Source organism: Cololabis saira, chromosome 7, assembly GCF_033807715.1.
Source record: "Cololabis saira isolate AMF1-May2022 chromosome 7, fColSai1.1, whole genome shotgun sequence".
Classification (NCBI taxonomy): domain Eukaryota; kingdom Metazoa; phylum Chordata; class Actinopteri; order Beloniformes; family Belonidae; genus Cololabis; species Cololabis saira.
Window position 1 is genome coordinate 39612011 of NC_084593.1, and position 274511 is coordinate 39886521.

At 41.7% G+C, this 274511-nt stretch overlaps 4 protein-coding genes across 8 annotated transcripts in view; 1 reads left to right on the forward strand and 3 right to left on the reverse strand.

Moving 5' to 3' along the window:
* The first annotated feature begins 15437 nt into the window (after positions 1-15437).
* Positions 15438-25041, forward strand: hdac3 (histone deacetylase 3). Its single transcript, XM_061725893.1, has 15 exons — positions 15438-15617; positions 17897-17979; positions 18062-18204; positions 18290-18371; positions 19560-19616; positions 19703-19758; positions 19833-19966; positions 20042-20122; positions 20926-20999; positions 21082-21146; positions 22078-22167; positions 22267-22325; positions 22672-22751; positions 24044-24201; positions 24291-25041. The coding sequence occupies exons 1-15, from the start codon at positions 15563-15565 to the stop codon at positions 24358-24360; spliced, it is 1287 nt and encodes a 428-aa protein (XP_061581877.1). The 5' UTR covers positions 15438-15562; the 3' UTR covers positions 24361-25041.
* An 87-nt stretch (positions 25042-25128) lies between these two features.
* On the reverse strand, positions 25129-64780 carry myot (myotilin). Of its 3 annotated transcripts, none has more exons than XM_061725890.1 (18): positions 64679-64780; positions 56874-56915; positions 56635-56800; positions 56101-56163; positions 55048-55189; positions 54709-54732; positions 53936-54055; positions 53645-53849; positions 47024-47216; positions 39860-41304; positions 37859-38009; positions 34878-34979; positions 33540-33577; positions 32180-32318; positions 31109-31316; positions 30865-31030; positions 29582-29715; positions 25129-26776 (listed from the first exon to the last, which is right to left on the reverse strand). In XM_061725890.1, the coding sequence occupies exons 2-18, from the start codon at positions 56879-56881 to the stop codon at positions 26514-26516; spliced, it is 3567 nt and encodes a 1188-aa protein (XP_061581874.1). In that variant the 5' UTR covers positions 56882-56915; positions 64679-64780; the 3' UTR covers positions 25129-26513. The 3 variants fall into 3 exon arrangements, with proteins under 3 accessions (XP_061581874.1, XP_061581875.1, XP_061581876.1); XM_061725891.1 differs by lacking the exon at positions 64679-64780 and adding an exon at positions 58909-58967; XM_061725892.1 differs by lacking the exons at positions 56874-56915; positions 64679-64780 and having other exon boundaries at positions 56654-56784.
* A 6202-nt stretch (positions 64781-70982) lies between these two features.
* si:zfos-2326c3.2 (mitogen-activated protein kinase kinase kinase kinase 4) lies at positions 70983-165902 on the reverse strand. Of its 3 annotated transcripts, none has more exons than XM_061725897.1 (33): positions 165760-165902; positions 163442-163507; positions 143992-144048; positions 138698-138823; positions 138084-138194; positions 131412-131502; positions 131131-131261; positions 130261-130315; positions 129224-129302; positions 126910-127082; positions 122424-122496; positions 121845-121965; positions 120650-120766; positions 120208-120339; positions 111068-111136; positions 105732-106067; positions 103399-103533; positions 102376-102513; positions 98913-98983; positions 96873-96946; positions 93887-93972; positions 92783-92877; positions 90043-90127; positions 89743-89907; positions 88427-88529; positions 87872-88027; positions 87112-87255; positions 86897-87031; positions 86647-86747; positions 84045-84194; positions 73929-74088; positions 73611-73750; positions 70983-71580 (listed from the first exon to the last, which is right to left on the reverse strand). In XM_061725897.1, the coding sequence occupies exons 1-33, from the start codon at positions 165814-165816 to the stop codon at positions 71497-71499; spliced, it is 3816 nt and encodes a 1271-aa protein (XP_061581881.1). In that variant the 5' UTR covers positions 165817-165902; the 3' UTR covers positions 70983-71496. The 3 variants fall into 3 exon arrangements, with proteins under 3 accessions (XP_061581881.1, XP_061581880.1, XP_061581882.1); XM_061725896.1 differs by having other exon boundaries at positions 120208-120342; XM_061725898.1 differs by lacking the exon at positions 105732-106067 and having other exon boundaries at positions 120208-120342.
* A 17438-nt stretch (positions 165903-183340) lies between these two features.
* il1rapl2 (interleukin 1 receptor accessory protein-like 2) overlaps positions 183341-274511 on the reverse strand; it is a 605742-nt gene continuing 514571 nt past the window's right edge. The window contains exons 8-18 of the mRNA XM_061725899.1: positions 265803-265935; positions 243912-244057; positions 198910-199050; positions 198532-198592; positions 195721-195830; positions 191105-191250; positions 190874-190951; positions 190663-190779; positions 187830-187952; positions 185269-185508; positions 183341-184858 (exon numbers count right to left, since the gene is read on the reverse strand). Coding sequence (XP_061581883.1) covers positions 184760-184858; positions 185269-185508; positions 187830-187952; positions 190663-190779; positions 190874-190951; positions 191105-191250; positions 195721-195830; positions 198532-198592; positions 198910-199050; positions 243912-244057; positions 265803-265935 — 1394 coding nt within the window. The 3' untranslated portion in view covers positions 183341-184759. The remainder of the gene's footprint in view (positions 184859-185268; positions 185509-187829; positions 187953-190662; positions 190780-190873; positions 190952-191104; positions 191251-195720; positions 195831-198531; positions 198593-198909; positions 199051-243911; positions 244058-265802; positions 265936-274511) is intronic.

Genomic DNA, 274511 nt, shown 5'->3' on the forward strand with positions numbered 1-274511 from the left:
ACAAACGAGAGAACAGAATAATGCTGAATTAATGCTGAATTTGACTATGAATAGAGTCAAAAATAGTGTCTCCCCACCTCCACCACCTGCAGAAAATCACCCAGTTTATTTGAACATGACTAATATTAAAGCAGTGTGCTTCCAACATTAACGTGAAACAGCCTGTGCACATTTGCATATGACATTTCAGGGCATTTGTGTGCACAGCAACAGTGTCGGGATTTCATAGTTTAGTTCTCAGTCAGTCAATGAATCAGTGTGTAGGCTTGTATTTGCTTGTATCCGCTGGTAGTGATTTACTACGTCTGCAACGTTGGAAGTGTATACTCTGGAAAAGACCTGATTATTAAGGTGTCTCCTCTGAAGTAATCCTGTCACAGAAAATGTCAACCTATTGAATTTTTGATTAATTATCAACTCTGTAGGCCATGTATCCATCCATACATTATCTATACTGCCATTGTAAGCCTATTCAGGGTCACCAGGGTCTGTTGAGTCGTGTCCCACATCTGTTTGGCACCTACTCGGCTCTACTCGGCCAAGTTTCTTTTCCATAACAATTCAGCACCTGGAGCAGAAGTAGGAGGTGGGAGCGAAGCTGCTGTGATGTATTTGATTGTGTGATCTAAATGAAGAAGACAACAACACTAAAGATGTAGAACCTGGAGGAGATGATAGATGTGCTGCTGGGTCTGTGGCTTGTGTTCCATATCACGTTAAAAAATGAGAATGAGAGAAGATCCAAGCGGCGGCGCTTTTTAATTTTTAATTTAGTTTGTCTCGGTGCTGCTGAAAAGTCAGCTGGAGCCGTGAGCAGCTATGAAGTGACAGAGCTCCTGGTAGATCTGGTCGTTCCTTATCTCCCGTCTAGATCCCTTTTTAATTCTCTCCTCAGCACCAGGTTTATGAACATCTGCACCTCAGAGTTGGATCATGAAACAGACTTTTGCTGCCATTGCCTGTTGAATAAAATGAACAAGAATCCGTCAGAGTCTCTTTCACTGATTTCCTCCTCCTGACTCAGATGTCTGACTCCAACCCCCCGACCAATCGGTGCCTGTAGTGTGATGATGTCAGATACAGCCGACTCAGCCGCTTAGAACCTCGGCAGAGTAGGAAAAAGTATCAACTCGGCACATTAGACCCCTAGTGGAAAAGAACCAAGGCGAGTGGAGGCGAGTCGGGCTGAGTAGGAACTAGTGGAAAAGCGGCATTAGAGTCACCAGTTAAGCTCACAAACACGTTTTTTTACTGTGAGAGGAAGGCTACGTTCACACTGCAGGCCTTAATGCTCAATTCCGATTTTTTCCCATATCCGATTTTTTTGTGTGGCTGTTCACATTATCTTTTAAAATGTGTCCTATATCCGACTCGAGTGTGAACGCATCGCGGCCCGGAACTGACCCGCATGCGCAGAGGCGTGTGATGATGACAATGATGGATTTGCATCCAACAGGTGCCTGTGAACTGCCAATTATCCATCAAGCTCCACAATTATCATGTTAACATTAAATCAGATAGATTTGTCATTGTCAAGGACGTTTCTCTTGCATCTCTATCATTGTGCGGACATGAATTCTCAGAGTTTTGCGGGAGTGGGCGGGAGCGGATGTAAACACTGCGGGCGCGGGCGGGAGTGGAACACACGTTGCGGGTGCGGGCGGGAGTGGTCAGAAATGCAGCGGGAGCGGGATGAAGAAAACAGTCCCGCTATAGCAGGGCTCTAGCTCCGCTCCCCGGAGTGTCAGCTCTGCTCTCCGGCGTTCAGCTGGGTTTATCACCTAACACACGGTCCAGCTCGTTGTAAAACGGGCAGGGTATGCGACCACGACCGCTTCGCTGATTTGAATCCTTAGCTTCTTTATTTAGTAATGCTTAAATTCAGCGGGTTGTCTCGTCTGATCTGAGGTCGTATAAAGAGGTGAGCGGTGGGGAGGGGAGGAGGAGATGCGGAGGCGGCCCGGAGGGACCCCCGCCGTCTCCCGTGTCTCTCCCCCGCGGCTCGGGGCTCTGCGTGTGACGTCAAAGTCGCATTAATTCCGACCTGGCTGTTCACACTGAGGTGGCATTGCAAAACATCAGACCTGTATCCGATTTAGAACCACGTATGGAAGCGACCTGAATCTGATTTGAAAAGATCACATTCCATGTGACTTGTGCTGTTCACACTGTCATAAACAAATCAGATCTGAGTCACATATGAGCAAAAAATCGGATTTGGGTCACTTGGGAACTGCAGTGTGAACGTAGCCGAAGAGTGCCAGGAGTGGACTTGAGTCAGTGCAGGGGGAATGCAACTTCCATCCAACCAGGAAGCTTCTTGCTGAGAGGCAGCGTTGCTGAGTGCCGAGCTGTTCAAGGTGGAACTCGTTAAGTCATGGTTCATCTGTCTTTGCTATCCTTTTTTTTTGTCCCGTTTTAGAATAATTTTTTTTTTTATCTTCCTTGCGGCTTTAGTCAGTTTCACTTCCTGTTTTATTTTGTAGGAGCTGGACCCCTTCAGGATTCTGTTTAGGTTTGCTTCCTGTCCTGGTTTCTCACCTGGTTTCTGTTAGTGACGCTTCTTTGTACTGTAGGATCCTGTTTTCGGTGGACTTACGGGATTACCTGCATCAGGATGTATTTATTTTATTCATGAAGCTATTGAAATTGAGTTTTTGAGTTAAATACCTGCATGAATGTCTGGATTGATTTGAGTATATTTTTTAAATCTTCCTACAAAACAAACAACTCTCCAGTGTTGATGAAAGATTAGGAACCAGGAAAGACCCGGGTAACAGACACTACCGTGTGGATCACCAAAGTCTACAGACAAATACTGTGCATGACTGTGCACGCAAGGCCAGATGAAGGCATAGAGCTGTGCTGTAGTAAGAATATCCATCCCAGCATACCCTGAAACCCACAATGACCAGGATTAAAACAGTTTTTAGTGGTGGAAACCAACCTTCAGAACCTACTACCGATGTCGTCTTGTCCATTTCAGTTCATTCAGTTCTCTTTTGTGTTTGTTTGTGTGTTATTACGTTCTACACTGTTAGGGCTGGGGATCAATTCAAATGTCAAGAATCGATTCGATTCTTAAGATTCAGAATCGATTATCAAGATTTGATTCGATCCGATTTGATTCGATTCCGATATAGATTTGGGTTAGTGTTATTAAAACAGTTTTTTGAGCTGTTGCATGAATGATATGACTGTGTAGTTCTGCAACATATGTATACTAGTATTATATTGAGATTCAACAGCAAGTATTGGCAGTTAATGATGCTGTAAGGACCAATCAGCTCCCAGAATGCTGATAGAACTGCTTTCAGAAACATCGTGTGGGCCAGAATTATCATACAGATCCAGGCAGCAAACAGAGACGGATGAAATCGCTTTTATTTTTTCCCACATTCCATTTACATTTTTTCCATTTTCGTACTATTTCGGTTTTTAGTTTTTGAGAATTTGGTTTTTAGCATTTTATGCAAATGTACCCCAAGAAAGTAAAAAATTGATCTTTAGACATACGAATCGATTTTTAAAAATGAATATGAGAATCGATTTAGTCAAACTCAGAGACCACTGAGCAGCTCCAACAGATTGTCCCAAAGAAAACTGCAGTGACCTTTGTTTGGACATCATTGTGTTTCCTGAAGACAATATTGGACAATAAGAAGTAAACTGTAAACACTACAGAAGAAAGTAATCAAGGTTTACACCACTAGGAGTGTTTCAACACCCCAGTCCATACATCTCTAAAAGAGAGACGGTATCCAAACTCAGCCCGCTCCTCACTATGAAGTGGTGGAGGTTTTCTAGCACTATCCAAACACGTAGTGGGAATCTTTGCAAGTTGTTTCCTTCTTTTTCTGTTTTCTAGTTTACTTTTTACAAAACGACACTCAAATGTGAACTTTTTCTCATGTTTTATTTTTTGCTGTTCAATAAATAACCAAAACTAGTTCATCTGTGTGTGTTTCCCTTCACCTATTTTCAAAAAACAAATATATATATTCTTTTATTGGAAAAAAAACCTGATATTAATAGCTGAGCACATTTATCATTAAAAATAAAATGATTGCTAATGAATTGCTCAGTTAATCGTGATATTAGTTTAAGGTGATAACAGCCAGCCCTTGTGTTTGGATTTATTTCATTGTCCAGTGTCTGAAAAGGGTCTTATGTTTCAAATATTGTTGATTCCCTTTTTATCATGAGCCCTACTTGTCGACCAAATGCAAAAGAGTTGTATTTTTCTCCGTGCAGGTTGAGCGACATGATGGACCTGTTTGAAGATGTTAGCATATTTGCGGTTGCACACGCCCTTTGTGTTATTCCCAACTCGACGTTGCATTGCATGCTCCTTTGATCCCATGGCCATAAATGTACAGCAGTGGACATGCTTACAAAACATAGGTCTGTCATATTATTGGTATAGAGACCACTGAGACATACGGTTGGCCTGTGTCCAGTGTCTCCACGTCCAGAACTACATCATTGATCATGTGCTGACAGCCGCACTGAGCAGTGGAGGCCAAAGCTTTGCACGCTCAGCGGGTTTGCAGGAATTTAGAAATAGTTTTAGTGAATTTAATGAGTGTCATATTGGGATTTAAGTAATGAAAACAAGCAAAGCAGATTGATTCAGTGCGCATCTTTGTTTTTCACTTTCCTGGCCAATAAGGGTGGTGACGACACTTGCATGGACCCAACCTTCAATGCTTTCTCCCTTATGCACTATTGTACTCCAATCCTATCATGCAGGGGTCACGGAGGTGCTTGGCTCTGGAGCGGTGATTGACTGTGTTTAGCTTCTCCTATCAAGGGGAGTCAATCAAACAAATATCAATTCAATTCAGATATGTACTGGCTTGAAAAAACTAGGATTATCTCCCGAAACACTGAGAACATTACATTTGTTTCAACTTGTCAACGGTTTCTGCTTTTCAACAGTTTGTAGTCTTCGCACTTGGTATTCCTAACCACACATTAAAATTCTAAACTGGAGCCAAAACAAAGATGCACAAGGAAAAGTATCTCTCCACAAAAATCACCTAATGTTTGGGCATGTGTGTGTGTGTGTGTGTGTGTGTGTGTGTGTGTGTGTGTGTGTGTGTGTGTGTGTGTGTGTGTGTGTGTGTGTGTGTGTGTGTGTGTGTGTGTGTGTGTGTGTGTGTGTGTGTCAGTTTGTGTGAGTGTTGAATTGAATCATACTTGGCAATTCTATGGCCGGTGACCCAAAAAGGTGCAGACATACCATACCTTTACAGTATATATCAACTTTTTGGAGTTTTCCCCAATCGTTTTTTTCGGGGAGGAGCTGATCTCCTCCTCCACCCTTGGGAGCAATCCATCATTTACCAGCAGAGAACCATAATCTCAGACCTGCAGCCAACGCATGACATGATTAGATAGATAGATAGATAGATAGATAGATAGATAGATAGATAGATAGATAGATAGATAGATAGATAGATAGATAGATAGATAGATAGATAGATAGATAGATAGATAGATAGATAGATAGATAGATAGATAGATAGATAGATAGATAGATAGATAGATAGATAGATAGACAGACAGACAGACAGACAGACAGACAGACAGACAGACAGACAGACAGACAGACAGACAGCTTGGCAGCACATGTCCTGGACGGCGCCGTAGTCAGATTTGAGTGAGCAGCTCTGCAGGACCTGCAACTGGATCTGATAACTGTGATTTATACCTGATACATCACATGTTTTATTCCACTTACCACAAAAATTAAGAGCCAACTTTTTATTCTTGCAGATTTACAGCAGAAGTGTACATAATCTTCCGCTTCCACTTTGTTTTGTGATAGATTTACTGGCAATGAGAGAAGTTTGAGCTTTGTGAGGATGATTTTAGGTTTTTTTTTAACCTTTTTTCTAAAAGTATCTCTGCTTTGTTATTATTATTTTTTATTAAAACTTTTTTACTGTATGTAATAGCATGAACTATATTTCTTAAAAAGTAAAAAAAACAACACTTTTAATATACATTGGGCAGGTACTGATTCTCATCCCAGCTGGAATTCACTGCGCTCCAAAAACAAAATATACATAAACAAGAGCATCTTTGTAATCCTCAGAAAACCCTTTGTTATCTAAGGAAAGTAACAGAAGTGTTCAGAAGGAATACTCAGCCCTCTGTGCAGAGCTATCCACCATCACATCACTATCCAGTGGGATAATAGCGGTGGGGTCGAGGGCGCGTCGTGATTCAACCACTTGCCATCATGGATAGTGAAAGCTCACACAGCTTAACCCAAATGTGCAACAGAATGATGTTACAATGGTGGTTTTCCAGCCAGAGCCTAGAAGCGGGGTTATGCAGGACAATAACCCAAAGCATCAAAGTAAACCCAACACACAACTGCTCCACTAAAAGGGAAATCTGCTTCTCGGAGTGGCTTGGAGATATTAAATCGGATGCTGTGGAACTGCATAAGATAGTTGTTCACATCAGACATCCGAGGAATGTGTCTGAGCTGAAGATGTGACGAGGAATGACAAACACGCTCCCCTGTACATTGAGCAAGTCTGATCCTTGGAGTAAGGAAAAGATCGCTGCTGCCTTGATCCCGGCTGGCTTTTCACATCTGGTGCCTAAAGCTCGGAGTCCTCAGGTGCACATGGCACACAGAGTCCCAGGCAAACAAGTCTGTTTAAGCGTCTGTATCAGAGAGCATATAAGAGCCGATACTTCCAAGAAATATACCCCCACGTGCACCGTTAACATCGTGCTTTTAGTTCCTCCTCTTCACTGGCCAATTCAAAGAGAGAGAACCAAATCCATATTGACGTCCTAGCTCTGATTTATCTGATTATTATTTATTTGTTTCAAGAAAAGGCAGCATCAAGAACATATTTTTAGAACCTGGGTTTTTGTAATTACAATAATTCAACTGTAAAATATTTCCTTTTTTTTTTTTAGAAATCACGATGGATCAATATTTACAAGTAATTACAAGTGCAGCATGTCTGTTTTATGAATATGCACTTAGCACTCTAGGTTTAGGAGGGGCCACATGTGTATATCCAGAGCCGGCCCAAGGCATAAGTGAACTAAGCGGCTGCTTAGGGCCCGTGACCACTAGGGGGCACCCAAGAGTTAAAAAAATAAAAATGAAAAATAAAATTATTTTTTTATGTGTGAGTAATGATTCATACATTATCAAAGGTGTGTTATTGTACAAAAAAAACAATAATTAATATTATTACATAAGACTAGAGTAGACTACTGCTGGCATATTGACTCTCGGCTCCAGAGCTCCCCTAGTAACGTGTTCATTCAACCGTGCATTGTTACGCACTGCACTTCACATCTGAGGAGCAGGTTGAAGGCTCACCATGTCGCAAAAACAGACTTTATTTGTTTATTCTATTGAATAATGTCTGTTTTTGTACATTTGAATTTATTCTTATATGGAGAACATATTGACGAGGTTCTGTTTATCTAAGTTAAGTGATTTTAATTATAGCTCTATTTTTTGCAGTACTTTGTTGTTGCACTTAATTGTTGTTGTTCCACTTCAAATTGCTGTTGCGGTTTATTTAAAACCAAAAATAACATAGATAACGTGTTTACAGTAAATGGTTTATAAATGATCTATTTGATTATTTTGTTTCTTTTAGTCGGCCTACACTGTAGATGACACTCAGTATCACAGTTAGTACTATATCACTGTAAATATTAAGTGTAAATCAACCCCAGGCCGCTCTTGTAGCTGAATTTGCTCCATTTCAGATTAAAAACCATAGATGGGTAAAAACCTGCCAGGCTGACAATAGGATGGAAGCTCTTTGACCTTTGACCTGTTGCTTCTCTGTGTGGCCAGTAGGGGCAGTTGCTGACTTTGATCAATATTCATTGAAAGATTTTTTCTGCAAGTTTGTTAATCTGTTTTCTGCTTCCATGGTCTTAATCACTGTGGATTACAATCTAACCACAACAAAAACTTCTTACATCTAGGTTTACAAGTGTATTTGTAATGACAGGGGAGAACATGCAATAAGTTTATAGTGGGTGTGTGAATGATCAATAATCAGTATTATTGGCAGTAATAGAGGGCCCCAAAATCACATTTTGCTTAGGGCCCCATGGAGGCTTGGACCGGCCCTGTGTATATCAGTATTTGTGTATGTGGGTATTTCTGTCCTTCTATATTTGCGCACCAAGGAAACATTATTTCCTGCCAACAGCATACACGTATGTGTGGACTGCTTTTAAAACGCTCCTGTGTTTCACTGATAACACTCAAGACCTCTGCCCACAGTAAAGGTCACCATAGCAATGACAGGAATGAGTTAGAGACGGCGCTTGTCCATGTGTGTTTAGAGAGTCGCTGTGTTTCAGTGAGCAGGGAGAGACACGTGCTTGACAGAACACATTTGGACCCCGGGGCCAAAACAATGATCCAGCAAAGACGTCTACGTGCACATGCACAGACGGATTTCATAAGTTTGGTAAAACAAAAGCGCAGACTGGCCTATAGCAGTGTTCTCCAACATCTATGCAATACTCATCTAAGATGAAGAGAGTGTTTAAAGGTTCAAACTACATGGGTAAAGTTCTTTGGGCATTTACAGGTATGGTGCAAATAAATGGGAATTCATTATTTATGATGAAACTAGCAACATTCAAAAGCGCAGACTGGCCTATAGCAGTGTTCTCCAACATCTATGCAATACTCATCTAAGATGAAGAGAGTGTTTAAAGGTTCAAACTACATGGGTAAAGTTCTTTGGGCATTTACAGGTATGGTGCAAATAAATGGGAATTCATTATTTATGATGAAACTAGCAACATTTAAAAGAAAAACATACACAGCATCACAAGTCCTGCCTTATTGTCACGGCAACAACAGTTGGGGGTTAGGGTTAGTCTGTAATAACCAGAAGAACTGAGCTACTGACTCTAAGGTCCATCTCCCACCCGGCAGATCACAGTTAACCTGTTAGGTGAGGACTAACTGAATTATGCATATTAACCATAAAGTTTGAAAATGGTTGTTTAACTTTTGTCACTTTTTTGATTAAGTCATTTCAAGGTTCACGCGGCATATTGCCCCAGTTGTACCTTTTAAAAGTTGGAAAACGAAACGCAAAGCATGGATGTGAAATCCATGCTTTGCGTTATCTAAAAATCAAACAGACAATATGCAGCAAAAATGTTTTTAATATTGTGGATTATTAGTTGCTTTCTTTTTTCTTTATAATTCAGTGACTGGATCTTTTTTCAGGAAAGAAATTATTTAGTTACATTAAAAATATTTTACTTTTTTGTGCAGTATCTTAAAATTAAATATCTAAATAATCATCCTGTAAAACTGTAGATGATTGATTGATTGATTGATTGATTGATTTATTGATTGATTGATTGATTGATTGATTGATGTAAGTCGGTCAATCTAAAGTCATTAAAATCCATCTGTTTTTGGCTTCATTAGTATGATGTAGTGGTGCTATAACACTACTTAATCATTATGCATTACTGCATTACATGAGGGCTTTGCCATTGAAGAATCGTTTGAATGATCATCCACTACTTCATCCTCAACACTGTTCATTGGACACACTCACCAACAGGTTGAGTAATTTTAGTAAAATTATGAATATAAAAAAGGCGATCCTGGAAACCGGTTTAAAATGCCTATCAAAGGACAGATTCTGGTCAAAAATAACTCCAAGGTTCCTAACTGTAGTACTAGGGGCCAAGGTAACGCCATCTAGAGTAACTGCATAGCTAGATAATTATGTCTCAGAACTGCTCAGATCATAATTCAACAACTTCTGTTTTATCTGAATTTACCTGGAGAAAGTTTCGAGTCAGCTAGTTCTTTAGGCCTTAACCCTCAAAACCCTTAAGTCCCCAGATCTGAGGACGTTGATAAGAGAATGCAATTATGGGCAAAATAGGCTTACAGAACATACTGGTTGTCTGACCAGCTGGGTATAGTTTTCCCTGGTTTCATGGACAGGTATAGCTGAGATTCATAAGCAAAGGAAATCAATAATATCCCATCTAATTACATTACCCAAATATAAGGTGAAAAGAACCGGTCCAAGTACTGAACCCTGCAGAACTTCATGGCTAAGTCTGGTACTTGAGGAAGACTCTTCATTTGCATTACTGTAACAAATTCAAATATTTTAGATAAATATGACTTAAACCAGTCTAATGTTGTACTTTTAATCCAAAGGAAAAGCACAGATATGAGTCTGTGTTAAAAATCCCAGAATTAAGCTGCAACTACTTTTTCAAATAAATGAATAAATAATTTCTATACAGGTACCTAGCTGACTTGCAACTACCTTTTCGAGAATGTTGGATATAAATAGAAGATTGGATATTGGTTTATAATTTGCTTAAATTTCTGGGTCAAGAGAGGATTTTTTTGGAGTAAAGGTTTAATTACTGCGCCTTCAAGAACCTGCTGCACATATCTGGATTCCAGTAGGCTGATCTGCATATCAAAAAGAGAGAAAAACCTTTTGAGTACTGGAGTTTGGATGGGGTCTAACAGATGTGTGGATAGTTTAGCTTTATGGGTGATTGAGGTCAGCTCAGGGATGTCTAGGAGTGAAACAGACTGCAGTCAGGTCAGGACATGAGGGAAGTTAGCAAAGCTGTAAAACACCTGCACCCATTACGGAAGAGTATTAGGGCTGTAGGAGAAAATATAGATTAATACGATTTTTTTTTTATTGTGCACTTCGGAGACAAAAGACGAAATGTCGAGAAAAAACTTGAAATGTCAAGGATAGTGTTGAAATACAATTTCGAGAAAAAAGTTGAAATGTTGAGATTAATGTTGAAATACAATTTCAAGAATAAAGTCAAAATTTAGTGAATAAAGTTGAAATTTCAAGAATAAAGTTAAAATACATTTCGACTTTTTTCTTGAAATTTCGACTTTTTTTTTTCGAAGTGCATAATGAAAAAAAAATCGTCCTCCTCTAAAATATTATTTTTATTTTTCTCCTGCCTGGCCCTAATACTCTTCCGTAACCCATTATTGGGTAGTTGGGCTTGGTTTATTTATTCTCTAATTCTCATGGTTTTACTGCCAAAGAAGCTCAAAAATTCTTCATTACTGAGTTGTGACTCTTTGTCAGCTTGACTACAGTAGTGAACACTTTTAATGACTAATAATAAGCTATTGTGAATTGTTGACTATAATTCCATGTGTGATGAAAGTCTATAGATTTATAGTACCCCTTCCTTTCCATTTTACATGTTTTTTGTTTTAGCATGCAGGGATACTAATTATACCCAGGAGCTAAATTCCTATGATTAGAGACAATCTTTTTGTATTTTAGATGCTGCCAATATATAAACACAATCAGCCTCTGATCAAATGACTTCTTTTGTGTTTCATTGTTTTTGTCATTCTCACATGTTTGCAACACTGTTTTATTTAATTCTGTGTGTTTTGTTAATTTTCTTTCTTATTTTTTCGCTAAATTGATGTTTTTTTTAATTCTATAAAGAACTTTGAGCTGCAGCTGTATTTTAAAGGTAATATATACCGGTACATAAGATTGAAGATGAAAACTAAAACCTTTGCCTCTTCTGTGAGTAAGGCCCAATCTCAATACTCCCCCTACTTTTCTTCACTCGCCCTTCTTTTCTCCACTCGCCCTTCTTTTCTTCCCTAACCCCTAAAAAAGAAGGGGGAGATTTTAGGGCACTTGAGATCTAGGGCACTTGGCCCAGGTGCCTGTCCCATTTCTCCTACTCCCCCTCGTTTTCATCCCTACCCTGAACAGGAAGCTGAGAGCCAAAAGCTGTTTTAATTTCAGTTGTAGCGCTGTTAATATGGCACTTTATTAAGTTTTAATATTTTTTCAGACATAAAGGTAACCTTAAGATCCACAACCGGGGCTCAGTTTATCCAAATAATGCCTGTTAAGAAATTTGACCCGATGTTTTCGGAGATGAGAATAGCCGCCGCCCCCGGGGAGCAACCTCAGCTCACAGCCCGAAAACAGACGTGTCCGCGGGGTCAGGCTGCTGTGTCGTCCCGGGAGAGAAACTCTCTCCCGGGACGCAGCTCTGTTGAGAATTACGTGGCTGAAATAAATCATTTAGGAAGATGTGGGTTTAATAGATGAAATCTAACAGTTGTAGCTACGCCTGTTAAGAAATTTGCTCCGAAATTTTGAGATTTCTGTCTGCCGGCTCCGGAGTTTAGGTCCGCGTTAAATAGACGCAGCCTATGGCGTAGCTTACGTAACCTACGGCGTCGCTTACGTAGGTTACGTAACCATATTCCGGCGCGACCTTAGCGAACAACGGACAAAAAAGGGATTATGTACATTCACTGAGTGAATATTATGAAAGTAAAATATTGGTTTGCGCCGAGAAATGTAATCAAAATGCATTTTTATGCAGAAACTAACTCAAAATATTGATTTTATTCCCAAAAAAATAAGAAATGTCCGCCATGTTTTTTTTTTTGATTCAGTCCGCAAATGACGACGAAAAGCATTCTGGGAAATTTTCATACCCCCTCGCTCGCCAAGTCAGCATCTGAAATCCCTCGATTTGAAGGGGCTATTCTCAGCCCCTAGCCCTCGTTATGCCCCCTCCCCGAAGGTGAAAAGAGGAATTGGGACACCACTACCTTCACGGGAACGCGCAAAAGTTAGGGTTAGTGAAGAAAACGGGGGCGAGGGGGAGTATTGGGACGCAGCCTAAGCCTGGTGACTGAAAGCAAAATTCTCTAGTAGACTAATATGGAATTAAAACTGCGAGAAGTGTTATGGGGCCCTTGCACTTTCAGGCTCCACCAATGGCCAGCACTCATCAAGATGTGAAGCATTATCTCATGTTTCATTGTGATGCATGTGCAAGTTAGAGCAGCTTTTCCATTCACAAAGCATCAAAATCCACTGCATCACAATGAGCTGGTCCTATGACGAAAACTCCATTTTATTACCTGCTTAGCCTCGTCAACTTCTTGAGAAGGATTTTGAGGAGGTTATATCTATGACCGTTTGGCAGCACTGAGACAGAATTCCCCATGGGCTTCATTTATAGATATTTGAAAACTGATTCTGGAAAATCACTCTGGTGCTATCTTAGCCTATGTTACTGTAGACCATTACATTCTTGAAATGACTGGGAAACTGCAGTAATGAGGTCCAGTTCTCAGCTGGTGCAGATCAGATATTGAAAGCAGGAGCTTGCAAAAAAGTTAAACAACCATAAACGTCAACAAAAAACTAACTTAGAAACATGGGCATAGACATAAAATGACAAAATCATATATGTAGATCCTTGGTAGATCCTTGCTGTGTAAAGTATTGCAGTTCAAGATGTTTCATATGCACTGAAACATGTAATATATTATGAAATACCAAAGATTTATACATGTTAAAAAAAGAAAATAAAAACGATCTGGCATCGGTCCAGAAACGAAAACGGTCAACTCTCATGATATGAACGACCATGGCCTTATATTATTACTTGGTCTAAAAGTTAACGTTAACATAAGCTATATCACATAGCCCGCGGATAAACCTTTGCACGTTCATATGTTCAAATGTTATTCTTCAGAAATAATCAGTCCAGCTGTATCCACAGTCCCCCCAGGGCACCCCCTTATGATCCTGGTTCTGGTCCAGGTTTCTTCCTCCTAAAGGGGAGTTTTTCTTGCCACTGTTTGGCTTAAGGCTTTTCTCCCACTAGGAGTGTTTTTACCTGCCATTGTTTATGTAATAATTGCTCGGGGGTTTATGTTCTGGTCTCTGGAAAGATCCTAGAGACAACTTCTGTTGTAATAGACGCTATATGTGCATTATTATTCTCTATGTGCATTATTATTCTCTATGTGCATTATAATGCTCTCATTCACTCATTTTCATGGTGTATATATATTTATGTTTTCTGTTTCTTATTTAGTTGTTTACACAGTCTTTGTTTACATAATCTTTGCATGTGTGCACTTTTACGGAGCTGCTGCCTAATCTCATTGTACCAGTATAATGATAATAAAGGCTTTCTATTCTATTCTATTCTATTCTATTCTATTCTATTCTATTCTATTTTTTTTATTTGCATTTTTTAGAAAATAAAAGGACAACAACAGCATAAAATAAACAACAAAACACTCATACATAAAAAAAAAAAAAATCAAACAAAATTCAAAACATACATCAATACATATAAGATTTCATTCAGAGGATACCCTATATACACTACATGGACAGATGTATAGACATATTCGGAGACGAAACATACACAAAAATCATGTTATGGGTGATTAGGGCTATTGTTTGTTGTGTACCTCATCCATTTTTCCCATCTTTCTTCAAAAATATAAACTTGATTTCTAAGTCTCATTTTCATTTACAAGTTCCTTCCATTTAGAATTAATTAAATTATCATCCTTTAACCAATTTCTTGTAATTTGTTTAATTAATGCTACTCTTAAAACTAAAAACAAGGGAGTATCTTTCCTCTTAATTTCTTCTGGTGTTTTTCCAAGTAAGAACACCAGTGGATTCACAAAATTCACTTATAACTAACTATACATGACCAAAATACATGACTGTGGTGTGCTATCTGCTACCTGCATTTTCTCCAACAATTTGAAGTTAGATCACATTTGTACTTACTTTGAATTTGGGGTATTCTATTCTATTCTATTCTATTCTATTCTATTCTATTCTATTCTATTCTATCCTATTCTATTCTACTCTATTCCATTTCATTCTATTCTAATTAATTCCATTCTATTCTATTCTATTCTATTCTATTCTATTCCATTCTATTCTACTCTATTCCATTATATTCCATTCTATTCTATTGTATTGTATTCTATTCCATTCTATTCTACTCTATTCCATTCTATTCTATTCTATTTTATTCTATTCTATTCTATTCTATTCTACTCTATTCTATTCTATTCTATTCTATTCTATTCTATTCTACTCTATTCCATTCTATTCTATTCTATTCTATTCTATTGTATTTTACTCTATTCCATTCTATTCTATTCTATTCTATTCTATTTTACTCTATTCCATTCCATTCTATTCCATTCTATTCTATTCTATTCTATTCCATTCCATTCTATTCTATTCTATTCTATTCCTTTCCATTCTATTCTATTCTATTCTATTCTATTCCTTTCCATTCTAATCTATTCCATTCTATTCTATTCTATTCTATTCTAATCTATTCCATTCTATTCTATTCTATTCTATTCTATTCTATTCTATTCTATTCTATTCTATTCTAATCTATTCCATTCTATTCTATTCTATTCTATTCTATTCTAATCTATTCCATTCTATTCTATTCTATTCTATTCTATTCTATCCACCTTATTCCTGGAGGATAAATAAAATAGGATTGAATTGAGACAGATGTCACGTGATGCTCCATGGATGCTCCTCTCTCCACCGCCCCTCCCTGTCCTCCCCGTCGCTGGCTGATGACGTGTTCCTGATAACTGTAATCAATAATGCTGCAAATGAAACTGCAGGGGCAGGAATAGAGTGTTTTTTCTGAACGTGGGGAGATAAACCATTCCGAGATGAACAACAGAACATCCTACTTTTATGACCCGGACGTGGGCAACTTTCACTACGGTGGGTTCGGTTCCGGCCCGCGGCTAACAGGCTACATGCTAACAGCGTGATCTCGGGTTTTAATCATAAATTAACTTCTAATCACATCATCGCACCTTCTTAATACTTACATTAACGTGTGGGTTTCGCGTCAGTATCGTGGTTTTCCAGTTCCGATCACCTGGATGTCATTATAACCAGCTGGTTGTGTAATATCAGTGTTATTGTGTAACTCATTCAGATATCAATTATGGTCATTTTAATAAGAATAAGTGATGCATTTATGAAGAATGTTTGTTTAGAAAAAAGAGAGCCAGTTTCACACAGATTATATTATATTGTGCAGGACATGAGTCTGTGATAAACGTTATTGATCTGTGATTGATGTCTAGAGAGGATCATGGACCAAGCTGGTTACCAGAGACATCAGAAACAGTTCCTGTCAGTCCTAGTCTGCTTGTCCTTGAGAGTCAATGTGTACTTTATAATGTGCTGTTACAATATGTATTATGTTGTTATAACATTGCACATTAAATGAAGACAAAGATGAGGAGTAGTCTCAAGTTCTTGATGTAACATTCATCTCTCTCAGTGGTGTTATGATCTGGACTCTGGTCGTCAGTCCAGGCATGAAAATGATGTCCCTAAACCAGTATATTTGAGCCCAGGCTTTTAGGGAACATTGATAGACAACGTGGTCTTTCAGAATACTCGGGTAGTTAATTGAGCTTACTATTTGACCACACGATGCTGAACCTAGGGTTTCCATCTTTCAGAAATAGAAATAAGCAGCAGCGCAGGAGCCAAAAAAGGGACATTCCCAAAACTTCTAAACTGCATAGAAATGTATTTATTTTATATGAAAAAAAAAAAAATGCATTGATTTAAAGTTTAAAGTGCTTTAATAGTATTGAACTTGCATGATGTGAAGACAGCCAACCATACTAGCAACTGAAATAGCTTCTGCTCCTAATGTAAATATAAATATAGCTACAGGTGAAGGTCGGAAAATTAGAATATGGTGTAAAAGTTAATTTATTTCAATTATTCAACTTAAAAGGTGAAACTAATAAATTACATAGTCTCATTACATGCAAAGCAAGATATGTTAAACCTTTACTTGCATGTAGTGTGAAATATAATATAATATATATTTGTTTATGCTGTTGTTTTTTTCCCTAGTTGCTGTTTTTAATTGTTTTATTCTCTTTTTACCCATGTCTTGACTTTGTATCCCTTTTATCTCTTATCTTGATTTTATTATTTCTGTTTCCTTTTTAATTATCAAACTGTAGCACTTTGAGATTCTCAGTAATGTAAAGTGCATTATAAATAAAATGTATTATTATTATGTTTAACCTTTAGTTGAATTTACTGAAACAAATGAAGTTTTGCAATATATTCAAATTTTCTGACATTCACCTGTATATTATGGCATCAATAAATAAGAGCATAATATATGTCTGTATTGGTTCAATACGGAACGCAACTTTTAATTCCCAATTATGTAACAGTTCCATATTTCAAGGTACGGGTGGCGACCCTGGCTGAACCTGTTAATTGAAGTATTTCCAACCCCATGACTGCATCTTCTGACCTGCAGTGATTGATGGTGCAGCAGTTCATCCACCACTCCTTTTATCCTCTAACTTGCAGTCACGCTGTGGACCCAGACTCCAGTCTGCTGCTACACACCAGTTTAATACCAGTAGATTCACTTCTCTTTGTACAGTGTACATGCAAATGCCATTACCTTCTCCATTAAACATTGCCGGGAGCCCTAGTGTTGATTTTCTTTGATTAGATTTTGCCACTTGTCCCTTGAAGATGGTGATTCTCTGAACGTATCTTTTATGAATGAATTGGACAGTTATTAAGCCCCCCTGCATCAGGTAGAGTTAAACGTCTCAGTCACTGCAGTTCATTTACAGAAGCTTTGACCTGTTTGCTTTGCTGAAACCGTGTGGGGACTAATAGCAATTTTAGCATATGATAAGAATATAATAAGAAACAGGCATAAAAAAGAAGCCAGAATGAAGTGATTGTGTCTTCATGATGAAAGCAAGAGGGTGAAAAAGAACTTTGCTATAAATCTGTGTTGAAATCATCAAATAGGAGACAACTCTTCCACAGTTTAGGCCCAGCAGCTGGATTTGTCTGATAAGAGGTCGGTGCAGGGTCAGGTGTGGTCTGGGCTTGTTAAGCTGAAGGTAAAGGGAGAGCTCCGGTGTTTATTGGTGTTTCATCTAGAGTTCAAGTTCATCCGGAGAAGTTAATGTGAGTAAACTGTTTCTCTCTAGGTGCTGGCCACCCTATGAAGCCTCACCGTCTGTCCCTCACTCACAGCCTGGTGTTGCATTATGGACTGTATAAGAAAATGATGGTGAGCTTTACCCACAGATGACATTAAGGACTGTGATAATGTTTGGTAGCTATTATACTATAATGTTTCTGTTGCTGATTAGGTGTTCAAGCCATATAAAGCCTCACAACACGACATGTGTCGCTTCCACTCGGAAGATTACATCGACTTCCTGCAGAAGGTCAGTCCCAACAACATGCAGGGCTTCACCAAGAGCCTGAACACCTTTAACGTGGGAGACGACTGGTGAGTGCAGCGGTTTACCATCACACACGTATGTATGTCTGCATGAATATATGACTCCTATCCCAACTATGCATGTGTGCTTTAGTCCTGTGTTTCCAGGTTTGTTTGAGTTCTGTTCAAGATACACAGGAGCATCTTTACAGGGAGCAACGCAGCTCAACCACAAGGTGAGAACAAACCAGCAGTGACTACGTTTACATGCAGTCAAAATTCGGGTTATTGCTAATATTCCGGTTACTGAAACATTCGGAATGTTCCGTTTCCATGCGTGAGCAAACAGGGTTATCCCTGTATACATGGTGATTAATCATTCAGGATATCTGAATCAAACCAGCGACGAATTTGTATCCAAATTCAAAACAAATGCTGCTTTGCTCAACTTTTCGCTCACCTTCTTGTAAATCTCGCTATCCCGGTACTTTCTACCGTCTACAAATGCCAAAATGTTCATATCCTTCATTACATTTATGAAGTGATTAGTCTCCTCCTCACTCCAAAAGTGTGGCGTGGTCTTGCGTTTCTCCATGTTTATAAGAACTTCCTGGACTCAAAAGACCAGGATTCCTTGTGAACAGAGCATGCGCAGAAAACAAATTCCTGTTCCGTTTGATGGGGATATCCCGTTAGGCGTTTACATGACCGAATATTCGGGTTTTAAAAGGAGTAACCCAGGGGTCATATTCAGGTTTTTAAAAACCCGAATATGAGCAAATTTGGGTTATTCAAAGGGGTTATTGGTGTTTACATGGCCGTGCAAAACCGGGTTATTGCTAATATTCAAGTTTTAAAAGGGTTATTGATGCATGGAAACCAGCAGTGGTTTAGTTGCAGCAACACAAGCCTCGTATACTTTCAGATCGCTGCAGAGAAGCTGCTGCTTCAATTTGCAGCAGATGATGCCTAAATCACCACAATATTTGGAGGTATTGAGATGACAGAGTGTCAATTTGTGATTTTAATTAATCTTTAGATTTCAGGTTTTCACATAATCAGGAAAAACAGAGCGACGTGTCACTAAATCATTGTGGTGTAATGATAAGAACAAAACAAGTGCTCTTCCTGCTCAACTCCAGCCAGCGGTAGATGTGCAGCCAGCTACGCTGCTGCAAGCCAGCACACCCTGCATGTGAATTATTATTACCTCATTATTAGCAGCTGCAGGAAGATATTTGGCAGCCTGCATTTGTGCATATGTTAAATAAACCACTGTTAATATTTTAGTTTCTCTTAAAAAACTGATCTCACTTTTCTGTGAGAGGATTGTCTGAACTCCTCACCCCCTGACAGGAATCTACCTGCTCATCAGTCATGATCTCATCACCTGTTATTGACGCTGATCCTTGTATTTTTCCCAGATCTGTGACATTGCCATCAACTGGGCGGGAGGTTTGCATCACGCCAAAAAATTTGAGGTGGGAAAGTGCTGAATATTCTGCTCCTCTCTTTCAATTGACACAACTTTCTGTGTGGTTAAAGGCGTGTTTTCTTCTGCTCGCAGGCATCAGGGTTTTGTTACGTCAACGACATTGTCATCAGTATATTGGAGCTTCTGAAGTAAGAGGACTCTCTTCTGAACATCTGCCAGTGTTTCTGGGACGCCCGTGTTCACCTCCCCTGTGTGTTTTCAGGTACCACCCCAGGGTGCTGTACATCGACATAGACATCCACCACGGAGACGGCGTCCAGGAAGCCTTTTACCTCACAGACCGAGTCATGACCGTGTCCTTCCACAAATACGGGAACTACTTCTTCCCAGGAACCGGTAGGTGTTTCCGGTTCCCCCCGGCCGGTACCTTGTTCCCCGTACGTGGAGCTAAACACGCTGTGTTTCCTGCAGGTGACATGTACGAGGTGGGAGCGGAGAGCGGCCGGTACTACTGTCTCAACGTTCCTCTCCGCGACGGGATAGACGACCAGAGTGAGAACAAACATCCCAGCAGACACATGCAAAGAGATCAAATTGTTGGGTTTATCTCGAACAACAACAAATCACCATCAAATTAAAAGCGTCAAAATATCAAAAACAAGCTAAACAATTTAACAGTCTCCTCCAGGAATAAAGAACAGCAAACTAATGTGTTGGAGAGGGAACGGGAGGAAGCAGAACGCTAATTAAGCCTTGTCCCTTCCTCACAATATCATATCATATGCCATAGAAAATATAAAAATTTAAATAAGAAAAGAAAGAAAAAACAAAATAATAACAAAAAAATAAATAAATACAACACAAACAATTAATAAACCAAGATAATGGCATAATTAAACTATCCTCCTACAATATCCTAAACTTCTCTGATGATCCAGCCATGAATGCACGTAGTTACATTTGTATCATATATGATGTATCACATAAGGAACAGAATAATAATAAAATAATTACATACAGAAGGTACATTGAGTTCTTTAGAGGTCCTTATTTTTATATTTGTCAAGAATAGTTTTCTTGTATGTGTTTTTAAACTGTATAGAGTTAGTGCTTTGTTAGATTTCTTCATCAAGATTATTCCACAAAGTTCCCCCACAGACTGATAAGCACATGCTTTTAAGAGCAGTACGTACACAAGGTTGTTTAAAATGTAGTTTTCCAAGTCCATCAAAATCTGTCATTAAAGGAATAGAGGATTGGTGTGATGGAGATACCCAGCATGATTTATTCTCCTTACTGCATATCCTTCAGCCCTGTTGTAGTGTTGTGGTGACGTGGTGGTGTGTGTGTTTCAGGCTACAGGCAGCTGTTCCAGCCAGTCATCAAGCAGGTGGTGGACTTCTACCAGCCCACCTGCATCGTCCTGCAGGTCAGTCCATCAGTCTGTCGTCCAGCACACAGCTCAACGTAGCTGCTGGTTCTCTGAGCTGATTTCATCCTTGTGTTTTCAGTGCGGAGCAGATTCTCTGGGCTGTGACAGATTAGGCTGCTTCAACCTCAGCATACGAGGACACGGGTGAGACAGACGCTTTCCAGTAAACTCCTTTCTGATTTCTGATTAGATTTGGAAACATTTAGATGTTTACATCAGCATATCATTATCCCTTTCTGACACGTCTGTATGTAGTGTCTTTAGATCACGTAGAAGTTAGGGCTGGGGATCCATTCAAATGTCAAGAATCAATTCATTTCCGATTATTAAGGTTCAGAATCGATTATCAAGATTTTAATTTGATTCGATTCCGATAATGATTTGGATTAGTGTTATTACAACTGTTTTTTGAGCTGTTGCATGAATTATATGACTGTGTACATATGCAACATATGTATACTAGTATTATATTGAGATTAAACACCAAGTATTGGCACCTAATGATGCTGTAAGGACCAATCAGCTCCCAGAATGCTGATAAAACTGCTTTCAGAAACATCAGAATTACCAAACAGATCCAGGGCAGCAAACAGAGACGTATGAAATCGCTTTTATTTTTTCCCACATTCTGGTTTTATTTTTTTTCGGTTTTTAATTTTTGAGAATTTGGTTTTTAGCATTTTATGCAAATGTAACCCCAAGACAGTATATAAAGTAATGAACTATAGACAATTTATGCAATTATAACTGAAAACTTTAATGTTTTTATACCTTTAAACATATTTAAAGGGCAAAAACATGGCACCAGTTATTCTCGTGTCCAACAAAACATTACTTTTTTGGGTATAAACAAAAAAAAAAGTTGTAATTAAATGATGAAAAAAAATCGATCTTTAGACACAAATCGATTTTTAGGAATTAATATGAAAATCAATTTAGAATTGGAAAATTGATTTTTTTCAACACAGGCCTAGTAAAAGGTGATGATGGTAGCTGCCATGTTTCCTGCTGCTCTCCTTTGGTTTTAATGTCTGTGTTTGTGTGTGTGCATGTGTGTGTGTGTATTGTCTCTAAGTGAGTGTGTGGAGTTTGTAAAAAGTTTTAAGATTCCCCTGCTGGTCCTGGGAGGGGGAGGATACACCGTGAGGAACGTGGCTCGCTGCTGGTAGGTGTGATACCCACCACCACGATAAACCAGAACATCCATGCTCTATGTTGAAGTTCAGCTGCTGCTGTTGATAGTAACTTCTGGTCTTGGCTGCAGGACCTTTGAGACGTCTCTGTTGGTGGACGAACCCATCAGCGACGAGCTGCCGTACAGCGGTGAGTGCACCACTAACACCAAGCTTTCTACACTTGTACGTCTGTGGCTTATGGCGCCCTCTGGTGGCGGTTCAGAGTAATCACATGGATTGCAGAAACCTTTAGCAGGGATTGGATTTCTTCCATTCTGTTGTTTATATTGCAGGAGGAAGTTTATAAGGTGGTTCTGCCTGTAGTGCAAAACCCAGGTCTTAGCTGCTTGCACAAGTGAAGCGAACCTTATAATGGGAAAAGGAAAAAAAACTACTGCTCACAGTTGTTGTTTTGAATTAGTTAAAGACTGAAATAAGTAAAAAAAAAAAATGTTTAAAATCCCATCTTTGTCCTTTCCTTCTGTCCTCTGCAGAATATTTTGAGTACTTTGCTCCAGACTTCACGCTGCATCCGGACGTCAGCACCAGAATAGAAAACCAGAACTCCAGACAGGTAAAAACATCCTCCCACCCTCCAGTTCCAGCAGGTTTGGGGTTGGATTCCTTGTAGAGGGCTGCATTGGGATTGGGTCCAGCCGGGTCCAGCCGGACCCAACACAGATCTGGCGGGAGCGGGCGGTTTGAACTTTGCTGCAGGCGGCTAAAAAAAAAAACACTGCAGGATCGGGATGTAGCCTAGCGACAAGATGGAAATCAGTGACATGTGAAAAAGAACCTCAAACAAGGTCTTTACAAAACAAAGACAAAGCAAAGAAAGTCAGATATTTGGAGAAACTGCGTTTAGTGTCTGTGGAGCATCTTGAAAGAGAGACGATGGATTGGAACCAGCAGTCGGTCAGCAACATTCTCTTCCTCCACAGATATGTTATGGCCAAGCGATTCATTTGTTAAATTAATTCGTTTCGTTCGTTAACTTTGTTTATTTCATATTATTTATTCGTTTTATTTTAGCCACTCACAGCTACTCTCATTGCTATAACCTGTTGGGTCCAAATCAACATTAATGAGGAAAGACACAGAGACTACCTTGGAATGGGTTTTTAGCGCACTCCTGCAGGAGGGGGAGAGCAGAGGAGTGCAAGGCAACGTGGCCCTCATTGAGAACTCCTGAGCTTCCCCAAGATCCTCCTCCCAGAAGATGCTTTTATTAAGAAACTTTAACAGGATATGACGATATAAGGACAGTCAACGGTAAACAATTAGAACAGTAGACAATGGGGTGGAAGTGATAACGTGTGATTGAGTCCTGACATTACAGTGGTCAGCTCTCACCAGGACAGTCCAAAACCTGAGTAGATCAGGAAGTGGCTGCCGTGACTTCTGTTAGCCAAGCATGTGACAGTTTCATAATGACAAAACAAGTTCAAAGGTTGATTAACCTCACAAACCTCAATCACATAATTGATGCTGCGCGAAAGGAGAAATGGCTTGTGCGATGATGACAATGATGGATTTGCATCTAACTTTCGGTCAGGTGATCTATGAACTGTCAATTATCCATCAAGCTTCACAATGATCATGTTAAGATTAAATCAGATAGATTTGTCCAGGACATTTCTCTTGCGGGACGGGAGAAGACACTAAATCAATGCATCTCTATTATTGTGCGGCATGAATGAGTTTAGTGGATGTGGGCGGGAGCGGGATGAAGAAAACAGTGGGGCTGTAATTCCTCGTGTCCAGGTCCTCACTGGTGTTGAAATAGTTGGAGATGGTTGACGTCACGACGGGGATGACGAACCCCTCCGGAGTGACGCCTCCGTCACCGCTCTCCTGTCGTTGCAGTACTTGGACCAGATCCGTGTGACGGTGTTTGAGAACCTGAAGATGCTGAACCACGCTCCCAGCGTGCAGATCCATGACGTGCCGTCAGACCTGCTGAGCTACGAGCGCACCGACGACCCCGACCCCGACGAGAGGGGGGCCGAGGAGAACTACACCAGGTGGGTTTGGAACCGCCTCAGAGCCGCTCCGGCTCCCAGCTCCGTCCACCCGCCCGCTAAACCTCTTCTTCTCTTCTCCACTTCCTCAGGCCGGAGGCAGCAAACGAATTCTACGACGGTGACCATGACAACGATAAAGAGAGCGATGTTGAAATCTGACCGGGGTCTGCAAACGAGGGATTTACTGCAGAGCAGCACCGTGACCGGACACGCGTCCCGGAGGACTGAACGAACTAAACACTCTCAGCTCAGGCCGGCGTCGTGCTCGTACCTCATTTTCCTGAGATCTTTTGCTTTGTTTTTGCAACAAGAAGAACATTATGTGACTTATGTGGGACGTATCTTTCATGATGGACGCTGAAACTTGATGTTTGTCCTGTATTCAACCGTCTCTGTGTCTCTTTGACATGTTTTTTAGTTTTTGCCACCTGTAACGAGGTAATAATGTCACAGACTCATCTGAACCGGAAGCGAAACCCGTTTAAATCTCCGCTCGGTTCACGTGCCTTACAGTTCTGAGAGGTGGATTACTCTCGTGGAGCTGGGCACCGGACTACCATCGCATCTGAACCTCTCACCGCTGGACACGAGCCGGTCCCACCAAGAACTCCTGTTTCCTTCTTTAGTCTCGGCTTCTCATGGATGTACGAGTCAGTAATTCCAGCTGAGAGAGTCGCGTAGACCAGGACAGTAAATGACGAAGCTGCAGGTCTGAGTGCAGCTTCCTGCACAAGGGCGTGTTACACTCCGGTTCAGAGGAAGATTTTGTGTCATCTGTAGTCCTCTTTAAGGCAGAAACTTTTGTGACTTTTTGATAATTAGTTTGTAATAAAATATAAAAGTAAACCAGGGTGTTATTTCCTTTCCCTCCACCAGAGGGCGACGTGATCAACTGAACTGAACCGAGTATTCAAACACTGGACACGGTCAAGGTTACGTAGACTTTATTCCTCGTTCTTCCGGATATATAGAACTTCATACACAACAAACGGTACTTAAGGGGAATAAGCACAAACTTGAAATTGAAAACAATTTATTTTTAAAGTGTACTTTGAGTAAATTAAATAGTCAAAAATGCTTACACAACAACCTGTTGCCTGATTAGTTCAATGTGATCCAAGCAGTTGAAATATTTAAACAGCACCAGTTACCGTTGTTTTTTTATGTGTTGGAAGCCATAAAATACAGTTTCCAGCGGCCCCTGTGAAGGAGATGCGTGCCAGGCTGGATGCCTGTGTTTTCATGCATGCAGATCCACTAAAAGTAGATAATTTTAGTAACAATTGTTGGCTTCAATTAGCAGGTCAACAGGATTCCTGTTCATAGATCTGTTTAAATGGGATTGGCAGTGCGATATCGTTCAGCTTCACATACATTAGGAGATGACTTTTCTGCATTGCAGACATGATAAAATGTAAACTCAGGATATATCTGAACTTATTACCAACCTAATTGTATCATTTTTATAGTTCCCGCTGCATCCTTCTGCAAACCAGGAAAGGCAACGCTGATGACGAGTAACACCTGACTAAATAAATAGCTTCATTCACGTACACCACTTACTTTATTAGGTCATTTTAAAACACGTACCAGGCTGATTTTACACCACAGCAGAGAATCTAAGCAGCAAGGATCAAACATCCTTCACAGACATGTGATCAGAGGACAAAACAATCAGAATCCAAGAGAAGCTGGTGAACCAGAGGCTGCGTGACCGAGTCCAGCAGACGGCTGTGGGGGTTAAAGTGCAGAGTGAGAGGTGGGAACAGTATCGGTTCCCGTTTTCTAATCCAGACCAGGGGGAGGGCTGCAATCCCAGCTCAAACATGAGGATCCTCCTCCTGTACCAGTCAGCTTTAGCCTGTCTGGACAAGAGACACTATTTGGAGTAGCGTCTGCTGGGATGAGACGGGACAGAAAGGAGAAGCTGAGGGGGTGAAGGGTCGTCACAACGGAGAGAAGGAGGCACAGCGGTGATGGTGATGGCAGCAGAGCCCACTCAGTCCTGACAGTCACACTTGTTTCTTTAAAGTATTTCAGGCCACTTGACAAAGACTTTAGGGAGATTTTACTCAACTGTGTTGGCAAGTGAGGGATAAATGAAGGAAAAATCTAACTAAGCACTGCAGTTGTCTTCTCAGATATCATGAACACAGCTCGTCTGTCTTTACGTACTAAAACCTTCCCACCTGAGTGTGAGACCGGCACCGGTATGTTGTTGATCAGTTGGGTTTCTGCTCGGACCACGGTCAGCGGAGGCTCTGGCCCGGTTCAGCAGGTCTGAGAGGACGAGGACGCCGTGGCGGCCGGGTCTACAGCTCCTCGCTCTCGTACAGCGGGGCGGTGTGCTGGGCCGGGAGCTGGGCCGGGAGCTGGGCCGGGAGCTGGACCGGGAGCTGGACCGGGAGCTGGACCGGGAGCTTGGCCGGGAGCTTGGCCGGGAGCTTGGCCGGGAGCTGGGCCGGGAGCTGGCCCGGCCGCTCCACCGTCACGGCTGGAACGTGGCTCAGAGACGACAGCAGCTTCAGCGTCTTGGAGCCGGGGGGGGCCGTCTTTAAGGCTGGAGTGGTGCGAGCTGCAAGGACCAGACAGGACAAGTTACTAGGGCTGTCAGTTTAGCGTGTTAATTAGATTAATTAATTACACTGCTAATTAACGCAATTAATTATGAGCGGTAAAAGGCGTGAGTATTTTAAATTTGGCCCATTGAGGGACCCGCTCTCTCGGCGAAAGCGGACTTTTCTCTGCTCCTCTCCCTTATCCATCTGCCCTGCTGCTGCTTTTTGTCCTGTCTCGTCTTCAGAGTCTCTTCTTTTCACTCCTCCGAAAACTCTACAATCATGGAATTGATTAACTGGTCTCTCAGCACAATCGACCAAATTTTTGCGACGAGAAGTCAGGGGGTTAGGGAGCCCTCTTGCCCCGATGGGACTTTTTTTGCAGGATACACAATGGATTCCTGGAAACATTGGAAACCGTTGTGCCTGTCGATACTGTCTGTCGAGGACGTTGAAGATGCCTTCATAATTAGATTTATGATAGCAGGATTTCTCCTAATTGGAGCGGGGGGATTCCTCGTCTATCGACAAACGCGTAAGTCGTCGACAGCTGCTTTGGCCCTCTCCGAGCTGCCTGACGTGACTGAAGGGATAAGCTCTGCAACTAACACTCAGACTTTAACGCTGGGGGAGCAAGGCTGCAAGCTGGATGCGATTCTTGAACAGAATCGCAGGCTGGCGTCTTTGAGCTCATTGGCAAGATGGAAAAGAACTTGGAGAAGTTGGAAGCTTGGCTTGGCGGGAATTGATCACAAATTCGTCTGTTTAGAGTCGCCATTGAGGAACCAGAGACTTAAGGCTAACGGAAAATTACTGGGATCTGCCTGTTCTTTTCAATAAAATTGTTGATTCTATAATCTGGCCTTGACAGAGTGGTTTGGCTGATCGCTGTAGTCACAATCTCCCTGGTGGAAAGTAAACAAGGTGACTCTGCCCCGACTAACCCTTCCCTCTCCAGATCACCCCTGGACCTGTTTTCAGAACTGACCGAGCCGTCTGATAACACCAAGGACATTGGCTGAGGCAGCTCTGAGCGTGTTCATGGACTCACCGCCACACATACATTTGCTGATAACCACACCTCCCTATTTTCAACGCCTTCCTGGCTATAAGTCTTGTGAAGTTGATGTAAATTTGTCATGTGCTTTCGGTGCTGAGGTGTTTTTTTGCACTTTCTCACTGTGTACATACACAGTGTGAAGATGCCTTTTTTCCATCCTCCCTACCCCCCCACCCCCAACGTCACCCTTTCTCTGCTTTGTTCTGGTTTCGGGTCGCTGCTCGTTGTGGTCGACCGGCCGGCAGCTGAGCGGATTTACTGTACTTGTATTGCTGCTTAGTTGTCCTGAATTGCCCCTCGGGGATGAATAAAGTTTCTCTGAATCTGAATGTATGAAACACACTTCACCAATAAAAATGTGGATTTCAAATCTTCTCGTCTTAGTGTATTCAATTGATTAGTAATGCACTGCAATTTTGTAATGTCCTAGAATTCTAATTCTTTATTTGGGGACCTTTAGCAGATATATGAGATTAAAATGTGATTAATTAGATTAATCAATTAGAAATCCTGTAATTAATTAGATACATTTTTTAATCGCCTGACAGCACTACAAGTTACAGTTTCATTACCAAAGGTAAAGCGTGTACAGGTGGTGGGATTTGGAGTTAAAATGCTGCAGCAATCAGTGACAAGTGTCCTAAAGATAACGCCGGTTGGGGTCAACAGGAACAGTCTCTAATCTTACAGGTGGTTGGACTGAGGCCAAAAAAAACTAAAAAAAAGTCTTCTGGTATCAGCTGTCCCAAAATAACTCCTGGACCCTGCAGCCCCAACACCGGCGCCAGATATGCACCAGCACATACTGGTAAGAGCAACAGATCCCCTGCTCCCCCTACAGTAACCATGCTGCTCCTAAAACCCTCACCTGAGTGCATACATAGTAAAGCTGCTTTCATCAAGGAAAACTATGACTAAATATCGTCGTCAACGAACCTTCATCACCTGAGGAAAACGAGACAAGACCCGACGAAAATGCTGTTCACGATAACGATAATTAAATATATAATGCAATATTGTAGAGGAATAAAAAACGAGAAGAAGAAACCATCTTTGGATACACTTTCACTACATAGATGTGGAAAAGAAAACCGAACATGTCGTCGGAAAAGAAAAAGACGGGGAGAAATGCGGAAAAATAAATATGTTGTAAACTCAAATTAGAGTCTTCTGTATCTGGAATCAATGTGTTCTTGAGTCTATAAGGTAACAATAATATAATAATAAGATAACCTTGCTTGAATTGTAAAATGGGTTTGGCTAAATACAATCTTTGACTAAAACTAGACTAAAATGGTCCTGGACAATTCTGACTAAATAAGACTAAAATGCTTGGACTTTTAGTCGACTGAAACTTGACACAACTAAAAGGAGAATGAAGATGACTAAAACTAATAAAAACTAAAATGATAGCTTGACCCAAAGACTAGACACCGAGAGCTGATCTAAACCCACCCAGGAAGCAGATCCTCCTCGTGGTAACCAGAACCTCTCCACGCAGCAGATGGTGTGTGTGAGTGATGGAGTGGAAACGTGATCCAGAGAGAGTTCAGTTATCTCTAAGTGGAGCTTCCGCTCCACCACACAGCAGCGATTGTTCGCCGTGTTCTGGAGGACGGCGCTGGATTCACATGGAGCACGCGGCCTCCTCCATCTGCTGCTGGACTTTACAGTCCTGGCTGCCATGGAGACTATCGGGCCATCTGCTGATAGCCGGGACGCACTCGTTCACGTGTATTTGCATGGAGAGCCGAGCACTTACTGGCGACGTCCAGCCTGGCGTTGCACGTGGACATGCCAGCTTCGTTAATGGCAGAGAGCGTGTACCAGCCAGCGTCCGACTTCATCACCCTCTCTATCAGCAGGCACTGCCGTCCAGAGCCGTCCTGGTACAGGCTGGGGAACGGGGACAAGAGGAGATCACGTTAGAGGAGGGACACTGTTAAGTGTTAAGAAGGTTAAGAAGAACCTCCCTGGGTTGGCAGAGGGGAGCAATGCCCAGGACTGTCACTTAGGTAAGAGCACTGGGTGATGAAAATGGGGAAAAAATCTGGATACAAATTTAAAAAAAGAAAAGAAAAAAAAAGAAGAGGGACACTGAGGTGCAGCACCATCGGCCCCTGAGAGCTGATAGTTAATGCCAGCTTCCACCGCTCCATTTCAGATTTGGTAACATGCGTGCTGCAAATTATGCCCCAAAAACACCAAAGATTTTTGGTGTTTAGAGAAAGAAGAAGAAAAAAAAAGTTTCTGAATGACTCTCAAAGTTTCCATTTCTTTTTTCTGAAACCAGTATTTCCAGTGCAGGAGGTGCACAACCACATCAGAGGATGGTGGAAAACTATCATGTTGGAGGAAAAAGTGCAAGTGTTTATATTCAGATCTGGGGAATATGTGGAAATCGAGTTTAAAAAAAAATAAAAATAAAACAACAGTAAGACTTAATACAATTTTTATATTGAAAATAGCTTCACTTTTACATGTAAATGTGGCTGTGTAATCTGATCACAGGTCCACATTCACTCTTTTTCAGAATAAAAAGAGGGATTTCTTTCTTTCTTTCTTTCTTTCTTTCTTTCTTTCTTTCTTTCTTTCTTTCTTTCTTTCTTTCTTTCTTTCTTTCTTTCTTTCTTTCTTTCTTTCTTTCTTTCTTTCTTTCTTTCTTTCTTTCTTTCTTTCTTTCTTTCTTTCTTAAAGAAAAGCTCAAGATGACAATGACAGGATTCATCAGACTCAAACTGTGAGAGGGATTCACCATTTTCACTAAAGAACTGATCTCCAGAGTCCAGATCTCAACCCAACAGCATCATCTGGGTGTAGACTTTACCACCCCCCCCCCATTATCAATCAGGGGGAGAAATGGATCTAACTCATTACCATATTGCTAAAGCGTACAGAAATGGTTCCTCTGTGACTGGGTACCATGATGGCAGCTCAACAAAACATTAGCCTGTATGTTCATGTCTTATTTTACCAGGTTCGTCCAACAACAGTGTGTGTTATCAGTGTCCTAGTGAGGACGAAGTAGAGCTTCAGGAGACGCACCTCATTCTGTAGGGGTCTATGCGCAGCATGTCTTTATCCTTCTTCCAGTAAAGCTGTGGAGGAGGGGAAGCATCCACTTTACACTCTAACCGAACGCTGTCCCCCTCAAGAACCCTGGAGTTGGACATCTTCTGGGTGAAGGTGGGAGGACGGAGAGCTTCCTGAGCTGCACACAAACACATTCAGCAGGTGAAGTCACGTATATCCGTATTGCTCCGTTCTAAAGGGTGCAGTAAAGTCTTACCTAGAACCTCGAGCTTCATGGTGAATTTGCCCTCCCCGGCTCGGTTCCTGGCCACACACTCGTACACACCGGCGTGATGCACCGTCACAATCTCTATAATGAACGAGTGCATCCCTTTTTCACACACCAACATCTTATGGTAGTCGTCTGGACGAATGGCTTTCCCGTCCAGGTACCAGGAAATGTCTGGTGTTGGGAGGCCTCCGACCTGCAGCGATGAGAGGGACAGCGGCTTTTTCTTCCATTCACGGCAGCTTCATTGTGGCACCGGCTTCACGTGTGTGAAGCACGAGTTCCTTCAGACGTGTAGGAAAACAGTTCTGATACCTCAATCTCTATACATGAACAGAACTTTACATTTTTTCACAGGACTTACTACTCTCCTGTTCACCTCCAGAAAATGTTCCCTGACACTTCCAACCTTTGTTATAAATGTAAGACACACAAAGGTACATTTATCCATTTGTTTTGGTCATGTGTCACATCCAGATTTTCTGGAAGGGGGTTCACTCTGTAATCCAGGAGGTCACTGGTAAACAGCTCTTGTTGACTCCTTCTTTCTTTTTACTTAATTATGACGCTCCAGACAATTTTTTGGACACGGACACCAAATCTCTGTTGATAATTCTTTTGTTCCTGGCTAAAAAATGTATCTTGCTGCGGTGGACAACTCCCCAGGTCCCTACAGTCGACATGTGGATGTCACAGATTTCTGCTCTTGTTCCTTTCGAGAAGTTGACTCATGACCTTAATCACAAATGGGACAAGTTTTGGAGGAATCATTGCACTCCTTCTTACAGAAGCCTTAACTCAGCTTCTGCCCCTGAAGGATGAGGACTGCCTATTCTTTTTTCACTTATCCCATGTATGTGCTCTTCATTTACCTGTCTCTTAATTTACCTTTTTATTTACTTATTCATTTTATGTATACGTACATGCGCTTACTGTTGGTTTGGGGTGGGTTTTTTTAAATTTTATTTCTACATTTTGTTGTGTCGAATTGAAAAACCAATAAAAAGAGTATTAAAAAAAAAAAAAAAAAGGAAAACAGTGTGAGGCTGAATGGGTCACCTTGAAGTCGATTCTGCAGAAGCGTCCCTCCTCCACGGTGAGGTCTTGGGGGACCTGCAGGAAGCGAGGAGCGTAACATTTCTCCTGGATCGCTGGTCCCTCAGAAATCCTCTCGTCTGTCCCCGAGAGGTGCCTTCCCCTGTGACGGCACATCATTTATTCATCACCTCATGTCTCCAGTGACTGAGTTTTACAATATACACCACACATACATACATGCACAAAATAAAATATGGTCTTTTCTATGGTAAACCTCACACATTTTACCTGCTTTTTTGCACTGTTTTTTTTTATCTCGCACTACCTCTACTTCCATTGCAATGTACTGTATATATTGTTTATATCTTGTAATTATATATATTTTCTACTTTTTTACTTTCTTTTACCCCTCCCCTGTGTGTGTGTGTTAAGTGTACTGCTGTGAGTTTCCCCATTGAGGGAGAAATAAAGGATTGTCTTATCTTATCTTATCTTATCTTATCCTATCTTATCCTGTTATGAAACAGAAGTATTAACTATTTGGACAGTGTTTCTATTGCAGCGTGAAAAGTGTCATATGGCTTTGTTTTAAATCTTATTTCTTGTTAAAGTGAGTTGAGAATGACTGAATTAGCTTTTTCTAATTCAAGACATAAGAAATAGGTTGCTTTTTTTGTTTTAATAGCATATCATCTTGTGTCAAACTCAATACTAAGTGCTATAAACCTGCATTCTACATGATGTCCAGCAGGGGGCGACTCTTGTGCTCGGTGGATAGAAAAAATAAATTCATAGAAGACTCGTACTCATTTGATTTTTGACAACAGAAGATAATAATTGTAGAGAATATTTTCACAAATTTCATGTCTTATTTTAGTAAGGCACATTCTTTTTGTGAATACTGATCTTCTTTGGTGTAAGATCGATGACAATCTGTGACCTGCAGTTCTAAATCAGACACAGATTGTTTTTAGACACAGAGATATTAATAGAGGAATTGCTGAACTAAAAGTGTTAAAACATAACCTGACACACCAGTGGGAAGTGTTTGTGTACATATTCCCATCAACTAGTGATAACTGTTTGGAATAAGTCTGGATCTCAAACATCCCAGGTGGACTGGAAGCTGAACGACAGATATTGAATTAACATTAATATGGTAAACAACTTCCAAGTGTTATGCACGGATTCCCAGAGCAGTCGAGGTAAACGTCATGGTTCAGTAAACAGAAACAGGTCATGTTGGATATTTCTGATGGGGTCTCTGTTGTGCTTCACCTGACTGATTCCCTTCACACCTGCTAGTGTATCGGAGGGTTATATTCAGATCTGGATTAAAGTTCAAGAGCGAGGTTGATGCATGAATAACATGAGTATTTACCATAGTCCACCAGCCTGTCTTCCCCCTGGTGAATCTGGCTGCAACAAACAACACATCAACATAAAAAGAAAGAAGTCATGACGGATTTCAGCTCTGGAAACTAATCACAGCGATCAACGAGATGAGAACATGGCAGGACCATAACCCTGTGATGTGTATGTTCCAACACAATAGTGCTGTTGTCATGAGGGAAACAGAGTCATAGTCAAAAAGAAGGCTAGAAATAGCTGCTGACAAACATTGTTGGCTTGAGAGGATGGTGTGTGTGTGTGTGTGTGTGTGTGTGTGTGTGTGTGTGTGTGTGTGTGTGTGTGTGTGTGTGTGTGTGTGTGTGTGTGTGTGTGTGTGTGTGTGTGTGTGTGTGTGTGTGTGTGTAAATGCCTCTGCTGATGGTGTGTATGTGTGGGAGAGGGAGAGAATAGATGGTGCAAAGCCCTGGGAGCGAGAGGCTTTTTGACGGAGCAATGCAGCACACACGCACACACACACACGAACGAACACACACACACACACACACGAGTGAGTGTCCAGAATGACAGCATGTCACTGCGACTGCTGATTCCAGCGCCAGGCCTTCTCAACTCGAGGCCCATCCGGAGGCCCCGAGAGGGGAACCAGCTCCCCGTCTATCCACTCACAGCCACGCCGCTCTATCCAGTGAGGTCTTTCTTAAAAATGGCATGGAAGCCATGGTGGTGTTGATCCAGAGCTTAAAGGGGACCTATTATGAAAAACAGGTTTTTTCTTGCTTTAACATATATAAAGTGGTTTCCCCTCAGCCTGCCAACTAGAAGGAGGAAAGCAACCAAATTCTGCAGTGTCTGTACAGCCGCCCGGATGAGCCGTCCAGTGTCATGTGACTTCTACGAGCCAATAAGATTCTGCTCCCGTCGTTACGTAACAACAGGAGCCATTTACATAGGTTGGCCTCCGATGCGTGAAACCACGCCCACAACTATTTTTTCGTAGCGGTGTATCGTGATGGCGTCTGTTCAAGCTAGACATGTGAATTTCTCTGTTGTTGGTTGTAAAAACCAACACAAGCGAGGCTTCGTGCCCTCCCCTGCTACGCGTCATCCAGGCAGCCAATCAGCACAGAGCTTCATTATCATAGCCCCGCCCACTCAGAATCCTGCATAGATAATGAGGTTAGAGAATGGGAAGATAAAGACATGGCTCAGAGGCTGAATTTCTAATTTATTTAGAAAAAACAATCAAAAGCTTGTTTTTAAGACATTCAAGGCCTGTTTAAAATAGATATACCGTAGATGCCATAATAGGTCCCCTTTAAATAAATCTAATATGAATAAATGCAAGCGTTTACCACCGTTGACTTACCTGGTCGGTTTGATAGTCTGAAAGATTGTCCTGGTCAAACATCTCCGTTGCGTTGTCTGGACCCAAAAGCCTGCGAGCCATCCGCTCCTCGTAGGAGAGTTTCTGTGGAAACAAAACCGTACGTTAACCTGTCGGTTTACAATTTTTACAGAAATAGATGGAACGCCTCACCTTGAAATGTAATAACATTGTAAGGGAAGGGGTTCCAAGTAGAGGAAAAAAAATGGAAACACTCAAAATATGAGAAAATTAATTAGAGAATCGTGAAACAAAAATACAGAATGATTAGGGGCACCTAACATTTTACACAGTAAAGTATAATCAAACTAATGCTCAGTAATAACTATAAATAAATAATTTAAAAATGCGTTACTTTCCATACTTTCTTTTAGGTTTTCAGCACCAGATGCTTGGAATAAACTTCAATCCGAACTGCATTTACGAAACCTCATACCTGTGACCGAATTTAAAGCTCTGATAAAAAGAGTGGAGTTCTGACTGTCTGTATGCAAGTGTTTTAAATCAGCACAACGTAACTTTCAGCTTTTCTGAGTTTGGCGGCATCTTTTGGACAAAAGCGTTACCAGCTCTACCAGAAAGAACACTACATTTCCCATGAGCACCAGCGCGTACTGCCGGAAAACTCCTGTCCCGTCGCGTGCATTTGTTTTGAGAGAAGACGGGACGCTTTTCTGTTTCACCAAGTGAACAGACGGAACGCAAAAAAAAGACTTTACCGGAATTTACCGGGATACCTTAAACAAGGAAGCGGTATATGGAGAAAATAATGACTATTAACGGTTTGGATCCATATGAAATCCCTACTAAAGAATGGAGCTCCTCGTCGGAGCGCCACTCTTTAAAAGGGATTTACTGCCGCAGTTCTGCACAACCCACGTCTTAGGCTACCTTGTTTAGGAGTGTTTGGCAGCTGCTATGGTAAATGTTTGACTCGCCATGTGTTTCAATAAATTAGTATAATAGTACAACATACAGTACATGTTTTGTATTACTCTTACTTTTCTTTTCTTTTTTTTTGACTGCTATATTATGCTGAAGAGGCTCCGAGGCGAGAGCAATATTTTTTTTTCCTCGTGAGATAATTTTTTTCCTCTGCAGCTACAAATCAAATAGTTAATATTTTTTCCTCAACAAAATTAATCGCACCGCAGAGCTGGCCAGCAACTGCGTTTAGCGTGAGTAGTGGGGAATAAAACCTGTTTGAATGATCCGACCCCGGTCTGTGAGTGTTTGTTTGTGGTTTAATAAACCCGTGTTTTGATCCGACACCCGTCTGTGTGCGTGCGTGTTTGTCTGCGAGTGTTTGTTTGTGGTTTAATAAACCCGTGTTTTGATCCGTCTGTGTGCGTGTTTGTTTGTTTACTGAGGAACGTTATGTTTGGTCGTTACAGCCGCGATCCAACCGAGCCCACAACTCTTTTACTCTTTTACTTTGTTATCAGATACTTGGCCGGCCTCCGTGGTTCTGCCTCCGAGCAGGAAACCGTTGAAAAGTTAAACCATTAGCGATCTTTTCCCCATGTCTGTTACGTGGAGCTGCTGCAGCCACAACGCAGCAACGGGTTACCAGCTTCTCCTGAGCTCTGCGCTCCACGCCCCGCCCATTTTCGTCTTGACTACGAATCGGGAAGGAGGGGGAAGTGACGTATGCCGTAAAGCGGTCAAAGCCGTAAAAATGTGTAGTTTTTTAGTGTGGCAGGGTTCCTACCATGCACCTCAAAGTTACATAGTGCCAGTGAAGGCGATACAGACCCCTCAGACCATGACAGAGGTGTCATTAAACCTGTTGGAAGTTGATGTACCATCACAAGGACTCTGGAAATATGATATTAAGGTGGAAAAGTTACATAGTGCCACTTTAATGAATTGTGTCTTTATGTAATTAATTTATTTGTTTGTTTGTTTTTTATCTTTTAATTCTGTAACTATGTTGCTGCTATCTTGGCCAGGTCTCCCTTGTAAAAGAAACCCCCGATCTCAATGGGACTAACCTGGTTAAATAAAGGCTAAATAAAATAAATAAAATTGTGTGTGGAATGTAAGACTTTTTTGTGATAAATGAAAAAAGAAAACACCGGCAAACAGTAAAAGTCTAGGATAAAATTATGCTGAAAATAATGCTGATTTTTGTAGATACAAATGGGTTTCACTTGAAGGTGTTGGACATTTAAGCCACCCAGTGATCCTGAACTGGTTCTTACCTAAAACACCCTTAAACACCTGAGATGTGAAGTGCTACTGGGGAGGAAGAAGAAGTTAACTTTGTTGTTGTTGCTCAGTATTTTGACCTTTTATCTACCGTATTTTCCACACTATAAGGCGCACCGTATTATAAGGTGCAACTTCAATAAAAGGCCTCTTTTAAAACACCCTTCATATATAAGGCGCACCGCATTATAAAGCGCACTAAATATATGGTAAAATACCGTACTATAGTGGCTGGGGTTGAGTTACATATCTACCTGATGGAGCTGCGCTACAGGAAATGCTACAAAATCCTACAGCAAATGCAAAAAAAAACCAAAAAACAAGAAGAAAAGTAACAAAACAAACAAAACAAAACAAAATAAACAAAACAAAACAAAACAAAATAAAAACCAGCTTTGCTCCGTCTCGTCAATGTCGCCATTATGCGAGTCAGCGTCGCTGCTGTTGTCTTGAACGTCTGTGACGATTACTGACGTTTTTAGCGCCATTACTTCGGCGACACCAACTACATTACCCACAATCTCCCCGACTACAGTAACAGAAATTACCATAATGATCACATCTAAGGCGCACTGCATTATAAGGCGCACTGCCGGTTTTTGAGAAAATTAAAGGCTTTTAGGTGCGACTTATAGTGCGGAAAATACGGTAAATATTCTGCTGGTATGAAACCAGTCCAATGGCATGTTCTATACTGGAGGCGTTTAACTTCAAGGTTGTGACGGGGCCCGTCGCTGGTTCCACATTCCTACCTGGCTCTGTCTTCTCCTGGCTTCCTTTGAGCGGAGCTTCTTTTCCAGATCCTGGATCAGGGCGTCTTTGGAGCCCTGGATGTCTTCATCGGTGGAGCGAGAGGAGGAAGGCCGAGGTGCTACAGACTTTTTCAAGATGGGTTTAGGAAGCCTGGCAGAGTCAAGAGAGAGAAAGTAAATAGAGCATGAAAAGGACAAATAAAAGGAGTCAACAAGTGAGTGCAGATCCTTGAACACGACTTTTTACTTAGCGGATCCTTTTATCCAAAGTGACTGATAGAAAAGAAATACATCAGAAGTTCAGCTGCAGAAAGCAGATGAGAGTGGGGTTAGATTCTGTTTCTGAAGGTAGAGAGGGGCGTCCTGCGGTGGAAGTACTGGACCTGCCAGATCGGACTGGACTGTACACTGCAAAAACTCAAAATCTTACCAAGTCTCATTTCTAGTTAAAATGTCTAATTTTTAGTCAAAAAAAATCTCATTACACTTAAAACAAGACTCATCACTGAAAAGAAAACAATAATTTTCACCTGTTTCAAGTAGATTTTCACTTAAAATAAGTAGAAAAATCTGCCAGTGGAAAAGGATTTTTTTGCTTGTAATGAGAAGATAAATCTTGTCCCACTGGCAGATTTTCTACTTATTTCAAGTGAAAATTTACATGAAACAGGTGAAAATAACTAAGTTAATAAAAAGTTATTTTTTTGGTAATGACTCTTGTTTTAAGTGTAATGAGATTTTTTGACTAAAAATGAGACATTTTAACTAGAAATTAAAGCTGCAAGCAGCAATGAACGGGCCCTCGCACTCATGGCCACCGCCCCCCATAAGCATATTAGAAATGACACCACCCACGACTTACTATGTCAAACCATTCAAAAGTTATGGCAGAAAATAGGAACTATGAAATATCGACCAATCAGAAGAAGGGGTGGGGCTAATTCAGGCCAATGAAGGTCAAGGACTTAAAACCAAGTTCGATGACACCACCCACATGTCTTTATCACAACCCGTTGAAAAGTTCTGGCAGAGAAAGGTTTTCTAGGGGGCGCTGTTGAGCCATTAGGCCACGCCCATTAATGCAAACCATGAAATATGAAATTTATCGCCAGGCCTGGCTTGCTTGCAAAATTTGGTGACTTTTGGGGAACTATCAAATATGGACCAATCAGATGAAGGGGGGGCACGCTTTTTGGCGTCTAGCGTTGCCACGGTAACGCTTTTGAAATAGAAAAGTAATGCGCGTCGTCGCAGGATGGAGACGCATATTCTGATGTATGACACACCTGGGTGCACGTTACGGTTCGGGCCGTATTAACTGCCGAAGGAATGGCATAAATTGCGCCAAAATTACACGATTAATTCAAAATGTTCAAAATGGCCGACTTCCTGTTCGGTTTCGGCCATAGCACCAAGAGACTTTTCTTTAAGTTGCGACATGATACAGGTGTGTACCGATTTTCGTGCATGTACGTCAAACCGTATTGTGGGGCTTGAGGCTCAAAGTTTTTTCTGTCTGAACCAATCAGATGAAGGGGGGCGAGCTTTTTGGCGTCTAGCGTCGCCACGGTAATGCTTTTGAAAGAGAAAAGTAATGCACGTTGTTGCAGGATGGAGACGCACATTTTGATGTATAACACACCTGGGTGCACGTTACAGTTCGAGCCGTATTAACTGCCGAAGGAATGACATTGCGCCAAAATTACACGATTAACTCAAAATGGCCGACTTCCTGTTCGGCTTCGGCCATGGCGCCAAGAGACTTTTCTTTAAGTTGCGACATGATACAGGTGTGTACCGATTTTCGTGCATGTACGTCAAACCGTATTGTGGAGCTTGAGGCACAAAGTTTTCTCGTCCTGCTGCATGACTGACCCTCAACCAAGCGGTCGGGCAGATGGCCTCACCTCATACAATATCTTTATTATTGCAAGTGCTGACACATGTTTTCATGATTTACAGGTTCATGTTGATGCCGGAGACGTGTTGATCTCGACTCACGTGTTTGCTGTCCCCTTGTAGCCGGCTGGCAGGGAGACGACGGGAGGTGGCTCCCTGCTGAAGCTCTGTGGAGAACTGAGCTGGGGGAGCGAGGGGATGGAGGGAGAGAGGGGGGAAGTGATGGAGGGAGAGAGGGGAGAGGGAATGGAGGGAGAGAGGGGAGAGAAGGGAGAGTTAATGGAGGGAGAGAGGGGAGAGAAGGGAGAGTTAATGGAGGGAGAAAGGGGAGAGGGATTGGAGGGAGAGAGGGGAGAGAAGGGAGAGTGAATGGAGGGAGTAAGGGAAGACGGATTGGAGGGAGAGAGGGGAGAGAAGGGAGAGTGAATGGAGGGAGAAAGGGAAGAGGGATTGGAGGGAGGGATGGGGGAGCGAGGGAGGGAAGGGGACACCGGGTGCTGAGGAAGGAAGGCCGGAGCAGGGGAGACTTTAACAGGAGGGACGGGGCTTGGGGGGGACAGGGGGGAGACGGAGGGGGAGGTGGAGGCCCGGGGAAGGCCGGCGTTGGGAGACAGCTTGGAGGAGAACATGGAGGAGCCCTGGGACGGCAGCACGGAGCAGAGGTACGCCGCTGAGGCCGACATGCTGTCCTGGTTTGCCGGCAGGGTGGCGCTGCCCAGCCCAGTGGCGCTGGGCACCCGCGGGGTGAGGGTGATGGTGGAGCGCATGGTGGTGCGGGGCAGGGAGGAGGTGGGGGCCGGGGCGGGGGGGGAGCTGGTGGGGGAGCAGGGGGAGGGCAGGGGGCCGGGGAAGGAGAGAGGAGGTGCGGAGGAGGAGGCCGGGGAGCTGAGGCTGGAGGACGAGGGCGACGACTTGCTGGTTCCGTTGGCCTGGTTGTGGACCTGCGTGTGGATGGAGGACTGGGCCTGGTTCTGGCCCAGGCTGAGGGACTGGAACTGGGACTGCAGCTGAGCCTGGCTCTGCAGCAACGTCTTGGACGCCGACTGGGACTGAGAGAAGGACTCGCTCTGCGTCGTCGTCATCTTGCACTGGGCCTCCCGGGCCGTCTGGCAGCTCTGGGCACTGCTGAGGTTCTGGTGGGTGTTCAGGGTGCTCTGGGTGTTCTGCTGGCTGCTCTGGTGGCTGCTCTGGTTCTGGTGGATGCTCTGGTTCTGGTGGCTGCTCTGGTTCTGGTGGCTGATCTGGCTGCTCTCGTGGCTGCTCTCGTGGCTGCTCTGATTCTGGTGGCTGCTCTGGTGGCTGCTCTGGTTCTGGTGGCTGCTCTGGTTCTGGTGGCTGATCTGGCTGCTCTCGTGGCTGCTCTGGTGGCTGCTCTGGGTCTCCTGGGCGTCCCTCAGCACGCTCTCGTAGCTGGGCGCCTGGAAGGAGGGCTGCGACTGGATGAAGTGCCTCGGCCGCTCATAGTTGAAGGCGCTCGGAGGGAAGGTGTTGGGGCTGAAGTTGGGCAGGTCCGGCAGGTTCATGTTGCTGCTTCCTGACTGGGACGGCTGCAAGAAATGATACGAGATTTCGATTTGATTTGATTTTTATTTGTCTCAAACATGCACAAGCATAAAACAAACGGTATATATAATAATATTTTAAAAAATAGCACATTACGATGAAGTGCAAGTTCGAGAAGGAGCTGAAAGAAGGAAAGCTTATCAAGTTCAGCCCCCCCCCCTTATATTGTCATATAATATCCATCCATCCATCCATCGTCCGCCGCTTATTCGTTCCCGGGTCGCGGGGGCAGCAGCCTCAGCAGAGATGCCCAGACTTCCCTCACCCCAGACACTTCCTCCAGCTCTTCCGAGGGGAGTCCGAGGCGTTCCCAGGCCAGCCGACAGACATAGTCACCCCAGCGTGTCCTGGGTCTTCCCCGGGTCTCCTCCCGGTGGGACATGCCTGGAACACCTCCCTAGGGAGGCGTCCAGGAGGATCCGGTACAGATGCCCAAGCCACCTCAGCTGACTCCTCTCAATGTGAAGGAGCAGAGCTCGACTCCGAGCTCCTCCCGGGTGACCAGACCCCTCACCCTATCTCTAAGGGAGCGTCCAGCCACCCTGCGGAGGAAACTCATCTCGGCCGCTTGTATCCGCGATCTCGTCCTTTCGGTCACTACCCAAAGTTCATGACCATAGGTGAGGTTAGGTGCGTAGATTGACCGGTAAATCGAGAGCTTCGCCTTTCGACTCAGCTCCTTCTTCACCACGACGGTCCGGTACACCGACCGTATAACTGCGGACGCTGCACCAATCCATCAATCTCACTGTGGCCGGGTGGAGAGGTTGACGGGACACGCACCTGTGTCCCATCCACCTGAGTGGCTGCCACGCCTCCACCCGGCCTGCCTTTATAAGGCAGAGCTGGACAGCAGCAAAGGGGTCGGAGAAGCAATAAAAAGGGTCTGCACGAAACGCCGTGTCTCTCCGTCCTTCGGTCGGGCCCCCGCGACGGCGGGTCCCGCGGAGACGGGGCCGGACCTGCGGCCAGAGCAGAGTGTGGGGGAAGAGGCGGTCCTGGAGGCGGACCAGCAGCCCGCGGGGGGCCGCGTCATGGAGGAGGGGGTGGTCCTGGACGCACCACGGCCACGGCCTCGGATGCCGTCTGGCCCGAGGCCACCATGGGCCCGGCCCCGAGAGCGTCTTCCACGGCGGGGGGGCCGACGCCGGGGGCGACCCCCGCGACCGTTCCGCTGGTCAGGCCGACGCCGGGGACGACCCACCGACCAGGAAGGCCCGGAGGGTTCCGGGCTTCCTCTCCCGCTCCGAGGGGGGCGGGGGGGGGGGGGGGGGGGGGAGTAGGCTCGGCCTGACAGACCCCGGCACGAGTTTGGCGTTGGGGGTGTGTGGCAGGGTGGAGGAGCTGCAGCCACTCAGGCTGATTAGGGCACAGGTGGGCCCAATCAGCCTCTCCACCCTGCAAGCCTTCATAAGGCAGAGCTGGACAGCAGCAAAGGGGTCGGAGGAGCTGCTGTCATGCTGGGTGCTTGTGCACTGTGTGTGGGTGATTATTGAATAAAAAAGGGTCTGCACGAAACTCCGTGTCTCTCCATCCTTCGGGCGGGCCCCCGTAGCATCCACCCTGCTACACTCGCGCTCCATCGCTCCCGAGAAGACCCCCGAGATACTTGAACTCCTCCACCTGAGGCAGGACTTCTCCACCCACCCGGAGAAGGCACGCCACCCTTTCCCGGGGGAGAACCATGGCCTCGGTTTTGGAGGTGCTGATTCTCATCCCTGCCGCGTCGCACTCGGCCTCAAATCGCCCCAGCACATGCTGAAGGTCCCGGTCCGATGAAGCCAACAGGACAACGTCATCCGCAAAAAGCAGAGACAAAATCCTGCGGTTCCCAAACCGGATCCCCTCCGGCCCCTGGCTGCGCCTAGAAATCCTGTCCATAAAAATTATGAACAAGACCGGTGACAAAGGGCAGCCCTGCCGGAGTCCAACATGCACCGGGAACAAGTCTGATCTACTGCCGGCAATGCGAACCAAACTCCTGCTCCGATCATACAGAGACCGGACAGCCCTTAATAGAGGGCCCCGGACCCCATACTCACTGAGCACCCCCCACAGAATGGCACGAGGGACACGGTCAAATGCCTTCTCCAGATCCACAAAACACATGTAGACTGGTTGGGGAAATTCCCAAGAACCCTCGAGCACCCTGCGGAGGGTATAGAGCTGGTCCAGTGTTCCACGACTGGGACGAAAACCGCATTGTTCCTCCTGAATCCGAGGTTCAACTATCGGCCGTATTCTCCTCTCCAGTACCCTGGCGTACACTTTCCCGGGGAGGCTGAGAAGTGTGATCCCCCTATAGTTGGAGCACACTCTCCGGTCCCCCTTTTTAAAGAGAGGGACCACCAACCCGGTTTGCCACTCCAGCGGTACTGTCCCCTTCCTCCATGCAATGTTGCAGAGGCGTGTCAACCAAGACAGCCCTACGTCATCCAGAGACTTGAGGTACTCAGGGCGAATCTCATCCACCCCGGTGCCACGAGGAGCTTATGAACTACCTCAGTGACCTCGGCTTGGGTGATGGATGAGCACGCCCCAGAGTCCATACTCTCTGCTTCCTCAGTGGAAGGCGTCACCGGGGCCCCTCCCTGGAGCCAGGTCTGGGGTTGGGGCTCGAAGGCGAGCGCCTGGTGGCCGGGTCTTTGCCTGTGAGACCCAGCCGGGCTCAGCCCGAAATGGTGACGTGGGCCCGCCTTCCCGTAGGCCCACCACCCGCAGGAAGGGCCGTGAGAGGTTGAGCTGTCAACTGATCACCACCTGGTGGTGAGTTGGATGCGCTGGCGGAGGAGGAGGCTGGACAGACCGGGCAGACCCAAACGGATTGTGAGGGTCTGTTGGGAACGTCTGGCTGACCCCCCTGTCAGCGACATCTTCAACTCTCACCTCCGAGAGAGCTTCTCTCAGATCGCGGGGGAGGCGGGGGACATTGAGTCCGAGTGGACCATGTTCTCTGCCTCCATTGTCAACGCGGTGGCTTGAAGTTGTGGTCGCAGGGTCTCCGGTGCCTGTCGTGGCGGCAATCCTAGAACCCGGTGGTGGACACCGGAAGTACAGGATGCCGTCAGACTGAAGAAGGAGTCCTACCGGGCTATGTTGGCCTGTGGGACTCCTGACGCAGTAGATAGGTACCGGCAGGCCAAGCGAGCCGCGGCTCGGGCGGTCCTGGAGGAAAAAAAACGGGTCTGGGAGGAGTTCGGGGAGGCCATGGAGGAAGACTTTCGGTCGGCCTCGAGGAAATTCTGGAGGACCGTTCGGCGCCTCAGAAGAGGGAAGCAGTACTCTGCCGGCACCATTTATGGTGTGGGTGGGGAGCTGTTGACCTCGACTGGGGACATCGTCGGACGGTGGAAGGAATACTTTGAGGATCTCCTCAACCCGACTGACATGTCATATACCGGTAATACAATTATATATAAATAATATATTTATATAAATAATTTTATATATACACACACACACACACACACACACACACACACACACACACACACACACACACACACACACACACACACACACACACACACACACACACACACACACACACACACACACACACACACACACACACACACACACACACACACACACACACACACACACACACACACACACACACACACACCGGTCTGTGTGAATACTCGATTCTGATTGGCTGGTAGGTGTACATTAAAAGTGATAACCTACACCTAGAAAAAAAGTTCGATCGAATTGCCTGATATCTTTAGGCCCAATCCCAATTCAACTTCACTCGCCCTTCTTTTCTCCACTCGCCCTTCTTTTCTTCCCTAACCCCTAAAAAAGAAGGGGGAGATTTTAGGGCACTTGAGATCTAGGGCACTTGGCCCAGGTGCCTGTCCCATTCTCCCACTCCCCCTCGTTTTCATCCCTACCCTGAACAGGAAGCTGAGAGCCAAAAGCTGTTTTAACTTCAGCTGTAGCGCTGTTAATATGGCACTTTATTAAGTTTTAATATTTTTTCAGGCATAAAGGTAACCTTAAGATCCGCAACCGGGGCTCAATCGAGTTTCTCTCCTGGGAGAGAAACTCTCTCCCGGGGCGCAGCTCTGTTGAGAATTAGACTGGCTGAAATAAATCATTTAGGAAGATGTTGGTTTAATAGATGAAATCTAACAGTTGTAGCTACGCCTGTTAAGAAATTTGCTCCGAAATTTAGAGATTTCTGTCTGCCGGCTCCGGAGTTTGGGTCCGCGTTAAATCGACGCAGAGCCTACGGCGTAGGGTACGGCGTAGGGTACGGCGTACGGCGCACGTCGCCGCGTACATCGACGCAGACCTTACGGCATAGGTTACGTAACCTACGCCGTAGGCTCTGCGTTGGTGTAACGCGGAACCATAAATCCCTTTATTCTGGCGTGATCTTCCGCAACTTTATCTGAATGTGTGTAAATTACCCAGATAACAGCTGGATTACTTTGTGGTTTCTGAAGACTATTATATCAGAAACATCCAAAACAAATCTGACGAGTCACAGGATTATTTCTCTCTATTTCTCTGAGACGAGTCTGCCTGTTTGCCTTCGGTCGGCGAGTCAAATCGACGCAGAGCCTACGGCAAAAGCATTCTGGGAAATGTTCATACCCCCTCGCTCGCCAAGTGAGCATCTGAAATCCCTTGATCCGTAGGGGCTATTCTCAGCCCCTAGCCCTCGTTATGCCCCCTCCCCCTAGGTGAAAAGAGGAATTGGGACACCACTACCTTCACGGGAACGCGCAAAAGTTAGGGTTAGTGAAGAAAACGAGGGCGAGGGGTTCAATTGGGACGCAGCCTTAAAAGGAGCTTGAGGCTCCTTTTAAAAAATGAGACTCTCTAGCGCCACCCTTCACCACGACGGTCGTTGGGGGTACTGCAGCCAACAGTGAAGCCGGCACGGGAGAACGGGGAGAACGCACATGCAGCGTCATTTCACGTCATATCCGCAGCCCAGCGCGGGAAATTGTACCGAATTGCAGCACATTTTGCAGCACACAGCCTGAGAAGAAGAGCCGGCTACCGCAGGACGGCGAAATGAGTGAATCTGTAATTTCTTTTAATTCATTTGGTGAATTTAACAATTTTTTATGACTGGGATGCAGAATAGGAGAGAAAAGAAAATAGCCGAGCAGAGCAGACTAGAATATCTCCCGTTACCAAGGAAACTGAGTTATGGCTTGCTAAAAAACTTTGTAATTTACCAGGTTACAACGGCTGCAGATGAGATTAAATAGTCCGCTCAGCCGCGGCTTGTTATAAAACGAATGATTTCAACTGAAAACACATTAAAGCATGAATAACTGATTTAATTTTTTTCTTTTTTGGTAAGTGACCGTGGTATAAGTGGGATAATGCCCTTCGACGTGACATTATCAGAAATATATGGACTTAGATATACATTATATATATATATATATATATATATATATATATATATATATATATACACACACACATATACACACATACATACATACATACACACACACACACATACATACATATACACACACACATACATACACATACATACTTACACGCACACACACACACAGATATACAAATTTCAATTCCATAAGAATATTCATAATCCATAAATCAATGCAATCTAAAAAATTCAGAACATTTAACTTTAATATGAGGGGAAATGATGCAGCGCAGCTACCGTGTATTATTTGTTGAGTACAGAATGTGATCAGTGCTTACGGTGAAGGTAATCTTGCTCGGTGAGAACAGCTTGGGCGTTGGGGCGTGGACCCGGGCTGCTGGAGGAGGCGGGCTGGGCGTGCCGACCCGGACCGTGACCCCCGGGGTTCCCTCCGAGCTCAGAGCCTTGTCCTCCTCTCTGCACCCAGCAGCTTCTCCGGGGGGCTGGCCGGCGGGCCCAGGCTCAGGGAGGCTGAAACATGGCAGCACAGATTTCAAACAACCTCAATCACACGTACTCTAAGGTTCAGGAACGCTAACGAGAGCAGCAGACGCGAGTGGATCTGCTCCCATTTCAGCCCACTCAGACTTCTTCCCATCATACCCGGGACGTCTGCTCTTTTACTCTTCTGCTAGAAAGAATGTTGTTGTTACCATGGCTACCACGTAGTCTGGGCCATGCCGGAGGATAATGACAATAGCGGTCTTTCTGCCGTCTCTCACGTGCACCAGCGCAGCACTGCTCTGGGATTTGCCCTGGTTTCCAGGGGGCATAAGAAAGCCTGGGACTCTGACTCCGAGCAGGTTATTTGTTTTTCTATGTTGGGGCAACTTTTTAACTTTGAGAACTTTATTAATATTAAACACTACGGCAGATTTAATTTAAAACCCTCACTTTTTGAGTGGGTGTTATAAAGCAAATCGTTTTGAGTGTATTTAAAGTGAGTAAGGTGAAGTATTAAACTAAGTAATAGGTGAAATGTTAAACTAACTAATAAAAGAAAAGAGATAAAACTCACAGATACAACTCTGAAATTCCACAAACACAAATGAAATCTGGCAACCAATATTAACAAGAATGAATAAAGTGGATCCTTTCATCATGCATACAACCAAAGACAGAGTACTAACAAGTTAAACAAACAAGGGTTACCTGTTCAAGCATTAAGTAACCCTCGATTTTGATCAAGAGCAGCCAGAGCATCACCTGAACTGTGGCGAGGATTTCATTTCTTCTATTGCAGCTCATGAAAACTGCACTTTTCTTTTAACTAACCTTGTTAACATTTCCAGGCAGTGTTTTCTTTTTGTACAGAAAACACAGAAACATAACAGGCAGTAAACACCAGCCGAGCATCTCCATCTCGGGAGAGCAGTGCTCAAACTGCAGACTGAACCTCACAGGTTGCAGCAGAGCTGCACACGTGTCCAACCAGCGGTTTCACCAACTCCCCAGCGCCAACGAGGGAGGAAAGGATAAACGGACACATCGTCTTGTTTAAACTCAGCATGTGAGTCTACATCATGTTTTAATGTTCTCTACCCCCCCATATGTGTGTGCACACAGAGCAGTGGTTCTGTTTGCGTCACGTGGAAAGAGACATTTGAGCAGAGTTTAGCAGCACAGAGGAAAATACAGCCATGACAAGTGTGTATCCCGCTGTGTTTCCTGCTGGAGCGTCTACTTTCTCCAGACGACAACTAGTCAAGAGTCCTTGCTCAGAGCGGCGAAATTATGAGAATTTCTTGAATTGAAAAAATGTACATAGGAATTAAACGTAACTGTAGTTATTAAGAAGTAAAAATCACTCTGGATGATATTGGTCAAAACAATAATTAGGTCACATGGACAGATCGTTTGCAGAATCCCACTCACTACACCAGTGTTTGACATCGAAGACCAGTCAAGGAAGATCTGATGACATCACAGGGGTAAATATGTTTGAACTATGATATTAAGGTTTCCCCAACACAACACTTTTATACAGTCAGATATGCTACCAAAACCTAGTTAACAGCAACTCATTGATAATTTAAGAGCCTATCAACCAGATCACTACAGTGATGCCGTTGATACTTGATTGACAATGATTTAACATACTCCACGTAATTCTATGTAACCCATTTCTTTTTTCTTTTGCATTTAACATTTCCAAAACAATTGCCATAAATTCCCTTTGATTGTCTAAACTTTTGTAATGCCTACAAAAAGTTTTCAAATGTAAATATTTCCAAAGTTCAGAACTTCCCCAGCCTTACCGCCCATGGGAAGTTTAAGGACATTTACAGGATGTTTTCTAGCCCACAGAACCAGCTTTTGCATGTTTGGGGAATAGAAACAGACACACTTTGGTCATTTCCTTCTCCGTGAAGCAGCAGAGCCAGTTTACTGGCATCTGCAGAGACTGGAGACACTTCTGTGGAGGGAGGTGGGTATTCATAGACCCCCAAATATGAAATGATGCATAGGTACCACGTTACATCTACGGCTTGTCATGGCATGAACAGATTATATAAGACAAAACCTCTAAATATGACACTTTAACAAATGGTGATTCAGTCTTTAATCAGTGCCAGAATTACTTTGAATGAAGTAAAAATGCTCAGCATATTAATCTGTATGAAGGTACCACGTGAAAGTAACATAAATGTGTGTGTGTTTGGTCTGAACCTTGTGCTCGGCTATGTGTGTGTGTGTGTGAGCTACTATGTGCATTTGTGTTATTAAGAAGGCACAGCTATATTAGTCTTGGTATTCGGACATCAGCTAGCAGGTGCAAACACTCAGCTGGTGCCCCAGCCTCTTTAAAGCAGGCATGCACGCACGCTCGCCAACCTGCACCCAAGTCCTCTGTATGACTGACAACAACACAGAAACAACAATATGAATAGGAACAGAATCTCGCTCTCAGGTTTAAAACTAAATTAAGGGGAATTAGCAGAAAATCTCCCTGCAAACATTCTCTTGCAGCTCCGTATGACATGAGTCACTGACAAACCCATCTGTCCGACACCAGCTCAAGATAATTATTATTATTGAAGGATTTCAGCATAATTATACTAATCAGCTTTCATTTTTATGTTTCTCAATTTTCTCTTTCAACTTCAATTAACATAAACTCAGAAAGTGCTTGTCGGCGACATCAAAGTTGACCCTTTCTGCATCACAATCTAACACTGGGAGACAATGAACCCACTAAAATGAGTCTAGGAGTCGTGCAACTGCCAACCTAGCAGGAAAAAGGCTGAATCGTATTCATGGATGAAATCAGCCTTTACGTTCCGATGTAAATCAGACATTGCAATCTTCATCGTGAGTCCAAAAAAGTCCAAAAAAGCAAACAGGTGCACCTCACAGGACAGGCAGATCTGTTCTTCCGCTGAAATCAAATAATTCAGCCACTAATGAGGTAAACTTGACACTGGCCGAGAACTTCAACGTGACCTTAAGAGCCGGGCGGCCGCCAGCAGGTTAGGAGCAACTGTTGTTGTGTGGAGCCGTGAGGAAGAGGGGGCTGATTGAAGGACACTGACGCCATGCCTGCTCTTCAGGTTTCACATGAGCTCATGGACACCGATATCAAGCAGAGAGACCAGACCCAACATCCTTTACCACATGGAAATGTCATCGCATTTAACACAATGAGACGACTGGACCTTCTTTAAAACAAACCGACTCAAACCCTCGAGCTCAGACACTAACCTGTGTGTTATTGTGAAAAGGGTCGTCATCATAAGTTTTAACCTTTTGGTCCTTGGTTTTTAGTTAAAATTGGATATATACACCAAAAATTATATATTTTTTGTATTACACTGACGATTTACACCCGTACTTTAGGTTATTTGTGTTGTGGAAATTGAAAGGACCAATAAACTAAACTAAACTAAACTAAAACTGTAGTTTCTCCTGAGAGAATAAGCTGCTCCAAGTTTGAATACGTAGAATTTATCACCAGCAAATTCACTTACTGTATATTTAGGATATGATTGAAAAACATTATTGTATACAAATTTTACATGGGTATCAGAATGCCTGCTTTAAATATTAAAACAATAATAATAATAATAATAATAATAATAATAATAATAATAATTATTATTATTATTATTATTATTATTATTATTATTATTATTATTATTATTATTATTATTATAAAGACCTCCTCCCTGTGCCTCAGCTGTTAATGTGTTTCTGTCTTGGCTAATGTGCTGAGCCTGGAGGTCAGAGCTCAAACACCGACTAACTATCCCTGACAGTGCGAAAAAACCGCCAAACTTTTTTCATAAAACCTGTCATCATCACAAAATATTTACAGTAAACAAAAAAAAAAAAAAGAAAAAGTTATCGGAGTAACCCACAGAACTCCGACTTAATTTCACTGACCCACCGTCTGAGCCGCTACCACACCCTACCAACACACAAAAGCCCAAAATAGACATTAAACATATTTACAAGCTCTCTAAACATAGTGTGACCTTCTAGGGAGGACATAATTACATGTGAGAGTCGGCGGTGGAAGAAGCGGAGCTGCTGCTGCTGCTGCTGCTGCTGCTGCTGCGGGGGAGACGCGGAGCTCATCCCGCAGGTGAGCAGCATGGACGGACAGAGCAGCCCCGCGCTGGAGGACAGACGGACACACGGACGGACAGACGGACTCTCACCCTCAGCTCTCTCCACGGCTCGGACTCGAACCTCCGCGAAGCCCCGACAGACCAATGAGACACAAACTCCAGACGAACACGACCGACGCCGGACTGCAACAGGTGACAGTGCGCGTTCGCGGGGACACGGGAGCGCGCGGGCACAGCAAATCCAACAATCCATGCAACATCCCGCAGCTCGTCACCGGTGGGTACGCCTAACGTGACGTGGTGAGCCTCCCTGGTAGTTCAACAAATGTTATCATTGCTGAAAGTTTTACTGGAGATCCATTATTGAAGATATTGATTGGAAGAAAACATGGTCTTTACCTTTCACATTCTGTGTCACAAATACAATTAGAGAAATTCATTTCAAAATTGAACATGGAATTTATCCTGTTAACTCGATAATATCAACATTTGTTGATATTGACAGTATGTGTTCTTTTTGTGGACAGCAAGAGGAGACTATTCATTTGCTTTATGAATGTACCAAAACCTCAGCCTTTTGGAAAGAGGTAGCGTCATATATATTTAATTTTGTGCATAGAAATTATGCCTTCTCTCTGAAAGATATAGTTACTTTTTATCAAAGTGATGGCCTGAAGAATATTGACTATGTCACTAACTTTGTACTTTTGATGGGGAAGTTCCATATTCATAAACAAGAATTTACCAAATCATCCCCCAACATTCATCTTTTTCTCTTTGAGATTGAAAGCCTTATCACATCCATAAAGAATATGAAGAATCGTAAATGTAAATTTATACCTGTACACCTCAACAATGTTATACTAACTAATGTAACTCCTCCTCTCTGTATTATCTATTTTATTTATTTATTTATTTTGATTTAATTTGTTCTCCATTAGATTAGGTTGATATTAAGTTACTAATTGCATTGATATATGAATGTACTTCCAAATGTTTTATGTTTTTGCTATTTGTTGTTATTTCACTGGCATGATGTACACAAAGTCTTTGCTGATTCCAACTTCCCTGTATGTTAATTTTGATGCATTAAAAAAAGATACATAAAAAAAAAAGATTGAACGAACACTGCTGTACTTTAATAGCTTATTTTCTCCAGAATTTCTTACTTTAATAGCTTACTTTGTCCAGAATACTTACTCCAGAATAAGGAGATATTTTGCACTGAGAAATATTTTATTTTACATACAAAATGATAAAAAAAAATTAAAAAAATGTTTTTGTTGCAGTACCGCTCACGGTACACCTTCTCCAGGTCGTGTAGCACGTAAAAACATTTCCATTTGGGAAAAGAAAATACAATAAACTTTTTATCCTCTATTTTGAATATTGCAACAGCGACCTCAGCTGGACAAAAAGAAGAATTGCACCACACGACATCGCAAAAAAATACAATGCATACTGGGAAGTACGAACTAACTGAACTAATAGAGTAAATCCTTCATTATAAATGGTTAATGGTAAATAAAAAACAATATATATTATTTTAATTTCAATATAATAAATTCAATGAAAAGTCAAAGACATTAGGGAATTATAAAAATTCCATAAGAATTGACCAAGAACAAGAGGCAAAGTCAGGGCCGGCCCAAGCCTCCATGGGGCCCTAAGCAAAATGTGATTTTGGGGCCCTCTATTACTGCCAATATTACTGATTATTGATCATTCACACACTCACTATAAACTTATTTCATGTTCTTCCCTGTCATTACAAATACACTTGTAAAACTAGATGTAAGAACTTTTTGTTGTAGTTAGATTGTAATCAACAGTGATTAGGACCATGGAAGCAGATTAACAGATTAACAAACAGATTAACAAACTTCTCTACTCTAACAAAAATCTTTCAATTAATATTTATCAAAGTGAGCAACTGCCCCTACTGGCCACACAGAGAAGCAACAGATAAAAGGTCAAAGCGCTGCACAGTCGCAGCAGTGTTGTTTCCATCATCCTATTGTCAGCCTGGCAGGTTTTTACCCATCTATGGTTTTTAATCTGAAATTTTAATTTTTTTTTTAATTTTTTTAACTCTTGGGGGCCCCCTAGTGGTCATGGGGCCCTAAGCAGCCGCTTAGGTCCCTTTTGCCTTCGAAATACACTTTGCCCTCTGGGCAAAGTGTATTTCTTTTGCAGATAGATGTATATGAAGACAATACGCCCATAAAGTAAAGTTATGGATCACTGGTTACAAAAAATAGATGTGTGTTTATGTGCATGTAACATGTTCCTTCACAGATACTGAGTGTTGATCCAAGGTGTACTTACTCGGCAGCAGGGCTGTGGTCTCCTGAAGGGCTGCCGGGCCACTCTGGCCGAGGGATGCTCATAATGTCAGGCAACACAACAGGGAAGTCCTCACTGCTTTTCCTGGAGGACGTGGTGTCCTGTTGGAGTGTTGTTTCCGTTTCTTCTCTGTGAGAAACCGCTTGTTGCTGGTGATATGCCTCAACCTCCAGCTGCTCCTCCAGGTCTGCACACAGGCATGAAGGCATGACATTGACCTGTGCAATATGCACTCTGGTTGTATGTACAGTAAAGAAGATACAAGCATCCCACCACTGTAAACTTCAAGCATGGCAGAGCAGGAGACGGTGCCAAATGAGTTGAGGACGACACATTTAAATAGGCCCGAGTCTTCAGGGTAGGCCTCTGTGATCACCAGCGTGCACAGCTCCTCTGCAGATAAACACAACATCAGCTGTAACTAAGACCCGTCTTTAAATAGGTCTGAGTGGCTGCACTGAACACATGAACCCGCATGAATGAATGGATGCTTTATTTCAAACAAGTACAAATAAAAATAAAGATAATTATTATAATAAGTGCAATACATCCCACACTGCTCCAGGTAGTCAGTAAATGTGATGATTAATGATATCACTTTTTTAAGGTGTCTGAATAATTTCAAAGCAAATGAGTTCTCTGGCGTTTATAATGTTCACAGTTAAACCCATTGATGTTGAACCACTTGTTCTGAATCCATACTGACCACCAGGGACTCGTTTGTGTTTATCCAAGAGTTTATTTACTATAATAATAAACAGTTTTTCTATAATTGGGGAGAATTGCTGCAGTAATGAAACAGATGTATAATTTGTGAAGTGGTGTTTGTTCCCATACAGCGGCACAACTTTAGCTACTATTATTTTAGTTGGAATAGTTAAAAATAAGAGATTACAGATGTAAGCTGTGCCAAACACAGGAAGGCCCCTGGCAAGATTAGTGTCTTGGTGTTGTGGATAAATCTTTAAAGTGTTAACTTTCAGTTATCTTCGTTTTTAATTCCTCGCTGAAATCATTATTTCATGCAATTTCTGTTTGGCACTCACCTGGCACTGAAGCAGAACTGGCCTCTGGAAAAACAAAAGAAAGATAAGACATTACTGGAAAATGTTCAACTTTAAACAACAAATAATATCTGAGCTGTTTCTGATCATGGGGGGGGGAAATGGGATGCAGTTTGTCTGATGGATGAGGGAGGTGACTCATGCAACACAAATAACTGTTGGGTGTCTCGTGTAATGATTCTTTGCTGCAGTGAATGAGGGAAGGAAAAAATCCGGATTAGTTGATGATATTAAAAGGAAACGACGTTAGAGAAAATAACAATATTTAGAATAGTTCCAGATGTGTGTCTCCGTCCCACACAGACTGTTCAACACACTTACTTTTTCGCAGTATCCTAAAATCAGCTGAGTCCAGGATCTGTTCGTCCTCCCGGTACCACATGACCTGCAGCGGCGGCGTCCCCCTCAGTCTGCACTCCAGCACCACCAGCTGACCCTTCAGGGCCGACGCATCGCTGAGGCACTGGTGGGCCAGAACAGACCAATCAGACCAGGGTAAGGAACCACTGTGCCACTGTGACATCACTACAGGCCTCAGTACAAAAACATAATAATAATGATAATAAAAATGAAAATAATCAAAATAACAACTATGATAATACTAATAATCATAATAAAAATTAAAGCTGCAACAGCGATGAACGGGCCCTCGCACCCTTGTGCACGTTCAGGCTGCAGTGGAAGCGCTTGTATGACTTGCATGTAGATTCTTCAGGCCTGGACATTTAGCGGATGACACCACCCACGACTCTCTATATCAAACCATTCAAAAGTTATGGCAGAAAGTAGGAACTATCAGATATCGACCAATCAGATGAAGCGCGCTTTTTGGCGTCTAGCGTCGCCACGGTAACGTTTTTGACTGAGAAAAGTAATGCGCATATTCGCAGGATGGAGACGCATATTTTGATGTATAACACACCTGGGTGCACGTTACGGTTCGGCCGAAGAAATGGCAGAAATTGCGCCAAAATTACACGATTAATTCAAAATGGCCAACTTCCTGTTCGGTTTCGGCCATGGCGCCAAGAGACTTTTCTTTAAGTTGTGACATGATACAGGTGTGTACCGATTTTCGTGCATGTGCGTCAAACCGTATTGTGGGGCTTGAGGCACAAAGTTTTCTAGGGGGCGCTGTTGAGCCATTAGGCCACGCCCATTAATGCAAAATATCACATTTTTCACCAGGCCTGGCTTGCGTGCGAAATTTGGTGACTTTTTGGGCACGTTTAGGGGGGCAAAAAGGCCTTCCTTTCATCGGAAAAATGAAAATAAAAAAAAAAAACAAGGAAAACAATTCCTACAGATACAATAGGGCCTTCAAACTGTCAGTGCTCGGGCCCTAAATATAATAATAATAATAATTGGTTTTACCTTAAGAAATGTGGGAGCCACTCCGTTCCCAGAATACTGCTGATTGTTGATGGGGCTCTGAGTCTGGATGAAGAAAAATAAATATTTTCAGTTTTGCTGATTATCCTTCTGTCTTTCTCTCTCCATCCATCTACAATAGATAAATAGATAGATAGATAGATAGATAGATAGATAGATAGATAGATAGATAGATAGATAGATAGATAGATAGATAGATAGATAGATAGATAGATAGATAGATAGATAGATAGATAGATAGATAGATAGATAGATAGATAGATAGATAGATAGATAGATAGATAGATAGATAGATAGATAGATAGATAGATACGGTAGATACGGTAGATAGATAGAAGGAACGATATATTTCATGACATTATGAAATATGTACTTAACAAGTCTAAGATTGTTTTTTTCCACATGTTGTTTCTGTATTTGGGAGGTGAGCCTTATACTTCTCACTTGACTGTAGTGTAATGTTCTGTATGTTGTCAGTTGAAAGAGTTGAAATGAGTCATCAATCAGAGTAATTACCCTGTGCGGGCTGACGCACAGCGGCTGCACCAGGCTGGACTGTCTCTGAGCAACGAAGGTGGAGGAGGAGGAGGAGGAGGAGGAGAGCTCTCGGGAGGAGGAGACAGACGAGGAGGAGGAGATGGTCAGGGACACGGAGCTGGTCTTCTTCTGCATCCTCTCAACCCTACAGGATCATACTCAGCACTTATTATTATTATTATTATTTCTGCGTGTACTTGTACTTGGCTATTACTTACTGTGCCATGTTTCAGGCGCTCTCAGAGGAAACCCCAGAGGTTCTGCAGAGACAGAAACAGCATCTTAAAATCTCCCCTTCACCATGTGTATCAGAATCCCGTCTGCAGCTGCAGACGCCCACATGTGAATACATTTAGCTGTATGAATAATTAACACTGGTGCATCTATGTTATATAACAAATGTGGGTTTCATTAGAAAGACTCAGATTGAATATAAAGATATTTCTGTTCAAGTCTGAAGGCACGCTCTCATGTGCGTTATTTGACCTTACTTGTTGACCCATATTATAAGTTTATCTGTTCAGTGCTTTTCATTCACTGTGTACTTCAACTCATCCAAAACCCCTTCAGCTGACGATGACGCCCAGGTCACCGTGGGAACCACACATGGAGATCCCATCATATCATTTCTGTGTCTCACACACACACACATTGGTTGGATCCAGTTATTTTCCTCCTTGTGGTCCCAGCAGGGTTTATTTGTAATAAGTGAACCTGATTGGTTAAGGCTCATTTTGTAGCTCGTGCAGCATTCATGTAGACTAGATTGTGTCCTGATTTCTGCATGTTCTCTGCAGCAGAAGTGTTATCTGGGCCTCCTCGTGCCGGGCTGTTCTTCACAAGAGAAGCTTCATCTGTGTTTGACGGCATTTCACATACACGTGAAGATGCATTTCAGATGATTACAGCCTTCCAGATAAAGTCGTATGCGTGTATCGCAGCTACAGTCTTTATTCAGCGACAGAATGTGAGCTGGCACAGCGATGCTGCCTCCACGCAGCACAGATGGGATGGAGGAAAGACATTGAGCGGTTTACCAGGTCAGATGATTCCCTCAGAACTGATCTATAATAAATGATCCTCTCATTCAAACTCCTGCTGCAGCGAGCGCTCTGATGAAGGATCACACTTCCAGTCTGAGCTCGTCTCCCTGATTCCCTGCTCACATCCTTTACCTTCCTGTGGCTGTGTTATAGAACCTGCATAGTTTTTTACAAAGGTCAAAAATCAATATTGATGATATTGGTTAAAAAAAAGAGGTAATTTTACACCTAGTAATGGAAAACGTCTTTACTAAGTTAAAACATGATTTTCATTTGTGCTTTCAACAGTATGAAGCTTTAAAATCCCCCAAAAACTGTAATTCTGATTTGTTTGACTGAACATGTTTCTGCTGCCTGATGGTCCATCTGTTAAGTCTCATGTGGCGTCATGAATGAGCTTCCCAAACATTTCCCAAAGTGATCCACTGCTCAGCTACTGATGAATAACGCTTCTTGATTCAGGGCTGTCTGCGGAGTCAAACGTCCCAGATTACACCTCAGCACGTTGCTCTTTCGTGCACTCCAATTCCTCCATATCCCTTGAATGCGTTAATCAGGTCCTGTAGTGCAGGACAACCACACAAACTCTCTTCCAGTATAGCTGTAAGTGACATTTGTGAATGTAAGCTGATGTAAGTTTCCCGCTGGAAAGGAAGGAATTCATCAGTGCAGTTAAATCAGGAGTCATTGAAGATCACAAACATCCAAATGCACTGAAATTTACTGAATAATGTGTATGATGATGTGTATAAAATATAAGGATGCAGATGAGAAAGAAATTGTTACGTTCCTGGGATAAAACCTGTAATTAAACAAAAGTCGAGTTATGTGTTTGTTTCTTTCTGTCATTTTCCATCCCAGCCCTTCTACTTGAGTTGTACGGTATAACGACACTCATTTCAGTCCATTTTTAGCAGTCTCCTCTTTCCCTGAAGTTGTGACGTGCACACCCCCGCAGTAAAAGATATCCACCGTTAAGGGAGTGAGACGTCTCAACACAGTGATGAAACAGACCAATATTCACTCAAAAAGCAGCAAAAACCATGCAAGCACTTGCGCCAGGCGGTTCTTTAGGTAGAAGCCAAAAGTGCCATTAACCCCTCCACCACCACACACACACATGCACACACACATGCACACACATCAAAATACAAATGCAAACAGAGACATAGAAGTGGAAAGGGGCCAGCAGCTGCCTCAGACGACAGACCGTCACGTCTCTCTTCCTCCGGCTCATCTCGGGGCTTCACCGCTAACCCAAGGCACGTGCAGGCTTTCAGCGTTTTACACCCAAAAGACTTGAGCCAGTCTCAGCGTGCTGCCGACTGTCCCGGGCCCAGAGAAGGCGCTGACGGAGGAGGCTGACGGAGGAGGCTGGGAGTCGGGTTTCTGGGCTAATTTAAACCTCCCAGGCACAGCAGAAGCTCCCCAAGGAAGCTACAGTAGCTCTCACTCCGGCTTTTAACCTTTAACCCGTTGTGTTTCAGATGCCACGCCGTAACAAAGTGCAACAATCTGTTGCCAAAAATAATACTAAATGATTGCAAGAGCACAAAAACAACCCCCACAGTGGCAAAAAAGGCCGAGCGGAGCCTAGAGAGGGGCAACCTGCAGATAAAACCACTGCTGAGTCAGCACACCACCAAAACAAACACATGCTCTGGTGTAAAGGAGAAAACAAGCACAAAGAAAGACAACAAACTGCTCCAAGAGACAACAAAGAAACATAAAACAGCTAAAGAGACCCAGCCGAACCAAACATGTACAAACTATTGATGTATACTACTTTAGATCTGTTTATAATGACCAAGGACTTCAGCGCTGGAGTTTGTTGCCTCCGAGTCCAAACAGAAACAACACATGCGGTGCGTCCAAAATGCCATACTAAACCGTATATACTCAAAAAGTATACTTAGGTTTGGCACACTTTTGAGTAAATATCAGTAGTATGCATTAATTGGGACGTACTACTCAGAGCCACACGGCGCTTCCTGCCAATTCCTTCCTCAACATGATGCACGTAAAACATGAGCTGATTACATGTGACTTCCACAAAACTGACATTGAACTTAATGTGAGTATCATGCCAAATCATTATGGCATATAAAAATAAAAAAATAAAACTCTGATTTATGAATCACAAAGTAGTTAAAGCAAATGTCCGAGTCCAAGTCCAAGTGAAGGGGCTAAATATAAAATCCATAAAATGAATGCTTGAGTCTTTCACACAGGTATCACCAGTGTGCTGCTTGTAGCCCGGTGAAGTACAGAGCAGCTTTCAGGAGAAGAGAAGCAGAAAACCAATAGCAACAATCACTCTGGGTTTGTCCACAGACCACCCACAGCTTTATTTCAGCAGCACAGCATCGTGCTTCTCCCAGACCGGCTGTGGATGGATTTAGCTCAGCAGAGATGAAGTGAGAGGACCTTGTGGAAATCCATCGGCGAGCATTCATTACACAAGTCTGAATTCATAAGTGGGATTCAGATATACGGAACAATTAAATCAGCCACAGGAGCGGACCAGCAGATCATAAACGTGCACGGTGTGGATGATCCGCATCATCACCACATTCAGGCCGAGGCCAATCAGAACGGGACCGGACGTGGAACCAGCTGACATACGGGGTGTGTTGTTGATAGTTTTCTGCATGTATGAGTCAGAAAAGGGGACGAGAGCTCTTGAACCCAGAGAAACCAATAAAACAGCCGTTCAAGTTCACACTCACTCACTCCTGGGAGCTGAGATCAACCTAAAATAAAGGTTTTGGGAATTATGAATCAGTCCAAGTCAATCCATCTATCTGCGTCTCTATGAAGAGTCCCAGGTGAGCCAGCAGGAAGTGTGAGGTTTCTTCACTGAGGTACCAAAGTAGAGGACACCAGTTCTGTTCCTGGTGGGAGTGAGGGGACGAGCACCCTCCCGGCCAATTTCAACCACTTTTCTTTTCTTCATCTGTCAGTTTGGACATGTTCAACAGCATGTTGATGTGTTGCTTTTACTTTCAATACAACAATGTTCCTCCTCTCCCTCTTCTGGTCCTCCGTGGAGCTGCTTGGTGGCCTGGGTTCAGGTTTCTTCCTTGTCAGCTTCTGGTCTCTCAGGTAGCGGGGTTGTGCCCTCCCTCCTCCACTATAGTTGTAGTTCAGGTAAAACCTAGTTTTCACTTTGCACACACACATATTTACACAGACATACACACCTGCTCACTCACCTACATACTCACTCCACAGTTTTGGGGGACAGATAATCGCAGTAGTCTAGCTTTGATTCAGTCTCAGGGACCTGAAGTGGTTGCTGTTTGTGTTTCCCCCTGTTCTCGTTTCTGTCCGTCTGTTTTTTCTCTTACAGATTTCAAAGGCTTGTGTTTTCCTGTGTTTCTCTCATTTCAGACTTGCAGCGGATGCCCCTCCTCACCCCCCTCATACATATGTTTATAAAAAAAAAAAAAAAAAAAATATATATATATATATATATATATATATATATATATATATATATATATATATATATATAAAGCATCATAGAATGACGATAAAACTGGCCTATAGGCTTCTGGCCTGTTATTAAAGAAGAAAAAAATAAATAAAATTAAAAATAAAATAAATAAATAAAACAATGTTGAAACTACATAAATGCTTCATGCAAGTGTGTGTTTCTCTGTGTTGTGCACATGATGTGAGGTCTTAGTTTACGCTGCCTGACCTGCTGCCACTCTTTATGGCCAGTAAATAAGAATAGGTCGTGTCCGGTGAGCGGCCCAGCACTCAAACCAGAGGAAGTTGAGATGATGAAGAAAACATGAAAAGGAAGAAAAGAAAAGGAAAGCCATCATCACATTTACTCTGAAGTGTGGAAAAATGACTGATTAACATCATGGAATATGAACAATAAGAGGGTTATTTTTTGAGCTACATTCACAAATGTCGCTTAAAATATTACCGGTCAAAACAGATTGTCAGGGTTTGACATTTCCCCCTGTTTTGATTCTCAGTTCTGCCCCACCTGTTTCCCATCTGTCCTGATTGTCTGCACCTGTGTCTCGTTATCCCCTGTGTGTATCTGGTCTTGTCTTTCCCTGCTCCCTGCTGGTCCGTACGGTTTGCTCCCTCCATGTTCTCCTCTAGTTTTGGATCCCTGTTTCTGTTCTGTCTTTTTTGATCCTGATAAGCAGCGCTTTTGGTTTTGTTTTTGTCCAATAAACCCTGCTTTTTGTGAACTCCTGCCTCCTGCTTTTGGGTCCTCAACTAAACCACACCGTGACACAGATGGATGTAAAATGATATTACAACTTTATTCTCGTAATATTACGCCTTTATTCTTGTGATTTTACGACTTTATTCTCGTAATATTACGCCTTTATTCTTGTGATTTTACGACTTTATTCTCGTAATATTACGCCTTTATTCTTGTGATTTTACGACTTTATTCTCATAATATTATGACTTTATTCTCGTAATTTCCAACTTTATTTTTGTCTTAGTTTGGCCCTAATACTCCATCGTAGTAAATCAACAACTGAAATCAGGTCAAATAAAAACATCAAATGTCTTAGGCTCATCGTTTTCAAAGGTTTAAAAGGCAAAAGTAAATGAAAGAAAAAATTAATTTTACATTTCAGTTTACCATATCGTCACTTCTTCTGGTTGTATTTAAGCTGTAAAAGCTGCAACACTGGAAAAGCACGACCTTTGTCCAGAAAGGACATGAATGATCCCGTGCAACAAACTCTGAGACACCGTCCTGACTCAGACCTGAGAGCTGCTTCCTCCAACGACATGAACCCCAGACCAGCAACAGCCGTCGGCTCCAGGTCAGAGAGGTGAGGCCAACAGTCCAGACATGCAGAGATACGATGAAACCAGGAGCTGAGTGATTTCATCATCATCTTTCTATATATATCCATATCAGGGGTCGGCAACCCGCGGCTCCAGAGACGCATGCAGCTCTTTAGCGCCGCCCTAGTGGCTCCCTGGAGCTTTTTCGAAAATGTTCTTTTTTTCCTTTTTTTTTTCCTTTTTTCTTTTTTCCTTTTTTTATCTCTTTTTTCATTTTTTTTTCTTTTTTTCTTCTTTTTTCCTCTTTTTTTCTTCCTTTTTCCTTTCCTTTTTAATCTCGACATTTCGACTTTTTTCTCGAAATTTAGACTTTTTTTCTCGACATTTCGACTTTTTCTCGACATTTCGACATTTTTCTCGAGATTGTACTTCAACATTTATCTCGACATTTCAACTTTTTTCTCAGAATTTTTACTTTTTCTCGACATTTCGACTTTTTTCTCAACATTTCGAGTTTTTTCTCGAAGTGCATAATGAAAAAAAAAATCTTCCCCCTGTAACTAATATAGATACATGCAGCATGTTTTGCCTTCATTCTAAGACTTCATTTTTTGCGGCTCCAGGCATATTTGTTTTTTGTGTTTTTGGCCCAATTTGGCTCTTTTAACATGTTGGGTTGCCGACCCCTGATCTAAATATATCTATATGAAAACACCTCTGGTAAACAAAACAACCTGGAAACAGAAACAGAAAGGGTTTCCTGCAGCTTCTCTCTCTTGTCCGGACTTATCCAGACCTGGAGGAGGATTTTTCTTCCTGAACCTGCAGTTCTTCCAGTGTGGGAGACGGATTTAGCGCGGAGCGGGTCACCTGATCTTTGTGCCGACCAACCGGAGCCCAGGGCTGACCCGGGGAAGTAGAGGCATGCCTTGCTCGCTATGTGAACCCCCCACCGTCACTCACATGTGGCTGCCTGTCTCGCGTTGCGTCACCCTGCAGCCTAGGAGAGGATCCCTTAAGCCGGGCAGACACTGTGTGATTATCGGCTCGTTTTGAACCGATTTTCCACTCATGCAACTATTTTTTGGATCGGGCCAGATTTCAACCCAATTGTTGGTCGTGCCTTGTGGAGTAAAGTGGGGTAACGACGAGAGATTAACACCTCACGACGAGCTCCCGATCAAAAATCGTGAGCTCGCAAGAAAATCAAACATGTTTGAAATCCTGGCCGCTCCTCGTGAAGGAATCGCACAGTTGAAGCAGCTACGACCCGATTGGCGATTGACGTCAAAAACTATTATTTTTAGTTTAAGTGTTGCAAATTCACATTAAAAAACATGTTTTAATAGCAGAAAAAAGGACCGTATTTCCCACATCTGCCCAGCCAATGCCTTATCCAAACAAGATTAGACGTTGTCTAATCTTTTTTGATTTATCGCCACACAGAATGGCACAAATTGCCAAGGCAGCGCGTTTGTTTTTGCTGAGCATCTTCGGTGTCTTCCACTTCGGGGTTCCTTCTCTTCCACTTCTTTTTGACGTTGCAGTTCCGGTACACACAGGTCCAACGTGAGGATTATGATCGTATAGTGTGAGCAGACGGCTCGCATCAGAGCATCGGGTCGTACAGTGTGAGACCATAAATCGTGAGCTGTGAACTTTTGAACTCAGCGATCTAGTCGTGCAGTGTGAGATGGGGCTGAATCAAACGATTTGAAATATCGCACAGTGTATGCCCAGCTTTAGAGATCCTTTAATTCATCCAACTTGAGAGGTTCATGTTCATCACAACGGCTGCATAGCTGGATAAACTGACAGAAATCACACTGGTACGCCAGGCAGGATATAAATTTAGCTCTGGACGGAGCTAAACCCCAGCTGTCCTCTCTGACTCCACACTCAGGCCCCGCTACGGCCAGTACAGTATCAATAACAGCATCGGGAACCCAATGGCCCTGGACCAACTGAATTACAGCATTTGATTATATGATGACCTGAACTGTGTTCTCCCTACCAATCAGAACGAGGAGCATGAAGCTGAACCGTGCTCTTGATTGAGCACTCCCAGTCTGGAGACATGCAGCAGAAGCTGATGAAGGCAGGTCCATTTCTTAGCAATCATGCAGCCGTGAACGCGTGCCGCCCTCCCGCCTCGGCCCCCGTCTAGAACTCCAGAACTCCCGTCAGAGCCGTCTGCTTACCTCACAACAATCACAGCGAGCAGCTGCAGCAGATGTACCGATCCAGAAGCAGAAAGGCCTGGATTGTAAAAGCAGAACTGCTATGTGACGTTGAGCCCGCCAGTCATGGTTTAGTCGTTGGACTCTCACTGCTGCGTGTGTGTGAATGTGTGTGTCAGCACACACACGGCCAGGGACTTGTGTGTGTGTGTGTGATTAAGGGGTTGTGTTGGGAATCTGAGGAGGGGTTGGGAGGAGGGCAGGTGGGGTTTCGCTGGGAGGGGAGTGAAAGGAGCTAATTTAGAGCGGAACGTCGGTCGAGCCAGAGTGGAGCTTAAATGAACCCAAACGCAAAACCGGAGACGACCCCCCGTTGAGCATCACGGTTAAAGATAGTTTAGGGATTAAAGTCTACAAACATGATCGTGGTGTTTGAAATGTGACAAAAGCTGGCGTCATGGTTTGAGATGACCAAACTGTGCTCCAGGAGCGAGAGACAGGAAACGTCCTGCTGGTGCCAGAGTGTCGTCAACGGTAACACGAGACAGAGACACAAGTGAGAAATGAGAGCACAATCTGGAAAACAGTTGCTGATAACTCACCTCCACTCTGCTATTAACCTTACAAAAGGGGAAAAAGAGAAGATAAACTTCACAAACTTTCAGCACCAATAAGATAAACATTTTAGTTTAGTTTAGTTTTAGTTTATTTCGAACATGTAAAAAAAAGAAAAAAGACAAGAAAACAAATCCAGGTGGGCATTCCACCACATAAAGAAAAAAAAACAACATCAAAACACATATTTCAAAAAATCCCTCTATTACAGTATGAACAAATTCTGTTACTGTATTTGTTGTATTAAAGGTACTCTTACCTTTGTGACATTTTTTAATTTTTTTTGTTTAGGTTAAAATGCTATTAATAAGGTGTGTGAAATGCAAGAAAGGTAAGAATACCTTTAATTAATTATTTAACCTAAACACCCCAAAGTTGCTATTGAAACTCTACAGGTTAGTTTCCAAAATAGACAACTCAGTCTGTCTTCCGATTTCAAAATGGGAAGCGGATCTCTCTCTTAACACCGACCAGATCTCTTGGTCACAAATATGTTTAAATACTTTCACTATGACTAAGAAACCAAACTTACAACTTATACAGTACAAAGTTCTTCATAGAACACATTATACAGGACAAAGGATGTTCCAGATGGGCTTTGTCACCTCTAATATCTGCTCACAGTGCACAGAGAACACCCCAGATAATTATATGCATGCTTTATGGTTTTGTACACCAGTACGGAGGTTCTGGACGGAGATTTGTGAGGATTTATCCACATGGATCAACTACAGAATCCCAGTATGCCCCACGATATGTATATTAGGACACCTGGGAGATATTCAAATGGAACCTAACTGGACACACCGGGTTCTCACTGCCTTATGTATCGCAAAGAAAACCATTCTAGTGAATTGGAAACAAAAGTCCAGTTTATGTATTAACCACTTTAGGAATCTTTTATCAGATCATATCAGTAGTGAGAGGGTCTGCCTCCACTGAACAACATTCGGCTGAATTGCATTCTCTCTGGTTCCCGATTATTGGCTTCATTACCTAGTGGGGGCGGGGTGGTGGTGATCTCGTACATACATACATGTTATATGTTGAGCTGAATGTCAGGAATGGATCCCAACTCCACTTCCCAGAATGCACCAATAGCAGCCAGCAGGCTGCTGGTCACCTGATCAGTCATTAGCACTGGTTTGAGCACCTGAGAAAGACTGAGGGAAGCTTAGTTAGTCAAACTAACAAACTGCAGAGGAAAGAAGCTCTAAGTCACTCATGGACTCAGTCCAAAGACGCCAATGGTCAGTAAAATGTTTTATTTGCTTTCATGCTGCTTAATATGGTCACGTTTATGTTTAACTGCTGTGTAGATTAATGGTTAATGAAAGCATTGCAGCATTGACTTCATTGGTTTTGTGTTGAATGAGTTTGCACTAAGATAATATTTCATTTTTTCAGTAAGAAAATATTTCCTTTTGAGTTTGAAAAATTAAAAGTATACTGTAGAATAGAGAAGGATAAGGTGAGAATGTTACAATTCTGTTGAATGTTAAAACTTTACTAAAAATGTGGAAAGTTCATGAAATAAGATTTTTCTTTATTCCATTTAAAAGGCTTAAAACGTAGGAAATTCATGAAATTAGATTTTCTCTGTTCAATTTAAAAGGCTTAAAAGATTGATTTAATTTAAACATGTTTAAAATGTTCAAGATATTTGAGTCATTTAAAATGTTTAAGACGTTAACTTTTGTTTCTGTCTTTTAAGGTTTACAACCTATTGTGATGAAGTGACCAACCCAAAGAAAAATAAAAGTTTGAGTTGGAAGTTGGAAATGAGTTGTCCTTGCGTCCTTTGGAGGGAAAGAGAGGTGGACTTGACAATATATAACCGGTAAAGTAAAACAGACACACCAAACTTCCTTCAATATATTTATTGTGGTTTGACTGTATTTTGCTTGTTTACATGGAAACACAGCGAGTGTGTCGACCTGGAAGCAGGAGGGTTCAGAATATGACGCATCAACGGTCCAGTGCAGAAAAGAAAAGTAACAACAGAGCCTTTGAAATAAATGATACAGATGGGATATATATATATATATATATATATATATATATATATATATATATATTGCCTTCTCACAGATTATGAAGGACATTTACAAAGTTATTTAGTGTAATCACTGTTCCTTTCACTTCCTTTTACTTTCTTCTTTTCGTCACATCACTACTCAGATGTTTTTCAACTTTCTCAACCAAACTGTGGATGAAAATCTATAACTATAATGAACATTCTTGTTCCCTCCATGACCTGACCTCTGTCTCCATCCATCTCCTCTCATACTCTTATTGAGCACACAGACTTCTGCTCACGTACACTTTACAACTTAAAAAAACAATAAGCGGGGATGATCCAAGTCTTTTTGAAAAGTTCTTTGTACATCCAACCAAATGGATCAGGACGGCAGTGACCTCAACAGAGATAATCTGCTTAAATTTGTTGTTTTACGGCAATCAGTTTGCAGGGTGGTAAGTGAATAAAAACAAAAATGAATAGCCAATTAGCCAATTCAACGATTAAGGAGAATGCAACGAGAGAGACAAAGAAAGAAAATGGAAGAAGTGATGGGCGTGAAGACGCACACACCGGTGAGAGACTGAGAAACACAGAGACGTGAGTCATAACGGGCCAAAAACAGAATATATTCTGATCTGAACCAGTGGTAGGCGTGGGAGGAAATTCACTGATCTCCCAGTGGAGAAGCTACAGGGAAATCGCTTAGCAACACGGGCAGGAACGGCAGGAGGAGTCTGAAATGTGTTCTGAATGATCCGACTTCAATAGCGTCGTTATGGAAGACGGAGGGAAGGACCTGAAACGTGAGGCGTTGCTCGGTGCAGCGCTGGCGTCGTTAGTACGCTGTACCAGAGCCACGTCGCTACGCTGGGACTGGGAGAGCGATGGACAGATGACAACACATGCACAGATCCAAATACGTAAAGTTCTTTTCAACATGGACAGACTTGTATCAGCCGAGGACGAGTTCATGGAGAACCCAACCCATGTTTACCAAAAACAAACGTATTCTTCATAATGACAACATACAATCATATTATGGGCTTCAAAAAAAAAAAAATAAAAAAAAAATAATAATAAACCATAAAAACAACAAAAAACACTGGTTTCAGCAGCAATGGCCTGACACCAGCTCGCTTGGGACCAAACATGACCACAAAACGTTTGCTGATGGTAACTGTAACAGTGTAACGCTGTCACTGTACGTTGCTTTTCTTGAAAAGAATCTAGAAACAGCGTGACCCGGTCGGTTCTCTGTCTGATACGGGTTCTGTCATGGCCGAGGTCTTGCTCAGGAACACGAAGCCCAAAGCCCCGTCTGTCAGCATCGCGGCTGTGTCTCACTAACGGCCCCGGGGCCACTAACGGCTGGAAGAGCACAGATGCATCCATGGATGAACAAATAGATCAAAGCCAATATTTAGTAGATATTCACTCCAAATGCATCCATGTGTTAATTGATTTTTTTCTAACAATGTTTTTGGAGCAAATAATTTATTGCCACTTTTCTTGTTTGCCACGTTTTCACATTACACGAAGCTACAAAGTTGTGTTCCTAAGCATCAATCCTTTTTAGCCAGGTCTTATCTAAAAATGTAATTTAAAACATCCACACTGGCTCTGGTAGCTCCGTTAGCTCTAGTAGCTCTGTCTCTGGTCTATTTAGCCCATGTAAGCCAGAAACTGCGTATCAGTAAGCTCTTAAATACTGATCACAACTGAACAATCTTGTAAATGACTGCACCGTTAAACATGTAAAGATAACCGCTCTGGTATGTCAAAGAGGGGACAGTATTCATCCCACTAAAACAAATAATATGAGGCATTTTAGAAACTCTCAACAAAAAGACAACAATAAGTTCATTTTCCAGTTGAGAATGTCGTCACAGAACCAGCTGCAATATTTCTCTGGAGACTATCGTCCAAAACTCAAAGTATCACCGGATATAAAAACATTTGGAGCAACTTTGATCACCACAAAATGTAACAATAAACCCAGTGGAGAATATAAAGCAGGATTAGTGGAAGCGTGAGCTAATGATCAATCAATACGGAGACATGCGCTAATTGCTAATTCACATTTTATGATAAAAATCAATTATTTCTTTACTTGGACAAAAACAGCACAACTTAAATAATATGGTTGGTATGGTTTTATACAGCGTATTAATACACCTTAACCTGATCTGCCTCCGCCTCTCAAAGGACATGTTGAATCAAACTGCTGTTACTGGTCAATCCTTTCATTACTGAATTGAAGCTAAATACATGAAAGCTTTCCTTCATCTTTGGTTAATTGTTTGAATTTCATTGTGTAAATGACAGAAATATAATTGAAAAGTAATTAAAAAAAATAATCATACACTTATTTCACTTTGTGTCAGACTCATTGCATCTTCTCAGAAAAAACAAAAACAAATCAGGTTTATCCATCAGAAAGTCCCACACTGTAGTGTCACAAGTACTGATCTTAAACCAAAAGCAAGCGGCGACAAGAGGATGGCTTCAAATATCTCTACTTTGCACAGTCAAGTAAAAAACATGTGCAAAACAAGTGACTTACACACGGCAGGGAAAGTCAACCAGGAAACAGACGTTAATGTGGCCGAGAATGCTGTCAAACTGTCAGTCGCTCACAAAGGCCCTGGAACTACTGTCTGTTTAGGGATTGAATTTCACATTTACACGCCCACAACTCTGTACACAGATTTAAAGATGGCTTGTGATTTATAAAACATTTAGAAAACAGTGCATCTTAGATAAATATATACATCTTAAGCTGTACATAATGGACAGGAAACTACAAAAACAGAAGCGGTCATGTCCTGGTACTGTGCATGTGTGCTTCTCTTGTATCTCTGTGTGTACAGTTTATGCTGTATTTCTCAGAGTAAAATGCTCTTGGTCCTCACGCTGAAACTAAATCGTGTGGTCCACATCTCCGAGGAATAAATACTCACACGTGCACTGAAGCGGCTCGTTTTACCAGCCCTCCGGTTTCAGGTTAAGCACAAACTGCCTACTAATAAACTGCAGTTTAAATTGTCCACTGACATTAAATCAGGCTTTAAATTAAGTCGACCACATGATCATAACACAGTTTTATCTAATATTTTACTTTGATCTACTTATAATCTAATCTTTTCTGTGCTTCCTGGACCCCTGCGGTTCTGATCAGAGCAGTAACGAGGAAAGTCGCCGTTGATTAAAAGCCTCTATAAATATCAGTTTTGAGGTAAAACAGGCAGTACACACTATTTACTCTGGAGATTTCATTTGAGCGGGTTTTTCAAGGAATAAATGTGGAATGAGACCAACATCTTACTTACTGAAACCCCTACGTGACATTTGGACCTTCAGACACGTGGGGAGGTAAGATCATCCCACCTGGGAAATAATGACCCCGTGGATAACTGCAAAAACTCATAATCTTAACAAGAATATTTGTCTTATTTCTAGTTAAAATGTCTCATTTTTAGTAGAAAAAAAATCTCATTACACTTAAAAGAAGACTCGTCACTGGAAAAAACAACAATTTTCACCTGTTTCAAGTAGATTTTCACTTAAAATAAGTAGAAAAATCTGCCAGTGGAACAAGATTTTTTTGCTTGTAATGAGAAGATAAATCTTGTCCCACTGGCAGATTTTTCTACTTATTTCAAGTGAAAATGTACTTGAAACAGGTGAAAATTGCAAATAAGTTATTTTTCTGGTAATGACTCTTGTTTTAAGTGTAATGAGTTTTTTGACTAAAAAGGAGACATGTTAACTAGAAATAAGACAAATATTCCTGGTAAGATTTTGAGTTTTTGCAGTGTAAGACTTCATCAGACACAAAACAAACAACCGTTCCAGTAATACACAACATTGTTAAAGTGAATATAAGTGAATAAAAACATTTACACAGTATTAACTGATACAACTGAATCCTCCATGGACATAAATGCGATGATGAGAATGAGAACGCTGAGATGGAGCTGGATCGGAGCCGGGCGGAGGAGTCACCGCTCACTCACGAAGGCACTGCTTCATGTACCTTCATTCATGGACGGCTACTGATTTACAGACACTGGAGGGACGGAAGAACGTTTGGCTGATCCGTGTGTGGCTCCACCGTCCAGAGATCCGCTCAGGAAAGGCCTCAGCATGAACCCAGGATGACCCGGCCCACCGGCTGGTCCCGGGGGTCCCGGTCCGGCTGTTACCAGCTGAACAACAAGTTCTGTCCCAGTGTCATGAAGTAGATCTGACTGCTGCCCCCCGACTGCACCGAGGCGAAGAACACCTGCAGCACAACACACGTTTCAGGAATTTAGCTCCAGAATTATCAGAAATATACGACGGAGTATTAGGGCCAAACTAAGACAAAAAAAAATGGAAATTACGAGAAAAAAGTCGTAATATTTTTATTTTTATTATTTCGTTTATTTCGGCATGTTTATATAGACACATTTCATCTCCAGAACATTATACATTGCATACTCAGCACATGACGAAAAGGGTACGGGAGAAGCTGACGCTTATCAAAGTCCCGCCCCGTTCTATGTAAGATTCATGATCACATCAACAACAGAATTCAGTAAGATACATAGTTTACCACATAGCAATTTGTCTAATTTCATCCTTCACAGTTATTTGGAGAATAAAGTCGTAATATTACGAGAATAAAGTCGTAAAATTAAATATATTATAAATATATAAATATAACTTCACAAGATGCTCAATATTCCACATTTTAACACAGGGAGAAGATGCTCTTCCATTTAGAGTTCTCATAAATTATATTCTCATAATATTACAACGTTATTCTCGTAATGTTACGACTTTATTCTCGTAATGTTACGACTTTATTCTCGTAATGTTACAACTTTATTCTCGTAATGTTACGACTTTATTCTATTACGACTTTATTCTCACAACATTATGACTTTATTCTCGTAATTTCCTTTTTTTTGTCTTAGTTTGGCCCTAATACTCGTGTATATATACTAATACGTCGTATAAATATACCAATGTCTCGAAGAACAGATCTGATTGTCTTTCAAAAATGTACAAAAGACACAAAGAGAGAGAAATACATGTATCTAAACATTCACACACTTGAACATCGCACACTCATCAAAAATGGAGGCGGCTAGTTTAGTTTGATTCTGCTGCTGATTGATTGGCTCTCATGGTCATGTGATCCCCGGGTAGGAAAGGATTTGTTGTTGTAATTTACACTAATTTAGTTAATCATTTAAGGATGGGAAGGAAACAATGGGGGCGGGGTGATAACTAAATAAATCATTTCTGAAACAAATAAGCAACTAACATCTAATATACATATAAACTGTATTTTCCGGACTATAAGTTGCGTTTTTTTTTTTAAAGTTCGGCTGGGGAGTGACTTATGTGTGAAATGATTAACACATTATTACCGGTATATCATTTCCCATGTTATTTTCACACTAAACTGCAAGAGGGCGCTCTAGGTCCAGGTGAGTCTGACGTAGGCGCTGCGTCTTCTACCTCCGGAGTTAGCAGAGTTGTTTAAAAGTGACACCGGGGATGAAGATTTCATTGGATTTTAGTTATTTGGAGACACGGATGGTTTTGGTAAACTTCTTAAAATGTTATTTATGCTATAGTTATCTGAATAACTCTTAATATATTATGTTAACATACCAGGTATGTTCTTAGTTGTGTCACGTAACGTAAGTATACTGTACAATTATTCAGCCTGTAGTTGCCTTTAATCTATTTTTATTTTAAATTGCCTTTCAAGATGACATGTCTGTTCTTTACGGAAGCGTATTGCATTCACTTGAGAATACTTTTTCTGAATTAACGAGATAATTATCTCAGAATTCCGAGAAAAGTCTTAATGAAGAAAAAAGAAATCTGCTGTTTTTCTGAATTAACGAGATACCTCACAACTTGCAAGAAGCTGTCATTCACTTGAGAGCTGGATTTCATGGAAGCAAACATGTTCCTGTCCAGTTTAATCCAGTTTTATTTGGGTTTTGGTTTGAAACATTGGGAGATAGTCTTGTCTTTAAGTTATATAGGTATTATTAGTTTGTCGACTGCGCAGGCACATCAGGACTTTGCGGTTGTTCAGATGGAAAGCGATCTTTTCTTTTTCATTAAAACTTTTATCAGAATTCTGCGATAATTATCTCGTTAATTCAGAAAAACAGAGCAGATATTTTTATTTATATATATATATATATATATATATATATATATATATATATATATATAGGTCACACACATACACATCTGTGTAGCATACTTCCACAGCAATGCTACACTGAACTCAATGGTTCTTACCTTGTCGTTCCTCTCACACAGGAACTTGAGTTTCTGGGCTTTCTTGTGCATGAAAACTCCCTCCAGGTTCCCGGTGGTGGCCGAGCGCAGCTCTATGGCCTTTTCTCCCCAACCCATCACCTGGTTGGACTGCAGGTACGCTGCAGAGACACGGGGGGGGGGGGGGGGGGTGAAGGACATTTATGTGTTTATGTCGTGTGGTGGGTGTCAGATTACAGATTACATGTATTATTCTCCTTGCATGCATCTTAAAACAAGCTCATAAAAAGGTTGTATTGTTATTTTATTTATTCCCAATTTCATCTATGCTGAATTTACCGACAGACGCAGGCATCTCTCCCCACTGCAGCACCGTATCCTTGGTGATGCGGCCGTAGGTGTCGATGTAGACGCCCTCGTCCTCGTAGCAGACCAGCACCTCCGTTCCAGCTTTGTTCGGCAGGATGATGATGGCGTGGGGACGGATGTAGCCCTGGATCTGTCAGACGCACCCACAGGAAACACGAGCAGTTAGAAATATACTCACGCTAGTGCACGTCATAAATGAAATGTTACGACTCTTTCTTTGATGAAAAGTCTGCAAACTCTTTCATGTACTCTGAATATTAGCTGATAATGTCATCCAGCAGTGAAGAAAATACCATCCATCACTGCAAAAACTCAAAATCCTAAGAATATTTGTCTTATTTCTAGTTAAAATTTTTTGTCAAAAAAATCTCATTACACTTAAAACAAGACTCATCACTGGAAAAAACAACAATTTTCACCTGTTTCAAGTAGATTTTTACTTAAAATAAGTAGAAAAATCTGCCAGTGGAACAAGATTTTTTTGCTTGTAATAAGAAGATAAATCTTGTCCCACTGGCAGATTTTTCTACTTATTTCAAGTGAAAATTTACTTGAAACAGGTGAAAATTGTCAAATAACAAGTTATTTTTCTGGTAATGAGATTAAGTGTAATGAGATTTTTTTACTAAAAATGAGACATTTTAACTAGCAATAAGACAAAATGCTGCAAAAACAAAGAGTTTTTGCAGCAACACTACGCAAAGAGAACAACATCAATTTTAAAGAGATGTGCAACACAAAATACACCAACAATAAATATAAGAAATGCTATAGAGAGCAACACATTTCCAAAGATATGAAGATTAAAAGGAGGTGCCTGACTGAAACATCAGATTCAGAGAGAATAACAGCTCAACTATCCAGTTAACATGTTTATCCTTCAACGTGGTAAACAGCCAACACACATCCTGAAAACAAGTCAGGAATATGAACAGCATCAAACCAATTAGTCTGAAAAAAAGTAAAAAATGAAATTGAAAAAAGGAATTTCTTAAAACAACAAAGAAGCTGAACATCAACATCTGCCTAACTCCTCATTTCATCTTTTCTCAACAAAATGAAAAGCAGACAAGGAAGAAGCCGAACTGTCCTGAGAAAGAAATCCCAGTGAAATGAGCAGTGAGTCCGTGTGTCCGTGTTTCCATTAAGTCCGTCTTTACCGGAGTGTGAGCCGCCACGATCCTGAGCACCAGGACGGGCATCCAGAGCCGCAGCGCGATCTTGATCCTCTGCCTGGGAATCAGCATGGTGTCATTGCCGCGGGGGCGCCCAGATGTGTGCAGGCGCGGGTCTCTGAGTGGATCAACGCATCGGCCGTGACTAAGTGAGTGTTTTACGAGTGTTGAAGGGGGAACCGCTTTCAACAGCGCCGAGGAAATAAATGTGAGAAAGAAAAATGTGTTGAACTAATGAAAACGGTAGGTGTGTGTGTGGGAAGAGGTGCACATCACAGCGAGGAGCAGTGTGTGTGTGTGTGTGTGTGTGTGTGGAGAGATGCTGCACAGAGAAGCGTCTGCCGGGACGCTTGACTGTGGAAGAAAGAGGAGGAAAAAAGGGGGAACGCAGGAGGCGATGGGAAGAAGAGAGTCCTCAGCAGCAGCAGCAGCAGTTTAAGGCACTGGTGTAGTCGGCAGCTGAGAGCAGCTCTCATATACCAGAGAGGGGGGGCAGGTCACACACACTCAGAGTTAATGATCTCAGAGAAGGAGGACAGCGGGAGGTATTTTTAGAGATGATTCTCTCCTCCTGTCTTTCCCTCTACCACTTCAACACCCATCCAAAAAGTAGAAAGTCTCTCACTTCGGGGGCAGTATGGTGTGTATGAGCTCATCATTGATCTCATTTCACAGCAGGTTTCTGCTAGAGAGCAACACTGTGATAAATGCATCAATGAAGCTCATTTTACTGACTGAACATGTCTTGAATGGTGGAATTAATGTTAATTTGTGACTGCGTTTACATGCAGTCAATAACCCTTTTTTAACCGGAATATTGGCAATAACCCGGTTTTGCACAGCCACGTAAACACCAATAACCCCTTTGAATAACCGGAATTTGCTCATATTCGGGTTTTGGGTTACTCCTTTTAAAACCCAAATATTCGGCCATATAAACGCCTAACGGAATATCCCGATCAATAGGAACATGAATTTGTTTTCTGCCTTTGTTCTGTTCACAAGGAATCCTGGTCTTTTGAGTCCAGGAAGTTCTTATAAACATGGAGAAACACAAGACCAGGAGGAGACTAATCACTTCATAAATGTAATGAAGGATATGAACATTTTGTCATTTGTAGACGGTAGAAAGTACCGGGATAGCCAGATTTACAAAAAGGTGAGCGAAAAGTTGTGCGAAGCAGCATTTGTAGGAACGCCAGACCAGATCAAGCTCCGCTGGAAGACGTTGAAAAAGGAGAACTACAGGGCCGAGAAATAAAACGGTACCAACGGAAATGAGGGGAATTGCGTCACGATGTTCTCCGTGCGTCGCTGGTTTGATCCAGATATCTCAAATGATTAATTACCATGTATACAGGGATAACCCTGTTTGCTCACGCATAGAAACAGAAACCCTCCTCAGATAGATGATTCAAGCAGAGAAACAGGGTTTCCTGCACCAGCCGCCCACTCAGCATCATATGTGTGCAGGGAGGCAGCAGAACCAACACCGTTACAGTCAGACACATGCACAACACAAACACTGATCACATGTATAACATAAACTCTGATCACATGCACAACACAAACACTGATCACATGTATAACATAAACTCTGATCACATGCACAACACAAACACTGATCACATGTATAACAGGCAGCAGGGTATCAGGACCGGACATGTCCTGGACTCCAGGCTTCCTCAGCTCTGACCAACACGTACAGCAGGATGTGTGAGGATCTTAGGCCATGTTAACACATAGCCGGGTATTTACAAAAACGGATATTTCCCCCTCTACGTTTTGAAAAATACCATCATTTACACTAACCCGCATAAACACCCTGTTAAGGTGCTATGAGCAGCCAAACCTACAGGGGGCAGTGTAACGAGAAGATAAAGTCATGCTAGCCAATCAGAATCCTGGAAAAAAACATCAACAAATGACACGAGTAACTTCCAGTTACTTCCAAGATGAACCAGAGTGTTTGGTTTGGAGTGACAGAGAAGTGGAGTTACTTTTAAGTGTGACTTTAGAATATAAAACAAGTAAAATACAAGAAAATATTGACAGTGGCCAAACAAATTGTAAACACAGGTCGCACACATGACGCTGGTGACGTTTCTGTCACATAATGAGACGTTCTGAAGCCTAAATGTCCGTTTCCCTCCGTTTACAAGCAAACGTGAAGACAGAGTTTTTGCAAATCTCCACTTTGGCTGGAGTTTTCAGAAATGATCGTTTTTGGTGACTTTGAGCTTCGTTTTCATGTAAACGAACAGCCAAAACGCATGAAAACACCACAGTTTTTGCTACGTGGAAACGGGGCATTAATGTGACGATGACTCACTGGAGTTCACAGGGAGCACTACCTGCCCACATGAGCTGAGCAGCGCGCTAAAAGCGACCTGCCCCACCTCTCATTCTACCTGCAGATTAAAAACCGTCATTTGCAACATTATTGGAAACAGCCAACGCTTGTACGCCACTGAAACTGAGAAACAAACAAACAAGGACACGTTTCATGATCATTACTGCAGTGTGTCCTGGTGAGATGTTGTTAGCGCGGGTTTCCTACATCACATGTAAGACTAGGTCACCTTGGTTGTAAAAAGCAGACCTTGATCAACGTGGAGTGGCTATTTGTCCTCCAGGTGAATTATTAAAATACTAGTATCAAACTATAATAAACTAAATCAAATCAAACAGCCACTGAGACACCTAGGGAGTGCATTTACGCAGGATATAACAATTGTCCAGGCAAAAAATTTAATTCTTGAGGTTTATTTCATTGGCAAACAAACAAACAAAGAACAATGGCCCTTTGCATTTGAAGTGAGCTCTCTTGCCCTGATAAAAACCATCTGCCCTCCCAGGTGCCTCACCTGTGTCTGCAGACCCCTATATGTAAACTGGGCTCCAGCTACCCAGTACCTTCAAAATAAAAGCATGGTTAAGTACCAAAATGAACTTAATCAATACTAAATATCATAAACAAACTAAAGGTGTGTTCCCAAAACTAAATCACAAAAACTAACTAAATACAGGGTTCATACACATTTTAACCAACAAATTTCCATGACTTTCCCATGACTTGGCAGCAAGTTTCCATGGCTATATATGACCTCTAAAACATCAATGTATGAATGAAATATAGGAATAAAACGATGTAAAAAGTCTCCACAGTGGAGATCTAATGACAATTATGGTTTAATACAATAACATTTGTTTAAACTAACTGATATACCAGCACTATGTTGCAGTATATGTTGTATAGTAATCTAATATAACTGTAATAACTGTAATAATAACCGATCTGCATGATGCGCAAGATGCTCCGCACAAGACTTTTCTATATGAAAATATTTATTTTTTTTTTTTTTAAAGGTTTTTTTGGGCTCTAGTGGCCCTTTATTGGAGATGCAGACTGGAAAGGGGTAGAGAGAGAGAACGGGGAAGACACGCAGCAAAGGTGCGCGGGCTGGATTTGAACCCGCGACCGCTGCAGGAGGAGGACTGTAGCCTCAGTATATGGCCCGCTGCTTAACCCACTGCGCCACCGAGCGGCCTATATGAAAATATTTATTGATAAATTTTAAATCTACATTATAGGCTGTTATTACTATATGTTATCATTAAGTGAGAAAAATAAATTCCATGACTTTTCCAAAACTTTTGGGGTGAACTTATGTTTCCAAAACTTTTCCAGGCCTTGAAAATGACATTTTCAAATTCCATGACTTTTCCAGGTTTATTCAAAATGTATGAACCCTGTAAATAATAAACGATTAAATAATGCAAAAGTGACAAATAGCTCCAACACAATGTATTAATAAAGGGTCACATGACTGCTTATGACTTCGTACACCAACACCAGCTGATCTGCAGTTCCTGTGAGACTTTCAAAACATTTATCTTATGAGCTCGTCTTCTCTTCAAAGCTCTACGATCAAATATTTTTTTTAAAAACAATGAAACCACCACACACAGCACATCCATCACTGTCCTCCGTGACAGAATCAGTCTCAGGTCCCACTAAAGTCAGTGAGATCAGACGGGATGCTGCAGGACACGTTCACCCTCTCAGCTTCTGCAACATCAACTATATTCAGACAGTAGTCAAATAAGGAAAAAAAGGGAAGTAATACATAAAAAGTCTGTAAAAAGTCTACTTCTCTCATGAAATATTAATTCAAGATAAAAAAAATGTACGCAACATTCGCACCTAGGCTTGTGGTCCTTAAAGGCACTAAAGTAGTATCACCCCTAACGGCCCCTCATGGCTGTTTGCACATCTAAAGATGAAGGCTCCCAGAGCCTCTCAAGACATAATAATATTGCACAGAAATACCAATAAACTGAAGCTTCTAAGTTGTCAGGAAAACCACAGCAGAGTGCAACTTGAGTGGAGGTGAAACGGACCACGCCGGAATGTGAACATGAGACGAGAGAGGGATGATGAAAGTGGAAAGACAATACAAATGTGGGGCCAAGAAAGCTAAGGATATTTAAAAAAACAACAACAATAGACTGAGCAGAAGAGAGTGTGGGAGGAAGACCAGAAGGAGGGACAGAGGAAGAGGCTGGGAGGAGGTGAAGAGAAGAAAGCCGGAGGAAGTGGCGGCTGGCGTCGGTCCACGGTGAGTGGGAGGGGGAGATATCCAGGACTGACTGGGGAGATAACAGCTGAATATGAAGTCAGCTTAAGCATAAAGAGTCAGAGTAATGTGAATATCATCCAGAGCCCGAGGTACTGAGAGACGTGAGTGAAGATGTGAGTGTCCCACACACAGCCGTCACTAAAATATTGTTGCTTCAGTTCCAACGTTACTTGTTATGATTATGTAAAAATGACAAAAAGATGGAGGTGGTCTTAAGACTAACTAAAGCCCTGGAGAAGAGGCTCACCTTTCATTTCTGCCTCAAACTCTCACGTATCTCAAGTACAATATTCACAATTGCTCAAAAGAAATCTGCTAACAGGAACAGTACTTTATATTTGTGAAGACGATATTCATGCTGATCATTCATGAGAAGGCGTAGGTAGGTACAGCCGGCAGTAATGAGAGCAAAGCCGTCAAAGCAATCAGAGCAATAAAACATTCAACTGCCATTATTTTCCCAGCGGTTCCAAAATATGGAAAAATGTTCAACTTTAACCATTTTTAAATAAGTGGAGCTGGAGCAGATTTCTGTGTGTTGGAGCCTGTGGTGGAGAGAGATCTGGTTGGTACAGGAAAAGACCAAGTAAGCAGTAAAATCATAATCTCTGGTTGTTTCAAAGTGCCTAAGTTCTGAGACATGAAAAACCCACTGCCCATGGAAATATGTACCACTAATATTCCCTGTTTTGCCTTCTTTGTAGACATAGTAGCAAGGCCTGCAGTGCAGTCCTATGTCTGACCAAGTAACAGTGGCCAACAAAACATCAAATACAATCTGAACCAACAGCAGGGCAGCGCTGGACATAGTGCTGCATCTGAAGCAATGGAAAATAGGCAGGAGGGTCCCCCCTTATGATCCAAGTCCTGGTCCAGGTTTCTTCCCCCCTAAAGGGGAGTTTTTCTTGCCACTGTTTGGTTTAAGGTTTTTCTCCCACTAGGAGAGTTTTTACCTGCCAATTTTTATGTAATAACTGCTCAGGGGTCATGATCTGGGTCTCTGGAAAGATCCTAGAGACAACTTCTGTTGTAAAAGACGCTATAGAAAGTGTCTGTCCCCAGATGCAATAAAAAGAACCCGACCGCATGGCTAACATAATCATTTATACTACAGGTGGTGATGGCGTGGTTTAGCCTTTGCCGCTCTGTGGTTGGCTGGTTCTAGGGGCTCGTCCCCTCGTCCAACCCCGTGACACCGGAAAAGGGAGAAAACTACATCCGGTGACACTGGAGGAGAAGAAACTACAACCCCCAGCAGCCTTTTGTCTTGGTCTCTCACATGTCTTTGTTTCGAACACGTGGTCCACCAAGCTATTCTAGATGAAAACTTATTAGCCACACTTATGACACAAAATAAAGTTGGCAGGTACATTAAATGCATTTAAAAGATGAGGAATAATTATTCAGACATGAATATTGTATTTGACATGAAATATGAAACTCTAGTGATCAATAACAAGATACACCAAAGAAAATGGATGACATGAAACATTACACTGCAAAAACTCAAAATCTTACCAGGAGTATTTGTCTTATTTCTAGTTAAAATGTCTCATTTTTAGTCAAAAAATCTCGAGAGTCAACAAAAAAACTAAATAACTTGTTATTTGACAATTTTCACCTATTTCAAGTAAATTTTCACTTGAAATAAGTAGAAAAATCTGCCAGTGGGAAAAGATTTATCTTCTCATTACAAGCAAAAAAAAATCTTGTTCCACTGGCAGATTTTTCTACTTATTTTAAAGGAGCTTGAGTCCGGATTGAGGCAGAATTTATGAAAAAAATTTGTATACGTTTTAAGTTTTCTAGTAATAATGTCAGATGAAGCGTTCCAAACCCAAAAGAATGAGCCCTCTAGTCTGTAGCGGAGCAGGCGGGGGGGCAGGGGGGGCGGCCGCCCCGGGCCCACTGCTCCGGGGGGGCCCACTCCGAAGAGGAAAAAAAAAAAAAAAAAAAAACTCCGAAAAGGAAAAAAAAAAGTGTTCTGAATAAAATAAGGAAAGTTGGACTGTATAAAACTTGTGTTCATAAGGATAAAGTTGTTTAAAAAATAAAAATTAAACAAATAGTCCCTTCTCCCCGTGTGTCTGCCTGTCGTGCACGGGTTCGCACGCGCATCTGTTTAAGGCTGATTTATGGTTCCGCGTTACACCAACACAGAACCTACGGCGTAGGGTGCGCGTCGCTGCGTACCCTTCGCCGTAGTAATGCGTCGAGCCAGTTCTCGCATCAGAGCCTTAACTCATGCTCATGAGTTTCAGCAGCTGAAGTTGATTAAAAACTCTCTCCAGGCTGCATGGATGAGACAGACTATCAAACCTCACCTTGCTCTCATTTGAGAGGGACTTCGCCATTGATGAGAGCAAGTTTATTGTGACCAAAAAGACGAGTCATTAAGAAATCCACTGCTGATGTTGCCAGATCTGACAGGTTCCAGCCCAAATGCAACGTAAAACCCACCGAAAAAATGAAAAACCAGCCCGAATCTTACATTCTCTGTTAAAACCATAAATTATGAAATGCGTAATACATTTCATCTTCACATTACTAAATAACCTAAAAAAAAGTTCAGGCTCCAAACAAAAACTACAATAAAATGGAGTAGATTAAATTAAATTATATTATCAGTGAGTTTATTGTGTAAAATTTCTACTTTTCTCTGCCATAATGGAAGCTTTTTTTTGTTAATAATTTCTCCTAAATATTAAGTAAAACCCAGGAAAAGCAGCCCAAATATATATTTTTTAGCCCAATTGGGCTGAAACCTGCCCAACCTGGCAACCTCACCTTGCTCTCAATCCAGAGAGATTTCTCCGTTGATGAGAGCAAAGTGATTGAAAGGTGAAGAACCGGCTGATGGTTCGGAAATAGTTCGGATTTGAAAAAGTTTTAAAATAAAAGTTTTTGCATTTTGGGTCGTTCAATACCCCCACCCCAAATGGAAATATTTTTTGTTGTGGTTCTCCGCCCACCGCTGGATGAAACCATCATTGATAAGCTGTCATAATATTAATTATTTCTGATGACATTGCCATAATGCTGAATATATGGCCTTTCATATATTGTTTGTTGCTGTTTGACCGCCGTGTCTGATTGTGTTAAATACATGTCGTCGTCGTGTAGGTTGAACACGTGTGTCTGAATTGTGCTACTTGATATCAGACATCTATGGCTAAGATGAAAACTTAGCCTTAAAAATAAATATATCCTCACGATAAGTCATAATTATGAGATAAAAAAGTCGAAATGATGAGATAGAAAGTCGAAATGATGACTTTTTATGTCATAATTATGACTTACCGTGGGGATATTTTTATTTTTAATTCTAAGATTTCATCTTATTTTTTTCTTTTACTGGCGGAAATGGGCTTCCATAGACATCACTGGATGTCATTTGATTTTTATCTCCAGTTTGATACTTATATCTTAAAGTCTGCATTAGGGTTATAATTAGGTTTGACATAATGACTGGTAAATCCATGGTGCTGAAACCTCATGTAAATGGTTCTGACCGTGTCGCTGCTGCTGTTGGAATTGTGGTTGGTTGGGCCTGATCTGTGGCATTTTTAGCGATTATGTTCTAACGGGGATGTTTAGGCCACAAGGGCCCATCTAGAATGCTTCGCCCCCCCTAGGCTGGGACCCCTGCTCCGCCCCTGCCTCTAGTGTATCTCTCCTTTGCCTTGAACAGGCTGTGTGCTGCAAAATGTGCTGCAATTCTGGGCTCGAATTTCCCACGCTGTCCTGGGGATGTGACGTCACATGACGCTGCATGCACGTTCTCCTCGTTCTCCCGTGCCGGCTTCACTGTTGGCTGCAGTACCCCCAACGGCCGTCGTGGTGAAGGGTGGCGCTAGAGAGTCTCATTTCTTAAAAGGAGCCTCAAGCTCCTTTAAGTGAAAATCTACTTGAAACAGGTGAAAATTGTTGTTTTTTCCAGTGATGAGTCTTGTGCGATGAGATTTGTTTGACTAAAAATTAGACATTTTAACTAGAAATAGACAAATATTCTTGTTAAGATTTTGAGTTTTTGCAATGTAGAAGATGGCATGGAAAAGGTACATTTCACTACTCTTACTACATATTAGAATCCCCCACCTCTTGATCTCACCAGAGATTAACAGACTGAACTATATAAACTAGACAACAATGGGATTCGTGACATCGTTTGGGAAAGCCTTTACCAGGAGCTTGGTCCTGGACTGTGAGGGGACAGGCTCATATCTGCATTTCTCTTGTGGTTCAACAGCAGGTTCTGACAGACTTACATGAGTGGGCAGGTAGAGATCGTAGGGCGTTCCTGAGTCCACGTCGATGGCATGGAAACCAGACAGAGAGCCATAAATGACCTTTAACCTCTGTCCCTCCTCAACTGTCAGGTCCACGGACATGGGTCTCTGGGGCAGGGACCTGAAGGACTGGAGATGTCACACAGTTAGACACGCTAACCACATTCACATTAACACACAAACAACAACAAACATTAGCCGTCTATTTCGAGACGCTCTACTCGCAGCTAATCAGCAACCGACTTTAACGATCCGGAGAGGCGTTGCATAACGACCCGCTATCACTTCCACGCGGTATATTTTTGGCCCTTTTCTAAGGAGACGGGGTTAAACTACACGGCACAGAAAAGAAGTAGCTCAGGCCACAGAGGACTGAAATAAATAGGACACATCTCAGCTGAGGACCTGCACATATGAGGCTGGCAGCCTGGACGCGTGGCCTCGTAGAGCTGCTTCACTCCCGTTTGGTTCAGCCTAGGCCCAGACTAAACAAGAACCAGCACAATAGTTTTTGGTGGTTTAAACAGACACATTGGGACGACTCTCACTGCAAAAGTCTGTAGGGAAGGATAGTTTTAGCTGCCGACACGTCAACAAGTGGAAAAAACACAAATTGCTTGTGTAAAAGATGAATAGTCAAGGGAATAGTCTACCATCGATAAACATGATCAGACACAAAAGGTTGAATGATTTCTTGGTAAAATGACTGCAGCAGATGAAAGGACCATCAATTAATCCGATAAAACTTACTTTTGCTTTATTAAAGCCCAAACAAGACATATTACCGTACTTGATTAGAAACAACCAATTTGTTTCTTTTATGAGAATAATTGACATTTATTTACATATTATGCAAACTAGTAAACAGTTTTTTAAATTTAACAATAAAAATAGATACAATTATTTTAAACTTAACATTTCCTGAAACATTACAAAAAAACCACAAACATATTCTTAAACAGTGCTTTTTAAATTGTGCAACTTCCCATTCAGAACCAACACGTTTCAACAGAAATGCTTGTCTGTGAACCGGAACCTTCATTTTTAATTTGAAATAATCCCACACCTTCAACATCTTCTTTCTCTTCCTCCTATTACTTTCACTTTGCTGTGTTTTCTCATTGGCCAAAACATGCTAGTTAGCATGTTGTGTCACATTATAAAGAACCGTGGGCTGCTCGGCCTGTGCACCTTTGCTGCATGTCATCCCCATTCTCTCTCTCTACCCACTTCCTGTCTGCAACTTCAATAAAGGGCCACTAGACCCCAAAAAAGTTTAAATGTATTTTTTATTTAAACGAGGCTTGGAGGCAGAGGAACATCCTCCATCATCTTTTGTAATCGAGGTACTCGAGGAATCATCAATCACCTAGTCCACACCGTGGAGCCTCTGGGGGCGTTAATATAATCTGGAGTTCAGTCGTTGAGGTCGAACTTCAGCAACAACTTCATTTGAACATTTTTGCTGAACAGAAGGCAGAAAGTGTCTGCTGGGGAATGATCGTCCCTCCTGAGTGGCGTGATGTTGGTGACCACGACGACAGACTTCACGGGGCTCAACGTCAAGGAGCTTCAGTGAGCATGAAACGCTTTCCCCACGTGGATCGGCCTCCACAGATGCTGGATAGTCCCTACTGGGGATTATGGGATGTTGCAGAGCAGGTAATTGACGGGCTTGGTGAAAGATGAAAGCATCTCTCAGCGTACGTACAGTTGAAACTGCTCGAGCTCACTGAAACAGGGCCACTGCAAATGTGCGCAATGCCAAAGAGTGAAATCTCTTGTTTGGAGGTTTCTGGATCAGGAAGTGTTTCCTGTTCTGTCTTCATGGACGGGACAAAGCAGGACTTTGAGATCATACTCTCACATGTCACTAAAGTTGCTTTCGTCAAGGAAATTATGACTAAATATCGTCGTCAACGAACCTTTATCACCTGAGGAAATCGATGTGACGATAACGATAATTAAATATATAATGCAATATCGTAGAGGAATAAAAACCAGACTAAAATGTAGATTACAAAATAAAAACTAAAATGTGTCTTAATTTCCGTTGACCAAAACGAGACGAGACGAAATACACAACAAACAACAAATCCTTAATATCCATTTTTTAGGTTGTTTCCTCTGGTTTAGTTCTGCTGCTGGGCGACGTCACGATACGCTTTCCTACATAGACATGGAAGAGAAAACCCAATGTGTCGTCGAAAAAGAAAAAGACGGGGAGAAATGTGGAAAAATACATATGTTGTAAACTCAAATTAGAGTCTTCTGTATCTGGAATGATTGTATTCTTGAGTCTATAAGGTAACAATAATATATAATAATAAGATAACCTTGTTTGAATTGTAAAATGGGTTTGGCTAAATACAATATTTGACTAAAACTAGACTAAAATGGACAATTCTGACTAAAATAAGACTAAAATGCTCAGACTTTTAGTCGACTGAAACTTGACACGACTAAAAGGAGAATGAACGTGACTGAAACTAATAAAAACTAAAATGATAGCTTGACCCAAAGACTAGATTCAAACTAAAACTGAATCAGGCTGCCAGAAACAAGCGTACATGTGACCAACCTTGAAGGCCATGAACTTGTGGTAGGGTTTGGGGGCCCAGGCGTAAACCTCCACAGCGTTCTTCAGTGCGATCACCAGGAACTTGATCTTCTCGTAGCGTACTGAGGAAACACAAGATGGACAAAGGTGCTAAAACATGAAACCCAATCAATCCACTGCTAACAAACTCCTTAGCTCCGTTATATTGTTTAGCACCTAAACCTATAAAACCAGTTGTTGTGGTTGATGTGTGTCAGCGATGCCCACTCACCCACTTTGTAGTGCACGCAGCCCTCCAGGTCCCCCACGGAGGTCCAGCCCTGTCTCTTCTCCACCTCCGGCTCATTGTGCAGGATCTTGTTCCTCAGCCAGGACAGGTAGTACAGACGCAGCTTGTTCTTTTTACCTGCAGAGAGCCAGCCAACGCTAGTACAGTGGAAGTTCTCATGTGTTTGGTTGTTCTGAATGTTCTCAACCTGCCAGTACCTGATATGGTGATGAGGACGTTGAGTCCCTCCAGGACGTCCATCTGCTGGAACCGCCGTCTGCTGATGAGCGAGTAAACCTTCCCCTGACCGCTCCGGTCCAGCAGCCACAGGCCGTTCTCTGTCCCCACCAGGAGGTTCACACCTGCACGACCACATACACATTCCTCCATTAAATACAGAACAATGCATCCGTGTGCACGGCCCTACAGCAGACCGCACCAGGAGATTTACACACATTCAGAGAGTATACACACATTTAGACAGATTTAGACACATTCAGAGAGTTTAGACACATTTAGACAGATTTAGACACATTTATAGAGTTTAGACACATTTAGACACATTTAGAGACACATTTAGACAGTTTTAGACACATTCAGAGAGTTTAGACACATTTAGACAGATTTAGACACATTCAGAGAGTTTAGACACATTTAGACAGATTTAGACACATTTATAGAGTTTAGACACATTTAGACACATTTAGAGACACATTTAGACAGTTTTAGACACATTCAGAGAGTTTAGACACATTTAGACAGATTTAGACAGTTTTAGACACATTTAGAGAGTTTAGACACATTTAGACAGATTTAGACAGTTTTAGACACATTTAGAGAGTTTAGACACATTTAGACAGTTTTAGACACATTTAGACAGATTTAGACAGTTAATACCAAAAACAAAGCATAGCATGCAATTATTCCACATAAATCATATTAAAACAGAAAATATAAGAACAATATACATCTGCATACCCCATAATCCGGCACAGAGGACCTCGGCGTTGAACTTCTTCTTGTATTTGCGGATCTCCGGAGTGTCGCTCTGCGGGCGGATGTTGGTCGGGTTCACGTTCACCACCGAGCCCTTCCTGTGGTTCTCTCTTTTGAGTGGTTCACCCTTACTGCCCGCTGCAACACAACACGCCCCAAACAAACATGTAGTCTGGTCTCGTCCCACTACAGCCGCAATAACACTTTACACCCTAATTAATACATCTAAAAAAACATCAAATATTCCTTGTTATATGAGGTTCTGGGTGAAGACTGCTGAACAAAATGTGCAGCTGCGCCGTTACAAATCTGACCTGTGTTGCACCTTTTTTCACTTCACTATCCTGTCTAAAATGAATAACTGAAATATGTGCAAAGTGCAGGTGACAGGGAGCAGACATGGCGTTGTGCTCCACACAGACACAAACAGAAACCAGCAGCATTGTCGATCCATTTGCAGCCTTGCATGCTGCCTTGTTTTCAAGTGTATCCCACCTGCAAGTAGAACATGTAGCGTTTATGTGTAAATGTACTCACTGGGGCTCTGAGGTGGTGATGAGATGGGGATTAATCTTGGGTCGATGAAGGGCAGGAAGGAGGAGGATGAAGAGGAGCTTTTGTAAGTAGGGCTGCTCATGGCCTGAGGGCGAGGACACCACATGGTCATTTTATGCCGTTGCTTCATAACCTCAGGTTTTCATTCAACACACAGAAAGTCAGCCATTGCACTTCAGATTATCTTTATATTGTGTCCCATAATAACATGCGACAAAGTGATAGAAACAAACCTATGTTTTGGTATAGGAATGTAGCTAAGAATCAGTGGTTTGGCATGAGGACGTATGAGATGTATGAGTGTTTGAGCAGCTGCAGGACTGCAGAACCAGCAGGACGGGCGGTGAGACTGAGCTGGTCTGATGTTTACGTGAGGCAGCACTGCCCCCTGCTGGACAAACCAAACTAATGCAGCACGTTTACAGGAGCCTTGTCTGACCCGGGGACCAGAACGATGCTTTCTCCACCAGACTTAACACATCAGACGTGTGGCTCGCTGCACACTTTCACTGCATTTCAAACTAAATGCTAGAGGTTCGATTCCCCGCCTCACAGTTTGCTGAATCCCACATTGCCCTCATGTGTTCATCCGTCTATGATGCTTGAATGAGAGGGAAAGAGCACTAGCTTAATAGAGAAATATCCCTGTGTATTTGTTTTTCTAGAGATTATGATGCCGTACAAACGTGAGTGTGGATGGGTGAATGTGGGGTAGGCCTGTGTTGAAAAAATCGATTTTCCAATTCTAAATCGATTCTCATATTAATTCCTAAAAATCGATTCATATGTCTGAAGATCGATTTTTTTTTTCATCATTACATTACAACTTTTGATATTTTTTTGTTTATGCCCAAAAAAGGAATTTTTTGTTGGACACAAGAATAACTGGTTCCATGTTTTTGCCTTTAAATATGTTTAAAGGTATGAAAACATTAAAGTTTTCAGTTATATTTGCATAAATTGTCTATATTTCATTACTTTTTATACTGTCTTGTGTTACATTTGCATAAAATGCTACGAAACAAATTCTCAAAAATTAAAAACCGAAATAGAACAAAAATGGAAAAAAGTTCAAACGGAATGTGGGAAAAAATAAAACCGATTTCATACGTCTCTGTTTGCTGCCCTGGAATCGATCCTCAGCCCTAATGTGGGGTGTCATGATACGCGTTTTGAGTTCTCAACGGGTCTAGAAAAATGCTCCATTTACCAGACCGTGGCATAAACTGGATTGGAAGTGCGACTCGTCACAGAAAGAATTCCCTTCCCGTGTGTGTTGTTATTTGAGTTGAACTCACATGCAGATCGTGGAGCGTGGGGGACCCCGGGGTCGAGGGGGACAGCGGGTAGCCGAAGTCAAGTGCTCTCTGCTGACTCAGCGCGTCGTGAGTGGGACTGGAGGACGAGGTTTTCTGTAAGAGGTCCGGCAGCAGGTACGTATCATCCGAACAGAAGCGGGAAATCTGCAACACCACCCACAGAACACACGACAATTAGATGCTGCACAAGCAGCAACTTGACAGCAGTGGTAACCCTAAACTTTGTGTTCCTCTAGCGTAGGACGGCCTGGTGTCTGCAGGTCTGTGTGTGCCAGGCACCTGGTTGAGATTGTGGTGGGGCTGCAGGATGATGCCGTCGGGCATTCCTCGGAAGTACTTCCCTTTCCCGTTGCACAGCCCAGACCTGGAAACACACAGATGCATTTAGTCCAGACGGACACGGTTCCCACTGATCAGGATCAGGGGGAACAAACACGGACCGGCACAGGAACCACATGAGAAGCAAGTTATGCTTTGGTTTTGTTGTTTTTTTTATCTCAAAATGGTGCTTTCACTTAATATTTGTGTAAACTCTTGATTAGGGCTGAAACGATTTCTCGAATAATTCGAGTAATTCGATTACAAAAAATGATCGAGGAATTTTCTCTGCCTCGAGGAATCGTTTAATTTATTTTTAAAAAATTTTTTTTTTCGTTTAATTTCACCAGCTCAAATCCTCGTATTACGCCCGGACCACATTTAATGCGACACAACACGCTGACGCTGCGCCGTTAAAGGGGGGAGAAAGAGGCGGCGGGTATGTTTGGTTTTAGTAACATCATGCTCAGGCAGTCTGCAATGGCCCAGACGGGAGACACATGTAGTTCAGTGCTTAACTTTTATTTTTAATCCACGCTATATTCTTCTGGTCCGTTCTCTATGTTCCCCCTCTAAAGCCAAAATTATTGTTCCGCGTTAAATCGACGCAGAGCCTACGGTGGTCCGGCTGGCGTTGCCACGGCTACGCCGTAGCCTACGGCGTAGGGTACGCAGCGACGCGCACCATTCTGCGTTGTTGTAACACGGAACCATAAATCAGCCTTTACCCGGTACATAAACCTCTGTTCCCGCTACAGTTTTAACTAAAAGAAAAGGCAGAAAAAATGTCAGAAAAATAAAAACGTAATAAAGCTAACTGGGTAGTTTTCATTTCATTTTATCTCTGTAGTCATTCATGGATAAAACAAGCAGCACTGGTGTCTAATGTGCTCCAATACAGCAGGTCTCATAATTTTATTTTGAACACTGCCAAAACTCTAACTTAAAACTTAACTACAACTTAAAATTTGCTTGACACAAATGAAAGTTCAATTGAAACAGGTGGGAAAAACACCTAATCTTTTAAGTGATGTGTGTTATCAGGTGTAATGGCATTTTTAGGTTAGAAATAAGAACATTTCTTGGTAAGATCCTTAGTTTTTTGAGTGAAGGCAGTGAATTTGGTCAACTGGTGTAAGTTCAGGGTTTTTAAATGCACAGCCATGAACCTAAACTGGATTATATAATTTAGTCTTGATGTCAATTAACATCTAACATCTTATGTATATTTATAATTGCTCTTTAACTAAACAAATATGTCTTATCCGATTACTCGATTAATCGATGGAATTTTCAGTAGAATACTCGATTACTAAAATATTCGATAGCTGCAGCCCTACTCTTGATCATCCAGACTTTCTAAATATATCCAGCACATTTTATACTGCAGCTAGTGGTTTGGAAACACTTTCAATCTTGTTCAGTTTGTTTGAACTGTTTTGGGGTTTTCACCAGTGGAGACCCTGATGTCGGTATCAGCCGAGACGCTGCCTGAACACGAGCACCTTGGAATCATAAATTGATTCTAAGCGTACTCTTAAATGAAATACTTATGATTTTTGAAAACCGCGATAAGCCCTGAATGCAGGCATTGTGACGTAGAATTGTCAAATTGGTTTAATTCACCGTACGAATTGTTACAGATTACTTTTGTAATACTATATTTGACCCGGTCTTTGTACGTTTTGACCGTATAGAAACGTAATTCTTGCCATTGTAAGAATGAGATGTACCTGCTGTACTCTACTGCCCTTACTCTTTAACAACTGGTGCTTTTTATTATTTTACGTCTTTTCTCATCATTTTATTTGCTATTTACTGTTTAATTGTGCCTTGCTGCTTTTAATGTTGATGTAAAGCACTTTGAATTACCTTGTGTTGAATTGAGTTATACAAATAAACTTGCCTTGCCTTGCCTAAATGTCTTTTTAAAGCTCAGACGGGACATTTAGTCGAGTTTCAGCTCTCAAACTTCAGGTTCACTGATGATGGCTAAGAAGCCTCACACTCATTCCACGTATAGTTCACTGCTACCAACCTGGTTATTTTTTATTTTTCATACTTATAATTAATCTTTATCATTTATTTAGTCTGAGTTCATGTTGTCTGACTGCTGTATCACCCGAATTTTCCCTCTGGGGATCTTATCTTATCTTATCTTATCTTATGTGTAATGTAATATAATATATGATGTCATAAATAAGACACCATCTCTGTCTTGTGTAGGATTTTGCATGGCCCTCTCCCCTCGGTTTGTCAACATAAGTAAGAGTTGCAGTAGAAAATAGCCTTCTGGGAAATTCTGGTGCCGTAGCCGCACTATATCCTACAGAAGAGTATTAGGGCCAGGCAGGAGAAAAATAAAAATAATATTTTAGAGGAAGGTTTTTTTTTCATTATGCACTTGAGAAAAAAGTCGAAATGTCGAGAAAAATGGCAAAATTTCGACTTTATTCACGAAATTTCGACTTTACTTTTGAAATTGTATTTCAACATTAATTTCGACATTTCGACTTTTTTCTCGAAATGCACAATAAAAAAAAATCTTCCCCTCTCAAATATTTTTCCTCCTGCCCTAATGGCCCTAATACTCTTCCATAATATCCTCATGTACACGGTGCCTAAATTAAACCAGACTAGAGTACAGTATAGCAAGTGTAAACGTTCAGACACCAGCAGACTCTTGGGTGAGCGACTGTACCTGTGTCTGTCCTCGTCGTCGCTGCTGCCGACCTCGTCACTAGAGGAGGAGTATTCTGTGGCCTTGTTGACGCGGCCCAGAGCAGACCTGACTCCCTGGGAGGGAACACAGAGACGGAAGGAACCGTTTGACCAGGTTACACATGAAAACATCAAACTTCCTACTGGCCTACTGGACATGCGCTGAGGTAAAGCTATTATTGCCAAAGAAGTGAGTTTGAGAACGTTTGTGTCTCTGTGACTTTGTGACGGAGCTGCTGCCTAAAGTTGTTTTCGTCAAGGAAAATTAGGACTAAATATCGTCGTCAACGAACCTTCATCACCGGAGGAAAACGAGACGAGACGCAACGAAAATGCTGGTCATGTGACGACAACGATAATTAAATGTATAATGCAATATTGTAGACAAATAAAAACGAGACTAAAATGTACATTACAAAATAAAAACTCTGCTAAAATGTGACCAAAATGAGACGAAATGTTATAACAAAGATCCTTAATATACAATTTTTAAGTCGTTTCCTTTGGTTTAGTCTTTAAAACAGTTTAATCTTTAGATACACTTTCCTACATAGACGTGGAAAAGAAAACCAAATGTGTCATCAGAAAAGAAAAAGACAGGGAGAAATGCAGAAAAATAAATATGTTGTAAACTCTAGAGTAATTAGAGTCTTCTGTATCTGGAATTATTTTATTCTTGAGTCTATAAGGTAACAATAATAAAATAATAAGATAATAAGAACATTGTAAAATGGGTTTGGCTAAATACAATCTTTGACTAAAACTAGACTAAAATGGTCCTGGACTATTCTGACTAAAATAATACTAAAATGCTCAGACTTTTAGTCGACTGAAACTTGACACGACTAAAAGGAGACTGAACGTGACTAAAACTGTTAAAAACTAAAATGATAGCTTGACCCAAAGACTAGACTAAAACTAAAATGAAAACAGGATGGCAGAAACAACAGTACTGCTGGCTGAACCGTAGCTCACTGGTTTACAAAGCAATGCGGAGAGTCTGTTTGAGTTTTTCTTTTTGATATCAAATAATGATAAAAGGTCTTGATGGGACGGGAAGTTAAGAAACTCTAATCAAACTTACATCTGAGAGTCCAGTGCTTGAATTGTCGGCCTTCCTGTGCTGTTGGAGACGATGCTGCAGGAGAGGACTTTCCAGTTTGAAGTAGCCTGACGCACAAACACGCACACAAATGCTCACGTTAGTGACCATTAAACCACCTGAGATATCGCAGTAGCCTGGTCTTGATTCAGTTTCAGAGACCTGGAATGGTTGCTGTTTGTGTCTCTGCCTGTTCCCGTTTCTGTTTGTTTGTTTTCTCTCTTGCAGATTCCAAAGGCTTGTGTGCCCGTTGTGTGTTTTCCTGTCTTTCTCTCATTACAGACTTGCAGCGGAAGCCATCCCTAAACACCGAACCCACCCCCCTATCCTCCTTACATATATGTTTAAAAACCTCCTCAAATTGCCACAAGAAAAAAAAAAAAAAAGAAGATTAAAAATGCATATATATGCTTTAAGTTTGACAAAACTTGATATTAACCATTAATATATATGCAGACAAGGGAGAAAAAAAAAAAAAAACCTGAGATAAACATCCAAACCAGCCCGATGTTAGCGTTGTGAGACTATAGTACACTAACTTAACGGTTCATTGGAAGTATAAATATTTAAGATACCATTACAACATCAAACGGATTCTTTAAGGGTACTCTAAAAATAAGAACATGCTGTAATTATTGAAACATAAATATGGATATACAGTGCAACAAGCACCTTAAACACAACTCATGTGTTCACCATCGCCATGGAGACCAGAGAGGAGAAGCTGGCTCCTTAGACTCTCCCTCTTCTACTTTCTTCATCTACTGTACGTCTGGCTCTCGGCTGGTGCTAAGTAAGTTCCTGTGATTTCACTGAAAAGCGCTTACTGCTGCGTTTACCAACAATGCTAATGAGAGCGTATTTGTCTCAACAATATAGATCTGCAGGCTGTAAAACCCAAATCTGACGGAGCTCAAAAGAACCGCACAGTCAGGGAAGAAGCTCCTCCAGTCACTTCCAGCAACCGCCTTGTAAAATAATTTGCTACATTGTTTGCATGGAAAGTATCGATTGCTTTGACGTGTAATGAAGTGGCAGTTGGATAGATGGCAGGACGTTGTTTGAGAGCTGGCAGTTGAACGGCCTCTTATTCCTGCTCGGCAGCTTCAGGTCGGAACGCTAAGATGATGATGTTATTGCACAAAAACAGAAAAAAAGGTTGTTGTTTTTCCTTTACTTTCCACAAACTTCCGGCAGGAGAAGGGTCTGACAACTGGAGAAACTGGTTTAAAAAGGAAAACATGGACTTTGCTGAGGAAAGTGAAGGCGTGGATCCTCTCTGACAGACCTCAAGATTCAACAGCAAGTATTGGCAGCTAATGATGCTGGGCAGATCCAGGGCAGCAAACAGAGGACGAATGAAATTGGTTTTATTTTTCTCCCACATTCTGTTTTTATTTGTTCCATTTTCGGTATATTTCGGTTTTAAATTTTTGAGAATTAGGTTTTTAGCATTTAAACAAATGTAACCGTAAGACAGTATATAAAGTAATGAAATATAAATAATTTATGCAGTTATAACTGAAAACTTGTGTATGTTTTCATACCTTTAAACATATTTAAAGGCAAAAACATGACACCAGTTATTCTCGTGTCCAACAAAACATTCCTTTTTTGGGCATAAACAAAGAAATACCAAAAGTTGTAATGTAATGATGAAAAGAAATCTATCTTTAGACATATGAATCGATTTAGAATGGGAAAATCTATTTTTTCAACATAGGCCTAGTTAATCGAGGTACTCCGGAGCCTTTTTTTCTGAGTGGCAGAGAGAGATAAAGCCTTTTTAGCACAGCGGGCTGAATGGGCCTCGAGGAGAATCTCTGATCGGTGTCTGCAAACAAAGAAGACCACAGCCTGCAGCTAAACTCAGGGGGAGGCATCAAACAAATCTCCCTCCGACTGCACACAAAGGCCAACTTTGACATACTAACACATTCTGCCCTAATTTCTCTATGACATGGCTACAACAACTACTGAAACTGAAAAAAATCTATTTTCTGATTCTAAATCGATTCTCATATTAATTCCTAAAAATCGATTCATATGTCTGAAGATCGATTTTTTTTCATCATTACATTACAACTTTTGGTATTTTTTTCCTTTATGCCCAAAAAAAGGAATGTTTTGTTGGACACAAGAATAACTGGTGACATGTTTTTGCCTTTAAATATGTTTAAAGGTATGAAAACATTAAGTTTTTCAGTTATAATGGCATAAATTGTCTATATTTCATTACTTTATATACTGTCTTGGGGTTACATTTGCGTAAAATGCTAAAAAATCTAATTCTTAAAAATTAAAAACCGAAATAGACTGAAAATGGAAAAAATTAAAATGGAATGTGAGAAAAAATAAAAACATTTTCATTCATCCTCTGTTTGCTGCCCTGGATCTGTTTGATAATTCGGCCCCACGATGTTTCTGAAAGCAGTTCTATCAGCATTCTGGGAGCTGATTGGTCCTTACAGCATCATTAGCTGCAATACTTGCTGTTTAATCTCAATATAATACTAGTAGTAATATGTTGCATAACTAGACAGTCATATAATTCATGCAACAGTTCAAAATACAGTTTTAGTAACACTAACCCAAATCAATATCAGAATCGGATCGAATCAAATCTTGATAATCGATTCTGAATCTTAAGAATCGGAATTGAATCGATTCTTGACATTTGAATCAATCCGCAGCCCTAACAACAGCAACCTCCTCACTGCCAGTCACACAGGACAGAACACAGCGATGTAACCGGCTCTGTGCGTCTCTGACTTTGCACTTTTTACCAGTGGTGCAGCCTGGTGACCGCAGGAGCAGGAATGTCCACACACAACCCTCCCCGCTCATTCAGCTGAGCTGCTCAGTCCCACAGCAGCTGTCCCACAGCAGAGGTTTAGAGCCTATATTTTCAGCGTGACCCTTTATAGTTCATAAAACAGGCAGCGGAATGATTTAAGGTGGCACAGACCTGGATGGTTGCTGATGGAGGAGGGAACTCCCTGAGATCGTCCGCTCCGGTCTGCAGCAGACGCCGGACTGCCGCTGGATGGACAGACAGACACACAGATGGTCCGTCAGAGCCTTACCAAGAGTTGAGATCAACGTTGCACACATTTACGGGTCCTACATTCAAAATGTTCACACTGTAAACACGTAACTTCCCCGGCTCTGCTTCCATCTGACCCAAGCCAATCATTCACACCTGACTAAACAACTCTACACTTAACTGGCTACTCTCTAATGTTGTATCCTGCTCACTAGTGCGACAGAAACCTTCACGGTATGCAAGATTCACTCTCGCTGAGAGAATAACAACGTGGATCGACAGGAGCTACCTCATTCTACGGAAGAGTATTAGGGCCAGGCAGGACAAAAAATAAAAATAATATTTTAGAGGAGGAAGATTTTTTTTTTCGAGAAAAAAGTCGAAATGACGAGAAAAAAGTCTAAATGTTCAGAAAAAAGTCGAAATGTCCAGAAAAAAGTCGAAATGTCCAGAAAAAAGTCGAAATGGCGAGAAAAAAGTCAAAATGTCGAGAAAAAAGTCGAAATGTCGAAAAAAAGTCAAAATGTCGAGAAAAAAGTCAAAATGTCGAGAACAAAGTTGAAATGCCGAGAATAATGTTGAAGTACAATTTCGAGATAAAAAGTCGAAATGTTGAAAAAAAAGGCGAAATTTGGACTTTATTCACGAAATTTCGACTTTATTCTTGAAATTGTATTTCAACTATTAATCTCGACAATCTTTTCTCGACATTTCGACTTTTTTCTCGAAGTGCACAATAAAAAAAAATCTTCCTCCTCTCAAATATTTTTTCTCCTGCATGGCCCTAATACTCTTCCGTATCATTCCCAGCATGAATCCAACAGCACAGCTAAGGGAAGAGGCGTGCACATTCATGCTGCCAGTGACTGCTGTTACCTCTCTAATCCAGTTACAGGACACAGCGCTCCATTGTCACATAGTTATACTATAAGATATTCATACACAGTTGTTGATTTCAGCAGTCAAACTATTTTTTCCCACTCAAGACCATTTAAGCAGCCTTAAAGGAGCACAGAAATGTTATCAGTCAACACAAATATGTTGGCTTCCTCTAATGCAAAACAGTTTAGAGGCCAACATGATCTATATTTAATATTCACTCTTTTATTTCCCAGACGCCCTGAGAGGGAAGGGGGTTATAATTTAAGGGGAAACCTAAACTTCAAATCTTTATTCGTGCGTACAACAAAAAGGAGATTTTGTGTATCAGTTTGTGGAATTAAACTGTGGAATGGTTTGAATTTGGAATTAAAAGAATGTAGAAACATAAAACAATTTAAGAAGAAATATAAAGAAATGGTTTATTTGAGGTATAAAAGTGAAGACTGTGTTAAAAGATCAGCAGCTGTGTGTTCTGCTATTTTATCATGTTGTGTTTGTATGTTTATATACTAAGGTATACGTATTATATTGATATCATAGTTATATTATATTTATGATAGAGCTTACATCTTGTATTAAACAGGTATTTTTTGTAAAAATGATATATATTCATACAAATTAGTGTATAATATAAAAAATAATTTATGTTTAGTTATGGAAAGGGGGAGGGATTAAATAAGTTTATACTTCCTCCCACTCCTTTTCGAACATGTAACTTATGAAATATGTGTTTTGATGTTGGTTTTTTTCTTTATGTGGTGGAATGCCCACCTGGATTTGTTTTCTTGTCTTTTTTTTTTACATGTTCGAAATAAACGAAATAAACTAAACTAAACTAAGACTTGTTTTGAGGGGACATTTAATTACATTATCAAATAGTACATAATTCTCTTTACGTTGTACGTGCTATTTCAAGTATAAAGTAAATTTATCTAATTTCTTCTAGGAGAAAGTCTTTCTAACAAAGAAAGAAGACAAAGAGAGGTTGATGAAGCAGAAGCACGGCCTGAGTGATGCTAAGGGGCGGCGTGTTGCCGTGTGAGGCGTCAACGCCGCAGAAATACTGCAGAAATACTCCACCTTGAGGCCGTTCTCTTGTGCTCCTTCACCAGCTCTCGACAGTGAAACTTTGAGGTGGTGCGTTCGGGGACCTGGAAGACGGAAAGCCAGGTTATTAAAACAGACAGAATGAAACCATATGGATAGAAAAGGCAGGATGGATGGATAGAAAGATGGTCTCCCGGCGTTTATGATTGCTAGTTTGACGTCTCTTTAGAGGAATCTGGTCGGAAACTGAGTTTCAGATAATTAAAAAATGTTTCTGCCGCTATGAAAAGTGAATGCACACGACCTCGGGGTGCCTTAAAGACTGTCGTGAAGAATGCAATCAAACCTGTAATGGTGCACGGGGAGATTATTACTGAAAACATACCGAGCATCTCAAAGGCAACGGGGTTTTTCATTTTCCTTTCACTTTCTATCCAAAACACTGTCAAAGTTTCAAATTTATAAGGTGTGAAACCCTGAGCCTCCATTCTCCTCTCCTCCAGTGTGAGCTGTTCCCCTGCTTTGACTGTACGTATCAAGGCCTGTGAGACTCAACGCTGTATTGTGGGTTAGTTTAGTCCCCCCGTTTTTTTTTTAACTTTATTTTTAAATTTTCAGACATAATAGACAAACAACAAAAACAGGTATACAACAATACAAGAAAACAAGAGGGGGGAGACACTACTGTACTACTGTCTTATTTAATAATGCCGTTTTGTATGAGAGCCTTTATTTTGTATGTTGTATGTGACTGTTTTGTCCTGTGTTGTATGTTTTATGTTGGACCCCCTCGAAAACGAGATGATTCATCTCAAGGGGCTATCCGGGTTCCTACACATTTTTCAAGATCAAATTCAAGCACTTTCAAGGATCATTTTCAAAATCTTCAAGCACCTTATCTCTGGGGTAAAATATCTACAGGAATATATATACTCATAATTATTTTTTCCGCTTTTTATCCCAATTATATACATTGTATCGTGCTGTAAACATCTAGTTAGGTTTTATCTTACTGATTTTATTTCTCCTTGTAATAACTAAACTATACAGTCTGATCCCAATTTTTCTGAAAGACACAGTTACAATTTCAAGCACTTTCAAGCACTAAAACTAAAATTCAAGCACTTTGAAAACACAACATTGAAATTCAAGCACTTTTCAGGATTTTAAGCACCCGTAGGAACCCTGTATCCGTTAATATAATATAAAATTCTTCTTTTGTCCATCTTGCTAAGTACATCTCTGTTTTAAGTCGTAGGCTGTAGGTAATTAGTTCCATTGATCGTATTTCTTCTACAATGTCCAACCATTGGCTCAGTCCAGGTGACTCCATCTTCAGACAATTTCTTGTAATGGCTTTCTTAGCCGCAAGAGATAGAATTTTAAAAATGTATATGTCCTCTTTATTTATTACATCCTCTGGTATCAGTCCTAAGTAAATAACTCTTTAGGAATCCCATATCCCAAAACTTTCTCCATGGCTCTAGGGTCCCATCCCAAAATGCTTGTATTTTTTTGTATTTTTATGACCAGAAAATGCACAGTTTGTGTGTTATTGTTTACTGTGTGAAACTGATAAGTCTAAATATGTATGATAATGTTTTGTCAGTTACATGCACACAGGTTAAGTTGCATATAATGTAATGTAACCGAAATAAACTATTCATGTATTAATTTATATATCAGCTGCTCTGAATACATCAAAGCTAATACACTAAAGACTAAACACACTAAGATATAATTAATCTCTGGTGATTAACAACGTATTACTGAATCAAATGCACGTCTAAATTGCTTAAAACAGCATGAGTCCAGTCTGAGTCATGGGGATTTCACAACCTCCTCAGATTTTTGTAACAGTGTTGGATTTTTTGATATGACAGGAACAGCTATGAGAAGTGCAGGATCACTCATCCTTTTTTTTTAAATCCGAGTCCTCCCAAACCGAGCAACTCGCTGAGCCAGCGTCTGACCGCACACATCCGGGGTCATACGACACGGTGTCAGAGAGGAAGGCACGCCCGAGCGGGCAGGAAGAGAGCTGTGGGAATTACCCATCAGCCCTCTGACAGGGTGCCCACGTCCTGCACACACACCAGCAGGTCTGCCGTTCGCTGCTTCCTCTCCTCCACTACGCTCTGCTCAGGAACAATATTTGTTCAGTTTGTTCCTTTTCCTCACTTTCGGTTGAGGATTTCAAAGCAGGAGACTGTTCAGATGTGAAATTGTTCATATTCCGAGCGATGAGAGGACGGCTAATGCCTGGCTGGGCTGCGTTGGAGCCAGCCGGCTATGACGGTCCCCAACAGGAGACGGTGCAGAGCAGACTCACTCTGCCACCGCGCTGGAACAGAGAGCCTCGTCTTATTAGCTGCTCCATCAACTCCATATGGCCTCCAGTTACTTCGACAACAAAACACGGCCCCCCTCCCCTCCCTGGAGGAGTTATTAGTTCTGTTATCAAGTCCATATGTAGTTCTGGTAGTGAATATACCGACCGGCAGTCCTCTCGTTAAACACCCGGGGAGGGAGCGAGTGACGGAGAGGTTCTTGGATGTGCCAGATGTGTTCGGTGTTAGGGGCTGTTTTTAACAGACTCGGAGCTGAAACAGCTACCACACACACACACACACACACACACACACACACACACACACACACACACACACACACACACACACACACACACACACACACACACACACACACACACACACACACACACACACACACACACACACCAACCCAGGTGTTTCTGTAAAAGGTATCAGTTTATGGAACAATCTGGATACAGAAGCCAAAGAATGCAAATCAAACATTTAAAAGAATAATAAAAGCCAGTTTGATGAAGAAATACCATGATAATTGTTAAGTTAGTTGTTTTTTTTTTCTCTCTCTCTTTTTAGCACCATTGTCATATTTTTTTCTATGAATCAAAAAAGAATACAACTATCTGTTTGACAATCAGTTATTTTGTGTTATTTTATAACTTTGTTGTAGTTTTGGTTTTGTTTTAAATTACGTTTATTGGAAAGTGTTGTTTTTTTTAAATTGCGTAATTTGTCATTTGTTTTTTTTATTATTACAATAATTGAAATTGGATTTCTTAGGAAAAAGGGACAGATAAAATAAGCTTAGTCTTCTTTACGTTCCCTTTCATTCAAGGAAAGAGATTTGTTGTAATTATATTGAACTGTTTTGTTTTTCTGTTAATGAATGAAATAAAGAATAAAGCATCTGACAACCCCCCCGTGCTGTGCGTCCCACTTCCTCCACCCGGCCTGACAGCAGCAGAAGATGCTTAGCACACACATTTATCTGCGCCGTGTGACGCAGCCTGCGACTGGCACGGTGCTAACAACATCCCCTCTTTAGAGGTCAGGAAAACAAAAGTGCACATCTGGTGCATTTATGCTTCATTTAGGTGCGTTGTGAAACCTGCTGGCACTGGAAGCGACTGTGTGACACGTGGGCTGCGAGCACAGATGATACTCACCTTAGGGGGCGTCTCGGCTGAGTCCCAGAAGACGCTGTCGGTGGGGGACGTGGGGGGGAACGGGGACAGGGGGGAGATGGCCATGTCTGACATGGAGCTGCTGTGAGGGGCGTCGCGGCTGGAGCGCAGGTTAGCGTTCTGGGAGGAAACAGAGGAGTTGGTTGAAGGACGGGTAAATATGCAGCATTATCCCTGTCGTTACGGTGGCAACATCCTGCATTTCACTTTTCCACTAGTACCTACTCAGCCAGGCTCGCCTCGGTTTTGCTTTTCTCCACAAGGGGTCTAACGTACCGAGTAGATACTTTTTCTGTAACTACTCTGCCGAGGTTCTAATGGCGCTTTTCCACTAGAACCTACTCGGCTCTACTCATCTCAACTCGGCCTAGATTCTTTTCCATAACAATTCAGCACCTGGAGCAGAAGTAGGAGTTTGGAGTGAAGCTGCTCTGATGTATTTGATTGTGTATCTAAACGGAGAAGACAACAACACTAAAGAGTCAGATGTTCATAAACCTGGTGCTGAGGAGAGAATTAAAAAGGGATCTAGACGGGTGATAAGGAACGACCAGATCCACCAGGAGCTCTGTCTCTTCATAGCTGTTCGCGGCTCCAGCTGACTTTTCAGCAGCACAGAGACAAACTATCGCAGCTTGAATCTTCTCTCACTCTCATTTTTTAACTTGATATGGAACACAAGCCACAGACCCAGCAGCACATCTATCATCTCCTCCAGGTTCTACATCTTTAGTGTTGTTGTCTTCTCCGTTTAGATACACAATCAAATACATCACAGCAGCTTCTCTCCAACCTCCTACTTCTGCTCCAGGTGCTGGATTGTTATGGAAAAGAAACTTGGCCCAGTTGAGTCGAGCTGAGCTGATATGAGTAGAGCCGAGCAGGAACTGGTGGAAAAGCCCCACCTGTGTGTGGTGGGGCAGACTTGTGTGTGGTGGGGCAGACGTGTGTGTGGTAGGGCAGACGTGTGTGTGGTGGGGCAGACGTGTGCAGACGTGTGCAGACCTGGCTGAAGTGAGCCCTCTGCATGGCCGGGGTGCATGGGCTGGAGCTGCTCCCAGAGCCCAGCCGTTGGTGCATGGGCCCGGGCAGACCGGCGGCCAGCAGCATCCTGGCGATGCTCGACTCCTGCAGGTCCATCTGAAGCAGAGCAGTTGATTCACTCACTGATCCACATCAGAACTTAAATCATGGTTGCAAAGTCATGGTTTTGAAGGTGTTAATGACTGAATGGCATGAAATGAAAGTTTAGGAGGCTGCAGTTTCTGCTGCTACTGCAACATGACCAAAACATGACCTACCTCACTTACAGTCATGACATTTCAAACATATTCTCCCTTTATACACCAAATCTACATATTTATTACACATTTTCATTTAATCTGACATATACAGTAATTAATTGTTTAAATGCTACTTTATAGAGTATAAAGTATAGCGACTATCAGACGCTTGTATTTATCTTTATCTCGATGGTACTGCACAAAGACATGAAGTTAGATATGATCAGTAATATTAATTATGATGCAGGGCGTTTGAAACTTTGATAAGTTAAAGCTTTCTCTTTCAATGTTTGCTGATTAGGTTTTGTTTTCACAATACATTCTGCTGTGGAAATATAAAGCCTTCATAACTTTTTGTCAGACTTAACTTGAGGAGCATTTCAACACAGTTATTCTTCTAAAAGGTTGTCTAAATATACATGTAGTAACAGCTCGGTCATGAACAGTCCTGGTTTGGTTAAGAAACCACTATTTTGACACTGTTCTAGCTGAGCTCTCCAGCTTTTTCTGGCACACCCGTTTGATTGAATTAAGTCTGATCTGGAACTGTTTCTCCACACTCTTCAGGAGCTCTTTAAGCTCTTTAAGGTCAGAGGTGATCTGGGGGTTTGTGATCGGGGAAACATTTCACTGTACAGATTGTAATGTTCTTGATACAGAAGTTTATGCAGACATGGCAGTGACGTCATCTCCATCCCATGTGAGTGTGCAGCCCCAGAGCAGCCCTGCTCCCCGTGATCCCTCCAGACATGAGGGGGGTTATGACCTGCTCTGCCAGCAGATGGGGTGTCTGCATATCTAATATTTGCATTGTGGAGCAGTTGAAGAAAAGGATGAGAAATAGAAGGCTGCTGTAAACGTGTCAAGGTGTTGGGTTTGTAGCTAAACGTGAACTGAGCTGACGTAATTACGTGACATACGTATAACATGAGCCCAAAATAACCAGCGCTCTCGGTAGGGAATGAGACAGATACTAAAGGCTAACAGTTCAATGTCCAGGAGAAGGAGATGCTCCTTTACAGTGAAATGGTGAGTATTATTCTCCTGTTGATAAGCACAATCCCATCCTCTTACTTTTGCTGCTGCACTTACAGAAAGTGTAGCAGCGACTTGGGGAGGAAGGTGCTGCTGCCATGTCTCTTGTAATTCTGCCTTCCTCATATTCTCGCAGCAATTTTGTCAGCGCCATTGCTATTTGTATTAATATCTTACGATCCGATCGAGGGAGGAATGGTTCCTCTCTCTCCACCTTGCTTCCACTCTAAAAGTGAACTCTTCAAAATTCACCTGGGATGTGGGTTCTTCATCAGGGTATGTGCTGAGCTGTATAAGTTCATGCAGACAACTCTTCCATTGTCATGGAAAGGCATGATGGAGAAAAAAAAAGTGACATTTGGTTTGTGTCTAACGTCTGCAGGACAGTCTTATCAAAGACTTGCAGTTTGCTCAAATGCAGCTTTGCGTTTGAGCACCTTCTTTTAGAGAGAAGATGCTTTTTCCTGGCAAACATTGTCACCTTTACTCAACAAACTGTTTACGATGAGTTTCTGATTTGTCTCCAAGCAGACTGGCCTCTTCGTTACTAGATTATCATGTGCATTTGATCCAGGGGCTTGGCTGCTACTTACTTTCTTAGGGTGTACATAGTTTTAGTTACTCTTCCTCAATTTTGACTTGATTTTAATTTGATAAATAATGCCATATTGTCAATCTTAAGTCCTATTTTCCCCCTAATACATAAAAGCAGCAAAGTGCAGAGGAAGCACTTGTGGTCCCTGACAGGCAAAATCCTCCTGGATGAATTTATGTGAAAAATAAAAGCCTGAAACTGATAAATACTATCATTTTACAGTTTTCCTACATAAGGCACACAAATAAGAACTGCTAGCAGGACAGAGGTCATGCAATGTAAACCATGCACGATGTGAGGACGAGTCGGGGGGGAAGGGTAAACAGAGAAATGGACTTAATAAAGTTAAACTGAAAGACAAACAGGAAGACGAGGGCTGTGGAGGCGGTGAGAGGTGCGAGACTCTGGAGGGAAGCGGGGTTTACCGCGGTGCGCTGGCTGTTTGCAGCGCGCCGGTGTGAAGCAGCAGCAGCAGCAGCAGCAGCGGCAGCAGCAGCAGCAGCTTTGTTCCCACTAATGGCGGTGAGCTTTTGGACAGCTGCCGCGCTCGTTTCTTTCTGCCTCTCCCTCTGCTTCTCCTTCTCCCTGTGTCTGTGGTCGTGCTGCAGGGACAGCAGCTGGGTCTGGTCCTTGGGCAGGGTGCGGTGGGACCTCCGGCCCGCCGTCGGCTGCTGCTGGAGGACCAGCGGCGGGCGCTTAGCGTGCGGCTGGGGGTGCAGGGCCCTATGCTGAAGCGGCTGGGCGGTGGGAGCCACAGCTCTCTAGCAAACATGAAAAGCACACATACAGTACAGACTGACCAGGCGTGGAAGTGGCTCTAGGAAATAAGATACACATTGATCACATCATGACTAGGGATGGGAATAGAGGGAATGCACATGACATCACAGATGCAACTTCTCAGCGGGTTTCGCCCACTGAGTGTCAGAAAGACTGAGTGTCAGAAAGACTGAGTGTCAGAAAGACTGAGCAGCAGCGTAAACTTTCAGTTTGAGCAACTGGAAAACATCTAAACTGGGAAAGAGCTGTTGTGTGATCGACTGTACACCGAAACTTGGATTTGCGGTTCCCATTTTGTAAGTAAGTAAGTAAGTACACTTTATTTGTACAGCGCCCTTCACAGACCATGGTCACAGAGCGCTTCACAGTTACAATAAAAACAGTTAAAAGATACATACAAATATCATTGTATCAGGTAATGTTAGATTTTTGGGTAGCTAACGTTAAACGGTCAAATCATAAAGTTCAGTGTCCTCATCACTTTAATTTATACAACCAATCCTGCCTTGAATTCGGACCAAGCGTCAAGACTTTTGTAAGTCTTCAAGCTTTGCTTTGTGTATTTCCCCGGCGTAGAAATGAAGTACATATAAATATCAGGAAACTGGATTCGTGGCCAAATATTAATGTCCATGGACCACTGGTTCTTGGTAACTGTACCAAATAATGTCCATGGACCACTGGTTCTTGGTAACTGTACGGGTCACTGTCAAGTCAAACTGCCTTTAATTTAAGCCCATAATCGGCTGTTATCCCGTCTTCTCCACTAGTTGCAGCGGTTTTTGCCACTCAGTGTGAGTAAGGGGGCTGGTCCAGTGGGAAAGTGACGTCAATGCAGACCCTCTATATCATGACTAGGGATGGGAATTGATTCTTTATCGATTCCCATTTTGAAAAAAGGAGAACAAACAGGTCGATTAGCATCAACTTTGTTTTATATCTTTGAACAAAAAAATACAAGTGAGGTCAACAGTGAGGTCTTAAGACGCCCCCATCCTTGGGCGCCTCCATGGTTGGGCCACGGGGGCCCCAGAAAAAATGTGTTGTTTTGAAGATAAATATAAAATAATAATAATAAAATAAATATTAAATTAAGGTAAATTAAGATTCTCCTTTTTAAAAGGATATCTGAGCTGAGCACTCAAAAATAAAACTAGCCAGTGACAAATACAATCAACTCAAGTCCGATGGAACTGTGCATTGTGCAATTCTGAAACCATCAACTATGAAGAATTAATAATTCTTTTGTAGAAAAATAAGCATATCTGCTTTTTCAGGAAGGATACACGATCTTTCTGGACTTATGGTGTCTTCAGCTGTGAATAACAACAAGTCGCCCTATTTTCATCCTTTTTGGTCAAATGTAACCTAACTTTCAAGCATTTATGCCACTTTGTCGCCATGTTTTTTTCTGCTGGAATCGATAAGGGAATCATTTGCAAAAAAGGCAAACGATTCCAAAAAATTGAAACACTGGGAACTGGTTCTCAACAAGAACCGGTTTTTCGATTCCCATCCCTAATCATGACCACTCCTCGGCCTTTTACAGCGTAATGTCCTGCTGCATCCGTGCATTCAGACAACAGTTATTTCCGTACTTACCATGGACATACATTTTTCTGCAGACCGGTCCCACCCACGACAACATACCGTCCCTGCAGCAGCTGCCTCCCCCGACAGGTCAGCACTGGGCCTCAATATATTTTTAGAAAGTACTCGAGAAAGTACGAGCGAAACAAACAGTCTGAGGTTTTCATGTGGTCTCCAATCTCTGCGAGTACCACATTGATTGAACCTGAAGTAATCTGTGGGTAGATCCCAATCCACAGAGAGCCGCTCCACAACCTACAGCGACCACAGCTTCTGCTGCAAACACCCCAGGACTCTCAAATGTTTGGCTGGTTGGAACCCAGAGCCCGGCTTCTCCCAGCTCTTCTGGGATAACGGTGAAGACGTGCTCTATGTGAGATGGTGGTTATAAAGTCTGCACTCTGTCTGCTACAGATATAATGTGGTGACACCGCCACGCCAGCTTTAATGCTTCCTTAGAGATTAAGAGGTTACTTGCTGCATTAGTCTTCTTATTCCTCTCTGGGTCATTTTTCATATTTTTATTTGATGAAAGTGAGTTTCATGTGAGCTAATCAATCATACATAGTAGCTCATTCAAATGGAAACAGATGATTTAATCCAGTTGTCTTTAAAAGACTAAAGACTTATAGTTTTTGATGAAAAAAAAAAAGAAGAAAAATCTGAAAATTTTACCTGGCAATGTCAAATCACACAAGGAGCAAAGGATACCTAATCACAGACATCACTGCTGAACGAAGCAAATTATAGTTTAAGATTTCAGGATGTGACTGCAGGACGGATGTAACAGCTCTCATCAACTCAGGTGCACGTTTGTCACACCGATACTACTAAACTACCAACTCTTCCCTCTAAACAATGGAGTGCTCTGAAAAGGCCAAACACTTTGAATTTCCTTGTGTTGAATTGTGCTGTACAAATAAACTTGCCTTGCTTGGATGACGCCTGCCTTGGGATTTGTACTGCCAAGCACAACTTTCCCCAGAGAAAATAAAAAGCTGTCAACACAACCAAAAGGTGGATTTCTCTCCGACGCAGCTTTCTACTACACATTTGTTTTGGACAGAAACAATAAACGTTTTAAATTGGCTGGAGATTTTTGCACAGTCGTGCAATGTTTACTGTAACAAATTGTTTCCTCCAGCGAAGTAAGAGCCGAGGCTCTTCATAGTCGCATCTAGATAACTGCAGGAGAAAGGTAACTATTGTCCCATCCACGCGTCCGTAAACATGGCGTTCTCAGGCCAGCGGGATGGGACTCGTCAGAGGGAAACTACAGTAAGCTCAAGTGCAGTTTTCTGGAGAATAAGCGGAAATTACAAAGTAAAAAGACTGAACGTACTTTCTTAACTTCTTCTAACAAACTGTACTTGAGCTATAAAGGCCCATCAGTTGTCTTAGTCCCTGAAAACAAGGATTACGTTCACAGAAACGCTTAGAAACATGAGGTTCTTCCCAGAGCAGTCCATCGTCTACACAGCAGACCGGGTTTCACACTTTCTATATCAGAGCCACGGTTCTGCCACAGAGTGGACCAGCATTGATAAATTATTCCCATTTTGTGATCTAAATACTTAATTGACATCAGCCATAAATGTGAACCTCAGTGCATGAAACCCATAAGTACCAAGGCTGTGGATCACAAGCCCAGCTCTCGCATTAGTGCAGTATCAAGTTGCTTTCATCAACAAAAATGATGACTACTGTAAATATCATCGTCAACGAACCTTTATCACCTGAGAAAACGAGACGAGACGCAACGAAAATGCTGGTCATGTGACGATAACGATAATTAAATGTATAATGCAATATCGTAGAGGAATAAAAACAAGACTGAAATGTAGATTACAAAATAAAAACTCTGCTAAAATGTGTCTCACAAAGTTCCATAGAGAAACGCGAGGATCTGCTCTGGGGCTGGGAGAAGAAGAAGATCCATCTTTGGATACACTTTCCTACATAGACGTGGAAAAGAAAATCCAATGTGTCTCGAAAAAGAAAAAGACGGGGAGAAATGTAGAAAAATAAATATGTTGTAAACTCAAATTAGAGTCTTCTGTATCTTGAATGAATATATGTACCTTGTTTGAATCGTAAAATGGGTTTGGGTAAATACAATCTTTGACTAAAACGAGACTAAAATGTCATCGGTTTTCGTCGACTAAATCGAGACTAAAATGTCATCAGTTTTTTTTCGACTAAAACTAGACTAAAATGTTCCTGGACAATTCTAAAAATGCTCAGATGTTTAGTCGACTTGACACGACTAAAAGGAGAATTAACGTGACTAAAACTAATAAAAACTAAAATGATAGCTTGACCCAAAGACTAGACTAAAACTAAAATGAACCAGGCTGATAAAAACAACACTAGCGTCAGGCCAGTGAAACAGGAGAACATTAAGAAAGAGATGGCTTTGAAGAGTCAGGTGAGCAAAGAAGACAACAAGTTTAAACGGAGGAGCAGCGTGGCGTGAAATCCTGGCTCCGATTAAAGAAGAACATTTTGGAGGAAAAAGCGAGAGCAGTTGAAAGAGAGAGACGCTGCAACTGAGCGGCTCCCTGCTGTGAACGGAGCACGGAGGGATGGAGGGAGGATGGGAAAAGGAAACAAGTGAGACAGGAAGAGAGATGGCACGCTGGGATCAGCAGACAGTAGAAGAGGGAGAGGAAGAGAAAGGGTTTAAAAGAAAGTGATGGCATGCTGGGATAAACACTGGCTTAAGAGCTTGACGAGAGCAAACACGGCCGGCGGAGGGAAGTCCACTCCGCCACTCCGCCGCTGCTCTCAAGCTCCACTGCAGCTTCAGAACAAGATTCAACAGAAATGTCACTTATCTTTGAGCATCTTCTCCACGGAGATTTTCAAATAAACTTCCACACCCTCCCAGCACCTGCAGCATGACTAAACCGCCGCGTCTACCTCCAGAATTTCAACACGCACGCTTGAAATCACAGACACATAATTTTTTTCCCTTTGATGTTCTTATCCGTGTTTCATAATTCTCTTAACTTGCCTTAACTTTGTCTTCTCCTTTCATCTCTCGGTGTCAGGGACACAGCTTTACACAATTTATTTCCTCAGCCATAGAAAGTCACATTTTCAAAAATGATTAACCCTTTGATCCAGCAGTGTCAGAGGAGACGGTGAAAGTTTCAACACACAAGTTCAAAAGATAAATAAAATTAGCTGCTTATGACAACTGACAGGGTAGTTTTTCTTCGAAAATGAACCCAACAACAGAAGTTCAGAAGTGTTTCACGATAAAAAGAAGACATGATTGACACAATTACATAAATATCAAGAAGAAACAACAACAACGAGGAAACAATCTCAATAGTAAACGGCGTGTGGAAGTAAAAGAGAGTAAATCAGAAGTAAAGTCTGGTACCTGCTCTTCTGCGGAGTCCAGAGGCCTGACTGACACATCGGCACGCCACTGTCTGCTGCCACCGTGGTCCTGTCACACACACACACACACACACACACACACACACACACACACACACACACACACACACACACACACACACACACACACACACACGCTAATTTAATTAGGGTAAACTGAGGTCTTGAGGAGCATTCTGAGAGGTAGGAACTGAAATATTCAGTACGTGCAAGATGGCATGCAGCTTTTAGCCGGTGCCCTTAACTTTTAAATATTTCATTATGACCTCATTTTGAAAATTCCTGAAAAGAAAAAAAAAGTATCCAAATATAGTATTTCTTTTACATTTAGTTATTTATTTTTGTCCATTTCCGATGGCTTAAGGAATATACTTGAGTTAGATACTTGCAGTGATCGCATTATCACTGTTAAATTGTGTTTATTTAGCTGAATCTGAATGAGTTTCAACCAAACGAGGGCTCCTGAACGCAGCGTCTCAGCAGCAGAGCAGCTCGCCCAGCGGCCTCTGACCGCTGACCCACCACAGGCAGCAACGGAGCTCAGGCTGGAGCTGAGAGGATCTCCAGACACTCTGGAACATCGTGCACGAGTATATATGCCACAAGGTGAGTGAATAACTTCCACCACAACAATAACAAACCAGACACAGTCAGCCAGCGAGGAGAGGGCAAGCAAATCTACTGTGCATCACGGAGGTGATGCGTTGGTGTAAAATGTGATCTTGAGGAGAGCTGCCTTTCAGAATGTGCATGAATAACAGGGTCCCTGGGTTTTAGAGAACATTCATTCTGATACTTGCCATCTGAAAGGTCAAATTACCAAATATAACTAGGCCGATATTAACGAGGCAAGGAAAGGCAAGTTTATTTGTATAGCACAATTCAACACAAGGAAATTCAAAGTGCTTTACATCAACATTAAAAGCAGCCAGACACAATTAGACCGTAAATAACAAATAAAATGATAAAAAAGAGGTAAAATAATAAAAAGCACTAGTTGTTAAAAAGTAAGGGCAGTAGAGTACAGCAGGTACATCTCATTCCTACAATGGCAAGAATTACGTTTCTATACAGTCAAAACGTACAAAGACCGGGTCAAATACAGTATTACAAAAGTAATCTGTAACAATTCGTACGGTGAATTAAACCAATTTGACAATTCAATGCCACATTTCCTGTTTCCAGGTCTTATTTCACACAACTGACGAGAATTATGTTTCTATACGGTCAAAACGTACAAAGAACGGGTCAATGGCAAGAATTAACAGTACAGGGAGAATGTTAAGAGCGTCTTTCTGCATTTATTAGGACAACAAGAACTGTAATCTGAGCAATCTGGACGGATATTCACTACAGATTTAACCGTGTGATAGATGAGTCATCAAGCCTTTTAAATTAATCCGATGTCAAATTTGAGTGAACTTCAGGGTCCAAGCTGTGAGAGGAACTAACGAGTAAAAGGATTCCATCCATTAAAAATGTGATGCCAGTAAAGCAGCAGGGACAACCAGGATAGGTGGGTCTGTATGTCTAAAGATAGATTTTTTTTCATCATCACAACTTTTGGTATTTTTTTTGTTTATGCCTAAAAAAGGAATGTTTTGTTGGACACAAGAATAACTGGTGCCATGTTTTTGCCTTTCAATATGTTTAAAGGTATGAAAACATAAAAGTTTTCAGTTATAATTAAATAAATTGTCTATATTTCATTACTTGATATACTGTGTTGGGGTTACATTTGCATAAAATGCTAAAAACCAAATTCTCAAAAATTAAAAACCGAAAAAGACCAAAAATGGAAAAAATTTAAACGGAATGTGGGAAAAATTTAAACTGATTTCATTCGTCCTCTGTTTGCTGCCCTGGATCTGTTTGGTAATTCTGACCCACACGATGTTTCTGAAAGCAGTTCTATCAGCATTCTGGGAGGTGATTGGTCCTTACAGCATCATTAGCTAGTTACCTTCATTCAGTTATCAAGATAAGATAAGCTCTCTATCTAAACCAGCTTTAGATTTTGGAGCATTAAAAACTAGTAAAAACCGTCCTCAAAAGAGATTAACTTCTCCTGTTATCATGAATAAATCATCTTTACCGGTTGGGTATTTAATAGGTGGACTTTAATCTGGTCTAATGTTATATCCTGAAACCTAACATTACAATCAGGTTACAATCAGTGGGGTTTTAAAAAGAAAGCTTGTAAACAATAAGCCCCATCATTTGAATTCATTGGTATTGATGCCACAATCCATACATTCAAATTAAGAAAGGTTTTTCTGACTGCCTTAATACTATTTAATTGAAATCAAAAGGCCAGACTGAGACATCAGACACATTTTTTATGGTAAAAGCAGAGCAGGTAGAAAATGATAGTGTAAAGAGCGGCGGGTAATTACACTAAAAGTACGGGAGCAATTTTACAAACTGCTGAAGGGAAGTCTCATCAGTCTCATCAAGTAGGCTATGTTCTGGGTAATGCTTTACTAGTATTTAATATTACATTTTAATCCACGCAATTACCACAATTGGAGAGTTATCAAAACCAGTGTCCTTTGATTGTGATGCAGGTGAGATGTTTTGGACTGACTCATTTGTCGCACCATGACTGTGACAGGTTGCTGCATCCATGTTAGTAGCATACAGGGGGTCAAAAAAGTATTTATTCAGCCACCAATAGTGCAAGATGAGAGAGGCCTGTAATTTTCATCATAGCTAAACTTCAACTATGACAGACAGAATGGGGGGAAAGAATCCAGGAAATCATATTGTAGATTTACTGAATTAATTGGTAAATTCCTTGGTAAAATAAGTATTTGGTCACCTAAAAACCAGCCAGATTTCTGGGTTTCACAGACCTGTAACTTCTTCTTCAAGAGGCTCCTCCACTCGTTACCTGTATTAATGGCATCTGTTTTAACTGGTTATCAACTCCACTATGGCCAAGACCAAAGAGCTGTCAAAGGAGTGGCTTCATAAGAAACATTACAAGGTCCTGGAGTGGCCTAGCCAGTCTCCAGATCTCAACCCCATAGAAAATCTTTGGAGCGAGTTAAAGTCCGTGTTGCCCAGCGACAGCCCCAAAACATCACTGCTCTAGAGGAGATCTGCATGGAGGAACGGACCAAAATACCAGCAACAGTAGAACTGCAAACATGTTGCCTAATACTGTGGATTATTGAGACTTCCCACTTTATCGTTCACGTTCTGTGTCTCGTTTGGACGTACCAAACCTGCATTCACGATGACCCTCCCAACTTGAGCTGCCAACACCAAACTGAAATACATTATTCTGCCCAAATCAGTTGATGTACCAAAAATTGGAATCACTTCACTAGGTTACATCTTTATCGGAAAAAAATGCGAGATATCCCATCACGGACTCACTGAGCCCGTCAGATAATTAAATGCAAATGCATTAAAACTTACTGAAGCATCTGATAGATCCATTACGCATCATCTACTTAATGACTTCAAAGCAATTCATGCAATCAGAGTGTAATACGTTTGGATCGCTCTCTGCCGCACGCACACATCGCGGCAGCGGACACAGAATATAACTAGACAGATATTAATAGAGTGAGCGTAGAGTATCTTCTCCAGGAAGATGTCCTCGTCACTAATGTTCAGCGGGGTATCCAGATACATGTATTAAGGCCCAGTGGTGTGGATAATAGATTCATCCAGTATGTGCTGAAATTAATCACCAAAATAGGAATTTCTAAAGTAGGAGCAAGACCTACAGCACACGTCTTTGTTTCAAGCGAGTGAAACTGGTGAAGACACTCCATCTTTGACTACTGCCAACCTTTCCTTCGTGTTCTCCAGCTCCTTTTGTTTGAGCTGATTGTTGGCAGGGATGGCCACATAAAATCAACAATAAAACACTTCCTGACAGTATTTAAAAGCTCTTCCAAAGCAGAGTTATCAAATATGAACTAAGGGGAACATATATGTTCAGGAAAACAAAGGCAAGAACCAACGTTAAACAACGATGATCTCAGTGACAGGAGTTAATCTGTGGAACAGTTTAGATACAGAAATAGAAATGTGTAGCACGTTATTACAATTCAAAATGATTAATACAAGCAAAGGTATAATAACCATAGGCATGTACCTATGGACATGTGTATATATGCGTATGTGTGTGTATGTATATATATGTATATACAGTATGCGTGTGTGTATGTATGTGCTTATATATATACTGTATGGAATGATATTTAGTAATGACATATGGAATATGCTGTATGTTTGTGTACAGTTACACAGTCTAAATCGCAAACAGTACAGTTTTGTTTATACTGTCATATGGATCTATTTATGTATTTTGTTTCATTCCCTAAATGCACTAGTTTATAAAAGCTAACATCGTTTTTGTGAAAAGGGTAGGCGTCATAAGCTTGTCCTTCACTCTACATCTTTTGGTCCTTGGTTTTTAGTTAAAATTATATAATTATACATACATACATACATACATACATACATACATACATACATACATACACACACACACACACACACACACACACACACACACACACACACACACACACACACACACACACACACACACACACACACACACACACACACACACACACACACACACACACACACACACACACACATACACACATACACACATACACACATACATACATACATACATACATACATACATACACCAAAAAATTATATTTTTTGTATTACACTGATGATTTACACCTGTACTTTGGGTTATTTCCATTGTGGAAATTGAAAGGACCAATAAACTAAACTAAACTAAATAAAAAACACCAATCCTGATCCCCGTTGTCTCTGCTCTCTGTCTCCCACCATTAGGGTGTTGGTTAACAAGCCGTCGGCTGCACTTTGTCCCCCAGGACCTCGGCTTTGTTGTCCTAGTTGTGATGAGTTCGGCAAGTCAGGGTTTATTTTTCAGAATTGTGTTTTCTATTTGTATTTTGGTTCTGTTTGTTTCTGTTATGAGTTTCGTCGGGTCTGAGTTTATTTTCCGAGTTGGGTTCCCTTTGTAATTTGGTTCTGTTTGTTTTCTTGGGTTTGTGTATCTATGTGTTTACTTTGGATGGTTCCTCTTTTATTTTGTAGAGTGTGTGTGTCCGTGTCCGGGGCGGCTCGTCTTCCCGCCTGATCCTCGTTATTCTTCATATGTTTTTAAGGTTTTAAGGTCCGTTTCATCCTCTGTCTGGTACCGGCTCCTTGTTTTAGTCATGTAATATTCCTTGGTACTTCAAGTGGAGGTTTGTTTTGCATCCTTGTCTCGTCTGATCTTTTTAATTCATGCTGAGACGTCTTGTTTTTTTTTTTGGGATCCAGCACTGCAGCGCTTTAAGTTTAAATAAAGACTTTGCATGGAACTCTTGCCGTCTCCACCCCTGCATTCGGGTCCTCACCTCCCACTCCACAACAATCCTCTTCTGCCATTGGTTGGCCTGTTAAACTGGGCTGGGTCTTCACATATGCCTTGTTCCAATTAGAGTAAGATCATGCATTATTCATTCAGCAAATCTTAGTTTTACCAACAGATTAAATGTTGTGTATGGATTAAATTGTGTCCAAATCAGAGACAGTCACCTTGTTTTATTTAGTGTGTCAAATAAAGCCAGTTTATGTAGTTTCTGCATGCATGCAGTAGTCCCACCACGACTCCACCAGCCTGAGCCTCCTCCCATTCCCTCACATCCACACAACTCCATGTATCAGATCCCAGTTTAATCCCTCTTGGACACGGTGACTTCTAACAAGTCCTGTTTGCGGTAATGGACACTTGCTTCTATGGATTTGATGCTTAGGGTTTGTTCTTGTCGTGTCATGATCCAAGCTTCTGTGTTGGCCTTCAGGATGGCCTTTTCAAGCTGGAGGTAGGAATTTCTGATGCCAGCTTTTTCCTTTATCTGTCAATGGGACATGTAGTGAAGGGGCTTGGTTTTCCACAAGAATCCCTTTCTCACCTAGTCTCTCTCCATTTCACTTTCACTTCACCTCTCGGATGCTTCGGTGGACAGAAGACACGACATTACCTCCATGTGGTCATCCATCCATCTGTTGTTTGAAATCATTATTTCAGTGTCCAGTGTTTCTAATTTTTTAATGAAAGTCCCGCAGCAGAAAAGGCCCAGCACACACAACAGCAACTCCAAGAAGGGCTGTTTTTCCCTAGTTTGGTGCACAGACAGAGTTGAAACCCATTTCCTGACCCAAAGGTGCAGCGATAAGCCCCTCTCAAGGGGATTGGTACCAGAACCAATACAGTGTGTCGAGATGAGCAACATTTTTCACAGTTAAAAGAACACAAAATGCCACACAATTGACTTATAACACAGGTTCAGTTCAAAGGCCAATTCTATCATCCATTTAAAAAAAAAATCCCCCATCAGATAAGGTTTCCTCAGTTTCACAAGCTTTTACAATATTGTTTAGTTAAGTACTTCTGCAGATTTGTGGAAACTGGACTGTTTCACAAAGATGTTCTACGTGTCTCTTAGCCTGGTAGATCCAGACCTCTCACCCTCACAACTTCGGGCTCCTTTTCCACCAGAACGGTGACATTCTGTGTCCCAGGGGCTGGTTTTAGGAGGAGAGTGGGCACAGCGAGCCCCATGGCCTCAGCTGCTGCCACAGCTCAGCGCCTCTGACCCGCATGGCCCCGCGGGGAACGGTCTGGCCATCAGGACCTTCCCAAGCCGGCCAGGGTGGGGCCAGCGGGCCACATCTGGGCCCAGCGGCCACATCTGGGCCGGGATGATGTGTGCTTGTCTGAGGGGACGGTAGGCTCTTACCGTCTTCAGACAGTTGTGTCTGTCACTTTATCTGAAGCTGTTTTTAAACCAGTGTCCTTAGACGTCATAAACTACGGCAGGAGAAAAAATATTTGACTGGGGAAGATTTTTTTTTATTGTGCACTTCGAGAAAAAAGTCGAAATGTCGAGAAACAAGTCGAAATGTTGAGATTAATGTTGAAATACAATTTCAAGAATAAAGTCGAAATGTCGGGAAAAAAGTCGAAATGTCCGGGAAAAAAGTCAAAATCCCGAGATTAATGTTGAAATACAATTTCGAGAAAAAAGTCGGAATGACGAGAAAAAAGTCAAAATGTCGAGATTAATGTTGAAATATAATTTCAAGAATAAAGTTGAAATTTTGTGAATAAAAACGAAATTTTGAGAATTAAGTTGAAATACATTTAGACTTTTTTCTCAAACTTGTACTTCAACATTAATCTCGACATTTCGACTTTTTTCTGTGCATAATGAAAAAAAAATCGTCCTCCTCTAAAATATTATTTTAATTTTTTCTCCTGCCTGGCCCTAATACTCTTCCATACATAAACACCTGAAACATCACCCTGCATCTACTATATGTGTCTTAAAGGTGATGTATGCGTCACGTAATGAGTCATTCGAAGCCTTTCCCGTTTAACTTTTAATCTTTCAAATAATCTTGATCTCGCTTTTAGTCAATGTTTAATTTCTAACAAACATTTAAGTAAATTGTTTGGTTTTGACAGCTTGTATTTTTGTATTCTTAAGGGACTAATTAACTTAAAAGTCAGGTCGTTGTCTTCCACTGCTCATACTTCTAAACTTCACACATCAACCTACTAAAAATGTGTTTCTTGTTTGCGACATCAGATTGCATGAGCTTTACCCTCAGAAAGGAAACATCAAGAAAAAAAAGTTTCATCTCCCGAGAAACAAAGGCTGACAGGAGAAAGCGCGACATCAGAGGAGTGTAAATCAAAGACGTCTTGATCTAACGCCGAGGCGTTTCAGAGCTGGCGTTGACTCAGTCCAGCATCACGTATGAATAAAGAATAACACACCTGCAGTACACTGCTCCCCACACACACATAACCTCCTGACAGATAACTAGTCCTTGGGGAGAATCAGCTGGTGTCAAACTCAATATGGGATTTTTCTTCATTCGGGCCCAAGCTCTAATTTACGGAACAGTATTAGGGCCAGGCAGGATAAAAATAAAAATAATATTTTAGAGGAGGAAGATTTTTTTTTCATTATGCACTTCGAGAAAAAAGTCAAAATGTTGAGAAAAAAGTCGAAATGTCGAGAATATTGATGAAGTACAATTTCGAGAAAAAAGTCGAAATGTATTTCAACTTTATTCTCGAAATTTCGACTTTATTCACGAAATATTCTTGAAATTGTATTTCAACATTAATCTCGACATTTCGACTTTTTTCTCGAAGCGCACAATAAAAAAAATCTTCCCCTCTCAAATATTTTTTCTCCAGCCTGGCCTTAATATTCTTCCGTAAATTACAGATGGCAGCTTGATGCAAAGAACGGATTTAAATATGTTTTGTTTTTTTAAATAATTCATACTTGACATATATTTAAATTATTGCGTTAACTCTTTCGGTTATTAAAAAGATGTAAATTAGCACATGCAGCAAGATCTAATAGAATAAAATGGTTATCACTTGTCACTATCGCCAACTGTTTTTGAAAAATATAGTGATTTGAGTTGTGGAATAACAAAGATACTCCTTGCAGCGGCAAAAAAGCTGTTACAAGGAGGTGGTTAAAACCCCCACTAGAGATGAATGGATAGGAATAATATATGAAATATATGTCATGGAAAAGTTGTAATTCTCTCTAAAAATTGAGAAGGAGAAATGTAACCAGATGTGGTCTATGTGGACGGAGTACATAAAACCTATTAGCTCTGACTTTTGCTAACTTGACAAAAATAAGGAGTGGGATCAAAATGTGGTTTGTAATATGATATATTGATATAATCTACAGCACGATCTTTACTCATTCTGCTTTGTGTGTAGTTTTCTGTATGTAATACTGTATTTAAGATGAGAAGCTTTCCATGTTCTGGGAAGAGCCAGGAGGCAAATTGGACATCAGAAGTTCTACAAAATGTCATGCCAATGTTATGTTAACTTAGTGATTTTGACGCTATGTAAATCTGCATCTGTGAAATCAAGGCTTTTCCAAATAAAAGATAAAAAAAAAAAAAGATAAAAATATAATGATGATAATCAATGAATAGATCCTCATCGTACACAAAACTGGCACAGGGGTGGACACTGGTGTGTGGTGTTTGCCAAGGCAGAGTGTGAATGTTTACCTGTCTCCTGTCAGACCTCTTGTTTCTATCGTCCAGTAAGATTTTGTTGTCCTGCAGATCAGACTCCTCCCCAACAAAGACCTCCTGCAGCTCCCCCCACTGGAACGCCCCCTCCATGAGCTGCTGCCTCTTCTGCTGCAAACGATGGTTTCAGGTGGTTTTCAGTTCATTTTGTAGTCAAGACTCTTTGTTTTCTGTATTTAGCTCATGTTCTTAACAAAAAGAGTTTGCATTAGAATGATCAACAGCTTTACAGATTAAAGGGATCAGAGCAACTGAAGAGCGTCTTAAAGAGGCTTCTGCTCTGAGCTGGTGATTTAATACTAACTTTGTCTTCTTTTTTCTTTTCAAGGAGTGCTCCAACTATCCATATTTTTCACTGAGCTGGCAAAAATGTGTGTTTTTTTTTAAAAGAGAAAATCCGAGCATCAACAGTACTTACATCCTCTAACTTCTGCCGCTGCTCGTGTTGTTGCTGGATCCTCCTCTGTCTGTCAGCCAGGAACTGCTGCTTGTACCGTTCCTGCTCGGCCAGCTGCTGCTTGTGCTGCTGGAACGCCTGGACACGAAAAATGTTACAATTACACCACAGATGTTGGTGGAAACTAAGAGTAAATGATGGTGTATTAACGGCCAGGTAGGCTGTTTGCACCGGGAACTGTGGAATATACCTTTTATAAGAATGTGAAATTTCAAATCTTCAACTTGGACTTGGGCTTGTTTATTGTTTTAATTGTTTTATTGTTGGCTTTATCTCTAACAACAACAAATCACCATCAAATTAAAAGCGTCAAAATATCAAAAGCTAAACAATTTAACAGTCTCATCCAGAAATAAAGAACAACAGTAGACTAATGTGTTGGAGAGGGAACAGGAGGAAGCAGAACGCTTATTTAGTCCTGTCCCTTCCTCACAACTTCTTATCATATGCCATAGAAAATATTAAAATTAAAATAAAATAACAAAAGAAAGAAAAAACAAAATAATAACAAAAAATAAATAAATACAACACAAACAAATACTAAACAAAGACCAAGGCATAATTAAACTAGCCTCCTACAATATCATAAACTCAAAAATGTAATTTCCAGTCACTTCTTTGATGATCCAGGACCAGCCATGAATGCAGGTACTGTAGTTACATTTGTATCATATATGATGTATCACATAAGGAACAGAATAATAATAAAGGAATACATACAGAAGGTAAATTGAGTTCTTTAGAGGTCCTTATTTTTATATTTGTCAAGAATTGTTTTCTTGTATGTGTTTTTAAACTGTATAAAGTTAGTGCTTTGTTTGATTTCTTCATCAAGACCTTTCCACAAAGTAATGTACCATGTTATATATCAGAGTTGCCATGATCGGATCGACATTTAACTGAATATTTACTGAACTGCATTTAATATGAATATACATATAATGTGAAAACATAAGTTGCAAATCAAGTTGGAGCCAATGACTGCTAAGTAATCTGAATCTTCTTTCAGCTCAACACATGTAGCTAAAGAAAGAAGACTATTACAAATACTCGCTGACAGAGGCTGTGATAAATCCCAGTAGCTCTATTTAGTTTTATTAGTTGATGTAGTCTCTGACGATGTCAATAAATAAGCAGAAAATCTCATGACACCTACTTTTTGTCTTTGCTGACCTCCTCCTCCGTGACCTCCCTCTCTTCCTCCGTCACGATCTTCCGTCTGTAAACGAAGAAACTCCCGTCTTAACGTCCACTCGCCGGGTACGTTCACGATGGAGCTGAGCGAGAGCGAGACAGAGACGGTGAGCGGTGGTGCGAAGTCACACTAGCCCCCGTAACGTGGAATGGAGTCCACTCGTGGGGCAAAGAGGCAATGGCACAGTAACAAAAACACACACACAGTCTGTAACGCCATCTGTCGTCTCTCATCCAGGGACATCACCGGAGAAGTGATGCATCTGTTCAAGAATACGTCTGCATGCGCTTCTCAGTGATTTATTATTTTAGCACTCTTAATCGTTGTAAAAAGGAAAAAAAAAACTTGTAACCTAAGTGATTATGCATGATGAGGGGAGAAGTGCTAAACACAGTGTATGCTTTAAAGATTTATTTGAAGGAACCTGCAAACATGAGGCAGTTACAGGAGAACTGCTGCAACTTCATGTTTCATCAAGAACTGACTTCCATAAAAACAAACAGAATCTTGTCTTGTATGACAACTACGGTGGAAAATTACCTGGGTTCCCCTTCCTCTTCTGTGACCTCATCATCTTCATCCTCACTCCCGCTGTACTCGTACTCTGGACCCTCTGGAAGACAGAAATATACAAACAAAACAAAACAAAAAAACACTTATTTTAAATAATTTATCCACAATTAATGCTTCACTATGTCAAAAACTAATTTTGCTTGCTACCTAACAGCAGCAAAAAAGATAATTGCAGTAAGATGGAAACCACCACACACACTTAATATCTCCCATTGGTATTTTACTTTTCTTGATATTATCTATCTGGAAATATCTACAGCCCCAATCCATAATGCAAAACAACTAAATATTTATCTTGGTTTATGGCAGCAGATCAAATTAAAGCCAAACTTGAAAGATGTATTTAAAATTGATATAGACGACCTTGTTGTGGCTATCCTTGTCCAGTTGTTCACATTATTTGGGGCCTTCACACTGACAGTGCGAAGGCCCTATTGTATCTGTACAGTAGGAGATGTTCTCATCGTTTTTTTTTTATTTTTCAGACGAAATGAGGGCCTTTTTGCCCCCCTGGTTGGAATGGTTGGAATGGTCATGGGTGGTGTCATCGGACTTAGTTTTGAGTCCTTGACTTTTATTGGTGAAAATTGCACGCGCGAGGGCCCGTTCATCGCTGCTTGCAGCTTTAATTATTAATTATTATTAATTGTTTTCATCGATTGCGAAGGTCCGATGGGTGGGTTTGGAACGGGGTGAAAATATGTGTATATTGTTTGTTTGACATCATTGTGGAAGCCGCCGTTAATAATTAAGAAAAAAAGATGAAAAAAAAAAAAAACAAAAAAAAACAAAAAAAAAACAGAAGACAGGAACTTTATCTCCACAATCTTATTGACTGGCTAACAATTGATTAAAAAAATTACATATAAATCAGAGTATGTTTCTGTCACCAGAGCAGCTTCAAGGCAGCAGATGGAACCAGGACAGAAGCCTGTGATGTTGCAGCTGTCCCGGCTCTGCCGTGAAGCTCCTTAACTGTTTACAGTGATATCATGGAGTCATCGTAGCCGGGGCTGAGCTGCGGTCTGGACTGATCATGGGCAACGCCTCTGATGTGTCAGCACTGTTTCTCATCTGGATCTCAGGCTTCCTCAGGCTGGAGCTGTTTCAGTAAAAGTCCCATCATGCCTGCTGTCTGCTCCTTAACAACTGAAGCTATTTAGTCATCACCACAGCAAAATAAAAGTATGTATTCCCCTGCTTGAATCACCACCTTAACATGGTGGAGGAGTTGTCGAGGGTTTTCCCAAGACAAACGGGAATTCAGGGAACTTCAGTGAATCAAACACTCTCGTGACACTAGCACTGTGTATCAGGGAATCCCCAGAACAGTTGAATACTTGTAGACTGCTCTCGTAAAGATATTTAGATATGATCAACCCAACTTTCACCTTCAGTTTATAGGCATGTGTTTTGCAGCTATGTGCATACAAGTCTTGTTTATAGAGCTGGGGATCCATTCAAATGTCAAGAATCGATTCCGATCCTTAAGATTCAGAACCGATTATCAAGATTTGATTAGATTCGATTCCGATATTGATTTGGGTTAGTGTTATCAAAACAGTTTTTTGAGCTGTTGCATGAATGATATGACTGTGTAGTTATGCAACATATTAGTACTGGTATTATATTGAGATTCAACAGCAAGTATTGCAGATAATGATGCTGTAAGGACCAATCACCTCCCAGAATGCTGATAGAACTGCTTTCAGAAACATCGTGTGGGTCAGAATTATCAAACAGATCCACGTATGAAATTGGTTTAAATTTTTCCCATTTATGAGAATTTGGTTTATAGCATTTTATGCAAATTTAACCAAAAAAGAGTATATAAAGCAAAGAAATATAGACAATCTATGTAATTACAACTGAAAACTTTAATGTTTTCATACCTTTAAACATATCTAAAGGCAAAAACATGGCACTAGTTATGCTCGTGTCCAATAAAACATTCCTTTTTTGGGCATTAACAAAAACATACTAAAAGTTGTAATGTAATGATGAAAAAAAATAAATAAATCAATCTTTAGACATATAAATTGATTTTTAGGAATTAATATGAAAATCGATTTAGAATCGGAAAATCAATCTTTTCAACACAGGCCTGCTTGTTTATACAGTCGTGACTGTATCCAATACCCTAAACTCACTCCTTCACTTGATCCCTGATGCGTTAACAACCCAAACGTTGTGCTTGTTTGCTCAGAAGAAGCCGCAAGACTCACAAAAGCTACTTTTCCCCACATCTTCCCTGCATAGACCATCTTTGTGCAGACTATCCCCTTGGGCCCGCTCAGAAAGACATCCTTTTTGCATCATATCCGGAGCGTTGAACCCCCTTCTCCTCCCGTTTTTTTCCACTGAACTAGCTTCTTCCCACACACACTAATTTGACAGGCATTTTATTTGTTAGCGAGGGCAGAGAGGAGCACACACGCAAAGACAAACCTTGTCCTAAACACACTGCGGCACACAGAGCAGCGAGCATGCAGAAGACCGCGCAGTCATTAGCATGTTTTTATAAGTGAAGGGAAGATTGGAACCAGATGCTCGTCCTGTTTCCTCCTTCCTTTCCCTCAGCTTTTCTCTGCTCGGCTTCTGTGCGTCTCCTGCTCTCTGCTGTTATCACCGTCTCTATCTGCCCCTCTCTCAGGTCAGCAAACTAACATAAACAAAACTAACACATATGATTTCTCAGAATATCCTGCCTGTAAACAAAGGGAAAGCGATGTGGGAAATGACTCGTCCTCCCCTGACGGTTGGAGGGCAGAGACGGGCAGAGGACTCTGAGTAGCCACTACTCACCGTCTAAACGGATGCTTAATTACCTTCCTGCTTTCTCTTGTGCTTATACTGTACATATATATATATATATATATATATATATATATATATATATATATATATATATATATATATATATATATATATGTATATATAGATATAAAATAAATTAATATTTATTACAAATAGTTATTGGTGCAAACTATGACAACTATACATTGTTTGAATTTCTTGATGTCATAAAATGTATGAATATATATATTGTTTTTATTTATATCTAAATGTTAAATGGAATGACTTTTTATTTTTTCTTTATTTTCTGTTTTTCCTTTTTTTTATATGCTACTGTAACTCTTTAGGTTTGCTTTTAATATTTTGTTGTAATGTAGTGTATATTATGTGTCGGACCCCAGGAAGAATAGCTGCAGTTTTGCTCTAGCTAATGGGGATCCAAATAAAAGTATAAACTATAAACCCTCCTTAAAACATTTCTTCTCATGAAACCTTCAGTTTACCTGTTAGCTTGTGTGTTGCATACACAAGTGGAGCTCTGGGAACCAGCCAATGAAACATTGTTATGAAACTAAAATGTTTTTAGATTGGATCCCCCGTGTTTAAGGCGGATCGGGAGACGTTAACCGTGAAACATAACGTAACCCGTGTGGGCGTGTAGCATGACGTTTTGTCCCTACATCAGCAAGATTTATACGCTGTCAGACAGGTGTAGTTTTCAATATGAAGATGGATGGCCCGGGTTTTGCTTCTTGAAAAGCTCGGTTTGTCATTTTTGTGGCCACTTGTTCAAATAATGGACCATCCTTGGTGGTTCCTCGGGGATCTCCTCGTCTCCCCAGTTACAAATAGAAACCCTACCTGTAGCGTCAGGCTGATGTTGTTGCTCTCATCAGCTGTTTCCTTATTTTATACAATAATAATAATAAATAAATAAAAAAAACAACCTGTGGTGGGTTGTACTCAGGTTACATGATCAACAACCCCCCAATGTAAAAGGGCTTTCTGTTTTCTGTTTGCATCTGTTTTCTACAGAAGAGTATTAGGGCCATGCAGGAGAAAAAATATTTGAGAGGGGAAGATTTTTTTTCATTATGCACTTCGAGAAAAAAGTCGAAATTTCGAGAAAAATGTTGAAATTTCGAGATTAATGTTGAACTACAATTTCAAGAATAAAGTCGAAATGTTGTGAATAAAGTTGAAATTTCGAGAATAAAGTTGAAATACAATTTCAAGAATGGAAATGTCTCCTCTGGCCCATCAAATCCAGTTAGGAGAGCGACTGACAGCTATGCAGCAGCAGCTGTAACTAACTAACTAACTTACATCCTTGGAGTGGAACGTTAAGTTTCTGAAGTTATGCAACTGCTTATGTGTGATATGTGTTTCAAATCAAGATCGCAAAGCCAATTCTTGTATTCTGAACCTTGTTGTTCAACTTTATTCACGATTTATTTGACTTTTCGACCTTTTTCTCGAAATTGTACTTCAACATTAATCTCGACATTTTGACTTTTTTCTCGAAGTGCATAATGAAAAAAAAATCTTCCTCCTCTAAAATATTATTTTTATTTTTCTCCTGCCTGGCCCTAATACTCTTCTGTAGTTTTCTGCTGTTAGGAACTGAACCCCCCTCCCTGAAGCCCCCTCTCCTCACCTTTCTCCCTCTTCTTCCTGGTGCGGTCCAGGTGATCCTTGAGCATGATGCGGACCTGCCTCTCGTTGGCCAGGTCCCGGATGAAGGCGTGTTTCAGCAGCGTGTCCGTCTGGGGCCGGTGCAGGTGGTTCTTCACCAGACAACTGTCAACAAACGACAAGAAACGCTTCGACCTACGAAGAGTGTGGAAAGAGAGAGAAAAAACAAAGAAATCAAAACTATGAAAACAAACCCAGAACGACTAGAGCCCATGTTGGGTCGGTATTTAGTGAGTCTTTCATGTCATGAAAACTCATTAAGCATTAGGAGCCTTTGCAGACGACTAGATAACCGGCACCTAATCATTCCTGACACGATTCAAATCTTCTCCCAGAACATTAATATGAGTTCATGCAATTCTTAAAATGTTTCTTATCTTCCAGCTGCACGCCTTAAATTATTGTGAGCTGCACATTATCTTCCTTCCCAACTTTATTAAGTGTAAACAAATGTATAAAGGATGTCATCTGCTGAACAATCTGTGGTGAAGACGCGCCTTAAAAGCAGCTTACAAGTCATTTTCTCATGACAAACAGCAACTGATTAGCAAAGTCCGACGCATGCAGTGAAAACATGAACATCTATTACACACTTGGTACGAAGAGGATGATCTCATTCAACTAAGTCTTCATACATGTTGTATAATCGATGCTTTATAAAACTTCTACTAAACACGGAACAACAGGGATGAAAACAGCTCAAAGTAGCTTCAGAGCATAATAACCTAAAAGCGTAATGTGTAAATCCATTTGTGAAATCATTCAAGTAGCAAGAAGTTTTCAACAACAAAATAAAATAAGTCAAATATTTGTAATCAATGGTCTACAGTAACAGCCACAAAGCTCTAATAATCTAATCTAATAATCACCTCTTGTGTTACTATCAAGACAAATCTTGCCTTAAGTGTAAAGCTGTTTAAAAGCAAAAGCTGCCCAGTCACTCCAATAATCTGATCGGTCGGTTGTCTGTGCTCTTAACTGAGAAAAAGAAAGGATTATATGTTTCTGCTTCAGTTAGGCGCCTTAAGGAGGCTCGGGGTTTAAACACAGCACCCCAGAATACCGGAGTATTAAAGGCTGTCCTGAGAAGTATCTCTCATCATGATGACACATTCTAGCCCTTATTTATAAGATCTTTCTAAATCTGTGAGGACGTTTGCACATAACTCACCTCCTACTAAAAACAGATTTACTAAAGCCACGTGACGCTGATTTCATTTTAAGAACATTTGTATCTGCATGAATGCAAATCAATCTAAAAGTGGCAGAGTCCCGCTGCTGCTCATTAATTAACATACATCCCATCATAACCATCATATACAGAGGTGGTGATTGCTATGTAGAGCATAGTTTCACCCGATGCACACTAGGCCTGTGTTGAAAAAATCGATTTTCCGATTCAAAATCGATTCTCATATTATTTCCTAAAAATCAATTTGTATGTCTAAAGATAGATTTTTTTCATCATTACATTACATTACATTGGTATTTTTTTGTTCATGCCCAAAAAGGAATGTTTTGTTAGACACGAGAATAACTGGTGCCATGTTTTTGCCTTTAAATATGTTTAAAGGTATGAAAACATTAAAGTTTATAATTGCATAAATTGTCTATATTTCATTACTTTATATACTGTGTTGGGGTTACATTTGCATAAAATGCTAAAAACCAAATTCTCAAAAACCGAAATAGACCGAAAATGGAAAAAATTCAAATGGAATGTGGTAAAAAATCCGTCCTCTATTTGATGCCCTGGATCTGTTTGGTAATTCTGACCCACGATGTTTCTGAAAGCAGTTCTATCAGCATTCTGGGAGCTGATTGGTCCTTACAGCATCATTAGCTGCCAATACTTGCAGTTGGATCTCAATATAATACTAGTATTAATATGTTGCATAACTACAGTCATATAATTCCTGCAACAGCTCAAAAAACTGTTTTAATAACACTAACCCAAATCAATATCGGAATCGAATCGGATCGATTCAAATCTTGATAATCGATTCTGAATCTTAAGAATCGGAATCAAATCGATTCTTGACATTTGAATGGATCCCCAGCCATAATGCACATGTTGAAAAAAAGACTCCAGTGAATGGCAGAGGAGAAAAGGGTCAGTGTGCAAAAGAGGACAAGAACAGAAAGCGAAAAGTCATCTGATTCATAAAACCCCCAACACAGACCAGTTAAAAGTCCTGCTGTCAGGAAACCGAAACGCTCCCATTTACACCTGGCTGTGCGTGCATGGAAGTGTGAGAGCTCGTGTGCAGGCTTACCACTTCTTTGATTTGAGTTTGGGTGGAGGGTTTCGAGGAATCAAAAACAGTGCTCTCATTGGATGCATGTCACAGAGCGCTGCAGGGGTCCAGGACGGAGGGGTCACCATGAGGGACAGACGGAGAAGATAGAGATACAGTCATTTAAACCACCTTCTATAATTATAATTAGCATCAATATCTTAAGGAAATTATTTTCAAAACTTAGTAGAAATACGTGCTATGATTATTACAATGTTAATAGAGGTCCTTTAAGATTCTCCAAAAGCCCTCCAGAAGTGACAGTTTAGAATTTCAAGTATTTATTGACGGTCCTATAAAAGTTAAGGTTTTCTCAGGTACTCATCTATTCCCAGATCTCTTAAGGTCCTGGAAAAGCCTTTAAATCAGACTGAAATCCACACATTGACGCTAAGCCAACACCTGGATTATTTGTGTTATAGCTTTTCAGGGATCTTAGGATCACAGTCTCGTTGCTCAGCTTCAGCTTCAGCTTCAGGACAGATGGTCTCTCATCTGAACCTAGGAAATATCGGTACACAGATGGGCTCTCAGGTCGACTCCAGAACTGTGATGTACCCAAGTCATGTGACTGAAAAAACAAGCCCAGATCCCAAATGAGATGACATTTGTCCTGATTTGGCAGCGTATAAATAACTAAAGCTGAGGGGCTGAACTCGTCAGCCCTCCAGCCCCCCCTTCCTGCCAGTCGTTATGGTTTTTACCAAACATGGCACTGTACATTATTGCAAATCATCTCCACTTTGGCCCTGCGGTCCACATGTGGTCATTGTTCCAGACTCTTGTAGTTTGCTTATATGCAGTTCTGCAAAAACCAAAAGTCTTCCACGTCTTCCTTTTAATTCCAGTGGAAACAGTGAACGCATCCCTAATTCTCACACACTTCTTCTGCATTGCGGCTTCATCTCAGAGCAATGAGTAAGGACACAGTGTAATTTTAAGACCTTGAGGCCTGATGATATCTATAATTTTCCAATATGTAAAATGTTGTGTGTGTGGATGCATTTGGGACTTACGAGGAGCTCCTTCAGCCATCTCTAAAGCAGTGATGCCCAGAGACCAGAGGTCACTCTGGGGGAGAGACAAACGCAGAAGAGTTAGAATAGGCAAGGCAAGTTTATTTATTTAGCACAATTCAACACAAAGGTAATTCAAAGTGCTTTACATCAACATTAAAGGCGACATGACACAATTAAACAGTAAATAACAAATAAAATGAAATAAAATGATAAGAAAAGAGGTAAAATAATAAAAAGCACAAGTTGTTAAAAAGTAAGGGCAGGTACACATGTACAATTTCGAGAAAAAAGAGTAAACTGTAAATTTAAAAGATTTAAAATAAAATTTAAAAGAGTAAATTGTACACAGATACAATTTCGAGAAAAATGTCAAAATGTTGAGAAAAAGTCAAAATTTCGTGAATAAAGTTGAAATGTTGAGGAAAAAAGGCGAAATTTCGACTTTATTCTTGAAATTGCATTTCAACATTATTCTTGACATTTCAACTTTTTTCTCGAAATTGTATTTCAACATTAATCTCGAAATTTCAACTTTTTTCTCGACATTACCACTTTTTTCTTGAAGTGCACATTAAAAAAAAAATCTTCCCTTCTCAAATATTTTTTCTCCTGCATGGCCCTAATATTCTTCTGTAATTATTACTATTTATTTTAAGTATTCACATAATTTCTGTCGAGTACTTTTGCTGAGGACCTTGGGGGGCGGTTGTTTTTGGGCTTGTTGTTATGAATGTTTCGTATGTTGGTTAATTGAGAGAAAATCAATAAACAGAATTTGAAAAAAAAATAAAAAATGTATGCGTCAAAACATCAGAGCAAAATGTGTGATGAGAAGTAAGAGCTGCTTGTGGGGATTCAAATAAGCACCCTATAATCGTAGGTGGCGTCAGGGTTCTCATCACAAGCGATGACCTCTGGGGCCATCCAATAGGGAGTCCCGATGAACGTGTTCCTCCGTCCAATCGTTTTATCCAGCTGGGCGGAGACTCCGAAGTCAACTGGAACATAAAATCACGAGATCATGTCTAGTATGAAAACAAGCAGAACCTTTGCATGTGTGTGTGACTGTGTGGCCACTGTGCCGCGCTGCCTGGGAGGTCAAGCACACGTGCTCGAGGAACCGCGCGGCATGAGTCAAAGTTTCTTACCCAGTTTGACCTCGGCGTTCTCTGTGAGTAAAACATTTTGTCCTTTAATGTCTCGGTGAATCACATGATGGGAGTGAAGATGGGAAAGACCCTGGAACACAAATGAGCAGACAATAAACAGACCCTTACACACAGTCAGATGACCAGCGCTGCTATAAGTGTGAAGTTGCAGAGAGAAGCTGCATTATATGTGCCGCTCAGAACCAATACAGGAAGGGATTCATGGCAGGCTAACGCTGCTTTGAATTTGCAGCACAATTCTAGGCTTTCTTTTTTTTTGTCTACATATATATTAATGGTTAATACCAAGTTGGTAAAAACCTAAGGCATATATATGCATTTTTAATATATCACATATATATATATATATATATATATATATATATATATATATATATATATATATATATATATATATATATATATATATATATATATATATATATATATATATATTAGGGCTGTCAGTTTAGCGCGTTAATTAGATTAATTAATTACACTGCTAATTAACGCGTAATAAAAATTAACGCAATTAATTATGAGTGGCAAAATGCGCGAGCATTTTAAATTTGGCCCATTGAGGGACCCGTAGGCCACTTGGCAGTGGCAGGTCACTTCCCTCCTGTTGCTAGTCAAACTAACAAAGCAAGTGACAGACCTGGACGACTCAGGGGAGAGACCCAGCAAATCTTTACTAGGGCTTTTGAACGGCAGGTTAATGTATAAAAAGTAAGAAGACGGGACTATCAACAAGAACACGGTGATTTGTACATTTTGTAAAAAAAAATGTTCCTATCAGCGGAGCTGCTCCAGCCTGAATTATCATTTAAACGCTAAACATGGACAAGTTCCACTGTAAACGTTACAGCTACTAGTACTTGAATTGCTGTATTGAGTCAGCTTTAGTTTTAATTTTGAATTGAGAGTTTGTTTAAAGAGCATATTGCAGGTTAGAGGTTTTTCAAAAATGATACCTGACCTTATGTGAAAATGACTATGTGAGAAGTTAATGTAGGATTTAATATGTTTTACAAGACATAAGGGCACGTATTCAGAGGAAAAAGTGGCTGATTTTAGCCAAGCTCGTACAAACGCTTTTTTTTTCGAACACCGCGTCATATGACGTCACACCAGGGAGACGTCTCCACAGCTCTGCCCCATCTGACTGCCCAGACCCCGTACACACGTAGCCGGGTATCTGCTAAACCGAAGATATTTTCCTACGTTTGGACCTGTCATCCACATGAAAACGCAAATAAACTAATGTTTAAAAAAAACTCCGGGCAAAGTGAAGATTTTTGAAAACTCCGTTTATGTACATGCGTGTAGACAGAGACAGAGAGCAGTTCTGCGTTTTCCAACGTCACATTATGCTCCAAAACAACAACAAATCTGCTCTGAGTCTGACGTCTAACGTGCGATCCAGAACTGCAGATGATCCACCATCTGTCCTCCAAGCTATTTATCAAATAAATGGTCTCTGCTCTTGACACCGTTACACCGACGCGGAGCCTACGCCGTAGGGTACGGGGCGACGCGCAGCAGGGCTGCAGCTGGGCTGCGTCGATTAACGCGGCAGCTCCGCGGCGGACACCGGGGGGACTCCAGCTCGTTACCCGAGAATGAGGCGCCGCTCCCGGGGAGCTGCGCCGCAGAGGCGGCCCGGAGGCCGGATGACCAGATGATCTACAGGTTTGGAATGCTTATAAATGTGGTCGAAAACGCAGATCTTCGTTTATGTGTGGAAGGTTTTTTTTTTTTTTAACAACGATGTAATGTGGATACTAATTTTTTATAAACGAAGGGGGGGAAATACGGGGAAATATTCGGTTTTAAAAATACCCGGCTATTTCGGATGCTTTTAATCAGAAAAAAGAGAAGATAATAAGCCTGTTTTCTGTTTAGAAAGTACAAACGTAGACAGATTACAAGTACTCACCCGTTTTTAAGGAGTTATTTTCTGAGTTTCTTTCAGGAGCACGGAGCAGGAGTGCTGCAGTGAATAAAGGATTTATGGTTCCGCGTAAAATCGACGGCGTAGCCTACAGTGTAGGGTACACGGCGCACGCAGCGTTCTGTGCGTCGCCGCGTAACCTACGCCGTAGGGTCTGCGTTGGTGTAACGCGGACCCATAAATCAGCCTTTTAAAAAGCGAGTTTCAGCTGTCAATCAAAAGAACGTGGGGGGACTAACGGGTAACGTAATTATAAGGCTGTGGCCCGTCATATTGGTGTGAATACACATTCACAACCTCTTCAGTGTCACAACTAACATTAAGATCCATTATTTTTCCTATTGTTGAATTCACCGCGCTCCCTGATGTCACGTCACTTCCGGTTCAACTTTTTCAGATGCGGAAGTAAAATACTCTCACAAAAACAACTCCGGAGGTCACTGTAGTATATATTTATGCGTATTTCAATGAAAATTCAGTTCCTACATTATTTTCCTACACATTGATTCACAGGGGTCTCCAACCTGCAATATGCTCTTTAAGTGCCTATTTGAGACTCAGCCTAATTTTATGAATTTTATTTAACTGTATCTGAATTGCATTTTTGAATAATGCACCTGGCCTTATTGGTTTGCTGATGTGTTTGAGCTTTTTCTTTGGAATTTCATTTACGAAACACGCTTCACCAATAAAAATGTGGATTTCAAATTTTCTCTTCTTAGTGTATTGAATTGATTAGTCATGCACTGCAATTTTGTAATGTCCTAGAATTCAAATTCTTTATTTGGGGACCTTTAGCAGATATGAGATTAAAATGAGATTAATTAGATTAATTAATTAGAAATCCTGTAATTAATTAGATCTGTAAGATAAAAAACAAACAGAAACGGGAACAGGCAGAGACAGAAGCAGCAACCATTCCAGGTCCCTGAGACTGAATCAAAGCTAGACTACTGTGATTATCTGTCCCCCAAAACTGTGGAATGAGTACGTAGGTGAGTGAGCAGGTGTGTATGTCTGTGTAACTGTGTGTGTGTAAAGTCAAAACGATGCTCTACCTGAACTGTAACTAATTCTAGGCTTTCTTACTTTGGCAGAGTGACCCCGTGGCCACTCTCCCATCCACAGCACCGTTTGAGTGTGCGTGTGCTCACTTCTTCAAAAGGAGGTTAAATAAACAGAGGAAGTGAGTCTTATTTGGGACGATGACTTCACTGCAGTGTCTGTGTGCATCTCTACGTGTGTCTGTGTTGCTGCTGAAACAATAGAGAGACAGCACGGCCGACGGCTGCTCAGACGACATAGAAAACGACACTCCAGACCCCCCTCGTCTGTTTTTAACGAGGAACAAAAACGTTGTCTCGGTTCAGTTTTAGACCCTGATAAAAGAAGTCTGTGAATCCAGCTGAGACAAAGTGCTGCATGTCCGTAAGGCCCACCGAGACTTAAAGTCAAACAACAAACGCAGAAAGACAAAAACAGACAGAAAAAGAGATCAGCACGAATGTTCCCGTAGTCTCTCCCAGGATGTCGTGATCTCTCATAATGATAACCACAACATCTCATCTCAAGTTTACAAATGAAGGGCTGAATCTGCTGCTTCTGCCGACACCAGAGGAAGAACGATTTAGAGTATCGATTTCTAAACATAAGGAAGGATTTGTGTCAGCTTCCCTTTGACGTTTGAGCTGAGTCACTGCATAAGTATGGCATTTCATCCACGGCAGTAATTTGTTTTACCCTCAGTTTGTATCAACAAACAAATGACTACTTTGGTTGCTTGGTTTGTTTCTGCGTCCAAAACAACTTGTACATGTTGCGGGAGCCTCTGGAAGAAAAGCTGAGGAGGCGCTGCGTTCGAGCAGGTTTAATTCAAGCATGAAGACTGGATGAAAACAAGCACATAAATAAACATCCCAGGCCTCTGCAGAAGGGTTGCTGTTTCATAGCAGCCTGTTTGCTGTGGCTTCACGTAGGCTTCAATGTAAAAACAAGGGAAAAGTATTGGCATATGCTACTGTCACTAATTGTGAAAATCCAGTGCAGGTATGAAACAAACCATAACTACCGCAGCACTCATAGTTACGGAAGAGTATTAGGGCCAGGCAGGAGAAAAATAAATATACTATAATAATATAATTTTAGAGGAGGAAGATTTTTTTTCCTTATGCACTTAGAGAAAAAAGTCCAAATGTCGAGAATAATGTTGACGTACAATTTCGACTTTATTCACGAAATTGTATTTCAACTTTATTCATGAAATTTTGACTTTATTCTGGATATTGTATTTCAACATTAATCTCGACATTTCGACTTTATTCACAAAATTTCGACTTTATTCTTGAAATTGTATTTCAACATTATTCTCGACATTTTGACTTTTTTTTTCGAAATTTTGTCTTCCCTCTCAAATATTTTTTCTCCTGCATGGCCCTAATACTCTTCCGTACATAATAAGCTAGTGGTGCAACTTTTTTTCATGTTAAAATATGTTTCCGTTTAATTTGAAGGAGTAATGGATTACTTCTAGGGAATGTAATGCTGCTTTTCTGTCGGCAAAACTCACCAACTTTGTTTTTTCTCATGCAACAGCTGTGTTTGGCTTTAAAGCACAAGGTCACACATCTACACAAACGCTGCTTGCTTGCAGACATCATGGCAACTAAAAGAGAGTGATGATGGAAGACTGGCGAACCAAGAGACTCAACATGAGCAAATCTTTTCATATGAACCTAACCTCCATATTTAGGGATGGGAATCGAGAACCAGTTCTTGTTCAGAACCGGTTCCCAGTGTTTCAATTCCTTGTTGTTTTACAAATGATTCCCTTTTCAATTCCAGTCGCGCGTAAGCCAGCAGTCAATAGTAAACATGGCGCCCAAGTGATACAGATGCTGGAAAGTCTGGTTACCTTTCAGTAAAAAAGATAACAACAGGGCAGCTAGCAATACTTCTCAGCCCAGCAGCAGCAACATTAGCATGTCCTTGGCTAATAATACTGCAGGTAAGTAATTAACTAACGAACACTGCCTATCATATTAGTGCCATTTGCCTGAATGTTGTGCTTTTTTTTTCTCCAAATGAGAATCGATAAGGGGATCGATAAAAAACAGAATAGTTTTTTATCGAATCATTGAAAATGGAATTGAAAATGGAGCTAAATGTTCCCCTCTGCAGAACCCTGACCAGTTCAACATCTTATAATTTCAGATGAAGATCATGTGTGAGTTGGGGCTGCAGTGTTTTGTAAATGCACAGTAGTCCGAGCTCAGGTTAGCTCTGGCCACCGGACTCTCCTTCTCATCGTTATTACCGCCGTATTCAGAGCCGTTCTGAATTGAAAAATTGAGCTCAAGTCATCCAGACTGATGTATGGTGCCACATTGGTGTCAAACGTCACACAATAAATCATGGTCACGAGCAAATGATGTTTCCATTGCAGACAAATTCATCACTTGCAGTTGCAGGATTAGACAGAGAAAACAGAGCCAAGCGCAGCCTTGTGTGCAGAAGAAATCCTGTTTTGTGAGCTCTAGACGTCCTTCCACCCACTTAAGAGGTTCTGCCTGCACTGCTGCGAGGCATCTGTGTCCTCTCAAGCAAATCTGCTCTTCAGGCTGATTTCTGCTTTCTCAAATCAATCTGACTTTTGACACTCTGTGGCGAGGGACCAATGAGTGCTCGGACCACCTCATGCCTCGCTGCCGCTGCTGCTCTTTCTTCTCAAGACCACCTGGCATGTGAAGTGCTTTAGGAGCTGCCGGGGATGTAGAGCAGGTTCTGCTCTGCATGCACAGCCACTTCCTGCTTGGGAGATCGGTAAACTTGCATGATTATCGCGCCCTCAACATTTGACATAGAAGGGACGTCATTCTGATATATGTGAAACTTCATACAAGCCATAATATTGAACTGGATATTTACCATGGGAACTAGGGCTTCGATTGGATTCCGATTATTAAGATTCAGAATCGATTATCAAGATTTGATTCAATTCGATTCCGATATTGATTTGAGTTAGTGTTATTAAAACAGTTTTTTGAGCTGTTGCCTGAATTATATGACTGTAGTTATGCAACATATTAATACTAGTATTATATTGAGATTCAACAGCAAGTATTGGCAGCTAATGATGCTGTAAGGACCAATCAGCTCCCAGAATGCTGATATAACTGCTTTCAGAAACATCATGTGGGTCAGAATTACCAAACAGATCCAGGGCAGCAAACAGAGACGTATGAAATCGCTTTTTTTTTTCCCACATTCCGTTTTTATTTTTTCCATTTTCTGTCTATTTCGGTTTAAAATGTTTGAGAATTGTTTTTTTTTAGCATTTTATGCAAATGTAACCCCAAGACAGTATATAAAGTAATGAAATATAGACAATTTATTCAATTATAACTGAAAACTTTAATGTTTTCATACCTTTAAACATATTTAAAGGCAAAAACACAGCACCAGTTATTCTCGTATCCAACAAAACATTTGTTTTTTGGGCATAAACAAAAAAATACCAAAAGTTGTAATGTAATGATGAGAAAAAAAATCGATCTTTAGACATATTAATCGACTTTTTGGAATGAATATTAGAATCGATTTAGAATCGGAAAACACAGGCCTAATGGGAACATGTGTGTACAGCTGCCAGCAGCTGTAGCTGTACTGTTTATGTGTTTCCACTAGTTTGTGTGTTTCTGTTTGGCGTACGTGGACCTTACCCTGAGCACTTCTCGACAGATGTAAGCGATCCAGTCTTCTTTTAAGCAGTTTCCCTTCGTCTTCTTCACCAGGTCCGTCACGGAGCCAGCTCCACAATACTCCATTACCAGCTGGGAGAGCAAATTAGCACACCTTTATTATACCAGCTGCTGGTCGTCTCAAAAGAAATCAACTTATAGATTGTCCTAAATGTACTGAAGAGTATTAGGACCATGCATAGGGCCAAAAATAGGCGAAGATATTTTTTTATTGTGGACTTCGAGGAAAAAAGTGGAAATGTCGAGAATAAAGTAGAAATTTCAAGAATAAAGTTGAAATACATTTCGACTTTTTTCTCGAAATTGTACTTAAACATTAATCTCGACATTTCAACTTTTTTCTCAACATTTCGACTTTTATCCCGAAGTGCATAATGAAAAAAAAATCTTCCTCCTCTAAAATATTATTTTTATTTTTCTCCTGCCTGGCCCTAATACTCTTCCTTATAAATGAGATGCACTGAATGGTATCAAATGTACTTGAGAGTGACAATAATCTGTAGTAATTATGAGGCATTCTTCTGCCTTTGAAGAGTTCAAAAATAGCACCAGAAGTGAAAAGCAAGCTGACAAACCCAGAGTTGGTGGTCCTGTCCAGCAGGGCCTTTCTTAATGAAGGCACCGTAATAGGTGGCAATGTTTCTGTGGTGGGAGTAACTCTTCAACATATTGATCTCCAGTTTTATCTCCTCCTCTTCTTCCTAAACATGAAGGCAAACAGAAAAAAACAGGATCAGACTGCAAATAAACCAAATCAGCTGCTGTCAAGGACGTTAACAAGAGCGGTGAATTGATCGGTGACATACAGACATAAAAGCTTTGGTCATTTATTCGTTTTAAGTCATCTTTTATTGACATAATATACCTTTAAGAAATGTAAAGTCAGAAAACAATTCAAGGTAACATAAAGTTGCCATTAGATCTTTGACTACTGGAAAAACAGCCGCATTTGCTTTGATCACAACTCTGCAAACTTTGACCATCCTGCCAGAGTTTTCAAGGTTGGAGACATTCCCAGAGCAGCGGTGCATTTGTTGTTGTTGCACGGTTCAACCCTCCGGTTAATCTCATTCCCAACCAGTGGCTCCAGCTGAGGTCAGGTGACTGAGACAGTCACAACACGGCTGATAGCGTCCCATCCTTCTCATTCCTGCTGTGCTTTGGCTCATTGTTTCCAGTGAATGTCCACGCTGGGAATAGTTTCTGAGGACAGGTTTGAAGATCTGTCACTGCTGACTGATATGCATGTTGGTTGGTTATGTGTAAAATATGAGGCGCTTATAAGCAAATTCCTTTAAGAATTGTCTCCAAACTGTATAGAGGTTTACTGAAGCAATAGGGAAAAAATACATTGGCCACTGTTACATGATGTTTTTAATTTGGAATTAATTATTCCCAATTAAATAATTCAGAATTAAACTATTTTCCTACGAGTTTACATGGAAATAGTAATTCCGAATTGAGGTTTACATGGAAAACACGTTTGATCGGCTTTGTCCAATTCCGCTTAAGGTCTGGGGGTTGGGAAGGTTCTGATTAGATAGGGGGGCGGACCGGAAGTTATGTCTACCGGAAGAAACACAAACTTAGCCGCTACAACTATTTATTAAATAAATGGTCTCTGCTCTTGACCACCGTTTACTGCGTGCTGCCATCTTGAAACTTTGTTTGGAAAACCAGCCCAGCGCGGAATATAAGCGTCATGGAGACAGACGGGCGAGGGAACGAGCAGCGCAGAAAGACCAGAATTAAATTAAAGCAGAATGAGTGTATACATGATCTGGAATTATTCTATTCGGATTTAAAATCGGAATAAACCAGCCACTTACTTCGGAATTAAGTTTAATTCGGAATGGCCATTTTCATTCGGAATTAGGTGTTTACATGGTAATTTTTAATCATTTTAAATCGGATTTAACTTTAATTCTGAATTAAAGAGGAATTAAACTTCCCATGTAAACACACTGATTGTACATAGAAGCGAAATGGGCAAAATAATTAAACATAGAGTTGTCAGAGGGGGATTGGTACTCCATGAATAAGACCCAACACTCCTCAACCAGCTCCAAAAGGTGGAGGGAATTTGGTTGGAAAAATGTAATTCGTTTTTTTATTACTCCAAAAATTAAAAATAAACAACTGGGTGAGCAACAATATTGCTGGAGACAGTGTGGGCAATTGAGCGCCAACAACTCTCACATTTTCTGGTCACGTAAGAAAATACAAGCATTTTAAGATGGAATCCTAAGAGAGAAAGTTTTGGGATATGGGATTCCTAAAGATCCCTGAGTTATTTACTTAGGACTGATACCAGAGGATGGAATAAATAAAGAGGACATATACATTCTTAAAATTCTATCTCTTGCGGCTAAGAAAACCATTACAAGAAATTGTCTGAAGATGGAGTCACCTGGACTGAGCCAATGGTTGGACATTGTAGAAGAAATACGATCAATGGAACTAATTACCTGCAGCCTACGACTTAAAACAGAGATGTACTTAGCACGATGGACAAAATGGCATTATTATATAAGACAGTAGTGTCTCCCACCCTTGTTTTCTTGTATTGTTGTATACCTGTTTTTGTTGTTGTTTTTCTATTATGTCTGAAAATTGAAAAATAACAATAACTACACTTGATCCTCCCTGGACTTCACTGTGGCTGTTCACACCCAGAAATCGGATAACATGGCAGCTTAATACTAAGATTTTGCTCGTTTTACTCTGTTCCAGTCACTCTCAGTTTCTTCGGTCCCGTCTTCTCTTGTTGGAAGAACACAGCGGTGTTTTTCTTTGTTGAAACTCCACCATGCCACCGAAGGCCTCCTTGTACATCCACAAAAGAACCTGCGGTTGGACGCGCAGCATTAAGCTGTCAAGTTGAGAAACATTGAAGTGTTTTTCTCTTTCTTCTTAAACATAACTCAGGAAGTTTCCCACTCTCGTCTCAAAACTACACCAGGTTGCGTTGTTCTTGGAAGGCTCCTTCTGTTACTTCATTCCTTTGAAAATGTGACAGAGTCAAACTTTTCAGATGTTTTAGGATCGTCTTCACGCTGGCCCTTTTGCATCCGTGTCTCTCTGAGTCGGAAGACAATATCTATTGGACTTCAAAAGACGTTTCAGACACCGCAACTGAGGTAGCTCATAGTTTTGCTCCTGTAACATTGAACCGTGTGTCGTTTTGAATTCTGTTCACTTGCTTGAACTTATGTTGAACACTCCTCTGTACAGTTTGATGTCAGTAAAACTGACTTGCATGCAAGCAGCCTGGACATTTTGTGATGTACTCGTGCTTTTACGGTGTAGGAGATGCTGTGATGGCGTAACTTTTCTATGTTCAGTGAAAGTGAGGACTTTATTTTTCCCAGAGTGGCACAAACATGTAAGAAAAAAGAGCAGACGAGAACAGAGACAAGCAGAGATGGGTGTGGGGTGCTAAAGTTCGGGGAACTGGATGTGGTTATTTATCAGGGGAGGAGGAACACCAAATAGTTTCCCTCAGTAACTGACTGCTTTTGAATCTGCACATGACAGGATGGGAGAAGAAGACAAGACAGCGTGTGAACCTTCACCTCTATCTGTCAGTCTGAAAAGGACCATAATAGTGAAGCATTTTCTGCTAAAAAGACTCACTGACTCAGATAGCATCAACAGAAGTGAACCCATGAGGAGTGTAAGTGTTTTGTGACGCCCGGAGGTTCGTGCCAACCGTGCCGTGTCGAGCCCCGACTGACCCTGACGGTAATCCAGTCACATGACGGGCACTTTGCCACACCGTCGTTACGTCATTGTTTGATTGCTGGAAGCACCGGGGTCTCAGTGAGTCAGCACAGTGGGAATAAAACCCCTGCTGACTCTCTGCACATACATGTGCATCCGTACCAAGCCCGAGCACAGGACTAGGGCTGGGGATCCATTCAAATGTCAAGAAGCGATTCGATTCCAATTCTTAAGATTCAGAATCCATTATCAAGATTTGATTTGATTCAATTCGATTCCGATATCGATTTGAGTTAGTGTTATTAAAACTGTTTGTTGAGCTGTTGCATGAATTATATGAATGTAGTTATGCAACATATTAATACTAGTATTATATTGAGATTCAACAGCAAGTATTGGCAGATAATGATGCTGTAAGGACCAATCAGCTCCCAGAATGCTGATAGAACTGCTTTCAGAAACATTGCGTGGGTCAGAATTACCAAACAGATCCAGGGAGGAAACAAAGATAGAGCCGTATGAAATCAGTTTTTATTTTTTCCATTTTCTGTCTTTTTCGTTTTTAAAATTTTGAGAATTTGGTTTTTAGCATTTTATGAAAATGTAACCCCAAGACAGTATATAAAGTAATGAAATATAGTCAATTTATGCAATTATAACTGAAATTTTCACACCTTTAAACATATTTAAAGGCAAAAAAATGGCACCAATTTTTTTTGTGTCCAACAAAACATTCCTTTTTTGGGCATTAACAAAAAAATACCAAAAGTTGTAATGATGAAAAAAAAAAAATCGATCTTAGACATACGAATCGATTTTTAGGAATTAATATGAGAATCGATTTAGAATCGGAAAAAAATCGATACAAACAAATCTAACGAAGCAGACTTCAGGACTGTTGTGTTTTTAGGTGTCGATTAGTTCGGTTTCTCCAAAGAGCAAAGATACACAGCCAGCCATGTGTAACAATGAGCTTTAAAACATTCACAATGCCATACAGCAGAACATGCTAATCAATCATTTGATTTGTTTTTGAGCCTTCAAGGGAATAGACGTGTCAACTAATATGGGTTCTGTTTTTGAGAATAATAAATCAACTGGAAAACTAGCACGAGACAGAAAGCTCTTGAAGATTCTTTCAACACATTCTGGTGCCTTTCTGACCAAATTATTCTGCTCGTGTGGATCATGGCCACGTTGGAACAGTGAATTTCTCTCTGATGCGTGATTATTTAGTGTTGTTTTGATTTCTTCTCTGTGGATGCTGTACTGTACGCCCAGAACACTGGATGTCCTCGCCCTGCTCAGGCCGTTGAAATAAGGAATTCTGAGCTTTAGTAGAGCACGCAAAATCACCGGTTGCTCCCGGTTGTCAGGCCAGCGCCGTTGTCTATGGCAGCTCCGCCGACGACTGGTGTGTGAATGTGTGCGTGTGTGGGTGAATGTTTGCAGTGTAAAGCGCTTTGGGGCTGTAGGAATACAGCTGGAAAGCGCTATATAAGTGTAAGCCATTTACCATTTATATATTTAAAAGTTGATTTGTTGGAATTTTGCTTCATAATGAGTCAACACTTAAACTACCGGTAATGTTTTCCAATGCCTCAAATACTCATAGAAATCCTGTAGAAACATTCAAATTCATGGGAAATGTCTGTTTTTCTCCACTGTTCTTCTCCTACAACCCCCCCCCCCCCCCCCCCCCACCCCCCCCAAATCGTCTAGTTTTAGTCTCCTCTCCTGTGCAAGCTTGATTAGATCAGGCAGTGCTCGACTTGTTTTCATCTGTTCTTCTATTATTTTTTTATAATCTAGAAATTTCTTCCATGAATTTCCACCTCAGTCGAGCTCAGGTCACCTTGTTAATGAAAAACCACGAAGTGCCCAGCCTCGTAGCCTGCATGGCCTATGTTACTTGTGTCGTAGCGTGGCCTGATTCTGTCCACTCGTATATGTTGAAACATACAGTATATATGGGTGTATCTGCGACATAAAGGCGAGTACAAGATAAGTATGGAGGATTCTCAGGTGGAAAATGCAGGATCAGAAATCTTATTCACCCCTGATGAGGAATAAAGGAGAGAAGAAGACACTGAAATGAAAGATGTATGTAATGAGTGCATGCATGATTGATGTAAGGCACGTTTACCTCTGTGACCTCCATGACTTTGATAGCTGCCAGCTGACCGGTCTTGACATGACGACCCTGGAGGCAGACAGAAAGGAGTTAAGCCAACAATAAATTAGGCACGATAAGGCCCACCCACACCCACCGGGAGACCCCGGCAACCAAAGGCGCTGAAAGGAGAGAACAGCAAGAGGAATGACCACCGAGCTCCATCCCTACCATCAAGATGAACTACATCATGAAAGACGACTATCCCACTCCGTTCCCAAGATAAAAATCAAACATGCCTTCCTCATCCACACATCTCATCCAACATATTCTGAGATTTGGATATTATTCTCCATACTTCGGCATGGCGATGATTATCTTATTTCATTTTCCTCTGAGGAGCAGGGTTAAAGACTACGAGGCGTGATGCAGGATGAGAGAGAGAACTAGAAAAAGCAAAGGAGGGAACAGGTCAGCAAAGAGCGTCGTAGCTGTAAAGTGCAGTCAGGTGAAAAATGGAAAATTGAAAACCTTGTCGCGAGTAAGAAAGATGACAACATACTAGAGTAGTTGCTCCATAAGCTTTTAAGCTGTGATGTATGATGAGGCTTTAATCGTGTGCATGTAATAGACCTGGGGGCATGACATATCCAACTACCGTCAATCAGTCAGCTACTATTCAAGCGCAAGCAGAGACACGGAGTCTCTGCGAGGAAAAACTGAGGGGAGGGTTTCAAGAAATCATGCTTTATTTCAGATATATATGTAATTTATCTATCTGGCAGAATTAATGAAAAGATAAAATAATAGATAAATAAAAACGATGATGATAAACATAATAATAATAATACACAAAATAACATTGTCTACAGGAATTATTTCAAGTAGCGATGCACTGAACTGATATTATTTTTATTAATTACTATTTATTATTTTGAATTGAAATGAACTGAATTAATATCAGATATTGGGCAATATTATATATTGTCTTTACCACAAACCTATCTGTAACAAACCCTAGAAAAGTGTGTGTTTTGTATTATTCTTGTATAACAGTGAAAGCTTGTGTGTGTCCCTTAATGTTACTTATGTGCCATCTTAAATAAAATAAACAGAACAAAACATACCAAGCAGAGATAAATATATCGCTACCTTGACCTTTGCAGGTACAGATGAATCTTGCTAGTCAAGGCTATTCCTGACTTTTATGTCAAAAAGAATGATTTAAACATTGGATACGGCTGTGCATCTTGGCAAAACATGGTCAATTAGGAAGAAGAGTATCAAATAATTATAATGTAAAGATCTTATCACATCACAATAAAGCAACAATAAAATATCCAAATCTCACTAGCAGAGAAGTGCTGGCAAAACCAAACACAGATCAATCATGTCCAATCAATGTACTAGCATTGATTAAAAACGACATACTCTGTGTTGAATAATTATTTTTCACAATAATGATCCGAATTTTACTGTTGAACAAATGCTCACAGCAGATTCACCATGTCACTAAACCTGCAGCCTGGTTGCTGAACAAAACAACAAGTGCTTTCAACCTTTTTCAGGGCAACATCTAGTAAAGTAAATATCATTATGTAAATTAGTTTGCATCTAGATTACAGAGAGAATATTTTCATTTTTCAAAGAAAAAAAAAGATTACACTCCGTCTTCAGGTATTTTTTGTCCCAATTTTAGCTACGCCTCTTGCACTTGTACTGGACAGTATTAGTTATTGAATATCTGGTAACTTAAACTCACATTCTTTAAGCCTTTTGTAGATAAAGTGGGAATTGTATCTTCCCATTCAAATATCTCAGTAAAGTGTGCAGCGAGGCATTCATCCGAGATTATACAAGTACTGACTTATCCCTTGTCTTTCAGGACCATTTGTTGCTATGAAGCTGACAAATAATGACATTTTCAAACACAACGTAAGATCATAAAAAAGCTTTAAATATGTAATAAACTATGAGAAATCTAATCGTCTAGTTGCCTGTTCATGTTTAAATGTCAGTAGCACATTACTGCCACCACAAGCTGACACCACTGAGGGTTTACCGGCAGCCAGGAAATAAACCTTACAGCTGCGAGTAACTGGGAAAACGTGTTGCTGTGGGTTTACATGCAAACATCTGGACACATACATAATAAAAAAACACAGACTTACAAGATAAAGTCAGTGCTACTGCGACAGGCAGCTACTAAGGCAGCAGCATTGCAGAACTCCCCCATACGTTATATCAGCTTTATGTTACTTAGACATATTATTCCTAGAAAAATATTCTTCTTGAACAATGAGTTTTCTAGGTATCATGCTGGACTCTAGCACAACTTCCAGGGGACAAAAGACGGAGCTGGGCGTGTTGCCAGCTGATCACAGGGTCAACATTCATTTAAAGTTCCTGTATTCTTTGTTTGTGGTTGCTGTTGAAAACAGCTGGGATTGTAGGCATACATTTAAATTTAAATTGCATAAAATAATTAGCACATGTCCTCTTAAGATTCCCAATATAAGCACACCAAAAATGAAAACTTAAAGCACGGGGATTGTTGTCCATCATGAGGCCCAGGTGAGGCCTGTAATGCTGCAGAAATCTGAAGGAAACCCTAAAATGTTTGTGAACAAGAGCTCGGGAGTTCCTGTGTTTGTGAGAGCAGTGCCTGGCTCTGTGTTTTAACATGCATGCAAACATGTTAAGTGCCAAAGAAAAGGCCGGAGGAACTCTGACAGACTTCAAAGCAATGTTTATTAAAAATGTGGCCTAACCAGCAGCTCCGGGAGCACGAGCAGAGACTCTTCTTACATTCTCAGACCTTCATATTGAATTTGGGGACGTACATGTGAAGCCCACTGACCCTTCTTGAATCTGTCTCCGAGAAAAGAGCACTGACTCTATAATTACAAAAGAAATGCCACATGTAAGAAGCTGCTGGGCAGGCTGTAATAAATAAGGAAATGTGCTTCCTGTCCCACAGGACTCGATGGTGTCTGTTTGCTGCTGCCACAGCGAGCAGACAGGAAATGCTCCGCTCCGAGCGGAGCTACTTGTTAACAATGTGCCGGACCGACTCACACATACACTTAAAAGGCTCGCTGCTCTTCACCAGAATTAATTGGAAAAAGATCTGCACTTTGTGGCACTAGAGTCCAGCAGCCAGTGCATGATGAGAATCAAGCACATGCACTAATAAATGTATATTCAATTGTCACTTCTTCTCTGACACACACAAGATGACATAGGGGAACGCTGCAAATAGAGTATTGTCCAAAAGGTTATTTCTATATATCCACGCATTTGGTAATTAGATACGAGAGACATTTATAATGCAAACAGCACAAGGAGAAATGATTTCTCGCTGCATCTTTCTGCCAGTCGTAAATCTGCTGTCTCGCCCCTGCTATGAACATCAGTCTGCGTCAGTCTCGTTCTCATCTGTCTCTTTTATAATTAGTCTGTAAGTTGCCGACATTGTATGTACTTTGCATCTGTGAGGACTCCAAACTGCATGTTGCCATTTACATGATGTCCGCTTGTACTTCCATGTGTACGCGTGCATCTATCCTGCTGTGAAATATAACTTTTAGATCTGTGAAACAGATATTCAGAGTCATTATATATATATTTTTGAGGCAATAACTGTATGATTTATTGTAAAACAGCCAGATGTTTGCTAGCTCAGTCACGGTTCATCTTGATGACGGTTTTTCTGTGCGTCTTTCCATCAAGCAAACCCCGCTCACATGGCCAGAATCCTTTCTATTTCTTAACATAATATTTCTTATTCATTCAAGGAATCCTCATCAAAGAAGAATATTCATTTTATAAATGTATGTTTTTAGGAACAGAGATCTCTGTTGCTTTGTTGTCAACTTTCTAAAAGGTCGAGGAAAATCAGGGCATAAGGGTCATTGCTGAAAGTATTTTATCAAAAAAAACGTGCATTATAAACGTTGACTGGAAAGCCTGAGTGACAGCGGTGCAGGCTGCGTTATGAGAATACTTCTATTTTATTTGCTTTGACACTACTTTCTCAGCTGGAGAGCATCCGCTTTGCTCTGCATCGTTGCACTCACAGCAGCACGCCCTGGTATCTTCACACCGATCAGCTGTCAATGACATTTCCGGCTGTGTAATCTCAAAATAACTTCGAAAAAAAAAAAAAAAAAAGAATATTTATGACATCAATAATTAGGGTGTGCCTTTGAAATGGCACTGAAAAGCACAAACACGCACCAACTTTTAAATCCAGCGAGTGTGATCATTGAGAAGATATCCCAGTAAGCTGTTGGGAGTACAATGATGCAGTAGAGGACACAGGAGCTCTTTGATTTATAACAACAACAACACAAATAACTTTCTGGTCCAAAACTTAATAAATAGGATATTTGGTCAAACAGCTATAAAATGTGTGAGGTTTTTTGGTGTTTTGGACGGTGAACATCTGTTATGTTCTGCTCATGGTCACGTGATATGGGCAAATTATGGGAGGATGCATCACACAGCAAATGTGTCCCGAGTACTGCACATCTTCCCCCCTCTCTACCTGTTTCCTGTCCTGATAAAGGCCACGACTGCCACAAAAATCTAGAGAGAAACCAAATGTGTGCAACTATATCGTCATTTCTAAAATCTTTCAGTCTTGTTCATACTACTGTAGTGATGCACCGAAATGAAAATGTGTGGCCGAAACCGAAACTGAAAATAATAATAAACACTTGGCTGAATACCGAATAATACCGAACAATGGATCTTCGTTTTTTTCGCTATTTTCGGCCTAACAATTTCGGTTACCGAACATTCGGTACATCACTAGTTCATACCCACTGGACTTTTAACATCAACTTAAGTATACAATGATAAAGATCTGAGGTCTGAGCAGGACCTGGAGACACTAGTCCAGCATTGATCTTTAGTACTTGATTATTGTAACAGCATCTTTACATCCACCTTAAAAGCCAGTTAGACAACTTTCTTGTTATTTTCTACTATGTGATGATGTTTTAATGTCACTTTAAATCACCTTGTTGTCAAATTTTTCTATACAAATAAACCTAAACTGCACTTTTTCTATGTAAAACTACAGTAGGGAGGCCATTTATGTGAATGTGTGCCAACTATTCCACTTCCCCCTATTCTCACTGCTCTGCCACACAGGCATAATAAGCACCAACCATAACTCGAACCCTCCAGGGGTGCCGCTTTCCTCTCTTCTCGCTGGTTTTCATCTGTCTCTTTCTCCCTCTTCCTTCCTCCTTTCCTTTCTGTCTCTCTGCCTTTCACCTCTGTCTTCCTTGCTCTACCCCCACCTCACTTTCCCTTCCGGTAGTTCTTTCTGTTTTGTTTTGCTTTTGTCGGTATCCCACTTTTTCCTTTTTCACCTCTAACGTGCACAACCCCTGCAGCTGCAGACTGTGTTGAAGGATGACTCCTTCCTCCCTGCAAGAGCAAATGCCACCCACTGACGCTAAGCGTTGAAAAAAACAATGACTGTCTTCATCAATAGTAAAGACAATTTCAAGTTGTATGATACTGTAATTATCAATGCATTACAAAACTACATTGTCCAACTTTGACAGACAAATGAGCAAACTTGTTTATGTTCGTTGGGCAAATGTTTTTTCATAATAAAACACTTTGACTGGTGATCAAATGACATTTTTGCCAGCAGATTTGAGCCTGAGTAGGATAACAGTGATGATAAGAGAAAAGGAAGCACTGCTGCTGAAACCAGAGGAAGTGAAGAAGTGCAAGTGATTCACTCTGGAACGGAATTAAAGCCAGCTGTTTAATATAGTTTCAACATGGTGTCACTTTAAAGAAAGGCCAAAAAGAAACTACGAAGCACATATACTTTTACTGTGACATTGTTTAGATTATTCAAAATCTTCACTAAAAATGAAGAAATAAATGTTACAGATATGTTTGATAAGATACAGATAAGTCATTCAGGCTATTGAGATAATTAAACGATGCATGCTTGCATTTAGACTACAGTCTGACCAAATGATTCCAGCTTGTTTAATTTAGTCACGTTAACTATAAGATATTCATGTAATGCCAGTAACAAGGTAACACTTGAACGGGTCGTCGTTCCGTTGTCACTGTTACCGGGAAAAGAGCTGTGTTGCATCAGCAATGATCACAGGTCAAAACTTTGGTGGAGTATGTCATTTTCTTCTCACACACACACACTCACACACACTCACACACACACAGGGCGTTTCCCGATTTGCAAAATGAACTTCCCTTCTCTGCAAGTCCCTGCTCAAGAGACGTGTGTGTGGGCATGTGAAAGAGAGAACTGAGAGAGCATGAAAAGTGCACTAAGAACCTCTAATACAGCATTGCAACAGCAGTATGTGTTTTGTTAGCTCTGGGCCTCTGCTGTGCAGAAAGGATCCAACTAGTATTTGACCACCGCTGTCCACAGAACAACCTTTTATACTTATTTGAGGTAAACAACCAGCTTTTTATCAAGATGGAATCATCACAATGGTAAAGAAAGCAACTGAGGGTTAATCATAAGTAATGCGACTTTTAAATGTGATCATTGATGCATTTATGCCTCAATGTTTTAATAGGAGTATTCATCAAATCAAAGTTTATTTAGACAAGACAATGCATATTAATGAACACTACATTAAGCAGTTTAAATACACCGGGTTTTAGCAGAAACGCTAGTTTCCCACCTGCAGTCCCCACAGAAAACATAAAAACAATTCAGTCAAACAATACAATCAAAGGGAACAAACATAAAACATACATAGTAGCAAAAATAGATTTAGCAGCATTTGAAAGCAGTATGGATTGTATCTAAAGTGACTTGAGCAAAAAAAAAATGCATATTACAATAATGCAATACCAGCGATGGTAATATCATGGTACTGAGAGTATCCAAGTTGTGTGACATACAAAGTGCGTGTTGTATTGCACATAGGCCTAGTACGTACAATTAAAATTAACATTAAGAAAAACCTACACAAGCCTGGTTGTGATAACAGTGTTGTTCCTCCAATAGCCATGATTTAAAATAAAAAATTAATAAGAGTTTTTTGATGGAGAAGTATCTCGATAGATCACAGCAGAACTAATACCCAAAATAAACAAAGTTATTTTTTTACACACAACATAGTGGATCACTGATTTACAGCTGCCATGCCAACAAACTGTACATTCATTTGCATAGAGATGCGTTCTTCTCTGGCTCTCCCCCTCCTACATCTTTATCCTCAAACTTTTCAGCATTATACTGTATATTTGGGATTTCCCACAACTTAGCTGTCCTCCGACAGACATCAGTTTCTTTGCTTGGATTACAAGGAGGAACTACACGCTTCATACTGTCACTATTGCCAAGGATGTCCTACAGTCCCAGCCATGCTTTCTATTTTTTCTTCTCAAAAGGGAGCTTTTAGCAGCAAATTAATAAACTCTGTGGTGTAGCCTCTGACTCAATCTAAATTCGAAGCCGAACTGATTTGACAGACCTTAACGAACCCATTGCTAACTCTGTTATGAGAATTTCTGTGGTTTGAGAAGCTGTGGTTTAACAGTTATTTGAAAAAAGTACAAATGCTTGAAAGAACTAAGGCTTCAGCTTACTGGAGTTTAGACTTTAGGAAATACAACCCCAAATATACACAACATGACATATTACACTCAACACATTTTTGAGTAGAATAGAAAAGAATATGTGCGTCAAGACTACACCCTACCAGCGGAGGGTATGGAGCAACCAGGCATTGCTGACTAAATCAGGGCTGGGAAACCGATTCAAAATGAGTCAAAATCAACATTCAGAACTTGTAAAATTCAACTTCCGGATGTGAACGATGGTAGCCAGCGCAGTGGCCTGTCCCAGGCTCAACTTTGTGCTATAGTAAATATAGCCTCACACATGAGCTGTATAGGCCCAGCACACCAGCTAATACAACACTGTATTACTTGTGTATGAAGTCCTAATTGGCCTCGAGCCGTGATATTTGATTGATCTGATAGTACTTTCTGTTCCTAACAGATCTCTCCGTTCTCAGAGTGCAGGTTTACTCGTAGTTCCTGGAGTATCAAGTGTAGATTTGGAGGGCGGGCGTTCTGCTATCAGGCACCGTTACTATGGAACCAACTTCCAATCTGGGTTAAGGAGGCTGACACCACCTCCACCTTTAAAACCAAACTTATTAATTCTAAGTATTTCATAACCATCATTGTTGTCCATTGTTCTTGTAGTTTAGTGTGCTGAACTGCCCCCCCCCTTTCTCTTTTGTGCATGTTTGCAGGCCAAAGCTTCAGGAGCTTCCTGACCAGCAGCCCCCCTGACCTCTGATCACCTCATTGTCTGCTGTCTACGTCTGTTTATATAGACGTCTCTCCAGTACACCAGCTAGCAATCTAGTACATATGTACATAGATATCTTAGTTATCCATAGTTATCCAGCTACTAGGTAATACTAATATATATTGTGTTTTGTACCATTGACAATACATCTGTGTCTCTCCTTTCTCCGTTCTTCATTCTCTCTGTCCTATCTCCCTTTTCCTGCTCTACCCGGCTGGCCATCGGTGGGAGGGTCCCCCCTTATGAGCCAATTAATCAATCCACCATCTTTATTTGTATGGCACTATTAAAACAACCAGGTTTGACCAAAGTGCTTCACAATTAAAATCAAATAAAAACATGGGCGACAAAAAAAGAAAATTAAAAGGTTTCCAATAAAAATAAAAGAGCTAAAAGTGCTATTATGTGCCAAATGCCATTCTGAACATGTGGGTCTTTAGTTTGAGAGGCATTGGATGTCTGTTGTAAGGAGGCCATGATGGACCAGACCAGGAGGCCTTGGACTACAAGTACAGTGCATGAGGAGGTTCTACAGATGGAAAAATAAATAGGAGGCTGAAATGTTCTGTCTGGATGAGAGATTTGTCAGTAAACCTGAAACCCTACAAAAATTCAAAATCTTACCAAGACTACTTGTCTTATATCCAGTCAAAATGTTTTATTTCTAGTCCCAAAAAATCATTACATTTAAAATAAGACAGTCACCTAAAAAGTAACTTGTTCTAGAAAACCATTTTCACTCATTTCAATCTTGATGGTATAAAGGTTAGGGCATCTATAAGCTTGTTAGCTTCAGCCCTAACCCTTTCTTGTTTTGTTGAATGGACATTTTTCAATGATTGCTGATCGAAATAAACTCAACTTAATTTCAGTGAAAATTTTCTCTTGTTCCATTGGCAGTTTTCTTTTTTTTACTTTTTATTTTTGGTAAGATTGAGTTCTTATATTTGTATTTATATTTTTATGTTAATAAAATAATGCTTTAACATGATAATTGTCATATTTTTTTACATATAATTTACATTCTTTGTAAATTGATTTCTTGGGAAAAAGGGGCAGATTGAATAAGATTCTTCTTCTTTCTGCTCTCTTTCATTCAGAATTTAGGAAGGTTTGTGTTCATATTAAATTGTTTTATTTGATCAATTAATGAAATAAAGAATAAATAAATAGATTTTAAATCATATTAGAACTCCCAAAATATCTTTCTTTTATCTATAAAAAGTGTTTGCTTGAGCCAGTTGAAGGCACGGTATACCCGCACGCGTGTGCACATGACCAGGATGGTGCCACCTCTGCCTCAATTAGAGCCAGGAAAAACCCTGTTGCCACTGCTTTACTTAAGATTATACTCCTGCTAGCCGAGTTTTTAACTGCCATTGTTTATGTAATAATTGCTCGAGTCATGTTCTGGGTCTCTGGAAAGCGAACTTGTATTGCAATACATGCTATATGATTAGAATTGAATCAAACTGAATCAAATCTCAAGTCAGGTGTCCAACATTCCACCAGTATGTGGACTTTGCGATAAGAGGCACTGGTTTTGATTGGATCCCACTAATATCGTTGGATGATGAACGCGTGTTTGACGCGTGTTGAGTAATATAAATACAATGCGTGTTATTTACCACCGTGTACCTGAAGGCGAGTTGAGGGCAGGGAGGCCGAGGCGGGAGGTGTTATCCGTGTAACATAAAGAAAGATGTGTGGCTGGCTGTGTAGAATCATGTATTATCCTTAAATCTCCATCAGACTGGCGTAATTTTAAAAGACGAGGATGGATGAACATCAGAATGAGAGTTTTTCTGGCCGAGTTTTGCTTCTTGCAAAGGCCTGGTTTGTAATCTTTGTGGCCAGTTGTTCAAACAATAGACCATCCTTTGTGGTTCCTGTGACGGTGAGACATCCCGTCTTCTGACGCTGACTCACATCTACTAAAATTTTGAGCGACAGAACAACACACCAGTAAGGAAGACCCCCAGCTACTGCCCCGTCGCACTCACACCCATCAGCATGAAGCGCTTCGAAAAGACCTCAAAATGAGGAGCATTCAGTCTTTGCTGCTCTCCTCACCGTACCCCCAACAGCTTGCATGTCATCCCAACAGCTCAATAACTGTGACTGCGTTTACATGCAGTCAATAACTCTTTTAAAACCGGAATATTAGCAATAATCCGGTTTTGCACGGCCATGTAAACACCAATAACCCCTTTGAATAACTGGAATTTGCTCATATTCCGGTTTTTAAAAACCTGAATTTGACCCCTGGGTTACTCCTTTTAAAACCTGAATATTTGGTCATGTAAATGCCTAAAGGGATCTCCCCATCAAAAGGAACATGAATTTGTTTTCTGCTCATGCTCTTTTCGCAAGGAATCTTGGTCTTTTGAGTCCAGGACGTACTTCTAGACATGGAGAAACGCAAGACCACGCCACACTTTTGGAGTGAGGAGGAGACTAATAATTTTATAAATGTAATAAAGGATATAAACATTTTGACATTTGTAGACGGTACAAAGTCCCGGGATAGCGAGAATTATAAGAAGGTGAGCGAAAAGTTGCGCGAAGCAGCATTTGATTTGAATTTAGATACAGGAAAAAGAAGCGGAAATGACGGTAATTGCGTCGTGATGTTCTCCGTGCTTCGCTGGTTTGATCCAGATATCCCAAATGATTAATTACCATGTATACAGGGATAACCCTGTTAGCTCACGCATGTAAACGGATTATTCCGAATGTTTCAGTAACCGGAATATTAGCAATAACCTGAATTTTGACTGCATGTAAACGTAGTCACTGCTCTTCACCTTGCCCTCGCACATGTGGATTAAAAAAGAAGAATGCTATTCATTGACTTTCGTTGAGATGTCGACACCATCATTCCACGGCATCTGGTGGGGGAGCTGTGTCTGCTAGGCCTGAACACCTCCCTATGCAACTGGGTCCTAATAAAACCACCATACCAGGGCTGTGTTGCATTGCACTACTGTATTATAGTACAATGTTTGCTGATACGTCCTGAAGTTTTGCATTTCCATCAGATTCATCCTAAAGCAAGACGGTGCAGTGCTCTGTCAAAACAGCAAAAAGCCAAGAGCTACAAGAGAGTGTGGCAGTAGAAATTAAGTTTGCAAATTTGCACCTGAAGAAGCCACAAGACATTTGGAACTGTGTCCTTTGAACAGACAAAAAAAATGGAGGTAAAAACTAAAAAGAGACACTCATCACAAATACCTCATATGAAATGCCAAGCTCAGTTAAATAACGTAGTCATGTTTTGCTCTTTTTTTTTCCATCCACAGGGCCTCGGCACCTTTCAGCCACCGAGCCCACCATCAACTCCTCTGAGTACCACAGTAAGGGTGAATGTGAGGTCATCTGCACGAAGCCACAGCTCCACTTAAATGGGTCATGCAACAGGAAAGTGATCCAAAGCACACCAACAAATCTAAAACAAAATAGCTAAAAAGAAAGAAATATATATCGTTTCAGTGTCCCAGATAAAGGCTAGACTGAAATGAAATGCTGGAGCAGGACTTTAAAAGCGCCGTCTATAAAAAACAGCCCATAGACCACAATGAGCTAAAGCAGGGATAATAAGAAAAATGGTCCAACATTCCTCCACAAAGATATCAATGTTGAAGTTAATAACATCAAACAGAAAACAGTTACTTCAAGTTATTGCTGCTGAAGGTGCTGATAAAAGTGCCATTGAATTATGTGGCGTACTTAGTTTTTCATACACTGTGTCTGCGGTCAGGCTTGGTTTTTATTCACTAAATGAGACGGTGTAATATGTTCTGTCACGGTTTATCTCAGGATACATTTACCAAATCTTACGATCAGAGATCGGTCAATCTGTCCATATGACTGCATTTGTGTCCCCTATCCTCTTGTTTACTACCACATTTTATAGAGAAGAAGACAAATAAAGGGATATAATTCAAACATATTTAAGTCTGCTTTCTGCACAAATGTATTTAGGAACATGGAGGCTCATATCGGACAGAAACCCTGTTGTCAGTGATCTCTGCCTGTGGCTGCATAAAACACTCCATGCTGTGTATTTACACACCACGACTCTGCCTTTGGCTTCATCATCTTCTATTACTACGCATTTAAAGAGTACTCTAATGCTACATAAATAAACAGAGGAAAGGCCTAAGTGCGTCGTCAGCAGCTGCTGCATACACACGTGTGTGTGTGTGTGTGTGTGTGTGTGTGTGTGTGTGTGTGTGTGTGTGTGTGCGTGCGTGCGTGCGTGCGTGCGTGCGTAAGTTATTGTTCTTTAGACCCTATTTCTGTCTAGGTTTCCTGTGATGGTACTCACTCCTACATGCACACACAAGCATGAGGATTATCAGCATTATTAGTTAGTAGTATTTTTTGTCACTAATAAACCAAGCAAAAATATCAAAAGATTTAAGAAGTATTTTTACTGTGGTATCCTTTGCCCATACCAGATACAAAACACGACTGAGAAAGAGGTCACTGTAGTTCATTAGTGCAACAAGAGCCTTGTCAGCAACTACTTTCAATCACTGTTGGCCCGAATGATTTAAGAACGCGTGACACATTGAGGGAATTTCTTTTTGCCCAAATCAATTAATTATTACAATTGTAGCTATAATTCAACCTGAATTGAAATACTTAGCTGGTGATGACTTCCCATTTGAAACGAGTCAAAGAATGTGAGTCACAGGATGACACTGGTGAGTTTCTACAACTGTGTAAAAGGTGCCCCTGTGCAAAGACCAACACAGGCCTCACTGTCCTGCACATCTCTTGCAACATTTCCTCTTTCCGGAAATCAAGTGGCAATCGAGGCATACACCCACCTACTGTCTGACACACATTCCTGCACAAGACAAAAGCACTTCGGGGGAAGTTCTGGGCATTTAAGGCAAATGCAGTAAAACTGTTTTCATTCAGGCCATCCACATAGCGAGGAGAAGTGTGTGGCATCTTGTGACAGTACTCAGATTAAAACAGTGATCTAACATTTAAATAACAGCCCCCGGCCATTATGGACTAAAGTGGCTGCAGTATTTTAATGGTTAACACTGAAAAGAAGTCCACAAAAACATAGTAACACTTGGTTTGTAACACGGTAACAGCAGTGTGAACACAGGACAACACCAGCTGCACAAGTCTAAATACAAACGAAACACCTCATGCGACCGCAAACTCGTCATACTCACATATAGACGAGCAGATCCTGCGATAAGGAAGTGAGCCCCACCCTGGGCCTTTAAAGGATGCTCTACATGGTTCTGTGTGCGTGAGAATCTGTTTGTGTGTGCCGCAGGAGGATATTTCAGTAAATAGAAATGTTCTCCCACCTCCCAACTAGGGCTGGGCGATATATCGAGATTTTAATATATATCGATATATTTTCAAACACGATATGGTACGAGACAATATCGTTTATATCGATTTTAAAAAAAAAAATGTTTTTTTTTTTTTTTTTTACATTTTTTTTTTATGATTTTGATATAGCTTATTTTGTGACAAATTGACTTGAATGTTTTATTTGAGATTTGGACAAATTTTTTGTTATTTGCACAACTGTCAACCTCAGTGGAAAAGTCTGCCTGTTACTGTCTACATTGTATTAATTGCACAGTGTATTTTAATTTAATTGTTATGCAGGAAAGGGATATTTGTTTTATTTTATTCAAGAAGCATTTTTATTCTATATATCCAGGCAGTTTATTTTTATTTCATTTGTTTTATACATTTTGATATTGTGCAGACCTCTGTTAATAAAGGAACCTGTGTGACATTTGGCACGAGGCTTTGTATTAAAACTGACTGTTTTTTTAAGGGTTTGCCTCAGAAAAAAATGAAGCTAACAGAGATGCTATGCTATAATGCTTTGGGGGAAACCCCAATTAAGGCACAGAAAAAATATCGAGATATATATCGAGTATCGCCATTTAGCTAGAAAATATCGAGATATGACTTTTGGTCCATATCGCCCAGCCCTACACCCAACTAACCTGAAGCAGTTACCGTTTACCAGAAGAGATGGGTCAGATACTGCAATGCACTAGGAAAACGTCAACGGTATTCAAGACTCGTGGTGCGTAAGCGTGTGAACCGAAACCAGGCTGGGTTTATGAGCTTACTTTGTGGCATGTAGGGATGATTTGTGGCGATAATGACCCCTCACCTTGAAACAGGTTGACCTGTGTCGGCCCTAATTGAGTTCATTAACATTAGTTTGAATCCACTTTGGGCATTATTAAAGTATTTTTGAATTGAATGTGTGCTGTTCCTTGTATGCACCAAACGCAGGCCGGCCCCAGCAGGAGGAGCGGGGAAGGAGCGGGGAAGGAGAGGGGAAGGAGAGGGGAAGGAGAGGGGAAGGAGAGGGGAAGGAGCGGGGAAGGAGCGGGGAAGGAGAGGGGAAGGAGCGGGGAAGGAGAGGGGAAGGAGAGGGGAAGGAGAGGGGAAGGAGAGAGGAAGGAGAGGGGAAGGAGAGGGGAAGGAGCGGGGAAGGAGAGGGGAAGGAGAGGGGAAGGAGAGGGGAAGGAGAGAGGAAGGAGAGGGGAAGGAGAGGGGAAGGAGCGGGGAAGGAGAGGAGAAGGAGAGGGGAAGGAGAGAGGAAGGAGAGGAGAAGGAGAGGGGAAGGAGAGGGGAAGGAGAGGGGAAGGAGAGAGGAAGGAGAGGGGAAGGAGCGGGGAAGGAGAGGGGAAGGAGAGAGGAAGGAGAGGGGAAGGAGAGGGGAAGGAGAGGGGAAGGAGAGAGGAAGGAGAGGGGAAGGAGCGAGGAAGGAGAGGGGAAGGAGCGGGGAAGGAGAGGGGAAGGAGAGGGGAAGGAGAGGGGAAGGAGAGAGGAAGGAGAGGGGAAGGAGAGGGGAAGGAGCGGGGAAGGAGAGGAGAAGGAGAGGGGAAGGAGAGAGGAAGGAGAGGGGAAGGAGAGGGGAAGGAGAGGGGAAGGAGAGAGGAAGGAGAGGGGAAGGAGAGGGGAAGGAGAGGGGAAGGAGAGGGGAAGGAGAGGAGAAGGAGAGGGGAAGGAGAGGGGAAGGAGCGAGGAAGGAGAGGGGAAGGAGCGAGGAAGGAGAGGGGAAGGAGCGGGGAAGGAGAGGGGAAGGAGCGGGGAAGGAGCGGGGAAGGAGAGGGGAAGGAGCGAGGAAGGAGAGGGGAAGGAGAGGGGAAGGAGCGGGGAAGGAGAGGGGAAGGAGAGGGGAAGGAGAGAGGAAGGAGAGAGGAAGGAGAGGGGAAGGAGAGGGGAAGGACAGGGGAAGGAGCGGGGAAGGAGAGAGGAAGGAGAGAGGAAGGAGAGGGGAAGGAGAGGGGAAGGAGAGAGGAAGGAGAGGGGAAGGAGAGGGGAAGGAGAGGGGAAGGAGAGAGGAAGGAGAGGGGAAGGAGAGGGGAAGGAGAGAGGAAGGAGAGAGGAAGGAGAGGGGAAGGAGAGGGGAAGGACAGGGGAAGGAGCGGGGAAGGAGAGAGGAAGGAGAGGGGAAGGAGAGGGGAAGGAGAGGGGAAGGAGAGAGGAAGGAGAGGGGAAGGAGAGGGGAAGGACAGGGGAAGGAGAGGGGAAGGAGAGAGGAAGGAGAGGGGAAGGAGAGGGGAAGGAGAGGGGAAGGAGAGAGGAAGGAGAGGGGAAGGAGAGAGGAAGGAGAGAGGAAGGAGAGGGGAAGGAGAGTGGAAGGAGAGGGGAAGGAGAGAGGAAGGAGAGAGGAAGGAGAGGGGAAGGAGAGGGGAAGGAGAGAGGAAGGAGAGGGGAAGGAGCGGGGAAGGAGAGAGGAAGGAGAGGGGAAGGAGAGAGGAAGGAGAGGGGAAGGAGAGAGGAAGGAGAGAGGAAGGAGAGGGGAAGGAGAGGGGAAGGAGAGGGGAAGGAGAGAGGAAGGAGAGAGGAAGGAGAGGGGAAGGAGAGAGGAAGGAGAGAGGAAGGAGAGGGGAAGGAGAGAGGAAGGAGAGAGGAAGGAGAGAGGAAGGAGAGGGGAAGGAGAGGGGAAGGAGCGGGGAAGGAGAGAGGAAGGAGAGAGGAAGGAGAGAGGAAGGAGAGGGGAAGGAGAGAGGAAGGAGTGAGGAAGGAGCGGGGAAGGAGAGGGGAATGAGAGGGGAAGGAGAGGGGAAGGAGAGGGGAAGGAGAGGGGAAGGAGAGAGGAAGGAGAGGGGAAGGAGAGAGGAAGGAGAGAGGAAGGAGAGAGGAAGGAGAGAGGAAGGAGAGAGGAAGGAGAGGGGAAGGAGAGGGGAAGGAGAGGGGAAGGAGAGGGGAAGGAGAGGGGAAGGAGAGGGGAAGGAGAGAGGAAGGAGAGGGGAAGGAGAGAGGAAGGAGAGAGGAAGGAGAGAGGAAGGAGAGAGGAAGGAGAGGGGAAGGAGCGGGGAAGGAGCGGGGAAGGAGAGAGGAAGGAGAGAAGAAGGAGAGGGGAAGGAGAGAGGAAGGAGAGAGGAAGGAGAGGGGAAGGAGAGAGGAAGGAGAGAGGAAGGAGAGGGGAAGGAGAGAGGAAGGAGAGAGGAAGGAGAGGGGAAGGAGAGAGGAAGGAGAGGGGAAGGAGAGAGGAAGGAGAGGGGAAGGAGAGGGGAAGGAGAGAGGAAGGAGAGAGGAAGGAGAGAGGAAGGAGAGAGGAAGGAGAGAGGAAGGAGAGGGGAAGGAGAGAGGAAGGAGAGAGGAAGGAGAGAGGAAGGAGAGAGGAAGGAGAGAGGAAGGAGAGGGGAAGGAGAGAGGAAGGAGAGAGGAAGGAGAGAGGAAGGAGAGAGGAAGGAGAGGGGAAGGAGAGAGGAAGGAGAGGGGAAGGAGAGAGGAAGGAGAGGGGAAGGAGAGGGGAAGGAGAGAGGAAGGAGAGGGGAAGGAGCGGGGAAGGAGAGGGGAAGGAGCGGGGAAGGAGAGGGGAAGGAGCGGGGAAGGAGAGGGGAAGGAGAGGGGAAGGAGAGGGGAAGGAGTGAGGAAGGAGAGGGGAAGGAGAGGGGAAGGAGTGAGGAAGGAGAGGGGAAGGAGAGGGGAAGGAGTGAGGAAGGAGAGGGGAAGGAGAGAGGAAGGAGAGAGGAAGGAGAGAGGGAGGAGAGGGGAAGGAGAGAGGAAGGAGAGGGGAAGGAGAGAGGAAGGAGAGGGGAAGGAGAGAGGAAGGAGAGGGGAAGGAGAGGGGAAGGAGAGAGGAAGGAGAGGGGAAGGAGTGAGGAAGGAGCGGGGAAGGAGAGGGGAAGGAGAGAGGAAGGAGAGGGGAAGGAGAGGGGAAGGAGTGAGGAAGGAGCGGGGAAGGAGAGGGGAAGGAGAGAGGAAGGAGAGGGGAAGGAGAGAGGAAGGAGAGGGGAAGGAGAGAGGAAGGAGAGGGGAAGGAGAGAGGAAGGAGCGGGGAAGGAGAGGGGAAGGAGAGAGGAAGGAGAGGGGAAGGAGAGGGGAAGGAGAGAGGAAGGAGAGAGGAAGGAGAGGGGAAGGAGAGGGGAAGGAGTGAGGAAGGAGCGGGGAAGGAGAGGGGAAGGAGCGGGGAAGGAGAGGGGAAGGAGAGGGGAAGGAGAGGGGAAGGAGTGAGGAAGGAGAGGGGAAGGAGAGGGGAAGGAGTGAGGAAGGAGAGGGGAAGGAGAGGGGAAGGAGTGAGGAAGGAGAGGGGAAGGAGTGAGGAAGGAGAGGGGAAGGAGAGGGGAAGGAGTGAGGAAGGAGCGGGGAAGGAGAGGGGAAGGAGCGGGGAAGGAGAGGGGAAGGAGCGGGGAAGGAGAGGGGAAGGAGAGGGGAAGGAGCGGGGAAGGAGCGGGGAAGGAGCGGGGAAGGAGAGGGGAAGGAGAGGGGAAGGAGAGGGGAAGGAGAGGGGAAGGAGAGGGGAAGGAGACGGGAAGGAGAGGGGAAGGAGAGGGGAAGGAGAGGGGAAGGAGAGGGGAAGGAGTGGGGAAGGAGAGGGGAAGGAGAGGGGAAGGAGAGGGGAAGGAGTGGGGAAGGAGAGGGGAAGGAGAGGGGAAGGAGAGGGGAAGGAGAGGAGAAGGAGAGGGGAAGGAGACGGGAAGGAGAGGGGAAGGAGAGGGGAAGGAGAGGGGAAGGAGAGGGGAAGGAGCGGGGAAGGAGAGGGGAAGGAGAGGGGAAGGAGACGGGAAGGAGAGGGGAAGGAGAGGGGAAGGAGAGGGGAAGGAGAGGGGAAGGAGAGGGGAAGGAGCGGGGAAGGAGCGGGGAAGGAGAGGGGAAGGAGAGGAGAAGGAGAGGGGAAGGAGAGGGGAAGGAGAGGGGAAGGAGAGGGGAAGGAGAGGGGAAGGAGAGGGGAAGGAGACGGGAAGGAGAGGGGAAGGAGAGGGGAAGGAGTGGGGAAGGAGAGGGGAAGGAGAGGGGAAGGAGAGGGGAAGGAGTGGGGAAGGAGAGGGGAAGGAGAGGGGAAGGAGAGGGGAAGGAGAGGAGAAGGAGAGGGGAAGGAGACGGGAAGGAGAGGGGAAGGAGAGGGGAAGGAGAGGGGAAGGAGAGGGGAAGGAGCGGGGAAGGAGAGGGGAAGGAGAGGGGAAGGAGACGGGAAGGAGAGGGGAAGGAGAGGGGAAGGAGAGGGGAAGGAGAGGGGAAGGAGAGGGGAAGGAGCGGGGAAGGAGCGGGGAAGGAGAGGGGAAGGAGCGGGGAAGGAGAGGGGAAGGAGAGGGGAAGGAGCGGGGAAGGAGAGGGGAAGGAGAGGGGAAGGAGACGGGAAGGAGAGGGGAAGGAGAGGGGAAGGAGTGGGGAAGGAGAGGGGAAGGAGAGGGGAAGGAGAGGGGAAGGAGTGGGGAAGGAGAGGGGAAGGAGAGGGGAAGGAGAGGGGAAGGAGAGGAGAAGGAGAGGGGAAGGAGAGGGGAAGGAGCGGGGAAGGAGAGGGGAAGGAGAGGGGAAGGAGCGGGGAAGGAGAGGGGAAGGAGCGGGGAAGGAGAGGGGAAGGAGAGGGGAAGGAGAGGGGAAGGAGAGAGGAAGGAGAGGGGAAGGAGACGGGAAGGAGAGGGGAAGGAGAGAGGAAGGAGAGGGGAAGGAGAGGGGAAGGAGAGAGGAAGGAGAGGGGAAGGAGAGGGGAAGGAGAGGGGAAGGAGAGGGGAAGGAGAGGGGAAGGAGAGGGGAAGGAGAGGGGAAGGAGAGAGGAAGGAGAGGGGAAGGAGACGGGAAGGAGAGGGGAAGGAGAGAGGAAGGAGAGGGGAAGGAGAGGGGAAGGAGAGAGGAAGGAGAGGGGAAGGAGAGGGGAAGGCCTCGGCTGAGACTCACCTTGTACACCTGCCCGTACGTCCCATTTCCAACCACTTCAACCAGCTCAAAGATTCCTGCAGGATCCTGCAGAGAGAGACGCAGAGGGTCAAGAAGAGCAGGTTCCTCTACAATCTCTGTCTGTCTGTCTGTCTGTCTGTCTGTCTGTCTGTCTGTCTGTCTGTCTGTCTGTCTGTCTGTCTGTCTGTCTGTCTGTCTGTCTGTCTGTCTGTCTGTCTGTCTATTAGGGGTGTAACGGTACATGTATTTGTATTGAACCGTTCGGTATAGTATGTTCGGTTCGGAACAGAGGCGTACCGAACGAGTTTCCACACGGACATATTAAGTAGAGGGCCGCACGTTGTGGAGCAGAGTGCTGCTGCAGCTGCACAGGCAGTTGCGTTCACACCGAGAAACAACAAGCAACAGTTGTAGCCGACCAAATCCGCTCCGACCCGGTGTGTCTGTGATCACCGCTGACAGACTGCAGCTTCGCCTGAATTATGGTTCCGCGTTAAATCGACGGCGTGGGACGCGGTGCGGTGTGCGTCGCCGCGTACCCTACGCCGTCGGTTCTGTGTTGGTGTGACGCGGAACCATAAATCAGCCACCGGGAGCAAGGGCTCGCTGGGTTGATGTTGATCCGTGGACCAAACTTGTTTAGGAGCATCAAACTCACTCTTATCTACGCGGAAATAACGCTAAAATATAAAGAAGGCGTCCCAAAGTGTGATCTATGGTGAAATAGGAAAATTAAGATGTGTACGCTATATGTGTAGGCTGTTCCCACTGTTCCCTTCAGTTCTGCAGCGCAGCTTGAAACCCCGCCCACCCCCGCCCCGCTGCAGGCACTGACACTTTCAGTGTGAATGCAGGGTAATGCCGCTAGTATTGGCAATAAAAGTAAATTATTTATAAATGTTATTCAATCTGAGCAACAACTTTAAACTGTTCAGTGTTGCATTTGTTCAATTTTGCACATTTGATGTAGAAAAGATTTGTTTTTAAGATTTAAGATTTTGTTGTTTATAAGTCTGAGCCTTATAAATGTTATTTAATCTGAACAACAACTTTAAACTGTTCAGTGTTGCAACTGTTCAGTGTTGCACATCAGGGAGATATTTTTTTTTAAGTCTGGGCCAATGTTATTTTGTGTGTGTGTAATAAACAACTAGCACGTTTATATTTTGCATTTTGTTTTCTTACTGTACCGAAAATGAACCGAACCGTGACCTCCAAACCGAGGTACGTACCGAACCGAGATTTTTGTGTACCGTTACACCCCTACTGTCTATGTATCTGTCTGTCTGTCTGTCTGTCTGTCTATCTATCTATCAGTACTTTATGACAGTGTTTCTCAATCCTGGTCCTCGTGGGCCCCTGTCCTGCATGTTTTACATGTTTCCCTGCTTCAGCACACCGTGATAAAAGTACCTGTGTCATCAACAGAGTTGTGCAGACCTTGATGACAAGCTAATGAGGACCATTAATTAGAATCAGGTGTGTTGGTGCAGGGAGACATCTAAAACATGCAGGATAGGGGCCCACGAGGACCAGGGTTGGGAAACACTGCTTTATGACATGTACCTCTTGTGCCTAATGTCTATTGATGGTGACAGTGATATGAATATATATATAAAACATATATAAAACAGCCACTTCCTAAAGCTTTCCTAGGACACTCGTCTGCTTGTTCTCTGTCAAAGTCTGCTATTGTATTTCCTTCCAACTTCATCTTTGTATCAACTTTCTTCCCACTCCCTGACCCACATCAGTGACAGAAACCCTCCAGATTGATTCAGATTCAACTGTCCCGCTGACTGGGAGGGTAACCCTGCAGATATTGATCCCAGAGCCGGGAGCGAGCCTCCCCTCACATGCCTGCGCAGCACTGAGGCTCGGACACTTGTTGCATGTCAACTTTTCAGAGTCCAACAAAGAGAGTCCCGAGTAAACAGCGAGTCAACAGCGAGTCAACAGCGAGGCTGCTGAACTCAGTGTTTCTGCTCAACTCTCCCTCTCTCAGCGCTAACGGGACTGTACATGGACAGAATGTACACACAAGTTTGGTCTGTTCATGACAGTTATAGCAGTCACCCCAGGAAGAGCTGGAGCTGCAAACTACAGTCACACTTCTCAAGTAACAGCACGCACATCCTACATGTTTATGCAGACAGAGCGTTAGGGCTGATTTATGATTCCGCGTTGCACCGACGCAGAGCCTACGGCGTAGGGTGCGCGTCGCCGCGTACCCTACGCCGTAGGCTCTGCGTCGATTTAACGCAGAACCATAAATCATCCTTCAAAAGTACAGCTGAGTGAAAGCTGGGGGAACTCACCCTGAGAGCAGCGAGGTCTATGCTGTCCAGACTCCGGGTCGTGTTCTCCCTCGACATGGTGAAACTATGTGGAGGGGAGACATGGACTTTCTCCTCTAGCGCTGGAAACTAACGGGCTTTTCTCTGCTCGGGTCCATCCTGAACTTTAGCTAACGGCGGAGAGAAAAAAAACTCAAAAAAAGGAAAAAAAAATGCTGCTTCCGGACTCAGGGCTTTCAAAATAAAACCCTGAGTAAACTGGGCGATCTCATCTTACATGTTATCTGCTCGCGTGTTGTGTTTTCAAATGAAATGAACTACGAATTCCAACAAACATTATATTATTACAATGATGTTCACGTTGATATAAGTTATGGAAATTTGTTTTCCTATGTCTCGGGCCTTAATCTTTATTCTTATAAATCTATGCTTAATTTTGAAATGCATATATTCTTGTTTCCTGTCATATAGACATCTTGGGTTGCTTTACAGAGATTCATGTCCTGTCATGTCCTATATTATATGCTTATTAAGCAGATAGATAGATAGATAGATAGATAGATAGATAGATAGATAGATAGATAGATAGATAGATAGATAGATAGATAGATAGATAGATAGATAGATAGATAGATAGATAGATAGATAGATAGATAGATAGATAGATAGATAGATAGATAGATAGATAGATAGATAGATAGATAGATAGATAGATAGATAGATAGATAGATAGATAGATAGATAGATAGATAGATAGATAGATAGATAGATAGATAGATAGATAGATAATATTGTATTATATATATATTGTTCAAACTTTACTGTCACTTACAGATGTTGATCGAGAGTAAAAACATCATGGTGACATTTGCAGTAACAAATTTTTAACATCAAAGATTACAAAACATTTGGTTATAAGTTGGAACGGTGTTATACAACGCTCTCCGTCTCACAATTTTTGTAAAAATATTGTGACGTGACTATGTTTTTGACATACGCCCATTACACCTTTATAGGCAGGATGTTGTTTATAATGTGTTATATGTGACTTACAGACAAACTGAATGATAACTGTACCACATCATTTAGGACAACTTAAACGTCTTTATTTTCGATTCACAAAATTGGTAAAACTAACTAATATATATATATGATTTTGAACTTTTTAGTGCTGTCCCTTGTTGTTTAAGAATTGTAGTACATCTAATGAACACTATTCCTTTCCGTACTACTACTAGCAGACGCTTTTATCCATCTGAGAGAACAACACAAGCAAGAAATCACATAGGAGGGTCCAGCATTCCCCTTCTTAAAACATATTTGTCGTGAATGTAAAGTGTGCAGTAAGGTTATCTTTATTACAGTGCTTAGGTACGAGGAAATATACTCTTTCTTGATCCTTGTCACCCTTGTAGATGAAAACATCGGATGCAGTCTTTTGTTAATGTGATTACATCCCAGTTATTTTCCAACTTGTTTCTTTCACATCAGTAATCATGTTTCTAAGTGTGAACGGTGTTGGGGTGACGGAGTTTGACGTTCTTGTCTCTTGAGTGAACCAGTGACTCACAGGACGGGTGGTAGAGGATGGTGAAATAAGGGAATAAGGGTTATTATGCAGTGTGTGTGTGTGTGTGTGTGTGTGTGTGTGTGTGTGTGTGTGTGTGTGTGTGTGTGTGTGTGTGTGTGTGTGTGTGTGTGTTGGGAGAATCAGATAGCAACACTTTGCCTGAGTTCTCCGTAGACGTATGGATGAGCCGTGAGTCTCCTGCACCCCTGCAAGTGTATTTCTGTGTTTGTGAATGTGACGAGTTAAGAAGCAGCAGCAGCAGGGAGAGCTGCAAATGTTCAGTGTGTCTGTGTATGAGTGTGTTATGTCGCAGTGAAGAATGGTCTCTCTGTGGTCCCACACAGTAGTCCTGTTCACACCAGGGTCAGCTGCTTACACACACACACACATACACACATACACACACACATACACATACACATACACACACACACACACACACATTCGTGGACTTGTATGTAATCTAAACAAAACAACTTTCTGTGAGACAATTGAATAAAGAAAATTCCACAGTGATATAGAGGCTTTTTGTCTCCGTCAGCACAATTCCTGTGTTTCGATGTGTGTGTGTGTGTGTGTCCCAGGATTTATTTCCAGATTGTTAACATATCAGGTATTTTGTGTCAAGAGGAAGCTGACATTCCTCTTATCTAATCCATTTCCTTATGACACATGCAGGCATGGGTGCATGCACGCACACATACGCACGGCCGTGAAAAGATGGTGCGTCAGATAGAGACGTCAGTTCCTCAGAGACAGATACTGTGGAAGCACATTTGTTATTTTGGCTAGCATATGACTATTTATTTATTTTACACTGCATCACCGTCCTTCTCTGTCTCTTTTCTAATTTAATAATTTAATAAATGTTAAGAAAAGTCTTATTTTAATAAATATTCTAGCATTAATCTTAATGAATATGATTGCAAACATCTGCAAACATCCGTAGTCACCTTAAAAGGACTTCAAGAGTATATGTGCATATATATATATATATATATATATATATATATATATATGCAAACTCAAGAATACTCTGATTGCAATTGTGCAATTGTGCAAAAAGGTACCTGTCATTTATTAAGATACAATGTTGTCATAAGTCTGGCATACATACATACATACATACATACATACATACATACATACATACATACATACATACATACATACATACATACATACATACATACATACATACATACATACATACATACATACATACATACATACATACATACATACATACATACATACATACATACATACATACATACATACATACATACATACATACATACATACATACATACATACATACATACATACATACATACATACATACATACATACGTACATACATACATACATATGTACATACATACGTACGTACGTGCTTCTCTGTACAAGGTTTTAAAGGATGTCTGAAACACCACTTAATTTTTGTTTTGTAAATGGAACTGCTCTGGCATAAGTAATGGATGTACTGACACATTTTATCGTCTTGTGTAATCTCCTCGAAATTATTTTTTGTTTGTTTTTATTTGGTTTGTTATTTAGTCGTTTATTTTTTGTTTGTTTCTTAATTATTAAATTGTACTCTTTATCGTTATTCATATATCCTATCATTTTTCTTTTGTGTAAATTCTTTGTCATTTTCATTTATTTCTATCATCTATTGATTTCTAATTGCTCATTTGTATATTTTGTTCTTATAAGTATGATATTAAATTTTATGTTAACTATAGGTGGAGGCACCTGATAAGCTCTTTGCGTTTTCGCCTCTTCCTGCATTTTAATTTGTAAAGTTGTTACTTTTATTTGTGTAATGTTTAACTGTGCAAATAAATAAATCTAAAATCGAAATCTACGTACGTACGTACATACATACATGCATGCATGCATAGAGTGTTTTTAGTTAGAGAGATAAAGATTCAGCATGATTACGTACCATCTCTGCATTTAACCATATTCAAATAAGTTACATTTGACAATTTCTTGGCCAAACAGCTGATCTCTCTTTTGGTGCAGCCAACCTTAAAATGGCACACTCCTGGCTATATGACATGTACTAAAATCTCATCTGATTAGAATGGGAAATGGTTCTCCAAATCATATCCTGTGATCCAATTTATTAAGCAGGTCTTTACACATGATAACAGGTTCACCAGGATTACCATTTAAAGCTTAGGACATGAGTTTGGAAATATTTGGTTAGCATAAATCTACCCCAAAGCACTCACTTTTTTTCTTCCCTGCATGTTTGTCTCAAGAAACAAGTGTTTCCATATTTGTATTTAAGTGCAAATGCTTTTATAACAAAAACAGTGCAGAAGATTACAATATTTGTTATCCTATCCTGTCAAATGTCGGGTTGTAATAAAAAGATGTAAGCAACAACAGTTTGAAACCATTGGACTAATATCACTGAAAATGTTACTCAAACACGTTTTCTTTTGCTTTCAAATGTATTCACTAACCACAAGAGGGAGCTGTTTCCTCTTTCCACATGAGTTATTGGGGTGTTAAATCTTGTTACAGTAGGCTACTGTATGTGGATTTCCATATTGATGTCAATGTTTTTTAGACAGACAGTGAATACTTCAGACAACTAGCCCTAGTTCTGATTTACCTGTTTTTTCCTGTACAAAACTGATCAAACTGACACTGGAATAAGGTTTTAAAAGACCATTTCACAAAATCAACCCGAATGTCTCCCATTGACTGAAAAGCCAAGGATGACAAAGTAAAAAGTGTAACAATACGACTCTTACTGTAGCAAAAGAGGTCACTGGAGGTCACACAAAAAATGTAATCCAAGACAAAATGTATCAACCCTTATGGAAGCGCTTTTTAGGTTAGAAGACGGAAACATTTAAAGTATTTCATAGGCAATGAGGCAAAGAAAAGGCCGGAGGATCCTTACAAGCCCTAAGATAACACACAAAGGAACTCATGAGAAAAACAAAGTATCTATGGGCTATGAATGTTGCTTCTTAATTCACTGCCAATTCAAGTGGACAAAAGTGAAACAATCTGTACACCAGAGACTAGAAGTGCAGAAATACTCAGATGACTTTGTAGCTGTGGAGAGTATCAGAGCTGGACAGGAGAATACAGAGACCTGCTTTGGAGCACGGTGTGGGAACAATTATCATCATCTTGAATGTCAACGACACAAAAGAAATGATTGTGGATTTTAGGGAGAACAAGAATAAGTTATAGTTCCAAGGAGGAGAATAAATAACTCTGTGTTCATCTGAACACCAGACTGGACTAAAGACGCAAAAGTGATGCTGTGTACAAGAAGGGAGACAGCAGAATTTATTTCTTGAGGAGACTGATGTCATCCAATCTTCTATAAGTCTGTTATGGAGATGCAGTCATCTGTTGTGGTACTGTAGCACCATCAGAGCAAGGACGTTATAAAATAATAAACTAAGAAATAAAAAACTCAATTAAAGCTGCAAGCAGCGATGAACGGGCCCTTGCGCGTGCAATTTTCACCAATAAAAGTCAAGGACTCAAAACTAAATCTGATGACACCACCCATGACTCTTTATGTCAAACCATTCAAAAATGTATGGCAGAAAGTAGGAACTATCAAATATGGACCAACCAGAGAAAGGGGGGGCGCGCTTTTTGGCGTCCATCGTCGCCACGGTAACGAGAAAAGTAATGCCCATCGTCGCAGGATGGAGCCGCACATTTTGATATATAACACACCTGGGTGCACGTTATGTTGCGCCAAAATTACACGATTAATTCAAAATGGCCGACTTCCTGTTCGGTTTCGGCCATGGCGCCAGGACACTTTTCTTTAAATTGCGACATGATACAGGTGTGTACTGATTTTCGTGCATGTACGTCAAACCGTATTGTGGGGCTTGAGGCACGAAGTTTTCTAGGGGGCGCTGTTGAGCCATTAGGCCACGCCCATTAATGCAAACCATTAAATTTTTCGCCAGGCCTGGCATGCATGCAAAATTTGGTGACTTTTGGGTCACGTTTAGGGGGAAAAAAGGCCCTCATTTCGTCGGAAAAATAAAAACGAGGAAAAAAAATATTTCTACAGATACAATAGGGCCACTGTCAGTGCTCGGGCTCTAATAAACTGATAACAAAAAACTGGTCCTGTTCTGGAGCCTCTAGAGAAGATTGTGCAAAAAAGGATGCTTCAAAAAATGAGAAATATAATGGACAGAACTGAGGATCCTGTTCACAGTGGTTCCACGACGCTGTTTGCAGTCACAGACTTCTTCAGATCTGCTGCACCACAGAAATCCAGTGTGAGATCCTTCCTGCCGACAGAAAACAACCATCTATACTGACACTATGAAGAAACAGTTTTGCTTTTGTGGAACAATGATTGTAAACACAAGCACTTTTGTAAAACATAAATACATTCTTCGATCAAATTGGCAACGCCTGCAATTTAAGAGAGAAGTACTGTGGATTTAACAGCATATGTGCAGCCATATCATGATCTGTTTTCTGAAATGAAAGTCACATAACATGCTGATGCTGCAGAGCATCTTCGGTTTCAAGTTCAAGAAGTTTCCATACTGGCTAATTTTACACAATCTCACTTCCCTATCATTGTTCTTTCACTTTTTTGAGGAACAAAGATACAGCTCTCTGTTGGAGAATTAAAATATTTACAGTATCAAGTATCACATGTGGAAATGCTAACTTAACCATGCTTGATCAGAATATATTTGGTGTCTAGCTCTAGCTCTAGCTAACTGAGTGCACTAGACTAAATAAATGTACATGTGTATACTACTGTACAGTTTACTTTAAAGTCTGTCCAGTGAGCAACATTCAAGATCATCTATAGTAGCATAGTATGTGTTACACTCCACTGAAGTAACAAGAGTATGTGTTACACTCCACTGAAGTAACAAGAGTATGTGTTACACTCCACTGAAGTAACAGAGTATGTGTTACACTCCACTGAAGTAACAGAGTATGTGTTACACTCCACTGAAGTAACAGAGTATGTGTTACAGTCCACTGAAGTAACAAGAGTATGTGTTACACTCCACTGAAGTAACAAGAGTATGTGTTACACTCCACTGAAGTAACAGAGTATGTGTTACAGTCCACTGAAGTAACAGAGTATGTGTTACAGTCCACTGAAGTAACAAGAGTATGTGTTACACTCCACTGAAGTAACAGATTATGTGTTACACTCCCCTGAAGTAACAGAGTATGTGTTACACTCCCCTGAAGTAACAGAGTATGTGTTACACTCCACTGAAGTAACAGAGTATGTGTTACAGTCCACTGAAGTAACAGAGCATGTGTTACACTCCACTGAAGTAACAGAGTATGTGTTACACTCCACTGAAGTAACAGAGTATGTGTTACACTCCCCTGAAGTAACAGAGTATGTGTTACACTCCCCTGAAGTAACAGAGTATGTGTTACACTCCACTGAAGTAACAGAGTATGTGTTACAGTCCACTGAAGTAACAGAGTATGTGTTACACTCCCCTGAAGTAACAGAGTATGTGTAACAGTCCACTGATGTAACAGAGTATGTGTTACACTCCACTGAAGTAACAGAGTATGTGTTACACTCCACTGAAGTAACAGAGTATGTGTTACAGTCCACTGAAGTAACAGAGTATGTGTTACAGTCCACTGAAGTAACAGAGTATGTGTTACACTCCCCTGAAGTAACAGAGTATGTGTAACAGTCCACTGAAGTAACAGAGTATGTGTTACACTCCACTGAAGTAACAGAGTATGTGTTACACTCCACTGAAGTAACAAGAGTATGTGTTACACTCCACTGAAGTAACAGAGTATGTGTTACAGTCCACTGAAGTAACAGAGTATGTGTTACAGTCCACTGAAGTAACAAGAGTATGTGTTACACTCCACTGAAGTAACAGATTATGTGTTACACTCCCCTGAAGTAACAGAGTATGTGTTACACTCCCCTGAAGTAACAGAGTATGTGTTACACTCCACTGAAGTAACAGAGTATGTGTTACAGTCCACTGAAGTAACAGAGCATGTGTTACACTCCACTGAAGTAACAGAGTATGTGTTACACTCCACTGAAGTAACAGAGTATGTGTTACACTCCCCTGAAGTAACAGAGTATGTGTTACACTCCCCTGAAGTAACAGAGTATGTGTTACACTCCACTGAAGTAACAGAGTATGTGTTACAGTCCACTGAAGTAACAGAGTATGTGTTACACTCCCCTGAAGTAACAGAGTATGTGTAACAGTCCACTGATGTAACAGAGTATGTGTTACACTCCACTGAAGTAACAGAGTATGTGTTACACTCCACTGAAGTAACAGAGTATGTGTTACAGTCCACTGAAGTAACAGAGTATGTGTTACAGTCCACTGAAGTAACAGAGTATGTGTTACACTCCCCTGAAGTAACAGAGTATGTGTAACAGTCCACTGAAGTAACAGAGTATGTGTTACACTCCACTGAAGTAACAGAGTATGTGTTACACTCCACTGAAGTAACAAGAGTATGTGTTACACTCCACTGAAGTAACAGAGTATGTGTTACAGTCCACTGAAGTAACAGAGTATGTGTTACAGTCCACTGAAGTAACAAGAGTATGTGTTACACTCCACTGAAGTAACAGATTATGTGTTACACTCCCCTGAAGTAACAGAGTATGTGTTACACTCCCCTGAAGTAACAGAGTATGTGTTACACTCCACTGAAGTAACAGAGTATGTGTTACAGTCCACTGAAGTAACAGAGCATGTGTTACACTCCACTGAAGTAACAGAGTATGTGTTACACTCCACTGAAGTAACAGAGTATGTGTTACACTCCCCTGAAGTAACAGAGTATGTGTTACACTCCCCTGAAGTAACAGAGTATGTGTTACACTCCACTGAAGTAACAGAGTATGTGTTACAGTCCACTGAAGTAACAGAGTATGTGTTACACTCCCCTGAAGTAACAGAGTATGTGTAACAGTCCACTGATGTAACAGAGTATGTGTTACACTCCACTGAAGTAACAGAGTATGTGTTACAGTCCACTGAAGTAACAGAGTATGTGTTACAGTCCACTGAAGTAACAGAGTATGTGTTACACTCCCCTGAAGTAACAGAGTATGTGTAACAGTCCACTGAAGTAACAGAGTATGTGTTACACTCCACTGAAGTAACAGAGTATGTGTTACACTCCACTGAAGTAACAGAGTATGTGTTACACTCCACTGAAGTAACAGATGTGTTACAGTCCACTGAAGTAACGGAGTATGTTACACTCCACTGAAGTAACGGAGTATGTTACACTCCACTGAAGTAACGGAGTATGTTACACTCCACTGAAGTAACAGAGCATGTGTGTTATGCTTGTTTCAAGAGCCATGGAAGCCATACAGTAAACAATCCATCTTGAAGAGCATTTTCACTCCAATTCCCTAAAGTCTCATACACAGAGCCACACATACATCTTCAGCGTAACGGCTTGAATGTGTGCAGATGGGCTCAGTATCTTCCTGGGTAAATCCAATGAGAATACTAAGCCCAATTACGGGGCTTGAGGTGGGGAAGATGAGACAGCCGCACTTGAAAACATAGGAACACGATCGGTAAATAGGGTTTGGGATTGTGGTCAATATTTTATATTTGACGGCTATTATACTTGTGATACGTGTGCTTTTGTGGGATGCAGGTGAAACATCAGAAAAGCAACCATAGATGAGCCATCCTTACTGTATGTGTGTATATATTGTGTATATACACACCATACATATGTGTATGTGGCACACACCAAGAGAATAGCACAGGCCTGAATGTGCAAGTTACAGTGAGGGAATACTGGGGCTTTGTCAGAAAGTGGGAGGCATTTTCCTCACACTGCTAACTGTCCCTTTTGAATATTTGGACAAACTCAGAGATTAAAGGATGAGATTCACTGTGAAGCTCTTTAGTCAGCATGTGGTGCTGTATCTTGTTAGTTTATATTGTTCCTTTCATTTATTGGTATGCCTTTGGAAAATGGTAAACAGTCTCCAAATCTTAGTCATAAATGTGGCTCGACTGAAAGCAACAATGTGAATAAGCTTAGTTTACTCAAACAAACCCTTTCAGCATATCTTCTGACCTCGTTTTATGTTTGATGGGATACAAAGAGTGATTGCATTCCACCTTATAAGTGAATGTCCAACCCTTTTTCTCAGGGCCATACTTTGCCTACCGTAGTTTGGACAGTTCCAGCGGGAAGTGGTGGTCGGCCATGTGGCTCAAAGGGCTTTGCTCCCATGTGCTGCAAGTCACGTTACGTAATGATTCATTTATATCTACCTCCTATAGAGGGAATGCGCATGACGTCACAGATGCGACTTCCCAGCGGGTTACGCCCACTGAGTGTCAGAAAGACTGAGTGTCAGAAAGACTGAGTGGCAGAAAGACTGAGTGGCAGAAAGACTGAGTGGCAGCGTAGACTTTCAGTTTGAGCAACTGGAAAACATCTAAAATGGGAAAGAGCTGTTGTGCGATCGACTGTACTCATAGATTTAGCAAGAAATCAGAGTTATCGTTTTACAGACTGCCGAAAAATAAGCTTAAGAGAGACAAATGGATCTCTGCAATTCACAGAAACAACTGGATTCCAGGCACCGAAACGTGGATTTGTATCAGGTAATGTTGGATTTTTGGGTAGCTAATGTTAAACGGTCAAATCATAAAGTTCTGTGTCCTCATCACTTTAATTTCTACAACAAATCCTGCCTTGAAGTCGGACCAAGCGTCAAGACTTTTGTACGCCTTCAAGCTTTGCTTCGTGTATTTCCCCGGCGTAGAAATTAAGAACATATAAATATCAGGAAACTGGATTCGTGGCCAAATATTAATGTCCATGGACCACTGGTTCTTGGTAACTGTACCAAATATTAATGTCCATGGACCACTGGTTCTTGGTAACTGTACCAAATATTAATGTCCATGGACCACTGGTTCTTGAGGTAACTGTACCAAATATTAATGTCCATGGACCACTGGTTCTTGGTAACTGTACCAAATATTAATGTCCATGGACCACTGGTTCTTGGGGTAACTGTACGGGTCACTGTCAAGTCCAACTGCCTTTAATTTAAGCCGATAATCGGCTGCTATCCCGTCTTCTCTACTAGTTGCAGCTGTTTTTGCTGATGTTTTGCCACTCAGTGTGAGTAAGAGGGCTGGTCATTAGAACCCTTAAAGGATTTTTCAGGCATCGTCTGCTTGGTTCATTCAATATAAAATGGTTTTGTGCGGTTATTTTAAGAGATGAGATATGAGATGTGATATACAAGCCTAGGGTTAGGGTTAGGGTTAGGGTTATTTGACGTTCAGATGTGCCAAGAAAAAAAGCCAATTAGATGTATTTGTGCCAATATGCTGTATACACCGTCACTCATAATAGTGGAATCAAATATTTTTGACCTTTTCAGATTAAATTATTGTTAGTAAAAATATTTAATCGAAGGAATAAATGTTTCTGAACCCACACATATATGTGTGTGTTTGTGTGTGTATGCGTGTGTGTATGCGTGTGTGTGTGTGTATGTACGGTAAATGTACAGTATTATGCAGTGGCCCTGCCATCCAGCAAGCGTAAACGACCTTAGCCGAGCTCAGCTCACGGCTCGGCCCAAAAGCCTTGACAAACAAAGGGAGAGACGCAGGAGACAGGAGATAAGCCAATACATACATTTTTATTTTAGCCAAAAAAACATGAACCACAAAACAATCGACAAAGTATGAGGTGTGGCAATCAGTAAGATCAGTAGTGAAGGTGATTACTGTATGAATGAGTGAACGATGGAAGTGAGCATGTTGTACGGCATGGCCTGAACCAGAGAAAGGGCGGAGGGAAGAGACAGGGACTCCACTGTGGGACGGGTGGAGTTCAGGAGACAGAAGGTGTTCCCAATCAGCCCTTCACAGTCTAGGGGCCAGAGCCCAACGTTTCACTGGTCAGCACCACTCAAGGTGACAAAACTTACTTATGATTTTTGAAAAGATCCATGTCTGTAGATGATATTTTGGTATGATAACCCTTCCCGATTGGCAGCTGTATCACAGTTATCAGACTCATGAAGTTACCCACCCCCTTCAGAAAATTACATTTTAGTTGCTGGTGCATATCCTGGTTTAGACTCATGTACAGGATATCTGTCAATGTTTCACTATACTGTCTTTGGTATCATTTTAAAGGGGACCTTTTAAGCATTCATTCAAGCTAAGATGTGAATCTTTCTGACCAACATAGAGGTCACTGCAGCTCTTTAAACTATAAACAACACACATTTTTACACAATTTTCTCCTAAATGATATACTATCTTTTATCCATGTGTCATCTAGGAACAACAGAGACACAAAATACAAAAACTGGAATACCCACAGGACCATAAGGATTCAGGAAATGAATAATATTATATTCCATACTATATCATTGTTACAGGTCATTGTGAGCCTTAAACTAGAAGAGCATCATTAGGCTCCTATGAAACTATGACAGCCACGGGGCTAATGTCACAAACTGGTCTTTATCATGCAAATACAGGATATAAAGGACATAACGATGAGATAAGGAACCAGCTTAGTTTTATAAACAAGCATCTAAAATGTAATTTTCTGAAGGGGCTGGGTGACTTCATGAGCTGATAACTATGATCCAGCTGCCACTCAGGAAGGTTATCATACCAAAATATCATCTATAGACGTGGATCTTTTCAAAAATCATAAGCAAGTTTGTCACCTTGAGTGGTACTGACATCTGGTCAGGCCCATGGACTATTCAGGTCTGAGCACAGATGAAACCCCAGGCCGTCACAGAAGGCACTGATACACAGTACTCAAGTTGTAAAAAAGAAATCAGGGGGGATGGTGGATTTTATCATGTGGGGACAGATAATTTGTGCTGATTACAAATAATATAATATATTAAAAATAATAGCACTGGCCAAAACACCTGCAGAAATACTGCAGGAATGACATAGCAGCAGTTAAATGCAGCCTTCTGTAAGCTTTAAATATCCACTGGGCTTACATCAAATACATCAAAACACAACAATAAAAACAGTTTTCTGAACTTATCAATATGACTCTGTCCTTCACAGGATAAGTAAAATGGATCACTGCAAAAAACTCAAAATCTTAACAAGAATATTTGTCTTATTTCTAGTTAAAATGTCTCATTTTAGTAAAGAAATCTCATTACACTTAAAACAAGACTCATCACTGGAAAAAACAACAATTTTCACCCGTTTCAAGTAGATTTTCACTTGAAATAAGTAGAAAAATCTGCCAGTGGAACAAGATTTTTTTTACTTGTAATAAGAAGATAAATCTTGTCCCACTGGCAGATTTTCCTACTTATTTCAAGTGAAAATTTACTTGAAACAGGTGAAAATTGTCAAATAAGTTATTTTTCTGGTGATGACTCTAAATGTTGAAATAGCAGTAAAACCACATTCATTGATGAAATGACATAAGGGATGGAAAGGGGGGATGGCAGTTTTACAGGGGGAATGATTTGGACCGTTTTTATTTCAGAAGGGATGCCATCCCCCCTCATCCCCCTCAACTCCAGTACTGCTGATACCGCCCCACACCACCACAGACCGTCATTTAGACTTGCTGATAACACTCTTAACGGTCTCTTTTCCGTCTATTATCCAGAGCATATGGTGCCCATTTCTTCCAAAAGCCGTAAAAACAAGTTTGTGCATCGTGATGGTTTACCCCAGGTGGCTCTGAAGCCACAGACGTTGATGCTCTGGACAGGGTCATCACCTTCTTCCTTTTTGCACAGTCAAGTTTTAAGTGGCATTTGTGAGTGTCCCGGAGTGACCCCTCGCTTGTGTGGTTCCACCAGCTAATGATGAATGACAGTTGTCTGGAGGAGATCAGAGATCAGGGGCATCAAGATTAGGCTTCCAGCCACGCTCTTTGCACACCCAAAATATGACAGACTCCTTGAATCATTGAACAACCTTGTGGACTGTAGGAGGAATATAAAAATCATTGCAAATCTTGTTTGAGGAACATTAAAAAACACTTCAGTATGACTTTCTTGCACCCTTGTTGACAAACTGGCAATCTGCTGCCTATTTTTACTCCTCAGCTCCGCCTTTCATGAATCAGTCATTATTACACTCACCTGTTCATCATATATTTGAAATAACATCATTATTTTTTCTGCAACCTTACTGGCACTGAAGTCACCCAACAAAGTGTGCATGGATGCTAATGTAATTAGACACAAAGAAAGTGGTGTTTTAGTAGAGCTACATAGGCTTCCTTTAGTGTTACTACAATCTATCTCTCATGGGAAGTTAAAGTTTGGAAAAGATTCTGGTCTCCAGCTTCAACCTTGCTTTACTCCTTTGAAGCGGGCTGCTTTTAAAGTCAAATAAGACTTCGTGTAAGTCACCAATGTTATGTCGCAGTAGCTTTGCTCCCGTCCCTGTTTTCAACATAAAAGGAAGCGCAATTTCTTTCCGATGCGCAGAGAAGTGACTTTCTTTCAGGCTTCAAAACATAAACATGCTGTAAAATGCAACATTGTTCTTCATAATTGAAAGTTTTTCATTGAAAAATAATGCTACTGTTGAACCTACTTCTGTCCGATCTGGAAATTTAAATGATTTATCTCAAGTACTGTTTTAAATGTCATAATCATCATCCGTCACATCGTGTTATCATTAGGCCTGTGTTGAAAAAAATCGATTTTCCGATTCTAAATCGATTCTCATATTAATTCCTAAAAATCGATTTGTATGTCTAAAAGTCGATTTTTTTTCATCATGACATTACAACTTTGGGGATTTTTTTGTTTATGCCCAAAAAAGGAATGTTTTGTTGGACATGAGAATAACTGGTGCCATGTTTTTGCCTTTAAATATGTTTAAAGGTATGAAAACATTAAAGTTTTCAGTTGCATACATTGTCTATATTTCATTACTTCACATACTGTCTTGGGGTTACATTTGCATAAAATGCTAAAAACCAAATTCTTAAAAAAATGGGAAAAAAATCAAACCGATTTCATATGTCCTCTTTGCTGCCCTGGATCTGTTTGGTAATTCTGACCCACGATGTTTCTGAAAGCAGTTCTATCAGCATTCTGGGAGCTGATTGGTCCTTACAGCATCATTAGCTGACAATACTTGTTGTTGAATCTCAATATAATACTAGTATTAATATGTTGCATATTGTCATATAATTCATGCAACAGCTCAACAAACAGTTTTAATAACACTAACTCAAATCTATATCAGAATCAAATCAAATCTTGATAATCGATTCTGAATCTTAAGAATCGGAATCGATTCGAATCAAATCATTTACTTTATTTCTTGGTTACATCCTGTGAGCCACATAATACCACTTCATTTCATGAACCGTGACACCACCATTGGCTTTTGAAGTGAGGAATGATTAAGAGATGCTTTTTCCCTTGGTGGACGTCTTTTTTAAGGCTTTTAGGCGTCTTGGTTCAGATTACAGTAGCTGGGATCAGAGTAGCAGGTGTGAAACTGCTGGAGCCGGTGTGTTTCTACTGAGAGGAACAAAGTTACAGTTTACTGAATTGTTTTGAAATCTAAGGGACAGGAAGTAGAGGGCCGGCAGTAAGTCAGACTTGTTCCCAGTGCATGTTGGACTCCGGCAGGGCTGCCCTTTGTCACCGGTCCTGTTCATAATCTTTATGGACAGGATTTCTAGGCGCAGCCAGGGGCCGGAGGGGATCCGGTTTGGGAACCTCAGGATTTCATCTCTGCTTTTTGCAGATGATGTTGTCCTGTTGGCTTCATCAGACCGGGACCTCCAGCATGTGCTGGGGCGGTTTGAGGCCGAGGTGCGACGTGGCAGGGATGAGAATCAGCACCTCCAAGACCGAGGCCATGGTTCTCCATCGGAAAAGGGTGGCATGCCTTCTCCGGGTGGGTGGAGAAGTCCTGCCTCAGGTGGAGGAGTTCAAGTATCTCGGGGTCTTGTTCACGAGTGAGGGAATGATGGAGCGGGAGATTGACAGACGGATCGGTGCAGCGTCCGCAGTAATGCGGTCGATGTACCGGACCGTCGTGGTAAAGAGGGAGCTGAGTCGAAAGGCGAAGCTCTCGATTTACCGGTCAATCTACGCACCTACCCTCACCTATGGTCATGAACTTTGGGTAGTGACCGAAAGGACAAGATCGCGGATACAAGCGGCCGAGATGAGTTTCCAGGGTGGCTGGACGCTTCCTTAGAGATAGGGTGAGGAGTTCGGTCACCCGGGAGGAGCTCGGAGTCGAGCCGCTGCTCCTTCACATTGAGAGGAGTCAGCTGAGGTGGCTTGGGCATCTGTACCGGATGCCTCCTGGACGCCTCCCTAGGGAGGTGTTCCAGGCATGTCCCTCCTCCCTAGGGAGGTGTTCCAGGCATGTCCCACCGGGAGGAGACCCCGGGGGAAGACCCAGGACACGCTGGAGAGACTATATCTCTCGGCTGGCCTGGGAACGCCTCGGACTCCCCCCGGAAGAGCTGGAGGAAGTGTCTGGGGTGAGGGAAGTCTGGGCATCTCTGTTGAGGCTGCTGCCCCCGTGACCCGGAAACGGATGAAGCGGGAGAAGATGAGTCATGAGTGAGGAAGTAGAGGGAATGGCAGCACGGTGGCTTAGTGGTTAGCACTGTTGCCTCACAGCAAGAAGGTTCCCGGTTCGACCCCCAGGCCCAGCAGGGTGGAAACTAGCATTTCTGCTAAACCCGGTGTATTTACACTGCTTAATGTAGTGTTAAGTAATATGCATTGTCCCGTCTAAATAAATAAACTTTGAATGTTGAGGAGTGATGGAGCAGCAGGTCACTGTGTTATCTGGGAACAGAAATAAAAAGTAGACCAACTGACTGTCTCGGACAGCAAGCATGCACAATGTATAAAACAACTTATGCCATTTTTATTTGCTCTCAGTTAAATTATTTCAATCAATATCCAAAGAATAGTCAAAGAAATAATCAGAAATGAAAAGACAACCACTGTACTGTATATTGCCATTGAATATAACAACTCATATAATGAATTATTGTGTCAAACAATCTCAAATATCCAGAAGTCATGGTTCTAGTAAGACAAAGACAGTACCTGTGTGTAAATTCAAAACATTTTCCACTTTGCTTAAATATTATGGTAATCTATTTATTTTAAAGCTCACAAGGAAGAATGTGGTCTGATTCCAGTTGGAGTTCAGCAGTGAAGCCCCCGTCCATTCATCCGTCCATCCGTTCATCTGTTCATCCATCCATCCATCATCCGTCCATCCATTAATTCATTCATCTGTCCATCCATCCTTCATTCATTCATTCATTCATTCATCAGCCCGTATGTCTGTCCGTCCGTCCGTCCGTCCATCCATCCATCCATCCATCCATCCATCCATCTGTTCATCCATCCATCTATTCATCCATCCATCTATTCATCCATCCATCTATTCATCCATCCGTCCATCCGTTCATCTGTTCATCCATCCATCCGTCCATCCATCCATCCATCTGTTCATCCATCCATCTATTCATCCATCCATCTATTCATCCATCCGTCCATCCGTTCATCTGTTCATCCATCCATCCATCCATCCATCCATTCATCCATCCATCTATTCATCCATCCATCTATTCATCCATCCGTCCATCCGTTCATCTGTTCATTCATCCATCCATCCATCCATCCATCCATCCATCCATCCATCCATCCATCCATCCATCCACCATCAGTCCATCCATCCATCCATCCATCCATCCATCCATCCATCCATCCATCCACCATCAGTCCATCCATCCATCCGTCCGTCCGTCCGTCCGTCCGTCCGTCCGTCCGTCCGTCCGTCCGTCCGTCCGTCCGTCCGTCCGTCCATCCATCCATCCATCCATCCATCCATCCATCCATCCATCCATCCATCCATCCTTCCATCCATCCATCCATCCATCCATCCATCCATCCATCCATCCATCCAAGGGGGAGCAAAACTAAATCTGCTCTGAAAACAGACTTGAACAGAAATAATACGGAACAAATCACTGTCATGTTCAGGTTTATACAGAAGTAATGGAAGCTGTACAGATGTTATCGTAACATATGGACTGGATTGAAAAAAATACCCTCTATAAGCATAAGACTATTAAATAAAACAAGACAAAATTAATTATAAAGACATTTTTTGGAGAGACACCTCCTTTTTTCCTTCATCAGATCTTGTTTTTGTGCGTCATGGCCAGACAGAAAACAAATATACGGTATCAACATAACATGGTTATTAGGCGTATATTAAAAGAGGCCGTGACAAACAGTGTCCTTCACTCTTTTATCTATGTTTATTTGATTATATTTTTTTATCTAAATGGGTGGTCATGCACATAGAAAAAGACAAGTCCTTCACTTATTAGATTTACCTATTGGATTGGTGTTGAAAGTTGATCTCTTGGCCAGTTCACCAGTTTAAGTTGACTAACTTGAGGTGAAGTACCTTAACTCCACCAGGTCAAGTAGTGAAGAGGTTTTTCTGAGAACTAGTTTATTTAAATAGTTTACATCTCTCTGTGCTTCTCCAGTAGTTAGGTTTCAGCAATGTCGATCATTGCTTGATATTTCATTCATCTTGTCTTTCGTTCTGAAAAACATTTGGAAGTAAGCCAGTTCAGCTTGTTGAAGTGCAATCTGCTCCCTTGCTGTATTAATAATGTCTGTAGTTGTTTAAACTTTGTCCAACATACCAAATAATTGCATGGTGTGTACAGGCCAACTGAGGAACAAGTAGATATTCTAAAGCTGGCTGACTGCAAGGAGAAGACTTTTTCAATGAACTTACATTAAGTTTTGTTTGTTCGACTGATGTGTCCATGTAAATTAAAACTGCGGAAAAAATTCAACTGGTTTTCATAACAGCTGGTGTAAGAGAAAACTATGCTTTAGAGATACTTTTTTGTGCTCTGTGGTGCAACTTGGCGTCTTGCTGGGCGAACAGAAGAGGTCTAGACTTTACAGATACCTTTTCATTGATACTTCTTCAATCCATGCATCTTTCTGAGAACTCTGCATGAGCATTCAGGAACCGTTTGCACCTGTGTGTGTCAGACACGTTATTTGGTTGCATATCCTTCCAGTGGTCATGCCGTCTCTCTACATCGCAGCTGGTATTAATCCCGGAAACCATTTCGGACTCCCAAAGCAGAGTGAAATTGTTCTTATGATCTGTGGGGGGGGGGGGGGGGCAGTATATGGAAGTCAAGCCGAGCCGCTCCGCTCTATAAGAGGTGGTGTTCACAGCAGTGGCATGAGGCGGCCCCAAAGCAGTCCGCCGGCCGGGCAGGCGTCTCTCAAAACCAGTCCAACACCGAGTCTGTACAAGGTCCCAAAATCCTAGAAAAAACAGTCCAAACAAGTGATCTTGAAAAAGCTGTCTGTAAGTGCGTAGCAGTGGAGCGGTCCATCTACCAGATGTCAGAGCTGAGTTCTCTGCTGGTGAGCGGCACGAAGGTGCTGTTCAGATGGAGCTCTGGCTTCTTCCCAAGCGTGCTGCTCTGACCCACCTGAGAAGCAAACACAGCCACAGGGATCAGCACTAATTACTCCCATATTGTGACTACTCTCTCTACAGCTGGAAACAAAAAACACAAAAAAAAACACACAAAAAAAACATAAATATAAAAGAGTATATCGTTCTACAGTATATGCTGTTATTTTTCCAGTTGGTTAGACTAAATAAACACTTCCAGCTAGATAATATGCAGATATTAATTTTTGCTATACTCTGTTTTATCCAAACAGACCTCTTGTTCCCCAGTGAACTGCTCCTAACCCCTGGGGAGAAGAGAGGGGTTTTATTTTTATTTCGTTTACACTTTGAGGACATGCAGACAAACAGTAGTATGGACTTTGGTAGTATGGTAGAGACTAACTACGGATCACAACAGCCTCAATGCAGAGTCCTTTCTCCCACCTGTCCGTTCAGCAGCGTCATGGGGATGTTGCAGTAGACGTGGCGCCCCCCGGGGCCCAGAGTGGAGAACTGCACGGTGGAGGCAGCCGGGAGGGAAGGGGACATGGAGGATGGCTGTGGGGGGAGCTGGAACTCATAGCTGCGACAGAAATGTCGCATTTGGGCAGCTGTAGCAGTGTGACCTCCTCCTACTGGCAAAGTCATCTGGTTGTAGTCGGGGATCTCTGTTGCCAAGGCAACCTGTGGGTAAAAATGCATAAGTCTCACCTAATATTTTTTTCATGTTGCAAGAAAAACACGATAACCTTTCATGTTGATGCTCTCAAGAGATTTTAAGACTTGCAGTCCTTGATGAACTGTGAAAACAAGCGGGATGAAAAAACAGAAACTCTGCAAAGGGTTTTTATACGATGCTGGGGCTTTAAAGGCCTGGACCTGAGCAGAGATGACAAACATCAGGGCAATAATGGCCACGCTTTAACCACCTGGGTCAAATGATAAAGTCCAGTCTAATCGTTTTTGAATAGCTTCAGACGACGGTAAATCTTCGTCTGAAGAGGACCAGGGTGCCCCACCCCGGCCCTCAAGGACCAGGGTGCCTCACTCTGGCCATCTAGGACCAGGGTGCCCCACCCCATCCCTCTAGGACCAGGGTGCCCCACCTCGTCCCTCTAGGACCAGGGTGCCCCACCTCGTCCCTCTAGGACCAGGGTGCCCCACCTCGTCCCTCTAGGACCAGGGAGCCCCACCCCGTCCCTCTAGGACCAGGGTGCCCAACCCCATCCCTCTAGGACCAGGGTGCCCCATCCCGGCCCTCTAGGACCAGGGTGCCCCACCTCGTCCCTCTAGGACCAGGGTGCCCCACCTCGTCCCTCTAGGACCAGGGTGCCCCACCTCGTCCCTCTAGGACCAGGGTGCCCCACCTCGTCCCTCTAGGACCAGGGAGCCCCACCCCGTCCCTCTAGGACCAGGGTGCCCAACCCCATCCCTCTAGGACCAGGGTGCCCAACCCCATCCCTCTAGGACCAGGGTGCCCCACCCCGTCCCTCTAGGACCAGGGTGCCCCATCCCGGCCCTCTAGGACCAGGGTGCCCCACCTCGTCCCTCTAGGACCAGGGTGCCCAACCCCCGGCCCTCGAGGACCAGGGTGCCCCACCCCATCCCTCTAGGACCAGGGTGCCCCACCCTGGCCCTCTAGGACCAGGGTTCCCCACCCCATCCCTCGAGGACCAGGGTGCCCCACCCCATCCCTCTAGGACCAGGGTGCCCCATCCCGGCCCTCAAGGACCAGGGTTCCCCACCCCGTTCCTCTAGGACCAGGGTGCCCCACCCCGTTCCTCTAGGACCAGGGTGCCCCACCCCGGCCCTCAAGGACCAGGGTGCCCCACCCCGGCCCTCTAGGACCAGGGTGTCCCACCCCGTTCCTCTAGGACCAGGGTGCCCCACCCCGTTCCTCTAGGACCAGGGTGCCCCACCCCGGCCCTCAAGGACCAGGGTGCCCCATCCCGTTCCTCTAGGACCAGGGTTCCCCACCCCGTTCCTCTAGGACCAGGGTGCCCCACCCCGTCCCTCAAGGACCAGGGTGCCCCACCCCGTTCCTCTAGGACCAGGGTGCCCCCCCCCTGGCCCTCAAGGACCAGGGTGCCCCCCCTGGCCCTCAAGGACCAGGGTGCCCCACCCCATCCCTCTAGGACCAGGGTGCCCCCCCCTGGCCCTCAAGGACCAGGGTGCCCCACCCCGTCCCTCTAGGACCAGGGTGCCCCACCCCATCCCTCAAGGACCAGGGTGCCCCACCCCGTTCCTCAAGGACCAGGGTTCCCCACCCCGGCCCTCAAGGACCAGGGTGCCCCACCCCGGCCCTCAAGGACCAGGGTTCCCCACCCCGTTCCTCTAGGACCAGGGTTCCCCACCCCGTTCCTCTAGGACCAGGGTGCCCCACCCCGTTCCTCTAGGACCAGGGTGCCCCACCCCGTTCCTCTAGGACCAGGGTGCCCCACCCCGGCCCTCAAGGACCAGGGTTCCCCACCCCGTTCCTCTAGGACCAGGGTGCCCCACCCCGTTCCTCTAGGACCAGGGTGCCCCACCCCGTTCCTCTAGGACCAGGGTGCCCCACCCCATCCCTCTAGGACCAGGGTGCCCCACCCCATCCCTCAAGGACCAGGGTGCCCCACCCCATCCCTCTAGGACCAGGGTGCCCCACCCCATCCCTCTAGGACCAGGGTGCCCCACCCCGTCCCTCTAGGACCAGGGTGCCCCACCCCGGCCCTTGAGGACTAGGGTGCCCCACCCCTGGACCCCTAACATGGACCCCTAGGGAGGCCCAAAGATTTAATGAATTCAGAATAGCCAGATTGGTATTTGTCAATTTTTTCTAGTTCAAACTTGTATCAAGCACACAATCTTAAAATCCTTGTTCACTAATCTGGATGTAAAACTGTTTTTAATAATCTTTTTCTTTAAATATCCTTTTGAGTAACTGACTCCAACATTCTCTGAACAAAGCTGTAAATCCACAAGCCTGTAAGGAGTCAGTATGACATGAAAATGATTAATTCCCTGACCTGGTGGTGTCCATGACGATTCTCATTAGGGGGCACTAGTGAGGCAGAGGTCGTTGTCATGGCGATAGTGGAGACAGTCGTCTGTAGGTCACCAAAGAGGCCCTGCTCACCAGAGTCCATTACCTGTCAACAATGAAGCTCGGTTACAGTTTGCATTGTGAGGATTTTAAAGGAATACGGTAGTACCACATGATATTAGTTTGATCAAAGTAACGCTATAGTAAGACAAATCCCATATCAGTCATCCACCCGTTTGTATTACCCAGGGCAGATTTAAATTGACATACAAGTATGTTTTGAAACAAAATCATTCTCCAAATCTAATAAATGTTCCCAGGAGTATCAGAAGTATCAGATACTCCTGGGACCAGGAGTAGTGGAAATACTACAACTATAATACTGTGAAAATAGTTGGGGTCCAAGTTCCTAAAAGTGCCAGTGGTTTCTATGATAAAAATGCATTTAAAAAAAAGCAAAAATAAAACACACTTTCGTAAAAGTAAACTATGTTTGAAGCCAGGGCTGGAGGCTACGACAGACAGAACATGGACCCCTAGGGAGGCCCGTGAGGAGCAGGTTAGCATCTGACTGAGAATAGTAATACAGCAAAGCCTTTCTCTTTAGAGCACAATACGATTCTTACTTCTTGAAATTTAGTACCAAACACACAAACTAATTTTTGAGTTGCCGCACCTTGTGTTGATATAGCTCATTATGTGTGTAGGACAAAATAAGCTACGTTAAGATATAACTAAAGCCTTACTTGCTGACTAGAATAAATAGTTTAATTAAATTTGCAGTGTGTATGTGTTTGGTTTTTGTAAACTGATCCTACTTCCCGTAGATGGTCTACTCACATACAGTGGTAGTCTACTGTAGACTGCTGCAGTCTATCCCAGCTAATACAGACAAAAGGCAGGGGTCGACTCGCCAGTCTATCACAGGACCAGAGCCGCCCGTCCCTAAACGCAGAACACGCACGGTGCGTAGGGTCTCATCTTCCAACGGGGGCCACGTTTTGCACTAGGGGACGCATTTGCTCGGCAACGCATACACGCTACCGTGAGGAGGAGGGGAGAAAAGAGATCTGAATTGTATAAGTAATCTGGCCGTGTAATGATCGGCAGCACCCGAAATCTGACCAATCAGAGGGCTGCGCGTACAGGCAGGCTCTTGCAGAGATTTCAACTTTTCATCCAAAAGACATCACAAATCAGGAGCAGGAGAGGAAAAAAGGCAAAACACAAGGAAACTCGTCCTTCACTTGAAGGTGGATTGTTTTTTAAATAAAACTTTGTAGCACAAACACCTGAGCTGCCAGTCAGATAGGAATTTGTCTCCCTCTCTGTCTAGACTGGAGATTTGTTTGGCTATAGTTTTATATCAATTCATATTGTAAGAAGTTTGACTATTTTAATGAGATAAATGTGCATCTGTAAAAGGCACACATGCGTGTTTATCTCTGATTTCAGACCAGCGAAACCTGCTTTCAGTTTTTTGTGGGGGATTGAGGTGGCGTGAGTAATTGATCGCTATTTATGACTTGTTTATTTCAGTTTTACGTTTTTTATTTAATATTAATTTTTTATTTCAGGTTGATTTTTTTTTTAATTTCATTTGACTCATACAGTCAAACTACTTTATCTGCAGTACATTTGTTATTATTGACAGGTTGTCAAGTTAAATAGCATGTTGTTATAAGGTCATTTTGTAGCAATGATACATTTGGGATGGGGAGAGGTTTGAGGGCGGGGGGGCCTCCAAATAACATTTCGCTTAGGGCCCCAATTTGGTCAGGGGCAGCCCTGCACAGGGCCACATAGATATACAAACAACCAGACACACTCACACCTACTGGCAATTTAAAATCATCAATTAACCTACTACGCATGTTTTTGGACTGTTGGAGGAAGCCAGAGTAACCGGAGGAAACCCACACAAGCACGGGGAGAACATGCAAACTCCACACAGAAAGACTCTGCCGGGCCTGGGAGTCGAACCAGGAACCTTCTCATTGTTGTGAGGCAACAGTGCTAACCATCAAGCCACCGTGCTGCCTAGATTTCTACCCAATAAAGGAAAAAAAGAAAAAAATACCAAACTTTTTCCCATCTTTGCTGGAGGGTTTTTGTTTGTCTGATACTATTATATGTTGGCTTATGAACCAAAACCAAAAGAAAAAGCACCTACATTAAATTTAACAGAGCTAAAACAACCATTATTTCACAGGATTAAAAATCATAATATTCCTTTATATTAGGACCATTACAGTTGATGAAATCTAATAGCAGCATTTTATCATGTCTGTCATGCACCCAGGCCTCTTTTTCTTCCCCCCCGATGATTATTCTTGAGTGCAGGCAGCAGGAGAGCAGTTATTTTCCAGTCAGCGCATAAACCACCTGAGGTGTTAACGCATGTACACAATTTCCCCGCTGTAATTTCACTTCTTAATAAAAAACCTATGTTTTGCATACATTTCTTTCTGCTGTGACAGTATTCACTCAAGACCTCGTGTTTTGCCTTTAAAACCTTATTTGAATCTTTAACGGTGTTACACACTGTGAGAATTAATATAAATGTTTTATTAAGATAAATGCATAGGTTCCTCAAAAATAACCAATCCGCTTTTAAAACATCCTTTTTCCCTGTTTTGTCATGTTTGGATTGCCAGCTAAATTTAATATATATTATCATGCAAAATATTGTTTACACCAACTGATTAATGGGCAAGTGTGGCCATACCTTTAATGACTTACACGTTACTGTACGTGTGAAGTATGAATCTTATACTGTAAAAACTAATCCCACACTCTTGCTGATGGCCATATACCTGGCGTCTGGACAACGTCTCCCTGCGTTTCGCTGGCATCTCATAGACCACCTGCTTCCAAAACTTGGAGGACAGTTCATTGCTTTTGGGACCTTTCCACTTGATGATGGATAAAACCTCAAGAGATAAAAAGAGAACAATTATTAAGATTTTTCATTGTCAAAGTGCTGAAGTCAATTTTCTTCTTGGCGAGAAAATATATTCCGTTTACCTTGATCGTATGTTTAAGTGCTTCCACCTCTTGGTAGTTGATGACATTCCTCAGGTCTGCACACTCAATCATGATCACCTAGGCACACAAGAACACATGGCTAAAGGAGCAACTATCTCTTTTAGGAAAGACACAACCCTTTTGAACACGTGGGGATGTAATATATCCATGGAAGATAATACTGTCTTACTCACAAACTATTAAAAGTCTTATGTCTTTCCTTATCCTTACCTTAATCTCTCCCATAACAAGCATGGAGTGGAGACGGGTCTCTATCTGGAAGATGCTCCACCCTCTTTTGGCAACAAACTCTGGAGTCAAAACGATGATCAAACGTCTACTCTGCTCCACACTACGTGCCAAGTCCTCAATGTAGGCTGATAGAGACAGACATCGAGATTAGCTGAATTAACAGGAAGGAAAAAGAATGGCTACGAATGTGATGATTATTTCAACATAATGTGTGACGTAATATTTCTTCTGCTCCAGCCAATCATTAAATATCTATACCCACTTATTCGTATGTTGCCAGTCAGTTACAGGGCCAAATGTAGACAAACAACTACACACATTCACACTCACTCCTATGGGCAATTTAGAGACACAGATTACCCCAGCATGAATGTTTGTGGACTGTGGGAGGGAACCGGAGTACCCGGAGAAGACCCATGAAAGCACAGGCCAACTCCGCACAGGAAAGCTCCTGTTAGGGTTCAAACAAGAAACCCTCTTGGTGGGAAGGTTCCTTGGTTTCCATTATCTTTACAAGGGGACATAATTGGATCTGTGTTCTGTGACCAGGATGAAAACCGCATTACTACTCTTAATCCCACGATTTTCCCCTTTTTTAGCACACTTTTCTCTTGCACAATGTGAGACTTTCCTAGGGAGACACATAAATGTGAATCCTTTGTAGTTGGATCATACTTTTTAGTCTTTTGGTTCCACTTTGGAAAAAAAAGAAGAGGGAACCCCCACCCTGACTGTTCCAAAGCGCAAAGTGATGCTGCATTGGTGTGTGAACAAAGACAACCCAAAGACATCCAAAAAACTCATCCACCCTGAGGTCCACACCCCTGTGGGTTTGACGAACCACCTCTTCAACCTCAGCCTGGTAATAGGCACATCCCCTTTGGTTCTTCTTCCATTGCAGAAGGTGCATCAGTTTAGTGGAAACCATCCTCACCAAAAGATTACATTCGCAACTGAGGTCAGCAGCAATCCATGCTCAATGTCAACAGTGTTGGAAAAGCACCACAATCTTCATGTTTGGGTGCACGAAGCATCAGACTTGCTACCTGATGTAACTCACCACCAGATGACAATCAGTGGACAACTCAGATACTTTCTCTACATAATTTTCCAAAACATACTGTATGGTGCAGACAAAAGTTACAATTTAGATTTAGATCAGGCAGGTCTTTACTTTGAAGGAAACCTCTCTAGATTTCACTGCTATTACCCACATGACTGTTCCCTGGGGGTGCACCTTCCAGAAGGAGGGCTCATTGAGGATAGCTGTAGACAATTCTTGTCCATTCAGGAAAACTCCAACTTTTGACATTGGACTGGGCATCACTTGATTCCTCTCAGCCAGGGCAACATCGACTGGTTTGAGAACCTGTGTTGTGAGCTGATAAAGGCCCAAATACAACATGATGGTATCTATGGAGTTTGGACTCCTTACCTACTAGTGAAGTAGGGAGAGTGGTTACAGATATGGGCTTGGGTCTGGGGGACCTAGGTTCAAGTCCCTGAGATAGAAACTGATGTGGACCACTATGGGCCCCTGAGCAAGGCCCTTAACCCCCCACCTGCTCCCCGGGTGCTGGAAAGATGCCAACCCACTGCTCCTAGTGAAACTAGTGATGGGTTAAAAACAGAGGGTGCGTTTTCGTGAGATATAAACTGACAAATACCAATTCATTTTAATTTGAGTGATGTTACGTGTCTTAATAGCTTGTTTTAGCAGCACAATAAAACCATATTATTGGTCTGTTGTTATGAAGTCGAAAGGGAAAGCTGTCATTTTACCAGTCAGTTTGTTGCATGTCCCGGCACTCACCTGTGGTCATGAGAAACTAGTGATCAAGATTGAGGTCACAAATACGAGTGGCCAGATTGAGCTTTCTCAGAAAAGTAGCTTGGCTGAAATGTAGTTATATCAGAAGGAGCTCTGAGTACAGATCTTCCATCTTCCTGAGTATGTCCACAGAAGGCTAGGAGGTGACTGGGGAGAGGGAGGTGCCCATACCATAGTATGCTCATACTAATATTACCAGTACCAGATACACCTAATGAAAAAGAAAGGATACAGTAGCTCACAAGTACTTTCAGTTGGCTACATACTCACAAATTTAGCTGCAAGAAGATGGGTAACCTCTTAATATAGTCACCAATGGACTTCACCATGGGACCTATCTTAGTTTTGCAGTTTGAAGCATCTTTGCAGCCTTAGCTTTAAATTGAGTGTGGAACCTGGTTATATTCACATTCCTTGCTGCTAAAAAAAGCGGTTAGGACAAAACAATACTGTAAGTGGGCATAGATGATGTCTGTTCTTGTTACAGCACAACCTGCAGTCCACAAATGTCCAACTTGTACTTGAGCATTAGCTCTCATGTGGCAGATATGACTTAGTCACATACATTGCAGAGGGAGAACTATGCAAATCCCTGAGAATATATCTGAGGGAAAGATTGGTTTTTTTTTTTTTAAATGTAAATGATTTGCTCATACATTTGTTGATAAAAGGGAGGTCCTTTGTTCATCTTTGCACTCCAACAACTGTCTTTTTTCATATTTTGGATACTGTTTTGTTCCAAATCCGTTCTGAGGATAGAAAAGTTCCTATCACATAATTTCTCCAGCATTATTGTGGCAGTATATTTCTTGGCATGTGGACAAATGTACATATTACATGTTTAGTTTTGGATGACTGGGCTGTATAAATCCCTTCCTTTTGCATTTATTTTGTAAATAAATGATTGCTATAACTGTAGAGTAACAGAAATAGACGTGCAAGCCTTTTGGCTGTGACATAGCACAGGAAGTCTCTTTTTAAATGGGTGTCAGTGCTGTGCTAATACACAACCAGTTTTAGTTATTACATAATGGGAAAATGTGAATCTGAGGAGAAAAAAGGACGATTTACAGAGTCTCTATGAATATATAAATACCCTTTATTTCAAGCTCACAGAAACCAAATTTGTCTTTAATGGCCTTTTCCTGCTATTTGTCTGCAACATTTTCAGTGGTGTTTTGAACTGTGCAACAATAATATTGCTCATTATTTCTCTCTGAAAACTGGGTGTTTTGTGAGCAACAGATTCCCTCCCTATTCAGTTCTCTCCTTCACTGTCTTTTCACTTGCTAACTAAATTAATGATAGAGACTCTCCAACAACACATTGCAATTTCACGGTCAATTTGAGAGGCATAAATAGTCCGGCACAGTCCCAAATTCAGCCTTTCTTGTCTTTGATTTGTCTTTCCATTGGTCCTTTTATCATTTTACCTCTGCTCACACCTCTCTTCCTTCCGCCTGCCCTTCGCTTCCTCTTCCTGCTTTATTTATGAGGATTATGTTAATCAATTAATTAAAAATCAAAATCGGTGGCCCTGTTCCTACCTTTTTTTTGCATTATTTATTTCGTGTTTTCTTGTTCATTTTGTGGGAGTAAGTGGAGTGGATAATTGAATTGTTTATTAGAGGTTGTAGCACCGTGTTGTTCTGGCAGTGGCTTTGGAAAGCAATAAAAACCCACCTCTATCTCACTCTGTGATGCACCAATAGATTGTGTTTTTCCCACTGAGTCGACAATGTGTAGTTTGCACAGGTAAGTGTACGGCCTCTTGAGGTGCATAATCATTTTTAAAGAATGAAAACTGTCCTGGCACTGCCTGCAGATTATTACTGATTGCGCTAAGAGACCGGTGCAGCAACGACTCTTCCCTTCTGATTGTCACTTAACTGTTAGAAATAGGATAAAATGCCAAAAAAGTCTCTGTCACTTGCCACTTCTGTTCAATATTGTTAAACCATTTTGAGTAATATGCAATATCGGAAAAAAAAAAGGACCATCATGAGCTCCAATTAGCCAATAGCAGCTGCCTGTTTATACTGGAAGCAATAGCTCAGGGAGAGCAATTACTCAATATCTCAAAGCACCCTAACATTATCAGCATTACCAAAATGAAGGAGAGCAACAATATGGAAATGTTAATATGGCAGCAAAGCATCAATACATATCAGTTATACAAGTGTGTCTGCGCCCACATATGTGTGTAAGCATACTGACAATGAATAATAACAGTCATATTTCCCCTCCAGTGACACATGACCTCAGAAAAATGTTGACAAATGGTTCGGCTCTGTTTGCGTGTCACTATGCAGTGTAAGCATCTGTGCAGTTTGTGCGATCGTGAGTAGATATAAAAGTGATACCTTGACACAAAGCGGAAAGGAAAACGTTGATAGTGTCCATTTGACTTTGAAAGCGTGTGTGTGTGTGAAGATGATAAAAAGTGATGGTGTTGTGTGCTATTGTATGGTGTGTGTGTGTCTTTATTGGTCATGTGATGCACACCTGAGAACTGACAATGACAAACATGCATGGCAGTAAATATGTTATGATGAAGGTCTACATATATTTTCATTTGTTCTGACAGACTGATGAATTCTGGGTATTGGGGATTACAGTGACCTGTAGACAGAAAATGCATTTTGTGTGTGTGTGTGTGTGTGTGTGTGTGTGTGTGTGTGTGTGTGTGTGTGTGTGTGTGTGTGTGTGTGTGTGTGTGTGTAGAGGAAGAGTAGAAAATTAGATTGATAAATGGAATACTCACTGCTGCTGGGTATTAAATCTCTGTCTGGTATAAACAGTTTGTATCCATAATGTTTCTCCAACACATCCGGCAAAATCTCCAGAGCAAAGATTTCCTCATCGCTGCTCGTCCTGCTGACAATGAAGAAATAGTTCCAGATCAGGCAGAGCAGGTGGATCAGGACCCGCCGGTGGCTGTTCATGCATTTACGGATTAATATGACGATACTCATGTTTAGAAACCGTTCAAGGTTTCTGATGTCGTGAATAGACAGATACTTCAGCATGACACATCCCTTTAATATGGAAGAGTATTAGGTCCATGCAGGAGAAAAAATATTTGAGAGGGGAAGATTTTTTTTTATTGTGCACTTTGAGAAAAAAGTCAAGAAAAAAGTCGAAATGTCGAGAAAAAAGTCGAAATGTTGAGATTAATGTTGAAATACAACTTCAAGAATAAAGTCGAAATTTCTTAAAAAAATTTAAATTTTGTCTTTTTCCTCAACATTTCAACTTTATTCATAACATTTTGACTTTAGGAGAGACAAATGTATCGCTGCAATTCGCAGAAACAACTGGATTCCAGGCACCAAAACGTGGATTTGTGGTTCCCATTTTGTATCAGGTAATGTTGGATTTTTGGGTAGCTAATGTTAAACGTTAAATCATAAAGTTTGGTGTCCTCATCACTTTAATTTCTACAACAAATACTGCCTTGAAGTCGGACCAAGCGTCAAGACTTTTGTAAGCCTTCAAGCTTTGCTTCGTGTATTTCCCCGGCGTAGAAATTAAGTACATATAAATATCAGGAAACTGGATTCGTGGCCAAATATTAATGTCCATGGACCACTGGTTCTTGGTAACTGTACCAAATATTAATGTCCATGGACCACTGGTTCTTGGTAACTGTACCAAATATTAATGTCCATGGACCACTGGTTCTTGGTAACTGTACGGGTCACTATCAAGTCCAACTGCCTTTAATTTAAGCCCATAATCAGCTGTTATCCCGTCTTCTCCACTAGTTGCAGCTGTTTTTGCCACTCAGTGCGAGTAAGGGGGCTGGTCCAGTGGGAAAGTGATGTCAATGCATATCCCCTATTGGCAGTCACTCGTTTTGTCCTTTTCTTTCATTTCTTTCTCCCTCTCTCTCCTGGCCCCTCCTTCAGGAGTTCCTGCCTCCAGATCTGGATGGTTCTGATCTGTGCTTGCTGGTGACACCACACTGCCCCATGTTGTTAATCTCTCCCCTTTGCTGTCCCATAACCTCAGCCAGCTGATGGAGATGGCTTCACTGCTGTTCTGCACCACGTTTATTTGAGTCTTTCCTCAAATAAACCCGAGTGCTCACTCAAAGGGCATTGCCGGAATATTCTATTGAAGATAACCTGTGATGACTTATTGTTTTGACTTTGCTGTAGAAACTGAATTTGAAGTTAATTAAACTGAGAAGTCCCGACGTGATCAAACAAAGCGTCATTAGAAAGCCTCGGCTGCAGCTGTGCGTGCACAGATGTGAGGCCGCTATCAGCTTTCTAATCTCATTCCCAGACAGAAAGAAAATTACTTTTTAATTTACAAGTTGTTCTTAACAAGTAAACAGTTTACGCAGCAAAAAAAAAAAAAGAAAAGTTAAATTACTTAAGACTTTGACGTCGAGCACACAGGAGTGAAACTGGCAACCCCTTTCCACAACAATTATGTCTTTCAGAACAGTGGTGATAAAAAAATAGTTTAAGACAAGCACATGGCTGCGAAAAAGCCTGAGGCACTTAAGAGATTTATATTCTGATCTATTGTGCAGTTCCAACTTCATTTTTGCCGCAGGACATCAAGTAAAGCGTATTGTCCTGCAGCAAAACGCAGGACAACAGCACACTACCGTCCAAATACCTTTAAAAAACCAAAGCAATTGTTCCAAAGAAAATTACTTTTGTCCACAATGTTCCGATACCGATACTACTCTCATATACTCGTACTCGCAAAAATTCTCCGATACCACTTCATTGTTGTTGTAGTTACTGATTCTTGACTCTAGGGGGAGATGTTGATGCAGTCAGTGGTGATGAGAAGAGAGTGATACATGAGTGAGACTGGCAGCGCCGTTTCAGACAAGATAGCGACAATTAATGCAGCGGGACGTCAGCAGTGTGGACATATTTCAGAATAAGGGATGACGTCAGAAGCAAGACAGACTGAAGCTACGTGCTGCTAAGGTGTCAAAAGGAGGGAAGGAGAATACGTTGTTTAATACCAGCAACTTGATAAAACATCTCAAGACGCATCATAAAGCTGAGCTAAATACAGAGTTTGCTAATGCTACTGCAAGACCACGAAAGCCAACATTAGCTCAGGTTCTGCAAAAGCCACAGACAATAGCAAGAGAAAACCCACGGACGGTTAAAATAACGGAGGCTCTAAGCCATTATGTAGCACTGGATGACCAGCCACTTGATATATGTTTGATATTTTCTTAAATGTGAAGACAGTGCCAGTGTGGAGGGTTTTTATTTACACAGAAAGAGTATTTTTTGTTTAAAATAGTTATTCTACTCATTTTATTTATTTTTATTCAATTTATCTGTTGCAAATAAAACCTGTCTTCCAATTCATGGCGTTTTTCATTGCATTTTTAGCCTAGTTATTTTTGTGGTAGAAGTATCGTATCGGTACTCGGTATCGGCAAGTACACAAATTAGAATACTCGTACTCGGTGTGAAAAAAATTGTATCGGGGCATCCCTAGAATGAAGTGATGTAATAATTCAAATCAGTTTATGGCATGTGTTATAGTTTTAGTGCCAGTATGGTGCGAATCCACAGAGGAACCTGACCTGCCCAGAGAATCCAGGTCCACTTTAGTGTAAGACAGATAGGCGTCGTACTCCTTGTTGTCTGAGGAGAGATTGAAACACAGACACAACATTGCCACAGTAAGTAACAGCAATCAGAAGTTACAGAAGTGACAAAACTGACTAAATATGAGTGGGAGATGCAATGAAGCTTGATTTGTGCACCCCCAGTAATCCCCCTGCCGTTATCTCCCCCAGTTATCTCTCTCTATAATAACTTCAACATTCTAGAGATGAGTAGATAAGTGGAACATGTGATCCTCTACAGCTAATGTGACCTGTGGGAGCTCCATCAAATACTTTGCTGCAGCTCTATCACGATGTGTCCCGGTGTTAAAGAGAGCTCTCTAAACGGCTTACCGTCTTCAGTTTCATCGCTCCCAAAGTGAGTCCGGTAGCACAGCATGATCTCCAGGTTGTAGCACTTATATAGAGCAGTCAGGACTCCCAGCAGCAGCAGGATGACCCCCAGACCACCTGCTAACTCCAGTCGATACATGTCTGTCAGGGACACAGCAACGGGAGGGTCAATAAGAGACTGGTGACATTTATACGAGCTGATGGTCTGAGTAATGCCGGCAGGTGAAGAGGTGAGCGCAGTAACAATTCACATAGGTTAGGTTTTGCTTTGTTTGTGTTAATTTTGTGATGTGCTTTTTTTTGGTGATCAAATGTTTTTATTTATATTTCATTTTTTTAAATTACAAACGGTGGCATCCACAATGATGTAAAACAAAAATTATACACATATTTTCACCCAAACCCACCCCTTGGACCTAAGCATTCGATGAAAACAATTAATAAAGAAAACAGAAAAAAAAGATAATACAACAATAAAAAACAAACAAACAAACGAAAAAAGGACAAAATAAAACAAGGGCAAAACATAATAATATGAAAAACTGGACAAAGATAGCTGCAACAAGGTATTCTATATCAATTTTAAATACATCTTTCAAGTTTGGCTTTAATTTGATCTGCTGCCATATACCAAAATAAAATATTTAGTTGTTTTGCATTATGGATTTGGGCTGTAGATATTTCCAGATAAATAATATCAAGAAAAGTCAAATACCAATGGAAGATGTTTGGTGGCAATGGAAGCGTGTGTGGGGGTTTCCATCTTACTGCAATTATCTTTTTTTGTTGCTGTTAGGCCAGCAAGCAAAATTTGTTTTTGACATAGTGAAGCATTACTGTAAAGGGGACATATTATGGCATTTAATGTATATTTTAAACAGGCCTTGAATGTCTTAAAAACAATCTAAAGCTTGTTTTTTCTACATAAATCAGAAATCCAGCCTGTGGGCCCTGTCACTAGTTTTACCGCTTCTAACCTCTTTTTCTGTGCTCCATTCTAAGGGAAGGGGGGGGTATGATAATGAGGCTCTGTGCTGATTGGCTCCCTGAATGACGTGTAGCAGGGGAGGAGAATAAACCTCACTCCGCCAGAGCAGCCCGAGCCTGTAAATTATCACAACACTGAATTTTCACAAATGGCAACTTTATTGTTAAAAAAATAAAATATGAGTTGTATATAAATAACATTTATGCACTATTTAAGCCGGATCTACCCGGCGGATGCTGAACGCTGGCCCCGGAGCCACGCCGGGCGCCCGGCGCATGTCGGTTTGACCGGGGATCAAACCGACAGATTTCTCTGAAAATCTCGGAGGGTGAAGCTGGTCCAGCCTGGGACGTACCCCAGAAATCCCTGCTCCCAAAGCGGCTGGGAACCTGGACAATTTAGTCGGACGGACCCCGCTTTGGGAACCAGGAAGTAGGCTGGAGCAGCGCGCATCACCGCGGCTTTAACGGGGGAAACTGACCGGTTCCGACCGGCCGGGTCCGGAGGAACCGGCCTGGACTGGTAGCAGGGACTCCCGGGGACCGACCAGCGGAATTTCAGCCGGATCTGCCCGGCGGATGCTGCGTGACGGGCGCTGCAACCCCACGGTGGGTGCACAGATCGGCTCCGGCGCGCATCCTCTGCGCACTGTCGGTTACCGGGGATCAAACCGACAGATTTGGCTGAAAATCTCGGAGGGTGAAGCTGGTCCGACCTGGGACAGACCCCCGAGGACCCAGCTCCCAAACCACCCGGGAACCTGGATGATTTAACCCGGATCCGCTCCGCTGCGGCGCCGCGTCCGACTGGCTCAAGGAAGGACCGCTCCAGCCTGCATAGAGAGCTGGTTGTGGGCGTGGTTTCAGCAGCGGAGGCCAAACCTCTGCGCCTCGGGTGACGTCACCCTAGGTGCAGATTCTAATCGGCTCAAAAAAAACCACGTGACACTGGGGGATTCTGTCCGGCGGGGGTCAGAGAGCTTGCAGAAATTGATGGTATTTTGTCTCCCCTGTGCTGGCAGGGTGAGGGGAGACCACTTTATATATGTTAAAACAAGAAAAAACGTGTTTTTCATAATAGGTCCCCTTTAAGTGTGTATAAATAATTTAAAATAAGTGTTTGAGGGTTTACTAGAATATTCTGTACTCTTATCGAGGATAATGCAGTTGCAACCTGTGATGTGCTTTTTATAAACTACTTAACACAAATGTAAATTAATCTAACATTATGCCTTTGTGAAGTGTGTCAATGAAAGCTCAAGCATTCACTCAAACACTAGCAGAAGGTGCTGGTCTTGGCTTTTCAGCTTAAATGATCAGAAGCGCAGCTGGATTTACAAACATCATTAAGAATCTGTGCAGCTTTTCTCTCAGTCTAGACAGAGATCTGAACAGAACCGCACACACAGACAAACTAAACAATTTGTTAGTTATGCAGTTACTAATAATCATTACTGTTTGCTTCAGTTAATAACAAAACTCTATTTGTACTTTAGGCCGGAGATTAGAAAAGGAGGAATAACTTAGTTAACCATATAACTGAAGCTCAATGAGGCATGGAATAAAATCATACTCTGTGTTGTGAAAGGGTTGTAAATGAAACAGATGAATACAGATAAACGGAGACAAACAGCTCTGCTCAGACGGAGAGACCACTCTTTACATTGATCTGTCCACAGAGTCCTAAGGTGGAGGAATGGCTGTACTCTCATAAAGATAGTAAACATTTAACCCTGGACATTACTGCACCTTGTTTTTTTTGGTGCTAAAGCTTCAAACCGTAAGTGATTTTCTTTTTTTTTTCCAGTGACCTCTTACTGTGAAAACTGTATGCAGTGGTTTGTGGCTTAACATGTATACTGCTTAAACAATAAATACAGCTTCAACGGCTGTACCGGAGCTAGGCCGGTGCTGGAACCAGTTCCAACAGGTTCTACAAAGAACTGGTTTGCTTGTCCACGGGCTGGTGGGCAACGGTGAGCAAGGACCCCATGTCATTCATTACGTCACTAAAACAGAAGCAGCGAATCTTTAAAATGAGCATGAACCCCTCAGAACAATGTACACGGAAAACAAATCTGCGTATGTGCAGATCCTGGCCCGAAAAATCTTTCCTCGAGTCCGCAATCGACTTCATAGAACTTTCTGCCATCAACATCCTGGTAATCTTTAGTCAGCTCTTGTAGCTCAGCTGACGACCACAGAGCAAGGAGACAATTCACTTCCTCTTTGCTCCACTGCTGCTTTAATTGAGATATCGCAGTTCTGCTTGTTGCTGCTGTAAAGAGTGGCAAACTAAGCTTAACGTGCAAAACCAAACTGAAGTCACAGAAGATGTTTAAATATGGTGGTTACATTGTTTCATTTGGTTTCAATAATCACGCCCCCCCCGACACCCATGATGGAACCATTATTGCATCTGGCCCAGCAAGGTTTATGGCCAGCATAACAGTTTTCTTCTTCTAGTTGGTGCTTTTCTTGCAGCTGGTGGTTGTAAACAAAAACTTGTGCCAAGCCTGGGACTAGCACCGAACCAACACCGGATCTGCTTTATAACAGAGCTGGACAGAGCCATAGACCTCTCTGGACTCATCAACTGGACCGGTATCTGCTCCTTTGTTAAGGACGACCAAGATCAGCACTTGAAAAGCCTTACAAAGGGACCTTCAGCAGGCTGGTGATGTGGACGTCTTTGACCAAACAATCAGAAATAGACTTCATGAGAGAGGCACGATGGCCTGACTCCATCAACCGGTCCTATGCTCCCTGCCCAGCACCGAGTGTGGCTAGTTCTGTGTGCTGTGTGGATTATGTTCTCACTGCAAACAAACCGCTCCAGGTCTGGAATGGAAGCGAGCCGAGACCACCTCTCCTAGGAGATCTCGGCTCGATTGTTTTGTCCCGCATCCGAGCACGATTGCTGTGTTCACATATACCAAACTAACTGATCTTTAGGGGGAAACGCTGAACCTGCTTCTGCTGCCCTCAGCGCCTGTTTTGACCATCTTTTGAGTGTCTTTTTGTGGGTCCAGTTGGCCTGTACAGGCTAGACAACAGCACCATCACTGCCATTAGATACGGCAATTGTACGCAGCTAGTTCCTGGAGGATGAAGGAACTGGTCCCCATGCTCGCCTGACCTTAATCCAACACCTCTGGGATGTTACACTTTGGTCCAACCCACACCGTTAGATTACACCTCATACTCTCCTGGAGCTCAGTGATGCCCATGTCCAGATTTTGGAGGATATTCCTCCGGACACCATTAAACATATCACTCGGAGCATGCCCCAATGTTGTCAGGCATGCACACAAGTGTTCTGGTGTCATACAACCCACTGACTACCATTTTGAACTTGGAGGATGACATTTCAGCAAAATAGACCAATTCATTTGTTATGAAATGGTTGTTGTCGGACCCAGATCTAGGAGAGAGCAGGAGGCAGGAGTTCCAAAAAAGCAGGATTTATTTAAGCAAACAAAAAGCGCTGCTTTGCAGGATGGCAAAAACTCAAAACAAGAATTCAGAACGACTAAACACGAGGGAAAACACGGAGGAACAAACAGTACGGACCAGCAGGGAGCAAGAGAAGGCCAAGACCAGATATACACACGGGTTAACGAGACACAGGTGCAGACAATCAGGGCCGATGGGAAACAGGAAGTTCAAACCAGAACAAAAACAAAAACATGGGCTTCAAAATAAAACAGGAACTGTCAAACCCATCTTTGTCATTTTCTCACTATGATTTTTGGGGTGTCTTTGAATCTAACCCTCTGTAGGGAGAAAATCTTCCTTTCCAAATGATGTGGCATCCTTTTCTTCCCAACACATTACCCAGTCCATATCGGTATACAACTGCAGATTTCCATCACGACCCCGATCCAATGTGTTTTTAAAGTGCTCTTATATTTCTTTTGAGCTATTCTTCTGTAGATAATAGAACAGAGACCTCAGTTTCTTGCTTTGCTCACACTCTGCATGTAAATTGTGATTATCGCATGTAATTATTGCTGCTCCTGCTGTTGCTGTGATATGCATGTCTAGATTGGTTTACAAATCCATCATGTGGCACATGAGGTGACACTTGCTGCAGTCACAAACACGCGTGCATGTAAACTTGATGTTTTCCCTATTGAGAAGCAGAGGATTGAATGATCAGAGCACCTTGAGTTTCAGGCTGGAATAAAGAACAGGGCACACTTTGCACCTTTCTTTGTTACGCCTGTGTGTAGCTTGTGTGTATTTCTACCATGCAGTGGTGTCAGAGCCTCTGAGAGGACTACGCTTTCCACTGTCTTTGTTCATCTCTGCGGTGAATGCCGAGGGTCACTGATTGCATGTTAGCTGCGAAGGACCATCTGCATTTTATAACATTCTTTAATTCTGTATTTTACAAAAGTATTAGTTGGAAAAACACACAACCTTCACAACACAAAGTGTGTTGCCTCAGAGAGACAGAACAAATCAAGTCAGCATGTTGCACACACACACTCGCACACACGCACACACACACACACACACACACGTACATAATCTCAAAGTGTGTGTGTGTGTGTTTGAAAGAGCGTGTGTGCCTGAATGAATGATAGTGCCTTCAGAGGCAATACGAGTGTATGGGAGATTAATGGAACATGGCTGGTGAATGACACCATGGGAAATATGATCCATTACTGTCTCCCTCTCAGTCACTACCAACCAACACACACAGACACACGCGCACACCCAAACACACACCAACTCATCTCATCCCTAACTTCTCCAATAACCACTTCATTTCAAGACGGGAGTTTATTGATTTCCCAAGTCATAGCAAGGAATAGCACACCCCAAAATGTATTGTTGGAGAGATTAAACATTTGTTATGTGATAAGGAATATTCATTTTATTGTGTTATATTTGACATAGCACACCTATGTATAACTGTGCCTCACAAATTAAATCATATTAAATGGAAGTATAAACCCTGAGAGAACAAATGTTTATTAAACAATCCCTCCTGCTTTCCTCTGCAGTGATTTGCTGTCATCCTCGCTCCTTCCCTCTATGTTTATCAGTACAATCCTCAAATCAGATTCCTACAAAGGCAAAAAAAAACAAAAAAACAACCCTGCAAAGCTGCTCTCTGAGAGGACAACAGCACCTTCTGCTCTGAGCTGCTACATGTGATTATCCAAAAGGAGGATAACGATGCTAACTCTGTCATTAAGGTTACAACGGTTACATTTTGGTTGAGAAATATCAAAATAATAATGGATTACAGAAATTTGGCTAAACCCAATATGAAAATACACCAAGGCATAAAACACAAAAGTAAATCTGTAGCTGTTCCATACAATCAGAGATTGTCAGGTGGGAGGACGTCTTGATGTCCTGGATGGAACTAAAAGAATTATTATTATAATTATTAGCATTATTACAGTTTTAAGTCAGACTATACATATTTTGTGGTCATCAGGATCTTTTCAAAGGGCAATCATCCATTTAACCTGCCTTTACTATTGTAGGCAGGTTAAATCCTCTGGAAGGGAATACTCCTCACAGACGAGATAATGCAGAGCTTTCAGGTGGTTCAATAACTCATGCTGAAGGGGAGGAGTGTGGAGATACGCTCAACTCATACACCATACCGGGTTCCCAAAAAGGAGACCAAACAATGTTTTTCATTACATTAAAGAAAACTTTGGAGTTGAAAGTTTATCTAGAAATGTTTTACAACTGCAAATATATTATGCATGAAATTGCCTTGGCATTCGAGGGTGTTCATCTTTCCTACAACATGAAAATAAACTATCGAAAAAAAATGTTCTTGTATAAAATATAAAAAGCACTAATTTATTTCATTTATTTTTTATTACATTCATTAAAAGAAAAGCAAAACAGTTCAATATAATTTGAAAAAATCTCTTTGCCTGAATGAAAGGGAACAGAAAGAAGACTAAGCTTATTTTATCTGTCCTTTTTTCCTAAGATATCAATTTTCAATTAATGTAATAATAAAAAAACAAAAAAAAGACAAATTACGCAATTTAAAAAAACAACACTTTCCAATAAACGTAATAAAAAAAAAATCCACCCAAAACAACCAAACCAAAACTAAACTTAAAAACAAAACCAAAAGAAAAACAAAGGGAACCTAATGGCATGTTTAACCATAGGGTCCAGAATTCCTGCGGAGGTCCACACTTATCTCAGTTGTTTCCTGAATATCCTGAAGTTACACAGATCAGATATTAAATACTGATCTCACACACACACACACACACACACACACACCCTCTCAACCGGTTTACTATTGGATTAGTGAGGATAAGAACTTTTTTCTTAGACGTAAGCCAGGCTACTTACATTTTGTAATTTGTGGCTTCCCCTGTATGCCGCGTAGCAGTTGTATCTACCTCTAACACTTGGTTATTTAGGTCTGTTCTGTTCTTTTCAAACTTTCCTCTTGGTTGTTAAACAATGTTGCACTTTTTAAATCAGAAATGTGAGGTGTTTATGAAGAGGAACTGGAGCACCGTTTTAAAATGTCAAACTTAATGACAATAGATGGTAGACTTTAGGAGAAAATAACCTTAAAAAGTGCCTTTCCTATAGAGATTGTTGAGATACCGGAGGTGCTATCTCTCATAAATCACTTGCCCCAAAAGCGTAGTGATCTGAAGTTCCTGCGTCTCACCAGTAGACGTCTCCCCAGCTCTGCAGCCGCCGCCCCCGCTGCGCTCACTCGTACTGAGATACAACATATTGTACAAACGGGGAGGGGGATGCTCAAGAGGGAAGGGGGTGGGGGGGGCTGAGGGTTTAATTAATCGCCAAATATTTTCTTTCCAATAAAGGAAACTCAGATTGCCTCCATTAGTAATAGCACACATTTAGAAATCTCTGCTCCCCTCTCCATCTCCCCCCTGTCCTCCCACACCCGCCTCCCCATCACCCCTCTCTCCTTTCATCCATCTCCCTCCGATAGTTTCCATTAGTAATGAGTCACTTGCCATTTCCTGATGCACGGGTATGTAAACTGCATTTTAAAATTGATTTTCAAGTATGTTTTTTCTTTAATTATTAGGCGGTAAAAACAGACGAGGCTTTTGTAATGGGGCTGCCGTTTGCACCTGAGAGGGAGAATATGACGGAAAGAAAGTCAACAAGATTAGAAATGGTTCTCTTTTGTCCTTAAAAGTAAACTCGACTCTGACACCCCATCAAGTTCCAATGTTCTCCTTTTCTGTCTCTTCTGTTTTTAATCCCATTCAGTTGGTGCTATTAAGAGTGCGCATAGTATTCACTGCCAAAGCAATATGTCAAAAACATTTATTATTGGGATATGAATAGGCTGAAAGTTTCCTCCCAATGTACCATCTGTCACATCCCCAGCCGAGTCACTGTAGTCAAACTGCCGTTCCCTCGTCTACCCTGTCACACGCAGGCAGTCTGGCATTGATGGGAAGAGTTTTACATTGTTTTATTTCATACCGTACAATCGTTTCACTTTCTGTACTCAAAAATGGTTACATTTCTACATCTAGCTTTTAGAATGATAACACCCTGACACTTTACATGGAAAGGAGCTGTTGTAATTATGCTGCTGTGCCATTACAACATGCTCACTAATAAGTTTGAGGAAGTGCTACCGAGGCCTGTGTTGATAATATCGATTTTCCGATTCTAAATCGATTCTCATATTAATTCCCAAAAATCGATTCGTATGTCTAAAGATCGAATTTTTTTTATCATTACATTACAACTTTTGGTATTTTTTTGTTTATGCCCAAAAAAGGAATGTTTTGTTGGACCCGTCAATAACTTGTACCATGTTTGTGCCTTTAAATATGTTTAAAGGTATGAAAACATTAAAGTTTTCAGTTATAATTGCATAAATTGTCTATATTTCATTACTTTATATACTGTCTTGGGGTTACATTTGCATAAAATGCTAAAAACCAAATTCTCAAAAATTAAAAACCGAAATAGACCGAAAAAGGAAAAAATAAAAATGGAATGTGGAAAAACATAAAACTGATTTCATACATCCTCTGTTTCCTCCCTGGATCTGTTTGGTAATTCTGCCCCACACGATGTTTCTGAAAGCAGTTCTATCAGCATTCTGGGAGCTGATTGGTCCTTACAGCATCATTAGCTGCCAATACTTGCTGTTTAATCTCAATATAATACTAGTTTTAATATGTTGCATAACTACACAGTCATATAATTCATGCAACAGCTCAAAAAACACTTTTAATAACACTAACTCAAATCAATATCGGAATCAAATCTTGATAATCAATTCTGAATCTTAATAATCAGAATCAAATCGATATTTGACATTTGAATTGATCCCCAGTCCTAGTGCTACCCCGTCCTGCAACAGAACCGAACTCAAGCCACATTTCAGGCTCTTCTCTGCCGGGTCACCGGGCTCTCGGCCCCGATGAAAGCCAGAGAAAAGCCAGGGGTAGAGAAAGGACAAATAAAGACACCACCTGCATCACTGCATTAATTAGCGAGCTCTCAGTGCCTTCAAGAATACTTTCAACCTAGTTTTGCAACAGCATTCTCAAAAGTGAGGATTTGAGCCAAAACAAAAAATATAAGTAAAAATAAATCTCCAGATCCCTAAACATCTGTGCTACACTGTCACATGCCTTTTCTCCTGGTAGTTTCCAATCTAATCCTTGTTTTCATTGTCAGTCTACAATTAAGTCCAATCTGAGCACAGATGTAATTGTCCTAAAACCTGGTGAAATGATTGAAATGTAAAAGGAACAGTAACTAAATGTACTTTAAAGCTTAAGACATGGATATTTTTTTTTAAAGGGAATTCAACTCAACTCAACTCAATTCAGTTCAGTTCAAGTCAATAATATGAACCATCACTGAGGGGACTTTACTGTATGTTGTTGCAGAAGAAAGTGTTGGCCAGTCAGCATTCAAAATTCTCTCAGGAATGTAAATTCTCAGTAGGAATGATCTCCTGCAAAAGTCTGGTTTGCGGCCATCCTGAGCAGATCTGCAGCCATCACTCTGCTGTTGTTTATTCGTGTTGCAGTGTTGTCCATTCCGTTTTGCATCTGATGCAACACTGCTCTGTGCGGTTAGGAGCTCAAGGGTTTCCAGAGCAGCACCCAGGACAAAGATAGCTTTCTCTTTCAGTTTATCTGTGTCACTGGCTCTAATGCTGCTGCCAAACAAATGTCTGCAGATAAAATGGCACTTTCCACAACAGACTTATCGAAGATATGCAGCATATTGCTGCAAACACTGAAATAAATCCATAACACCAGTACAATTTATGCAAAACACATTATTCTGGAACCACATAGCTTCTCAGTTTCCCCCAAAATCCTCTGAGCAACATCCTAAAAACTATCTCCATGTCCTCCAAAGTTCCTATCTGTCCTTCTGGTTTGTCATTTACTTCCAATCCTGCTCCTGTCAGCTCCTTCAGGCTGCCCCCCTCCTCCCATTTTCCTTTCTAGTAAGGCTCTTGCTCTGGTGAGTGCAGGCAGGCTCTTCTGGTCTGTCAGTTACAATAAGTAGGTGGTGAGTTCATTGTAGGTGTACGTGTCCGTGTGGGTGCATGTGTGCGGCGGACGAGCATCCACCCATTACCTTGGTTCACTGCGGATTGAGAGCACATCCTAATTTAATCACACACACTCAGTGCATGAAATCAAGCATTGATAACAGTGGCTAACTTGGAATAAGTTGTGCTTTGTTTAGGCTGTCGTGTTGTGTTCAGGCACCCCAAATGTGATTCTTTTATAGCTTAAAGGCCTTCGGGGAGCACAATCTGGGAAGGGTTAGTGAACTTTTAGCATCCAAATGTAAGTAACAAACAATTTTTCTCAACAGAATGGTTTTATATGGTTTTATTCACCTCTGAGGGAAGCAGAGGCTGACAGTGCACTAAGCTGAATTCATTAGATATTTAGTCTACAAACTCGGTATCTAAATCTTGTACAGAAACATAATACGCTGATTTAATCTGCTCATTTTTTTGGTCTTTCATTCTGCTTTTTTTCAGCCAGAAAGGAAGAGCAGTGTTTGCTCTCAGTCAACAGAGAGATGAAACTCTTTTGTCGGTGAAGCCGGTGATTTCAGTGACTCAAGGTTCCGCGTAACAACTTTGTTGACAGACGTGTTCAAGTGCCGCTTGTTGTACTACAATAAGGAAACTACTTACTACATAGTTTAGTTTATCTGCAGCTTCGTTTTTTATCGGCATATCTATAATTCTTCTTAGTTTACGTTTCTTATTTAGACCCTCCAGAAAAACGCGGGCAAAAATCCTTGATTCCGCGGACTAAAATCCTTGATTCCGCGGACTAAAATCCTTGATTCCGCGGGCTAAAATCCTTGATTCTGCGGGCTAAAATCATTGATTATGCGATTAAATGTGCGGGTTTTTTATGTGCTTTTATGCGGTGAAATTGCGGAATATGCTGGAAGTTGCGGAATATGCGGAAAGTTGCAAAATATGCGAAATATGCAGGAAGTTGCGGATTCGGCGCTGAGCTCTTCCCTCTTAAATTCAGCGGGTCGTCTGATCTGAGGTTGAAGGAGAAAAAAAAAGGAGAGGAGAGGAGAGGGGCGGTGGCAGCCCGGGGGCCGGCCGCCTCTCTCCTCTCCACCCGCGGTGCTCGGTGCTCGGATGATTGCCGGGCGCACCGGCGCGACGAGGGGGACGAGACAGCTCCGTCACCCCACGCGTCCGCCGTCCAGGCGCAGTGGTGCGCGGTCAACGCGGAGACCTGAGTCCCCCGGCAGCCGCGCCCACCGCGCAAGCAGGCTCTCTTTTTCCTCTCACCCCCGCGGGTGAGAGCTGCTGTTTGGGGGGTGGCGGTTTTCTGCGAGGGGTGCGGAGGTCCCCGGGCGGGTCCCGCACGTCGCGACCGGGTGTCCCGACATGTCACTGACAACACTCCCCCCTTTTTCCAAACTTTATGCGAAAATGTGCGGTGAAATCAAGCGAGCCCCGCATAATTCGCATATTCAGCGCGGACATATGCAATATTAACCCCAGTAAAATTGATTTTTCTGCACCAGACATTGAAATCCACGGAAGGTCTGTAAATCCACGGACAGCCGTGAAATCCGCGAAAAATTCCGCGATCACGGAATCGCGGATTCCTGGAGGGTCTACTTATTGTTAGAATTTGAGAAGGAGGGTTTCCAACCATAGGAGCTTAACTCCCTGGTATAATTCAGATATCTGCATATTATAACAAAAAGTGCGTAAAATGGAAAGGAAGAGATTCTTGTAAGTTTCAGTCAGGGTTCAGAATGCATCATAGCACAGAGACAGCACTGGTTCAAGTCACAAATTACCTTCTTATGGTCTCAGATAAGGGATTAGTGTCCATACTGGTTCTACTGGACCTCAGATAAGGGATTAGTTTCCATACTGGTTCTACTGGACCTCAGATAAGGGATTAGTTTCCATACTGGTTCTACTGGACCTCAGATAAGGGACTAGTGTCCATACTGGTTCTACTGGACCTCAGATAAGGGATTAGTTTCCATACTGGTTCTACTGGACCTCAGATAAGAGATTAGTGTCCATACTGGTTCTACTGGACCTCAGTGCAGCATTTTACTGCACAGGTTAGAGCATGTTGTTGGGATTAAAGGGACAGCTCTACGTTGGTTTAAATCATATCTATCTGACAGGTTCCAGTTTGTTCATGTACATGAGGTTTCTTCAGAACAGTCAAGGGTCTGTTATGGTGTTCCACAGGGTTCAGTGCTAGGAACAATCTTGTTCAGTTTATACATGCAGCCCTTGGGAAGTATAATCCAGAATCACGGCATACACTTTCATTGTTATGCTGATGATACGCAGCTCTATTTGAGTATGAAGCCGGATGAGACAGAACCGTCAGTTAAACTTCAGGCATGTCTTAGGAACATCAAGACATCCAGAAATGTTTTGCTTCTAAATTCAGATAAAACGGAGGTTATCATTTTCGGTCCAAAGCATCTTAGGAAGGGAGTTTCGATTTTCGAATTTCAATTTCGAATTGTCGATTTTCTTTTGTTTACTTTTTTTTCTTGCTGAGAACTTGCGTCACGTCATCACGTCATCCATCACCCAAGCACTTAACATGACTGACAGAAAGCCTATGAAGGTGATTGGACTATTACATTCACACATTTTTTTTCTCCCTCCTTCATGGGTCCCTGACGGGGTCTGGGCCCCGGTGCAGCTGCTACTGGTTGCACCGCCGATAGTTACACCTGTGGCTTAATCAAAGAAACTTCTTGCATCGTCTTGCATTGGCTGAATTGCAGCAGGCCTTGTTTAGATGTAAAATTCTCACACTAAAGATTTAAAGGATTAATAATACAAGAGCTAACAGGTGGGGAGTTGAAAAAAAAAACAACCGTGTTAGCCAGAGATTCTTTTTTTTTTTTTTTTTTTTTTATTGATCTTTTTATAGGAAACAACATACAATGAAAACATGGAAATCTGTAGTCAAACACACGCATTATACATTGTCTCCTTTTTTTTTTTTTTTTTAAAACACACAAAACCTAACTAAGGAACAGAGTCTCTGTAGCGTTAAATAATAAATAAACAGATGAGCAAGAAATGATCAAAGGAGGAAAGTAATGTATGAGCAAAAATGCAAACAAAAAACAAATGCAGTGGTGAATGTAGATGCCCATAAGTGATATCCCATTAACTGGAAATAAATAAAACATAAAAAAAAACAAATTAAGGAGATGAAAAGAAAATTAAGGGAGGGGGGGGTCAGTCGGTGGGTAGAGTCTTCAACGCGGTGAAGTGGTCTATGAAAGATTGCCATTTGCGAACGAATTTAGCTGCGTTGCCTTTTAAAGAGTATCTCACCTTCTCCAATTTCAGAAAAAACATAACATCACTAAGCCAAATAGAAATAGACGGGGACTTGGGGGATTTCCATAGAAGTAAGATACGACGTCTTGCTAAAAGGGATGTGAAAGCCAATACTTCTGACTGTGTGGGGCTGATATGTGAGGAGTCAACAGTGAGTCCGAATATTGCTAAGAGGGGGGCCATAACAACTTTTTTACCCAGAACTTTAGACATGATCACAGAATAATCACTCCAAAATTTCTGTAACCTAGGACAGGAGAAAAACATATGACTTAAATTGCATGGAGAACCCTGGCATCTGTCGCATAGGTCTGCAACATTCGGATATATTTCCGATAATCGGGATTTTGATAGGTGGGCTCTATGCAGCACCTTAAATTGAATAAGTTCAAATCTAGCGCAAGGCGTGCTAGATCGTATGCTACGGATAGCTTTATCCCACAGCTCCCCTGTGAAGTCAAGGCCCAACTCTCGTCCCCAACCCTCCCGAGCTTTATCTACAGAATGATCATCAAATGTCATACACAGTGCATATATCTTAGATATCAGAGACTTTTGACTGAGTTTCATTGTTAGAAGATCATCCCACGGTTGGTTAGCAGGAAGGGAAGGGAAGCATGGAAACAGAGCAGAGGCGCAGTGTCGAAGCTGGAAGTAGCGAAACAAATGGGAGGCAGGCAAATTGAACTTTGACCTCAGATCTGAAAATGTGGAAAAGATACCATCCTTATATAGATCCCTGAAGTGCTTAATGCCCCGGTTGTACCAAATCATAAAAGTGGTGTCTACTAGTGATGGAGGGAACAGATGATTCTTAGTAACAGGTGTATAGATGGATGGAGAAGCAAATTTAAAGTGGCGCCTAAACTGTGACCAAATCTTAAGGGAGGAAAGCACCACAGGGCTATTTGTAAACTTAGAGGGATTCAATGGTAAAGAGGAGGAGAGTAGGGCCGTTACAGAGGATGAAGAGAGTGACTGAGCCTCCAATCTGCACCATAATAACTCAGGAGACTGAAGCCAATAAATTAGTTTGTGAATATGCGCTGACCAATAGTAAAGCATAAAGTTTGGTAGTGCTAGACCCCCATTAAATTTAAATTTTTGGAGAAGCGAATACCTCACTCTGGGTGTCTTACCGGCCCATAAAAAGTTGGAAACAATTTGGTCAAGTGATTTAAAAAAAGATTTAGGTAGAAATAAAGGAGTGCATTGGAACAAAAAAAGAAATTTAGGCAATACAGTCATTTTCACTGTGTTAATTCTTCCTATCAGTAACAATGGTAGGGAGTTCCACCTCTGTAAGTCCGCCTTCACTCGAGTTACCAGTGAGGAAAAATTAGCGGTGAAAAGAGAGGGCAGAGTGCGGGTCACATTAATCCCTAAGTATCTAAAGCCTGACGGGCTGAGTTTAAAGGGGATATCAGATTGTTTGAGTTGTAAAGCAGAGGAGTTTATGGGGAAGCATTCACACTTGTGAAGATTGACCTTATAGCCGGAGAAGGATCCATAATTCTTCAACAGAGATAATATTGGTGCGATGCTGGTTAAAGGGTCAGATACATATAAAAGGAGGTCGTCTGCATAAAGTGACAATTTAAGTTCCACATTGGACCTAGAGACTCCGCGAAATAGAGGAAGAGTTCTTAAAGCAATTGAAAGTGGTTTGACGGATAGAGCGAATAGCAAAGGGGAGAGAGGGCAGCCCTGTCTCGTGCCACGTGATAATGTAAAATAAGTGGATTTGTTGTCATTGGTGTGAATGCTGGCCTGAGGGGAAGTGTAAAGAAGTCTAATCCACGATATAAACCTGTGTCCAAATCCGAATTTATGAAGTGTTGCAAAAAGATAGTTAAATTCGACATGATCAAAAGCTTTCTCAGCATCAATTGCGATAACAACTTCAGGGAGTGGAGAAGAATCTTTAGAGAGAATCACATTAAGAAGTGTACGAACATTATAGAAGAGCTGGCGTCCCTTGATGAAACCATTCTGCTCCTCAGATATGATGCTAGGAAGGATCTTATCAAGACGAATTGCTAGTGCTTTGGCTAAAATTTTGACATCTACATTCAGTAAAGACAAGGGCCTATAAGAAGTGCATGATTCAGGGTCCTTGTCCTTCTTCAAAAGGAGGGCAATAGACGCCTGCATTAAAGAGGGAGGCAATGAGCCATGATCAAGGGACTCATTGTACATTGAAAGTAAAAGGGGGGCTAATTTGTCTTTGAATTTTTTGAAAAACTCAGCTCCGAACCCATCGGGACCAGGGGCCTTGTTGCTTTGCGTAGCTTCAATGGCGGCAGCAATTTCTTGCAAGCTGAAAGGAGCATCGAGGCCATTAGCCACATCCAAATTAATAGTAGGGACAGTGATATTATCAAGAAAGGAGGTCATTTCTGCTGTGTCAAGTGGAGATTCTGACTCATAGAGAGAGGAGTAGTATGATTTAAAAATTGTGTTGATGGCGATTGGATCGGTGGTAAGTGTGCCATTAGAATCTCTAATGCTGGGAATCAGTCTCGACGTTGCTTGCCTTTTTAATTGGTGAGCCAATAACCTGCTTGGTTTATCGCCGTGTTCATAATAGTTGGCATGAGCGCGTAATAGGAGCCGTTCAGAATCGGCTGTCGCTATAAGATCGAATTTTGACTGCAAATCAAGCCGTTGTTTCAGTAAACTCGGACTCGGGTTAACTGAGTTTAGTCTGTCTGTGTCCTGAATTTTAGATGTGAGCTCCTGTAATTTAGCCCTGCGGATTTTACTGGCGTATGCTGAATAAGAGATAATCTGTCCTCGCAAATATGCTTTGAGTGATTCCCATACTAGCGAAAAACTGGTAGAATCTGTTTTGTTTAATGCAATGAAATCATCTATTGAAGCAGATATAGAAACATTAAATGCATCGTCGGATAAAAGCAATGGATTAAACCTCCAGGGAGAAGAAAAACGGGGGCGCTCAGACCATGTTATATTCAAAGTTAGAGGGGCGTGATCCGAAATAACAATTGGGTGGTATACGACAGAAGTAACTTTGGGGAGAAGAGAGCCATCAACAAAAAAATAGTCAATACGTGAATATGACTGATGTACTTGTGAAAAAAAAGAGAATTCCTTATCTCCAGGATGTGAGACCCTCCACGGATCAACAAGCCCGTTCTTGACTGTAAAATCGGTAATAGATTTTGACATAGAGGATTGAGTCAAAGTACGAGGATTCGAACGGTCCAAAGAAGGATTAACAACACAATTCAGATCACCGCCCAGTATTGTAATATGCGTATTTAAGAAAGGGAGGTTGCCAAACAGCCTATCCGTAAAATTGGGGTCATCAAAATTAGGGGCATATATATTCACCAACAATACAGGGTTACAGTATAGAGTGCCCGCAACAATAAGATATCTACCATTCTTATCGGATATTGTCCTGGAGACGGAGAAATTGACTCTTTTGTTGATCAAAATTGCTACTCCTCTAGACCTAGAATCAAAATTTGAATGAAAAATATCACCCACCCAAGCTCGTTTGAGTCTGAAATGATCTTTATTTCGCAAATGAGTTTCCTGAAGGAAAGCTATGTCAGTGTCCAGGCGTTTCAAATGTGAAAAAATCTTTGATCGCTTAATTGGATTATTCACACCTTTCACATTCCAGCTAGTGAATGTAATGTTTGATCCAGTATCAGGCTTGCGCAGATTACGATCGTTCATAGGCATTCTCTGAGAGAAAATAAGACCGACTCACCCACCACCAGAGGAGATATAAGGAAAAGAGGTAAAAGGGAAAACCAAAACAAACAAAACTCAGGAGTATATACATACCTACAGAGACAAAAAGCCAACATCCCATAACCCCCGCCCACCCACCCAACGCACATTAGATGATCCCATCCCCAAACGATGGAAACAGCCGTGCTGGCTTCAAAGGAAGCCATTCTCGAAAAGAGATGCTTTCGACTATAAAGCTAAATACAAAAACAAAAACAAAATTAGCTCCTGCAGAGTTAAAACCTTAAAAAAAAAAATAAAATAAAATATGAGGCATATGAAACCATCAATCTGAGGCATTCTGACGATCGCTGTCTTGTCAGGGTAACAACAAACGTAAATTAAGGAGATCTTTGGCCTATAGAACAATAATATATACATATATGTTTTTTAAGCAAAGACAGGGGTGTGTGCATATTTTCTAATCAAGGCATCATACCAGAGAAATGATTAGGCCATCAATTTAAAACGGTGTTGTTCCCATTGATAGTTAGAAGAGAAAAGAAAAAAAAATTAATAAATAAATAAAAAATAAAAAATAAAAAATTACGACATAAAGTCCCATTTTCTGAATTGACTCAGTCACTCACCCCGGGCCAGAGTCCCGCACGGACATCAAGCTGGATAAATCGTCCCAGAAAACTAGCTGGTAGTCACTTTTTTTATTTTCCTGATGAATGCCAGGGCTTCATCTGGCGACGTGAAGTCACGTTGCTGGCCGTCATGGGTTACACGCAGCCGGGCGGGGTACAGCAATCCATACCGGACTCCTTCAATCTCCCGCAGCTGACGGCGCACGTCATTAAAGGCAGCGCGCGCCCACGCTGTCTTGGCTGTGTGGTCCGGGAACACGGAGATGCTCATACCCCGGACTTTGATCTGCTGCCGCTCTCTCGCCTTTCTCAGGATGTCAGCGCAGTCGGTGTAATAATGGAGCCTTGCCACTATTGCGCGGGGCCGCTCCCCGGGCTTCGGTCTCGGCATGAGGGTGCGGTGGGCTCTATCCACCACCGGCTCTGCGTCGAGGGAGAAGGCTTCCGCCAATAGCCTGGAAACACCGGCTGCAGATGAAGAGTCAGGATCCTCCTCCGGGACGCCAATAATCCGTACGTTCTGCCGACGAGACCTTGACTCCAAATCCTCGCATCTGTCCTCCAGCCTCACATATTCTTTCGACAAGTGATCCACTTTTTTCTGGAGAGCAACGATGTCGTCTGAGCAGCTTGAGAGCGAGAGCTCGATCCCAGCGACCGTGGTCGCGAGACCCGCGACGTCCGCCTTCATGGAGGAAATACTGCCAGAAAGATCGGCTTTAAGAGAAAGCAGCTCGGACTTAATGGACGTTAAATTCTCGGTAAGTGCTGCCTGAAGCTCTGACCGAAATATGGCTGCAACATCATTGCGGAGAGCGGAGAGAAGTTCGGTTTTAAGCCGGCTGAACTCCGCAGCTGGAACCTGCGCAGCGCAGGTGCTCTCCGGAGGAGGAGAATCACCGCGGGGCGAGGAGACAGCATGAGCAGCAGGCCGCGGGTTAGCTGGAGGGTTATTCCCCGCTTTAATGGACTTTGGAGGCATTTCCGTGGTAAGTTGTCGAAGTAACCGCGTTGAAAATAATTTAGTTAAAACCAAAGCCGTGGGAGTGATGCAAAAAGTGCCTATAAATGTTGAATTAAAATTAACTCTGCAGGAGCTCCGCTAATCACGTCTCACCCCATGTACAGCTAAGCCGGAACCAGAGATTCTTTTTAAAGAGCATATTTTTGTCGAGGCATAAAATGAGCTAAATCCAGGTTCAAGCTATCATCTCTTGTTTTGTTTCAATATGAAATGATTGCAGAGGAGGATATACAGATGAACAGAAGCAGACAAGTCAGAGGGCCATTCTCCGGGAGGTGGATTAATCACAGAGGCTGCAAACCAAGCCTCTGCTGTTCTGTGTGTTCTGAGCTACGAGTCAGGCATTTAATTGTTAAATTGTTAAAAGGAAAAAGCTGAAAAAAGAGACATGAGAGCAGTTTAGAACAATGAAAACAACTACCTGCATGGTAATAATAATAATTAAAGCTGCAAGCAGCGATGAACGGGCCCTCGCACTCACGGCCACCGCCCCCCATAAGCATATCAGAAATGACCCCACCCACGACTTCCTATGTCAAACCATCCAAAAGTTATAGCAGAAAAAAGGGACAACCAATCAGAAGAAGGGGCGGGGCTAATTCAGGCCAATGAAGGTCAAGGACTCATTACAGAGTCCCATAACACCACCCACGACTCTCTATGTCAAAACATTCAAATGTTATAGCAGGAAATAGGGACAACCAATCAGAAGAAGTTGCGGGGCTAATTTTCGCCAATTATGGTCAAGGACTCAATACCGAGTCCCATGACACCACCCAGGACTCTTTATGTCAAACCTTTCAAAAGTTATGGCAGAGAAAAGTATTCTAGTGGGCGCTGTTGAGCCGTTAGGCCACGCCCATTAATGCAAACCATGAAATATCAAATGTATCGACAGGCCTGGCTTTTCTTTAAGTTGCGACATGATACAGGTGTGTACCGATTTTTGTTCATGTACGTCAAACCGTATTATGGGGCTTGAGGCGCAAAGTTTTTTCTGTCTGAACCAATCAGATGAAGGGTGGGCGCGCTTTTTGCCGTCTAGCGTCGCCACGGTAACACTTTTGAAAGAGAAAAGTAATGCGTGGTGTCGGAGTATGGAGACGCACGTTTTGATGTATAACACACCTGGGTGCACGTTACGTTCGGGCCGTATTAATGACCGAAGAAATGGCATAAATTGCGCCAAAATTACACGATTAATTCAAAATGTTCAAAATGGCCGACTTCCTGTTCGGTTTCGGCCATGGCGCCAAGAGACTTTTCTTTAAGTTGTGACATGATACAGGTGTGTACCGATTTTGGTGCATGTACGTCAAACCGTATTGTGGGGCTTGAGGCACAAAGTTTTCTAGGGGGCACTGTTGAGCCATTAGGTCCCGCCCATTAATGCAAACCATTAAATATCAAATTTTTCACCAGGCCTGGCTCAGTGTTTCGAGAGGAGGTAGTAAAACATTAATACCTGAAGCAACAGCAGGACTGGTGTCATCACCATCACCACCTTTGAACAGCCAATATACTTACAGTGTTTTTTCATACACGTATAGTTCATACAGGAAGATAGTGTAGCCTTTGTCTCACTTGATTTGGCCTTGTATTCATATACATACTAATTGAATGATTATAGGCTATCCCATTTGTTGCCCAAATAAATAATTTCAAAATCAGTAAATAATTAAAATCAGTACTCGAGTTGTAAAAAAAAAAGAAATCAGGGGGGATGGTGGATTTTATCATATGGGGACAGATAATTGTGCTGATTACAAATAATATAATATATTACAAATAATAGCAGTGACCAAAACACCTGCAGAAATACTGCAGGAATGACATAGCAGCAGTTAAATGCAGCCTTCTGTAAGCTTTAAATATCCACTGGGCTTACATCAAATACATCAAAACACAACAATAAAAACACTTTTCTGAACTTATCAATATGACTCTGTCCTTCACAGGATAAGTAAAATGGATCACTGCAAAAACTCTAAATCTTAACAAGAATATTTGTCTTATTTCTAGTTAAAATGTCTCATTTTAGTAAAAAAATCTCATTACACTTAAAACAAGACTCATCACTGGAAAAAACAACAATTTTCACCTGTTTCAAGTAGATTTTCACTTGTAATAAGTAGAAAAATCTGCATGTGGAACAAGATTGTTTTGCTTGTAATGAGAAGATAAATCGTGTCCCACTGGCAGATTTTTCTACTTATTTCAAGTGAACATTTACTTGAAACAGGTGAAAATTGTCAAATAAGTTATTTTTCTGGTGTTATTTTTCTGGTGATGACTCTAAATGTTGAAATAGCAGTAAAACCACATTCATTGATGAAATGACATAAGGGATGGAAAGGGGGGATGGCAGTTTTACAGGGGGATGATTTGGACCGTTTTTATTTCAGGGGGGAAATCCCCCTCATCCCCCCTCAACTCGAGTACTGATTATAATAAAGTGTCTTATAAATCAATAATTTTAAAATCTCAATCCTTATTTTTATTTAACGGCCAGGGTTTATAGGCTGCATATTTACACTGTGTAGCCTGAAAGTGAACTGCAACTTACGTGCGGACGCATCTTTGCTGTGGAGGGGGCTGAATAAATCAACCAATTTTTGACATTTGGCCGTGTCTTCCTCCAGCGCCTTTTTTTTCTCTCTCCCTCTCGGCACCGCCTTGTCGAGGCAAAACCTCATTTTAACTCTCCCTCGCTGTGGAAACAGCCCCTGCTTGTAATAATGGCTGCAGCTCGAGCGGCAGAGCTGGTGGTGGGCGTGGTTTCAGCAGCGGAGGAGACCGAGGGGTGGTGTGCATTTTGGTGACGTAAGAAAATGCACCAATCTGAACGGCTCACAGAAACCACGTGACACTGGGGGACTCTGTAAGGGTGGGGGCGAGCAGATCTTGCAGATTTTCATAGGGATTTCATCTTTTCTGTGTTGGCAGGCTGAGGGGAGACCACTTTAAATATGTTAAAACAAGAAAACACGTGTTTTTCATAATAGGTCCCCCTTTAAAGATTTTCTACAGTTTAGTTTGTTATGAACGTCAGAGATGTAGTTATAACACTGCATACTTGTGAATAATTATAAACATTGAAAAACGTACTTTTATATGAAAATAACCAGAAACAGATAGCTATAACATGGTATTTATATACTGCTTTAATGAACATTATTTTTATAGCCTATAAGCTATAAATATTATTTTTCTATTTTAATAAAATTAAATGTTTTTCTCTCATTTCAATTAAAACAAATAGGAATATTATCGGTTTTAATGACAATTATTGTACATCACAGCTAATTGTAAAATACATTGATTCAATTCGATTATATACAGGAATTACAGGCTATGATAATAATAGAAAAGAAAGAAAAATGACTCAAACAAAAAAAAAACAGTGAGTGAGAAAGGCAAGACAGCGACAACCAATGCAAGTGGGATGTCAACAGTGTATACATATTTCAAAACACAGACAACAACTTCTGAGCAAGTGGTTTGTTGAGCAGATATTGGAACTAATCTCAGATATTTGCATGAGGTCACTCTCACTCTCAACTAAATAAATAAATAAATATATATATATATATATAAATACAACAACACACCCCTCTCCTCTTAAAATAAATTCAAATAAACAATCAAACTTATTTCCTTATACAATTTATACAAAAACCATATGTCTTTGTAAAAGAGCATAATACAAAGTCTTTCAGAATAAATGTACGTATTTTTAACGTGTGACAGCATCCTGTATCATAACTACATCTCTGCCGTTTGTACAAACCAAACTGTGTGGAAATCGGGTAAAGAGTCTGAGAGTTATGAATGATTGTAGTCCGGGAGAAACCTTGCTCAGTAGAAATGATGCACTAAGACGCAAATAATGCCCTGTCCAAGATGGCGGCCGCATCGATCGGTGCCCGGTCCAAGATGGCGGCCGCGCCCCACCCCCCCTCCCCCGAAGAGCTGCGCGCGCATTCCAAACTGCACTCATCCCCCCACCTTCCCCCCGCGGGAACTCAACCCCTCCCCTCCCCTCCCAGTGCTGCTGCAGCAGTCTTCTCACCGCAGCAGTCCTGCTGGATCTGACTGAGACACAGTCTGATCACACATAAATATTCATTTAAAATCACGTCTAATGATTAGGTTTATCAAAATCACAGGACATTTTCAAAATACAGTAAACAATATACTTATGAAGTCCCATATGTCTATGACATTTATTGACAAAGACATAGCTTTTTACGTTATTAGTTCATTTTTTTAATTTTTAGAGTGACCAAGTTTTTCAAAAACAATATGTTACAGTGTATGATTTTTTACTCCTGTTGTAAGCTATCTGAAACTGTCATTTGATTTTCCTTACACAAAATCTTTGATTTTTAATTAATATTTTTCCAGAAATACAGAGTGACATAAAAATGCCAATTCCTTTCAAGAAATAACCACGATACGCGACACAGTCAACAAGGAACCTACTGCCAATCAAATGTGTCAATTTCATTAAGATTGGATAAACCAAACAGCAACTAAAGCACATCATTTGATGAAAAATGTATACCTGACCAAAAGGTGGCGCTATGGAGTTCATCCAAGATTGTCATATCCACTTGTTCAAAATGCAAGCCCGATTAAATGTATTGAATTTGGGTTCATTCTGACCAATTATGTTTAAGTTAGAACAACTTTTATGTTCATGGCGAGACCCCGAAATTTGACAACCTCTGACAGCGACGCCCTTTGACACAAACTTACAGTTTTCTCTGTCACTCATCGTCAATGCCTTACCTATTATCTCACCAACTTTGAGATCAAGAAACTGATCTCGTTTGGAGCACAGATGCAAACTAGAAGACATGACAATTCCTGGTGCCAACAGGTGGCGCTACAACCGATCCTGAATATTCCACCATAGATGGGTTCAGGCTCAACCTACAATCATGCACATACGTTTTCAACAACATCAAATCATGTATTGCTGAATTACAGCCAATTGATGTTTGATGGCGAAGCTTAAAAATGACCTCAAACTTCGCCGGATCACTACGGTCACGCCCTCTGGCAGAAACTTAAAAGCTTCGCAATTTAGCGTCGGCCATGTGTCTAGATTGTACAAACCAAGTTGTGAGCCAATTCGATAAAATCTCTAGGAGGAGTTCGTTAAAGTACGAGGCCTAGAAATGATCAGAATTCATGAAAAATGACATTTTCTGTTCAAAATGCCGGACTTCCTGTGTAACTTAGACCATGGTTCCAAAAGACTTTTTTGTAGCTCTTTGTCTAATATAATACACACATAAAGGTCATTGCTGTAAGTCAAACCATATTGTGGGGCTCGTCAAAAAACATAAAATAGGTGGCGCTATAGAGCCCATTCTTGTGGACCCATGCCTGTCGCCCATAAAATACGTAATTTTACGCGACTCTGGAAGCGTGTGCAAAATTTGGTGAGTTTTGGAGCATTTTAAGGCCTCCAAAAAGGCAATTTATTTACGGCGAGAATAATAATAATAATAATTAAAGCTGCAAGCAGCGATGAACGGGCCCTCGCACTCACGGCCACCACCCCCCATAAGCATATCAGAAATGACACTTACGACTTCCTATGTCAAACCATTCAAAAGTTATAGCAGTAAAAAGGGACAACCAATCAGAAGAAGGGGCGGGGCTAATTAAGGCCAAAGAAGCTCAAGGACTCATTACAGAGCCCCATGACACCACCCACGACTCTATGTCAAAACATTCAAAAGTTATAGCAGGAAATAGGGACAACCAATCAGAAGAAGGGGCGGGGCTAATTTTCACCAATTATGGTCAAGGACTCAATGCCGAGTCCCATGACACCACCCACAACTCTTTATGTCAAACCTTTCAAAAGTTATGGCAGAGAAAGGTTTTCTAGGGGGCGCTGTTGAGCCGTTAGGCCACGCCCATTAATGCAAACCATAAAAATCAAATTTATCGCCAGGCCTGGTGCAAAATTTGATGACTTTTTGGGCCGTTTAGGGGGGCAAAAAAGGACCTCCTTTCGTCAGAAGAAAAGAAAGAAAGAAAGATAGAAAGAAAGAAAGAAAGAAAGAAAGAAAGAAAGAAAGAAAGAAAGAAAGAAAGAAAGAAAGAAAGAAAGAAAGAAAGAAAGAAAGAAAGAAAGAAAGAAAGAAAGAAAGACAGACAGACAGACAGACAGACAGACAGACAGACAGACAGACAGACAGACAGACAGACAGACAGACAGACAGACAGACAGACAGACAGACAGACAGACAGACAGACAGACAGACAGACAGACAGACAGACAGACAGACAGACAGACAGACAGACAGACAGATACATACATACATACATACATACATACATACATACATACAGAGAAAATCATGGCGGTACAGATGAGAGGATAGTAGTTAAAATCAGATCACTCAAATGAACGACGATCATACAGTACAGCTGTATCTCATGGTCCAGAATGTATGATATTATATTAATCTATTATACCATATTATATTACATGTTGTTATATCATATTAGCGTACCCAGTAATATAGCATATTGTATTATTATATTGTATGTTGCTTCATTTCATATATTTTTGACTGTATTATATTGTAAAATTATATATCATAGCGATTGCATTATTATATAATTTCATTTATAACACTAAAATACAATTCCTCACACACACACTCCTTCCAAATGTTTCTTTTTTTTTGCTCCATTATGACAATTGTATGCTACCATCCATTATGTTTTTTGTTTTTAAGTTTGTTATGTCTGTTATTCAAATATATTAATACATTCATTAATATGCTATACTGCATTTTGTTTTGTGTATATTGTGTGTGTGTTTGTGTATGTATATATATATACATATATATATACATATATATATATATATATATATATGTATATATATATATATATGTATATATATATATATATATATATATATATATATATATATATATATATATATATATATATATATATATATATATGTGTGTGTGTGTGTGTGTGTGTGTGTGTGTGTGTGTGTGTGTGTGTGTGTGTGTGTGTATACCTGAATAGCATAACCAGTAGTGTGACTACCTGCAGAACGTATTTTAGCATGAAAGCCTGCATATTTAACGTACATCAAGCATCCTGTATCGTAGCTACATGTCTGCCGTTTGTAACAAAGAAAACTGCGTGAAAATCGGTTGAAAATTAAGCAAGTTATAGTTATTTTACTTATGCAGACACCTCTTTCCACAATAGAAGTGAACGCACTGGAGTCAAAGCGATACCGATCCAAGGAATTTCTCGACTAACTTATGCTGCTATCTCACTACATTTAGATAATAAAATTAGTAAAACTGTTAACCAGATGCTTTTTAATTTCCTATGGAAAAATCGTATACATTACATTAGAAAAAGTATAGTCATGAATACTTATGAATCTGGAGGGCTTAATTTCCTGGATTTTAAAACTTTAAACAATACATTTAAAATTAATTGGGCGAAAAATTTTATGAAGAATCCCACCTCAATCTTGAATTTTATTCCCCACCATATTTTCTCTCGTTTTGGAGGCCTTCATTTCATACTGTCTTGTAATTATAATGTAGAAAAACTTCCAGTTAAGTTATCTGTATTTCATAAACAGGTCCTCCTTGCATGGACTCTTATCTATAAGCATAACTTTTCACCCCACCGTTATATTATTTGGAACAATAGAGATATCCTAGTTAGAAATAAATCCCTTTTTTTTTAAACCTGGTTTCAGAACCGGATCTTGCTGGTGAGTCCGCTGCTAAATGAGGAAGGAGTTGTGCTGTCTTACGGAGACTTTTCATCACGACATAGTCTTCAAGTAACTCCTGAAGAATTCTCAGTTGTCGCCAATGCTATTCCATCAGGCACCTTAATGCTTTTTAAAAACAGTTGTACTTCCTCGTCTAGAAATGTGTCTGTCCCATTCTCAACTGACTCCCCAATAGGTAAAATATGTTTTTCACTGACCCAAAAGAATAATAATAAAAGGGTACGTGCCTTATTTCAAAAAGATATTGTTGCTACCCCTAATATTACTGTTTATTGGAATCGTTTCACAGATCATATTGATTGGAAAAAAACTTGGATGCTTCCTAATAAGTTTTTAATCACAAATAAGGTTAAGGAGGTCTCTTACAAAATCATACATAAATATTATCCTGCTAACCATTACATGCAGAAATTTAAAAAGGACATTAATACAAATTGTTCCTTCTGTAATTTACATCCAGAAACAGTTGTCCATTTATTTTGGCTTTGCTCTCATTCGAAAAAACTATGGGCAGATATTAGCAAATTTATTATTGACTCCTTTGGTATAGATTTTAATTTATATTGGGAAAATGTTGTTTTTGGTTTCCATTGTTTCTCTAAAAAAGAAGGAAAATGTTACTTTTTGATAAATCTGTTTTTATTTCTTGCCAAATTCCATATTCATAAGAGTAAATTTTCAAAGAAAACCCCTTGTTTTTTTGTTTTCCAGAAAGAAATGGAACTTTACTTGAAATTAATCCTAAAATCAACAAATGAAAAGGCTTTTAAAACCGTAGACTTGTGTTACGTTTAATCTTCTTGAATAACAAACATCACCCCTGGCACATGTTCTGTTTTTTATTTGTATACTGTTCGTGTATACTGTTTTGTGATAATTCTTTTAAATAAAGTAAAAAAAACGCCCGATGTTCTCAGGCAGTCAATGCGGCGCCTTGACCAAGATGGCGGCCGCGCTGAACACCAGCCCCTCCCCCCGTGGGAGCTGCGCGCGCATTCCAAACTCCACCCCCCCAACCCCCTCCACCCACCCCCACCCCCCCGCCCCCCGGGGGAGCTGCGCACGCATTCCAAACACCTTCGCCCGGCGGGAGCTCAGCCCCTCCCCTCTCCACTCTGCTGGAGCTGCTGGAGCTGAGAGACTGAGAGATCAACATGTCAGGCAGCCTGATCACACATAAATATTATTTAAAAATCACTCATGTATCTTTGACTTATGGAATTAACATGATATTTTTTCTCATTATAGTAAACAACATATCTATGAAGTCGGATGTCAATTTTGACATTTTGTGACAAAGACATAGCTTTTTATGTTATTAGTTCATTTTTTTAATTTTTAGAGTGACGGAGTTCTTCAAAAATAATATGTTCCAGTGTATGATTTTTTAGTCCTGTTGTAAGCTATCTGAAACTGCCATTTAATTTTCCTTACACAAAATCTCTGATTTTTAATTAATATTTTACCAGAAATACAGAGTGACATAAAAATGCCAATTCCTTTCAAATTACGACCACGATACGCGACACGGTCAACAAGGGACCTACTGACAATCATATGTGTCGATTGGATTAAGATTGGATGAACGAAACAGCCATTACAGCACATAATTTGATGAAAAATGTATACCTGACCAAAAGGTGGCGCTATGGAGTTCATCCAAGATTGTCATATCCACTTGTTCAGAATGGAAGCCTGATTACATGAATTGATTTTGGGTTAATTCTGACCAATTATGTTTAAGTTACAACAACTTTTATGTTCATGGCGAGATCCCGAAATTTGACAACCTCTAACGGCCACGCCCTTCGATAAGAACGTACAGTTTTCTCTGTCACTCATCGTCAATGCCTTACCTATTATCTGACCAACTTTGAGATCAAGAAACTGATCTCGTTTGGAGCACAGATGCAAACTAGAAGACATGACAATTCCTGGTGCCAACAGGTGGCGCTACAACCGATCCTGAATATTCCACCACAGATGTCTTCAGGCTCAACCTACAATCATGCACATACGTTTTCGACCACATCAAATCATGTATTGCTGAGTTACAGCCAATTGATGTTTCATGGCGAAGCTTAAAAATGACCTCAAACTTCGCCGGATCACTACGGTCAAGCCCTCTGGCAGAAACTTAAAAGCTTCGCAATTTAGCGTCGGCCATGTGTCTAGATTGTACAAACCAAGTTGTGAGCCAATTCGATAAAATCTCTAGGAGGAGTTCGTTAAAGTACGAGGCCTAGAAATGATCAGAATTCATGAAAAATGACATTTTCTGTTCAAAATGCCGGACTTCCTGTGCAACTTAGACCATGGGTCCAAAAGACTTTTTTGTAGCTCTTTGTCTAATATAATACTCACATAAAGGTCATTGCTGTAAGTCAAACCATATTGTGGGGCTCGTCAAAAAACATAAAATAGGTGGCGCTATAGAGCCCATTCTTGTGGACCCATGCCTGTCGCCCATAAAATACGTAATTTTACGCGACTCTGGAAGCGTGTGCAAAATTTGGTGAGTTTTCGAGCATTTTAAGGCCTCCAAAAAGGCAATTTATTTACGGCGAGAATAATAATAATAATAATTAAAGCTGCAAGCAGCGATGAACGGGCCCTCGCACTCACGGCCACCGCCCCCATAAGCATATCAGAAAAGACACCACCCACGACTTCCTATGTCAAACCATTCAAAAGTTATAGCAGAAAAAAGGGACAACCAATCAGAAGAAGGGGCGGGGCTAATTCAGGCCAATGAAGGTCAAGGACTCCATACAGAATCTGATGACACCACCCACGACTCTCTATGTCAAAACATTCAAATGTTATAGCAGGAAATAGGGACAACCAATCAGAAGAAGGGGCGGGGCTAATTTTCGCCAGTTATGGTCAAGGACTCAATACCGAGTCCCATGACACTACCCACAACTGTTTATGTCAAACCTTTCAAAAGTTATGGCAGAGAAAAGTATTCTAGGGGGCGCTGTTGAGCCGTTAGGCCACGCCCATTAATGCAAACCATGAAATATCAAATGTATCGACAGGCCTGGCTTTTCTTTAAGTTGCGACATGATACAGGTGTGTACCGATTTATGTTCATGTACGTCAAACCGTATTATGGGGCTTGAGGCACAAAGTTTTTTCTGTCTGAACCAATCAGATGAAGGGTGGGCGCGCTTTTTGCCGTCTAGCATCGCCACGGTAACACTTTTGAAAGAGAAAAGTAATGCGTGGTGTCGGAGGAAGGAGACGCACGTTTTGATGTATAACACACCTGGGTGCACGTTACGTTCGGGCCGTATTAATGACCGAAGAAATGGCATAAATTGCGCCAAAATTACACGATTAATTCAAAATGTTCAAAATGGCTGACTTCCTGTTCGGTTTCGGCCATGGCGCCAAGAGACATTCCTTTAAGTTGCGACATGATACAGGTGTGTACCGATTTTCGTGCATGTACGTCAAACCGTATTGTGGGACTTGAGGCACGAAGTTTTATCTGTATGGACCAATCAGATGAAGTGGGGGCGCGCTTTTTGGCGTCTATCATCGCCACGGTAACGCTTTTGACTGAGAAAAGTTATGCACGTTATTGCAGGATGGAGACGCACATTTTGATGTATAACACACCTGGGTGCACGTTACGGTTCGGGCGAAGAAGCGGCTGAAGGGATGGCATAAATTGCGCCAAAATTACATGATTAATTCAAACTGGCCGACTTCCTGTTGGGTTTCGGCCATGGCGCCAGGAGACTTTTTTTTAAGTTGTGCTATGATACAGGTGTGTACCGATAAAGGAAGCTCTTAAAACCTTAACAAACCATGGTTTACTATAGAACTTAGGAAATCGGCTTTAAAGAAAAACAAGCTTCATAAAAGGCATTTACAAAGTCCTAGTCCTTTAAATTGTGCTACATACAAAAATTATAGGAATAAATACAACCACCTTATTAGAAATAAATAAATGATCTATGGATAATATTGAAAGAATCACTCAACAAGAAAAAAAAAATCATCTATTCCAGCCCAGTCTACATTTCAGGATGGTGCATAAGATAACAGAGCATACACAAATTGCTAATAAATCCCATGATTTCTTTATAAATGTGGTTCCACGTCTTGCAAAAAATATTGAAAATGTTCATGGTTCTCCTTCTAACTATAAATGAAGGTTATCCCTCTTTAAAGAAGACCTATTATGAAAAACATAGGAACATACAATGACATAGTTATGCTGATTCTTTAATATTTGTCTTTAAATTTGTCTCAAATCAAACTGTCTGCTGTTTCTCATCATTTGGGCCAACCACCCGTCATGTGGGGTAACCAACGAATCGCAATTTTGTACCAAATTCAAAATTTAATGTCTATCAGTTTTGGTATAATATAAATCTAAAATAAATATAAATCATTGGTATAGTATGCATAGATGGCTTTATGAGGGTGACACTTCCATTATAGATAAAATGTATTTCAAAATGGTTTTCAAAAAGTAAAGGACATATGAGTCTATCTTTCTTGAAAAGTTAATTTAATTACTGATACTTATTAAAATATAAATTTTGTTAAGGAAATCTATTAATTTTGAGATAAATAACTCAAAGGCCTAATACATTATTGACACACAACTGTGATTCAGGCTTAAAGCTCCCCTGCTACACGTCATTCAGGCAGCCAATCAGCACAGAGCCTCATTAACATAGCCCCCCCTCCCCTCAGAATCCCTCATAGAGAAGGTTAGAAACGGTAAAAATAAAGACATGGCCCAGAGGCTGAATTTCTCATTTATGTAGAAAAAACATTCAAAAGCTTGTTTTTAAGACATTCAATGCCTGTTTAAAATATACATTAAATGCCATAATAGGTCACCTTTAAATAATTTTTAAGCAAATGAAGCAATTCTCGCCAAATACAGTAAATTCCAGTTGTCCCTGAACGCACCAGTAGGATAATCTGTAATTTTAATTCCGACCGGTCCCTGAATGCACCTCCTCCGCGGCGCTGCGCGGTCCCGAACAGATCTCGGCTGAAAGCCGATAATAATATAATAAAATTGCAAAGCTGCTGTGCAATAAAGGTGTAATACATGCACTGTAATTATTTTCTGTATAAAAATTGAATGTAAAAAGACGGGTTTGACTCAAAATCAGTGTGGTTTTATTTAAGTGGTCTCTGTCTCGATACATTTCAACTAAGTGGTCTCTGTCGATGAACAAAGCGAGCTGCGCATTTCTGTAAGCAGACATGCGCCGCCGAAATACATCGGTGAAAACTATTCCACAGGATTATTACACCATAGATGTCTTAAGACTACTCTACAATTATGCACACAACAAAAAATACTTACAGATTCGGGACCATGGAGTCGGGCTCGTGAAAACACGAGGTGTTATGTCGTGTGAGTGACGTCACCACGCTGAGCACGCAACAACGTCCCCCCGCTCCCCCCCTCCTCCCTCGGCCTCCGCTCCGCTGCAGGAGCTGGCCGGCACACAGAGCCAGTTTGCTTTAAATCCAATGGATTTAAATAAATATTGATTAAAAATCCCGCGTTGTACGCACAAAATATATTTTCACATCACAGTAAACAATATTTTTACGAAGTTTACGAAGTTAATTGGACATGGCATGACAAAGATATGATTTAATTGTATATGAATACATTTTTGGAAAAAGAGAGTTACAAAGTTCTTCAAAAGCGATATGTACCAGCGTATGATTTTTTAATCCTGTTGTAAGCTATCTGAAACTGCCATTTTATTGTCTTAAGACCAAGCCTATGATTTTAAATTATTATTTTACCAAAAAATTCAGAGTGACGTAAAATGGCAGTTCCCTTCAAGTTATGACCACGATACTCAACACAGTTAATAAGGACGCTTATGACAATAATATGTGTCGATTTCATTGTGATTGGGTGAATGAAACAGCAATGACAGCACATAATTTGATGAAAAATGTATACCTGACCAAAAGGTGGCGCTATGGATTTCAATCCAAGATTGTCATATCCACTTGTTCAGAATGGAAGCCTGATTACATGTATTGATTTTGGGTTAATTCTGACCAATTATGTTTAAGTTACAACAACTTTTATGTTCATGGCGAGACACCGAAATTTTACTACCTCTAACGGCCACGCCCTTCGATAAGAACGTACAGTTTTCTCTGTCAGTCATCGTCAATGTCTTACCTATTATCTGACCAACTTTGAGATCATTAATCTCATCTCGCTTGGAGCACAGATGCATACTAGAAGACATGACAATTCCTGGTGCCAACAGGTGGCGCTACAACCGATCCTGAATATTCCACCACATATGTCTTCAGGCTCAGTCTACAATCATGCACATACGTTTTCAACCACATCAAATCATGTATTGCTGAATTACAGCCAATTGATGTTTCATGGCGAGGCTTAAAAATGACCTCAAACTTCGCCGAATGACTACGGTCAAGCCCTCTGGTGAAAACTTAAAAGCTTCGCAATTTAGCTTCGGCCATGTGTCTAGATTGTACAAACCAAGTTGTGAGCCAATTCGATAAAATCTCTAGGAGGAGTTCGTTAAAGTACGAGGCCTAGAAATGATCAGAATTCATGAAAAATGACATTTTCTTTTCAAAATGCCGGACTTCCTGTGTAACTTAGAGCATGGGTCCAAAAGACTTTTTTGTAGCTCTTTGTCTAATATAATACACACATAAAGGTCATTGCTGTAAGTCAAACCATATTGTGGGGCTCGTCAAAAAACATAAAATAGGTGGCGCTATAGAGCCCATTCTTGTGGACCCATGCCTGTCGCCCATAAAATACGTAATTTTACGCGACTCTGGAAGCGTGTGCAAAATTTGGTGAGTTTTTGAGCATTTTAAGGCCTCCAAAAAGGCAATTTATTTACGGCGAGAATAATAATAATAATAATAATAATAATAATAATAATAATAATAATAAACATCACAGATACAATAGGGTCCTCGCACTTTCAGTGCTCGGGCCCTAATAATAATAAACATCACAGATACAATAGGGTCCTCGCACTTTCAGTGCTCGGGCCCTAATAATAATAATAATTAAAGCTGCAAGCAGCGATGAACGGGCCCTCGCACTCACGGCCACCGCCCCCCATAAGCATATCAAAAATGACACCACCCACGACTTCCTATGTCAAACCATTCAAAAGATATAGCAGAAAAAAGGGACAACCAATCAGAAGAAGGGGCGGGGCTAATTCAGGCCAATGAAGGTCAAGGACTCCATACAGAATGTGATGACACCACCCACGACTCTCTATGTCAAACCATTCAAAAGTTATAGCAGAAAATCGGGACAACCAATCAGAAGAAGGGGCGGGGCTAATTTTCACCAATTATGGTCAAGGACTCAATACCGACGCCCATGACACCACCCACAACTTCCTATGTCAAACCATTCAAAAGTTATAGCAGAAAAAAGGGACAACCAATCAGAAGAAGGGGCGGGGCTAATTCAGGCCAATGAAGGTCAAGGACTCCATACAGAATGTGATGACACCACCCACGACTCTCTATGTCAAACCATTCAAAAGTTATAGCAGAAAATCGGGACAACCAATCAGAAGAAGGGGCGGGGCTAATTTTCGCCAATTATGGTCAAGGACTCAATACCGAGTCCCATGATACCACCCACGACTCTTTATGTCAAACCTTTCAAAAGTTATGGCAGAGAAAAGTATTCTAGTGGGCGCTGTTGAGCCGTTAGGCCACGCCCATTAATGCAAACCATGAAAAATCAAATTTATCGCCAGGCCTGGCTTGCCCATAGGAAAAACAACACCAACCGCCGCTGAGTTTGTGTGCAGTTTCCCATTGAAACAATATCTCACACTACTGAGGTTAGATGAAAAACATTAATTAGATGAAGTTGGTAATTAAAGAAGCATGAGGCAGGATTGAAGCAGGATTTATGAAAAAAATGTGTATACGTTTTAAGTTTTCTAGTAATAATGTCAGATGAAGCGTTCCAAACCAAAAAGAATGAGCCCTCTAGTGTATCTCTCCGTTGCCTTGAACAGGCTGTGTGCTGCAAAATGTGCTGCAATTGTGCCCGGAATTTCCCGCGCTGTCCTGCGGATGTGACGTCACATGACGCTGCATGCGCGTTCTCCCCCTCTCCCGTGCCGGCTTCGCTGTTGGCTGCAGTACCCCCAACGTCCGTCGTGGCGAAGGGTGGTGCTAGAGAGTCTCATTTCTTAAAAGGAGCCTCAAGCTCCTTTAAAGATTACAATATTTAGATATCACTCATCACACCAGTAAACAGGAGAAACCACAATGGTCAATTCTCGCCAAATTGAGTAAATTCCAATTGTCCCTGAACGCACCAGTGGATGAAAGATGCAGTGGATGAAGAAATAATCATCAGTTTCCGAATTCCGACGGTGTATATTTTTATTTGCACCTTTTGCTATAAAAAAAAAAAAAAAAAAACAGTCAATGAAAAATGGATAGGAATAGTAAGCCAAGAGGACTTATAATATTACAAAGTTCACTCTCACTCTCAAATAAATAAATAAATATATATAAATAAATACAACAACACACCCCTCTCCCCTTCAAATAAATTCAAATGAACAATCAAACTTGTTTCTTTATACAATTAATTAATTTATACATTTATCAATATTCCATACCATGTCTTTGTAAAAGAGCATAATACAAAGTCTTTCAGCATAAAAGTACGTATTTTTAATGTGTGACAGCGTCCTGTTTCATAACTAAATCTCTGCCAGCCTCTCCAAGATGGCCGTCGGTACCTTATCCAAGATGGCGGCCGCGCTGAACGTCAGCTCCAATGCCCCGCCCCCCCGCGGGAGATGCGCGCGCATAACAAGCCCCCGCCTCCCCCACCCCCCACTCCCCACCCCCCACCCCACCCCTCCCTCCGTCCCCCGCGGGAGCACCCCTCCTTTCTCTACTCTCCTCTGGCTGTCACCCGCTGCAGGCAGTAGTCAGAGTTAAGAATACAGTGAATTTAACATAAATATTAATAGAAAATCACCGGTCCCACTCAGGCTTATGAAATTCACAAGATATTTTCTCATTATAGTAAACAACATATCTACGTAGTCGGATGTTAATTTTGACATTTTGTGACAAAGACATAGCTTTTTATGTTATTAGTTCATTTTTTAAATTTTTAGAGTGACGGAGTTGTTCGAAAATAATATGTTCCAGTGTATGATTTTTTAGTCCTGTTGTAAGCTATCTGAAACTGCCATTTAATTTTCCTTACACAAAATCTCTGATTTTTAATTAATATTTTACCAGAAATACAGAGTGACATAAAAATGCCAATTCCTTTCAAATTACGACCACGATACGCGACACGGTCAACAAGGGACCTACTGACCTTCATCATATGTGTCGATTGGATTAAGATTGGATGAACGAAACAGCAATTATAGCACATAATTTGATGAAAAATGTATACCTGACCAAAAGGTGGCGCTATGGAGTTCATCCAAGATTGTCATATCCACTTGTTCAGAATGGAAGCCTGATTACATGTATTGATTTTGGGTTGATTCTGACCAATTATGTTTAAGTTACAACAACTTTTATGTTCATGGCGAGACACCGAAATTTGACAACCTCTGACAGCGACGCCCTTTGACACAAACTTACAATTTTCTCTGTCACTCATCGTCAATGCCTTACCTATTATCTGACCAACTTTGAGATCATTAATCTCATCTCGCTTGGAGCACAGATGCATACTACAAGACATGACAATTCCTGGTGCCAACAGGTGGCGCTACAACCGATCCTGAATATTCCACCATAGATGTCTTCAGGCTCAGCCTACAATCATGCACATACGTTTTCAACAACATCAAATCATGTATTGCTGAATTACAGCCAATTGATGTTTGATGGCGAAGCTTAAAAATGACCTCAAACTTCGCCGGATCACTACGGTCACGCCCTCTGGCAGAAACTTAAAAGCTTCGCAATTTAGCGTCAACCATGTGTCTAGATTGTACAAACCAAGTTGTGAGCCAATCTGATAAAATCTCTAGGAGGAGTTCGTTAAAGTACGAGGCCTGGAAATGACCATGATTCATGAAAAATGACATTTTCTGTTCAAAATGCCGGACTTCCTGTGTAACTTAGAGCATGGGTCCAAGAGACTTTTTTGTAGGGCTTTGTCTGATATAATAGACACATAAAGGACATTGCTGTAAGTCAAACCATATTATGGGGCTCTTCAAAAACATAAAATAGGTGGCGCTATAGAGGCCCATTCTTGTGGACCCATGCCTGTCGCCCATAAAATACGTAATTTTACGCGACCCTGGAAGCGTGTGCAAAATTTGGTGCGTTTTTGAGCATTTTAAGGCCTCCAAAAAGGCAATTTATTTACGGCGAGAATAATAATAATAATAATTAAAGCTGCAAGCAGCGATGAACGGGCCCTCGCACTCACGTCAACCGCCCCCCATAAGCATATCAGAAATGACACTTACGACTTCCTATGTCAAACCATTCAAAAGTTATAGCAGAAAAAAGGGACGACCAGTCAGAAGAAGGGGCGGGGCTAATTAAGGCCAAAGAAGCTCAAGGACTCATTACAGAGCCCCATGACACCACCCACAACTTCCTATGTCAAACCATTCAAAAGTTATAGCATGAAATAGGGACAACCAATCAGAAAAAGGGACTGGGCTAATTGTCACCAATTTTGGTCAAGGACTCAATGTTGAGTCCCATGACACCACCCACAACTCTTTATGTCAAACCTTTCAAAAGTTATGGCAGGGAAAAGTTTTCTAGGGGGCGCTGTTGAGCCATTAGGCCACGCCCATTAATGCAAACCATGAAATATCACATTTATCGCTAGGCCTGGCTTGCATGCAAAATTTGGTGGCTTTTGGAGAACAATCAAATATGGACCAATCAGATGAAGGGGAGGCGCGCTTTTTGGCATCTTGCGTTGTCACGGTTACACTTTTGAAAGAGAAAAGTAATGCGCGTAGTCGCAGGATGGAGACGCAAATTTTGATGTATAACACATCTGGGTACACATTAAGGTTCGGGCCGTATTAATTGCGGAAGGAATGGCATAAATTGCGCCAAAATTACACAATTAATTAAAAATGGCCGACTTCCTGTTTGGTTTTGGCCATGGCGCAAATAGACTTTTCTTTAAGTTGCGACATGATACAGGTGTGTACCGATTTTCGTGCATGTACGTCAAACTGTATTGTGGGGCTTGAGGCGCAAAGTTTTTTCTGTCTGAACCAATCAGATGAAGGGTGGGCGCGCTTTTTGCCGTCTAGCGTCGCCACGGTAACGCTTTTGAAAGAGAAAAGTAATGCGTGGTGTCGGAAAATGGAGACGCACATTTTGATGTATAACACACCTGGGTGCACGTTACGGTTCGGGCCGTATTAACTGCCGAAGGGATGGCATAAATTAGGCCAAAATGACACGATTAATTGAAAATGGCCGACATCCTGTTCGGTTTCGGGCATGACGCCAAGAGACTTTTCTTTAAGTTGCGACATGATACAGGTGTGTACCAATTTTCGTGCATGTACGTCAAACCGTATCGTGGGGCTTGAGGCACAAAGTTTTCAAGGGGGCGCTGTTGAGCCATTAGGCCACGCCCATTAATGCAAACCATTAAATATCACATTTTTCGCCATGCCTGGCTTGTGTGCAAGATTTGGTGACTTTTTGGGCCATTTAGGGGGGCAAAAAGGACCTCCTTTCGTCGAAAGAAAGAAAGAAAGAAAGAAAGAAAGAAAGAAAGAAAGAAAGAAAGAAAGAAAGAAAGAAAGAAAGAAAGAAAGAAAGAAAGAAAGAAAGAAAGAAAGAAAGAAAGAAAGAAAGAAAGAAAGAAAGTATATATTTACAAATATTATGGAAGACAACACAGTAAGCAGGCTATTAATTAATGACATCAATAACCATTTACCCGATTTTTGTTATCTGTGACTGTGATTGTGGGAAAGTATGACGAGGGGGGCATTTCACGGCAGGGGGGCTGAATCCGGCACAACACCGGCAAGTAAGTTTGGCCTCGGGCCAATTTTTTTCGGAGCAACTGAATGGTAGAACATCACATCAATCAGGCGAAACATGTTTTTTTTCTACTAAACAAAACTTTTTTTCCCTTTATCTATAGGCTACTAGTATTATTATACTATTATATCTTGTACAAAAAAGTAGTTTAAGAAAGTCATTAGTTTAAATAAAGTAACTTGAATTTGCTACAGACTGTTATTGGTGTGTTATTACTGCTTTAGCGCTACTCTGTGGCTCCGTTATAACCGCTTAAGTAACTTGGTGATAATAATATTATTTTCTGCCAAGCTACTAACAAATGCAGTCCTTCTTTAAAATACACAGAACGACATTAAACACATGAAAAACCCATGATATGAACAGTAGCACAGTAGTCAGTGCACATGGAGCAGCAGCTCTGTCTGCTGAAGCGAGTGAGAGGATATGCAAATGAGGCGGATTTTCCTAGTATTTTTACACATATAATGGACGTTTTACCATTTAAAAGACCAACAGCAAAACTCAAGGTAAGTTATCAGTTGTATTTTTCACAGTTTAAACCACAACAAATCACTTTAAAGCAAGCAAGTACGTCTTACCATTTGAACAGCTCCAGGAGTTTTGTCGGGAGTCTGTGCCTACGTTACTCCTGAATATTTGTGTGCACCTTTAATTAAGGCCCCCCTATGCTACAGATGACAGGGAACTATACACAATTGTGTGCGTCCGGAATCATGAAGATTCTACTTTTATTTTATTTTATCTTTTCTAAATAAAGGCTTCGAATTCTCTATGAAATTGTCGTGTTTGTGATAGTAAATAATTAAAAATATATATATATATATATTTATCAGATTTTCAATTGTCATCTGACGGGCCAGATATTATTGGAGACGGGCCAATTTTGGCCTGCAGGCCGCCAGTTGCCGACCACTGGTTTACAGCTTAAGAAAACTCAAATATCCTATCTCAAAAAATTTGAATATTCTGTGAATCTTAAACTGTAAACCATAATCAGCAATATTAAAATAATAAAAGGCTTGCTTATGTGTGTATACCTGAAGTGTGACTACCTGCAGAACGTATTTTAGCATGAAAGCTTTCATATTTAACGTACATCAAGCATCCTGTATCATAGCTACATGTCTGCCGTTTGTAACAAAGCAAACCGCGTGAAAATCGGTTGAAAATTAAGCAAGTTATAGTTATTTTACTTATGCAGACACCTCTTAGCGATACCGATCCAAGATGGCGGCCACGCCCGACGTTCTCAGGCAGTCAATGCAAGTAAGTCAATGCGGCGCCTCGACCAAGATGGCGGCCGCGCTGAACATCAGCCCCTCCCCCCGCGGGAGCTGCGCGCGCAACGCCCCCCCCGCCCCCCCCGCCCCCCCAAGCCCCTTCACCCCCCCACCACCCCTCCCCCCGTCCTCCTGCGGGAGCTGCAGCCCCTCCCCTCCCCTCTCCTCTACTCTGCTGACAGAGAAGGATCAGACCAGCCTGTCAGACAGACTGATCGAACATAAATATTATTTAAAAATAATAATGTTCGACACAATTTCATAGAATTAACTGTAGCTTTAAACAACACATTAAACAATATATTTAGGGAGTTACGGAGGTGAAAGGACATAAGAAAAAAAAATGTGATTTATTTTAAAATAAGTTCATATTTTGAAAAAAATAGAGTTACAAACTTTAAAAAAAACTATAGGTACCAGTGTATGATTTTTTACTCATGTTGAAAGGTATATAAATCTGACATTTAATTGACATTTAACAAAACCTCTGATTTTAAATTATTATTTTACCAAAAAATTCAGAGTGACGAAAAATGCCAATTCCTTTCAAGTTCTGACCACGATACGCGACACGGTCAATAAGGAACATACTGACAATCATATGTGTTGATTGCTTTAACATTGGGTGAATGAAACAGCAATGACAGCACATAATTTGATGAAAAATGTATACCTGACCAAAAGGTGGCGCTATGGATTTCAATCCAAGATTGTCATATCCACTTGTTCAGAATGGAAGCCTGATTACATGTATTGATTTTGGGTTAATTCTGACCAATTATGTTTAAGTTACAACAACTTTTATGTTCATGGCGAGACACCAAAATTTGACACCCTCTAACGGCCACGCCCTTCGATAAGAACGTACAGTTTTCTCTGTCAGTCATCGTCAATGTCTTACCTATTAAAGTGACCAGCTTTGAGATCAATACACTCATCTCGCTTGGAGCACAGATGCATACTACAAGACATGACAATTCCTGGTGCCAACAGGTGGCGCTACAACCGATCCTGAATATTCCACCACATATGTCTTCAGGCTCAGCCTACAATCATGCACATACGTTTTCAACCACATCAAATCATGTATTGCTGAATTACAGCCAATTGATGTTTGATGGCGAAGCTTAAAAATGACCTCAAACTTCGCCGAATCACTACGGTCAAGCCCTCTGCTGAAAACTTAAAAGCTTCGCAATTTAGCGTCGGCCATGTGTCTAGATTGTACAAACCAAGTTGTGAGCCAATTCGATAAAATCTCTAGGAGGAGTTCGTTAAAGTACGAGGCCTGGAAATGATCAGAATTCATGAAAAATGACATTTTCTGTTCAAAATGCCGGACTTCCTGTGTAACTTAGAGCATGGGTCCAAAAGACTTTTTTGTAGCTCTTTGTCTAATATAATACTCACATAAAGGTCTTTGCTGTAAGTCAAACCATATTGTGGGGCTCGTCAAAAAACATAAAATAGGTGGCGCTATAGAGCCCATTCTTGTGGACCCATGCCTGTCGCCCATAAAATACGTAATTTTACGCGACTCTGGAAGCGTGTGCAAAATTTGGTGAGTTTTCGAGCATTTTAAGGCCTCCAAAAAGGCAATTTATTTACGGCAAGAATAATAATAATAATAATAATAATAATAATAATAATAATAAACATCACAGATACAATAGGGTCCTCGCACTTTCAGTGCTCGGGCCCTAATAATAATAATAATAATAAACATCACAGATACAATAGGGTCCTCGCACTTTCAGTGCTCGGGCCCTAATAAACATCACAGATACAATAGGGTCCTCGCACTTTCAGTGCTCGGGCCCTAATGATGATGAATAATGAAGAAAGAAACCTCCTTCATGTGGAAAATACTGCTGTGTGTGTTTATGTGCATGTCTCTGCATGGCTACTCGGTGTAACATACTTGGAGACAATCCCATTACCTTAATGCCTCCCATGAGAGACTGTGCATGTTTTATGTTTGTGTGTGTGTGTGTGTGTGTGTGTGTGTGTTTATGTCTGAATTTCCCTCACACACACTCATACAGAGTACGTTATTGACTATTCTCCCTCTTGCGTTAAGCTTTGTCTACAAATATGTGGACAAGTAAACACAGTTTTCTGTAAATAATGACACTGTTAAGTAATGAGAACTTAACCATCCCCATCCCCTCTGGAGGAGTGTGAACATGTGTGTGAGAGAGAGAGAAAGCAGGAGTCCTGCAGAGTCCCTATGGGTGCTAGTTAAGTATAGTAAGATAGATTTGACACCCAAGGCTTCAGCCCGAGTCAGACGGGGATAGAGAAAGACCTGTTTTCATCCCCCCTCCCTCCGTCTGTCTGTCTGTCTGTCTGCTCTTCCCTCTTTTTTTCACTTCACCTCATCATCCCTAAATCCTATCCCCATCACTATCTTTAGCGCTATGTCTACATTTATCACATCTACACTGTTTGCTAATTTCTTGCCTTATTCCACCTCCCAGTGTTTCCATGCTGCTACATCTCTTTTAAAATTTCTCCAATTCTCCCCATCGCTACTTTTTTTTCTTCCTCACTGCATGAACTAATTTCACACAATATAATGAGCACTCACATCATCATTATTATTTGTCCTCTCTGAGATTTGAGGCTACGGCGGCTGTTCATCCTCCCTGATAGCTTTGTTATAGCTTTGTCTCTGGAGGTTTCCCTCTCTTTCTCCGTGTCCTGGCCTCCGGCTCAGAGAGCCACCAGAAGCAAGATCCCGCAGGACTGTTTTACAAGTGTGTAACTATAACAATAATACTAAAAAGCATAATAATAATCCTAATTCTTCAAATATCACACACAACATTTCTGGGTGTTTTTTTGGATGAAGGTCTAAAGTGGAATAATGATATTAATCAAGTTTGCAAAAGATCAATGAAAATGCTTGGCATACTGAAAGAGGTTTGTCCCTTGATCCATTACATCCCTCTGCTCTCTTGACTCTGTATTATAGTTTCCTATTTCCATATATGAATTACTGCAATGTTGTCTGGTCTGCAACTTATACAACTTTTCTCAACAAATTACTGATAATCCAAAAAAGATTCTTAAGAATGATCTCTCAGTCTGGTAGACACCAACCCTCTGTACCTCATTTTATGAAATATTCATTCATGCTTGTTTGTGCATAAGTTTATCAATATAAAACAAGATCTTCCTGTCATAGCAGTTTTTTTTTACTTTTTCATCTGATTTTAATTCATATCCAACTAGACACAGTGGCTTCTTCATTTACCCTTCTGTCCAACATCTGGTCATCAATTTAATATTACATTTAGATCCAAAACTCTGGAATGACTTTAATGTGTCGCTGAAGTCAACATTATCTTCAGAAAGTTATTAGAAAAACATCTTATTCTGTCTTAACCTTCAATGTCTTTATCTTTAATGTAATCCAGACCTTGTAACCATGTTCTCTGTGACGTTTATATTTATAATTTCTTTAATTTGTTGTACATTATCTTTGTTATTTCATCACAGTTGTTGATGGGAGCTGAACTCTGTACAAGCCCTTCGGGCTTCATTCCCTCCATGCACTGTTTTTTAAAAAAATGTGCTAAATAAATAAATGAAAATAAATGAAATGAAATGAAATCCTCATTGTTATGATCATGTTTCTGTCCGAGCAGCTTTGGACTGGCTGCTCTAGTGTTTCCTTTCATCACAGTTTCAGCTGTCTCTCCATCAGGACACATAGTTAGTCCTCTCTTACAACAACAGTAATGAGAGCTGCACCAGGTAAGGCGTGGGTTTATTTAGCACATCAATAAAACATGAACAATCAAGTGCTGCTTTGCTAGATAATATTGTGAAATCTCTGAATCCAGAATTATTCTTCATTACTGTCTGTCTTTGCCTCTTTAATCTCCCCGAGCTCTGTCAATCAACCCACATATTCCTTTAATGTTCGATTGCGTTAATGGAACAGTTGGACTTGTTGGGAAAATCCCTTGTTTTTTTTTTCTTGCAGAGTCAGAAAAGGAGATAAAGGCTATGTTTTTGCTGAATACTGATGCACATGTTGCACCTTTTGCCGTTTTGATAGGACCTTTCAAGTGCAGTGTGAATAAAAGATGAGAGAGTAGATGAAACAGAGAAATAAGGAAAAGAAAAGCTTCTTCAGAAAAAAATACAATTGTTAATCAAGAATAAAGCATACAGGCTTATTGAATTCAGATGGAAGGCTTTGTGGTTTATCAAATATGTAATTTAATTACTTTTAGGCATCGAAACATTCATCTTTTGATTTTGTCAGTTAATGTTTTCATCCCCCGCGTTATAACGGCTTCAAAATGCTTCATAAACAATTGCACGTAGTCAGTTAAACTTCTCTGAAGTCTTATTTCCCAGCGTGACGGTTCAGCCTCTTCCACAAGGCTCCTCCAGGCTCCGCAAACTGTCTGGTTTTCAGATACCGGGCAAAAGTGCTCATGCAGACTTAATGACTGATGAAAAGCAGCCATAATGATGTTGTAATGAGATGATGGGTTTGAGCAGCACATACATTATTGAATCCATGAAAATTTAGCATATATAGCTCATATATAAAAAAAACACGGTGAGGTATAGGAAAGCAGAAATGACTGTAGCCTACCTTTCTTCTGCAGGATGGCACTTCCGCTGTGCCTCCCTATGTGGTTCTCCACGTAGCAGGTGTAGTTGGCCAGATCTGCCTCCTCCACGGCGTCAAATGTTAAGGACAGTTCCACCTCCTTCTCCCCTAAATGCTCCCTCAGGATCCTGGAAGGACAGAGGGACAACCGTCACGCAGGGACATCTTCTCTATTTACAGAATTACTAAATGCTTAAGAAAGACAAAAGTCACTTATATTTAAGCATCGTCATCACCCTCCCTGATTACGTACCAGGGAGACATGAACATGTCTTAAGGCTGAATTATGGTTCTGCGTTAAACCTACACTAGGGGTGTGCAAACAAGGGTACCTCACGATTCGATTCGATTTCGATTATTGGAGCTTCGATTCTTCGATTCTTCGATTCTAACGATTGTCGATTCGATTCGATTATTGGTGCCACGATTCTTCGATTATTGTGATTTTTAATGCTTTTTTCCATACAAGATTGATTTTGTCTTCATCTGTGGCTACATTTGTAAATAAATAGCCAATCAATTAACTCAGTTCCTCTAACAACACTCATTAAGTAAATAACAAGGTTTTTTGAACATTTGACATGTATTTTTCAAAGACACAAAATAATTTATTTTATGACTATGTAAACATTTGCTCTTTGACTTACTTAACTTTGACCAGGGAAAGCTGCACTTGCATGAGAGCGCCCTCTATTGGCGGAAAACACTGAAAACGGTCAAGCCCTGGATTTAATGAGTTCATTAATTCAAGTAAACAAGATATGTACTTCCATCAAATTTATTTAGTGTAAACATATCTGCCATATTTCAAGTGAACAATAAGAAATGGGCATTCTTGAAAATAAAATGATTCAGCAGCTTATTCAGTCTGGAATCTGGATAAGATGAATTGCACCCAACTCTAACCTACACCGTAGGGTACTAGGGTACACGGGAGTCTCTCCGTAGCCTACGCTGTAGCCTGACCTGCACCTCCCAAAAAATGTAACTACGCGTCGAGGCGACGCAGACCCAACGCAGACCGAGAGGGCTGTGATTGGTTCGCTTGGTAGCAACGCATTTCCGGTTCCGGTTCTCTCTCGGTCGCCATTGTTCACTAAGACCGGACAAACCGGAAGCTAAACAAAGAATCAACTAGAGACGACGATAAAAATAAAATTGTTGTAATTCAGCCACATTGGAGGGTTTTCGAGCATGAATCGGCTTTTCTTTTCTCCGGAAAAAAAACCCCCTAGCACTTTGGGGGGGGGGTACTGCACCGCGGTGAAATGGAGTGACGTCGAAGTCTGAAGAATTCACGACGGCGTCACGGCAACGTCTTGCCTGACACACTGTTTGGTTTTACGAGAAAAGGAGGAAATGTATCACGATTTATAAGGCAGATTTATTTATATTTTATGTATTTTTTTCTGCATATATATTAATGGTTAATACCATGTTGGTTAAAACCTAAGGCATATGTATATATATGTATATATATATATATATATATATATATATATATATATATATATATATATATATATATTAGTCTATAATATATATCATATATATTTACTTTATTTTTATATATATATATATATATATATATATATATATATATATATATATATATATATATATATATATATATATATATATTTTTTTTTTTTTTTAAGTGTGTGGGTGAGGGGTGGTTCCGCAGCTAGTCTAAAACACGAAAAACACACGGAAACGCTCAATGAGCACACAAGCCTTTGAGATCTGTAAGTCAAAAAGCAAAAAACAAACAGGAGAACAGGCAGAGACACAAATAGCAACCATTCCAGGTCCCTGAGACTGAATCAAAGCTAGACTACTGCGATTATCTGTCCCCCAAAACTGTGGAGTGAGCATGTAGGTGAGTGAACAGGTGTGTATGTATAAATATAAGGTAGATTTATAAAAGTAACAGAGGGAGGCATGTTTATAAAATACAGTGAACAGATGGAAGAGCCTCTGTAGTTCTGGCGAGGTCATACTCCTCTTAAAACCTGGGTAGAGGAAGGGGGGGGTGCTGGCTGATGTCTGGGTCACAATGTGCACCATTAAATGCTACATTCACTTTTTAAACACTCTTATCAGCAAGAATCAAAATATGACAGAAAAGAAAAACCTGGCCCGACTACTTTTCTTTCTTTTTTGTCACCCCCAGGCCAACTTATAAGCTCTTTATCTTCTACCTTTTCATATCACTCCTTTTTGGCCACTTGATACAGGCTTCAAGGTGAAGCAAGGGCAAAAACAGCTGGGAAATGTGACAGTTGTCTCCTGCTGAGCAGGATTACCACCTCACCCTCCTCAGCATCATGTCGTAAAAAGGTTTTAATCTAAACAGTGTTTAAATACTTCAGGCGAGCCGTGTTAAACGGGGACAACTCGATCTCTTCCCTGTCTATTGCTTTTCCATAATTCAGTTCTAATATAATAAATAAATAAAAATGATACTTTTTTGCAAGACTTCACCATTTTATTCATGGGCTATAAGTAATGAAACAACTTTTCAGTGCAAAGTTATGTTTACCTTTGGCTAAACCGAAGCGCCAGCGACAACTCGATGCATAATGGAACATAAATACCAGAACATGGAAACTTTTTCCAGGGTTAGTGATCTAAATGATTATTACTTATAAAGTTTAACTCTTTTAAACTTGATAGTTAACCCATGTCAGGACACAACCAACGTCAGCCCAGTGTCTTGTGTAAATCTTATGAAGAATATTTGGGGATGTCATAACAAACTTTGGTTGGTTTATTATGCATCTGCTTATACAAACATTAGTGTGTAGATTGAAATGAGACACAGGAAATATCTGGCCTTACTAAGCTACAAGGGTCAGTCCTTGATGCCAACCACATGAACGCTCCCCTGAAATATACAGACAGGATTTGCAATAATAGAAAACAGCATATAATCTAGGGGTGTGCAAACAAGGGTGTCAGAGTATTAGAGTGTTTACGGTACTCTGCTTTACGGCTGTCGTAACGTAGCTGTTGATGTTTTACTCTAGTGGGTGTTACGGCAGTGGGAGGGGCTTTTACGTCAGTCACGTGTATGCTGTGAACATGAACCCGAGAGCTCCTAGATAAAGAAGTAACAACTTACCTGTGTGGACCTTCCGTGATTTATTACATGGTGTCAGAAGTGGCCAGTGGTTTTGCAAAGAGTGTAAACCATGGCGAAGTTTAACCCACCGGAGAGTTTCAGCTTTGATAAACCGACGGAGTGGACCGACTGGAAAAGGCGGTTCGAGAGATATCGGACGGCTACGGAGCTCAACAAGAAGTCGGGTGAAGTACAAGTGTGTTCCCTGGTGTACGCAATGGGGAGTGAAGCGGAAAATATTTTCAAGTCGTTTACTTTTACTGACCCAGGACACCAGAATAATTACAAAATAGTAATGGAGAAGTTCGACGAGTACTTTTTCCCACGGCGGAATGTAATCCATGAACGTGCTGTTTTCCACCAGCGCGTGCAGCGGCCTGGCGAGCCGGCAGAGACTTTCATTAGGGCTCTCTATGATTTATCAGAACACTGCGAGTTCGGGGAGAGTAGAGATGAAAATATTCGAGACCGAATCGTGGTGGGGATTCAAGATAAAGAGCAGTCTCGTAAGTTGCAGCTCATGGCGGATCTTACACTGGCGCAGACTATACAGTCTGTTCGCCAGTCAGAGACAGTGAACATGCAGATCAGTGCGCAGGCAGCAGAGGCCACGGCAGCCACGGCATCCGTACATGAGGTGCGGGGCGCGCGGAAGAAGAATATAAAATGGCAGCGCAACGCCAAGAGAGGGGGAAAGACGGAGCACGGGAGGAAGTGCAGCCGGTGTGGGAAAACGGAGCATAAGGATCTAGAGAGATGCCCCGCTCGCAATTCAGCTTGCAACAAATGCGGCAGGAACGGACATTGGCAGAGCCAGTGCAAAACCAAAGCGGTGAGTGAAGTAACAGAGGCAGATGAGCAGAGTGAATACTTCCTGGGATCAGTGAATGCTAACGTGAGTGATGAGTGGACAGTGCAACTTCTTCTGGGTGCAACTCCTGTTAAGTTTAAGATCGATACTGGGGCTGATGCTAGTGTATTGTGTGAAGAGACTTTCAATATGCTCATTCCAGAGAGAGAACTGAAGCAGACTAGTGTATCTTTGACCAGCCCAGGGGGTCAATTAGACTGTAAAGGACAATTTCAAGTTAACACCACATACAAGAAGAACTCATACTCATTCCCAGTGTATGTTATTAGAGGAAAGTCTGTTAACAATTTACTCAGTAGATCCACTGCAGCTGAGATGGGCCTCGTGAAACGGATCGAGGAGGTCCATGGTGCCTTTGGAGAGCATGGCACGCTCAAGACGGAGCCTGTGAGGATACAGCTCAAGGACAACGCCACCCCGTACGCGGTGCAGACTGCGCGCAGGGTCCCAATACCGCTGACGTCCAAGGTCAGGGAGGAGCTGCGCCGCATGGAGGAGTACGGCATCATAGAGGAGGTAACCCAGCCAACCGATTGGTGCGCCCCCATGGTGCCCGTGCTCAAAAAGAACGGAAAGGTTCGTATATGTGTGGATCTTAAGAAACTAAATGAACAGGTAAAGAGAGAGAGATTCATCTTACCTACACCAGAGGAGATTACAGCGGAGCTGTGTGGAGCAACGGTGTTCTCCAGCCTTGATGCAGCCTCGGGGTTCTTCCAGATTCCTCTGCACAGTGAGAGTAGCCTACTCACCACATTCATTACGCCATTTGGCAGGTACTGTTTCCGGCGCTTACCGTTCGGGATAACGAGCGCCCCAGAAATTTTCCAAAGGAAAATGTCGGAGACACTTCAAGGCCTACAGGGCGTCTCAGTTTACATGGATGACATTGTTGTGTATGGGAAGGACATGGAAGAGCACGACCTCCATCTCCAGAAGGTCCTGGAGAGAGTCGAGTCTGCTGGGCTCAAGCTCAATAAGGAAAAGTGTAAGCTCAGACAAGAGCAGCTCAACTTCCTGGGCCAGGTGGTCGACGCCACAGGCGTGCGGCCGGATCCAGCAAAGGTGCGAGCAATCCGGGAGCTCGCTGCACCAGAGAACGTCCACGAGCTCAAACGTATCCTGGGCATGGTGAACTATCTCGGTAAATATGTGCCGAACCTGTCCACAGTGGGCCAGCCACTGTACGAGCTGCTCCGGTCCAAGACAGCTTGGACCTGGGGTCCAGCACAACACACAGCTTTTGAGAAGCTAAAAGAGCTACTGATGACATCGCCAGTGTTAGTGTTTTATGACGTCAACAGACCCACCGCTGTCTCAGCTGATGCAAGCAGCTATGGGCTCGGTGGCGTGCTGTTGCAGCTCCATGGACAAAACTGGAAACCAGTCGCATACTGCTCAAGGAGGCTGACCGACGCAGAGACCAGATACGCGCAGATCGAGAAAGAGTGCCTGGCGAGTGTCTGGGCCTGTGAACGGTTTGAAAAATACCTCTACGGCCTTGAGAGTTTTGAACTTGTGACAGACCACAAGCCCCTGGTCCCACTAATGAACAGTAAGGACCTAGACAACGTTCCATTAAGGTGCCAGAGACTTCTTATGCGGCTCATGCGCTTTAAGCCAGTGGCTGCGTATGCGCCGGGGAAGACCCTTGTTGTGGCAGACACACTGTCACGGAGCCCTCTGAGTCACACGGGGGACGGGAGAGACACACACTCTGAGGTTGAGTGCTACATTGCAGCAGTCATGGACGGCGTGCCAGCTACCCCACAAAAGATGGACAACATCCGAGCAGCTACTGCGGCTGATGAGAAGCTGCAGACAGTGATCAGGTACATCAGGTTCGGCTGGCCAGAACACGCATGCCAAGTACCAAGTAACATACGTGAGTACTTTTCTATGAGAGATGAACTTTCAGAGTATGGCGGGATGGTCGTGAGAGGAAGCCGCATCGTGATACCAGGGACGCTGAGGGCAGAAATCCTTGAGAGAATCCACGACGGACATCAAGGGCTCTCAAAGTGTCGGGACAGGGCAAACGCCGCTGTCTGGTGGCCCGGCATTTCCTCACAACTGAAACACAAGGTGTTGTCATGTCAGTCCTGCTGTGAGCTGAGAAGAGCACAGCAGAAGGAGCCGTTAATCTCTACCCCGCTCCCCGACAGACCATGGCAGCGCATAGCTCTGGACTTATGTGAGCATAATAAACAGAACTACTTAATCATCTCAGACTACTACTCGAGATATATCGAAATACTGCACATGAAAACAACAACAAGCACTCATGTCTCTCTGAAGCTGAAAGCTATATGCGCCCGCTACGGCATTCCAGATGTGGTCGTCAGCGACAACGGGCCGCAGTTCACAGGCACAGAGTTTCAAGACCTCGCCCGTGAGCTTGACTTTGAACACGTCACCTCAAGCCCACACAACGCACAAGGCAACGGTCACGCAGAGAGGGCGGTGCAGACCGCAAAGCGAATATTGAAACAGAACGACCCTCTCATCGCACTCATGTGCTACAGGTCAACACCATGCAGCACAACTGGAGCCAGCCCAGCTGAACTACTAATGGGCCGGAAGATTCGAACGACACTGCCTACCCTCGAGAGAAACCTGCAGCCCTCATGGCCCGACGGGCAGCGCATCAGGCAGAAGGACGAGGCAGAGAAGAAGAAGCAAGCCTTCTACTACAACCGGCGCCACCTGCAGGAGATGCCTGCTCCACAGCCGCCTGGAGGCGAAGCACCTGTCTTACCTGTTTGCACGGACATCAATCGACAGCAGGGGGACTCCAGTGTCAGCATGCATGCTGGTGCTGAAAATCTGTCACAGACCAGGTCTGGACGGATCTCTAAGCCAGTCATCAGACTGGACTTGTGAGTTAACATGTCCTCACACTCATGGCCTTTGGGGGGGAAGAAGGGAAAAGAGTTCCAGGTGTGGTAACATTTAAACCACATAAAAGAGTTCCAGGTGGTAAAACCACATAAAAGAGTTCCAGGTGGTAAAGCCACAATAAAAGAGTTCCAGGTGGTAAAGCCACATAAAAAGAAAAAGAGTTCCATAGAATGTTGTAAACTGATGTGTTTTAATATCAAAAGAGTTCAGGAATGCAAACTGTTATCTTATAGTGAAAAGTAATTTGATAATCTTTTGATAATCTAAAGGTTTATTGAATATAAGTACTACAGAAGAATGACATTGTTTACATTTCACAGGATGTTTGATGTGGTCCTGCTTATTGCTACAGAACAGCATTGTTCTTTACAGAATGTTTATCTGTTTACTTTATTGAGGAAAGTAGAACTAAAAAGGGGAGATGTCAGAGTATTAGAGTGTTTACGGTACTCTGCTTTACGGCTGTCGTAACGTAGCTGTTGATGTTTTACTCTAGTGGGTGTTACGGCAGTGGGAGGGGCTTTTACGTCAGTCACGTGTATGCTGTGAACATGAACCCGAGAGCTCCTAGATAAAGAAGTAACAACTTACCTGTGTGGACCTTCCGTGATTTATTACAAAGGGTACCTCACGATTCGATTCGATTTCGATTATTGGAGCTTCGATTCTTCGATTATAACGATTGTCGATTCGATTCAATTATTGGGGCCACGATTCTTCGATTATTGTGATTTTTAATACTTTTTTCCATACAAGATTGATTTTGTCTTCATCTGTGGCTACATTTGTAAATAAATAGCCAATCAATGAACTCAGTTCCTCTAACAACACTCATTAAGTAAATAACAAGGTTTTTTGAACATTTGACATGTATTTTTCAAAGACACAAAATAATTTATTTTATGACTATGTAAACATTTGCTCTTTGACTTACTTAACTTTGACCAGGGAAAGCTGCACCTGCATGAGAGCGCCCTCTATTGGCGGAAAACACTGAAAACGGTCAAGCCCTGGATTTAATGAGTTCATTAATTTAAGTAAACAAGATATGTATTTAGTGTAAACATATCTGCCATATTTCAAGTGAACAATAAGAAATGTGCATTCTTGAAAATGAAATGATTCCGCAGCTTATTCAGTCTGGAATCTGGATAGGATTACTTAAAAAAGAAAAAAAAAAAAAAAAAAAATGTTTTTTTTTTTTTTTTTTACTGGACCATAATCGATTACAAATCGTCACGTGACGCATCGCGATGCATCGACACATCGATGAATTGCACCCACCTCTAATATAATCGTTATATTGCTCCGACAGAAACAAACCGTATGCTTGCTGTGTTCTGCTTTCCTCCAAAGACATACACTAATGTATCATCACCCAGTGGTGGGGAATGCTTCAAAACGTTCTCTTTTTTTTCCATTCAACCACTATTAAATTAAACCGATGAATAAATGACCAGTTAATGTACACAGCCATGTAAATATCTACACTGCTGCCCATGAGGTTGTTTTTTGTTTGTTTTTAACCTCCTCTTATGAAATGATGGTGGATGAATGTTTCCGAAAACAAAATTATTCCAACTTTATGGCCTACAATGCATAGTGAGACTAGTTGCCCCTATTCCACCACAATTTTTTAATATATGCTTTTATTTTGAAAAACCACCATAATAAGAATTTGAGTTTTTCTGAGAATGTGTATTTATTTTGCAAACATTTCCTGTAACTTTTTATTTTGCTAAACTACTGTACTGCTGACAAGGGCCACTTGTTAGCACATGAACAGATAACAGACTTTAGACGAGCACAGAAGGACACCTTCGAGGATTTGAACCAGAAACCTTGTCGCTGTGAAGCAACAGTTCTAGCCACTGAACCACATAAAACTGAAACTGTGATACTTCCAAAATGACTGATATTTTATGAAGTTAAATCAAACAGTAAGATCCCAATCCCCTCTGACCTGATGGGGGGGCGTCTGAAGATGTTGGAGCTCCAAGAGAACAAAGTTTTACAAGGATTTGAGAATGACTTCATCCATTTGAATGGGGGAAACATGAAGCTGAATACTTAAAGAAGTATAAAAAGAATAAAGATTTGAACTATCTAAAGTGATAGCAGGAGTCTCCAGACAGACCTGAACATTTTGAAAGCTGAAGAGTTGAAACAGCAGAAAGTACAGTATGCAGGAGAATATTTACGTTGCATTCACACCAATTATATACGGAAGAGTATTAGGGCCAGGCACGAGAAAACTAAAAATAATATTTTAAAGAAGGAAGATTTTTTTTTCATTATGCACTTCGAGAAAAAAGTTGAAATGTTGAGAAAAAGTCGAAATGTCGAGAATAATGTTGAAATACAATTTTGAGAAAAAAGTCGAAATGTTGAGAAAAAAGGCGAAATTTCGACTTTATTCTTGAAATTGTATTTCAACATTAATCTCGACATTTCAACTTTTTTCTCGAAATTTTATTTCAACATTATTCTCGACATTTCGCCTTTTTTTCCCTCAAAATTGTATTTCAACATTAATCTCGACATTTAGACTTTTTTCCCGAAATTTTATTTCAAAATTATTCTCGACATTTCGCCTTTTTTTTCCTCAAAATTGTATTTTGACTTTTTTCTCGACATTTCAACTTTTTTCTCGAAGTGCATAATGAAAAAAAAACGTCCTCCTCTAAAATATTATTTTTATTTTTCTCCTGCCTGGCCCTAATACTCTTCCGTAATTACACGAGGAACCTGACAACAAGTGTTTGAGGGAAGAGTGCAGCGTTCATCTGGGGAGCGGAGGGGCAGTGATTTGATGATTTCAAGTGTCCTTCAGAGAGACTGAACTCTGCTTGTCCCTAATGCATTAATCTGTGTGTGACTGTGTGTGAAGGGAAAAGCATTGCAGAGGCTTAAGAGGATAACCAGCACTGTATGGTCGTGTGTGCGGAACACGGTAGAAAAGTGTTTTGAGTGGTGGAACTAGAAGATGCTATATAAATGTATTATGTGGGGTTCACTGTCCTGCTCAAGGACACTTGGACATGTGGCAGAATAATGGGACCATCACGTTTGAGAGATCTTTTTTCTTTTATTTTCCCAACAGTGATTTTGAGTATTAACTGAACAACTTAATCATTAGATAAATAAATGAATAAATAAATAAATAAATACATCTTATGATGAGACCTGAGTCCGGGTTTAGCATATTAGAATTAGTACAAGTTGACCCTTGTAAGAATCGTTTCCTCCACAATTAAGAATGTAATTGATAGGGCTGGGGATCGATTCAAATGTCAATAATCGATTCGATTACGATTCTTAAGATTCAGAATCGATTATCAAGATTTGATTCGATCCGATTTGATTCAATTCCGATATTGATTTGGGTTAGTGTTATTAAAACTGTTTTTTGAGCTGTTGCATGAATTATATGACTGTAGTTATGCAACATATTAATACTAGTATTATATTGAGATTCAACAGCAAGTATTGGCAGCTAGTGATGCTATAAGGACCAATCACCTGCTTTCAGAAACATCGTGTGGGGCAGAATTACCAAACAGATACAGGGAGGACAAATTAAATCAATTTTATTTTGTTCCCATATTCCATATTAATTTTTTCAATTTTCGTACTATTTCGATCTTTCATTTTTGAGAATTTGGTTTTAAGCATTTTATGCAAATGTAACCCCAAGACAGTATATAAAGTAATGGAATATAGAGAATTTATGCAATTATAACTGAAAACTTTAATGTTTTCATACATTTAAACATGTTTAAAGGTAAAACATGGCACAAGTTATTCTTGTGTCCAACAAAACATCCTCCTTTGGTCATAAATAAAATAAATACCAAAAGTTGTAATGTAATGATGAAAAAAAATGTATCTTTAGACATACAAATCGATTTTTAGGAATTAATATGAGAATCGATTTAGAATCGGAAAATCGATTTTTTCAACACAGGCCTAGTAAGTGAGTGTGAGTCTCCCAAATGTCCACAGTTCCTTACAGTGAGACAAACATGATGCAGAGCATCTCAGGACAAAGACATTTGGATTCAACTCTCTTCACAGAGATTTCAGAACATGGCTGAGACATGAACTGCAGCAAAGATCAAACACACAGGCAGTTATCAGCGACACCAAATGAGGAAAGTCGTTTTTAATGACTGTACTGCAAGTGATGATGCAGGGGCAACGTCCTTGACACGGTTCAATAGCAAAAGGGCACGTAAACCAAAGCATAATCCACATCAGAGACGCCCCGTTAAAATAAAAAACAGTGTCTGTTATTTCTATTATCATATTTTCAAAGGAATTAATAAAGAAAAATATTCAGTATTCATGTTGGGCGATGGGGTTGATTGGTTTAAATGTCTGGTAATTGAGACATTAAAATCGGCTCAGGAGAGCACCCGGCGCAGAATCAGGGTTCATGTCAGGCGTCCCGCCCCGCGGGCTGCAGAACTGCTGTCCCTGTACAGAATCTGCTGGTTCGGTTCAGTCAACTGGCCTACATCTAAAACACAGAGCACTAGGGACTTGGTTCAGCCCAACTGTGACCAGGAAAGGTGAGGCTTACATTATATTTAGATTAGATCTACATGGATTTACTGTCGGGGTAAAGTCAGGACGACAGGCGGGCCAGTCCAGAACCCGTACTCCCTCCTTCCTCTCCCAAGCCTCACCCGAGCCTTTGTTATGTAAGAATATGGTGTTCCACTTCCTCGTTAAAACCATTTGGACATTGGTGGACACGATACTATCTTGTTTCTTTAAGATAAATTTATTTTTCTGGATTAAAGCATGCTATCACAGAAGTGTAAGTGAACTTTGTGAAGGGCAGTGAAAAACCCACGTTAGCATCGACCAGGGGTGGTCAACCAATCAGAGGCTAAGAGCCACAATTGGTTACTGTGTTACTGCAAAGAGCCACATTGTACACATGCTCACATCAACTGCCCCATGATCCCTCACTCCCTGCTCTCTCTGAGACATAAAAATACCATTATAAAACAGAAAGGTGGAATCCTGCAATCTGATTGGTTGTTAACTGTGGTATAATGAGCATATACCACGGCTGCTATTCTAAAGCTTTATCACAGCATATCCTGGGAAGCAACAATGTATCCATGAAAACAACCAACTGTTACATATTTTTTGACGGTTACAGCAGGTAGCAAAAAGTAGCTGGTGTTAAAGTTTATTTTTTATTTTTGTTAACATTTAATTTGGCATGTTCCCAGTAAACTTTGATCTCCGGGGAGGAGGTAACGATGGATGAATGGATTGAGGAGTGCCTGTCTCCGAAAAAAAAGACAAGAAAAAGACAACATGCGGAGCTACATCTGGAGAGATGGGACTATTTTTTTCCATAATGGGGTTATTTTTTCTGTATAATATGTATTTATGATTAATTAAAAGTAGATTGTGTATTCCTCTTTCATATTTACATTATTGGTAACCGTTTTATAAAAGCAATACATCACTTTGCGTCGCGCCAGAGAACGCCCCTCAGCTGTGATATGATTCTTCCCTCCAAGTTATTTGCGTCACAAATGCTAAATACAACCCGAGCATGCGCCCGTATAGTTCAATGAGTTGAGCAGGCGACTTATGTACACCTTCCCCTGTACAGCGACGCGGGTTCGATTCCAGTCGTGGCATATTTTGCCCCCACTTCCTACATGTCTGTCTTTCACTGCACCTATCAAATAAACTTGCAAGAGCTGCATGACACGGGACAAAGAGCTGCATGCGGCTCGCGAGCCGCGGGTTGGCCACCCCTGGCATAGACCCTGGCTTTGGATTTCTGGCTGACAGTAGTCTGAACGGTCCGTCTTCCTTTTGTCCAGAGCACATGGCGCGTATTTCCTCCCCAAAAAACATCTGGAACACTGATACCTGATCACAACACACACTTGTCCTGCTGTCCAAACCATCGATGCCTCCTCTGAACATGTTTGACAGCTCTTTTTCTGCAGAGTAAAGTTGTAAGTAGCATATGTGATTGTAACCCTGTGTTGTTTGGGAAGCGCTCCAACACGGCGATGCCAAAATACTGGCTCCCTTCTAACCTTAATGGCTCCCAGCCATGTGTCATTTACCACGCCCTCCAGCGTGCTGTGGACCTCAGCTGTCCGTACACGCAAGACATCTTTGTGAGGGCTCCGAGGCGAGCCTGGTTTATTTGTGGAGCACATTTCATTTACAAGACAATTTAAAGTGCTGTCCATTAAAACATTTTGAAAAATGCATTAAGAAGTAAAGCAGTTTAAAGCAAGCAGAGTTGTTTATAGCGTGAGCTGCCACTGCTGACCTGCTCTAAAGCTCAACCCCCTGTTCTTCATGTTTTAGGAGAAGGAACAGCTTTAAACATGAGCAGAAAAGCCCAGAAAAGCCTTAAGCAACGTATGGGGGACTTAAACACGATATGAACAATGTACAATTTAAACTTTACTCATGTAGATACAAACTTATTACAATGAATAATACAAATAAATAAAATGGCAAGGCTTTGGCAGCAGTTAGATTAGATCGCTGACCTGAATTTCAAGCAGGTAAAACAGCCTCTCTTTGCATCACTAAACATATGGGCCAGGCCTTCCTTGAAGTGAAATTACAAACCAAGCAGTGGTCTAAGTGGAAATATTGTAATTATTAATTCATTGCACATGAACTATAGTAGCTGAGTTGCAGAAATGTAAAGTATCCGTACAGCAGTGAAGCTGTGCTCTGCAAACAGCTGGAGAGAGGCCGAAGGAACTGCTCAGATTTATTATGTTTGCCGTGCTTTACCCACGTTATTAATTACAGAACGTGCAACTTTTATAAAGCAAGACTTGTACTTTCAGAGAGAAATGACGATAAATAAGACCTGGAAACAGGCAATGTGGCATAGAAGACATAAACAATGTTTAATATATATGTTTAATATACATTTTGTGATGTACTGTATAGTGTATGGAATATACAGCTCAATGTAGTTACAGAATGTGATAATTACCACTATAGTGATGTTGCTAATGTAATGAGTGGGTGGAGTTAGTGAGGGGGGGGGGTTAATGGAGTGATGTAATTGTATTTACTTATGTATTTATTTATGTATTCATATATTTAAAGTGTAAAGTATTATATGACGTATACATGTAAATGTACTTTTATATGAATGTACTTTTAATCTTCATGGACCCCAGGAAGACTAGCAGGCGTTTTGCGTCTGCTAATGGGGATCCAAAATAAAAACAAAACAAAAACTTATACAAATACTGTATTTGACCCGGTCTTTGTACGTTTTGACCGTATAGAAATGTAATTCTTGCCATTGTAAGAATGAGATGTACCTGCTGTACTCTACTGCCCTTACTTTTTAACAACTTGTGCTTATTATTATTTTACCTCTTTTATCATTTTATTTCATTTTATTTGTTATTTACTGTTTAATTGTGTCTTGCCGCTTTTAATGTTTATGTTAAGCACTTTGAATTACCTTGTGTTGAATTGTGCGACACAAATAAACTTGCCTTGTCTAAAGTGTTGTGTGAAGGAAACGCTTGAAAAACGTGCCCTTGATATGATCAGCTTGATCAGATCCCCGATTTCTGATGTAAGAATGAGCTGTATGTGTTCGGAAGAGAGTCAAGAATTGGAAATACACTAAAGGCATTTCGCTTAAGGAAGAAGGTCACAGGACGGAGTGAGATACTCCTCAAATAGAGCAAACGCAGGCCGCGGCTGGAGCTGGACAAGGGCACGGAGCTTACAGAGCTGCCATTAATTGGCATCACAGCAGGAGCCTGTGTGCTGCACGGAGATGGAGAATCTGGAATCGTGTTATGACTGGATCAGAGGTGGCCACAGCACTGGCCTGAAAGAGAGAGAACTAATCAGGAAAAGGTTAACCTAATACAGTACCACAGGGAATGATTAACTAAGTGTAAACACTCCCTCTGCAGCACGTTGCTGCTTCTCTTTTTACTTTCCATTGCTATTTTTGTGCTTGTGAACAATTTCAGGGGCCAGTAAGTGACTTTGTGGTCACAGACACCGTCCTCAAGGCGTACAGCGCCTCAGTTCAAGTTCTGGAAAAGCAAACAGCTCTGCAGCTGACGTGTCCTGCAGCAAGACACTCGAGCGCCTTCAACTTTAGCCCCGTTGTTGCAAACTGTAGCTCGCTGTGGTCTCTGACCCCCCGTGGAATGAGAGAGGGAGGACGAGCGGAGCCCGGTTCAGCTGGGCTGAACTTGTGAAACATCCCGGCTCTTTCAGTACGAGAGAACATTGTTCTCTCCCAGTCACCTTAAACCCCTATCTGAGGGGATTTCAGGTGCAAAGCACCTGAAAGCGACCCAGGCTGCCGGTACCAGTTGGAGCTGAGAACTTAATGAAAAGACAACAGTCTTGTAAGTGTGACTTTTTGTTGTAACACTGACTCTTGCAGCACAGTTTTGCAGAAATGACTTGCTCAAAGAGGGTTGACAAAGAAACACAAGGAGATTTTATGCTGTGCAAATTGTAAATGATACTTAGAAGGATGTCATATTCTCTCCAAATGCACGTACTGTATGCACTTATTGAGGCCCAGTTATTAAAGGCGGATGCTGTTCAACGCAGCTATGTCAAATCAAAATAGTTGCAAATAAGTTAAACTTGAGATATTGCCAAATGGTGAAGAAAAAATCTGAAGCTATTTAATCAATCTGAATTTGATTCCAGCAACATGTTTCAAAAAGATGTCACAAGACAACAAAAGACAGGTCGTACTGCTGTGGAATATCTCACAACTAAACTCAGAGAGCCTTTCAGAAGCCAAGATTGAATTAAATTACAACATCTGCTTTCTTCCTTATGTGTTATTGTTTCTCTGGATGTACAAGTCCAAATTCTCCAAATGTTGAGATGTTCGGTAAGATGTATAGTTGAGGTCAAAATTAGTAGCACCTGGTTGTGAAATCAAAACAACTTTTCCATAAAAAATGACCATAACCAAAATACACCTCTGTAGTTACTTTGCTAAGTGCAATTATAACTAGTCTAGGGGGGGGGGCCTTCCCCAGCCCGGGGCCCGCGAGATTGATTTAGTTTTTTATGGCACCACTTGGTTCATATTAGGTATAAAGCATTGTATAATATGTTGTGCTGAGATTTTCACACTCACAGTTAATATTAAAACAAAAAGTGAATCTCCAAATGTATTTTGGGTAAAATGGTTCGTCATCAACAGCCGTCTATCAACGTCATACGTCATCATGGATCACTTGTCAACAGAGCAGTAATCCTACAGCCGAAACATGAGCGGGAGTTAGAAACACAACAGTGGAGCCTTAAAACGCAAAGAAAAAGAAAAAAAGGAGGGTTTCCGCTATCTGTGGGGCTGAAAAATTCAATCAAACGCTTTGGATTGTGTGTCAAATAGCGTGGCTTCAGGTGCTGCTGGCTTGTCCATGATGAATAACTTGCTGAGATAGATATATAAAGTCCGAAAAATATAATTTATTATAAAAAGGTCAACAAAACAGGTTTCAAAATTCAAATTATCCTTTGTAGAAACAAAATCTTAAATATTTCACCTTTTGTTTTCTTTCAAACATTTTTTAAAGTGTGCTCCTGCAGCGAGAGACAACAAGTTCACACACCTGAGTCATACAGTAGGGGCGGACATTAAATTATATGTTACCCTGCTGCAAGTAAACATAATTATTCAGAAAAATTGTATTATTATTTTAACAAATTTGAGAATTATCTTTCACAATCTCTAATAGGCTCTGTTCTGCTCTTACATGTGGTAATGCTTGTGAGCCCCGTTGTTGGGCATGTGTAGGCTATGTTAATGAGACGGGTATTTCTGCAGCCTGGAGCCTCTCGTCTCATGACCTCCAGGTCCCAGAGGTCATGAGACGAGAGGCTCCAGGCTGCAGAGGGCCCGGTCATAGGCCCCGCTCCCCGGTCATATGCCCCGCCCCCCGGCCCGGCTCTCATATGTTCCCCTTCTGGAAATGGCTTTAAGCAAAACACAAGCTGCAGTAACTTATCGCTACACTGCAAAAAATCAAAATCTTACGAGGAATATTTGTCTTATTTCTAGTTAAAATGTCTCATTTTTAGTCGAAAAATCTCATTACCAGAAAAATAACTTGTTATTTGACAATTTTCACCTGTTTCAAGTAAATTTTCACTTGAAATAAGTAAAAAAATCTGCCAGTGGGACAAGATTTATCTTCTCATTACAAGCAAAAAAATCTTGTTCCACTGGCAGATTTTTCTACTTATTTTAAGTGAAAATCTACTTGAAACAGGTGAAAATTGTTGTTTTTTCCAGTGATGAGTCTTGTTTTAAGTGTAATGAGATTTTTTTTACTAAAAATTAGACATTATAACTAGAAATAAGAGAAATATTCTTGTGAAGATTTTGAGTTTTTGCAGTAAAAAAGAAGCTGCAGTAACTTATCGCTATCCTTTAATGCCACTACATGACACATGTACATTCTGCAACTAGAGTGAATAACTCCAAGCATCAATTAAATATTTCAAACCCTGTTTCCGTGAATTTCCAGAACTCCAGCGCATCGGTGAGGTCAGGCGGAGCTCCAGGTTGGATTTACAGTCAGCCCATTTTCACACGGTCTAATCCTGTACTCCTCATCCCAGTTCTGTCCCTTCACAGAGCAATTCCAGCGCTTTACTGAGGCAAAAAATGTGCAAAGTGTGGCCTCAAATAACCTCTCGTGACCTCTATTAAGAACAGACAGTTATTGTTCCAGCTATCTGCTTCAGGGAGACAGAATCTTTGCTTCCCAGGAGCTGCTCAAGGACACCTTACGTGTGACACAGCAAGACAGAAAACCGCCTCGCATTTGTTTTGGGCTCATCTTTCTCTAGCTATGCCTCTCATAAATAAATCTACTTTGCAATGCTAAAGTCTTTGTCATTTCATCACGTTCGGCTTGCTGTGATGACCATTTGGCCCCGTGTGAAACAAAGCAGTATCTGGGAGCTCAGACGGGTGCAGCTCTTCAACTGGCTTCAGTCTCAGACTGATATCCATTCTTTCCACAACAAATGCTTCCTCCTGTTGCATACGTCTCTGGGTTTATTCAAGGAGAAGCACAGGGGCTATTTTTCATGCCATTTGTTTGTATTTTGTCTCTCAGCAAGATTATACAACATTCTCATGCCAGGATTTCTTTGAACTTGCTTGAGGAGAAGAGGATGGACATAGGAAGCCCATTAAACTTTCATGTTGACCCGAGTTGGAAAAAAATAAGGCAGCGGCCCTGGTGATGGATGGTTTTTTTGGTTCATCAGTTTCCCTTGTGAAGAATTCTTAGCTGCATTTGTACCAGGGACGCCTGTCTGTCGCTCCTGTTACTTTCACTCAGGTTTCAAACACTTTAAACCTTTTATGGAGTCAATTTTACTGTGCTTCAAAGACTGAACAAATTCTATGAAACCGGATGAATCATATGAGCTCAGCCTCATTTCTTTGTGCTGCACTCCGTGCTCTATGGCTTTGGTACTTCCTGCCTTTAAAAAAGATCAAAAGCAATATCATTTTCTATTATCGAGAATTCAGTTATTCATATCAATTTGTTCACAGGAGAAAGACTAGTTTTGCAAACCATTTTCATCACCCATCTTCAAACTGAACGAGATAGGGAACTGAACAATCAGTTATGCAATTCCATTAGTTGATCATTTCTTGAGTCAACCAAGCAAAGATTGATTGGAGATGTAAACTGATAGTTTGTCAACTGGTTTATATTGACACATTTTTAGGCTCCCTTTCAGGCATGTTGTGAAGCAGCTCCAGTCTTTCATCCTTCATCAGAAATCGTGGCTCTGCTTGAGCCAAGTTGACGGGTCAAAGAATACGGAGCCATGCACATCTGCTCTCCTTGTTCATGGTTGGTGTTGGTCTGCGTGATTTCAGCCTCAGGGACAACACCACGAGGATTTAGCGGCGCATGTCTGAGCCTCATTCAGGCCCAGAATACAGTCTTTTGTGCTCCAAAATCGGAGTGTCTTTTGTCGTTTTTCACTTGTGTGTTTTCCAGCTTGGAGCTGGACACGGCTGACAGTGTTCAGGGTTCTGAGCCATCGTGATGCTCACGTGCTGTCAAGCCTGCTGCGGTAGAAGCTGCAGCTTTCCTTCTCCAGCACTTCACTGCAAAAACTCAAAATCTTACCAGGAATATTTGTCTTATTTCTAGTTAAATAATCTCATTTTTAGTCAAAAAATCTCATTACACTTAAAACAAGACTCATCACTGGAAAAAACAACAATTTTTACCTGTTTCAAGTAAATTTTCACTTGAAATAAGTAGAAAAATCTGCCAGTGGGACAAGATTTATCTTCTCATTACAAGCAAAAAAGTCTTGTTCCACTGGAAGATTTTTGAGTTTGAGTTTTTGCAGTCTTGAGAGGTAGCACTGGTTTGTGAAGTTCACTTCACTTCACTTTATTAATTTGCCCCTTGATGGGCGATTAGGTTTACAGCAGATATTCAGCACACATTCATCATACAGCTACGTTCATACATAAAAACATACATGATGCAAGCAGAGAAAAACTACATCAGAGGCACCAAGTTCATAGCCCACAGAACACAAGGAGGGAGAGCAATAAAAAGGGAGACTACCGATCAGCATAACTAGTTTTAAATAAATTTAAACATCACAGGTGGCAGCATGGACCAGGTTCTAAACCACAGCCACAATTACCTCCTCTTCTCTGCAGCGTTCAGAGCCTTAATGGAGAGAGGCACAAAGGAACATTTATATCTATTTTTTGAGTCTGGGGGAACAGTTATGCGAAGGCCAGAGGGAAGAAGCTTCTATTCTTGGTTAAGAGGGTGAGTATCGTCCCTGCGAATGGACTCTGCTTTCTTAAGCACCTGAGAATTAAAGATTTGGTCCAGACTGCTGAACTTCAGCCAGCAACTTTAGAAGCAACACGCACAATTCTCCCCAGGGAGTTTTTGTCCTTGCTGGCAAGATTTCCGTACCAACAAATGATACAAAATTAAATAACAGATTAATTCAATTAAAGCTGCAAGCAGCGATGAACGGGCCCTCGTGCAAGCCCAATGACACCACCCACGACTCTCTATATCAAACCATTCAAAAGTTATGGCAGAAAGTAGGAACTATCAGATATCGACTAATCAGAAGAAGGGGCGGGGCTAATTTGCAGCAATTATGTTCAAGGACTCAAAACTAAGTCCGATGACACCACCAATGACTCTTTATATAAAACCATTCAAACGTTATGGCAGAAAGTAGGAACTATCAAATATGGACCAATCAGATGAAGGGGGGGACACGCTTTTTGGCGTCTATCGTCGCCACGGTAACGCTTTTGACTGAGAAAAGTAATGCGCATCGTTGCAGGATGGAGACGCACATTTTGATGTATAACACACCTGGGTGCACGTTACAGTTCGGGCGAAGAAGTGGCCGAAGGAATGGCATAAATTGCGCCAAAATTACACGATTAATTGAAAATGGCCGACTTCCTGTGCAGTTTCGGCCATGGCGCCAAGAGACTTTTCTTTAAGTTGCGACATGATACAGGTGTGTAACGATTTTCGTGCATGTACGTCAAACCGTATTGTGGGGCTTGAGGCACAAAGTTTTCTAGGGGGCGCTGTTGAGCCATTAGCCCAAACCATTAAATATCTAATTTTTTGCCAGGTCTGGCTTGTGTGCAAAATTTGGTGACTTTTGGGGCACGTTTAGGGGAAAAAAAGGCCATCATTTCGTCGGAAAAATAAAATCAAGGGAAAAAACGAGAAGAAAAATGAGAAAAAAAACGAGAAAAATTCCTACAGATACAATAGGGCCTTCACACTGTCAGTGCTTGGGGCCTAACAACAGATTCAATAAAAGCACTATAAAACATTTTCATCAGGGTTTTGTCTACCTGGAATTTTGCGATACTTCCTCAGACAAAAGAGGCGTTGTTGACCTTTTTTGCAAAGTGTATCACAGTTCACATCAAATTTGATATTTGTAACTGGTCACTAGTTCAACTGGCTGGTTGTGAAGAACACTACAATGAGGAGCTGGGGATTTACATCTAAAATCAATGCAAACCTCTTTTGTTTTAGAAACATTAATTTGAAGGAAGGTTTCATCACACCAAGATATAAGATCATCAAGTACCTGGACATGGCTAACTTCATCATCACTAAGCAGGCTGACCATAACAGAATCATCTGCATATTTATGATGAAACTTGGTGTGGTGTCTACGGCAGTCGTTTGTGGACAAAATGCACTTTGTATAACAGAGCAGAGAAAAGTTGTGATGTCCCAAAACTTCTGCAGGTCACACTTGAATCTTCTAGGGAAGTGCACAACGTTTCTCTCTCTCTGCAGAGTGATGTGATTACACTACCAACTAATGCACAAATACAAGTTAACATAGTCAAGGTCAGACATTTCAAGAGGCACAGACTTATTTTAAACAGAGCGTAATGATCTTTTCCCACGTGCACTGTGTATGTGAGCAAGTGTGACATTGTAAATGTTCCGGTGGTTACCATGGTAATACAGGTCGGTGTTTTAATGATATTTGATGCCCCGCAGACAGCCAGGCTTTCCCCAAAAGAGTCGGATGTAATTGGTCCCAACAGGGGAGAGAATGAATTCAATTTAACTTTATTATTAGAATTCATAATTTTTAAAGCAGGTTGAGAAGTGACCTGTCAGACAGCCCTCAACGAGTCATAAATCATAAGAGAGGAAATTAGATGAAGCTTGAATAAAACCTTTTCAGAAATTAATTAAAAATAGACGCATGTAAATCGAAGAAGGTGTAACAGAAACCATCTTGTACCGTGTAACCGCAGTGGTGCAATTCTCCAATGTGTTTTAGTATTTCAACTGGTTTGCAGATCTCCTGGGGCTGTGTTGTTTCCCTCCAGGTAATAACCAGTTTAACCAGCAGTTAGAGTCCGCTCCGGTGCATTTACCTGACTTCACTTTCTTTAATGTGTCCTGCAAGTTCTTCCACAAACTTCTCTCCTTTCATCCAGTAGATGATGGGCCTTCGGGTTTCTCCGCTGTAGCCGAAAAAGGCCTTGCAGTCCAGACTGAGAGGCATACCTGCCGACAAAAAGTTAACGTTAATGCCACACACGTAAAACCAGTCCGGACTTGTGGGAGAACAAAACTGTCCATCTGCAAAATGTTTAACTTCAAGAACCAGAGCCGGCACAAGGCATAAGCAAACTAAGCAGCTGCTTAGGGCCCCGTGACCCCGACGAGAGTTAAAATAAAATTTAAAAAAATAAAATTATTTTTTTATGTGAGTGAGGATTCATACATTATCAAAGATATGTTATTGTACAAAAAACCCAATAATTAATATTATTACATAAACAATATTATGTTAACAGACTAGAGTAGATACTGCTGGCACATTGACTGCTGCCTCTCGGCTCCAGAGCTCCAATGGTCATGTGACCCATAGACATATATACGTAGACGCCCCATCGAGTGTTCTTGCCCGCTGCTGTGATACGTCAACGTCGCCGCCATATTGGATGTTCAAGACTGCGCTGTAAACTAATACAAGTAAATGGACTTATTTTCATAAAGCGCCTTTATACAAAGAAATGTACGTTTTACGTCTCATTTATTCATTCACACACGCACTAATATACTTGGGAAACAGTTAGGCACCAAATATAATATATTTCATTTTCTCAGATGGCAAAAATAAGAACTTTATTGATTCCACATAGGAGTAATTCATGTTATATCAGCTATAGAGAACAAGGTAGTGCCGAAAAACAATATATATCCCCCCTCACAAAAATAAGAAAAATAGAGAAACATATTTTCTCATCAACAAAACATATTTTAAATTTTTCAAGTAAAAAAATAACATATTTGAACCATTTTTCAGACAATAAGATAACATTTGAAGCATTTTTCAGACAACAAAATAACATTTGAGCCATTTTTCAGACAATAAAAGCTGTTACTGCTGCTCTGTAGACACGTCATCATCTACTCCATCCCGCAAACAGGACCATGTGATACGGTCGTGTTTTCCTCGCTACCAGTATCAAATCAAATCAAATGGTTCAGCAGCTCGATGGGGCGTCTACGTATATATATGTCTATGATGTGGACCCTGCATTGTTCACTGCACTTTGCATCTGAGGAGTAGGTTGAAGGCCCACCATGTCGCAAAAACTGACTTATCCGTCAGGAGAGGCAGATGCTTCAGGTGAGGGAAAAACTGTCACCATATGTATTTAACTTCTAGTCAAATTATCTCATTAAGAGTTAATATACAGTATGATATAATCAGAAAAGCAGGCAGTACTTCAACTACATGCGTTCAAAATAAACACCTTAAGTCATTAAAATATGTATTTTATGTATTTGAAACACCGCCCATCTCTGGACATAATTATATGACAAGGGACTTCTTATTAGACAAATGCATATTATTTAAAACATTCTCAAGCAATTTTCAATTGTTCCACTGGCAGATTTTTTTCTTATTACAAGCAAAACCATACTGAAATGATTTAAAAAATAAGCAGCATAATTTTCAAGTGTAATATGACATCCAACCTAACTATTTTTTCTTCTTCCTCTGTAAAGCTCTGCCTCTCAACCCCATCCACTGCTGTGCCCACTGTCCCCTCCATGTCTGCTGTAACATCAGCAGTAATAGAGGGCCCCAAAATCACATTTTGCTTAGGGCCCCATGGAGGCTTAGGCCGGCTCTGTCAAGAACATCAGGAGTCGTTGAACAGAACCAAAGTGTTTTAGTGCATTTCCAGTTCCCGGAGACTGCTGCCATGTACCATGAAGATAAAACCAACCGAGGACAGGTGACGGACGTTCTGTCCTGGAAAGAAACGGATCAAAACATTTTCTATGTGCTTCTAGCCCAGGGGTCGGCAACCCGCGGCTCCAGAGCCACATGCGGCTCTTTAGCGCTGCCCTAGTGGCTCCCTGGAGCTTTTTCAAAAATGTTTGACTTTTTTTTTGCTTTTTTCCCTCTTTTTTTCCCTTTTTTTCTTCTTTTTTTCCTTTTTATATCTCTTTTTTTCCGTCCTTTTTAATCTCGACATTTCAACTTTTTTCACGAAATTTTGACTTTTTTCTCAAGATTGTACTTCAACATTAATCGTGACATTTCGACTTTTTTCTCGAAATGTTGACTTTTTTTTCTCGACATTTCAACTTTTTTCTCAAAGTACATAATGAAAAAAAAAATCTTACCCCAGTTATAACTAATATAGATACATGCAGCATGTGTTGCCTTCATTCTAAGGCTGATACAAGACTTCGGCTCCAGACATATTTGTTTTTTGTGTTTTTGGTCCAATATGGCTCTTTCAACATTTTGGGTTGCCGACCCCTGCTCTAGCCTTTACAGTGGCCAACCCAATGACCTACTCTGTCCACTAGCCAATAAACGCAACGGAAATATGAGTAAGGCAGCGAGGTCCCAGCAGGGTTACCGGTTCCAATCCCAGCTGTATGAAGAATGTGTTCAGGAGTGGGTGAGAACAAGGTAAAATGGAGATTTAAAATGGATAACTTTCCCACATGGTTCCACCTTGAGACCCCTTACCACACACACACACACACACACACACACACACACACACACACACACACACACACACACACACACACACACACACACACACACACACACACACACACACACACACACACACACACACACAGACCTTGAGACCCCCAGCATGCCGTGATTACAGCTCTGAGTGGTGATGATGCCGGATTAATGCACACTCTAATAAACGCCACCTCGTTAGGCAGTCAATTAGCAGATCGTTATGACGGCCGGAGTTTTATCATTACATTAGCTCTATCAGCAAAGTCAAGGAGCACAGCGCTGAGAAGTGCATGAGTGCTCGTGGAGTGATTAAAGTTAATGTGAAACATAAAGAGCATGTATTTCAGCTGTTTTCAGTTACTGATGCTCCCTATATCAACTGATACATTGTTCCTGTAACGTGTCGGGGGGGAAACGTATCCTGTGCTGGAAAGGTCAAATCTACCAGAAAACTGCCTCTAATTACATATGGGTATGGTTTTGATGCAGAAATGTTCAAATTTATGTATCATAATACACAATCACATTAAAATGCTTCATGACTGTTGTAAAGATGATGTTGTAAAGACATTTGCAGTAATAAAAAAGTCCCAAACATGAAATAGTCCGAAATATAATAAGATGAAGGTCGCGACAGTGGCTTCAAGTTCGGTGCCGTTACTTAATCTAGTTATGACTGACGGATGTGGATTAGAGGGGAAGAGGCACGTTAACATCTGTCAGGGTAGAAATGTGAGCTTGGGGCTTTCGTGATGTGAATCATTTCCCTTCCTGCTAGAGAAGGCAGGATCCTGCACAAAATAGCACTTTGACACACACAAATTAAAAAAAAAAAAACATGGCTGTAAAAAAGAACTGCTTTGGAGTGAAAATGGTTTAGCTTTATTGTGCGTGTGTGAGAGAGAGAGTGTTTGCGTGTAGGAAGGTCCATGAATGGGAGCTCGGAAGTAATTGATTAGAACCTCGAGGGTGTGTTTGTGTTCTCAGCATGTTTTGTTGATTAAAAACATCAACTTCACCCTGTGTGGAATGATGGTGTGTGTGTGTGTGTGTGTGTGTGTGTGTGTGTGTGTGTGTGTGTGTGTGTGTGTGTGTGTGTGTGTGTGTGTGTGTGTGTGTGTGTTCTGCAAAGGCTGGAGATCCTGTTTCCATTTCATAACAGTGAATCAAGTCCCTCCATTTAATTTGTGGCTTTAGCAGCAGGGTGTTTATAAGAAGTTGACAAATAAGGTTGATGTTGTGTTGTTGTCATTAAAGCCAAATAAAGGTTTTACACAGATGACTGGGTGGAAATTTCTCAAGTAGCTTCATCATTTTTCACACTGCCACTGAGAGTGATTACACCTCGTTGCTGCTTCCTTCAATGAAATACAAATGCTTAAATTCTGCTCCGAATCACATTTTTCCCACAAAGTTCAGGCGGCAACATCAGAAACATTTGGAATCTGAATATTGAATATTGAAATACAAAATAATTAAGGATTACAATGCAAAATGATTTGAATATAATTTAATTATGCAGAGCGATTTAGAGTACATTTTCTTTGTTTTTGTATTACTCATACACTAGGTTATCTTTTGGAAGGTACAGGATCGGCAAAAATAAGCTTTGCAGAGTTTGTGTGTTATTGTCTATTGTGTGAAACTGATTAATGTAAATATGTATGATAATGTTTTGTCAGTTACATGCACACAAGTTAAGTTGCATATAATGTAAATGTAACTGAAATAAACTATTAATTTCTTCATTCAAATAAATAAAAACAATCCGCTCAGTGTCTCTTTTCCAGCTTGCATCACTGATATTCGGAGAACGAAGCTGGACACTGACATTTGTGCAGATAAATGCTTTTTAACGCCGCTACTCGAGCGTGAGGAACTGCTGGTTCATGGACACCGACATCTGTTTCTTTCTGCCTGAGAAACCTTTTCTGCTCGGAGGTTCTCTGCACCTGCAGCTCAGACCAGCCAGACCGAGAGGTTAAGGAGCACTTCGGATAAACCTGCTGAGGTTCCCCAAAACCTGCGTTATTGCTAGAAAGAAAATGTTGACATGAACTGAACGTAATTAATTATCTGCTGAATTGAGATAATGTCAGTGACAGAATGATGGGCTGGTTTCCAAATTGAAACTTTAAATGCCACAAAAGACAGAAAAAGAGAAAAGAAAGGACCTTGGACTGAATATACTGGACCGAAAACATTACTTTCCAATTTTGTGCAACTGCAATTATTTTCTGATACACTGTTCATCTGTGTTCAAAACTGAAAAGGGCCTGGTTTCCCAGATCAGTTAAGTAGCTCTTAACAGCGAAAGACTTCTTTCACAGGCTCCTTAAGAAGGTTTGAAAGAAGTCTTTCGCTGTTAAGAGCTACTTAACTGATCTGGGAAACCGGGCCAAGGTCAGAATTCATCATTAATCATTTGATTTCATTCAGTTCTTTTAAAAATACTCTTGTAGAGCTTTGAGAAACATTAATGCTGTCAGAGCAACATCTTAACACTTCTTTCAAATTACCTTTAAAACATTTCCTGTGTGTTATACATGCAGATGAAGCGGGACACGATGTGAAATCAGCCTCCAGTCAAAACACACAACAGTTAATTTAGGATGACCTGTTCAGGCTGCCATCGCCCACGGCAACAGCCAGCAGCCGGAGGAACTGATTTGTGAGGGCAATGATACTTCAAATAAATTCAGAGTGAGAGGAGGGGGACACAGGGAGGTGGGGAATTAATCAAAAAAGAGCCGGTCTTTTTGACTCGTCCCCCTGTAAGTCTTGCAGCTGCTTTACACCATTAGTCCGTCTCACTTGTCACACTTCCGGGTTCCTGCTTCACTGTTTCACTAAAATAGATTCTTTTCCTTGCGATGTCTCCCTGCCTTTTTCCCTCTGGGTTTCAAGATTTAGTCTCTTTGCAATTATTGGCCAGCTGCCTCCCCCGTCTTCTCCTTTTTTCTCCCTCTCTCCCATTGTCCATCTCTGAACAGGGATGTTTGGCCTGCAGTGTTACGGTACAGGCTTGGGTGCTCTCTGTGCTCCCGAGTAAAGCCAAGAATCATTATTCACACAAAGATACTACTGCATGCTAAATAATACAATTACTTAAAATAATAGCATTAAATAAAGAAATTACAATTGTTGAGATTGTTAAGAAATGCTACTAAAGGAAAAGGAAAGTTAAGGAGAGACACTAAAGGTGCTTTTCCACTAGTACCTACTCAGCTCGACTTGCTCCACTCGCTTTCGTTCTTCTCCACTAGGGGTCTAACGTGCCAAGTAGATACTTTTATGTAACTACTCTGCCGAGGTTCTAAGTGGCTGAGTCGGCTGTATCTGACATCATCACACTACAGGCCACCGATTGGTCGGGGGGTTGGAGTCAGACGTCTGAGTCAGGAGGAGGAAATCAGAGAAAGAGACTCTGACGGCTTCTTGTTCATTTTATTCCACCAGCAACAGCAGCAGAAATCTGTTTCTGATCCAACTCTGAGGTGCAGATGTTCATAAACCTGGTGCTGAGGAGAGAATTAAAAAGGGATCTAGACGGGCGATAAGGAACGACCAGATCCACCAGGAGCTCTGTCTCTTCATAGCTGCTCACGGCTCCAGCTGACTTTTCAGCAGCACCGAGGCAAACTACAAAAAATTAAAAAGCGTCACCGCTTGAAGCTTCTCTCACTCTCATTTTTTAACTTGATATCAAATACAATCCACAGATCCAGCAGCACATCTATCATCTCCTCCAGGTTCTACATCTTTGGTGTTGTTGTCTTCTTCGCCTACTTCTGATCTGGCGGTCTAAAAAGAAACGAGGACAAGGCGAGTCGAGTCGCGCTGAGTAGGTACTAGTGTAAAAGCGCCATAAGTAACTAACTCTGAAAGTCAAACATTTCTACTTCAGATAATCATTTCCTTTATTAAACTCTGGTGTATTTAAATCCAAGACTGGTGTTAAATAAGTTACTGAAATGAGTTGTCCTCTTAGGAGCAGCAGGGTGTCTGGGGAGCGCTGGAGCCATTGTGTGAGAGTGCAGATGTGTTTCCATTTAGGTCATTGATGCAACATTTGAGAAGAGTCTTATAGGCCAAAGTAAGGTTTTGTTGAGTCCTGTTTTTATCATTTGGGGTGTTTTACAATGTGTGCACATGTGAAATTGTTTCTTTCCAGGCAGCATTTTACAACACTGATCCTCACATGTACCTGTATCTAGTCTCTGTGGACGACTGTCTGGACTCCATGTTGGAGTCGTTGCTGTGGCGTCTGCAGCTGCTGGGCCACTTTACCGGTACTCACCACCCTGTCCTGGCTTCACTCCAGTGGCTGCCTGTCTATTATACACTTCATTTTCCATTTCTTCTGTTTGTTTTTAGATGTTTAAACCTCCCTGAGCTTCTCGGCCCCTCCTCACCTGCCTGGTCCCTCAGGTGGGCTGACATGCTGCTGCAGGTACCGAGGTCAAGCAGGAAGCTCAGAGGGGACAGTCTCTGTTGCTGCTCCCCAACGGTCAAATAACCTGCTCTTGCACTTTAAACAGCCTCCTTCCTGTCCACTTCTAAAACCCATATTGAAACCCATTTTATTCTTTGGTTTTCAGCCTCAGTGATACTTGGGTTTCTTATTTGATCATAGGTGTTTTAATCAATTTGATTCTGTTGAGTTTAAACTGTTCTTATGTCACGAAATGACAGAATAAAATGCAGAATAAGAAGATATGGCAGCAAAAACAAGATGGACTTTGGAGAAAAGATCATATATGAGCAAGAGTGATGTCTCACATAGGATCAAAGTTAATCACGATGAAGAAAAATGAAGTGACCACCTCTTAAAGGTGACCTATTATGGCATTTAATGTATATTTTAAACAGGCCTTGAATGTCTTAAAAACAATCTAAAGCTTGTTTTTTCTACATAAATCATAAATCCAGCCTGTGGGCCCTGTCACTAGTTTTACCGCTTCTAACCTCTTTTTCTGCGCCTCATTTTTAGGGAAGGGGGGGGTATGATAATGATGCTCTGTGCTGATTGGCTCCCTGAATGACGTGTAGCAGGGGAGGAGAATAAACCTCGCTCCGCCAGAGCAGCCCGAGCCTGTAAATTATCACAACACTGAATTTTCACAAATGGAAACTTTATTGTTAAAAAAATAAAATATGAGTTGTATATAAATAACATTTATGCACTATTCAAGCCGGATCTACCCGGCGGATGCTGAACGCTGGCCCGGAGTCACGCCGGGAGCCCGGGAGCAGCGCTGCTGGAGCAGCGCGCATCACCGCGGCTTTAACGGGGGAATCTGACCGGTTCCGACCGGCCGGGACCGCAGGAACCGGCCTGGACTGGTAGCAGGGGCTCCCGGGGACCGACCAGCGGAATTTCAGCCGGATCTACCCGGGGGATGCTGCGCGACGGGCGCCGCAACCCCATGGCGGGCGCACAGATCGGCTCCGGAGCGCATCCGCAGCGTATCGCCCGTTACCGGTGATCAAACCGACAGATTTGCCTGAAAATCTCGGAGGGTGAAGCTGGTCCAGCCTGGGACAGACCCCCGAGGACCCAGCTCCCAAACCACCCGGGAACCTGGATGATTTAACCCGGATCCGCTCCGCCGCGGCGCCGCGTCCGACTGGCTCAAGGAAGCACCGCTCCAGAGCTGGTTGTGGGCGTGGTTTCAGCAGTGGAGGCTGAACCTCTGGAAATCGGCTCAAAAATCGGCTAAAAAAAAACCACGTGACACTGGGGGACTCTGTCCGGTGGGGGTCAGAGACCTTGCAGAAATTCATGGTATTTTGTCTCCCCTGTGCTGGCAGGGTGAGGGGAGACCACTTTGTATATGTTAAAACAAGAAAAAACGTGTTTTTCATAATAGGTCCCCTTTAAGGCTCGAAGAAAACAATAAAGGCCAAGGAGATGACCAGGCTCCCAAATGGTTCCAAACCCCAATCTCATGGAGCACCTAGAGATCCACTCCCCATATGCAAGAGACAACCCAAAGCAGATGGCTCCTCAGGTCAAGACCTCACTCGTCCAACTACCCATTAAGGATAGGGTTAGGGTTCGGTCAAG

Excerpts from the sequence above, each read along its gene's own strand:
- hdac3 (XM_061725893.1), top strand. The coding sequence starts at position 15,563 with ATGAACAACAGAACATCCTACTTTTATGACCCGGACGTGGGCAACTTT. Across the intron at positions 21,000-21,081 it reads CCACCTGCATCGTCCTGCAG|TGCGGAGCAGATTCTCTGGG; the intron begins GTCAGTCCATCA and ends TTGTGTTTTCAG. Across the intron at positions 22,168-22,266 it reads AGGAACGTGGCTCGCTGCTG|GACCTTTGAGACGTCTCTGT; the intron begins GTAGGTGTGATA and ends TCTTGGCTGCAG.
- myot (XM_061725890.1), bottom strand. Across the intron at positions 54,733-55,047 it reads TTTTAGGATACTGCGAAAAA|AGGCCAGTTCTGCTTCAGTG; the intron begins GTAAGTGTGTTG and ends TTGTTTTTCCAG. Across the intron at positions 41,305-47,023 it reads CGAGCAAGATTACCTTCACC|CCGTCCCAGTCAGGAAGCAG; the intron begins GTAAGCACTGAT and ends CATTTCTTGCAG.
- si:zfos-2326c3.2 (XM_061725896.1), bottom strand. The coding sequence starts at position 165,816 with ATGTCGAGGGAGAACACGACCCGGAGTCTGGACAGCATAGACCTCGCT. Across the intron at positions 122,497-126,909 it reads CAGGAAGAAGAGGGAGAAAG|AGGGTCCAGAGTACGAGTAC; the intron begins GTGAGGAGAGGG and ends TCTGTCTTCCAG. Across the intron at positions 74,089-84,044 it reads ATCTCTACCTGCCCACTCAT|ATCCAGGGCTACATCCGTCC; the intron begins GTAAGTCTGTCA and ends TGCGTCTGACAG.